The sequence below is a fragment of the Cydia splendana genome, chromosome 15, assembly GCF_910591565.1.
Source record: "Cydia splendana chromosome 15, ilCydSple1.2, whole genome shotgun sequence".
Lineage (NCBI taxonomy): Eukaryota > Metazoa > Arthropoda > Insecta > Lepidoptera > Tortricidae > Cydia > Cydia splendana.
Window position 1 is genome coordinate 6,655,929 of NC_085974.1, and position 243,793 is coordinate 6,899,721.

The window sequence follows — 243,793 nt, forward strand, 5'->3', positions numbered from 1 at the left end:
TAGAAATCACCAACATACCTATATCTGCTTCGCAATGTCGGATTACCTTTCGTTTCTTTTCTAAATGTCAGCAGGAGATTACTAGGGATTTCTCCAATTAGGTACTAATTGCTTGTGGGCCCATAATCTCCTCTCATGTGTAGGGATCTACGCGAGTTATTTTGGCACAGAGTTAACTAGGTTAGCACGTCACTTTATTATTTTGTGTGGAAAACGTAAATATAATGATTAGGTACTCTTCTATTTTTTTTATATATTATTATTTTTCCCGCGGGCTTGGTGTCTAAATGCTTTTCATATGATGACACAAAAATCTTCAACTTCATTCACAACAAACATTCCCCCAGTCACGGTTTCTGACCCTTGCCAACCTCACAGTAATGAGAACTTCTATTATTATTAAATTTGTCATCATTGTTACAGTAAATAGTACCTACTCACCGAAAGATATAATAGTGAGAGCGGTACAGCCTGAAATTCGGAAATCAGCTGCAAATGGTGTTAAAGGTATGAAAATCGGCACGATTCATCTTTAGGTCATTTGAATAAATTTGACCCGTAGCACCAAAACAAAAAAACAAACGGAAAGGAGTTATGACGTCATCTTTTTTTTGTATGGAAAAAAACAAATTTTTGTTCAGAAACCTATCGTGTGTGGTATTAAATGAAAGGGCATTTTGCGCCGGTTTTAAGAATATATCACATTATCATATTTCCGTCACTTCCATTCAATTAAAATAAAAATAATTTTCAAAACATACCAAGTTTGGGCTCCTCCAGATACGAAACCGTTGAATTATTTTATGTATAATATATCTCAAGTAATACCTAATATCCTCATATCTAACCCCAAGAAATTAATTTCGAAAATATTTAGTTTTAGTATTTGTTTTAAATATTTTATTATTACAAATTGTGATCTATCAATCTATCAATGAAACGGCCTCCTAGCCTAGTCGATAGTGACCCTGCCTATGAAGCAGGAGGTCCCAGGTTCGAATCCTGGTAAGGGCATTTATTTGTGTGTTCATCATCATCATCACACAAATAAATGCCCTTACCAGGGCTTGTATATACGTCATAACTCCTTTCCGTTTGTGTTTTTTTTTTGGTGCTACTGGTCAAATTGATTCAAACGGCCTAAAGATTAATCGTGCCGATTTTCATACCTTTAACACCATTTGTAGCTGATTTTGGTCAACCGCTACTACTATAAATAGACACCTCCTAGATAGTACGCCCCTCTTATAACGAGATAAGATTAAATAAAAACCCAAATTAAATATAATGTAGTTCGAAACTTTACCAAATTTTTCCGTAGTCGCTTAGGTCGCTATGCGAGATCTAATCAACGGAAAACCACCGACGTTGCGATAAAAATAATTCAAAAATTGTTTCAGTTTATAAATAACTTTTTTAGGTATTTTTGTATAAAGAACTGGAGTTACTATGAAGGTAGGCTAGATTAGATGAAAATATTAAAGATTCTCCTCATTTGTATGATACGTAAAATAATTATGCCTATTTGTATGGCATAATATTGAAATAATTGCCTTACACTGATTAGTTAATTCGGCATCTAGACCCTCATTTCAAAACCCACATTAGATGCCAACTTTGAACACGGTCTCGAAAGGCTCGAAATAGTTTCAGTTTGATCAGAGGCTGACCTAAATCTCTTTAATTTAGGCCTCGGCTGGTAGTCACAGGGCTTATAGGCATGTCATGTCAACCAACGCCTAAATAATCACACATCTTGTTTAGGGCCCCATTCATTCTGTTAAATTTGGTGAGTGTTGGCGGCAATAAAAATACACAATCTATGAAACTATAACTGTTTACCTATCATTTAAGGTTCACAAATTACAGTAAGACAGTGAAGACAGACAGTTGTATAGACCGACGGCGAGAGAAATTGGTTCCATTTGTCACAGTTATTGGTACGGAAACTGGAATAGTGGCAGCCGTTTTTCTCTGTGATTAGGAATTTGTAATATATTATCTATAAATATGTGTATGGATTAAATATGTAAGAAGGCTCAGAAGGGCGACTGGAGTGGCATTCTTGAGAAGTCCTTTGAGTTAATAAGAATTTCTAAAATAATTTCTCGAACAGCGTCCAAATATAAGTAGATTATTTCAGATAGTTTTTGAGTAATGTGTTGTTTTTTTCATGAATCCATGAGAATACCTACTCATAAGTATTTGTTGCTATGCAGTGTACTTATATTGTTACATAATCATAATATTTCCGAAAAACTGGTAGTTTAAACTGACGGACTTTCACCCCTTACTGCATGTAATAAAAAATATTTATTTTAAATTTGAACTTTGGTAGCTGTCAATTGAGTTGAATATCATATTCGTCATATATGGCCCTGTATGCGGTAAGGGGTTAAAAGTTAATGTGATTTCGGGGATTTTCTCTTAGTAAAAGTTTTACTTTAAGATCATCTCGCTTAAGAAGTTTCTTAAGAGAATATAGCGTCTTAACCGTGAAAAAATATGTAAACCCCGCTTCGGAAGCTTCTTAAGGGAAAGAAAGCGTCTTAACCGTGAAAATATGAATACCTATGTAAACAGTTTCAATTCTACTGTAATTGAATCAGGTAGGTAGTCTAATGAAATAGCGAATTGCACCTGGGATACCTCATCCATGAATCTATTAAAAGCCCTTTATTGCTTTGGCCATTTGCCTCAGTTCATAGGTATGTAAATTAAGTCCCAGTCTATTTTCAGGCTTAGAAGTACAGGTTCCGGGAGTTGAAAGATCAAATTCTCACAAACGAGAACACGCCAATAATTACCATATGTGGTCCAATTAAGGTCCAAATTCAAATGATAAGGTATCGAAACTGTGGGTCAAAGTAGTTGGTCGGTTTTCCTAAACGAATAAATTACCGTGGTTTTGTCTTAATGACCAAGATGAATGTATTTACCAATTTAAGGTATTGGTAGTCAAGTTATAAATTAGATGCCCGTTCTTAATGTCTGCCAATTTGGCGTTTCAGTTATTTGATATATATTGAATAGTCTTCGGTATATTTAAGTGCCCAAGTCAGTGTAACAGATGTGTAAAAGAAGTGTAGGTAACAGTTACATATTTTGTAGGATTTCATAATCTAAACAAAAGTGTATTTTCAGAGTAAAAGATAAGTATAGAAGGTAAACCCGTGCGACAGCACAAGTTTCTTGCGGCATGCCATTTCTTTTGTTTCTTCTAATTCCCTGTCTTACTGCCCCCTTTTAAAACTAGAATGTGCCTCCAACTTGGTTTTGCGAAGTGTAACTTAACCTAGATTCTTTGATGCCATAATTAGTCTCTCGCTAAGAAAGGATAATTAAAATGGCTGAAAACAAAGACATTGCTTTATATTTAGTTTCTTTGCTCGTATAGGGAACTAAGTTTCCTAAAAAAACTTTGCACACAACTTAACGAAGCGCAAACTCAATGGGGACACATTTGGCGATTAATAGCTAATTTAGACATGCGTTTATGAATAAGGGAATAAAGAAATTATTCTTTATGAATAAACATCGTTAGGTAGCTGATTTACAACTAAGTAAATATATAATTTGTTCTACCAAATTCTGTTGCTAACCTGCGTTTGTATGGATAAGTACACTCGTACCAAAAAGACTAAGTAAGCACTTTGACACTAAGTATGTCCAAGCCCTCGAGAACCTTGGTTACAGCGCCCAAAGCCTCAAACTAACGATGTGCAAACATCGCTGTTATTCTTAATACTTACCGAGTACGGGTGACTAGTTTTTTTTGCATACTAACTACGAGTACTCGGTGGGAAACAAGCAAACTGCACATGGTGGTCAAATCAGACCATACACTCGCAATTCCAGAAGTAGCTAGGTTACCAAAACTTTAAAAACCTGTACACTCCTTTTTTGGAGAAACCCTGTATCTTTATAAACCATGGCAGAAAACAATATTCCTCGGAAGTTAACACCCTGCTGCTGTATGAACGTTTAGGTTCCATAGTGGCATCGCTCTCTTAACGGGACTGGTGAAAATGAAAATGGTTAGCCACATGGATAGCAAGTCATTTTTCTATTCGACACCGATGAAAGAAGCGGTAAAACCGGACAAATCCCAATAAGCCCTAGTTTATCGTCTGGGTTGGAAGGTCAGATGACAGTCGCTTTCGTAAAAACTAGTGCCTACGCTAAATGGCTTATGTGTTACGGATATCGAGGTCACATATACATTAAGTTCATTAAACAATTCGATTTGCTAGCGCTCGTACATCGTCTAGGAATCGTTTTGAGCTCTGAGTAAGCAATGGAAACAAATGATGGGGGAAGCGCCTCGAATTTGGTAAGATCTAAGTCCACATATCATTTGTCTGGAGAGCTTGGTAAAGAGGTGACATTATTAATACTTGTGGATAGACACGATAGTTTATTGTACTTTTTGGTTGGTACTAAAATATTGAACAGTACCATCTTTTCCATAAGGGCACACGGGGCCCTTGCCCAGGGCCCTCATCCTCAGGGGGCCTCCAAGTACAGACAGTAACAGTATATTTGATTACCCATAATAAATAGAAGATCATAGAAGAAAAATGTTAGTTTAATTAGCTTTCTTTACTTTCCAAAAGGGCCCCAAATTCTTGTGCCCAGGGGCCCCGGCATAGTTTAAGACGGCCCTGAACTCGTACCTATTTACAATTTTGAGCTTCGATTTATGCTAAAAATACTAGAAATAAATAAGTTTTACATTATAAAACTTCTATTCGCGCTATTTTCATTATATAACAATTTGTAGGAACGAAATCTAGTGGCAGATATATGTTAGAGTCCGTCTAACCTAACTTTGCACCTATTTGAACAGAACATGAGAGAGTGTCACTTTAAAAGTCTTACTTTCATAGAAATTTCATAGGGTTTGTGCTACTCTGTGAGTTTTTAGGACACAGTGTATTTCTGCGGTGCGGGGCCGCATCGCATACATATGGCCGGGCCCTTAACACATTCAGCACCGAGAACCCGACTGTCGGGTACACTGTTCGTTGCGACTACGCGCTCCATACGGCAAGCTACGAGCGTAACCCCTAGCACTTAGTGGCACTGAATATGTTAATGTTGTACGAAAACTAATACTTAGGTAAGAATCTGGGGAACTCATTAAATAGCTATTAAACTTACTCTAGATTATTTCCAAAAAACAAAGAAATTGTAACGATGATTGATTATAGAAGTTGGTAACTTCTTCGTCGGGTTAATGTTATTACTAAATAGTTGTTCAGCATCAACTTACGAATACATGAATATTATAGTAGATCATACATGTTATTTCATATTCCTTATGTTTAGTAACAAAATACCTACGGATCAAATTGGTGTACTGACGTAACGTAACGTATAAGTAAAATTTGTACCTACCTTTGTACTTTAATCATGCCTACTACTCGTACCTATTCGTAAAAGTACCTATTAATTATTCGTCGTATCATTAGTTTTAGTACATCTAAGTATATATCGAATCAATTTCATAACCTTCGCATTTTCTATTTGCTCGTAATACCAATATAATCAAAATTGGTTAGAACCCACAAAAGTTACGTTAAATTTAATTTCGGCAAACATTCACCTCTCATATGTCGGTAGCCAAATTAAATTAATTCATTAACTTACCGTTGCCATCTTGCGTTAATTATGCGCGAACTTGTTGAGAAACGTTCATATGTTAATGTAGTTAAATAAATGGCTTGGCAATTGTTTCAATTAGTGCCTCGTCAGTAAAGGCTTGTTTTGTAGGACTAGCTTTTGTTTTAAGTAACGTAAATTACAGTAATTACAGGTACATTCAACGTCAAAGATATATTTAAAATTTTCGCCGTATTATCCCATTATTATCGCTGTAGTTCGTAAATAATTTTTTTGCCTTAATTATGAGCAAAAGACACAAAATAACTAAGCTACAAAGCGTAACAACAGTAATTAAACCCGTTAGAGCGAAAATTAGCAAACATTTTAAAATCCACTCATAATGTGCACTGAAACATTTTAAAATGGATAAAATAAACTTTTACGGGCAGTACTGGTAAATATACAGTTTATACGAGGTTCAACGAGGTTTTTCTGTGAGATATTTTCAACTCACGTTGAAAATATCTCACAGAAAAACTTGGAACTAAATCAAAAGTACTTAATTGTTACAACCAACACGAAATCTGGCTGGCCAAACTTGACACAGAGAGCAGGATTAACACAACAATTTAACGCCGAGTTAGTGGCTAACCTTGGATGGCGCAAGTGGTCCTAAGATTAAAGTCTCCTGACTATGCCTTTGGCTAAATTACTAATAGGTACTAATTGAGTCCGTCTAAGCCATGTCTAACTTTAAATACAACAAAGTGAGGGAGTGTCGTTATCTTAATAAACTTAATAATTTCATAGACATTTGACATCAATGATGAGATTGGGTCGTAATGGTCGAATCAGGACAATCCACCATCTTAATTTCGCCCTATTTATCTCCGGATATTTACAGTGTACGTCATGACAATAGCAGTAAAATAGGGGTCCGGCCAAATTACACGCCGAATTCGTCGCGAGGATTACCCGCGCGTAAAAAAGATATAAAACGAACCTTGATAACACGGGCCTCTAAATACTTTATGATCAATTTAATCACGATACAATGAAGCTGGAGCCTTATCAGGGCACTTATTTAGGACACCAGCTGTTTTTATACATTCATAAACCTCAGTGATCTTGTTTTAGGTAACAATGTAAAAAAGTATACGTGGCTTTGGTTTTAAGGACCTCCGCTAGCAAAACCACTTGTAGACCTGAAGACCTATACAATCTATACATACATGTAAGCAATTATAATCGAATGAGCGAGTAAAGCGAAGTTCTTACATTCGACTTGAAACACTGGTCGAACGAGCGAGCGAAGCGAAGTTCTTACATTCGACTTGAAACACTGGCCTGGCTAGGGACACGTCCCGGCATTTCGATGTTTTTAATCTGAACTATCAGAGGATAGTTTGATGTTTGATTAATTCAAATGATATTATATAAATGTGTAGATCAGGGCATTATATTTTAGTCATTAAATTATGAGCAGGCTCGATCACGGGGTTATGGAGCTAGAAGAGCCTAGAAGGCCCAAAAGCTATTTGTGTGTGGTCTTGCTATTCTGGTCAACTCCTTTGCAAGAAAGTATGAGTGGCCATAGTGTAGATACATTGGTAGGGTAGGTGGACTGTTGTCTGGTCAATTCTGGTGGGTACGTGAGAAAGTAGGCATATCAGCCATCTTGAATTTTCACATTTTTTATTCAATCGTGTCGAGAATGAAATAGATGTCTATGAATTTACACCATATAGTTTTTGGCGAACCGCGAGTTCTCAGTTCGGGGCGAACTACTAGTTAAATAAATAAATAACGTATAGGTACCTACGTTAGTCACGGCGTGCGGAAACTCATTCAATGTGAAGACCATGGTATAATAATATACTCCGCCTGGTACTCTCTTCCGACCAGGTGACTGACACAAGCTACATCATCATGCGACTGCGCTGTATAATAATATGCGACAGCGCTATATGCAATGTTAATAGCTAAGTGGCAATGTTATTGTGACTTGTGTCACTCTGGGAAGAGAAGACCATGTTTTATTAGACTATGGTGAAGACCTCTTAGCAATGCGTGGTACGTAGCACACACGAGTAACACCGGAGTCTTCACTCGGGCACTTTTGACATAAAAAAGTTGGGTAACTTTTTTATGTCAAAACGGCTTGAAAAAACAAAAACAGAGACATCGAAGTGATACAGAATTTTAACCGAGGCTAAGGTACAGTCAAATGTAAAAATATAACTTACTGAAAAATATGTCCCATATTTCTTAATTCCATAAGAGCTATGGAACATATTATTGAGTATGATGCGTGCACCCATATTTTTACACTTGATTGTACAAAGTGGTTTAAATATCTACTTCGTCCTCCAGATACGAACCTTTATTTACATATTATTATGTAGGTATACAAAATATTATGTATATAATTAAATTAATTACATATATACGTATGTATTTAAATTAAATAATAAACAATAAACACCTTATAAACTTAAACTTTGGATGGTTTGATTTGCTTGGAACAATGTAACATTCATTTTATTTAGGTTTTTCTGGATTATTCATACCCACTATATGTTGTTGCTTTCTCAGCTTTAGGTGTCATACAATACGGTTGATTTATTGACCTGATGAAACTCTGACGACGGCATAATAATGTGGCATTTTAGTTTCTTCACTCTCGCCATAAATATGTTTTGGAACACCACTCAAGGTTTTTATATAACCATAATTATGTTCTTCAATGCTCTTTAGTGTTCTGTCGTCATTTGTATGTCCTGAAACACCATTGTATAAGTCGTCATTAGTACGTTCTAGAACGTTACTCAAAGTATGATCATAGTTGTGTTCGTTAATGCGATTAAGTAATTTGTCGTCATATGTACCTTCTAAAATTTCTCTCAATGTTTTTATGTTATCATAATTGTGTCCGTCAATGCGATTGAGTAATTTGTTGTCATATGTACTCTCTAAAACGTCACTCAAAGTTTTTATTTCATCATACTTATGTTTGTCAATGTTCTTCGGTGTTTCGTCGTCATAAGTTCGTTCTAGCAAATCACTCAAGGTATTTATATGATCATAGTTGTGTTCGTCAATGCGATTGAGTAACTTTTCGCCATATGTATTCTCTAGAACATCACTCAAAGTTTTTATTTCATTATAATTATGTTTGTCAATGTTCTCCGGTGTTTTGTCGTCATAAGTACGCTCTAGCAAATGATTCAAGGTATTTATATGATCATAGTTGTCTTCGTCAATGCGATTGAGTAATTTATCGCCATTAGTATGCTCTAAAATGTCACTCAATGTTTTTTTTTGATAATAATTGTAGTTCTTAATGTTCTTCGGTGCTTTGTCGTCATTAGTACCTTCTAGAAAATCACTTAAGGTTTTTATATGGTTATAGTTGTCTTCGTCAATGCGATTGTGTAATTTGTCTTCAGATGTACTTTTAAGAACGTCGCTCAAAGTTTTTATATGATTATAATTATGTTTGTCAATATTATTCGATGCTTTCTCGTCATTGGTGCGTTGTAGAAACTCACTCAAGGTTTTGATTTGATTATATTTGTGTTTGTCAATACCATTCAGTGTTTTGTCACCAAAAATAACTTTTGGAACGGTACTCCGAGTTTTTTTATGATCATAGTTGTGTTCTTCGGTGCGATTGAGTAATTTGCCGTCATATATATTTTGAAGAATATCAATCAAAGTTTTTATATTATCGCAATTAAAGTCATCAATGCTTTTCGGTGCTTTGTCGACATTAGTACGTTCTAGAAAATCACTTAAGGTTTTTATATCATCATAATTGTGTTCTTCAATACGATCGAGTAATTGGCCGTCACATATATTTTTAAGAATGTCAATCAAAGTTTTAATATTTTCATAATTAAAACTGTCATCATTAGTACCTTTTACAAAATCACTCAAGGTTTTTATACGATCATAGTTGTCATCAATTCGATCAAGTAATTTGTCGCCATATGTAGTTTCAATAACGTCACTCAAAGTATTTATAGGATAATAATTATGTTTGTCAATGTTCTTAAGTACTTTGTCTTCGTAAGTACGTTCTATAAAATCACTCAAGGTTTTTATTTGATCATATTTATGTTTGTCAATACCACTCAGTGTTTTGTCACTATATGTTACTTTTGGAACGCCACTAAGAGTTTTTATATGATCATAGTTGTGTTCGTGTGTGTCTTCAGATGTACTTTCAAGAACGTCGCTCAAACTTTTTACATGATTATAATTATGTTTGTCTAAATTCTTCGATGCTTTCTCGTCATTGGTGCGTTGTAGAAACTCATTCAAGGTTTTGATTTGATCATATTTGTGTTTGTCAATACCATTCAGTGTTTTGTCACCATAAGTTACTTTTGGAATGCCACTAAGAGTTTCTATATGAGCATAGTTGTGTTCGTCAATGGGATTGGGGAATTTGTGGCCATGTGTATTTTCAAGAACGTCGCTTAAAGTTATTTTATGATTAAAATTATGTTTGTCAATATTCTTCGATGCTTTCTCGTTATTGGTGCGTTGTAGAAACTCATTCAAGGTTTTGATTTGATCATATTTGTGTTTGTCAATACCATTCAGTGTTTTGTCACCATAAGTTACTTTTGGAATGCCACTAAGAGTTTCTATATGAGCATAGTTGTGTTCGTCAATGGGATTGGGGAATTTGTGGCCATGTGTATTTTCAAGAACGTCGCTTAAAGTTATTTTATGATTAAAATTATGTTTGTCAATATTCTTCGATGCTTTCTCGTTATTGGTGCGTTGTAGAAACTCACTCAAGGTTTTTATTTGATCATATTTGTGTTTGTCAATACCATTCAGTGTTTTGTCACCATAAGTTACTTTTGGAACGCCACTAAGAGTTTCTATATGATCATAGTTGTGTTCGGCAATGCGATTGAGAAATTTGTGGCCATGTGTATTTTCAAGAACGTCGCTTAAAGTTATTTTATGATTAAAATTATGTTTGTCAATATTCTTCGACGCTTTCTCGTCATTGGTGCGTCCTAGAAAATCGCTCAAGGTATTTATTTGATCATATTTGTGTTTATCAATAGTCTTCAGTGTTTTGTCACCAAAAATAACTTTTGGAACGGTACTCCGAGTTTTTTCATGATCATAGTTGTGTTCTTCGGTGCGATTGAGTAAATTGCCGTCATATATATTTTGAAGAATATCAATCAATGTTTTTATATTATCGCAATTAAAGTCATCAATGCTTTTCGGTGCTTTGTCGTCATTAGTACGTTCTAGAAAATCACTTAAGGTTTTTATATGATCATAATTGTGTTCTTCAATACGATCGAGTAATTGGCCGTCACATATATTTTTAAGAATGTCAATCAAAGTTTTAATATTTTCATAATTAAAACTGTCATCATTAGTACGTTTTACAAAATCACTCAAGGTTTTTATACGATCATAGTTGTCATCAATTCGATCAAGTAATTGGTCGCCATATGTACTTTCAATAACGTCACTCAAAGTATTTATAGGATAATAATTATGTTTGTCAATGTTCTTCGGTACTTTGTCTTCGTTAGTACGTTCTAGAAAATCACGCAAGGTTTTTATTTGATCATATTTGTGTTTTTCAATACCATTCAGTGTTTTGTCACCATAAGTTACTTTTGGAACGCCACTTAGAGTTTTTATATGATCATAGTTGTGTTCTTCAATCCGATTGAGTAATTTTTGGCCATTTGTATTTTCAAGAACGTCACTTAAAGTTGTTTTATGATTATAATTATGGTTGTCAATATTCTTCGATGCTTTCTCATTATTTATGCGTTGTAGAAAATCACTCAAGGTTTTTATTTGATCATAGCTGTGTTTGTCAATGCTCTTCACTGCTTTGTCGCCAGAAACAAGTTCTAGAACGTCACTTAAAGTTTTTATATGATCATCATCGTGTTGGTCAATGCCTCTCAGTGTCATATCCCTAAATGAACGGCTTGGAACGCCACTCAAGGTTTTTATATAATCATAGTTGTCTTCGTCAATACTTTTCAGTGTTGTGTCACCATAAGTAACTTTTGGAACGCCACTTAGAGTTTTTTTATAATTGTGTCTTTCAACGCTTTTTAGCGTCCTGCCGCCAGAAGAAACATCTAAAACGTCACTCAAAGTTTTTATATGATCATAATTATGTGTTTCGATGCTCTTCATTGTTTTTATATTTTTATCAAGGTTTTTCAATGTTTTGTCACCATAAGTACGTTCTGGATAGGCATTTCTCGTCTTTTTATGATCATAGTTATGTTCTGGCACGCTGTTCATGACTAAAATGTAATCATATTCTTGGCAAATGACAGATGCAATCGTAACTGACAGGCACAGAAGACTCACATGTAAATGCGGCATTGTTGGCCTGAAATTAAAATTAAGGTTAAAAAAATAAATCGTACAAACAAACGGATCGTCATCCGGATGATTTAAGCCATGGTTTGTTTTATAATAATTGGCGGTGCGACGGCCAAATTGTTAAATATTTGGTAAGCAGGTAGGTAAGCATCAGGATGACGAGTTTATATCAATCAATGGTTATGTTAAGTATATATTTATGTGCAAGCAAATGGCCGTATAATTTGGAGGTATATAGTAAATTGTTATGGGATGAAAGGCACTCATTTCTGCCGAGGTAGTCGCCAATAGTCCGAGGCTAAAATGATACCTTTCACCCGAGTTAAACACTCTACTTTTCATTTCGAATACGAGAAAAGTAAAATGCATGTGTTTTTTTAAAAACATGACTAAGTATACATTTTTATAGTATTTTTTGAGGGTGATTTCAATTAACAATTTAGGCAAAAGTATCGTTTTTTATGGAATGGGGAGTCAAATATCAGAATGGAAATTGTATAACAAATCCATTTATACCCAAATTTCAATTGCTTATCGTAAAAAAAAAAATTAAATCGTACTGTTTGGAAACTAAAATGCTCTAGTGCAGAAACGTATAATTTTCAGCACACCTTTTAGAACAACAATGACCCTCTTTCAGAGCATGAGAAATGAAAATACCTTATTCATTTGATTTCAAAATATCAGAAATAAGTAAATTAGATATTTTACCTGTTTACAGTTTACCTAATTTATATAATTAAGATGCCTAAACATAATCTTTTGGTCTCAAGAAGGAAAACTCGTAAATTAAAAACAGGTACTAGGTACGTTAATTCCTGTGTTGAAATGACTTTTGATTTTGACCTGAGCAGCTTTTCACTTAAACACATCAGTTTAGACGTTTTGTGTGTAGGTACAATAAATATTATACATAAAATAATCTCAGGCTCTATATATTCCACTGCTGAGCATACGCCTCCTCTCTCCGTAAGAAGAATTGGGTTGGTCTAAACTGTGTCTGGTACCTACTTGACATACACCTCTTATTTCTTGACGGATGTATTGTATGCGGGCTTCCTCCACCGAAAAGGTGTTAGATATTATACAAATCTTGATGTCAAATTACACTGAGTATGAGAAAGTTAGGTCAACGCCTCGCCTCCGAGAAAAAAGCGGCGACCCCAGGTCCGGCGCATATTTATTCCAGCATATTTCGCTTTCGCTGGCTGTTCAAAGAGGCATAGGCACATTTTACCCGGGTACCTATCGACCCTAGTCTGTAAATTTCTATAAATATGACTAAAAATATTTTGATTTTATTAGTACGGGTTCCAAATCGATATTGAATTTGATGTTAATAAGAAAATAGATCAATCATTTGCAGTCTTAAGAACATCACTAACCAATAAATAAATGCAATATAATATTGAATGAATGAATGAATGAAAACATTTATTTTCAGGCAACTATTGGCCCATAGATAAATACCTTAAAACTAGCATACATATTATTACAAAATATATCTTAAAACTAAAAACACAATTATGGCTATAATAATATTGTTATATATAATATTGTTAGTCGAGGCAACAAAGTAGAAATGATTGTTCATTTACCTGTGAAAGAGTAAATTCCCGCCAACTTAGTGTTTGATACTACGATAAATGTCGCTACCTCTTGCTTTTATATTTATAGTGAGATTGATATGTATGAACGGTCGCTTTATTATAAGCATAGAGACCTATTTGAGCATATAGGTAATGTATACCTACTACTGCCACAGGTAATTTATACCTTCTAGAAGAACTTAGCCATTATAAATACCTAACCTGTATTTTTTTACAGGTACGAGTATAAACATTCTTTTACATTTTTCATATCGGAATTAATATGTATAACGTACAGTTTAATGCAAGAGCAAGTACAATTAAGAACTTTTCCATCTATGGTGCAAAAAATTAACTCGAATATCTTTGTTCAGTTTTGATTATTAGTTGAATATATAGTTTGTCAAAGGACTGTCTCATTTCAATCATATACAGAGATAATCATACTATCTTTGTCTTACACTAGTACTAGCACCCAAAAGAAAAGGATGAGTACCTATAGTTTTTCTGGTTCTTACTGACTGACAAATTGGTTTGACCAACTATACTTAATAGCGCATTGAACTTGAGGACGGTATTTACAGGACTATAGTCGGTTCGGTATTTGATAGCAAATAAGTATTTATGATATACTTAAGTAGAGATTAGTAGGTATAAAAGAAACGATGCTTGCGAGTGTTTGGATTCCATCGTATTTATTATAGCACGGATAATCCTACTCTAGTTTAATGGACGTAAACGCTCTACGTTTTCACATTGTCCGTTTCGATATCGGATGTCGGACGGAAGTAAAATGTGAGATACATAGGTATATGTGTTTCTCTGTATTTATTTTTAAATTAATAAAGGTAGGATCCTACATCCGATATCGGATTGGATAATGTGAAAAAGCTCTTAAAAGTCACACAAATCCGCCGCCAAAACGCCACTCCCATACAATCGATGCTATGTTCTCATTTTAAAACGACATGCAATCGTTAAATTACATGATACTTGGCATGAACATACGTAACATGTCTGGTATTCAAATTACAAGTTTTGTATGTAAAATTTCTACTCACAGCAACAGACATCGATATAATGTCATTTTCATGCCAGATTTCATGTTATTTCAGAATACATATTTCCCGGAGGGGTAGGCAGAGACCACGGATTTCCACATGCTACGATGCTGACATATCTCTTTCGCTTCCTTCACTTTCATAACATTCCTCATACACGCTCGCCGACTTAGGGTGCTCTTGACCTGGCCTTTCTTCAGGATTTCCCCGATCTGATCAGAGAAAGTCCGCCGAGGTCTACCCCATCCAACTCCCACTTTCAAAACGTCGTTTTAAAATGAGAGCGTCTAACTTAGATTGTGCTGGAGCGGCAAGATTCGTGTGACATTTAATCGACGTCAAAATGACATGAACATGATAAAGATAGACTTCGCTCAATAGAAAACGAGAGATGCTTTGCTTTATTCTATCTTTATCATCTTATTCGTACTGTTCAAATGAGGACACCGCTTATAAATAAAATAATAATGGTAAAATTTTAATATGATTGTTAAATTACAAAACAAAACCCATGCATGAAGATATAAAATTCAATCATGTAACTTTGTAATACTTCAATTCGATAAATACATTTAATTGATTTTGGTTGTAAGTAGAAAATATATTTAAATTTACTGTGTCGTAGTACTCATAGTAATACTCAATTACCTAGTTTCTGTTTCTTTCATTGCATAATTTATGTCTATACCTATGTATATTTTTAATTTACATACATTTAATTTATATTAATGCACGTACCTCACTCGTTACTTTCTTAACTGCGTATAATTCTTAATTCGATCGACTAAGCACTTACGAGTCTTACGACAGGGAATCGAATCGTGCGTTAAGAACAGACCACCTGTTCCCTGTATATACTGTATGTTTACTTCTTTTTCTAAGACTTTCACAAACTTTTCCAGGCTCTGAAGTCGACCAACCCGTGATATATATGTCTATGTACGTGATATATGTCATTCTCTAATAACTGAATAAATTTCGGCGTGTTGTTTCATCCTCTACTATGGCTGCTGACTATACATCATAAATAAAACCCATATATAAACATTAATTCAAAACCAGTGGGTAACTTTTTTAATAACCAATTTTTTTATTTATTTTCCACTGCTTGTTGGGGGCCTTATACCCAATGACCTTTTATTTATGTAGACGTGTGACGTTCATAGTTGACAAAACTAAAATTTGGTCCAACGATTTTGACAACTTGACATGTTGCCGTCACCCATACGACTAACTAAATATAGGTTCCGGAACCTATATTTGATGGCTCACGATCGTGCGCCTGGTACCATATCTATCTCTTTTTACTTACATCCATGCTTATACCTACATACTTAACCTAACTACCATTAAAATCATAGCCGCTTAATTTAAAGCCAAGAAATTACCTCGTGGTGTAAAAGAAAATTAAATTTTGCGTTGTAAAACAATTTTATTAGGTATGCAACTTTTTTCTTTGTTACCTGCCCGCCAAATTAAAAACGTGCGAAATTTAAGGTGAAAAAGTTGGCAAGGAATGAAAAATACGAGTAAAAAGGGCAAGAATATTGTAGTAGCCTACGTCTTTGTTAGGGGAGAGTTCCTAAACCTTAACCAAACGAGAGACTTTTTAGGGTTCCGTACCCAAAGGGTAAAAACGAGACCCTATTACTAAGACTCCACTGTCCGTCTATCTATCTGTCTGTCACCAGGCTGTATCTCATGAACCGTGATAGTTAGACAGTTGAAATTTTCACAGATGATGTATTTCTGTTGCTGGTATAACAACAAATACTAAAAAGTACGAAACCCTTTGTGCGCGAGTCGGACTCGCATTTGGCCGGTTTTTTTGGGTTATTATCTCGAATATATTTTGCTCCTGAGTTATTGGTGTTTTCTATCTACTTCTGCCCACGACTTCCTCCGCGTGGGATGATGATGATAATGCTTAATGAAAACTATCCTATGTCCTTCCTCTGGTCGAACTATCTCCATACCAAATATGTAAATGTTGTTGCATTTACCCTTAGCCTTCGTCCAGCAGCGTTCGTTTTGTGGCTAATTTAAATCTGACGCATACCTTAGTACTTACTGCCTTTTGTCTCTTCCACAACCGCCACTCACTTTAATCTTTAATTTTAATTTTTATTGTATAACGTTATTGTAGCATTTATGTGTTCTTTTTTATAATTTGGATATAAAAGACCATGGCCCCCACGGAAGACCAACGCTAGCCTAACCAGGCTAGCACCTGCTGAGTCGGGACTATTTCGTGACCGTGTTATTTGTGTTACTTGTTGTTTAATTAATTTTTTTGTCACGAATAAACTCTATTCTATTCTAAATAAAAATGATATCCAAATTAATATTAAAGAAATCTAACTTTACCTTAAATACAATTGTTTTACGCAGTGATCCTGCCCTGCCACACCGCTTAAAGGTAAACGCCATGAAATCATACATGTAAACGTACTGGTGCTCGACGCGGTCCCAGTACATGTCATATTGAAATTTAAGTCATTGTCAATACAGGTGACAGGAAGGTGTCATTTATTGGGCATTAGCATGTCGAGCACTGGTACGTTTACTTTAAGTTTAAGACATTTTTTTAATGTTATTGCTAAATCACAGTGCTAAATTGAGACGATATAGTCGTTTACAGTTATAAGTATTAGGTACACCGTCTCGTTGTCATTTAACTACTTATCTATCACCAGAGCTCGGCGGGGGTGTCTTTGACTTTGTTACACATCTAATGCAATCTTTGGCCACGTCTATTATCTCTAAAAATACACTCATTTTACGCAAACATATTTTATATTTCCATGTAGGTACATATCTATTTTTCGTCTCAAAACTTTACCCGTCAAAAGTTTCACAAGATTTCATCCGATGTCCTTTAATTTCTGTTTGAAATATAGTCAAAGTTGCGGGCCCAACGAGATATCATCACAACTTCAGTGGCTTAGAAAATATCACACAAACGTGACTTTGCTCAGTAGAAAAGGTAATTTGAAGTTTCAAGTCGGGATTACTGAAATCAAATTCGAATATATTGGAGTTTATTCGTGTACCTATTGAATTTGCTATTTCTTGTCTTCTTCAAGTTTGATAACTTTGTTAACATAAGCATTATTAATCACTACCACTACATCTTACCCACCCACCTTTATCTCTCCCACCGCGCCTGTCTGTTTGTATGTTCGCGATAAACTCAAAAACTGTTTTTAAACGGATTTTCATGCGGCTTTCACTTATCAATAGAGTGATTCGTAAGGAAGGTTTAGGTGTATGATTTGTTAAGGTTTACCCGTGCGAAGCCGGGGCGAATCGCTAATAAATAAACGTTATGGGACAATCTTTCACAAACCGTTATTGTATTTCACAAGTCGCTGGCCCAATATTACAGAGTTCTATGTTTCACTTTTATAGTAGTACATAGTGACATTAAGTCGATTTTCAACTATCTTGAAAATGTAACATAGATCGTAGTTTTAATGTGTTTTTTTTATTATTACCAATCATATTTATCCTATAAAATGAATAATAGAAAATTTGAATAAAAACATAGATCTTTGTAATATTGAGCCAGCGAAGTGTTGTGGTCCCTTGTGTATGTTAAAAAATGTAACTTTATTGTGTGAGTATTGTTCCTCTTAATATTTTTGTATCAATTGCCGTAGTTTTTTTTAGAAGATTTTTTTCAATATAGGTACACTTATTGCATAAAAAAGGTAATTTTATTTGCCCCTTTCTTGATGTAAATTTTAATCCTAATCATATTTCAATAAGGAAAAGCGGTTCCTCAATCTTTTAACAGTTCCGCGTTTGGAACTTGAAAGACATTTAAAAACCATCAAGAACTATTCTCATATTCCAGTCACGTTCAGCAAAGCTTCGGGCTGAATCTGAAAATATTAAAACCACGTAACGCAGAGTAAATAAACCAAAATAAAGGTTATAAAGAATTCCAATAAAATCGACTCACAAACGACAAAAACACGAGTAAATATATTCTAAAGGCCTGTGCAAACCGGCGGAGCGCAGCGCAGATCACCGAGGAGGATTTACGCCGCGCAGCGCACACCGGCGACGTAAAATCCCCCGACATACCGCAAGCGCCTGCACAGCCCGGGGCTGGCGGCCGGCTACTCTATCATAAGGGATTAGTGACTAGTGTGCACGAGTTCTCCCCTTTCGTCCCGGCGCACTCGGGAGGCCTCGGCGCATACCGGGGGATGCCGCGGCATGCCGGCGCCTACCGCCGCGGTATCCTTTAACGTGCTCCTCGATTCGATACCGCGGAGAAACAATCCTCCGTGATGCTCCGAGGTCGGTCTCAAAGCATTTAAATTTATACCTGAATGTAATTGAAATAGGGAAGATAATACATTGATAATTTTAAAGTGATCTGCGCTGCGCTCCGCCGGTTTGCGCAGGCCTTAAAACCTACTTACAGGCTGTTCAAGAAATAATCTGTTCTCATTTTCCGACAACTTATAATGAGTCTAAGAGTTTTTTAATACTTTTACAACATGGTCAGAAGATATTTTAAATGCAAAAATTATCATTTATATTAATAAAGTTTGCTAATTAATTTTATTATTGTCTGTCTTTTACAAAAACTCGGGAATTTTAAGTCAGCAACTTCCACTGTCGTAAAAGAATCCCCGTGTTCGCCGTTCTAACAATGCAATTACTTCGGCTCAGTTAGATAATGGAATGAAATAATAACTATGGCAAATATCAATAAGAACACGTGTTAGAAAATATAAAGAATAATCCTCATTAAATAAATGAACTGATAAGCATAGTGAACTGACTGAATACATTAAGTATAATAAAAAAAACCAGGGTCTTAAATCTAGAGTTTGGTAAATTCTTAATCTTCAAAGTAAATAATTATTCTTCATATAAGTCTTCAGTTTTCGGGGTCTATGGAATATTTAATAATTGAAATTAATATTGGAGGGACTAAGGCTGCACTCGGTGTAGTGTACTGTCCACCCGGCGTTGACTATTTCATAGATTTTGAAACTGTTCTTCCCTCTCTTAGCGTTGAATACGAACATCAGATAATCATGGGCGATTTCAATACTGACCTTTTAAAGAACAACATTAGGACACGCAAACTGAACGCCATTATTGAGTCTGCTGATCTCTCTGTGCTTCCCCTTATGCCAACTCACCATAACATCGACACGTCGGATTCCTGGTTGGACCTTATTATTGTCTCTTGTGTGGATCTCGTAGAAAAAGTTGGCCAACTCCCTGCTCCAGGTTTTTCGCATCACGATCTCGTCTTTCTCAGTTATCGCCTTCGTCCTCCTAAGTTGCAGCGTGTGACGATACAACTCCGCAATTTTGCCAGACTTGACATTCAAGCCTTACAGAGGGACGCACGCGCGGTAGATTGGTCGTCGACGCTGACAGCTTCGTCGGTTGATGAAGCGGTGGCGGCCCTTAACTCGTCTGTTCTTAAGCTTTTCGACATTCATGCGCCTATACGCACAGTACGGTTGAAGAGGCCTCCGGCGCCGTGGTTCACGCGTGAGGTACGTATCGCGATGACACGACGAGATCGGGCTTTTTGCAAATTTAAGCGCGACCGTTGCGAGGAGAATTGGTGCCTTTTTAAGGCTGCCAGAAATAAATGCAACCAGATGGTAAGAGCAGCAAAACGTAAATTCATTCACCACAACATCGCCATGTCTTCACCAGCTGAGACGTGGAAATTTCTCAAATCGATTGGCGTAGTTAAATCTGCTAACAAGTTAACTTCTTCTCTTTTTTCGGCAAACGATCTAAATTCCCACTTTGCAAAACCTTCTTCCTTAGACCCTGTTACGAAAGTTCTTAGTATTGCTGAAATCAGTGCCCTGCCTTGTTTTACTACAAACGCTTTCTCTCTTACCCCAGCCACAGATGAGGAGATTCGAAAAACAATAATGTCTGTGAAATCGAATGCTGTTGGCCATGACGAGTTAAGTAGAACTATGATTACTTCCATTTTAGAATGTATTCTCCCTGTTATTACGCATGTTATTAATTTCTCTATGTCTTCTGGGGTTTTTCCTTCGTTATGGCGCCACGCCTATGTCATTCCTCTGCCTAAAGTTTCCAACCCTAGTGCACTTAAAGATTTTAGACCCATTTCTATTCTCCCCTTTCTTTCAAAAATTTTAGAAGCTATTGTCCATAAACAACTGTCCACTTACATTTATTCCAATCAATTACTTTCGTCATTTCAGTCTGGTTTTCGTCGTGGCCACAGTACTTCCACCGCTTTGCTCAAAGTGGTCGATGACGTGAGGCTCGGCATGGACTCCTCATTGTTGACAGTGTTGGTCCTTATCGATTTCTCTAATGCTTTTAACGCTGTTAACCATGATCTGTTACTGGCCACTCTTAGGCATCTGAATATATCTTCATCTGCGGCTGGTTGGTTCTCTTCGTATCTTCAGGACCGTCGTCAGGCGGTTCGTTCTGATCGTACGTTTTCTGACTGGTGCACTCTCACTTCAGGAGTTCCACAGGGCGGAATTCTCTCACCTCTTCTTTTCTCGATTTTTATTAACCTTATTACTTCTAAAATTAAATGCTCTTACCATCTGTATGCTGATGACTTGCAGCTTTATACCCAAGCGAGTGCTAAGGATCTGGACCAGGCAATCGCTGAAATAAACTTAGACCTTAACCATATCTCCACTTGGTCACATTGCTTTGGTATCACAGTCAACCCAGCTAAATGCCAGGCCATATTACTTGGCAGCACCCGCTTACTCTCTTTGGTAAACACTGTGGAATTGGCGCCAGTTCTCTTTGAAACTGAAGTTATTCCGCTTTCATCGCAAGTGAAGAACCTGGGGCTAACAATTGACAGTGGGCTCACATGGGAACCACAGGTGTCCGACGTTAGTCGTAGAGTAATTAATACGTTAAGAGCACTCTATCGCCATAAACATTTTCTTCCGGTCAGCACAAAAACTCTCCTTGTCCAAGCTCTTGTTCTGCCTGTCCTTGATTATGCTGATGTTTGTTACACTAATCTCACTCAAGATTCTTTAAATAAATTTGACCGGCTACTTAATAGCTGCATTCGGTTCGTGTTTGGACTTCGTAAGTATGACCATATCTCTGCTTTTCGTAGAAAACTTAATTGGCTCCCTATACGAGATCGTAGGTCCCTTCGTATTCTGTGTACTCTCTACTCAATCTTGTTTGATCCGTCCGCCCCAGAGTATCTCCGCTCGAAATTTAAATTTGTTACCCCACGTCCAGGCACAGATCTCCGCTCTTCCCGTAGCCTTAAGCTCATTGTCCCCCAACATCGAACGGGTTTCATGTCCAATTCTTTCACTGTCCAGGCTATCAGGCTTTGGAACGGTCTCCCACTCTCTATCAGACAAGCGCAGACCAAATTCACATTCAAGCGCATGCTGCGCAAACATTTCCTTGACAAACTTTCTTCTTCGTCAACTTAATTATTCACACAAGGTATATAATTATGTATATTATGTATGTAAGTCTATTTGTATTAAGTATATGTGTAAGTTTATCAACATAGTTTATATTCATATAGAGTCTTGTTTACAAATTCATTTACTTTAAAGACACTGCACCTACTTAATCTTTCTGGTTTGACCCATTGGTTGACTGGTAGAGAATGCCTTAAGGCATTAAGTCCGCCATTTGTACCTTCATGTATTGTGCAATAAAGATTAAAATAAATAAATATGTCTTTCTACATTGCTTGCTCGCGGTCGATGATTAGGTATTTGTACAACGAAGGACGTACTTAAATCAATTAGTAACGGAATATCGAGTAGATAAAAAAATACAAACTACAATACCATTAGGAAGGTAATGTGTATATAAGTCCTAAGATTCGACTGTGTTCCGCATTATACTGACAAAGTACATAAGGTGAAGACATTCATTATATAGGCTTTGGGGTTATACTGAGCAACTTTTACTATAAAACCAACCCCGAAATCGTGAAAAAAGATTGGCTGTTTCATACATTTTTGCTGGTCCATTTTCTATGGGAGGGTAAAATTTTTTGTAGGGATTTCGGGGTTGGTCCTTTAGTAAAAGTTGCCCAGTATAATCCCAAAACCTCCCTGACAACGGGAATGCAGTTATTTTTTAGCCACCATGTATATAGTAAAGGTATACATACATATATTTGTATTTATAAAACTTAGCATGCCTCCGTAAAATGGTGTCTTTTCCTAACGAACACAAACGGGAAAATGACAGATGGGATTAAAAATATCAACATCTTGTTACATAAGACTTTACCATACGTTTATGAATAACGCGTAAACGAATATTTAAATAAAAAGCGCTTCACACGTCTTGCTTATCCTAAATCGTTAAGGTATAAACGCGTTTAGTAAGAGTCTGACTGCAATAACTAGGAATTCATTCATATTATAGGACCCTAGTTAGGATGCCAGTTAGTCAGATAGGATGAGTTTTTCGGAACGTATGTACCTACGAAATATCAATCATATTTACCATTCGCTTTACGGTGAAGGAAAACATCGTGAGGAAACCGGACTAATCTCAATAAGGTCTAGTTACTCTCTGGGTTAGAAGAGCAGATGGCAGTCGCTTTCGTAAAAACTAGTGCCTACGCCAATTCTCGGGATTAGTTGCCAAGCGGACCCCCGGCTCCCATGAGCCGTGGCAAAATGCCGGAATGACCCGAGAAAGATGATGAGTTAGGACGCCAGTTAGGATGACTGAATCATAGTAAGGTGTGTGAAGTTTCATGAATTCACAAATGACAACCCGTCGGCCAATAAATAAATATCTCCACTTAAAATTGATGTTTGTATCTCCGACATAAACAGCACCTGATTTTTTTTTCGGTGTTTTTATTCGGGTTAATTAGTGGAGTTCTCTCTTTTGAATTATTCTTCCCTAAAGTCGGAAGGAGTCCGAAAGTCGGGCCGCCACTAGGGAATGCAAATCGGTTATTTTTTGTATGGAAATAACCGCGGTTTCGGTTAATAACCGATAATTTCCATACAAAAAATAACCGAAAATAACCGATTTGCATTCCCTAGCCGCCACCATCCTTAAGGCAGAGGCAGAGACGCTTGCGTGGCTATGACGACTTCAACTGGTTCATCTCACGATTCTTTTTTGTTTGTGGGTAATAAATATCTACATGTAGTTAGTGGTTTTTATTTAATTTTGAGTCAAGTACTTCCGCTATAACCGTACCTAATGGGTTTAGCCTAAGAGATGCATATATTTGCACTTACCGTAGCGGCCATTATTTGCCTCTAACAATACAATTACCTCAACTCAGTGAGTGCCTAACTGTGCCTTAGAAGTCATAAACACAGGAGTAAAATTTTATACATATAAAGCTAAGAGCGCTCGCAAATCGCTAGTGTGCCAGCGCCCTAAAATGAAAAAAATTGTACACAGGCCCGCTAGGAACGTTTGTTGCATGGAGGTCGTTCGTCTTGGATATTTTTAGGGTTCCGTACCTCAAAAGAAAAAAATAGGATCACTGGTGCTTCTGTCTGTCTGTCTGTCCGTCTGTTACAGCCTATTTTCTCGGAAACTACCCAAGTAACATTTTAGTCCTATAATTTTAGTTTTTATCGCTAAAAGCTTGTATAGACGTCGTATTAAGGTTTCAGAGGTGACCACCTGTCGTATAAAAGCGCTTGGCATCACCTTTTTGCTCTATAGGCTTATACAGCTAATATATTCTATAAGCAATTGATGTAAAGGTTTATTTCATCATTTTATAGAGCCGTTATAGGCGTGTACTATAACAGGTTCAAATATAACCACTATAGAGCAATATTACTCTATAATAGTATTTGGAATCACTTTTATGCAACTAATTTGCGCTATTAAGGTTCCCTGCCAAGCCGCTATAGTTTTGTGTTTTAACAGTGACAAAAACCCAACTATACAACGATTTTAGGATATAGTGGTTTTAGAGATCACTGCTATAGTGCTAGCCGCTATAGTTTTGTGTTCTAACAGTGACAAAAACCCAGCTATACAACGATTTCAGGATATAGTGGCTTTAGAGATCACTGCTATAGTACATAATACTTTAGTAGTCATATGAACACTATTATAGAACTGTTTTGCTCTATAGTAGCTTTTTGGGACATATTTATAGCGTTAAAAAGCGCTTTAGTAGTTTTTAAATCCCTATTATATCTCATCGCTGTGAACGTCACAATGACTCTTTTATATCACAAAACTGTTATATAGTGGTTTTGTTTTTCTTTTAAAAGACAACAGCGTTATAGTTGAGTTTTTATGTCTTTTATAAACCGAGTTAGATACATAAAGGTAGAAAACGACTACTTGTAAATGATAAATTTGATCTGTAATGGCTACTTATATCTTGCTTATATAAGTTCAGGCCTAAGCCACATAATGTGGTTCCGTACAAAATATTTTTATATTTTAACGAATTGATAAAAAAGACCCCAGTGATATTAGTGACTGTAGGTGAGATTTATCATCAATGATTTAATACAAGCATAAAATCGTGACGGTTTAGATATTTATCGACATCCATTATAAGCACATTTTTTTTACCAATCACACTGAAAAAGGAAACAACAGTAATGACTACATCTAAATTAAAAAAAAATCCTATATCTTTCTAAAGAGTTTGTAGGTGTAACTGGGTCACAGCAAAATTCTTTTGGAACCCTAATTTTAATCATGATGGCGGTGAATATTTCGTCGTAAGTTCTATAGTTAGCCTATAAAAGCGTCGGATTTACTTCTTGGCTGTATAGTAGTAACTATGGTGATTATCATAATATTTTATTAAATTATTTTATTAAAAACATAAATAAATCGAGGGGGCATTTAAAATTCCTCATTAAACTAATACTATTCTAAGGGTAAAACTTCCGTCCCATATACTTTTTGCACTAAGGACCGAATTATTCGACATCTAAATGGCGCATATTAATATAAAGTCTTTACTTATCACCATTTTACTTAGTACCGTTTTTGTGAAGTAAACACAACAAAACCACTCACAACAGTTGATGGAAAACTTGATAGCAAATTTCGTAGTAAAGGAACTATGAATTCTACAATAGTATAAAAAAGCACTATAATACAATTTCAAATACTACTATAGTATAAAACAAGCACTATAATGGAATCTCAAATGCCACTATAGTATAAATTAACACTATAATGGCGTTACTGACAACAAATTAGCACAAAAGTGATCATCACATCACTTTTATAGACCTAAAACGTCACGACTGACACTGCTACAGGTCTACTATATCACAGAATGGCACATAAGATGCGCCATTTCGGCTTTATACAAACTTCTTTGGTTTTTTATAGGACCTTAGGTGGTATTTGGGAAACGTTCTATCGACTACTATAGAACCACAAATTGTTACTTGGGTACTGGACCAATTAGGATGAAATTTGGTACACATATGTAAATGACCCACTCTGTGCAATGACCCAAAGACGGTCATGTAACATAAATAAATGAATTTTAAACACGCGAGCCACTTTTGAATAAATGAGAAAATTTAAAATAAAGTTTTTCAAACCATATCGTGTTATATGTCAAATTAGAAGAGCAAAGGCTATAGTCGGTTTTCCATAGTAAGTTGGCCCTTAAGTCAATTTGATTCGGGTTTTTTTTGTGAGTACCTCTTATGGTGAAGGATATTTTTGATGAGTATCAACATCCTACTAGTGACAGTTTTTGACTTATGATTTTATATATTTTTTTTCTTTAATGTATTGTTTTTCGGGATGTATTCAAGCGATTTGCCTCAATTTTTTTAATAGAGTTTATTATTTAAGTATGCATCGATACTTCTCTTCGATTCGGTTTGCGATTTCTTATCAGGTTGTCGTATTTAAGAGTAAAATGCCAATGACAACTTAATGTTTGTATACTACATTGAAAAACACCGATGGAGTACAGAACTTGACCACACACATTGCTTATTTTTGGAAGTACCGTTTGGAAAATTTTGATATTTAGGCAAGTAGTAGGCCAATGTCTGGCCTACAACTAGAAAAAAAATTAGAGGTGTCACTACTTCACCACAACATAAAAAAAAAGTTTTAATTTTGTTATATTTTTTTCTTTTTTCTTTTTATATGACAACTGGTATTCGTTTTTTGAGTATCGAACCATACCTAAATAAAGAACACTATTAAAAAAATTGAAGCAAATCACTTGAATACATCCCGAAAAACAATACATTAAAGAAAAAAATAAATAAAATCATAAGTCAAAAACTGTCACTAGTAGGATGTTGATACTCAGCAAAAATATCCTTCACCATAAGAGGTACTCACAAAAAAAAACCCGAATCAAATTGACTTAAGGGCCAACTTACTATGGAAAACCGACTATGGCCTTTGAGAATTTAAATATTTTTTTACACCTTTACAATATATAGGTTAGAAATTATTTACAAAAATAGCCAAAAAATGACCGTTCCCTCCCCTTTACCTCCGAAACTACAGGGTCAAAATTTTTGAAAAAAACACACAAAATAGTTCTTTACCTATAGATGACAGGAAAACCTATTAGAAATGTGCAGTCAAGCGTGAGTCGGACTTAATATACGGAAGCCTTGGAATGCGAGTCCGACTCTCACTTGGCCGGTTTTTTAGTCTTGAAACTAAAAAACGCGCCATTATCATCCTTCAGCTAATCTCCCACACTATAATCACCACTTTGTATTCAGCCCGGCAAACAGCCACTTCCGGGCGGGTTTCGGCCTTTTTTTCGAGGATTTATCACGGGATCTGCTCTTGTAAGGTTTACTGGAGAAGGCCAAGAATAAATTTGCCGAAATGTGGTATAGACAAACATGCATCATTAAAATAGCGAAGGCTTACGGCCCAATTCGAGCAATGCTTATAAGATGTCACACCGATACGATATCGATCTGTCAGTGTCAAAAGTGACGTTTTTGGTTGAAGAAATGTCACTTTTGGCATTGATAGATCAGTATCTTGACGTTGGCGGAATCATCGACAATATCGATGGAGCCATAATACCCAAAGATTGATTGATTGATCAGTGTCGTATCGTTGTGGCATCTTATAAGTATTGTTCGATTGGGCCGTTAGGGCGTACAACAACTAGGGGTGCGTTTTTCGTGTTGGGATGTTTATTGTTTAATGTTTGTTAGATAGTGAACGCGATTCTGATTAAACAACTTGTTACGGTGTTGATCTTATTTTGATGCGACCTTAAAAATCGGTCACGCTGATTGGTGCATGCAAAATGATGTGTTGATGTGAAAGTCGTTGCAAAATTATGTGTTGATGTGAAAGTCGTTGCAAAATGATGTGTTGATGTGAAAGTCGTGCGTGAGATGCTAGCCGTCACCAAGACGATCTTCTAGGTCGTGTCAAAACCTGTTGAAAACCATAAGAAATTGTTAAGTTGGAATCAACCTCTATATCTGTAACTAGTGACTTTATTGGGACATAAAAATACAAACTAAACAATAAAATAAACTACATGCAAATTAAAATTTAAAATAAACTTATAAATAAACTTATAAATAAACTTATAAATAAACTTATAAATAAACTTATAAATAAATTTATAAATAAACTTATAAATAAACTTGTAAATAAAAAATGCTCCCCAGGTCGCTGTCATGTGTTACGGTGCCCAGAAGACTGGCAGCGTTACCTCGTTGGATGGCCAGACATAGTCTCTAGCCGAAGTAGCTGCCAGCCCTCTGGTCACCGGACGCATCTATAAGACGCTCAGAAATTTCTTTATATAAAGATTTGGGCCCCCACGGACCCAGAGTTTCGACTCCGAACGTCGCAAATATGTAGCCCTCGCCGAGGACAGCATATTTGCGCCGCTTGTTAAGTTCCGCTGTTGTGGCCGCAGCCCCCGCCTTGATGGAGGTCGCCTGTAGGTGGGACGGCGCGAGCGTGTCAACGCAGGTGGCGTCCCACACAAGCGTCCTCCCCAGCTTCCACGGAATGAGTGACATCCCGTCGGGCCGGTTGCCGTCGTTGCGTGCGATACCGTTCGGCTCAAGTATGGCCGGCACGCTGACGGAGGCAAGCGCCCTACGGAAGACATCATTCAAGGATGAGTGGCGGGAGATACGGCCGGCGCTCCTCTGGCAAGACAAGCCATGGTGACCCAGTTCGTCTACCATGATGCCACAGCGGCAGCGGTGGGGCTCGTTAGTTTTGGTGCCCAGTCGTAAGCAGGTGGCAAGAGTGAGGGTCGTCTTGTCGAGCAGGGTGCCAATATTGGTTGATGGTAATGCGTGAAGCGAGTAACCCGCTTCCGGTTCCGCCACTGCCAGCAGATGAGCGCGCTCTGCTGAACTCTGAGCAGAGTCAGTGAGTTCTTTTAAGGTTGATCTGCAGAGCGGCTCGTCCCATTGTTTTTGTGATTTAAGGGAAACTGGAAGCGGGCTGCCTGGCCAGGACTGCAACCAGACGTCTTGGGCCTCATTCAGAGTGGTGGTGCACTCGTTTCTAGCAGCTGGGCAAAAAACCTATTACTTGAGTATTCTTTATTTATTCAACGCTTATGAAAATTCATAGGAACGTAGTTCAGATAAATACAATTTTTAAGATTTATTTCTCAAAACATACATACAGTTAGTCATACTTACAAACTAAACAATTTTTAAGATTGCATATGTGCAACGGCCTGGAGCTTAAGGAGTTAGAGGGATAAAAATATATTATGTGTAATGTATGTGACGTATGTGTGTTACGATATGGATTAGATATATCATCAGTGTCAAAAGTGCCCTTTTTGTTTGAAGAAACGTCACTTTTGACACTGACATATCTAATCCATATCGTATCTAGACGTAATATTTACGTATCTTAAAGTACGAATTGGTCCGTATGTATATGTGGTCGCGAGGTCTCTGTTTGGGGCGAACTGAATGGCTTTTCATTTCTTTTTATGCCTACGCTTTCACAGAATTTTCTTTAATATTATCTTATTCCAAATAGAAAACACAATTGATTTTATGCGACATTGATAAATACTTTTTAATACAGTTGCTCAAAAAGTGCTACTTTACGTAGCTGTTTAGCGTGCGGAAAGTTGGTTATCTCGAACTAGTGCTTTTTACTTTTCCAATTTTTTTAAATTTATACTTGTTCCAATTCACGACTACTTATTGATGAGTGTTAATATTAGTTTCCTTTAAACGTCGTAATCAGCAGAAAAACCTACTGTTAATGTAAGAATGTGAAAAATATACATATTTCATATTTTAATACTTACCTCTTCATCATTATAACACGTTTATTTTTTAATATTGAATATTGAAAATTCCGTTCTTAATAAGTAGTCTGAATGGAACGGAATAGCTGCCAAACGCCCATAGATATAATATACTTAAAGACGACGTCTAAGCGAGCTGTCACTGTTACCACTTTGGTTTAGTGTACGATTAACAATATTTTACTTATTTTTTCGCAACTGTATTAAAAAATGTCGTTCGATACACGTGCGGAAATGTCATTCTTCACTCGTCCCGAGTCTTGCCACTCGCCTGCGGCTCGTGCCAAGATATCTCGGTACTCGTGAAGTAATGACATACCTTCCGCACTAACATCGAAATGTACTATACTTTACCAAGTTAATGTAAAAATTGGATCAAGTAATGCAATAAAGTATGATTGATAGAAATTGTTCATGCACAGACCAGATCTACAGTTCCAAATAACTCATTCAGCACTGATAACTGCAAGAAAGTAGGAGGTGTACCGCTCAAGACGCAAGAGTAAAGAATGACTCACACTAGACCGTGCCCGGGCCCAGGCGTCCGACATCTCATTTTTTATGACGGATAATCGTGATCACGTGGTGCTTTCCATAGAAAACGAAGCTCCGGAAGCTCCGGCCCGGTCTCACGTGAGTCATCCTTAAACATGACGGCTGACATAAAATATAAAGAGAACATTTACACATGACAAAGTCGTGCACCATGTAAAAAAAATGATTAAGTTACTCACATTATTATCAAACGGAACTCGAAACGAAATTGTCCCGAGTTTACCTTTATCAGATTAGCCAGTGGATACAAAGTTTGTGGTAAGAGCGGATAACAATTTGTAACTCTTGCCTCCGGCTTGATAATGCGGGAGTTTGGCCACAAGTATGCCGGAATGCTTTATGCCGAAACAAGCCAAGAATGTTTTAATTGCTAATAAATACTTGAAAGGGTCTCAGATGAAATGTGACTGGTTTAAGGTAAGTAGACTAATAAATATTTTAATCGGCATTTTATTCTCACAAGTTCAATACAACTAATTGGTTTTTGTAACTGCCTTAGAATTAACTTTCATCACAACACAATAAATATGCACAATTTCTATTTGACTCTAAATTTCAAATAATGAGCTTACTCAGGTAAACAAAAACCGTAAGAAAGTAAACTTAAAGGCGTAGAATAGGTATCAGCATCTTAACTTAAACATTAGTAACCATATCAACCGAAATGGGTTCCGTCTATTTGGCATAACTTCCGTGACCCGAAACGCATCTGGCATAACCTATTTGGCAGAAATGTTTTTCGACGAATGTTAAATTTGCAGAAAGCTTCAGTTTGTATAATATGCAATAGCCCGAATATTTGCAAGTCCGAATCTTAAATAGACTATTATCATGGCCGACTTTTGATACGAATAATTTTATTTTGCGTTAATTTAAATGTCCGAAATGTGATTTGCATAATCTGTTTAGCATAATAGGATTTAGGCGAATATTTACATCGAAGAAAACGTATTTAGATTCATTCTATTTGGTATAACTTGTATGACCTAAAACGCATCTGTCATAAGTTACATTTGGCAGAATGTTTTTCGCCGAATGTTAAAATTAAAGAAAGCGTCAGATTGTATAAAATCCAAGTCTAATTTATATTTAACAATGCATAAAACACCTAAAGCTGGACTTCCGAGCAAAGCGGTTCTGACGCAACGGCCGCAGCGTCAGAGCCGCTGCGTCAGTGTCGCAGCGTCAACTGACGCCGATTCGCTTCCGAGCGGCGCGACTTCGGCGACAGTCGCAGTTGTTATTCCATACGGTGCAGAAGTGATATACTTATGTTGAACTGATCAATTATGAAAATATTATTAGAAGAAGAGGAGGATGACAATCGTTTTCTTCGTTACTTTTATAGTATGGAGCGAAGCCTACCCAACTCAATTTTCAAAAGTAGAATAGGTGAAGGCACTTATAGCATGAGTTTTTGGTCGGTTTAATATTAATTTTTTAGATATTAAATACTGACATAGCCTGAAAACCACGTGCGATCGCAGCGACTGCGCGACAGTGCTTGCGCTGACGTAGCACGACCGCTATCGCCGAGCGATACTGCCGGCCTAGCCAAGGTTACAATCGCTATCGCTTTTACAACGAAAAGCATTATGTCTCTCTATCGCTCTTCCATATTAGTGTGACAGTGATAGTTGCGTTTCGATCGCTAAGGAGCGTAAGCGATTGGCGTCTTGGCTACGCGACCTGACGCGGCGCCACTGTCGCTGCGATAGTGACGCTGCGCTCGGAAGTAAGTTCATACATTTCCATGCTGCATAATACTATCGCTCTGTCGCCGCGCCAGTGTCGCTGCGTTAGTGTCGCCGGAGCCGCTTTGCTCGGAAGTCTACCTTAAATAGGTGGCTGACCGACTCATTAACGCAGAGCCGTAACTAAAAGCTCTGCCTACATTTATAATTCGTAAAAAAAAATATTATTGTATTTTTGAAACTTTGGGTTCAACATATTTTTGGCATTTTGGATGTATACAGATTTTTAGCTCACAAAAAAATCCGAATTGGAGCACCCCACTATGCACGTGGTCTTTCTGTCCTACCCCTAGAGTGTATGTAAAAATCCGGAGGCGCAGAGGGGAAGCAGCCCTCGCCCGCCGTAGCAAGGCGCAGAGCACAATGTGAGCCGTAGCGGCTGAAGCTGCGAAGGCGAGCATTAGTGCCTGCGCTTTGCTACGCAAGGGCGAAGGGGCTGCTATGCCCGTAGCGCCGGAGCAGATGCGGAGCCCAACAAAAAACCTGTTGGCACAAAAGTGGCTTAGGTTAGGTTAAAACTACAACCCCACGAAAACAAACTGTTGCCAGAAAAGTGGGTTAGGTTAGGTTAGAACTGCGACCTCACGAAAACAAACTGTTGCCAGAAAAGTGGGTTAGGTTAGGTTAGAACTGCGACCCTACGAAAATAAACTGTTGCCAGACAAGTGGGTTAGGTTAGGTTAGAACTGCGACCGCACGAAAACAAACTGTTGTCTGAAAAGTGGTTTAGGTTAGGTTAGAACTGCGCCCCCAAGAAAACAAACTGTTGCCAGATTTATTTCCGCCAAAAAATATTCGGCCTACAACATATATGATTCTTGCAAGTATGCAAAACATTTCTATGCCATAAGATTTTATGCTTGTAGTACTTTATGCTTAATGGCGAATTATGCAAAAATAAAATCATGCGAAATGAAATAGATACCAGCGGGCTCAGCACGGTTCCATTTTTATCGACTATCACTATGCGCGTCCCTTTCGCACTTACATACTTGTTAGAACGTGACAGGCATGGTGACATGGGATAAAAACGCGACCGTGCTAAGCCGCCAGGTCTCGATTCGGACATTAAATGTATGCCAAAACATACTTCGATCAATAAAAATTATGCGTAGAGTACGTATGCGCAACAATCCAGTACCAAGTGAGTTTATGCTAACAGTATATTATGCCTAAAGTTATTATGCACAATAGAATTATTACAAAAAATAATATGCCAAAGATAGGGGAACCCTCTTTCACCCTCTCCCAACGATTTTGACGAAACATGAAAAAAGCTAGCTCAAACAAAAATACAAAAATATGTCAGTTTTGCTGAACACCATCCATCATTTGCTTAAGTATGAGACAGTATAATGGCGCATATTTTAACTCGTGTTAGAACTCACGAGAGATGATTATATGAAAATAAAGCTTCACGAACACTTTTTTACACCTTGATTTAGATGAACTTTACAGCTTGATTTAAATGAAGTATACAGCTTGATTTAAATGGAACATTTGCTCGATTAGTTTATAAATAGGTATGTGATGAGCTTCAAGGCAAACTGATGAAGTCTTATAAGTAAACTATTAACAAGATCCCAATCTCTATTTACGTACTTATTACGTACTATATAAGTCCAGTGAAACTAACCGTGAATCATTCAAAAGCATTACATTCCTACCTAATTCAATAAACTTACTCAAAAACATTACTATGTTCTCATCCAACGAAGTAAAACATACTAAATTAACGTATAAAATATCACGCAAAACGAGATCGTAAAAACTTTTGTTTTGAGATAAAGTATTTTATGTCCCGCCGCTCTAATTTTGCGGGAACACCTTGAAAATGAAAGCGGTACAATTTACGGCTCCATAAACACTTTGTTTTCGCGATAATATTTATTATATTATCATTATTTAGGGCTTTTATTAATAGTAGAAGCTTTCATTATATTTCGCGGTCTGAATTGAAGTGGTTTTTGATAAATTTACTTTATAAAAGTAAACTTGTCATGATTGTTGTGTTATACATTAATTAATTACCTTGAAAGTAATAAATAGGTTGTTAACCACAATCCTTAAGGGAAACTGGTGAAGATTCGCACGGAAGGAGTATTCGTATAGTGGCCATATCTCCAATATTAAATTATAACAGAAGATATATACAGTGGTACTACTAAACGACATTAATAACTAGCTTAAATCTAAAATAGGTCCTTGAGGCATTGTATCAAGGATGCTAGCGGCATTTCTTCGCTGTATCGCAATGCTGATGCGTTGTGCGAGGTAGCCGCCAGCTTTTCGGTCACCAGTTACGTCAACCAGACGTAGACGCTTCGCGATTTCTGCGAACAACTTGTGCGCGCTGGAACCCCATGAAACGTAGAGTTTCAACTCCAAACGGTACAAAATAGTGGCTCTTAAAATTACGTTTTAAAATTTCGGCGCTTTCCGCCACTCCGCCCGCTTTTACATTAGTCCGTTGGAGGTGGGACGGTGCGAGTGTCTACGCAGGTAGCATCCCACTCTAACATCCGTCCCAAGCTCCAAGGAACTAACTTAAGGACATCCCATTAAAATTGATGCATACCTTCATCAAAATTTACATTTAAATTACAGCCTTACTTTGCAAATTGGTTTCTAAGTACGTATTCAGCTCAAATAATAGCCAACTAACTAGGCTTCAATTAAGCCAACTTTCACATTTAGGATATTTCATGAGCACAGATCACTTCAGCTTTTTTATATTAGATACTAAACTTACATGACAGGACAGTACATCGGTTCAGGGGTTTAAGCGTGAAGACGTAACAGACAGAGAGACAGAGTTAAGTACTTTCACATTTATAACATCAGCAGGGATTTGTAAAGTGACCACCAGTCTTAAAAATAAGTTCATGTTGAGGAGCCTATGTCAAGTAGTCTCTGATTCCCATATTCGAACTTCAAGATATTCACAAGAGACGACACGTACTAGATCTATTCTAGATACGTTATAGTTTAGATATCAACTAGTTCTCTTTTGCAGCGCAATTCGGGCAACCAATGTCACTTTTACGTTAGATAGAGTAAAATATCTATTAGATGTGAATTGGATCTCTAAGTCATATCCTGTTGAAATCGTTCAACAGTATCTCCAGATTCGCGCAAATGTCAAATTTGACAAATTAGATCTTAAACATATCGTTATCGTATCTTGGTGATGTCTAAAAGATGTCTAATAAATGTCTATTTCAAAATCCGAATCGGGCCCTGAGTAACTCGGTAGGTATGAGTATTGCAGGACCCTTTTAACCGGGGCAGTAATATTTTATGCCCCGGTCACGTAAAGTTAGACTTTAATATATTATCAGAGATTTCAGTATTTCAACGCGTGTTAGGCTATTTGTTACTTCAGAGAATACCTACATATGACCCTCTTAAAATATGATGGAGAAATATAAAATTATGTCTGCCTATTTATTGTATAATATTAAACGATTTATCTGTCTTCGAGCTATATTTCAAGAAAATATATAAACTATTAATGTTTTTTCTGAATTTTTATTTTTGAGGTATTTAATAGGGTTTAAAAATAGAAAAAATATATTTAAAATAAAATTTAAAGGGCCATGTTTTTTCGATTGTACATAATTATGATGGACTGGACCTATTGTTTTGCATCATCCAACACACAACCTTATTGTGCAACAATACATACTACAAGTCATGTTTTACATGTACCTATTTTAGCACGTCTGTTGCAATCTACTAATAATGGAATAATTAAGTACATAATGACAAGAACTGTTATTGCCGTCCTCACCGTAAATTGTATTTTTCTTATTTACTCGTAATGCATGTTTTATAAGATGTAATAATGTTTTGAAAAGATGTGTCCCGACGAGTTTGTTGCCGGTCCCATATTGGGATACCCTCCTCCAATTGAGGGGGGATTTAAATCTTCTCGAGGCAGACCTGTGTACGGTTGGAGCCGTTATAGCTTTATTTGACGTTCATAAGCGCATTGTAATATGCCTACTTGAATAAACTATTTTTTATCTTTTATCTTTATCTTTATTACCTCAAAATGGCACATACGGCCGTTAGTTACCCTTACATTCATTTGACGTAAAACCTTTTGAATTCGGTCCAAGATCATTTCCTGTGTATCCGGGTTTTGGAAAAGTTTTATTTGTATATAGGTTTTAAGGATTAAGCTATTTAGAACCCATAATTAAAACAGGTTATAAACAATTGTAAATTATAGCGCTATCTGAGACGGGCTGATATCTCTTATTTACCCACCTGCCCGCCAACCACACCCTGTACGGATATGGGTCGTTCTTGTATACGTGACGCGTGATAAAACGATGTCCTTCACTTTCTATCCCACGGTGTTCAAAAGTGACAGTTATTTTATCACGTGGATAAAGATGGATAAAGCCATGCATTATACGCCGGCTGATTGTCTAATTAACTGGTTCATTTAGGTTACTTTAAAGTTTTTAAAACGTTAGCGTTGACAAGAACAAAGGTATTTCGTTTTCCCCTCGAACTTGTTTTTACCGGTATATTTTAAACCGGTTCCGAGTAACCTAGTAACTAACTGCCAATTACCTATTGAGAGCTGTGCTTGAGATGTTCCGACTTGCAAAGCAAGCATAAATTTTTGACGAAGCAAAGCAATAACAGAAATAAAAATCTCGGATAGAAGGAAAATAGCCTTTGTTTCTCACTTGTCGCGAGACATTTTTCCTAATTTTTATTGTATAAATATGCTCCGGAAATTAATGTAATAACCGTGAGGTAGGATCGTCAGCCGCAAAATAAACCCGGCCCGAAGTGGGAACCTTGGCAGACGCCGAGAATATTTTGAATTTATAATTGGATAACAATCCACGGATTAAAAACAGTAGTGCAAAAATCAACGTTTTTCACTGTTGTTTAAACTTTATATCATTAATTTAGTACCTAACTCGCACTTTCGTTTTGTTCTACCATTAAAAAAAGTAATAAAAACAACGATAGTTGATTAATTGCTTAAAGGATGACTCACGTTAGACCGGGCCGACCCGGTCTAACGTGAGTCATCCTTTAGACCGGGCCGGGTCCGGCCCAGAGCTTCCAGCGCTTACTTTTCTATGACAGATGACCGGTGATCACGTGACGCTTTCCATATAAAGGATGGCTCACGTTAGACCGGGCCGTGTCCGGGCCGGAGTTTCCGGCGCATCGTTTTCTATGGAAAGCATCACGTGATCGCCTGTCATGTCATAGAAAAGTAAGCACCGGAAGCTCCGGCCCGGACACGGCCCGATCTTACCTGAGTCATCCTTAAAACCATGCGCCGGAAGCTCCGGCGCGAACACGGCCTTGTCTAACTTGATTCATCCTTAACTCGAACTCTTCAATATAGTTTTGTATGCGTTTGTTCAATTTCAAAGTACGGAAATTGTAACAAGAATAGTGAATAGAATCAGGCGTTACTTTGCGGAAATCCATACTAATTAAAACCAAAATATTACTTTGCTAATCCGCGAAAAGATAACGGAATCTAATTCCGTTGCCGGGCGTCAGACCGTCAACAACTCCTGAGGATGCCTCGTAGAGAGACGAAACACGTGTCGAGGTTTATTCTTTTGGTGGTGGTTTGTTATATTTATTTGCGTATTTATTTTTGCGGTGGGAGGGTGGGAATATTAATTGCATGTAAAAATACGCAAGTATAACGGGTTAGCACTGATTGACTAGCACGTTATCTTTTCGCGGATTAGCAAAGTAATATTTTGGTTTTAATTTGTAACAAGAAGCCTCTGAAGCGTTTGTAAAACGTAACATCCGCTAAGTACTCGTACGCTTTTTTTTTGAGCCTCGTAAAACGAGTCATTTTAGTACCTAATACTTACTCTATGGTCTTACTGAAAAATGATCTTTACTGTGACTTTGACGCCCAAAGTTTGTCACAAAGTTTGTTAAATAACGGTTCTAAGAGAATGGCAAATGAGATCCTCGCGTCCTCTAACTGCGCATTTAGCAGGCATTTAAATAGGCTTCAATGTGTCCTTAGCTTAAACGCTGCGTCTTGCGTAAGCGAACAACTCGCGAACGCGACGCGGCGCGGCGCGGCGGGCCCAAGGCGTTCGCGTTCGCAACGAGATCTCCCACGTAGGACACTTCTATAGGTATCAAAGGATTGATTCACCCCGCGCCGCATCGCTTCGCTTCGCGTTCGCGTGTTGTTCGCCTACGTAGTACGCTGCGTTAGACGGTGTCGCGGTACAGTTTCTTTAGGCCCGTTTGTACTGTGTAATAAGTTTGGAAACGTTTCATCTACTTTAAGGTAAACGTACTAGTGCTCGACATGCTAATGCCCAATAGATGACACCTTGCTGTCACCTCTATTGAAAATGACTTAAGTTTCAAGATGACATGTACTGGGACCGCGTCGAGCACCAGTACGATTACCTTATAGGTATTTACTTTTAGACGGTCTACAGTTTCTTTTAATATTGGTAACTCGAGTCTGAATTTTAAGAACTCAGCTCGTTTTTACGAGACTCTGCCTTTAAAAAGCTTCGGAGTCTTTTAAGTCCTTCATTTTATAGGTTTTTCCTAAATAACAGTAAAGAAATTAGGCGTTATTTATGATTTATGTACCTAATCTACAAATTATACATAATGACAATTCATTTCAAAATTGTTTGTAAAAAATTGGGAGTTCTCTGAAAAGGACTCAAGTCACTACAAGAGACTCGGTTCTCTATCAAGATAAAAATAACTCTAACATAGACTTAGGAGTCTGAAAAACTGAGTCGAGTCTTGAAGCAGAGTACTCAAAGGACTCGAGTCCTACCCAACACTAGTTTCTTTAGTCTCGTTTGTACGCGTAATAAGTACTAATAAGTTTGGGAACGTTTCTTGTTCTATATATTTAGATCACGTTAATGTTTGGGTTGACAGATTTTTATATAGTAGTTGAGGAGATCTAGGTACCTATATACTTATGCCGATTCGTTGTGATTTCTATAGAGAGATTAATTAAAAATAACTCAATAAAAACAAATGTCACTTAACAGGCTTGCCTTCATGTATGAGCAACAAGTGTAAGGTAGCGTCTGCAGTTGTGCCAAAAGATTAAATTTTAAACTACGCTATCATTAAAAAAGGCACTGTTAATCGCTAAACCGAAAGAGATCTGAATCTAAGATAATTATATATTATTTCTTTAAAAATAATTTACGAAGGAATTTTAGGCACACTGAAATCCTTATAAAACATTTCAGCCAATTTGTTCCACAAAATACAACTTTTACCATTTCTTTAATAATTCCTTCATCCTTCATTGGACCTAATCCGGGAAAACGGAAGCCCTTAACATTCTGGCGGGCTCAAAATCCAGGCCCTGTATTCTTATTGGTCACACTGAGGGCGAGCCAGAGTGACGACAAGACTACTTAAATATTTTAGTGACGCGGACTTCAGTCCTATAATAAAGTCTCAATTATAAATAAAGGATAATGGAGATTATAACTATTCAGTTGTTTTTAATCTTAATCATGATTTACGTATTCCATATGGAACACAAATGAAACTTGTTGATTGAAAAAAGAATCGGCCCAACGGGTTTAAAAATTCAATACTTTTCAAAGAACTAAAGACATAACTATAGACTATGTGGTACTATATCGTGGTACTATGGTGGAGAGCAACGGCCACCACGCTTTGAGTTGTGGTCGATGTGCAGGGAGATTCCCACGCCATCACGCTCTTAACGATCTGGTCCGGAGGGCGCTTGTTTCCGCGAATGTTCCATGCATGCTTGAGCCCCCAGGCCTTAGCCGGTCGGATGGTAAGAGGCCTGACGGTTTGACGCTGGTGCCTTGGCGGAGAGGAAAGTGCTTGCTTTGGGACGCTACATGCGTCAGCACTTTTGCTGCATCGCACATTGGCCGCACCGTGAGGGCAGCAGGGGCAGCTGCTGAGGTGGCGGCGCTGAGAAAACGGGAGAAGTACGCGGAATTGGACGGCTATTTGTTTGTGCCTCTGGCGGTCGAAACGGCTGGTTGTTGGTGCTCAGAGGCTAGAGAGTTTTTTAAGGAGGTTGGGAACCGTTTGCGAGATAGAGGCCTGGATCCCCGCTCCGGGTCATTCCTGGTGCAGAGGTTGTCCATCGCGATTCAGCGCGGTAATGCGGCGAGCGTTTTGGGCACCTTTGCGCCGGGGATGACGCGGGGTGGGATATTTGACTGACTCAGTAGTCAGTCAGTCAGTACTGCTTTGTTTGTGACTTGTGTTTCTTTTTGGTGTTATGTAACTTGTGTAAATGTAATGTAATTATGTGATGTATTTTATAATTAATGTAATATTGGTGTAATGTTTTAATTTGTAATACAATAAAAAAAAAAAAAAAATTTCACTATAGACTTCTAGAAAACTAATCATAAACGGACACTTGCCTTCGATATACGACACTACTTTGAAGAAAACTCGTATCTTGTTCTGTCAATCAAAAGAAAAATGTTGTATCTGTGTATGGGATGCATACAGAGTTACTGGCTTTCAACTTTGAGTAGCAGTGCGAGATACGAGATTTTTTCAAAGTAGTGCCGATATGTAACAAGGAGACGTTATTTAAGAACGTACTTATTAAACTGGTTTCCCGGAGCCATTGACTGACTCATACTCTGAAAGCGATAGAAATGCTATAATGCTATTGGTCCCTGGATTAAGGATCGTGTTGGCGTTGGAAGAAAAAATAGCTATTTTTAGTTTCGTAGATATTTTATCAAAACAGGATACCTATTTATTTTCTATGGAGTTGTGAGATTACCGAGTAAAGTTGGATGTTGACATTGTTGACATAATTCCATATTCCGATGTGAGCGAACTTCGTCAAAATGCGTCCGGTCCATTAAACTCAAATTACCCTATTACAGTACAATACAACCTAATGTCAAAAACACATATTCTCATATACCGTAAAATCGGGTGAGTTGGGTGAAATTTGACTTTCAAACCTCGATAAATTTTTATTTTTACATGTGAAAACTGAATGGTGTATATAATAAGTGGTTCGGACGTTTGTATTTTAGTTTGTATTTTATTTTGGGTAGTTCCATTTCATAACTTTGACGATAAAGAGGAAAACCCACCTCACCCCGTAGTGCCTCGTATTTGGGGTGAGAGGGTTTTTCATACAAAGGTGATTTTGGAAGATTGTTGGATCGTTTTTTTTTATTATGAATATTAAATAATAAATAATAAAAATGTTATAATATTAATAATACTATAGGTCCCTTAATATTAATATTAATATATTAATATATTAATATATTAATATTAATATTACTATAGGTCCCTTTTAAATTGGAATACATTATTTTAGTAGCAGTAGCCTTAAAAACCCACCTCACCCCCCTCTCAATCCTTCTCTCCTCATTCATAACCCATAGCTCCCCGCGAAACCTACTCACCCCGTTTTACGGTAATTGTCGATGTCAAATATATGTTTACATTTTTGCATCGTATTCCTTTGTTTTAAGGCCAAAAATGTAAACATGTTTTTGGCGTCGACTGTAAGTACCACGGTGTTGAATGTTGAATGTCTTATTTTATGTTTAGGATTGTGTTGTTTGTTATAAATAAAGTTTTACTTATTTCAATTCATTTTTTAAATTTTGCTGAGCATCTTGTTACTACATTACATGATGGTGATGAACTGATGAGTATTAAGTATTAACATATTACCTACTTTCCTTTATTTAATCTTAAGTGGTTAGGTTCGACTTTACATGATATGTAACTTACGTTGTGAATAAAGAAATTGAAATTGGATTGAATTTTTACACACACTTATTATAATCATGAGTCCCTGTGCAGTGAGCAGATTTCTTCAGAATTCATCTGATAGTAAACTTCACAAGCCTCGAATAACCTACAGCCTACAAAGCGACCTTAACATTCATGCAAAACTCATTCATATTCTGCAGACCTCTTTGATCACACGCAACGCTAAATATAATTAAAATTTGGACAGATGAGGATGTTTTGCTAATGGATATTTTACGAGTATGCGCAGCGTTTTAATGTGGGACATATAACCAAATAAAGGGAGGGCCTACCGCGAATTTCTAAATTTAGTTACCTGTCTCTCTCTTAAGAAGCATGAAGATGAACGACTGAAATGGTTAGTGGTACTTTAGTTTATAAGAGGTCTAGATACTAATGGCGTTACTGGCCTGAATTAGCTATGAATCGTTTGTATTTTTTTACACATTTTTTCATGTACAAATGATTCTGAGTAAAATGAGCCCAAGTAGTAAATATTTTGAAGACATGAATGAAATGTAATTTTTTTTGGAAAACGCTCATTTAAGTACCTGTCATTTTGTAAGAAAGGGATAAGTCATAATTTAACTAAATCAGGCCCGTAAAGCTTTATGAATAAGCGGGTAAATGCTTACCTGATTAAGCAGTCTACTAACCTTAGAAGACTCGAAACTTTATATTTTCTTGTGAAGTACCTTGTCGGCAAAAATACTTCACGTAGCAAAAATACAAATTTACATCTAGTTAATGAACTTATGCTGTTAAAAGTTTGAGACCGGTATCGGAAAAAGTATTTCTCTTACTTAAGAGGACGCAGGTCTCTCGTTTACGCAGGTGGGTTTCCGTATCTTTTAATTTTTTGCGTTGTAATGTAACGTACTGCTACTTAGGCATTTGATTAATAGTTAAATTTAATATTTACTCTTTTTTCAAGCAAGCTTTGAAGTATCAAAGCACTGATAAATCTGTTTCTGTTTCTGTGTCTGTGTTTGTGTGTGTGTGTGTGTGTCTGTTTCTCATATTGTGTTCGTGATGGGCTCCTTTGCATCGAGAGGGGCGCGGGGTGAATTTCGTGAATAGTTTATGTGTTTAGTAGTTAGTTTTTAGTAGGGTAGACCGGGGGCAATAGTACCACGGGGCAATAGTACCATCGTTATTATCTTCACAATTACAACGAAATATGAATATGTGGGTATACACGATAAAGCCCAATACTTGTCTGGACCCGCTCACCAGTCGGCCGCTCGCTACGACGCGGAACGGAGGTGCTAAGAGACCATTTTTGTTTTCGAGTGATCAAAGTAAGTATTTACGAGAAATATTTTGTCATATTATTCAAAACTAAATAATCCTGGAGTTAGATTGGTATTTGAATATTTCCTTCTTAACTGAAAATATTGATTACAGTTAAGCTCTAAAATAATAAACCTTTATATAATAAACATATTATTTGGGTTTCATTTACGTTCCAATTATTTATGTTACTATTGATCCGCACGAAGGGTCAATTGTACCACAAGGAATCATTGACGAAAAACGGGATTTTCTACCATACTCTTACCGTTTATTAACAATTACCCTCAAAAATACGTAAATCGATAACCTACTATTTTATATGTACGTACAGTTTTGGTTCAGCTCATATACATTCTGAACTAGGGACCATTATCCAAAAAATGGTACTATTGCCCCCGGTCTACCCTATTAGGTTAAGATTGTTGTAAGTAGATTTTATGACTTTTAAGTTATAAATACAACAATTTGATATGTCTAATGTAATTTTATTGTAATTTGTTTAGGTATGTAACGTATATTTGTGTTTCTTCTTCCTCGCGTTATCCCGGCATTTTGCCACGGCTCATGGGAGCCTGGGGTCCGCTTGACAACTAACCCCAAGAATTGACGTAGGCACTAGTTTTTACGAAAGCCACTGCCATCTGACCTTCCAACCCAGAGGGGAAAATAGGCCTTATTGGGATTAGTCCGGTTTCCTCGCGATGTTTTCCTTCACCGAAAAGCAACTGGTACCTAAATATCAAATGATATTTCGTACTTAAGTCCCGAAAAACTCATTCACGAGCCGGGGTTTGATTTGAACCCGCGACCTCCAGATTGAAAGTCGCACGCTCTTACCACTAGGCCACCAGCGCTTCCTTATGTATAATTGTGTTTAATAAATTCAAATATAATGATAACATTGATAATCAATTTCATAGTAAAACACGAAATCGTGAAAATGACAAAATAGCTCTCGTACTGCGTAAACCCTCTTAAATGAAATTGTTTGTAAGCAGTCTGGCGACTTGACAATTTAGGCCTTTTGAATTTGATCATTTGCGAGGAGTTTTGAAAGTTTTGAGTAAATTATTAATGATGAAATAGGAATGCCTATTTCTGTCAATACTTACTTTTATGAAAGTACAACAATTTAATTGCGTCTTTTGTAAAAGTTTGGAACGCGCAAATAAAAGATATATTTATATTATTATTTGGGAATTTTTGGGAAACTTGGGAAACTTGGTGTTCCTCCCGTTATATATTAACTCTAGAAATGGTGTTCGCAATACGAGTAAAATTTCATTAGGTATTTGTTAAATTAAAGCAGACCAATATTTCGGCTGGAGAATAAAAAACCGGCCAAGTGCGAGTCGGACTCGCGCACGAAGGGTTCCGTACCATTCTAACGTCTAACTATCACGGTTCATGAGATACAGTCTGGTGCTTGACGGACAGACGGACAGACATATAGACAGGCAGACAGACAGACAGACAGACAGAGGGTCCCGATTTACCCTTCGGGTATGAAACCCTAAAAATATACTTATTTAAATTTGTTGATTGATTCTAAAGTTGTTTTGTATTTGGCTTTCGAAATTTTAAAAGGTTAGACCGCAAATTGGGGTTTGTGCAACAGACCATGAATCTATCAAATAAACTAATGTGAATAACTAATGTAGCTTCGAAAATAATCTTAACACCATCTTTATTATTAAGTACAAGTACCTAATTAGGTTTTTACTTGATGTAAACAACAACAAATTTTTAAACTAAAATAAACAAACAGATCTTTATTCTATCCATCCAATTAATTACAAGAAAAAAGAATTTATTCAAAAAGTATGACAATTATTTTTAAGTCGTATTTTATTTTATTTTTACCTTCCTTTACTGAATAAATATATTCCTTAATTTGAACAGAATTTTTATTTTCTAAGAAAAGGTTTCTGCCTCGTGTGTCACAATCGAGCTTCAAGAAAAAGTTCTTAGAAAATATTATGCTCTTGAACAAACCGTTTCCCCGTACAAAATGCACGACACAGACAGATTGAGTAATAAGCTGTTCACCTTCATGACAGTACAGAATAGATAATAGTATAGAAGGATCACTAATAACTACACATCGGTAACTCGTGGCATTTAGGTAGCACTTAAAAGATTAGTGATGAGCACATATCGGTAACTCGTGGCATTTAGGTAGCAGGCACAGACTAGTGATGTGACAATGTTCTTCCTATACGAGTCGAGAAAAAGAAACCACTAAAAAAGGAAATTAATTAAATTAAGGGGAGAGGGGATGGAGATGTTTGTCGACAGAGTAACATCCCTAGTGCGCTAGTGTACCTAGTATGAAACAATCACACAAATCTTTCAATTAAGTAAGTATTTAAGTGATGAAACAGTCCAGCTGCCCATTACTAGCTTCCCCAACTTGGCGATTATTCTACCTCGGAACTTGTTGAAACTTGTCTAGTTTGTAGGTTATTACTTTAAGTGCTAGACGAGAGCTAACAAGCACTTTAAGTTAACTTTTGCGCCTCAGCTTTGAGAAAAAATATTTCCAAGTAAGTACCTACCTAATTGAAACATATCAGACAAAATAAGTGTAGGTATATACCTAAATAAGATTTCTACCTCTATTAATAAGTGCTAATGTTCTGTGAACTGTAAATTTAACGAAACCCCCGGCTCCGCCATTTTGCAAAAAATCCAAAAAACTAAATGGAAAAAATAAATTGCCTTTTTGGAAACTTGCTTTCTCATCATTATTTATAGATGGCGTGTATAGCGGGAACTTGAAGAAGCCTGCGCGAAAGTAAACTAAAAACCTTCCGTAGCTTTTTAAATTACCTACTTAGGTATATAATTCAAAATAAAAAGTAACACTTAGGGATAGTGTCTAAAATAAATTTATTGGCTATCAACCAACCTTACTAAACACATACCTAATCCAAAACCCTTGATATTCTAATATTTCTAATATCTACACTACACTCGCAGTTTATCTACGACAAGGTTGTAAGTCCAACATAACAGTGTACAAAGTTGCCCCCTTTCTAGGGAAGGAACCAATCGAAATCGCCCCAGTCCGAATTGATAGCGCTCGCGTGCAAGCTTTGCGTGTCCATTGATAATCAGTTTTGTTGTATTGCTGCCTTATTTAAATTGTTGAAAACTGGGTAACAAATGCTTGCCATTTTAAAAATAGATGAGGTTTTTAAATACATTTGCTAGGTGTTGGTTTAATTTAAAATGGGAAACTGACATAAATCATTCAGCGCTGAGCTTCTTTGTGGTTATGAATTTTGCCTTTGTTCACGAAAGTGGCGCTCAAGGCAATAAGTAGGTAAGTATACTTTAGTTATATACCTATATCAGCAAAGTTGAAAAATGGCATTTTTTTTCCCAAATTTTTTATTGCCACATTGAATTCGAGATACTTTTTATTTTTTGCACCTACCACGCGCCTTGCTCATATTTATGCACTAGGTACGTATAATTATAACAACCCGTTCTATTTTTATGTTTCATTTGAAGTCAACTTTCTGTTCATGTGTTGTCTGTGTAAATAAACAAATACCTATAATAATAATATACAAATATGTACTCTCAACTCGGGGATTGCAATCATTCGTTTGATTAGTTGTTTGTTTATTTTTACTGCAAAAAGTCGAGTCGATGGAAGTTATAATAATATAACGAATTGGAACAAATTCAGATTGAATATTTTTCGCATATCCAAACTTGAATTTTTTAATCCTTAAGGGGATGATGAGGGGGTTTAATCTTGTATGGGGAATCAATAATCGCTGAACCGATTTAGTTGAAATTTGGTATGTAGATAGGTATTGTTATGGGGAAGGATATAGAATAGATTTCAATCTCAAAGTTTACCCTTACGGGCTGAAGGCAGATTTCAACCCCAAAGTTTACCCTTACGGGGTGAAGGGTTTATATGGGGAATCAGTAAGAAGTACATTGTGTAACAGATGCCCCCAGATACTTATTTCAGGATTTTTAATAGTAAATCACCCCCAACCCTTTAAATTAGGGGATGGAAGATTGTCATAAGCAACTTACAAAAAGAAGTGAAATCCCACCAAAAACATTTTGATGTAAAATGTTGCCCAGACGAAACCATAAGGCTCGCACTGTCAAAAAGTTATCAGATCTCTTGCCAAGCTTCTAACTCTACAAGCCCTAACTTCACTAGCTCTACACCTTAGTCAAAGTATGTAGCTCGGCCGTTTCGTTTCTACAAGAACTATTGTATGTATAATAAAAAAACCGCCCAAGTGCAAGTCGGACTCGCGTTCCAAGGGTTCCGTACATTACACAATTTTTAACAATATGTTTTTTTAGTGAAAAGTGAGTAAAATGTCTTTTAAAAACCCGTAGGGATCGGATCAAAAACTAAGTACTTAAGTCCGACTCACGCCACAGATTATACAATAGTTCTTACGAACTGATACTTATCTCTCAAACAAAACGCAAGTACCTACCGTTTTGATACCTACACAAAAATACAATGGAGTGACCTTCAACGCGCCGCTCCCCGCACCGCGCGCACCGGCACAACGCTAGGGTTGCTGACGCTTAGAAATGATAAATTAATACCCACTTAAACAGAGGAGTTGAAATAAAAGGAAAGCTTAATCTTAAATTATACCTAATATTCCGATTATGCTTTAGTGTTTGCGAAATAGTCATTTTAAAAGGTCATATGTCCCTGCAGTAACCGCAGTGTTTACGCCGTTTTATAAACCGCGCAATAATCCCAGCAAGAATTAGTTTTAAAACTTCGTGTAATTTAAAACTAGATAGAGATTAATGTTACATAGTAAAGAAAAATAATAGAAACCCCATGAATAAAGGTAATTAATTATAAGTTAACCAGAGCAAAAATGAGTAGGCACTTTCCGGTGTAAACTTACTGTCGTTAAAATAAACATTTACCAAAATAAATTAAAAATTTACTACCTATTGCAAATAGATAGATATCTAAATCTATACATTTGTCACACATATTAAACATTACATGTTTAATTAAAGAAATTCAATAGTAGGTAGGTACCTACTACCCGCGCGATTCGAACTTTAAGATATCGCGCCGTTAGACTTCACTAGATATGAAATAGTAAAGATATGTGACGTTCCACGGCAAAAGGTACCTTATGGCGGCTGGCGCTTACGCTTATTATTATCGCCACTCCAATATTCAGTCGGGGCAATGGTACCTTTTGCCGTGGAACGTCACATATCTTTACTATTTCTTATCTAGTGCATTTCTAATTCATTTCCCGAATCCCGCCGTCCGTGTAACTATCGTAAAAATTGACAGTGCGGCGCGCGGTGACGTGCGTACGTGAGCGCGTGTGGCAACCAACTGGCTTGCTTTTCTACCGTGAACGGGAGCAGATTCGTAGGTATTAATCCGAGCTCGCGCAGAGAGTTCCATAGGCCTGCTCACGCTTAGCTCCACATTTCTAATAGGTTTTCCTGTCATCTATAGGTAAAGAGCTAATATGTGTATTTTTTTCATAATAAAAAGACCCAGTAGTTTCGGAGATAAGGGTAATGTTAATTTATTGCCTGTTTTCTTAAATAACTTCTAAACTATTTATTTTAAAATTATGAAAAAAATATATTTGAGATTCTAATTCTAAAATGAGCCCCTTCATTTGATATATAACAAAGATATATTTTTTTTTTCTTCTATTTATCATTCATCTCAAAAGTGACCCCTTTATTTAAATTTATATTACATATTTACTTTACATGTATGTCTTTTGGTTATAGACAAGTTTCAACTTATTAGTCCAGTAGTTTCGGAGCAAATAGGCTGTGACAGACGGACAGCCAGACACACGAGTGATCCTATAAGGGTTCAGTTTTATTCCTTTTGAGGTACGGAACCCTAAAAATAATGATTATAATAAGTTTTTCACCTTATGCCCATGTGGCGGTAGCAAAACAGCCAAGCCACATATTTTGACTAAGGTGTAGAGTTAGTGAAGGGGCTTGTAGAGTTTGAAGCTTGGCTCGACAAGAGATCTGATAACTTTTTAACAGTGCGAGTCTTAGGCTTATGGTTTCGTCTTAGCAACATTTTACATGAAAATGTTTTTTGTGGGATAATTTTTTACAGTATAAATATTTATTCGTAACAGTTAGTATTATCTTTTAACATGATTTTTACTGTACATCTGGGCCCTATTTCACCAACGTGACAGGTGCGACATTTGTCGACGTCACTGTTACTGACGTCACAGGCCTTTATAGGCTACGGTAACCGCTTACCATCAGACGAGCGGTGTGGTTGTTTGCCACCAACCAGTGTTGGGCGTAATTAATTACTCGTGTAATTTAATTACATGTTATTAATTACTCGTGTAATTTAATTACATGTAATTAATTACTCGTGTAACTTAATTACATGTAATTAATTACTCGTGTAATTTAATTACATGTAATTAATTTTTCTGTGTAATTTGCAATTGTGATTACATTAATTAGTAATTAAATTACTCAATTACTTTTCATTTACCTTTTTAATAATATGCAAATATGAACAAATTTACTTGTAGTAATTATAAAGAAAAACTTTTATGAATTCCATTATACGCTGGATAACGTTATAACATATTTTTTATCCCTGGAATCATACCTTTACAGGGTACTATGTGACAAACCACGTTGAATATGGCGGTCGGCGCTTACGTCGCGTAGCACCGCATTAGTTTGCACGATGCACATCCCTGGTGCGCCGGGTGCGGGCCAGCCCCAACCCTATCCTGTGTGTGATAGCGGACAGACTTGACTGCCCGTATATGAGACACTGCTGCGAAATGCATGTTTCCAGCAGTGTATATATATTGTAATAGTTAATTGGGTACTAACATTAGGAACGTAAGTCTACTAACAAATCTGTATGAGTCCATAGTTGCTCGAAATAAATATTTTTCATTTTCATTTCATTAGTTAATAGGGCGCCGGTAATAATGACGTAAGCGCCGACCTAAGGTGCCTTTCGGGTTGGACTGTAGCAAAGGGGGGGCTGGGACTTGGACAATTGTCACAAGAAATACGACAGTTGTCACGAAATTCCGACACAGAACTCATTTACTGTCATGAATTACCGAAAGTTCTTTGAAATCTTGTGTCAATTGTCATCATTATCATCATAAACAAGAAAGATACCTGTTTTTTGCCGATATAATAAAGTTTTTTTTTAATAATACAATGATAGTGACAAACAGAAATAAGGCCCGTCCGATGGTAAGGTATAACCGTAGCCCATGGATGCCTGTGACGTCAGCAACAATGTCACGTTGGTGAAATAGGGCCCTGGTGCTACATTACGACACCGGTGCTATAATAAGCACATTAAAACACTCCCGTTGGCCGTGTTTTAAAATTCGTCATTCGTTGCAAAATTTCAATTTTTCGCACTTCTATCGTAAATAACTACCTATGTATTAGTAAAAAAGTTACCTATATAAGTAAGTAGTTACTGCCTTTAAAAAGTATAAGTGTCTAAATGTTATTAGACTTTTTGATTCTTTAAAACGTCTTTAGGTCAATAAAGCAAGTGAAAAATTATTAGAGTTAGACCAAGAAAAGTCTGCAGCGATTTGGACAGCCCACGCAGTGAAGGTGTTATTTATAAGTCATAATTTCATAGAAGTTTCTTCAAATCGGCCTTATTAATGAGAGATTAAAAATATTCAAAATTATCTAAAAATATTTTAATCTATTATTTCATCTCATACGTTCAATAAGGCCCGGGACTGGACCTTTTTACCTGCACTGACAGTGGATCTTCTTAGCAACAAGTACAAATTCAGAATAATAGGGAGCAACTGCTATTTTTGAATGCTGGGCCTTGTTACCCGCCGGGCCTCATATGCCTGCACCTCACCTACCTTATTTATTTGTTTTACAAGGGGAAAATTTGTTGATTAATCATGCTAATATTGATACCCAAACAAGCGAAACATTCTAAAATTGAACCACAAGCGTAGCGAGTGGTTCGTAAAGTTGAACCTCGAGCGTAGTGAAGGTTTCAAGGGACGAGGGTTAAATAAAATTTTCACTACATCAGCTCGTAAAGGCCCTCTTGATTGTTCGAAACGGATAAGAAGAGTGGCATTTAATTTGATGCAAATTTTGAGTTGTTTCCGTAGGTATACTCGTAAAGCTCAGTTGGTTGGTAAAATTGACTTTAAAATGATAAATATTGAATAACGTTAGTTTGAAATTGATTTGAATGATAAAGTAAATATTATCGGAGATATATATATCGGATATCGCTCTTAAACAAAAAATATATGTCGCTAGTCATTTATAACCTAAAAGCGCCAAATTACGCAAAATTATATTGAAATGACACCTGTCTATTGAATTTGAAGAATACTTTAACAAGGGTGGTTATCTGTATGACAATGCACCTAAAATAATTTTCAAATGTATCTATTATTTCTATACTTAACACGATAACGAATTCTACGTAAACCAAACCGCGGGCAATCCCTAGTACATATTGAAATAAATAAGTGTATGTAAGTTTCCATTAGTGTACCTACTATTAACAATATAACTATTTACCATTGATAATAATTTTATAAACGTTTTGCGTATTTTTAACGGGCACCGCGCTAATCGCTAGCCCGCCACCGTCGATCGCTGCCTCCTGCTACGGCGCACAGAGCGGCGCGCGAAAACGCCGCGCGTTTGAAATGTAACTCAATATGTGGTATTATCTATGAAAAGGGACCTTATTGTCGATGGCGCTTACGACACTAACATCGATGAGCACAAAACGTAGTAGTTTAAAATTGGAGATTCTGGCCCATTTTAGTTATTTTGATTTCCAATTTAGCAATTAAGTTTCTTTGATTACTGGAACATTCAATGTTGCTGTCTATCCAATGCGGAGGTCAATGTATGTTATGTGACGCTGATGAACTTATCAGTCATCGGGTTTAAAGGTCCCTTTGTAGTTTTTTATAAATAACTCGTAAACGGTGACCTGTAGCAAAAATGTTCTGATACATAAGTAATCTGCGTAAAATTGTCTACATTAAATATTCTATACACTTTTTCGCTAGGATCAGTATTTAAAAAAATATTTAAGGTAAAAAGTTAAATATGATCAATTGTTAATATTTTTTGTAAATAACTCGTAAACGGTGGCCTGTACCAAAAAATGTTCTGATACATAAGTAATCTACTTAAAATCTACTCACACCAGAGGATGCTGAAGACCGGACGCTTAGCTAAAACGCTAGGTTGAAGGAGAAGAAGATTGATCCTAGCGAAAAAGTGTATAGAATATTTAAGGCGCTCTTATACTCGAGTTTTACGTTTTCAAGGGGGTGAAGCAGACGAGTGGTAGAACGGGCAGGCGGGCGCCCCGCGCGGCGCACCGCACCATTCCCGCGCAGCACGTCTACGTCCTTATTCTGGCGACATCGGTATTCTGAATCGTCAGTTCCGAGATTTTTAGTTCGGCAATTAATATTGAAAAAGATTTATTAGTAAATTCGAATTTTGATGTGTACTTAATGAAATTAAAAACCGGACAAGCGCGAGTCGGACTCGCCCACTGAGCCCACCGAGGGTTCCGTACTTTTTAGTATTTGTTTAACAACAGCAACAGAAATACATCATCTGTGAAAATTTCAAGTGTCTAGCTATCACGGTTCGTGAGATACAGCCTGCTGACAGACGGACGGACGAACGGACGGACAGCGGAGTCTTACTAATAGGGTTCCGTTTTACCCTTTGTAAGACGGTGAGGTCGGTGAGTGTACCTAAATAATTGTTAATTATATGTATACAATATGAGTGTATGTATACTTGACTAATCATGTTTTTGTAAAAATCGATTTCGACTGGCAAAACCTATTATTTTTTGGCAACCGGGTTTTTTAACCTAATTAGACCCCGCTGAATCCGAAATTGCCGGTTGATTGATCGAATTCTTGACTGGAAGTGAGATAGTTGATATTAAAGGTCCCTTTTTTTTAGTTTTTCGTAAATAAACGGTGGCGCATAGCAAAAATTTTCTTAAACATAAGTAATCTACATAAAATTGCCTACAAGAAAGATTCCGTACAATTTTTCGCTAGGATCAATATTCAAAGAGATATTAAGGCGGGAAAGTTAATTATAATCACTTTTTGAAGGTCTCTTTTTTTAGTTTTTCGTAAAATAACTCGTAAACGGTGGCCAATATAAAAAAAATTGTTAAACGTTAATAATCGACACAACATTTTCAATAAAAAAAGATTTAGTACATTTTTAGCAGGGATCAATATTTAAAAAGATAATAAAGAGGGAAAGTTAATTATAATAAATTCTAAGGTTCCTTGTTTTTATTTTTTCGTTAATAATTTGAAAAGTATGACTCATAGCAAAAACAAATTTTACACAAATAATAAACATAAAATTTCCTACAAGAAACATGTAGAACACTTTTCGCTAGGATCAATATTTAAAAAGACAAAGCATCCGGTAAGTCAATTATAATCAATTTTAAAGTCCCTTTTTAGTTTTTTGTAAATAACTCGTAAACGGTGTCCCATAGCACAATAGGTTTTTATGAATAAATAATCTCCATAAAATTTTCTGCAAAAAACATCTGAACACTTTTCTCTAGGATCAATATTTAAAACGATATTAAAGGAAGAAAGTTAATCACAATCAGTTCACAGGTCGCTTTTTTTTCGTAAATAACTCGTAAACGGTTGCAACGCGGGCAGTTGCAAAAAATATTATACATAAATATTGAACATAAAATTGTCCACAAAAAAGGTTTTGTACACTTTTTCGCTACGATCAATATTTAATGAGGTATTAAAGGGGGTAAGTTCATTATAATCAATTTCCAGGTCCCTATTTTAAGTTTTTCGTAAATGACTCGTAAACGGTGGCCCATAGCAAAATAGGTTCTTAATGTTAACTAAAAAAGTGGCCTCCATGTTTAAAATTCATTTGTTTACGTAAGATGTCCGTCTTTGGGTCACGAATTTACATGTGTGTACCAAATTTCAACTTAATTGGTCCAGTACTTTTGAAGAAAATGGGCTGTGACAGACGGACAGACAGACAGACAGTCGTGCGCGGTCGGCCAAACGTCACTAACGGATGCTCGTAAATTTTGCAATTTTAACGGGCAAAATGGAGAAAAGTGATACGAATACATTGCAAAACTTGCTAATAGACCTAATCAAACCGATCGAAAACAAAGTGTCGGAGTTAAGTGCAAAATTAGACGACTTATTTGCTGAAATACGTGAAGTGAAATCAGTTTTACCGATCAAAAATACTGTGAGGTCAACCGATCTGTCCAATAACAGCGTAAACAACAGCGCCTCGTCTACACCATGCAGCGCGGTGTCGACACCGACTAGCCGTCCTGCTCGCACGCAGGCGCCTGCGCCGCGTAAAACGCGCGCTTCCGCCATCCGAACGAAAGAGAAGCTGGCTGCGCTTGTAAGCAAACCGTCAAATTTCAAACAAAAGAACCAGCTACCAAAACCGGAGTCCCAGCGCATACCGACCGCCATGACAATACAAAATGACAACGCAAAAAATGCTGAAATTATCAAACCAAAAAGTGACCAAATTGTGAATGACATTGTACAAACGGATGATTTAAGTAAACAAGTGAATAATACCCCACATAACCCTGTACCGAAAACAAACAGTGAAAGTTCGTCTACCGAGCCCTCTAACAAAGAGACCCAGCCCGAAGAGCCTGGTTGGGAGCCCCCAAAGAGCCGTCACCAACGTCGGCGCAGTAATAAACCTGCCCCCGTATCAATAAAGGGGACCGCAAAAAACACCGAGGTCGCCGGAGTAGAAGTGCTTAGATACTTACACGGGTGCTACTTCAAGTACGATTCAACGCCTGAAAACATTATTAGCCACCTAAGAAGTATTTGTGATGATGTCCAGTACACCGTGGAAGCTATACCATCGAAAAGAAATACTTACAAGTCATTCAAGATAGGCATACCTACAAATGTTTATGACAACTTCCTAACGGCATCTGCATGGCCCTTAAACACCTGCATAACCGATGGCGGCCCTTTCTCCGACCCAGGGAGTCAAGAGCTCCCAATGCAGATGCCAACTAGTAGGACGCCCTCACCTGCAAACCTAAACAATGATAAAAGACCATTGCATAACACCGTACAAATGAAGATTTTACATCAAAACGTAAATCGACTAGCAAACAAAACGTATAAAATTGAATCTGAACTACAGATAAGTGATCAAATTGACGTGCTTTGTTTTACTGAGCACTGGCTACAGGCTAATCAAATAGATTCTGTTAACATATTAAACTACCTGACCTGAGGGCCCAATTCTGCCGATCAACAAAGAACGGTGGAGGGAGCTGTATCTATGTCAGGACCGGAATCCCATGCATCGAGCGAAAAGAAGTCACGGACCTCGGAATTGAATCCCAGTTCGAGATCTGTGCTGTGGAGTGCATCGGACTTGACCTCGTCATCGTGTGTGTATACAGACCCCCGAGCGGTGATGTACCTTTATACCTATCTATGCTAAATAAACTTTTAAGTCTTAATTTTATTCAAAATTATAATGTGATAATAACTGGTGATATCAATATTGATTTAATACCTAAATGTAGTAATGTAAAATCCCTATTAAATACAGTACATCAATTTGGGTTTAAGCAACTAGTAAATGTACCTACTAGGATAACTAATACATCAAAGACCTGTATCGATCACGCATATAGCAATATAAATAGAAATGACATTAAATCTGTATCGTGTTATGACTTGAATTTATCTGACCATCTCTGTGTATGTATAATTGTTGACGTTTCAAATAATCGATTAACTCAATTAAATCACATTTCCAAAAGATCATTCACATTTCAACGAAAAAATGACTTCACTCAGTGTCTAAATTTTTATCAATGGGATCAAATTCTTAATAAAAGTGACTGCCCTAGCAAAACAACTGAACTCTTAATGAATGTCATCAAACATTATTATGATATCTATTTTCCTATAAAAAAACATTTAGTAAAAAATACTGTAAGTGTGTGGGTCAACGAAGCTGTAAAAACTTTACGTAAAAAGATAAACAAAACTAAACAGGTTTTATCATCGCACTCGCAACCTGACAGCACTGAGTCACGCACCGATCGGCTGACGCTGCAAAGTTTAGAATCTGACTACTGGACAACGTTGAGACAAGTACGTAGTAATTTTATTAACAACCTGATATCGAACAGTAATGGTGATAACATGTGTAGAAGTGTATGGCCGGTAATATCGGCAGAGACGGGCAAAAATATGAAATGCAAGGGCGGTGCAATTGATGTATTTGTTAGTAAGGCTGCGGGCGACAGCGTCGGCCAGCGCGCGGCCGCTGCCGCCGCGCAGCTAAACAGGTATTACATTGATGCGAATGTAAACAACTCAAACCCGTGCGCTCGCACCGCGCTCGCATATCTAGATCAATACCTACAAAATGCACCGCCTGCACCCTACGTGTTTGAACCATTCACGTTGAATGAAATTTTAATAACATGTAAGAAAATTAAACGCAAAAAATCCAAAGACAATAATGACATGTCTACTGAAATTATTGACTGCTTCCCTCCGGTTGTAATCTCATTATTCCTATTATTATTCAATAAGTGCATTCACGCCGGAATATATCATATAATAAAAATATTTGAACGAATGATGAGCAATAGGATAATGAATCATATTACATCTAATAACCTATTAAACCGGCAGCAATATGCCTACCAACCCGGGCGGTCGACGGCGGACGCGGCGCGCGATGTTGTGACGCGGGTGCTGGCACACCTGGAGGGCGGGCGACAGGTCGCAGCGGTGTTATGCGACCTGTCGCGCGCCTTCGAGATGATCGACCACTCACTCTTGCTAGCCAAACTCTCCCGCTACGGCTTCAGTGGAAGTTTTCATGACGCTGTTGCCTCGTTTCTAAGCAATCGAAGGCAAGCTACATACGTGCTCAATACGAAGTCAATTCTGGAACCGATAGGATGTTCTGCTGTTCCTCAAGGATCCGTGATGGGCAATAACTTGTTTCTGATCTTAGTAAACGATATCACAACCGCTTGTCCCTACCCCGAGTACGTGATGTTCGCCGATGACACCTGCATCATAGTCAACGCCGATAATTTCGACAACTGAAAATTGAAACTTGCCCATGTAATGCATCAAATGGCCGAGTGGTTTACGGCAAATGGTATGTTACTAAATGTCAATAAGACTAATATAATTCATTTTCAATTAAAAAAGACACACAACCCAATAAATATAAAAGTGAACGATATCACAGTTCCCCAAGTTGACACGATAAGGTACTTAGGGTACATGATCGACGCCGGGCTGACGTGGGCCGCGCACGTCGACCACATGTTCGACAAGCTGTCCTCGGCATGCTACGCCCTGTCCAGACTCGCGCCCACCCTGTCTGCCAATAACCTGCGTAAAGCGTACTTTGGATATTTTCACTCTGTCTTAATCCAAGGAATTGACTTATGGGCCACATCGGCCACCTGGGAAAGACTCTTTAAATTACAGAAACGTGCCTTACGCATCATTGATCGGAAACCACTCGACCATCCGGCGAAAGAAATATTTAAAAATCATAAGATCTTAACCTTGCCAAGTATATATATACTGACAGCTTGTGACTACATACGCGAGAACCTACATAACTACCAAACACTAAATAGGACGTCACGTAGGCAACCGCTGCTAATAGCTCCGAACCGGCGGCTGGCGAAGGCCCGTGCAGCGCTCAGTGTTGCCGGGGCGAGCATATATAACCATGTTCCTCTAAACATAAAAGAGGCTAAAAGCAACGCAGCATTCTCGAAAAAACTGAAGGCAATATTAATGGACCTAGCATGTTACACTGTCTCAGAGTTTCTGCAAATGACCAACCCGTTGACCCTAACACATCAAATACCTAATATGTAAATCATAACCTGTAGGTATGTTTACTAAAAACAAAGGAATGTAATAAATAATTTTAAGATAATATACTTAATGCATAATGTAAATAATTAATTAATTATGAACTGTGTGTACCTATTGTGTGACTTATAAATATGTATGTGATATTTACGATTATAGATCTGAAATCTGAAATCTGCACGAGTTATCCTATAAGGGTTCCGTTTTTTCTTTTTGAGGTACGGGACCCTAAAAACTAAAAAAAGTGACACGTGAATTGATTGTAATGAACTTTCTTCCTTTAATATCGTTTTAAATATTGATCCTAGAGAAAAGTGTTCAGATGTTTTTTGCAGGAAATTTTATGTAGATTATTTATTCATAAAACCTATTTTGCTATGGGACACCGTTTACGAGTTATTTACAAAAAACTAAAAAGGGACTTTAAAATTGATTGTTATTAACTTACCGGCTGCTTTGTCTTTTTAAATATTGATCCTAACGAAAAGTGTTCTACATGTTTCTTGTAGGAAATTTTATGTTTATTATTTATGTGTGATCAACAGGGTAAAGACCGGTAGTGATCACCGAATCGTAAGAGGCACACTGAATATCAATATTAAACTTGAAAGGTCCAGCCTGATGAAGTCTACGCTCCGACCTACGCGAGCCCATGTTCAAAACCCCGAAAGCTTTCAACTCGAGCTCTCTAACCGCTTTGCTTGCCTAGAGAACTTGGCTTCAGTGGACGAAATCAACGACGGGCTAGTGGAAACTGTCCACACAGTAGGGTCTAAGTTTTTTAGACCCCGCCGTAAAGACAGACCTCAGAAATTGACCGAGCAAACCTTAAACCTCATGGCTGAACGACGCTCGCTACAGTTGCAGTCTCCCGATGACGCGGAGTCATATAGGCAGCTCAATAGACGTATATCTAAGTCCTTGCGACATGATCTGCGTCTCTTTAATACTAACCGTATTAAAGAGACTATTGAGCGAAACCAAGGCTCCAAAGTGTTCGCAAAGGACAAAGCAACGCAAGCAAAGCAAGGGTCTATTGGGTAAAGCCAGCTGACAAAGCTGAAACGGGAAGATGGCAGCATAGCGTCGAGCAAAGCGGAGGTTTTAGGTGAGATCGAGAGGTTCTATGGACAGTTATACACTTCGATCGCAAAGCCCGTTGACAGCTTGGTAGGAGATCCAAGAGCCAAGCTGTCCCGACATTATACCGAAGATATCCCGGACATCAGTCTGTACGAGATTAGGATGGCCCTGAAGCAGCTTAAGAACAACAAGGCGCCGGGCAAAGACGAAATCACTTCAGAGCTTCTGAGAGCGGGTGGAACACCGGTACTTAAAGTCCTCCAGAAGCTCTTTAATTCCGCCTTGTCCGAGGGCATAACGCCTGAAACATGGAATAGAGGCGAGGTGGTGCTGTTCTTCAAAAAAGGTGATAACAACCTATTGAAGAACTACAGACCCATCACGCTTCTGAGCCATGTCTATAAGCTGTTTTCAAGGGTCATCACGAACCGTCTCGAACACAGACTTGATGACTTCCAGCCTCCCGAACAAGCCGGTTTCCGAAAAGGCTATAGTACCATAGACCACATCCATACGCTGCGGCAAGTTATACAGAAGACCGAAGAGTATAACTTGCCATTATGCTTAGCGTTTGTGGACTATGAGAAAGCCTTCGATTCGGTGGAAACATGGGCGGTGCTTGAGTCTCTTCAGCGATGCCATATTGACTATCGGTACATCGAAGTGTTGAAGTGTTTGTATAATAACGCCACCATGTCGGTCCGAGTACAGGAGCAGAGCACGAGGGCGATTCCATTGCAAAGAGGCGTAAGGCAGGGAGACTTTATCTCTCCGAAACTGTTTACTGCCGTAATGGAAGACGCCTTCAAGCTCCTGGAATGGGAAGGACTTGGCATCAACATCAACGGCGAATACATCACTCACCTTCGGTTTGCCGACGATATCGTAGTCATGGCAAAGTCGATGGAGGAACTCAGCATGATGCTCGATGACCTCAACCGAGTTTCACAACGGGTGGGCTTGAAAATGAACATGGACAAGACGAAACTTATGTCAAATGCCAATGTTGTGCCCATCCCAGTCTCTGTTGGGAACTCGGTACTCGAAGTTGTTGACTCGTACATCTACCTAGGACAAGTAGTCCAATTAGGTAGGTCCAACTTCGAGAAAGAGGTCAACCGCCGAATCCAACTCGGTTGGGCAGCGTTCGGGAAACTACGTAATGTCTTTTCGTCCGACATACCTCAGTGCCTCAAGACGAAAGTCTTTAATCAATGTGTGTTACCAGTGATGACTTACGGCTCCGAAACGTGGTCTTTCACTATCGGCCTCATCTCAAAACTCAAAGTCGCTCAACGAGCTATGGAGAGGGCTATGCTCGGAGTTTCTCTACGTGATCGAATCAGAAATGAGGAGATCCGTAGACGAACTAAAGTCACCGACATAGCCCACCGGATTAGCAAGCTGAAGTGGCAATGGGCAGGCCACATTGCACGCAGAGAAGATGGCCGATGGGGTCGAAATGTGCTCGAGTAGAGACCACGGACTAGCAAGCGCAGCGTAGGACGTCCACCCACAAGATGGACAGACGATCTTGTTAAGGTCGCCGGAAGACGCTGGATGCGGGTCGCTTCCAACCGGCACGTATGGAGGTCCAAGGGGGAGGCCTATGTTCAGCAGTGGACGTCTTATGGCTGAGATGATGATGATGATGATGATTTATGTGTAAGATTTGTTTTTGCTATGAGTCATACTTTTCAAATTATTAACGAAAAAATAAAAACAAGGAACCTTAGAATTTATTATAATTAACTTTCCCTCTTTATTATCTTTTTAAATATTGATCCCTGCTAAAAATGTACTGAATCTTTTTTATTGAAAATTTTGTGTAGATTATTAGTTCATTTTTTTTATATTGGCCACCGTTTACGAGTTATTTACGAAAAACTAAAAAAAGGGACCTTTAATATCACATATCTCACTTCCAGTCAAGAATTCGATCAAGCAACCGGCAAATTCGGATTCAGCGGGGTCTAATTAGGTTAAAAAACCCGGTTGCCAAAAAGTAATATGTTTTGCCAGTAGAAATCGATTTTTACAAAAATGTGACCAGTCTAAATTATTCAATTTGATTAATTTTATAGCCTTTTAAAATATGTTTACACAATTTATCAATCGTGACTGAATTCCGGATTGGTTAGATGGGTGTGTGCCTTTGCTGCCCAACTTGTTATAAAATGACAATATGACGGACGAATGTCTGAAATGTCACCGTATTTAAGAATTATTTTGCTTTTCTTCGTAAGTATGTTGAAAAACATTGTGTGTATAACATATTTGCATATTTATACTGTGATTACCCATTTCATGAAACGTCCGCTAAACTAGCACAGGTCCGACGCTGACAGTGGTCACGGGCGTACTGGCGTGAGGAATAGGCGCAAGGTATTGCCGCGTAGGGTGTAATTTAGTAGGCAAAATGTTGAATTCATCAAATGATGAATGAAAAAATTAACGTATCGATAAAAGGACAAGCAATAATGAAGATTTACTTAAAAGCTATCGACTGAAGTAAGTTTCATATACATTTTCGTCCTAGTACTTCTAACATAAGGAAATAAAGACAGTGTTAGGCATGTTTTCAACTTAAGATTCTATCGAGAAAATAATGAGCCGTCGTGTTTCTGACAAGCAATAACGTAGTTCAAGGACTGAAGTTATACATACTAGAAAATAATGCATGAAATCCTTGTAAAAGTCTGTAAATATGGTGACAAAAAAGTGCATTTTACTACACACCGCGCCTTAATGTAGACAATTTGATGTAGATTACTTATGTGTCAGAACATTTATTGCTACAAGTCACCGTATACGAGTTATTTATAAAAAACTACAAAGGGACCTTAAACCCGATGACTGATCAGTTCATCAGCGTCACATAACATAAATTGACCTCCGCATTGGATAGACAGCAACATTGAATGTTCCAGTAATCAAAGAAACTTAATTGCTAAATTGGAAATCAAAATAACTAAAATGGGCCAGAATCACCAATTTTAAACTACTACGATTAGTGCTCATCGATGTTAGTGTCGTAAGCGCCATCGACAATAAGGTCCCTTTTCATAGATAATACCACATATAAGCGCGGAATGCATACTTACGTATCAGTATTTAGTGTCGCCGTGATTTTATATTTCTAATATTTTGTGTGGGAACTAAGATCTTTATTATGACCGTGTAATATTAACTCTACAAACTTTAATTCAATATTGGCTATACTGCTTAACCAGAAATCAATATCTAGACAAGCACATTGTCTACATTTCTAATTTTTTACAAGTATACTAAGTTGATAGATAATATCGTAATTTTACAATATCAGCTACTTTAATTCTTTATTGACAAATTAATTCGTGTTTTTACGTTCACCAGAAAGCAGCTGTTCCAGATTTCTAAAAACCGAATATTGTGAATAAATTAAAGTGTTATTGAACATGTTACAGTTTTTTGTAACTTTAATTTTATATTTACATAGTTATTTAGCAAAATTGAAATATTTAAATATGGCCGAACGCTCCACCTATAATTTTCTAATATTTTACATAAATGTTATTTAACATGCATGCAATAACATGTCAAAAAAGAAAAAACTTTAATGTTATCAAAACCCATTGTTGTTCCACCGCTGGTCTATTGGCAGCGTAAGCAGAATTGATTTTAATAACTTGCTGCCTCTGCCGCCAAGTCAAAGACGAAGTATGTATATGGTTGCTTATGGCAATTTTATTATATGAGAAACTAAGAAAAATGGCTTACAGTTTATTAGAAACAGTTTTGTGGCATATTTTAAATGAATGTAACTACAAATTCGTCAACACTGTGGAAATTTTACTTATTTACTCCGTGCATAAAGCAACGATGTATGTGAAACATGATATCAACATGAAAGACTATGTAAACTTATGTGACGAAAACGACAGTCAGACGGGTACAAGGCGAAAAAATCAAAGATACATGAAAATAAGTATACGGGTAGTAAAAATACACGACTCGTGTAAAACATACGCGTGATAATGATATAGGTACGTGTTGGTTATATTTTGGGTGTACTTTACTTTTAGTTTATTCTATAAATAAAATTTGGGTTTCGTGGATTTTTTATTTTATTTATTTCATTGCATGTTTGAGAAAAGCACTATACATACCTTGGCGGGAAATGGGGTTGCCCGCGCTCAGACCTATCTCTATCTCTTCTATCTCTATATGTCTTCGGCCGGCAACCCCTTTCGTCCCGGCCTCTGTAGTAATGTACTATTAAGTGGTCATTACACGAAGTATCGTAAAATCGCCAAAAAGATACTGCGTGTATGCACGAATTCTTATTTGGGGAATAGACTTGTCTTGACAACTATAAGGTAGGGTTTTAAAGGTGTGTGCACGACCCTTTAAATGACAAATAAAAGTACGAGAGTAGAAAAAATCCTTTATAAAGGCCTCAGGGACTCAGGAGGTGGATTTTAATAATACGTGGCCTAGGTACCTGTTTTACAGACGCACATAGAAATACCTAGGTACCTTCTATCGGTACCTAGCATCATCATCATCATGTCAGTCAGAACACGTCAACTTCTAAATCAAGGTTTCTTCTTTCTAGTAAGGATCTCTACAACGACATGTCGTGTCGTGTGCTGCTCAATCCAACCGAGACCGTTGATCTTGACTAATACGTATTCGGTCTGGGGTCCCTTTGTTTCCCATAAAGAATTAAGTCATACTGCCGTATTCGAACTTCAAGATATTCACAAGAGACGACACGTATATACAAGATCCATTCTAGATACGTTATAGTTTAGATATCAACTAGTTCTCTTTTGCAGCGCAATTCGGGCAACCAATGTCACGTTTACGTTAGATAGACTAAGATATCTATTAGATATGAATTGGATCTCTAAGTCATATCCTGTGGAAATCGTTCAACAGTATCTCCAGAATCGCGCAAATGTCAAATTTGACAGGTTAGATCTTAAACATATCGTTATCGTACCTTGGTGATGTCTAAAAGATGTCTATTTCAAAATCCGAATCGGGCCCCCATTCGGGCCACCTTGTTGGCCATAATGATCGGTATATAATGTTATGTGTTACATAATTTATAACTTAGTTATCATTTTACTTGGGTTTTTTTCACAAAACCATAAATTGAAGGATAGAGTGACTCACGGCCTAAAGCAATCAGTCTTTCCACTGAAATACTGGTCGGTTAGCAATTTTCTCAATCTGATAACGAACTACTGGACTAAGTCAAAGAAAAATAAGTAATGTAGACTGTCAGCCTGTAAATTCGTGGTGGGTATTGTTGTAATCGGGCCGCCTGATGCTTTCAATTTTAATCCATACTCCGCGGGGTGAATATAACAACCATACTGAACGTATGGGGCTTTTTACATTAAAAAACTTAGATATTAAGCTAGACAGATCCTTCTCATAAAATAATTGATCTTTAGGTTTTATTTTTTGCTTGATTAACCTGTTTATTTACATAAAAAGGGGTTACCCCCCTGCAAGACAAAGGCCTTCTACCAGTGCTGAGCAAGATGCCACCAATCCTTCATGTAGATCGTTCCGCCTTTTCTTTTTCGGCCCGCCCCTGGATCTTACAGTAATAAAGCTGAAATAAACTATCCCTCACGGCATGGTACCGCCGGTGCTAGTAATTTTACCCCGCTCTATTGCAATACTAATGCATTACGTCCACTAGCCTCTTGGATATTGGAGAATCGGCTATTTATTACAAGGCATAATTGTATCGATTAATAAAGGTTGAAATTTGCTATCGCAATATTGAGACTAGGGGGTAGACCAAGATGAAAATCGTTTGCGCCGTAGCGAGGTCTATAACTTTTGCATATTAGTGTGATAGGGTAGTATTAATTATAGGCGTTTCGTTCTCTAGCCACCACCGGACCAGATTCAAGATTCAAATATTTTTTTCAATTATGAAATGAAGCCCTTAAAACTTACAGCACGTACACTATATGATAGATATAGAATATATAGATAGATAAGATCCTTATATTTTTTAAATTCCGACATCGGATCCCTTAAAGAGGGAAGGGGTGCACTATCTCGGGGTTTTTATTTTTTACTGGTCTTTGGTACATGGACTAAATGAATAGCAAAACAGCCTTGAAACGTTTATAGCTGTAGACGGTCAAACCCCAGTATGAAGGTTAGATGCCATTGATTAGGATTGGTAACGTTTAAACCACCATTATTATGGTAATAGTTGCTAGCCGTAGTAGGTAAGTAGGTACTGAAACTGTCCGTGAAAAAGATGACGGTGAAGTAAGAGAGATTTTATAAAAGGTGGTTAACAACAACAACTCGACTATCGCTGATGCTGGTTTTGAGATATTTATTAGATCTACGTTCAAAGCTTTCTCGACGGAGCTCTTAATGGGATAATTACTTCGGCCATGCAAATCGGTTAAATGCGGTTTTTGTTCTAATTTCATACTAAGGTGCTACTGGTGTTCGACGCGGTCCCAGTACATGTCATCTTGAAACTTAAGACATTGTCAATAGGTGGCAGCACCTGATCTATTGGGCATTAGGATGTCGAGCACTAGTAGGTATCACCACCTTATTGTAACATGCAGATCATATATTATTATAGTCAAGGGAAAACTAAGTGCATAAAGTAAAACAAAATATTGCAGCCGAAGTTTTGAAAGTTAGATGGCGATGTAGGACGCGGCGGCGGCGCCATGCTTTTACGATAACTGAATTATTAGAAAAACACATTTGACAACCTATACCGGAACAGAACATACTTCTTGTCAAGACCCTGGATACAATTTGTGGCTTTCCATCACAGAAACATCGTCTGAAATCCCAATATAAATTTTGATAGAATGGACCACCGTATTGCACATACCTATTAGTCTAATTTACGCGTCTTAGTATTCCCTTGTCTATAAAGATGCAGAAACTGCACACATTGTTACAAACATGACAGAATAAAACAATCGCACGACTAATGGTCTAAGAGCTAGCTACGGAAATAGGTTTGCAATTTATAGAGCAACGAAATTCCTCTAGTTAGTGTGCCATACTATCATTATTAATTAATCCGGCCGCCTGGCAGCTGTACAGCGGTGGGTGTGTGGTTGGGCAACAAAGGGGTTGTAAAACAATTGAAGGCGTGCAATTTATAGAGGGGACCGAAAACAGGACATTATAGTAATAAAGTCCCGTTTTCACCCTTTGGGTAACGAAACACGATAAAATTTGACCCAGTAAATGAGATGACTTGGCACTTTTTCGCCCATCTTGGACGTCACCTGGCACTACTTATCCCCCAATTAAAACGCCTGACAATGTTATATTTGAATTAAATACATAATTGGCTATTATATCACACCAAACTCAGAGCTCTATAAATTGTACACCTTCAATTTATTTGACACCTCTTACACCCACCGCTGAACAGCTGCCAGGCGCCCGAATTATTTAATAATGATAGTATGGCACACTAACTAGAGGGATTTCGTTGCTCTATAAATTGCAAACCTATTGCCGTAGCTTGCTCTCCGTCTATAGCGCAAGTCGCGCTTATACCTGTGGCGCCTATGAAGAATCCCTCTTAAGTTTAAACATAATATTATTGTTAATGGGCTCTTAAACAGTCCTTGTTAGTTTCATTATTATGGTTATGACCTTTCCCTTTGTCATGAATATAATTATTATTTTAATGTGGTTAAACACAATCATGAATGGTTTATTCTTGGACCTTTATTCTTCGTCTAAGAACGTGTACTCATGTTTAAAATATACAACTAGATTAACTCAAACACGCATAGAACACAATGTTTCATTACGGAGTTTCATTGATATGGTAGTCTTTATGATTGAGTAGTAATTAAATATTTGAATGAAGAATAGAAATCACCAATCAACTTGGAATAGGTACCTACATATTTTTCTTGGTACAAGCTGGCGTTGTTACACATAAAGTTTTTCATATTCCTTAATTTCTTCTTAGTAGAATAGGTACCTACCTACTAATTTGACGTACCTACTAAAACTAAATATCAGTAAGTACCTCCTATACTTTGATTTGTGTTAATAAATAGCTTTTCTAAATTAGTAATTGAAAATAAACGTTATAGGTACACAAAAAAATAAAGGCCAAAGTACAAATTTACAGCTACTATTTAAGTAGGTATGACCATCCACCCTCAGCTGATATTTTATTTAGTTAGACAGAGACAGAGACTATAGGTACGTTAAATAATATTATCGTTATGAGTTATGAAATTGTTAGTCCAAAAACCCGAAAGCAAATATGTTAGGTATGAATTTCAGTCCAAAATGGATGGTCTAATATTATGAAAGGCACGTTTCCAATAACTCAAATATTCCCTGTAACTTGAAATTCCGAAGTGTCCGGGCCCCGCGGTAAATTCTTAAACAACCAACTTCGTCTGTAGGATATTAGATTTGCGGTGTACCCCTACAAGTCATCAAAAAGTTGAGCCAAAAATTAATTTAGCCTTTCTTGGAACACGGCCAATTTGGGACTAAGATTAATTGCAAAGTCAGATTAGTCAAATTGAGTACTTAGTGGTCAGGCTTGAGATCGGTTACCTGAAAGTTTCATTAGATTGGCTTTCGTAGATTTCAATTTAATTACAAGTTATTTAGGGTTCCGTACCCAAAGGGTAAAAACGGGATCCTATTACTAAGACTCCACTGTCCGTCTGTCTGTCCGTTTGTCTGTCACCAGGCTGTATCTCATGAACGGTGATAGTTGAAATTTTCACAGATTATGTATTTTTGTTGCCGCTATAACAACAGAGTAAAATAAATATTTAAGTCCCACACAACAAACGTGATTTTTTTGCATAATTGTACCTACGGAACCGTCCCGTGCGCGAGTCCAACACACACTTGGCCGGTTTTTTTTTTCAATAAGCCTGTTTCTTACTTCTGCTTCTTCTAATTCGTAACTGGAGTAAAACCAACCCTAAATGCTGCCATCTTTCTAAATGTGTTAACTAGTGAAGATATTTCCATTCTTAGATTATTTGTACTTTGACCGCTACAAGTACAGGGGACCATCGAGTGCGCCGACTTCTGGCCGAAGGGTGTCGTGTTTCGGAGGTTCCGGGCAAACTGCCGAATCTGACACAAGAGCAGCCGATGCAACGGAGCCACGCCGTTTCGTCGCCTAAATAGTGTTAAGTTTTAAGTTTATAAAATACATATGTATGTTAGTCTGTAAGGTATTTGTAATATGGGGCCTTGTTGCCTAACTTAAATTTCCAAATAAAAAATAATAACAAATAAAAATTGTAACATTTGATTATAAAGGTTTTAAAAATAACCTTCAACGAACCAGATTTAAAAAATACACGTCAAGCCTCATCGCCTCTTTAAAGTCCTAAAAGTTATAGGTAGGGTGGTCGTTTGCCGTATAATATTTATGTTGCCTATAAAAGGTTAAGGTTACTTTAACAAAAACAAAATGTTTTTGAGGGCGGCTAAGGATCCAAAATTATGGGCAGCCGGCAGTAGGGCTTCCAAATACCGGACTTCTTTCAATACCGGTATTAATACCGAAACTGTCTTTATCAATACCGGGATCCCGGGATCCCGGTATTGACTATAAATGGCTTTAAAAAATTGAGTTTTTTTTTAAAGGCTCACTTTTACACCAGATATGTATGTCCTTAGCTTAGGATATTAAACAATAATCGCCATCTGCAATAATTATGTGAACCCTCCAGGTTGGCAATCATTTTATCCGCCTTGTTGACTTCACAAGTCACATTTTTAGTTCAACCTAATAATCAGCCAATAAATTTTCTTTGGCACCAATAATTCGTATGCCATTACAATTAATTTCTTTCTACTTTTTGATAAAATTTTAAGAACTAATTATATTAAGGGGCTACCCGACATTTTTGACAAGTTTTGAATCGAATCTCCTATTTTTTCAAAAAAAAAAAACACTTTTTTCGTATCTAGTTTGCAGTGAAGAATCTTACAATTACATGTACGAAATCTAAATATTTGGGTTCGTATTTGACGTCTCGAGAAACGTGTCCAGGGTTTTCATTTTAAACTAATTAACACAAAAGTTATGGCCAGAAAACCAGTTTTTAGCCTAAAATTGTTCAACTTTGATGCCAAATATCTCGAAGGCGATGAACTTTGAAGTAAATATAGGATACTAAACTGCAAAACGTAATTCAAGACCAAAAAGTAAGACAATGTTGCCACTGCAATAATTTGTTTGTATAATAGTAAATTCCTCTTGATAAATAATCACGCTAAGATAATTTATTTATTAGTAATTTTACTCCTGCGATTTAAAAAAGTACTTTTATATACTTATTTTTGCATAAATACAAGACGCGCTAGTAAAAAGTGGCAACATTTTCTTACTTTTTTTGGTCTTGAATTACGTTTTGCAGTATATATTGCTTCAAGCTGTTGTTGTTAATATAATAAGCTACAAAAAACATTAGAAAACTAAGGGATTCAGATCGAAGGTCATTCGCGTGGGGTAGCCCCTTAATATATCCTGAACATCAGAATTCATCACCAAATATTTATCTAACGCATATGCACAGATCTTGTTTCAATTAAATGATCTTCTTTAATTAAATTGGCAAGTTATCTTCTTGATACAGCCGAATTTGACCATTTTAATAGATTTTAAACGTTATAATAGGCACATTTTCCTTGTTTTTGAAAATACCGGGATCCCGGTATTTCATTAAAAAATACCGGTATTGAAAAATCTGTTTAAACAGACGGGATCCCGGTATTTCGGGATCCCGGGATCCCGGTATTGGAAGCCCTAGCCGGCAGTCGATTACAGAGAAACACCGTCCAGCCAAGCCGTGCCAAGGCCAGACAGCGTATGATTTAATGGCTCATGTAATATTTGCCTATAATAGTGTTGTTTAACAACAGAACGCCAAAAGTGAAGTGTATTTGGTGCCAAAATACGCCATTTCGTATCTATTCAACTTAGTTGCTGTTCCCGTAGGTTATGTTGAACGTATAGGCAATCTGTAGCTTCTACCACACCTGTACGAAGGGGAATTATAGGTGGTCAAGCAAATCTTGTCAGTAGAAAAAGGCGGCGAATTTAAAAAAATGTAGGCGCGAAGGGTTATCGTCCCATAGAAAATTTTAATTTCATGCCTTTTTCTACTGACAAGATTTGCTTGACCAAGGATAGTTAACTTTAGTTTTAATATTGTATTATTATGATTATTCTTGTTTATCCATCAAATAAAGTACAGTGGGCCCGATTCGGATTTTGAAATAGACATCACCAAGATACGATAACGATATGTTTAAGATCTAACCTGTCACATTTGCGCGATTCTGCAGATACTCTTGAACGATTTCCACAGGATATGACTTAGAAGATCCAATTCACATCTAATAGATATCTTACTCTATCTGACGTAAAAGTGACATTGGTTGCCCGAATTGCGCTGCAAAAGAGAACTAGTTGATATCTAAACTATAACGTATCTAGAATGGATCTAGTACGTGTCGTCTCTTGTGAATATCTTGAAGTTCGAATACGGCAGAATATATTTACAATCTTAACTCGATGGGCTCAGCTGAAAAATATGCTGTTCCATAGAAAACATTGACATGTCATTCACCAAAATGTATGAGACGGCAGATTATTTTTTGCGCTTTCAGGGTTGGTCCCATAGTAAAAATTGTTCAGTATGACCTACCCCACCCCTCACCACCCGTAGTAGTATCCACCCCTTAGCGTATGGTCAAACATAATGATTTCACTCTGTACTTAACTAGACTCAATTACTGGCCAGACTGTAATAAAAATAAAATTAAAGGCCACTTATACACTGGTACCCTTAAATTCCTCAAAGCTAGCTAGTATGCGCTTAGGAATACGTGGCCAGTGCAACCGGGTGTGATTTATTAATGCGTGATGATTGAAGATGCAGGCTACATCAATCAGGGGGATTAGAGAAGTTTTGAGTGCGTTTATAGCCCGCACGGGAATACAAAAGAATAAGCAAAGGAAAATTACAAAACAAAATTTTTATTACAGGCAATTCCACGGAACATTTGAAGTTTTGTGTTTCATCAAATTGTGAAAATCGCACAATTTTTTAAAAAGCTCATTTTATTATACGATTCTTAGCATTGCCTTAACTGTAATGCCTTAATAATAAAAGGCAATAAGGAATTTGGACTGCAATGGGTATGAACCAATTAATACTGCACAAACAAATAACTCAATTTGACTATACGGATTGAACGTGAGCCAATTTGAAACCTTAAACAAAGAATTCAATACGTATAAAATTCTAAAAATGTTTATCCATTCAAACCCAGGGGAATCGCAAAAAGACAGCGTACCTACGTATTTTTATTCATTTTGCTGCGTTCAGTCAACTAGGGTAAAAGTGGGATAGATGCCCCGGGAGTATAGTTGCCTTGATTGCAATTACTCTAGTTTCGCGAATGAAATAAATGTTATTTTATTTATCTATCGACAGACTCTGCAACTACAACTAAGTTGACCGTGTTGCATATCTCTGTGCAATTGCATGGGACGGCTAGGTGCGATCAAAGTTTTTGCGGGATAAATATCCTCTTTCTCGCCGCGGCATCTATCCTAAATGTAATTTACATGGATTAGGCAACTATCCCATATAGGGGATAGTTGTCCCAAAATTTAGAGGTCCGCAATAATCGCCAATACTCTGGAAATATCAAAGATAATGTTTATTCCTTTCATAAAATTAAAGATAATAAACCTAAGTACCTACCCGTTTTACAAATAAGGCATCTTGCTTTTTGTACTAAGAGATAACAAGTAATTTAAAAAAGTGGGGCATCTATCCCACTTTTACCCTATAAATCGACCTCTATTGGGAGTATAAGTTTCGACAGCGCTCCGAAATTCTAAAGTGTCACGTATCCGCAAATCGTGAAGAGACACTCAAAAGGTCTTAACTACAATGGTTCTAGAAGGAAAATGGACTCTATGGGCCATCATGTATGCTTCAAATTAAATATTAGAAATATAGGTGGAAATGCTGCGAGCATCATGGGCACCTTTGCACCGGGAACGGCAGGGAGCGGTTTGTTTTTTTAAATTTATAGTTTTAATTTTTATTTGTAAGTTATAGTTGTAAGTTTATATAATAATTATACATATTAATAAATTGGATACATTATTGTGATTTATAAACGTACGTATATTTTTATGGATTACTTGATTAGCATTGGTAACTCGTTAGAAATATTATTCACAATCGAAACAGCAAGCAGATTTTGCTTTCTGACGGATTAAAAATGTATGCATGTATTCGGGAATTTGTTGAAACTTTTCTAACCAACTTTTTAAACATCAATCATCCAGTATGTACTTATTTGTAAGATACTGTATAATCTAAAATACTAAAATATGTTTCAATAATTATTTATTAATATTACGAGTACATTGCAATAAAAAACTATAAATACAGAAAGCGTACGATTGCCGTCGTCGTTTTTACAGAAAGATAAATATGTGGAAGAAATACATATAAGCGAAACCTGAAAATGTTTTTAAACATTTTTTCAACATTTTGTAAACCGGATAATTGACAAGATGCATGTAGGTACATGAACATGAAATAAATGGCAGGACAATGTAAAACTAGTTAAAGGGAGAGAAAAATCCGCCGAAGCCTAAGTACGGTAACCTAACCTAACTTGGGGTTAAAGGTGAGTATAAAATTTGGAAAAAGACGGTGTCGCCATTACCCCGGTTGACCTTACCTAACCTACCCAACACGTCTGCCGCGATTTGAACAGTAGGGCATAAATGAGGTAAGTATGAACATGAGAAAGTGGTAGGTAAAACATGTACAACTGTTGTTTCAGTGTTAAACTTAAATTCATACCCTCAAGAGGAATAATAAATTGTCACGTTTTTAAAAATGCCCATACAAATTAAATTACGCAATTTCGAAGCTCTCGATATACGGTCGGTGCCCCAACTTAATGTACCCACATCGCCATGCTAATTGTATAGAAAACTGGATACTTATGTTAGGGCACCGATTGTAAATTAACATAAAGTGTGCACAGTCATGTGTAGCGGCGGCCGGCATGCCGCAGTGTGAAAGGGCGCGCTCTCGATATTATTGCCCGGCCGCACGACATGCTATCGTATAGTTCGACTGCAGTGTTTCCAATATTATACTCATGGACAAATATAGAAAAACGGAAAAAAGGTTTAATTACTGTCTATAAATAATTAATAATAATTACTATTTTTTAGTAGTAGTAGTAAACTCTTTATTGTACAAAAAGACATATCAAAAATAACATACAATTAGTAAGAAGTACAAAGGCGAACTTATCCCTTTGAGGGATCTCTTCCAGTTAACCTTTGAGTAGATGAGAGGAGAAAGTGAAAAGAGGGTGACAAATGCAGCAAAATGTACAACAAGGTACCAGAAAGATAAAGGATATAAATACATACAAAATTTATAGGATAAACATACATATATTACACAAAAAGGAATGGGGAAAATACACTAAAAATTGGAAAGAATTAGAACGATATAAAGCAACTATACAATAGAAATATAGACAAATTAATCAGTCAGATCAGATAACCATAGTTTCTTTAACCTCTCCTTGAACGACGCAACCGATTGTGCCTGCCTGACCGAAACAGGCAGCTCATTCCACAGCTTCACTGGACGCACTGCGAAGGACTTGTTGTATCCTCGAGATTTGTGAGGAGGGATGGCAAGTGATAAATTCGCGCTCGAACGCAGACGGTGGCCACTGCCTTCAGCCAGAAATTGAAATTTTTGAGAGAGGTATAAAGGAGAAGAAGGTGTAAAAAGAACATTAAAGAGAAGAGAAAGAGTGTGAAGATCTCTACGGCGGCGGATTGGAAGCCAATTGAGTTTTTGACGGTAGTAAGACACATGATCGTACTTCCGTAGGCCGAAAATGAATCTTATACAGACATTCTGTAAGCGCTCTAACTTGTTCAGGAGTTCTTCTGTCATGTCCAGATTCACAGCGTCGCCGTAGTCGAGTAAAGGCAGTAACAGTGACCGAGCCAGCATGGCTTTGGTATCAAGTGGAAGAAAGTTCTGAAGGCGCCTTAAAGAATGGAGAGATCCAAACAGCTTTTTGCTCAATTCAGTGACATGAGGCGCCCAGGAAAGTGTCTGATCCATGGTGACCCCTAGATTTTTAACAGTGGGTGAGAAAGGAATTGGTATACCATCAAAGAAAATTCTAGGTGCCACCTGCTCAGACAGTATGGAGATGTAACGTGGACTTCCCAAAACGATCGCTTGCGACTTCATGGCGTTGACTTTTAAACCGAAAGATGAAGCCCACAAACAGACGGAATCTAAATCGGCGTTAATTTGGTTTACGAGGGAATCGAAATCATCAAGGTTGGCAGCTGAATAAATTTGCAGATCGTCTGCGTAAAGGTGGTAAGAAGATTTTAATGACTTTGTAATGTTATTTATAAAAATGGAGAAAAGCAATGGAGAGAGAATACCCCCCTGGGGGACGCCAGAAGAAAGTTCACACCAATCAGAAAGATTATCATCAACTCGAACCCTCTGACGCCTCCCAAAGAGGTAGCTGCGAAACCAGGACAATGAAGTGGGTGCAACATTAAAAAGATTTAAAAAGGCTAGAAGAATGTCGAAATCAACTGTATTGAACGCGCTGCTAAAGTCTAAGAGAACCAAAACGGTGATCTTTTTATTTTCTATATTAAAGCGAATGTCGTCGGTGACTTTAACAAGAGCAGTGGTGGTGCTATGCCCGGGGCGGAACCCAGATTGGAAAGGGTTAAAAAGGTTGTGTCTATTGAGATGAGAAGAGAGACGTCTATTAGCAAAGTGTTCAATTATCTTGGAAAGGACTGGTAAGATGGAAATAGGTCGATATTGGGAAAACGAGGAATTTTTTATTAACTAATATCATTTGCTTGCTTTGGAAAGAATGAGTTTAAAATGTGTTTCAACGTCAACTTTTTTTGCGTTCTTCTAAACTTCTCCATGAGTATAGGTATACTATTTCTAAGTATAAATCTATATTAGAAATAACACATTTTAAACCCATTATTTCCAAAGCAAGCAAATGATGTCGATAATTAAAAAATAGTATCATTTTTAAAAGATATTAACAATGTTCATAGATAGGACTAGCTTTTCTGGTTCAGCTTATATTAAGATAATTATATTTATTAACTATAGGTACCAGTGGCGGCGCGTCAAACATAGGCAAGCCGGGCCTAATTTGGTTTACATATTTCCTTTACAACTCTGCTCAAACGTCCAAAAACAGGCAAGCCGGTGGGAATCGGCTTTTATGGACGCGCTGCCAACACAACTGCCCCTCTCAGGAACCTAAAAAGTGTAACAAGTTTCAAAACCAAACTCAAAATACTTATACTTCAACACCAGCAGTCACAGGAGGCATTACGGCATGATACGAGTTGCTTTTAATATAATTTAATTTTTTTATTTTTTTTTGTTGTTTAGCCGAAAATGTTACATGTTTTACAAACAAATAGTCAACTCAATAATAATGTATACCTGCTTTTTCTGTCCTTTCCTCACGATCACACAATGCGTCTGTACTTGATCTGTACTCTGTATGTATATAGTGCTTGTTGTAATTTATTTCTTCGCTTCGTCCCACATTACAATTGCGCGTGTGGTTATCTTTTTTGTCTTTATGTAGCTATCTTATGTTATTTAATTTAATTCCCTTAGTGTACAGTATAAACTTTCAATTGTGTAAACTTGGCATGATCTCCATGGTCAACTGAGGAACTTTCACATTGACAAAATAAACTTCACCTCTTTAGTTATGTTGTATCAAAGTTGTATTTGAATTTATCACTTTTGCTGTATATATGTTGTCACCGGATATATGTAGTTATAAAAGTTATTTTCATATGAATGAAAGGTAAAAAAATATATATATATATTTATCGCGTTGTACGGCATGGCCATTTTTGTTATTGTCTTGTCAATGTCAAATGTCATTTTCAGCTACTGCCATAGACAGTAGTCAAGATGGCGCCGGTCGCTGCTGCAAAGGCTGCGTTCAGCTTATGATAGGGCCGTGTCGTACGGCTGCGTTCGTGGCCCACAAATGGTCTCGCCGGAAGATCAGCGCTGGCCCTCGGGTCAGTATTATGCTGAGGCGAGCCCATTTCGTGGTAAACTTTAACGCTTTCCAACTTTATTAATATTTGTAGTTTTTAGTTATACTCTTGTATGTAATCTTAGTTTTAAGTTTATCACGAATAAAATGCTTGATTCTGATTCTGATTCTGATTCTGAACAACGTAAGATTACAGTATACATACATGTATCTAAATTTATATTATTATAGTCTCCGTTTTATAGTGGATTATAAAGGTATTTTTCTAAACGCTGAAATTATCTCAAATAAAATAATTTCCTGATATAAGTCTCATGGAGGCAACATTTTTGTGGTATTTTTTAGATAGATTTCAATAGAAAAGAAATAAGTAATTGATAAGAGGATCTTCTATGATCGTTTAATAGCAAATGAAGCTAAAAAAATAATATAACATTTATTTTTAGCACATGAATGATATCATTTGCCCACCCTCATTAATTCAAATAATAAAAAGTTTTGAATTAAAATTACGTTTCGATTTGTCTACATATTTCACTAACTTCTAGCCGCTCAGAGACGAGTATCACGTCAGTCGTCTAACGCCCACAATATAAGCCTTATTGAGCAAACTGTAACTAAATATATTTGTGTAAGATTCAATCAATCCCCTGGCCTTTATTCCTATTGAGGGTCAGCCCTCCTGGTACTCTTTCGCCACTCTTGGCGATGTTTCCAGCGTCAAGCCCGTCGTCAGAAAATATTTTTTCTCGAAAATGGACGGCAAAGTCGACTTTGCCGTTTAAAAAATAGGTTGCGAAGCGCGTAGTTTATGGTCAGTCAAAAATTAAAACGTTAAAAACATTGCAGTCTCGATTTTGGGACTGCAATGTTGCATACAAATTCCATTATTTGTCGAGTTCCAAACTTTTTAAAAGTTGAAATGGCCATATCAAATGAAGGCACAGGCCCATTAAACAGCCAAACAGATGATTAGTACCGCGACTATTTAGCTGTCTCAAATAGGTTGGCGTATTTTCGGCAGAAAAATACACTTCTATTTTTTTATTAAAAAAATAAAAAGGCGGCAAAGCTAATTTTTTCAATTGTTTCTACTTTTTTTTGTGAAAATATATACTTAAGAAAGTTGCTTTTGTAAAATATTTCTATGATATTTATATTTCTTGCACCATTTTTGAGAAAAGCACTATATATGACTCGGCTGGAAGGCTACTTGCTGGCTTCGGATTCAATTAAACGGACTCCCAAGATCGTCCGTTTAAAACGAATCCTCAGCCTGCAAGTAGCTACTTCCGAGCCTCGACAATAATGTACTATTGACTGTTCGCATCCAGGTGGGTGGTTGACGGCCGCTGCCGCTTTTATGGTCAGAAGGCCTACCGCGAAAATCGAAATTCGCAAAATGGATCTTTCTCTTTTACTCCAAGAAGGCGTAATTAGAGTGACAGAGAAGGATGCCCGCAATTTGAGAACTTCGATTTTTGCGGTTATAGCCCAGCACCTCTCGAATCATGTGGTCCTCCCTTCGGGGCATTACGTTTGGCCACGAAGTGTAGGTCTACTGCCGGATTCGAACTTTAAGATACGTCAATTAATAGCTCTAGAAACGATATGGATTAGATATGTCAGTGTCAAAAGTGACGTATTTGTTTGAAGAAACGTCACATTTGACACTGACATATCTAATCCATATCGTTTCTAGATCTATTAATTGACTTATCTTAAAGTTAGAATAGAGTATAATTTTGTGTAGGATTGTACCATAAGATTTATTTTATTTAGGTATAAGTCAAATCGCCCTACCTCTATAAGATGAGGTACGTAAGAAACAGAAGCAAATGCAATGACGCTAAAGCTCAACTCCGGTCACGCGAGCCCCGCTGCTTGCAAACATTTACTTATTTACTACTAGAATTGACAAATTTGTAATATTTGGGCCACTTTTTGTTTAGCTGTCAAATTTTTCGTCAGATTTCGATAACATTTGGTGGATAGATATTATTATGTATTCGGAGGTTTTTTCTAAATCACCAATGGCAGCGCTCGCTTCACATACACTATATCGAGGCCAATCAGATGTACGTACCTAAATTTTAAACTATTTTAACATGTTCAATATTATTTGAGTCGTCGAGATCCTGCACGGCGAACCGGTTTTGCATTGTAAACAACCGCGGTGATCATGAGTGATTTTTTGAAAGCATTTTTTATGGAATGCGTTGTCTATATATATTCCGTCGCTGTTCGCCACGCCTCATTCAAATCACGTTCCCCTCAAAACGTTAAACAAACAGCCACTTCTGCGAGACTTGCGGTACACAAAAGCGATTCCTTGGTCGCTATAACAACCACCAACCCCCATATTTACGGGCCGAAGTCAGCACGAGAACAGTAACGCACCACCTTCGAACACGAGCACCCACCAATACTGAAACTGTTTCAAACAAATGCACATCGAATTCGAACGTTTCGATATTAGAAAATGAAAAAGTGTTTGTGCTAGATTTCTATTTTAATTGTGGCCAGTATTTCAAACATGATTTGCGTAGCTTTACTCTTGTTGACAATAAACTTAGTGCTCTCAGCTAGGGAACCACAACAGATCACTCTAGTTAATCAAGGAACAATATCAGGAGTGTATATGACGCGTTTTCGTACAAAGAGAATTGCTGCGTATCTAGGAATCCCTTACGCCCAACCGCCGGTTGAATCAAGAAGATTCCAGGCACCAGATTACACAATTTTGCCGGCTTGGGAGGATGTGAGAAATGCAACAACGTTTGCCCCTGATTGTATGCAGAGTGATCCTAAGGAGAAAGAGGGAGATGTGCAGAGAGTGCAGTTGAGTAAGCATGATAAACTGTTTGCTACGCTGCTTGAGGATCAATTGGAAGAGCCTAGGAAGAAGGAATTCAGTGAAGATTGTCTATACCTGAACGTTTACGTTCCTGATGGTGAGTTGAAACTACTTTGTTATAAAATCATGTTTTAAGTATATCAGGAAGATATGGGGAAAATTTGTGTGATAATGTTAAATATGAGCTGGAATAGAAGGCCTTTTTATAGACCTCTGAGCAGCAAGAGGTAATAGAAACTAAATACTTTACGGATAATATTCATTGTAATTCAGTGTATTCACAATAAACATGTAACTTTTTATTATAGAACACCCTATCTTCTTATTATGGAATATAGCTATGAATCGTCAAATCAATATGCGATTTATGTAAAATGAAAGACCGAAGCAAAATAAGTTACACAAATAAATATTGGTTTACTGCCTTTTTACTGTCGACATATTATTTATCTCACGTAATGCTCCAGATGCCAACAATTTAAATTTGCTTGCTCAAATAAAAAAATGAAATTAAATTTTACAGTATTGAAATTTAAAATCAGATCAACTAAAATAATAAACTAAGGAAATAAAATCGATTCATGCAATTAAACTTAACGACAAAGGAAGGCCCTTAAAACTATAATAGCATAGTTGACTTTAATACTGAAACAGCAGTCATACCTTAAGCTATAATTACCTATGTCGCTAGTGTGCAATTAAGTAAAATTGACGCAATAATTTTTCCGACTTATAAATAATGGAGGGTAATGTTTTTCAAGCGTATATATTATTATGTAAGTATTTCGAATTACATTTTACTGATTGAGAATGTAATTTTATATTTAAGTACTATTAGTTTATCAGAACATGTAATTGATAGGTATGTGAAGTACTCAACCCGCTCTGTGCCAACGTAAAGCCTTTACACCCAATCGTTCTCGTACAGGAAAGTAGTAGTATTTATATCTTTTTGTATCTTTGTGTTACGCAGAATTATTAGGGCTACGAAGTGGCAATAAGGCTTGAATTGTGAAATTTTTAAATTTCTTCCGCTAAAAGTTTACCCAAGGCTATATGTATTTATCTAATCATTGGTTTTTTATTAATACCTACTAATACTTAGACTAAACATCAAGTTCGACGGCGAAAGTCTGACTTATAATCAAGTCCGTTAATAAATTAAAGAATTTAAATACCTAACTCATTCTTCATGCAGGTACTTAGGGCTTAGCCTGAGCAGGTAATAAATTAGGTTCTTAAATATATCTTATAATAATCTCAGAAATCCCAAGCGCAAAATTACCTAAACAAAAATACCTGACCCTTAAGACTAAGGGATTAGCTGCATAAATAAGTTGGCGTGACGATATATTTAAATACACGACAATATCACTCATAAATAATAAAATACAATAAAAATGGGCATACGTAGTCCTTCATTAACCCAGTTTTCAAAATTCACAAGGTTCCCCCTCGATCAGATAAGACGGTCGTTTTCTAGGCCCGATTCGGGGAGGGCCATTTTAGTCGCATTTTGCTAGCTTGTGGCGACTTGCGTTGCGTAGTGAGCTTTAATATGTCTTAGTAGAATGTATATGTTTTGGTTATTTGTAGCAGAACAGCTTAATAAAGCCTGCCTCGCAAAGTTTGCATATATTATGTTACGCTAATTGGTTTGCTTGTTATTTATATGTAATATAATTAATAAGTACAACTCATTAATTGTTGCTACAACTCATAAATTAAGACGAAACAGGAGCTGAGTTTTAAATATTTTAGGTAAATATACCCGTCTCGCTAACGGAAGCGGCACCTAAAAGTAGTGCGATAAGGACAAGGCGAAAAATCCTGCGTAAAAATCTCAAAAATCGAGGTTTCGTACTCCTCTGTTTCCTCCTCCAAAACTTAACCAATCGTAACCAAATTTGGAAATCTAAATAATTATGAAATTATCTGTGTCGGACCGTTTTGCTTTTTTGGCTAATTGATATCAGTTTTGAATGCTACGCCTCTCATTGCGGCATAGTCAATTAGGCCATTTTTGAAGGGCTCTAGCGCCTTAAAAAACAAAAATATCAAAAAAAGCAAAACGGTCCGACACAGATATTGACAATATTAATCTGTGTTGAAAAAAATCATTGCTCTAGCTTCAAAAACCACGGAGGAAAACGAGGAGTACGTTTGTATGGAGAAATGACCACTCCCGTTGGCTCTTAATTCTACACAATATATTTAATTATGTAGACCAGGTAGGTATAGGTCTATTACTTTACTCGTGCACACTCGGGCACTTTTTGTGCACAAACATGATTTTAGCAACAGTTTATATAGGTACTTAAATATTTTATCCATAATTATTAATTTCATTACTAGTTAAAATATATGTTAGTTCTTAATATTTCAATGAAAGCAACCATCGTAAAACTTTCAGGTTATACTTACGTAAAATCTTAACAAAATCTGTAATATTTGCATCATTTGCCATTTCTATTGCACTCCACTTTACACTTTATTTACATATTTTTACACTTTACATACTACCACATATGTTTTCAAACAAACATTCGATGATTCATTTTTTCGTCATTTCATTAGTTATTTTATGTGGTAAATTGTAGTTGTGTTGTAGTGTAATTGTACTGGTTAAGTTTTATGAACTGAAAAATTTTCAACTTTGTAGAAAATATATTATAAACCATGGCAACACAAAGAAAGCTTTGTTTATTCAAATATTGTTAGCCATAAATCGTGTCGTTCGAGTTCGAACGCGCTGCCCCCGGCCAGAGTAGGCAATATTTTACACTGATATGCTTATATTTTACCGCAGTGTCAAAGTGCTTGGAATATTGCTTTTAAATCTAGAACACTACTTTACCCTTTTAGTGTAATAACTAGAAAAAAGGAGAACTTATCCAAAAGAGTAATGAATAACATTGACTAGCTATCTGTCACGTTAAATTTATTAACAGACGAATGTACTCTTTTTTATTTGATATCTTTAGAACGTAAAAAATTTAGACTTTTGAAGTCAGTAAGTATCTACACGTGCTTTTTAACTAACTTAACTTTGTTTTCTTTTTTCCTCGAGGAACTTATTGAATGTAGACGTAACTTAAAAATTTGACGTTTCGTTTTTGTCATGTTTTTGCATCATTCAATAATAAAATAATAACCAAATTACCTTTTATATTTTTCTTCTGGTAAAATCAGCTATAATTAAGCGATATTAATAATGAATAATGACCGTTATTTTCGTCTATAATTTTTTGATACATAATTTTGTATTTTTATAAATAATTGCGATTACCCAATAAAATGCGAAACACTTAAATAAAATGGAAATAAGAATATAAAATAATTTTTAATTTTTTTGTTTTGATTTACACTTCCAAGTTATCACTACACCTTATAAAACAAAGTCCCCCGCCGCGTCTGTCCGTTTGTATGTTTGCGATAAACTCAAAAACTACTGAACGGATTTTCATGCGGTTTTCACCTACCAATAGAGTGATTCTTGAGGAAGGTTTAGGTGCATTTGTTAACCTGTGCAAAGCCAGGGCGGGTCGCTAGTAAGTACTAAATAAACTTTCATATCTGCTATCACCAAGACAATTTCATTGGGCTTAAACTCAATGAAGATGCGTTTAACTTCGGACTCCATCACGAGACCAGCTTAATGATAGCACAACACATTGCCATGTGTATGCTCATGCGTAAAGTCGGTGTATCAAATTTATTTAACTTGTAAGATTGGTGAAAATAGCTCGTGAAAAGTCACAAATCGTTAATTGGGGGGTAATAAACGATTTGTGACTTTTCACGAATTGTTATACACAAAACTTTACGGGCCTGATTTAGTTAAATTATATTTTATCCCTTTACAAATACATAGGTCAAAATGACAGATAAAAGGGGTTAACATTTACCACGTATTTTGTGTTCGTATGACGTTGATTGGTTCGTAATTCATGGGCGTCGATTAGCGGGCATTCGGGAGCCCGAGCATTTGTGACTGATTACCGGGACAAAGGCAATTGGAGTGTGCAGACAAAAACATGTTAAAACGTGGGATTAAGCGTAACGATTGGTAAATTTTTACAGGCTTTTGTTTTACTTGTAATGTTCTAACGTTACTTGAATTGCTTCTCTGAACTTGCTAAGTACTATGATAGGTATTTGGCAATAACAGGGACTAGTTCTCAAAACAGGATATAAGGTCTACCGGGCTAAATGCAACTTTGGGGTTATTACGTCTACTTCATATTTTTCGAATATGGTTTGTCGGGACGCCCTTTATGTTAGATTTTATTTCCAAGTACCTAGTTCAAACTTTTATGACTAGATTACGGGAGCTCTTATAATTTTATTCGCGTTGTTTAAAAAGAACTAACACAACTTCAACTCCTGGGTCGAGGCACTCGGAGACAATGGGCTGAGAATAAGCAGAAAGAAGACAGAGCACATGTCATGTATATTTGGCAGTATCACAACACCCGATAACGTAAAGTTCACTGTTGGGACAACTCAAGTACCTACTGTAACTCAATAAAATTTAAGTACCTCGGTTCTGTAATTAGTAACGATGCAAAAATTGATGTGGATGTGACAAATAGAACCAACTCTGGCTGGCTCAAATGGCGACAACTTACAGGGGTTCTGTGTGATACAAAAATTCCAATAAAAACGAAAGGTCATGTGTATAAAACCGCTGTACGTCCCGCAATGCTGTATGGGTCCGAATGTTGGGCTACAACTAAACAGCACCTCAACAAACTACACACTACTGAAATGCGGATGCTTCGCTGGTCTGCGGGTGTCACCAGGTTAGACAAAATCCGGAATGAGTTTGTCAGGGGAAGCTTTAAGGTTCTGCCTATCGCAGACAAAGTTAAAGAAAACCGCCTCCGCTGGTACGGGCATATCCAAAGACGTCCAGAGGACCATACAGTAAGGCTAGCCCAAGATTTGCCAACGACGAAACGGGGACGTGGAAGGCCACCCGCCACTTGGCTTACGACGGTCCAGAAAGACCTAAACAATTAGGATTGGACGCCAGCACAGCTCAAGACCGAGCACAGTGGAAGAGAAGGATATGGAGGGCCGACCCCAAGTAGATGGGAAAACGTCGCGACAAAAGAAGAGTTTAAAAAAAGAACTAGATAGACGCAATAATCCCATAGTTGCATTTATCCCGGTTGACCTTATCTCCGGATTTGTACGTATCGTTCGCAATAACATAATATGTTTATATTATACGCTTATATTATAAGCGTCATGGAAGGTCAGGTCAAATTCTACATATCTAAACTTTAATCGTGTAGTAATAAAAGTTTACCCATATCTCTGTGTTGACACGTTGACAGTTGATGAGACGTCAATTGTCATTGTTATTAAGGATGACTCACGCTAGACCGGCCAATGCCGAGGCGTCCTACATGACATTTTCTATGACGGCTGATCGGTGATCACGTGGTGCTTTCGGTTACATATCAGAATACCGAAAACTGATTTACCTAATGTTGAATCACCTATGCTTGATTCACCTATTTTTAAATTACCTATCAATCATTTTACCTAAACATTGACTGACCTAAGTTTATAATACCTAAGCTTAAATAACCTAATGGACGAAATACCTAATGCACGATATACCTAATGCACGTTTTACCTACTGCACGTTTCACCTAAAGCTATTGTACCTAATGCACGAATCACCTATAGCTGATATACCTAATGGACGATACACCTAAAGCTGATAAAAAGTTAAATATGATCAATTGTTAATATTTTTTGTAAATAACTCGTAAACGGTGGCCTGTACCAAAAAATGTTCTGATACATAAGTAATCTACTTAAAATCTACTCACACCAGAGGATGCTGAAGACCGGACGCTTAGCTAAAACGCTAGGTTGAAGGAGAAGAAGATTGATCCTAGCGAAAAAGTGTATAGAATATTTAAGGCGCTCTTATACTCGAGTTTTACGTTTTCAAGGGGGTGAAGCAGACGAGTGGTAGAACGGGCAGGCGGGCGCCCCGCGCGGCGCACCGCACCATTCCCGCGCAGCACGTCTACGTCCTTATTCTGGCGACATCGGTATTCTGAATCGTCAGTTCCGAGATTTTTAGTTCGGCAATTAATATTGAAAAAGATTTATTAGTAAATTCGAATTTTGATGTGTACTTAATGAAATTAAAAACCGGACAAGCGCGAGTCGGACTCGCCCACTGAGCCCACCGAGGGTTCCGTACTTTTTAGTATTTGTTTAACAACAGCAACAGAAATACATCATCTGTGAAAATTTCAAGTGTCTAGCTATCACGGTTCGTGAGATACAGCCTGCTGACAGACGGACGGACGAACGGACGGACAGCGGAGTCTTACTAATAGGGTTCCGTTTTACCCTTTGTAAGACGGTGAGGTCGGTGAGTGTACCTAAATAATTGTTAATTATATGTATACAATATGAGTGTATGTATACTTGACTAATCATGTTTTTGTAAAAATCGATTTCGACTGGCAAAACCTATTATTTTTTGGCAACCGGGTTTTTTAACCTAATTAGACCCCGCTGAATCCGAAATTGCCGGTTGATTGATCGAATTCTTGACTGGAAGTGAGATAGTTGATATTAAAGGTCCCTTTTTTTTAGTTTTTCGTAAATAAACGGTGGCGCATAGCAAAAATTTTCTTAAACATAAGTAATCTACATAAAATTGCCTACAAGAAAGATTCCGTACAATTTTTCGCTAGGATCAATATTCAAAGAGATATTAAGGCGGGAAAGTTAATTATAATCACTTTTTGAAGGTCTCTTTTTTTAGTTTTTCGTAAAATAACTCGTAAACGGTGGCCAATATAAAAAAAATTGTTAAACGTTAATAATCGACACAACATTTTCAATAAAAAAAGATTTAGTACATTTTTAGCAGGGATCAATATTTAAAAAGATAATAAAGAGGGAAAGTTAATTATAATAAATTCTAAGGTTCCTTGTTTTTATTTTTTCGTTAATAATTTGAAAAGTATGACTCATAGCAAAAACAAATTTTACACAAATAATAAACATAAAATTTCCTACAAGAAACATGTAGAACACTTTTCGCTAGGATCAATATTTAAAAAGACAAAGCATCCGGTAAGTCAATTATAATCAATTTTAAAGTCCCTTTTTAGTTTTTTGTAAATAACTCGTAAACGGTGTCCCATAGCACAATAGGTTTTTATGAATAAATAATCTCCATAAAATTTTCTGCAAAAAACATCTGAACACTTTTCTCTAGGATCAATATTTAAAACGATATTAAAGGAAGAAAGTTAATCACAATCAGTTCACAGGTCGCTTTTTTTTCGTAAATAACTCGTAAACGGTTGCAACGCGGGCAGTTGCAAAAAATATTATACATAAATATTGAACATAAAATTGTCCACAAAAAAGGTTTTGTACACTTTTTCGCTACGATCAATATTTAATGAGGTATTAAAGGGGGTAAGTTCATTATAATCAATTTCCAGGTCCCTATTTTAAGTTTTTCGTAAATGACTCGTAAACGGTGGCCCATAGCAAAATAGGTTCTTAATGTTAACTAAAAAAGTGGCCTCCATGTTTAAAATTCATTTGTTTACGTAAGATGTCCGTCTTTGGGTCACGAATTTACATGTGTGTACCAAATTTCAACTTAATTGGTCCAGTACTTTTGAAGAAAATGGGCTGTGACAGACGGACAGACAGACAGACAGTCGTGCGCGGTCGGCCAAACGTCACTAACGGATGCTCGTAAATTTTGCAATTTTAACGGGCAAAATGGAGAAAAGTGATACGAATACATTGCAAAACTTGCTAATAGACCTAATCAAACCGATCGAAAACAAAGTGTCGGAGTTAAGTGCAAAATTAGACGACTTATTTGCTGAAATACGTGAAGTGAAATCAGTTTTACCGATCAAAAATACTGTGAGGTCAACCGATCTGTCCAATAACAGCGTAAACAACAGCGCCTCGTCTACACCATGCAGCGCGGTGTCGACACCGACTAGCCGTCCTGCTCGCACGCAGGCGCCTGCGCCGCGTAAAACGCGCGCTTCCGCCATCCGAACGAAAGAGAAGCTGGCTGCGCTTGTAAGCAAACCGTCAAATTTCAAACAAAAGAACCAGCTACCAAAACCGGAGTCCCAGCGCATACCGACCGCCATGACAATACAAAATGACAACGCAAAAAATGCTGAAATTATCAAACCAAAAAGTGACCAAATTGTGAATGACATTGTACAAACGGATGATTTAAGTAAACAAGTGAATAATACCCCACATAACCCTGTACCGAAAACAAACAGTGAAAGTTCGTCTACCGAGCCCTCTAACAAAGAGACCCAGCCCGAAGAGCCTGGTTGGGAGCCCCCAAAGAGCCGTCACCAACGTCGGCGCAGTAATAAACCTGCCCCCGTATCAATAAAGGGGACCGCAAAAAACACCGAGGTCGCCGGAGTAGAAGTGCTTAGATACTTACACGGGTGCTACTTCAAGTACGATTCAACGCCTGAAAACATTATTAGCCACCTAAGAAGTATTTGTGATGATGTCCAGTACACCGTGGAAGCTATACCATCGAAAAGAAATACTTACAAGTCATTCAAGATAGGCATACCTACAAATGTTTATGACAACTTCCTAACGGCATCTGCATGGCCCTTAAACACCTGCATAACCGATGGCGGCCCTTTCTCCGACCCAGGGAGTCAAGAGCTCCCAATGCAGATGCCAACTAGTAGGACGCCCTCACCTGCAAACCTAAACAATGATAAAAGACCATTGCATAACACCGTACAAATGAAGATTTTACATCAAAACGTAAATCGACTAGCAAACAAAACGTATAAAATTGAATCTGAACTACAGATAAGTGATCAAATTGACGTGCTTTGTTTTACTGAGCACTGGCTACAGGCTAATCAAATAGATTCTGTTAACATATTAAACTACCTGACCTGAGGGCCCAATTCTGCCGATCAACAAAGAACGGTGGAGGGAGCTGTATCTATGTCAGGACCGGAATCCCATGCATCGAGCGAAAAGAAGTCACGGACCTCGGAATTGAATCCCAGTTCGAGATCTGTGCTGTGGAGTGCATCGGACTTGACCTCGTCATCGTGTGTGTATACAGACCCCCGAGCGGTGATGTACCTTTATACCTATCTATGCTAAATAAACTTTTAAGTCTTAATTTTATTCAAAATTATAATGTGATAATAACTGGTGATATCAATATTGATTTAATACCTAAATGTAGTAATGTAAAATCCCTATTAAATACAGTACATCAATTTGGGTTTAAGCAACTAGTAAATGTACCTACTAGGATAACTAATACATCAAAGACCTGTATCGATCACGCATATAGCAATATAAATAGAAATGACATTAAATCTGTATCGTGTTATGACTTGAATTTATCTGACCATCTCTGTGTATGTATAATTGTTGACGTTTCAAATAATCGATTAACTCAATTAAATCACATTTCCAAAAGATCATTCACATTTCAACGAAAAAATGACTTCACTCAGTGTCTAAATTTTTATCAATGGGATCAAATTCTTAATAAAAGTGACTGCCCTAGCAAAACAACTGAACTCTTAATGAATGTCATCAAACATTATTATGATATCTATTTTCCTATAAAAAAACATTTAGTAAAAAATACTGTAAGTGTGTGGGTCAACGAAGCTGTAAAAACTTTACGTAAAAAGATAAACAAAACTAAACAGGTTTTATCATCGCACTCGCAACCTGACAGCACTGAGTCACGCACCGATCGGCTGACGCTGCAAAGTTTAGAATCTGACTACTGGACAACGTTGAGACAAGTACGTAGTAATTTTATTAACAACCTGATATCGAACAGTAATGGTGATAACATGTGTAGAAGTGTATGGCCGGTAATATCGGCAGAGACGGGCAAAAATATGAAATGCAAGGGCGGTGCAATTGATGTATTTGTTAGTAAGGCTGCGGGCGACAGCGTCGGCCAGCGCGCGGCCGCTGCCGCCGCGCAGCTAAACAGGTATTACATTGATGCGAATGTAAACAACTCAAACCCGTGCGCTCGCACCGCGCTCGCATATCTAGATCAATACCTACAAAATGCACCGCCTGCACCCTACGTGTTTGAACCATTCACGTTGAATGAAATTTTAATAACATGTAAGAAAATTAAACGCAAAAAATCCAAAGACAATAATGACATGTCTACTGAAATTATTGACTGCTTCCCTCCGGTTGTAATCTCATTATTCCTATTATTATTCAATAAGTGCATTCACGCCGGAATATATCATATAATAAAAATATTTGAACGAATGATGAGCAATAGGATAATGAATCATATTACATCTAATAACCTATTAAACCGGCAGCAATATGCCTACCAACCCGGGCGGTCGACGGCGGACGCGGCGCGCGATGTTGTGACGCGGGTGCTGGCACACCTGGAGGGCGGGCGACAGGTCGCAGCGGTGTTATGCGACCTGTCGCGCGCCTTCGAGATGATCGACCACTCACTCTTGCTAGCCAAACTCTCCCGCTACGGCTTCAGTGGAAGTTTTCATGACGCTGTTGCCTCGTTTCTAAGCAATCGAAGGCAAGCTACATACGTGCTCAATACGAAGTCAATTCTGGAACCGATAGGATGTTCTGCTGTTCCTCAAGGATCCGTGATGGGCAATAACTTGTTTCTGATCTTAGTAAACGATATCACAACCGCTTGTCCCTACCCCGAGTACGTGATGTTCGCCGATGACACCTGCATCATAGTCAACGCCGATAATTTCGACAACTGAAAATTGAAACTTGCCCATGTAATGCATCAAATGGCCGAGTGGTTTACGGCAAATGGTATGTTACTAAATGTCAATAAGACTAATATAATTCATTTTCAATTAAAAAAGACACACAACCCAATAAATATAAAAGTGAACGATATCACAGTTCCCCAAGTTGACACGATAAGGTACTTAGGGTACATGATCGACGCCGGGCTGACGTGGGCCGCGCACGTCGACCACATGTTCGACAAGCTGTCCTCGGCATGCTACGCCCTGTCCAGACTCGCGCCCACCCTGTCTGCCAATAACCTGCGTAAAGCGTACTTTGGATATTTTCACTCTGTCTTAATCCAAGGAATTGACTTATGGGCCACATCGGCCACCTGGGAAAGACTCTTTAAATTACAGAAACGTGCCTTACGCATCATTGATCGGAAACCACTCGACCATCCGGCGAAAGAAATATTTAAAAATCATAAGATCTTAACCTTGCCAAGTATATATATACTGACAGCTTGTGACTACATACGCGAGAACCTACATAACTACCAAACACTAAATAGGACGTCACGTAGGCAACCGCTGCTAATAGCTCCGAACCGGCGGCTGGCGAAGGCCCGTGCAGCGCTCAGTGTTGCCGGGGCGAGCATATATAACCATGTTCCTCTAAACATAAAAGAGGCTAAAAGCAACGCAGCATTCTCGAAAAAACTGAAGGCAATATTAATGGACCTAGCATGTTACACTGTCTCAGAGTTTCTGCAAATGACCAACCCGTTGACCCTAACACATCAAATACCTAATATGTAAATCATAACCTGTAGGTATGTTTACTAAAAACAAAGGAATGTAATAAATAATTTTAAGATAATATACTTAATGCATAATGTAAATAATTAATTAATTATGAACTGTGTGTACCTATTGTGTGACTTATAAATATGTATGTGATATTTACGATTATAGATCTGAAATCTGAAATCTGCACGAGTTATCCTATAAGGGTTCCGTTTTTTCTTTTTGAGGTACGGGACCCTAAAAACTAAAAAAAGTGACACGTGAATTGATTGTAATGAACTTTCTTCCTTTAATATCGTTTTAAATATTGATCCTAGAGAAAAGTGTTCAGATGTTTTTTGCAGGAAATTTTATGTAGATTATTTATTCATAAAACCTATTTTGCTATGGGACACCGTTTACGAGTTATTTACAAAAAACTAAAAAGGGACTTTAAAATTGATTGTTATTAACTTACCGGCTGCTTTGTCTTTTTAAATATTGATCCTAACGAAAAGTGTTCTACATGTTTCTTGTAGGAAATTTTATGTTTATTATTTATGTGTGATCAACAGGGTAAAGACCGGTAGTGATCACCGAATCGTAAGAGGCACACTGAATATCAATATTAAACTTGAAAGGTCCAGCCTGATGAAGTCTACGCTCCGACCTACGCGAGCCCATGTTCAAAACCCCGAAAGCTTTCAACTCGAGCTCTCTAACCGCTTTGCTTGCCTAGAGAACTTGGCTTCAGTGGACGAAATCAACGACGGGCTAGTGGAAACTGTCCACACAGTAGGGTCTAAGTTTTTTAGACCCCGCCGTAAAGACAGACCTCAGAAATTGACCGAGCAAACCTTAAACCTCATGGCTGAACGACGCTCGCTACAGTTGCAGTCTCCCGATGACGCGGAGTCATATAGGCAGCTCAATAGACGTATATCTAAGTCCTTGCGACATGATCTGCGTCTCTTTAATACTAACCGTATTAAAGAGACTATTGAGCGAAACCAAGGCTCCAAAGTGTTCGCAAAGGACAAAGCAACGCAAGCAAAGCAAGGGTCTATTGGGTAAAGCCAGCTGACAAAGCTGAAACGGGAAGATGGCAGCATAGCGTCGAGCAAAGCGGAGGTTTTAGGTGAGATCGAGAGGTTCTATGGACAGTTATACACTTCGATCGCAAAGCCCGTTGACAGCTTGGTAGGAGATCCAAGAGCCAAGCTGTCCCGACATTATACCGAAGATATCCCGGACATCAGTCTGTACGAGATTAGGATGGCCCTGAAGCAGCTTAAGAACAACAAGGCGCCGGGCAAAGACGAAATCACTTCAGAGCTTCTGAGAGCGGGTGGAACACCGGTACTTAAAGTCCTCCAGAAGCTCTTTAATTCCGCCTTGTCCGAGGGCATAACGCCTGAAACATGGAATAGAGGCGAGGTGGTGCTGTTCTTCAAAAAAGGTGATAACAACCTATTGAAGAACTACAGACCCATCACGCTTCTGAGCCATGTCTATAAGCTGTTTTCAAGGGTCATCACGAACCGTCTCGAACACAGACTTGATGACTTCCAGCCTCCCGAACAAGCCGGTTTCCGAAAAGGCTATAGTACCATAGACCACATCCATACGCTGCGGCAAGTTATACAGAAGACCGAAGAGTATAACTTGCCATTATGCTTAGCGTTTGTGGACTATGAGAAAGCCTTCGATTCGGTGGAAACATGGGCGGTGCTTGAGTCTCTTCAGCGATGCCATATTGACTATCGGTACATCGAAGTGTTGAAGTGTTTGTATAATAACGCCACCATGTCGGTCCGAGTACAGGAGCAGAGCACGAGGGCGATTCCATTGCAAAGAGGCGTAAGGCAGGGAGACTTTATCTCTCCGAAACTGTTTACTGCCGTAATGGAAGACGCCTTCAAGCTCCTGGAATGGGAAGGACTTGGCATCAACATCAACGGCGAATACATCACTCACCTTCGGTTTGCCGACGATATCGTAGTCATGGCAAAGTCGATGGAGGAACTCAGCATGATGCTCGATGACCTCAACCGAGTTTCACAACGGGTGGGCTTGAAAATGAACATGGACAAGACGAAACTTATGTCAAATGCCAATGTTGTGCCCATCCCAGTCTCTGTTGGGAACTCGGTACTCGAAGTTGTTGACTCGTACATCTACCTAGGACAAGTAGTCCAATTAGGTAGGTCCAACTTCGAGAAAGAGGTCAACCGCCGAATCCAACTCGGTTGGGCAGCGTTCGGGAAACTACGTAATGTCTTTTCGTCCGACATACCTCAGTGCCTCAAGACGAAAGTCTTTAATCAATGTGTGTTACCAGTGATGACTTACGGCTCCGAAACGTGGTCTTTCACTATCGGCCTCATCTCAAAACTCAAAGTCGCTCAACGAGCTATGGAGAGGGCTATGCTCGGAGTTTCTCTACGTGATCGAATCAGAAATGAGGAGATCCGTAGACGAACTAAAGTCACCGACATAGCCCACCGGATTAGCAAGCTGAAGTGGCAATGGGCAGGCCACATTGCACGCAGAGAAGATGGCCGATGGGGTCGAAATGTGCTCGAGTAGAGACCACGGACTAGCAAGCGCAGCGTAGGACGTCCACCCACAAGATGGACAGACGATCTTGTTAAGGTCGCCGGAAGACGCTGGATGCGGGTCGCTTCCAACCGGCACGTATGGAGGTCCAAGGGGGAGGCCTATGTTCAGCAGTGGACGTCTTATGGCTGAGATGATGATGATGATGATGATTTATGTGTAAGATTTGTTTTTGCTATGAGTCATACTTTTCAAATTATTAACGAAAAAATAAAAACAAGGAACCTTAGAATTTATTATAATTAACTTTCCCTCTTTATTATCTTTTTAAATATTGATCCCTGCTAAAAATGTACTGAATCTTTTTTATTGAAAATTTTGTGTAGATTATTAGTTCATTTTTTTTATATTGGCCACCGTTTACGAGTTATTTACGAAAAACTAAAAAAAGGGACCTTTAATATCACATATCTCACTTCCAGTCAAGAATTCGATCAAGCAACCGGCAAATTCGGATTCAGCGGGGTCTAATTAGGTTAAAAAACCCGGTTGCCAAAAAGTAATATGTTTTGCCAGTAGAAATCGATTTTTACAAAAATGTGACCAGTCTAAATTATTCAATTTGATTAATTTTATAGCCTTTTAAAATATGTTTACACAATTTATCAATCGTGACTGAATTCCGGATTGGTTAGATGGGTGTGTGCCTTTGCTGCCCAACTTGTTATAAAATGACAATATGACGGACGAATGTCTGAAATGTCACCGTATTTAAGAATTATTTTGCTTTTCTTCGTAAGTATGTTGAAAAACATTGTGTGTATAACATATTTGCATATTTATACTGTGATTACCCATTTCATGAAACGTCCGCTAAACTAGCACAGGTCCGACGCTGACAGTGGTCACGGGCGTACTGGCGTGAGGAATAGGCGCAAGGTATTGCCGCGTAGGGTGTAATTTAGTAGGCAAAATGTTGAATTCATCAAATGATGAATGAAAAAATTAACGTATCGATAAAAGGACAAGCAATAATGAAGATTTACTTAAAAGCTATCGACTGAAGTAAGTTTCATATACATTTTCGTCCTAGTACTTCTAACATAAGGAAATAAAGACAGTGTTAGGCATGTTTTCAACTTAAGATTCTATCGAGAAAATAATGAGCCGTCGTGTTTCTGACAAGCAATAACGTAGTTCAAGGACTGAAGTTATACATACTAGAAAATAATGCATGAAATCCTTGTAAAAGTCTGTAAATATGGTGACAAAAAAGTGCATTTTACTACACACCGCGCCTTAATGTAGACAATTTGATGTAGATTACTTATGTGTCAGAACATTTATTGCTACAAGTCACCGTATACGAGTTATTTATAAAAAACTACAAAGGGACCTTAAACCCGATGACTGATCAGTTCATCAGCGTCACATAACATAAATTGACCTCCGCATTGGATAGACAGCAACATTGAATGTTCCAGTAATCAAAGAAACTTAATTGCTAAATTGGAAATCAAAATAACTAAAATGGGCCAGAATCACCAATTTTAAACTACTACGATTAGTGCTCATCGATGTTAGTGTCGTAAGCGCCATCGACAATAAGGTCCCTTTTCATAGATAATACCACATATAAGCGCGGAATGCATACTTACGTATCAGTATTTAGTGTCGCCGTGATTTTATATTTCTAATATTTTGTGTGGGAACTAAGATCTTTATTATGACCGTGTAATATTAACTCTACAAACTTTAATTCAATATTGGCTATACTGCTTAACCAGAAATCAATATCTAGACAAGCACATTGTCTACATTTCTAATTTTTTACAAGTATACTAAGTTGATAGATAATATCGTAATTTTACAATATCAGCTACTTTAATTCTTTATTGACAAATTAATTCGTGTTTTTACGTTCACCAGAAAGCAGCTGTTCCAGATTTCTAAAAACCGAATATTGTGAATAAATTAAAGTGTTATTGAACATGTTACAGTTTTTTGTAACTTTAATTTTATATTTACATAGTTATTTAGCAAAATTGAAATATTTAAATATGGCCGAACGCTCCACCTATAATTTTCTAATATTTTACATAAATGTTATTTAACATGCATGCAATAACATGTCAAAAAAGAAAAAACTTTAATGTTATCAAAACCCATTGTTGTTCCACCGCTGGTCTATTGGCAGCGTAAGCAGAATTGATTTTAATAACTTGCTGCCTCTGCCGCCAAGTCAAAGACGAAGTATGTATATGGTTGCTTATGGCAATTTTATTATATGAGAAACTAAGAAAAATGGCTTACAGTTTATTAGAAACAGTTTTGTGGCATATTTTAAATGAATGTAACTACAAATTCGTCAACACTGTGGAAATTTTACTTATTTACTCCGTGCATAAAGCAACGATGTATGTGAAACATGATATCAACATGAAAGACTATGTAAACTTATGTGACGAAAACGACAGTCAGACGGGTACAAGGCGAAAAAATCAAAGATACATGAAAATAAGTATACGGGTAGTAAAAATACACGACTCGTGTAAAACATACGCGTGATAATGATATAGGTACGTGTTGGTTATATTTTGGGTGTACTTTACTTTTAGTTTATTCTATAAATAAAATTTGGGTTTCGTGGATTTTTTATTTTATTTATTTCATTGCATGTTTGAGAAAAGCACTATACATACCTTGGCGGGAAATGGGGTTGCCCGCGCTCAGACCTATCTCTATCTCTTCTATCTCTATATGTCTTCGGCCGGCAACCCCTTTCGTCCCGGCCTCTGTAGTAATGTACTATTAAGTGGTCATTACACGAAGTATCGTAAAATCGCCAAAAAGATACTGCGTGTATGCACGAATTCTTATTTGGGGAATAGACTTGTCTTGACAACTATAAGGTAGGGTTTTAAAGGTGTGTGCACGACCCTTTAAATGACAAATAAAAGTACGAGAGTAGAAAAAATCCTTTATAAAGGCCTCAGGGACTCAGGAGGTGGATTTTAATAATACGTGGCCTAGGTACCTGTTTTACAGACGCACATAGAAATACCTAGGTACCTTCTATCGGTACCTAGCATCATCATCATCATGTCAGTCAGAACACGTCAACTTCTAAATCAAGGTTTCTTCTTTCTAGTAAGGATCTCTACAACGACATGTCGTGTCGTGTGCTGCTCAATCCAACCGAGACCGTTGATCTTGACTAATACGTATTCGGTCTGGGGTCCCTTTGTTTCCCATAAAGAATTAAGTCATACTGCCGTATTCGAACTTCAAGATATTCACAAGAGACGACACGTATATACAAGATCCATTCTAGATACGTTATAGTTTAGATATCAACTAGTTCTCTTTTGCAGCGCAATTCGGGCAACCAATGTCACGTTTACGTTAGATAGACTAAGATATCTATTAGATATGAATTGGATCTCTAAGTCATATCCTGTGGAAATCGTTCAACAGTATCTCCAGAATCGCGCAAATGTCAAATTTGACAGGTTAGATCTTAAACATATCGTTATCGTACCTTGGTGATGTCTAAAAGATGTCTATTTCAAAATCCGAATCGGGCCCCCATTCGGGCCACCTTGTTGGCCATAATGATCGGTATATAATGTTATGTGTTACATAATTTATAACTTAGTTATCATTTTACTTGGGTTTTTTTCACAAAACCATAAATTGAAGGATAGAGTGACTCACGGCCTAAAGCAATCAGTCTTTCCACTGAAATACTGGTCGGTTAGCAATTTTCTCAATCTGATAACGAACTACTGGACTAAGTCAAAGAAAAATAAGTAATGTAGACTGTCAGCCTGTAAATTCGTGGTGGGTATTGTTGTAATCGGGCCGCCTGATGCTTTCAATTTTAATCCATACTCCGCGGGGTGAATATAACAACCATACTGAACGTATGGGGCTTTTTACATTAAAAAACTTAGATATTAAGCTAGACAGATCCTTCTCATAAAATAATTGATCTTTAGGTTTTATTTTTTGCTTGATTAACCTGTTTATTTACATAAAAAGGGGTTACCCCCCTGCAAGACAAAGGCCTTCTACCAGTGCTGAGCAAGATGCCACCAATCCTTCATGTAGATCGTTCCGCCTTTTCTTTTTCGGCCCGCCCCTGGATCTTACAGTAATAAAGCTGAAATAAACTATCCCTCACGGCATGGTACCGCCGGTGCTAGTAATTTTACCCCGCTCTATTGCAATACTAATGCATTACGTCCACTAGCCTCTTGGATATTGGAGAATCGGCTATTTATTACAAGGCATAATTGTATCGATTAATAAAGGTTGAAATTTGCTATCGCAATATTGAGACTAGGGGGTAGACCAAGATGAAAATCGTTTGCGCCGTAGCGAGGTCTATAACTTTTGCATATTAGTGTGATAGGGTAGTATTAATTATAGGCGTTTCGTTCTCTAGCCACCACCGGACCAGATTCAAGATTCAAATATTTTTTTCAATTATGAAATGAAGCCCTTAAAACTTACAGCACGTACACTATATGATAGATATAGAATATATAGATAGATAAGATCCTTATATTTTTTAAATTCCGACATCGGATCCCTTAAAGAGGGAAGGGGTGCACTATCTCGGGGTTTTTATTTTTTACTGGTCTTTGGTACATGGACTAAATGAATAGCAAAACAGCCTTGAAACGTTTATAGCTGTAGACGGTCAAACCCCAGTATGAAGGTTAGATGCCATTGATTAGGATTGGTAACGTTTAAACCACCATTATTATGGTAATAGTTGCTAGCCGTAGTAGGTAAGTAGGTACTGAAACTGTCCGTGAAAAAGATGACGGTGAAGTAAGAGAGATTTTATAAAAGGTGGTTAACAACAACAACTCGACTATCGCTGATGCTGGTTTTGAGATATTTATTAGATCTACGTTCAAAGCTTTCTCGACGGAGCTCTTAATGGGATAATTACTTCGGCCATGCAAATCGGTTAAATGCGGTTTTTGTTCTAATTTCATACTAAGGTGCTACTGGTGTTCGACGCGGTCCCAGTACATGTCATCTTGAAACTTAAGACATTGTCAATAGGTGGCAGCACCTGATCTATTGGGCATTAGGATGTCGAGCACTAGTAGGTATCACCACCTTATTGTAACATGCAGATCATATATTATTATAGTCAAGGGAAAACTAAGTGCATAAAGTAAAACAAAATATTGCAGCCGAAGTTTTGAAAGTTAGATGGCGATGTAGGACGCGGCGGCGGCGCCATGCTTTTACGATAACTGAATTATTAGAAAAACACATTTGACAACCTATACCGGAACAGAACATACTTCTTGTCAAGACCCTGGATACAATTTGTGGCTTTCCATCACAGAAACATCGTCTGAAATCCCAATATAAATTTTGATAGAATGGACCACCGTATTGCACATACCTATTAGTCTAATTTACGCGTCTTAGTATTCCCTTGTCTATAAAGATGCAGAAACTGCACACATTGTTACAAACATGACAGAATAAAACAATCGCACGACTAATGGTCTAAGAGCTAGCTACGGAAATAGGTTTGCAATTTATAGAGCAACGAAATTCCTCTAGTTAGTGTGCCATACTATCATTATTAATTAATCCGGCCGCCTGGCAGCTGTACAGCGGTGGGTGTGTGGTTGGGCAACAAAGGGGTTGTAAAACAATTGAAGGCGTGCAATTTATAGAGGGGACCGAAAACAGGACATTATAGTAATAAAGTCCCGTTTTCACCCTTTGGGTAACGAAACACGATAAAATTTGACCCAGTAAATGAGATGACTTGGCACTTTTTCGCCCATCTTGGACGTCACCTGGCACTACTTATCCCCCAATTAAAACGCCTGACAATGTTATATTTGAATTAAATACATAATTGGCTATTATATCACACCAAACTCAGAGCTCTATAAATTGTACACCTTCAATTTATTTGACACCTCTTACACCCACCGCTGAACAGCTGCCAGGCGCCCGAATTATTTAATAATGATAGTATGGCACACTAACTAGAGGGATTTCGTTGCTCTATAAATTGCAAACCTATTGCCGTAGCTTGCTCTCCGTCTATAGCGCAAGTCGCGCTTATACCTGTGGCGCCTATGAAGAATCCCTCTTAAGTTTAAACATAATATTATTGTTAATGGGCTCTTAAACAGTCCTTGTTAGTTTCATTATTATGGTTATGACCTTTCCCTTTGTCATGAATATAATTATTATTTTAATGTGGTTAAACACAATCATGAATGGTTTATTCTTGGACCTTTATTCTTCGTCTAAGAACGTGTACTCATGTTTAAAATATACAACTAGATTAACTCAAACACGCATAGAACACAATGTTTCATTACGGAGTTTCATTGATATGGTAGTCTTTATGATTGAGTAGTAATTAAATATTTGAATGAAGAATAGAAATCACCAATCAACTTGGAATAGGTACCTACATATTTTTCTTGGTACAAGCTGGCGTTGTTACACATAAAGTTTTTCATATTCCTTAATTTCTTCTTAGTAGAATAGGTACCTACCTACTAATTTGACGTACCTACTAAAACTAAATATCAGTAAGTACCTCCTATACTTTGATTTGTGTTAATAAATAGCTTTTCTAAATTAGTAATTGAAAATAAACGTTATAGGTACACAAAAAAATAAAGGCCAAAGTACAAATTTACAGCTACTATTTAAGTAGGTATGACCATCCACCCTCAGCTGATATTTTATTTAGTTAGACAGAGACAGAGACTATAGGTACGTTAAATAATATTATCGTTATGAGTTATGAAATTGTTAGTCCAAAAACCCGAAAGCAAATATGTTAGGTATGAATTTCAGTCCAAAATGGATGGTCTAATATTATGAAAGGCACGTTTCCAATAACTCAAATATTCCCTGTAACTTGAAATTCCGAAGTGTCCGGGCCCCGCGGTAAATTCTTAAACAACCAACTTCGTCTGTAGGATATTAGATTTGCGGTGTACCCCTACAAGTCATCAAAAAGTTGAGCCAAAAATTAATTTAGCCTTTCTTGGAACACGGCCAATTTGGGACTAAGATTAATTGCAAAGTCAGATTAGTCAAATTGAGTACTTAGTGGTCAGGCTTGAGATCGGTTACCTGAAAGTTTCATTAGATTGGCTTTCGTAGATTTCAATTTAATTACAAGTTATTTAGGGTTCCGTACCCAAAGGGTAAAAACGGGATCCTATTACTAAGACTCCACTGTCCGTCTGTCTGTCCGTTTGTCTGTCACCAGGCTGTATCTCATGAACGGTGATAGTTGAAATTTTCACAGATTATGTATTTTTGTTGCCGCTATAACAACAGAGTAAAATAAATATTTAAGTCCCACACAACAAACGTGATTTTTTTGCATAATTGTACCTACGGAACCGTCCCGTGCGCGAGTCCAACACACACTTGGCCGGTTTTTTTTTTCAATAAGCCTGTTTCTTACTTCTGCTTCTTCTAATTCGTAACTGGAGTAAAACCAACCCTAAATGCTGCCATCTTTCTAAATGTGTTAACTAGTGAAGATATTTCCATTCTTAGATTATTTGTACTTTGACCGCTACAAGTACAGGGGACCATCGAGTGCGCCGACTTCTGGCCGAAGGGTGTCGTGTTTCGGAGGTTCCGGGCAAACTGCCGAATCTGACACAAGAGCAGCCGATGCAACGGAGCCACGCCGTTTCGTCGCCTAAATAGTGTTAAGTTTTAAGTTTATAAAATACATATGTATGTTAGTCTGTAAGGTATTTGTAATATGGGGCCTTGTTGCCTAACTTAAATTTCCAAATAAAAAATAATAACAAATAAAAATTGTAACATTTGATTATAAAGGTTTTAAAAATAACCTTCAACGAACCAGATTTAAAAAATACACGTCAAGCCTCATCGCCTCTTTAAAGTCCTAAAAGTTATAGGTAGGGTGGTCGTTTGCCGTATAATATTTATGTTGCCTATAAAAGGTTAAGGTTACTTTAACAAAAACAAAATGTTTTTGAGGGCGGCTAAGGATCCAAAATTATGGGCAGCCGGCAGTAGGGCTTCCAAATACCGGACTTCTTTCAATACCGGTATTAATACCGAAACTGTCTTTATCAATACCGGGATCCCGGGATCCCGGTATTGACTATAAATGGCTTTAAAAAATTGAGTTTTTTTTTAAAGGCTCACTTTTACACCAGATATGTATGTCCTTAGCTTAGGATATTAAACAATAATCGCCATCTGCAATAATTATGTGAACCCTCCAGGTTGGCAATCATTTTATCCGCCTTGTTGACTTCACAAGTCACATTTTTAGTTCAACCTAATAATCAGCCAATAAATTTTCTTTGGCACCAATAATTCGTATGCCATTACAATTAATTTCTTTCTACTTTTTGATAAAATTTTAAGAACTAATTATATTAAGGGGCTACCCGACATTTTTGACAAGTTTTGAATCGAATCTCCTATTTTTTCAAAAAAAAAAAACACTTTTTTCGTATCTAGTTTGCAGTGAAGAATCTTACAATTACATGTACGAAATCTAAATATTTGGGTTCGTATTTGACGTCTCGAGAAACGTGTCCAGGGTTTTCATTTTAAACTAATTAACACAAAAGTTATGGCCAGAAAACCAGTTTTTAGCCTAAAATTGTTCAACTTTGATGCCAAATATCTCGAAGGCGATGAACTTTGAAGTAAATATAGGATACTAAACTGCAAAACGTAATTCAAGACCAAAAAGTAAGACAATGTTGCCACTGCAATAATTTGTTTGTATAATAGTAAATTCCTCTTGATAAATAATCACGCTAAGATAATTTATTTATTAGTAATTTTACTCCTGCGATTTAAAAAAGTACTTTTATATACTTATTTTTGCATAAATACAAGACGCGCTAGTAAAAAGTGGCAACATTTTCTTACTTTTTTTGGTCTTGAATTACGTTTTGCAGTATATATTGCTTCAAGCTGTTGTTGTTAATATAATAAGCTACAAAAAACATTAGAAAACTAAGGGATTCAGATCGAAGGTCATTCGCGTGGGGTAGCCCCTTAATATATCCTGAACATCAGAATTCATCACCAAATATTTATCTAACGCATATGCACAGATCTTGTTTCAATTAAATGATCTTCTTTAATTAAATTGGCAAGTTATCTTCTTGATACAGCCGAATTTGACCATTTTAATAGATTTTAAACGTTATAATAGGCACATTTTCCTTGTTTTTGAAAATACCGGGATCCCGGTATTTCATTAAAAAATACCGGTATTGAAAAATCTGTTTAAACAGACGGGATCCCGGTATTTCGGGATCCCGGGATCCCGGTATTGGAAGCCCTAGCCGGCAGTCGATTACAGAGAAACACCGTCCAGCCAAGCCGTGCCAAGGCCAGACAGCGTATGATTTAATGGCTCATGTAATATTTGCCTATAATAGTGTTGTTTAACAACAGAACGCCAAAAGTGAAGTGTATTTGGTGCCAAAATACGCCATTTCGTATCTATTCAACTTAGTTGCTGTTCCCGTAGGTTATGTTGAACGTATAGGCAATCTGTAGCTTCTACCACACCTGTACGAAGGGGAATTATAGGTGGTCAAGCAAATCTTGTCAGTAGAAAAAGGCGGCGAATTTAAAAAAATGTAGGCGCGAAGGGTTATCGTCCCATAGAAAATTTTAATTTCATGCCTTTTTCTACTGACAAGATTTGCTTGACCAAGGATAGTTAACTTTAGTTTTAATATTGTATTATTATGATTATTCTTGTTTATCCATCAAATAAAGTACAGTGGGCCCGATTCGGATTTTGAAATAGACATCACCAAGATACGATAACGATATGTTTAAGATCTAACCTGTCACATTTGCGCGATTCTGCAGATACTCTTGAACGATTTCCACAGGATATGACTTAGAAGATCCAATTCACATCTAATAGATATCTTACTCTATCTGACGTAAAAGTGACATTGGTTGCCCGAATTGCGCTGCAAAAGAGAACTAGTTGATATCTAAACTATAACGTATCTAGAATGGATCTAGTACGTGTCGTCTCTTGTGAATATCTTGAAGTTCGAATACGGCAGAATATATTTACAATCTTAACTCGATGGGCTCAGCTGAAAAATATGCTGTTCCATAGAAAACATTGACATGTCATTCACCAAAATGTATGAGACGGCAGATTATTTTTTGCGCTTTCAGGGTTGGTCCCATAGTAAAAATTGTTCAGTATGACCTACCCCACCCCTCACCACCCGTAGTAGTATCCACCCCTTAGCGTATGGTCAAACATAATGATTTCACTCTGTACTTAACTAGACTCAATTACTGGCCAGACTGTAATAAAAATAAAATTAAAGGCCACTTATACACTGGTACCCTTAAATTCCTCAAAGCTAGCTAGTATGCGCTTAGGAATACGTGGCCAGTGCAACCGGGTGTGATTTATTAATGCGTGATGATTGAAGATGCAGGCTACATCAATCAGGGGGATTAGAGAAGTTTTGAGTGCGTTTATAGCCCGCACGGGAATACAAAAGAATAAGCAAAGGAAAATTACAAAACAAAATTTTTATTACAGGCAATTCCACGGAACATTTGAAGTTTTGTGTTTCATCAAATTGTGAAAATCGCACAATTTTTTAAAAAGCTCATTTTATTATACGATTCTTAGCATTGCCTTAACTGTAATGCCTTAATAATAAAAGGCAATAAGGAATTTGGACTGCAATGGGTATGAACCAATTAATACTGCACAAACAAATAACTCAATTTGACTATACGGATTGAACGTGAGCCAATTTGAAACCTTAAACAAAGAATTCAATACGTATAAAATTCTAAAAATGTTTATCCATTCAAACCCAGGGGAATCGCAAAAAGACAGCGTACCTACGTATTTTTATTCATTTTGCTGCGTTCAGTCAACTAGGGTAAAAGTGGGATAGATGCCCCGGGAGTATAGTTGCCTTGATTGCAATTACTCTAGTTTCGCGAATGAAATAAATGTTATTTTATTTATCTATCGACAGACTCTGCAACTACAACTAAGTTGACCGTGTTGCATATCTCTGTGCAATTGCATGGGACGGCTAGGTGCGATCAAAGTTTTTGCGGGATAAATATCCTCTTTCTCGCCGCGGCATCTATCCTAAATGTAATTTACATGGATTAGGCAACTATCCCATATAGGGGATAGTTGTCCCAAAATTTAGAGGTCCGCAATAATCGCCAATACTCTGGAAATATCAAAGATAATGTTTATTCCTTTCATAAAATTAAAGATAATAAACCTAAGTACCTACCCGTTTTACAAATAAGGCATCTTGCTTTTTGTACTAAGAGATAACAAGTAATTTAAAAAAGTGGGGCATCTATCCCACTTTTACCCTATAAATCGACCTCTATTGGGAGTATAAGTTTCGACAGCGCTCCGAAATTCTAAAGTGTCACGTATCCGCAAATCGTGAAGAGACACTCAAAAGGTCTTAACTACAATGGTTCTAGAAGGAAAATGGACTCTATGGGCCATCATGTATGCTTCAAATTAAATATTAGAAATATAGGTGGAAATGCTGCGAGCATCATGGGCACCTTTGCACCGGGAACGGCAGGGAGCGGTTTGTTTTTTTAAATTTATAGTTTTAATTTTTATTTGTAAGTTATAGTTGTAAGTTTATATAATAATTATACATATTAATAAATTGGATACATTATTGTGATTTATAAACGTACGTATATTTTTATGGATTACTTGATTAGCATTGGTAACTCGTTAGAAATATTATTCACAATCGAAACAGCAAGCAGATTTTGCTTTCTGACGGATTAAAAATGTATGCATGTATTCGGGAATTTGTTGAAACTTTTCTAACCAACTTTTTAAACATCAATCATCCAGTATGTACTTATTTGTAAGATACTGTATAATCTAAAATACTAAAATATGTTTCAATAATTATTTATTAATATTACGAGTACATTGCAATAAAAAACTATAAATACAGAAAGCGTACGATTGCCGTCGTCGTTTTTACAGAAAGATAAATATGTGGAAGAAATACATATAAGCGAAACCTGAAAATGTTTTTAAACATTTTTTCAACATTTTGTAAACCGGATAATTGACAAGATGCATGTAGGTACATGAACATGAAATAAATGGCAGGACAATGTAAAACTAGTTAAAGGGAGAGAAAAATCCGCCGAAGCCTAAGTACGGTAACCTAACCTAACTTGGGGTTAAAGGTGAGTATAAAATTTGGAAAAAGACGGTGTCGCCATTACCCCGGTTGACCTTACCTAACCTACCCAACACGTCTGCCGCGATTTGAACAGTAGGGCATAAATGAGGTAAGTATGAACATGAGAAAGTGGTAGGTAAAACATGTACAACTGTTGTTTCAGTGTTAAACTTAAATTCATACCCTCAAGAGGAATAATAAATTGTCACGTTTTTAAAAATGCCCATACAAATTAAATTACGCAATTTCGAAGCTCTCGATATACGGTCGGTGCCCCAACTTAATGTACCCACATCGCCATGCTAATTGTATAGAAAACTGGATACTTATGTTAGGGCACCGATTGTAAATTAACATAAAGTGTGCACAGTCATGTGTAGCGGCGGCCGGCATGCCGCAGTGTGAAAGGGCGCGCTCTCGATATTATTGCCCGGCCGCACGACATGCTATCGTATAGTTCGACTGCAGTGTTTCCAATATTATACTCATGGACAAATATAGAAAAACGGAAAAAAGGTTTAATTACTGTCTATAAATAATTAATAATAATTACTATTTTTTAGTAGTAGTAGTAAACTCTTTATTGTACAAAAAGACATATCAAAAATAACATACAATTAGTAAGAAGTACAAAGGCGAACTTATCCCTTTGAGGGATCTCTTCCAGTTAACCTTTGAGTAGATGAGAGGAGAAAGTGAAAAGAGGGTGACAAATGCAGCAAAATGTACAACAAGGTACCAGAAAGATAAAGGATATAAATACATACAAAATTTATAGGATAAACATACATATATTACACAAAAAGGAATGGGGAAAATACACTAAAAATTGGAAAGAATTAGAACGATATAAAGCAACTATACAATAGAAATATAGACAAATTAATCAGTCAGATCAGATAACCATAGTTTCTTTAACCTCTCCTTGAACGACGCAACCGATTGTGCCTGCCTGACCGAAACAGGCAGCTCATTCCACAGCTTCACTGGACGCACTGCGAAGGACTTGTTGTATCCTCGAGATTTGTGAGGAGGGATGGCAAGTGATAAATTCGCGCTCGAACGCAGACGGTGGCCACTGCCTTCAGCCAGAAATTGAAATTTTTGAGAGAGGTATAAAGGAGAAGAAGGTGTAAAAAGAACATTAAAGAGAAGAGAAAGAGTGTGAAGATCTCTACGGCGGCGGATTGGAAGCCAATTGAGTTTTTGACGGTAGTAAGACACATGATCGTACTTCCGTAGGCCGAAAATGAATCTTATACAGACATTCTGTAAGCGCTCTAACTTGTTCAGGAGTTCTTCTGTCATGTCCAGATTCACAGCGTCGCCGTAGTCGAGTAAAGGCAGTAACAGTGACCGAGCCAGCATGGCTTTGGTATCAAGTGGAAGAAAGTTCTGAAGGCGCCTTAAAGAATGGAGAGATCCAAACAGCTTTTTGCTCAATTCAGTGACATGAGGCGCCCAGGAAAGTGTCTGATCCATGGTGACCCCTAGATTTTTAACAGTGGGTGAGAAAGGAATTGGTATACCATCAAAGAAAATTCTAGGTGCCACCTGCTCAGACAGTATGGAGATGTAACGTGGACTTCCCAAAACGATCGCTTGCGACTTCATGGCGTTGACTTTTAAACCGAAAGATGAAGCCCACAAACAGACGGAATCTAAATCGGCGTTAATTTGGTTTACGAGGGAATCGAAATCATCAAGGTTGGCAGCTGAATAAATTTGCAGATCGTCTGCGTAAAGGTGGTAAGAAGATTTTAATGACTTTGTAATGTTATTTATAAAAATGGAGAAAAGCAATGGAGAGAGAATACCCCCCTGGGGGACGCCAGAAGAAAGTTCACACCAATCAGAAAGATTATCATCAACTCGAACCCTCTGACGCCTCCCAAAGAGGTAGCTGCGAAACCAGGACAATGAAGTGGGTGCAACATTAAAAAGATTTAAAAAGGCTAGAAGAATGTCGAAATCAACTGTATTGAACGCGCTGCTAAAGTCTAAGAGAACCAAAACGGTGATCTTTTTATTTTCTATATTAAAGCGAATGTCGTCGGTGACTTTAACAAGAGCAGTGGTGGTGCTATGCCCGGGGCGGAACCCAGATTGGAAAGGGTTAAAAAGGTTGTGTCTATTGAGATGAGAAGAGAGACGTCTATTAGCAAAGTGTTCAATTATCTTGGAAAGGACTGGTAAGATGGAAATAGGTCGATATTGGGAAAACGAGGAATTTTTTATTAACTAATATCATTTGCTTGCTTTGGAAAGAATGAGTTTAAAATGTGTTTCAACGTCAACTTTTTTTGCGTTCTTCTAAACTTCTCCATGAGTATAGGTATACTATTTCTAAGTATAAATCTATATTAGAAATAACACATTTTAAACCCATTATTTCCAAAGCAAGCAAATGATGTCGATAATTAAAAAATAGTATCATTTTTAAAAGATATTAACAATGTTCATAGATAGGACTAGCTTTTCTGGTTCAGCTTATATTAAGATAATTATATTTATTAACTATAGGTACCAGTGGCGGCGCGTCAAACATAGGCAAGCCGGGCCTAATTTGGTTTACATATTTCCTTTACAACTCTGCTCAAACGTCCAAAAACAGGCAAGCCGGTGGGAATCGGCTTTTATGGACGCGCTGCCAACACAACTGCCCCTCTCAGGAACCTAAAAAGTGTAACAAGTTTCAAAACCAAACTCAAAATACTTATACTTCAACACCAGCAGTCACAGGAGGCATTACGGCATGATACGAGTTGCTTTTAATATAATTTAATTTTTTTATTTTTTTTTGTTGTTTAGCCGAAAATGTTACATGTTTTACAAACAAATAGTCAACTCAATAATAATGTATACCTGCTTTTTCTGTCCTTTCCTCACGATCACACAATGCGTCTGTACTTGATCTGTACTCTGTATGTATATAGTGCTTGTTGTAATTTATTTCTTCGCTTCGTCCCACATTACAATTGCGCGTGTGGTTATCTTTTTTGTCTTTATGTAGCTATCTTATGTTATTTAATTTAATTCCCTTAGTGTACAGTATAAACTTTCAATTGTGTAAACTTGGCATGATCTCCATGGTCAACTGAGGAACTTTCACATTGACAAAATAAACTTCACCTCTTTAGTTATGTTGTATCAAAGTTGTATTTGAATTTATCACTTTTGCTGTATATATGTTGTCACCGGATATATGTAGTTATAAAAGTTATTTTCATATGAATGAAAGGTAAAAAAATATATATATATATTTATCGCGTTGTACGGCATGGCCATTTTTGTTATTGTCTTGTCAATGTCAAATGTCATTTTCAGCTACTGCCATAGACAGTAGTCAAGATGGCGCCGGTCGCTGCTGCAAAGGCTGCGTTCAGCTTATGATAGGGCCGTGTCGTACGGCTGCGTTCGTGGCCCACAAATGGTCTCGCCGGAAGATCAGCGCTGGCCCTCGGGTCAGTATTATGCTGAGGCGAGCCCATTTCGTGGTAAACTTTAACGCTTTCCAACTTTATTAATATTTGTAGTTTTTAGTTATACTCTTGTATGTAATCTTAGTTTTAAGTTTATCACGAATAAAATGCTTGATTCTGATTCTGATTCTGATTCTGAACAACGTAAGATTACAGTATACATACATGTATCTAAATTTATATTATTATAGTCTCCGTTTTATAGTGGATTATAAAGGTATTTTTCTAAACGCTGAAATTATCTCAAATAAAATAATTTCCTGATATAAGTCTCATGGAGGCAACATTTTTGTGGTATTTTTTAGATAGATTTCAATAGAAAAGAAATAAGTAATTGATAAGAGGATCTTCTATGATCGTTTAATAGCAAATGAAGCTAAAAAAATAATATAACATTTATTTTTAGCACATGAATGATATCATTTGCCCACCCTCATTAATTCAAATAATAAAAAGTTTTGAATTAAAATTACGTTTCGATTTGTCTACATATTTCACTAACTTCTAGCCGCTCAGAGACGAGTATCACGTCAGTCGTCTAACGCCCACAATATAAGCCTTATTGAGCAAACTGTAACTAAATATATTTGTGTAAGATTCAATCAATCCCCTGGCCTTTATTCCTATTGAGGGTCAGCCCTCCTGGTACTCTTTCGCCACTCTTGGCGATGTTTCCAGCGTCAAGCCCGTCGTCAGAAAATATTTTTTCTCGAAAATGGACGGCAAAGTCGACTTTGCCGTTTAAAAAATAGGTTGCGAAGCGCGTAGTTTATGGTCAGTCAAAAATTAAAACGTTAAAAACATTGCAGTCTCGATTTTGGGACTGCAATGTTGCATACAAATTCCATTATTTGTCGAGTTCCAAACTTTTTAAAAGTTGAAATGGCCATATCAAATGAAGGCACAGGCCCATTAAACAGCCAAACAGATGATTAGTACCGCGACTATTTAGCTGTCTCAAATAGGTTGGCGTATTTTCGGCAGAAAAATACACTTCTATTTTTTTATTAAAAAAATAAAAAGGCGGCAAAGCTAATTTTTTCAATTGTTTCTACTTTTTTTTGTGAAAATATATACTTAAGAAAGTTGCTTTTGTAAAATATTTCTATGATATTTATATTTCTTGCACCATTTTTGAGAAAAGCACTATATATGACTCGGCTGGAAGGCTACTTGCTGGCTTCGGATTCAATTAAACGGACTCCCAAGATCGTCCGTTTAAAACGAATCCTCAGCCTGCAAGTAGCTACTTCCGAGCCTCGACAATAATGTACTATTGACTGTTCGCATCCAGGTGGGTGGTTGACGGCCGCTGCCGCTTTTATGGTCAGAAGGCCTACCGCGAAAATCGAAATTCGCAAAATGGATCTTTCTCTTTTACTCCAAGAAGGCGTAATTAGAGTGACAGAGAAGGATGCCCGCAATTTGAGAACTTCGATTTTTGCGGTTATAGCCCAGCACCTCTCGAATCATGTGGTCCTCCCTTCGGGGCATTACGTTTGGCCACGAAGTGTAGGTCTACTGCCGGATTCGAACTTTAAGATACGTCAATTAATAGCTCTAGAAACGATATGGATTAGATATGTCAGTGTCAAAAGTGACGTATTTGTTTGAAGAAACGTCACATTTGACACTGACATATCTAATCCATATCGTTTCTAGATCTATTAATTGACTTATCTTAAAGTTAGAATAGAGTATAATTTTGTGTAGGATTGTACCATAAGATTTATTTTATTTAGGTATAAGTCAAATCGCCCTACCTCTATAAGATGAGGTACGTAAGAAACAGAAGCAAATGCAATGACGCTAAAGCTCAACTCCGGTCACGCGAGCCCCGCTGCTTGCAAACATTTACTTATTTACTACTAGAATTGACAAATTTGTAATATTTGGGCCACTTTTTGTTTAGCTGTCAAATTTTTCGTCAGATTTCGATAACATTTGGTGGATAGATATTATTATGTATTCGGAGGTTTTTTCTAAATCACCAATGGCAGCGCTCGCTTCACATACACTATATCGAGGCCAATCAGATGTACGTACCTAAATTTTAAACTATTTTAACATGTTCAATATTATTTGAGTCGTCGAGATCCTGCACGGCGAACCGGTTTTGCATTGTAAACAACCGCGGTGATCATGAGTGATTTTTTGAAAGCATTTTTTATGGAATGCGTTGTCTATATATATTCCGTCGCTGTTCGCCACGCCTCATTCAAATCACGTTCCCCTCAAAACGTTAAACAAACAGCCACTTCTGCGAGACTTGCGGTACACAAAAGCGATTCCTTGGTCGCTATAACAACCACCAACCCCCATATTTACGGGCCGAAGTCAGCACGAGAACAGTAACGCACCACCTTCGAACACGAGCACCCACCAATACTGAAACTGTTTCAAACAAATGCACATCGAATTCGAACGTTTCGATATTAGAAAATGAAAAAGTGTTTGTGCTAGATTTCTATTTTAATTGTGGCCAGTATTTCAAACATGATTTGCGTAGCTTTACTCTTGTTGACAATAAACTTAGTGCTCTCAGCTAGGGAACCACAACAGATCACTCTAGTTAATCAAGGAACAATATCAGGAGTGTATATGACGCGTTTTCGTACAAAGAGAATTGCTGCGTATCTAGGAATCCCTTACGCCCAACCGCCGGTTGAATCAAGAAGATTCCAGGCACCAGATTACACAATTTTGCCGGCTTGGGAGGATGTGAGAAATGCAACAACGTTTGCCCCTGATTGTATGCAGAGTGATCCTAAGGAGAAAGAGGGAGATGTGCAGAGAGTGCAGTTGAGTAAGCATGATAAACTGTTTGCTACGCTGCTTGAGGATCAATTGGAAGAGCCTAGGAAGAAGGAATTCAGTGAAGATTGTCTATACCTGAACGTTTACGTTCCTGATGGTGAGTTGAAACTACTTTGTTATAAAATCATGTTTTAAGTATATCAGGAAGATATGGGGAAAATTTGTGTGATAATGTTAAATATGAGCTGGAATAGAAGGCCTTTTTATAGACCTCTGAGCAGCAAGAGGTAATAGAAACTAAATACTTTACGGATAATATTCATTGTAATTCAGTGTATTCACAATAAACATGTAACTTTTTATTATAGAACACCCTATCTTCTTATTATGGAATATAGCTATGAATCGTCAAATCAATATGCGATTTATGTAAAATGAAAGACCGAAGCAAAATAAGTTACACAAATAAATATTGGTTTACTGCCTTTTTACTGTCGACATATTATTTATCTCACGTAATGCTCCAGATGCCAACAATTTAAATTTGCTTGCTCAAATAAAAAAATGAAATTAAATTTTACAGTATTGAAATTTAAAATCAGATCAACTAAAATAATAAACTAAGGAAATAAAATCGATTCATGCAATTAAACTTAACGACAAAGGAAGGCCCTTAAAACTATAATAGCATAGTTGACTTTAATACTGAAACAGCAGTCATACCTTAAGCTATAATTACCTATGTCGCTAGTGTGCAATTAAGTAAAATTGACGCAATAATTTTTCCGACTTATAAATAATGGAGGGTAATGTTTTTCAAGCGTATATATTATTATGTAAGTATTTCGAATTACATTTTACTGATTGAGAATGTAATTTTATATTTAAGTACTATTAGTTTATCAGAACATGTAATTGATAGGTATGTGAAGTACTCAACCCGCTCTGTGCCAACGTAAAGCCTTTACACCCAATCGTTCTCGTACAGGAAAGTAGTAGTATTTATATCTTTTTGTATCTTTGTGTTACGCAGAATTATTAGGGCTACGAAGTGGCAATAAGGCTTGAATTGTGAAATTTTTAAATTTCTTCCGCTAAAAGTTTACCCAAGGCTATATGTATTTATCTAATCATTGGTTTTTTATTAATACCTACTAATACTTAGACTAAACATCAAGTTCGACGGCGAAAGTCTGACTTATAATCAAGTCCGTTAATAAATTAAAGAATTTAAATACCTAACTCATTCTTCATGCAGGTACTTAGGGCTTAGCCTGAGCAGGTAATAAATTAGGTTCTTAAATATATCTTATAATAATCTCAGAAATCCCAAGCGCAAAATTACCTAAACAAAAATACCTGACCCTTAAGACTAAGGGATTAGCTGCATAAATAAGTTGGCGTGACGATATATTTAAATACACGACAATATCACTCATAAATAATAAAATACAATAAAAATGGGCATACGTAGTCCTTCATTAACCCAGTTTTCAAAATTCACAAGGTTCCCCCTCGATCAGATAAGACGGTCGTTTTCTAGGCCCGATTCGGGGAGGGCCATTTTAGTCGCATTTTGCTAGCTTGTGGCGACTTGCGTTGCGTAGTGAGCTTTAATATGTCTTAGTAGAATGTATATGTTTTGGTTATTTGTAGCAGAACAGCTTAATAAAGCCTGCCTCGCAAAGTTTGCATATATTATGTTACGCTAATTGGTTTGCTTGTTATTTATATGTAATATAATTAATAAGTACAACTCATTAATTGTTGCTACAACTCATAAATTAAGACGAAACAGGAGCTGAGTTTTAAATATTTTAGGTAAATATACCCGTCTCGCTAACGGAAGCGGCACCTAAAAGTAGTGCGATAAGGACAAGGCGAAAAATCCTGCGTAAAAATCTCAAAAATCGAGGTTTCGTACTCCTCTGTTTCCTCCTCCAAAACTTAACCAATCGTAACCAAATTTGGAAATCTAAATAATTATGAAATTATCTGTGTCGGACCGTTTTGCTTTTTTGGCTAATTGATATCAGTTTTGAATGCTACGCCTCTCATTGCGGCATAGTCAATTAGGCCATTTTTGAAGGGCTCTAGCGCCTTAAAAAACAAAAATATCAAAAAAAGCAAAACGGTCCGACACAGATATTGACAATATTAATCTGTGTTGAAAAAAATCATTGCTCTAGCTTCAAAAACCACGGAGGAAAACGAGGAGTACGTTTGTATGGAGAAATGACCACTCCCGTTGGCTCTTAATTCTACACAATATATTTAATTATGTAGACCAGGTAGGTATAGGTCTATTACTTTACTCGTGCACACTCGGGCACTTTTTGTGCACAAACATGATTTTAGCAACAGTTTATATAGGTACTTAAATATTTTATCCATAATTATTAATTTCATTACTAGTTAAAATATATGTTAGTTCTTAATATTTCAATGAAAGCAACCATCGTAAAACTTTCAGGTTATACTTACGTAAAATCTTAACAAAATCTGTAATATTTGCATCATTTGCCATTTCTATTGCACTCCACTTTACACTTTATTTACATATTTTTACACTTTACATACTACCACATATGTTTTCAAACAAACATTCGATGATTCATTTTTTCGTCATTTTATTAGTTATTTTATGTGGTAAATTGTAGTTGTGTTGTAGTGTAATTGTACTGGTTAAGTTTTATGAACTGAAAAATTTTCAACTTTGTAGAAAATATATTATAAACCATGGCAACACAAAGAAAGCTTTGTTTATTCAAATATTGTTAGCCATAAATCGTGTCGTTCGAGTTCGAACGCGCTGCCCCCGGCCAGAGTAGGCAATATTTTACACTGATATGCTTATATTTTACCGCAGTGTCAAAGTGCTTGGAATATTGCTTTTAAATCTAGAACACTACTTTACCCTTTTAGTGTAATAACTAGAAAAAAGGAGAACTTATCCAAAAGAGTAATGAATAACATTGACTAGCTATCTGTCACGTTAAATTTATTAACAGACGAATGTACTCTTTTTTATTTGATATCTTTAGAACGTAAAAAATTTAGACTTTTGAAGTCAGTAAGTATCTACACGTGCTTTTTAACTAACTTAACTTTGTTTTCTTTTTTCCTCGAGGAACTTATTGAATGTAGACGTAACTTAAAAATTTGACGTTTCGTTTTTGTCATGTTTTTGCATCATTCAATAATAAAATAATAACCAAATTACCTTTTATATTTTTCTTCTGGTAAAATCAGCTATAATTAAGCGATATTAATAATGAATAATGACCGTTATTTTCGTCTATAATTTTTTGATACATAATTTTGTATTTTTATAAATAATTGCGATTACCCAATAAAATGCGAAACACTTAAATAAAATGGAAATAAGAATATAAAATAATTTTTAATTTTTTTGTTTTGATTTACACTTCCAAGTTATCACTACACCTTATAAAACAAAGTCCCCCGCCGCGTCTGTCCGTTTGTATGTTTGCGATAAACTCAAAAACTACTGAACGGATTTTCATGCGGTTTTCACCTACCAATAGAGTGATTCTTGAGGAAGGTTTAGGTGCATTTGTTAACCTGTGCAAAGCCAGGGCGGGTCGCTAGTAAGTACTAAATAAACTTTCATATCTGCTATCACCAAGACAATTTCATTGGGCTTAAACTCAATGAAGATGCGTTTAACTTCGGACTCCATCACGAGACCAGCTTAATGATAGCACAACACATTGCCATGTGTATGCTCATGCGTAAAGTCGGTGTATCAAATTTATTTAACTTGTAAGATTGGTGAAAATAGCTCGTGAAAAGTCACAAATCGTTAATTGGGGGGTAATAAACGATTTGTGACTTTTCACGAATTGTTATACACAAAACTTTACGGGCCTGATTTAGTTAAATTATATTTTATCCCTTTACAAATACATAGGTCAAAATGACAGATAAAAGGGGTTAACATTTACCACGTATTTTGTGTTCGTATGACGTTGATTGGTTCGTAATTCATGGGCGTCGATTAGCGGGCATTCGGGAGCCCGAGCATTTGTGACTGATTACCGGGACAAAGGCAATTGGAGTGTGCAGACAAAAACATGTTAAAACGTGGGATTAAGCGTAACGATTGGTAAATTTTTACAGGCTTTTGTTTTACTTGTAATGTTCTAACGTTACTTGAATTGCTTCTCTGAACTTGCTAAGTACTATGATAGGTATTTGGCAATAACAGGGACTAGTTCTCAAAACAGGATATAAGGTCTACCGGGCTAAATGCAACTTTGGGGTTATTACGTCTACTTCATATTTTTCGAATATGGTTTGTCGGGACGCCCTTTATGTTAGATTTTATTTCCAAGTACCTAGTTCAAACTTTTATGACTAGATTACGGGAGCTCTTATAATTTTATTCGCGTTGTTTAAAAAGAACTAACACAACTTCAACTCCTGGGTCGAGGCACTCGGAGACAATGGGCTGAGAATAAGCAGAAAGAAGACAGAGCACATGTCATGTATATTTGGCAGTATCACAACACCCGATAACGTAAAGTTCACTGTTGGGACAACTCAAGTACCTACTGTAACTCAATAAAATTTAAGTACCTCGGTTCTGTAATTAGTAACGATGCAAAAATTGATGTGGATGTGACAAATAGAACCAACTCTGGCTGGCTCAAATGGCGACAACTTACAGGGGTTCTGTGTGATACAAAAATTCCAATAAAAACGAAAGGTCATGTGTATAAAACCGCTGTACGTCCCGCAATGCTGTATGGGTCCGAATGTTGGGCTACAACTAAACAGCACCTCAACAAACTACACACTACTGAAATGCGGATGCTTCGCTGGTCTGCGGGTGTCACCAGGTTAGACAAAATCCGGAATGAGTTTGTCAGGGGAAGCTTTAAGGTTCTGCCTATCGCAGACAAAGTTAAAGAAAACCGCCTCCGCTGGTACGGGCATATCCAAAGACGTCCAGAGGACCATACAGTAAGGCTAGCCCAAGATTTGCCAACGACGAAACGGGGACGTGGAAGGCCACCCGCCACTTGGCTTACGACGGTCCAGAAAGACCTAAACAATTAGGATTGGACGCCAGCACAGCTCAAGACCGAGCACAGTGGAAGAGAAGGATATGGAGGGCCGACCCCAAGTAGATGGGAAAACGTCGCGACAAAAGAAGAGTTTAAAAAAAGAACTAGATAGACGCAATAATCCCATAGTTGCATTTATCCCGGTTGACCTTATCTCCGGATTTGTACGTATCGTTCGCAATAACATAATATGTTTATATTATACGCTTATATTATAAGCGTCATGGAAGGTCAGGTCAAATTCTACATATCTAAACTTTAATCGTGTAGTAATAAAAGTTTACCCATATCTCTGTGTTGACACGTTGACAGTTGATGAGACGTCAATTGTCATTGTTATTAAGGATGACTCACGCTAGACCGGCCAATGCCGAGGCGTCCTACATGACATTTTCTATGACGGCTGATCGGTGATCACGTGGTGCTTTCGGTTACATATCAGAATACCGAAAACTGATTTACCTAATGTTGAATCACCTATGCTTGATTCACCTATTTTTAAATTACCTATCAATCATTTTACCTAAACATTGACTGACCTAAGTTTATAATACCTAAGCTTAAATAACCTAATGGACGAAATACCTAATGCACGATATACCTAATGCACGTTTTACCTACTGCACGTTTCACCTAAAGCTATTGTACCTAATGCACGAATCACCTATAGCTGATATACCTAATGGACGATACACCTAAAGCTGATATACCTAATTAACGATGTACCTAAATTTGATATATCTAATGGACGAAATACCTAAAACTGTTAAACCTATCGCACGAAATACCTAAAGTTGATATACTTCCTGCACGCATTACCTAATGTCGATATGCCTAATGCACGGAATACCTAAAGTCTATATACCTAGTACAAAATTCATATCATTTTGCCGAATGATCAAGTGGCAACTCCACCCAATAAATCGTATGATTTCCCAACCTTACAGTAGAAACTGTTTGTTTGGATAACAACTTAAAAATACACTTTTTGAAACGCTACTTTTTAGGTAGTAGAATGATTTCTGAAGTCTAATACAAAATTAGTTATCTTATCTTATCAAAAACTTAATTTTTGTAAGTTAACATCATGACGATGAAATAAAAGTCGGTTTTGGCACTGTTTGGTCGCAGTTAACCTAACTAGCTATAATGACTAGACCTTATATTATAATAAAAAATAGTAAGTCAATTGAATGATTTGGCTAAAAAATTTATACCAAATGTTGTAAGTACTTATGTCCTAATAATATTCTACTAAACAATAATTATATTTTTGATTTTAGGTACATATTTTGTTCACTAAGTGCATCGAGTTCAGGTATTTCATGCATTAGGTGTATCGAATTTAGGTATTTCGTTCATTAGGTATGTTAACTTTAGGTAATTTGATCATTAGGTATACCGACTTTAGGTAATTCGTGCAGTAGATATGTTAACTTTAGGCAACTCGATCATTAGGAATACCGAGTTTAGGTATTTCGTGCATTAGGTATATCAACATTAGGTGTTTCATGTATTAGGTATATTAGCTTTAGGTATTTCGAGTATTAGGTGTTTCAACTTTAGGTAAATCGAGCATAGGTATTCTGAGCTTAGGTAAACCAATTGTAGGTGAAACGTGCAATAGGTAATTCGTTCATTAGGTGTTATGAGCTTAGGTTAATATGTCATTAGGTATTTAAAAAAATAGGTGAAACGAGCATAGGTGATTCAACATTAGGTAAATCGATTTTCGGTATTCTGATATGTAACCATTGAAACTTGCGTTGGAACGTCGCTTTCGCGATAGACCCGTTACTTGTTAAGTATTTCTTTTAGCTAAAAATTTCTTCAATTTGTTCACGTTATTTATTCAACCGTAAAACAGATTTTCAAATGCCTTTTCAAAACAATTCTCATTTTATAAATATTAGGTTTTGTAAATTTATTCCCCGTGGAACTTATCACAACCCTTCCAGTTCGGTTTGTCCCACAATCAGTGATAAATGTGCGCAATCTGGCGCCCCATCCACCGGGCACTAATTGACGGCCATGAGTTACCGCGGTCTTCATTTATATTGTGCGGGTTGCATTATGCACCTTTAACCCGTCGAACGACCATCACACAACACATTGATGCAAAGATATTTGCCCCATATTGATCTGTAGTGACACACGTCTGATACTGAGTCGCTACGACTCAAATTGATCTAGAATCACACGTGTGATTCTAGGGCGCTCCACGGGTTAAGCCCAGTCCAGACAGGACAGTTTTTCGCCAATCTGATTAAATTGTCCGATCAAATCAGGCCGTGCGAACTGCGAACGCAAACTTCAATTTGGCTCGCCGATTTCAACCGCCGATTATGACAGATATTACCGATAAAATGGAGGTGCGGATGCAAGAATACCAATTTGTGACGTTTAGGGGCATTATTTTTAACTTTGAGGGCTCAAATTTCATCATAAATCTAAAATTGGTAATTAAATTGGAGATTGACGCCCATTTCATGTCTGATCAAATCGGTCGATTTGATCATCCCGTCTGGACTCCACTTTAGCTGGCCTTATATGTATATGTATATGTACAGGTGTACTAGCTTCTACCCGCAACCTTCGTCTGCGTTGGAATTGATGATGATGATTAATAAAAACTACTTACCCTATGTCCTTCTCCAGGCTATCTATCTTAATAAAAAAAATCATATAAATCGGTTAAACGGTTTAAGACGATAGGCAGGCCCAATGCCCTTGAGCGGCTGGGCGGAGCTAAGCGCTCTGTACCCGCACCACCCGCTTACCCCGCTCACTGCGATCGTACGTGAATTTTGTATCGCTGCACCGCCACGAGGTTCAAAGAATAAGATACAGCCCAGAGGCGCGCAGTTGGCGCTATACTCGTATGTCTCGTATATCTTTTGTTTGCAGATATTTTGTTTTCAAACATGATGATGTATGATTAGATCATGCATTTAGTGGAGGTCGTAAATTACATTTCACGGTTAATACGACAAATATAAATAAATCATTGTTATAAGTAATTTATAACAATGATTGTCAAAGAGAATTAAAGTTTACTGATTTTTAAACCTGCGTTTTATTGGTTTACCTTTGTAACTTTCTTAATACATGTGATGTTGCATAAGCAACATGGACATAAGTCCATGGGCGACGATGACCGCTTCCCAACAGGCGGCTCATTTGCTGACTAGCACATAAAAATACATTTCTCGAAAGAAGATATTTATAATATTTACACATGGCCGGGATATCCCTATTATAATTATGCCTGCCGAGTATGATATTAAACAGACATCAAAGAAAGTATATTTTATGAACATAAGGCCGGTAAATGTTATCGCGATTGAAATAATATGTATGTAAGAACTTCTCTCAAAAAATGCGAGGAAATACCTATAAAAGTTCAAGTAAGGACGGGACGTAATGACCTAATGACAATATTTCCACGCATGTTTGAGAAAACATAATTTACATCATAAACTAACATCATTTTAATAGGTAACAATCCTAAAAATGTAAATAGATGTTCGACGAAAAATGAAGAAAGAAGAAAGAATGAGAAGAGCCGACCCCAAATGATATGGGAAAAGGCTAGGCGAAGAAGAAGAATCCTAAAAATGTAATGGTTTCTGAATCAAACTATATAGTATATACCTACAACATAAATTGCTAATGTTGATTAATTAATAATTATTTTTTAGGAATCGAACTTTATTAAAAACGTAACATAAGTGGAAATATTGTCATTGCGTTCGTAATAATAGGCTGCGAAATACCGTGTTGCGCGCGCCAAAGCGCGTCACAACCAAATCAACTTTCTGCAGTTATTTAATCTTTGGCCACAATAACTCCAATTTTATTCTTGGGCTCAGCACAAGCATACAGAATACAAGGAAGGCACGGAGCGACGAGCGACACAGCCTCCTCGTCTCAAAGCTAGCACACGACTGCCGGCCACGCCTTTTTCGAGCTGTATACGCACCAAATGTTGAAAAATAATCGATTTCTTAAAAAAAAATTTATTGATTAACATTATTCTACCTTGCATTTGTAGTGTCGGCTAAAACATTTATTTTAGGTTAAAAATAACTTTAATCGAATAAACCGTTTAGTAGAAATAGGCAAAGTTAGTCGCAAAACGGCCTATCGTAATGTTCCTTTATTGGAAAATTTATAAGTCAAACGTTACGAATATTGTACATAAAACGTAGATTCATATTTTATTTTATTTTATTTTATTTTATTTTATTTTAGTACATGGAAAACCAACAGCGCTATATATATCCAGAAATTACAATAGAATCACAGAGCCAATTATAGGTTCTCACCTATAGAAATATAATAAATTATAGAAAGTTTATGTCGGAGAATGGCTGAAATGTGCCATCTATCGCCTTCAAGAGGCGTTTTGTCATGCAAACCTTGACAAATAGAGCAAACTAGGGTGTTACGTACACTTGAGTGGCGTTCGACGCAGTTCCGCCAAGACGTCATAGAGTGCGCTCTTAAAACAATTGAAGTCCAGAACAATTGAAGTTATGCTGTCAATCAATCTTCAGAAGGAGCACGATGAGAACGAACGGGAGAAGATGACGTCTGTGGCGGCTCCTGGGTCTAATCCACTGGTTTGCTTAAGATAAGAAACGTAACGCGTGCTGTGATTTGTAATGAGTCTTGTGCAGTAAAGATTGTGAGTTGAACATCGTATTTCATTGAAGGCCCTCGTCATCCACGATTGAAGGTTCTGATGTGCTGCCGATAGTATGATACGCCCACAATTCCCGACACATATATATTTTTTTCATAATTTTTTGTTGAACCGTTAAGAAGATATATACTCTAGAAAGTAGGAGTTTACGGCCAAAAACAGCGCGTAGCGCCTTAAGCGTGAAGAGGTAACAGATAGACAGACAGACAGAGTTAACTTTTGCATTTATAATATTATAGTATGGATAGAGTTATGTTGTGATATGGATTGAGAAAGCCAGAGTTTTTAACAGGGGAATAACATGACAAGTATCAAAGAAATTACATTCGAAGTCGGAAACGACGCTTGGAAAAGTCGAAGCGACTTCGCGTGTCACAGGCGTGTCAAGTCAGCGAATTAGCGAAATTTCGCTTGACGTAGCACGTCATTTCGCGTGATGTTTCATATGTCGTGTAAAGCCCGGGCTACATAGTCGACTACGTTACCTACTTGAGATCGCTGGCTGTGCTGCCAGACATTTCAACGTCATCATTAAGATGGGGCGGCGGGTGTTGTGCCATCACCCGGCCTCGCAAGCGATACGAGTCGTAACATATTTGTCTCCCGTGTCATCCATGTTTATTTATTACTAGCGACCGGCCCCGGCTTCGCACAAGTTAACAAATGGTGCACCTAAACCTTCCTAAGGAATTATTGGTAGATGAAAACCGCATGAAAATCCGTTCTGAAGTTTTTAAATTAATCGCGAACATACAAACTCACAAACAGACATACTCGGCGAGGGACTTTGTTTTTTAAGGTGTAATGATAGTGATGACGGTCACAAATAACAGATTATAACGATTTAATAGAACGAATCAAATTATCAGAAACATTTCTAATTAAATTCATCGTCAGTAGCTACCAGAAGCCGGGCTTAAGTTGAGGATCATTTTAAATATAACTTAATTCAAGTTATTTATTTTTCGTACGAAAAGACCTTTAAGAAGAAAATATCCTTTAACTTTTTTGAATCTATTTTACGGCCAATCCCAAATACATATTATCACTTTTAGCATGGGCTAAATCGGACCATTATAACATAATCTTCGATAAGGCGTAGGTGTAATGGATCTAGGGATCTATTAAAGACGAATAAACCCAAAAACTATACAAGCTGCCCCGTGAATTATTGCTTAATATTTGCCAAGATATCAATGTCCGTGTCCGTGATTCGGGAACCGAGACGTTCGCCCGAACGTCCCCAAGTTTACTTAGGCTTCAGTAATTTTATTGTTCTTCTTAGTGCAAGTCACGAGGTTGACAAGGGACTTGGAAGCCATTTTGATTATAGGAAAATTGATACGTCTTACGTCCATTTAAGTTTTGCATGAATATTGGTTTCTATTATATACAATTGTGTAATCAAAATCAAAGCTTTTGAAAGTAATTTTGGCGCGATGGATCAGACGTCAATGTGTTTTGATTAGTGATGTACCGACTATTGATTTGGCCGACTAGCCGACTAATCGGCGCTCGAATGGCCGATTAGTCGGTCGGCTAGTCGGCCAGATCATTAGTTTCGTATAAGTTCAGGTGAAAAACATTTGTTTTGCTCCTTTGGTTGCGCTATTCATCATATTAGCTTGGCTAAAAGGTGTTCTCTACAGGTTCAAAGACCTATCACAAGAATCCTCATTCAATTTCTGTCTTTAGTTCTTTTATTTTACGATCCTGAGCAGACCGTCAGTACAGCTTGTAGGAGGTATTCCAAGGCTCTATTTCCCGTACGTAGTCGCCAGTTAAGAACCTATCCCCTGTGGTCAGCGTCTTTACGAGCAACGTGCCCTGTCTAAGTCTCTAAATTTTGCAATAACATTAATTATGGCCAGTCATGGCTCTACCATTAAAAAAAAAAACAAAAACTAATTAAATATTAATTAAAAAAATCGACGTGCACATGAAATTACACGAGAATCAGTTGAGATCGACCTGTAGAGGAAAACACCAGCCCACAAACATCCGATAACGATCAAACAGTCAATTATTTACATGAACAAAAGGTTTCGTATGCATCTTGAATAGGTATTTTAGTAAAATAAACATAAAACATGTGGTATTCTTTCACTAATAAAGTGCCGACTAATCGGCCATTTTTGCCGACTAGTCGCCGACTAATCGCCGACTACGAATGTGGCCGGATAGTCGGCTTTCCCGACTAGTCGGCGACTAGTCGGTACATCCCTAGTTTTGATATATTGACGTCGAGGTAGGGTTAAGGAAGACTCGCGCTAGACCGGGCCGGGGCCGGGCCGGAGCTTCCGGCGCTGCGTTTTTTAATGGAAAGCACCCCGCGATCGCCGATCAGCTGTCATAGAAAATGACATGTCGGACGTCTCGGCATGGGCCCGGCCCGGTCTAGCGTGAGTCATCCTTTAGACGTGATAGGGTTAACCTTCAAACTAGCTTATTTAGATATCAAACGTATAGTTAAGATATACGCGTGTACCTAGGAGGCCAATTCGAGCTTCCTTTTTGTTATCATTAGCGCGAGCATTGCGCTCGTTTAGTATTGGCACAAGCGAGACGCAATGGCAAATATAAGGCAAATAATAACAAATTGACACCATTTAGGTATCAAATTGTAAGTTCACAGTGCCATCTTCAATGAATAAAATGACTCACACGGAAAATTTCCCAATAAACTTTTTATTGCAAAGTGACCGGTTGTCATTGCACCTAAGATATAATATTTTAAACTTTCGCGTTGAACATTTGCTACAACATATTTCTACTGAGTCTATCGCGAATTTATTTTGTTACCTTTATTTCCGACGTATTTTGCTGGGACATCAGTTATCCGCGACCACGACCAGTGTAACCTGTGTCGAAACGTCGGAAACAAAGGTTAACACAATAAATTCTGTTTTAATATTGCTCTTGAGTATGGAAATAAGAATTCTATACATACAGAAGTAGTGCATAATTGTTTTCCATCGTACTTTGTCGGAAACGTTCGTATATATTTGTCATGCTACTTCAGTCAACCTCAGTACTTTTTGTACCAAGACAGAAAAAAGCAAGACGCGTTAGTACGTTTCCGTGAAAATACGATGGAAAATACTTATGCACTACATCTGGAAAACGACGTGACAGCATCATGTCTAAACACATGCGTTATGTGTGTGAACTACTACTGTTAACGTTTATTTTAAGCAGAAAGTCTACACATACAAGTTGCTTAAAATGCATCTCATGTCATAATGTGATTATATAACCTACAATAATTGACTACATTTCGTTGCGTGCTGCAATTCTTTGACCAATTAAAGTAGATACCTGGAAAATGATTCCTTTTTAAAATCTCTACGTAAAGTCGTCTGTCCTACACAGAATTTTCTACATGCATGTAGCTTGTTAGCCTGGGTAAGGCGAATGTATGCACGTAATTGCTAAGGAATGTTACCATTTTTGTAATTTCTTGTTTAGTAGGGCAACGTAGCTCGGGTCTCGTTAATGTATGCACACTACATTGTTTGCTTTGAGCTTGATAATAAAAGTTAAGGTGACATTCGGATGCAGCAGCTTTACTGTTGCGACGTTACTCTACTGCAGTGTAGACGCGGGTGATATCACCGTCAATCTCCTTGATAGATTGCTATAATTAAAACAGTATGAAGGTGCATCTACACCGCCACTACACAGCAGCGTTGGAGAGTGTTGCTCCACAGTCGCTCTACAAAAGTTAACTTCCGTGTGGATGCTTAAGTACCTAAGAACTTGACAACTTTAGTCCTAAAGCCCTCAAATATCAATATCGTTTCCAAATCCAAGGTAGATCTGACTATATAATATTTAAATATATAGCATGTTAATAACTTTAAAAAATAATTTAAATAACACTAATAAAACTGAATAAAAATATGGTAGTTTTATGATGATGATTTTTAGGGTTCCGTACCCAAAGGGTAAAACGGGACCCTATTACTAAGACTTCGCTGTCCGTCCGTCCGTCCGTCTGTCTGTCACCAGGCTGTATCTCACGAACCGTGATAGCTAGACAGTTGAAATTTTCACAGATGATGTATTTCTGTTGCCGCTATAACAACAAATACTAAAAACAGAATAAAATAAAGATTTAAATGGGGCTCCCATACAACAAACGTGATTTTTGACCAAAGTTAAGCAACGTCGGGCATGGTCAGTACTTGGATGGGTGACCGTTTTTTTTTGCATTTTTTTCCGTTTTTTTTTTGCATTATGGTACGGAATCCTTGGTGCGCGAGTCCGACTCGCACTTGCCCGGTTTTTTGGGTAATGGTCTCAGAAATTCTTGTTATTACGGTATTTAATCGGTCTCTTATCAGTGAGTGCTGTTTTTAAAAGACGTTACAATCCGGCCTGCAATTCCATGCAATGCATTGTTAAAAAACATAGTTTAAAATGATGACAATTTTAATCATTATTACTTATAATGGAAACAAAAATACTTTGTTAATTAATCTCTTATAACTTACTAACAAATAATGTAAATTGGTTAAAATAGAACCGCGTGACGTGATACAAGATACAAACACTATCGATAATTAAAAAAAATTATAATGTCCAATTATGTAGGTACATAATTACTAATTAATGCATAATTACTAAATTATATGCCTATATAAACATAAAACGATAAATTTAGCCACAAACTGCCGTATTCGAACTTCAAGATATTGACAAGAGACGACACGTAGGTACTAGATACGTTATAGTTTAGATATCAACTAGTTCTCTTTTGCAGCACAATTCGGGCAACCAATGTCACTTTTACGTTAGATAGAGTAAGATATCTATTAGATGTGAATTGGATCTCTAAGTCATATCCTGTGGAAATCGTTCAAGATTATCTCCAGAATCGCGCAAATGTCAAATTTGACACGTTAGATCTTAAACATATCGTTATCGTATCTTGGTGATGTCTAAAAGATATCTAATAGATGTCTATTTCAAAATCCGAATCGGGCCCAAAGTTCTGTAGAAATTATCGTTATTGGAGGATCGGTAATTCGTTTTGCCGTCGGCATGAAATATTCCTGGAGCGAAATTTAATTTTCCGATATTCCTCATTGGCTTTCCAGCGTTCTTTAAATTTAATATAGAGTGACAATGAATATCTTGCAGACCTAGTTTTGGTTTTACCATCCTCTTGTAGTTGTCTTTTTTTATTAAATGTCTCTTTTATGCATGGAATAGAAAGGCATTCGAACATTAGAAATTGATATGTAAATGTTTTATCTCGTTTTGATACATTATGTGATGAAAATGATTATGCAAATAACAAATATGTCAAAATTTTATTGATTTTATCCGAAGACCGCTCTTGTACTAAATATAATATTGCTAAATTGAAAGCTAACAATTAAAACCTAAATTTAGAAGGCGTCTGTATTTTGGTTAGGTTACGTTGGATAGGATAGGACCTAGTGCATTTCCTAGTATTTTTTTTTCCACTTCTTTAGGTGCCTCTCCGAATAATAAAACAGTTCCGCATGATTATGGGTAAAAAGAGGTAAAAGAATTCAGTCACACTTTTATCCCGGTCCATTTTCAAATGTAATGTGACCACAATTTCATTCGAATACCGGTCTTTTTTTTTCTTAACAAGTCTTCTCATTATTATCTTGTAGATGTCATGTCTGAGAACATGCCCTAGATATGTAATATTTAAGTAAAACATATCCAACAGATACGTACGGTCTTCTTGCAACCAATCCCCCGGACGATTCATCACGATGGCAAACGATCAGTTTACCCTTTAGACGATAACACGAGCACTCCGTAATGTTGACAAATCGACGGATTAGGAACCAATACGCGTGAAAATTGTTCTCAAATACGACAGGCGGACGTATAGTGGCTTTTATTACATAGTAGAACGCGGACTTTGTTATCATTCTGCCGTGTTTCTATCGCGCCGATACAGTGTACGAATACCTAAGTACTTTCTAGCTGTAGATTATATTTTACATGAGAAAAAAAAACTAAATTTCATCTCATACAAAAAACTACTCTCCGTCACATTTTTGGGGACAAAAACGAGAAAGAATTTTGACCTACGAGCGAAATGTATGCGCGAATTATAACAAAATGACAACATTTTGGCTCATGGACGTGAAATTGGTATCAACTATAGGTACTTATTATGGTACCTACTTTAATTGAACTCCGTTAAGGATGACTCACGCTAGACCGGGCTGTGGCCGGGCCGGAGCTTCCGGAGCTTCGTTTTCTATGGAGAGCATCACGTGATCACCGGGGCCCGGACGTGGCACGGTGCGGGCCCGGCCCGGTCATAGCCCTGACGTCCCGGAGGCTCGTGACAACCCGGAGACTAAATTTTTCTCTTCGGGTGGTATTCTACTTGTTTAAGATCTTTGTCCAATATGCATTGCGTCTCACTCTCTCATTAAGCAAAATGTGAGCCACAAATACACATTGGACCAAGATTCGACAGATGGAATACCACCCTTCACAATATACATGCCCGGCTGTGTCGGAATATATTTGCCAAAATAAGAAGGTTGCAAAACGTCATAAATTTGTGTGTTAAATATGATGGTATAGCTAATTCGTTACTTGGTCGGTTTATATTAGGTACTTGGCGTCATAGCCCTGACGTCACGGAGGCTCCTGACAGCCCGGAGACTCAATTTTTCTCTTCGGGTGGTATTCTACTTGTTTAAGATCTTTGTCCAATATGCATTGCGTCTCACTCTCTCATTAAGCAAAATGTTAGACGCAAATACACATTGGACAAAGATTGGACAGATGGAATACCACCCTTCACAATATACATGCCCGGCTGTGTCGGAATATATTTGCCAAAATAAGAAGGTTGCAAAACGTCATAAATTTGTTTGTTAAATATGATGGTATAGCTAATTCGTTACTTTGTCGGTTTATATTAGGTACAGGCGTCTTTGATATAATATACGTCAAGATTATATAGGTTGGATAATGTCTTGATTTATTTTGTGAAATATGGAGGTGTTGCTGAAATGTAATTTAGTCGGATTATATTAAATGAGACACCTATTAATGTTACTGCTTGTAAAAATGATTCAATAATGAGCATGTAGGTGTATAATGAATACTAAGATACTAGTTTTTTCTCACATTCCCACTTATTACTTAGATACTTTTTATTTCGTACGAAGTTCATAGAAATATATATGTCAATAACGTATATATAGTTAGTCAAACCAAATTTGTCAGTAAATAAGAACAAAAAAACTATACTTATCCTTTTCTTTTGGGTGCTTGTACTAGTGTAAGACAAAGATAGTATGATTCTCTCTATGTTTGAAATGAGACAGCCCTTTGACAAACTATAAAAACCATTTTTATTCATTCATTTAGAGTTCAACTGATCTTCTATAAATCTGCCTGCACAGAGTACAAACATATATCATATTTTATTTGAGACCAGAACTTGGTTATTGTATGTATAGGCTATGTTTAGGCTTTGTGTTTAGTTGTGGTGGTTAGTTTAAGTGTTGCCAGAATGCAGCACTAGCATGTATTGTAAACCATAGAGTAACTTATGGCTTTGCGCCGCGATTCCCACACGAGTGTGGAGCGGGCTAAACAGTTTTTTGTCAATTTTTCACTATGATATCGAGTGATAGAGAGGCAGAAATCGAAATTCTTATTTTCGTGTTTTGCAGTAGGTCCTGGGGTTAGTGCTAGTAACGCCCCCTACGCAGAATTTTGCGTAATATTCCCTATTTCCTGCCTAAAATTACCCAAAGGCACTAACTACTGAAATAATACAATAAAACTCTTCGTATATTTTATTGTTCTTAAGTATATTAATGACTATGTATTGAAGTATCAAACCAGGGCATACTGCATGTGTACCTAACAATATTCAATTACAATTCTGCTAGGTACGGCCATTCCCACCAGTTCCAGAAAATTCCCAGTAGTTCAGTCCTGGGAATTTCCTTCCCAATAGTCTTACTGATAGTAAGATTTCGCGGCTGATACATACATAGAAAACAGCCATGACTCAGGAACTAATATCTGTGTTCATCACACAAATAAATCCCCTTACCGGGATTCGAACCCGGGAGCATCGGCTTCACTAAGGCTTCGGCAGGGTCACTAAGGCCAGACCGGTCGTCAAATGATGATGATGTAGCGAGAGGGGACTCATGCCATTCGAAAGTACATACTCATCAACCTGTTAATAAAAAAACATTGGCTTCCTGCCAGTTATAATATTACCTTATTATAGTATTCCGTGTTTCCTGCCGTCACCCTGGAACACTCCAAATGCAGCCACTTTTTATGTTCGAACTTTTATGAACAGCATTCATCACGCTACCTAAAAATGTCTATCAAGGACTATTGGGAGTTTTGTTTTACTGGTAAGTCTACTGGGTACAAAGTTCCCAATGGTCTTACTAGTAATTCAGGATAGCATAGCATAGCATCTAAACTATCACAAAGTATCAAGCGGGAGGCGATGACTGACGATATTTGCTCCTGGCCCGCGGTCTATAAGGTGGTTCTTCTGTGGAGTATGACACGAATCCCATAGCCTGATCCCTAGGCAGTCTAGGGGTCCTGGTTGCTGCTGCGGACTCTGGAGGTGTTATAAGTTTGGTGTATTTGCCTTGTATTTATTAGAAAACCTAATTCCCCCAATGGGAGTGCAATTGGACGGTCGACGCAGTCTTAACAACATTTTGCCATCTTATTGACGTGCATTTTTACATATCAAACAGCAAAAAATAAACTATTATTGAATAGGTATTCATAATCTCCTTAGATGTGGCTGCTACAGTCTTGATTTGCCGAGTGATCATCTGATCATCGCTTTCCGGTTGCAACTTGGTGCCATCGAGAAATGTCCATGGTACATACATGAAAAAAAAATTGTTTATAATACCATTAATTGTATCACAATACCTATTTTAAGTCTATTGCGAAGATACATACACACTTTGCAGATCAAACGTAGGTACCTAACTAACACGACATATCGCCAAACGTGAAATACGCGTCGTTAAGGTGTTCCGTCTGGTCTTCATCAGCAGTTTCACTTCATCAAATGTCACTCACTTTCTTTAATGTAAATGCTTGATTTGTTGGTCATCATCATCATTAGTCGTGTGTAATGTTAGCCTTGCATTTTACAAAACTTACAATCTAGACGAAATTATTAACACCCTAATACCTAACAACTTAAGTTTTTATTATATCAAACAGGAATTTACTATAGTGTAAATAACATTATTTGCGGTATTTGACGTCTGTCACTCACAACAGCAATACTACGTAAAATGTTTTGCACATCGAAATCACAAAGGAAAACAACTGCACTGCGAACGTTTACGTTCTACGTCTTTTTTTTTAATTTTAGGGTTGGCCGGACACCACCGTTATGAATCGGTAGTCGTCTAAGTAAATCGATATGAATTTTTCATTTTTCTTTTAATAAAAATAAGGAAAAGGTGGATAATTAACTGTAAATATGGATATATTTATCGTCACTTAACAGACAACAAATTTGACACAGAAATAACATAAATAAACTTTAAAATAGATCCCCAGTTAGTTTCAATTTTGACAATGGGTGCGACCTACTCGGTCGGTGTATTAAATACACCGACCGACCGGTAGCTTGCGGAAAACCATATAATTCTAGCTTTATTTAAATCTCAAATAAAAATTCATTATACGTCACAATTCGATACCTCAGTCTACGTGCCATCCAATCGTAATCGCTTGCTGTGACAATCGATTTGCGTTAGTTACATCTCTATATACGTCAGTCATAATGTGTCAAATACCGCAAATAATGTTATTTACACTATAAGCAGCAATTACTAAGGAATGAGACAGGAAAATAGACACTGGTACTATAGGAATAAATTCTTGCGGGATGATTATTCACAGAGGTAGAAAGACGGACAAAGAAATATGTGGGTCTTACCAATCTTATGATATGACCTCTGTTCCATGGGCTATGCTCGTTTGCCTCCTATTTAAAAAAATAAATACTACTTTACATAGCGCTGTTTTTTGGAAATGCTGTAGGTACATACATACATAATATTACAATTTGATTTATCTTCAAAGGATCGTAGACCTAAGTATATAAAAGGTTTAAATTTCAACTCGATCCTCCACTCGTTCCCGAGATAAAGGGTCTCGACAGACAGATGGCCCGATGGACGGACGGACGGACGGGCTGACGGATAGACGGACAGACGGACGGACGGACGGGCAGACGGACAGACAGACGGACGGATCCTTTAAGGGTTCCGTGTTTTCCTTTTGAGGTACGGAACCCTAAAAAATAACTTTTGCTTATATCATAGCGCTCTTTCTTTGGACATACTGTGTATGTATAGTAATATTACATTTATTTTACTCCTCTTCTTATTTCTCACGTAGTATGCAAGTAGGTACGTACTACTTGCATACGTGAAAGACATCACTATTAAGGTTACACTACTATTACTGCTAAAACCAAAAATTATACTTACCTACAGACAAACCTATGTATACTATGGATCAATGTATACTAATATGTAGGTATTACAAAGGCGAAAGCAGCAGCAGAAGTAGCTCTGTCGATCTGGTTCCTATGCTGATACAAACGGCGCTACACCATATCATACCAATTAACCAATACCTTGACACGCGGGGTAAGATGATACATATACCTGCATTCAACGTGTTCTTGCGTATAAATTCAAATACATTTAGTATCTTTCTACAAATTTAATATCACTATTTTTTCTCTCTTGACATGTTTATGATACTATTCGAAAATCATAACAGCGTCAAATATTTAAAAGTCGTAAAATGTATATAAGTAAAAAGGAATTAAGAAAAGAGTCCACAATCTAAGTATTAGAATCTTAGTAATTACAGGCTAAGCCTAAAGTGCCATTGCAATGCAAGCTTACCAATAAATATAAACTAGCGACCCGTCCCGGCTTCGCAAGGGTTACACAAAACCTTAAAAAATTATACACCGAAACCTTCCTCAAGAATCACTCTATTGATAGGTTAAAACCGCATGACAATCCGTTCAGTAAGTTGTTTTTGAATTTATCGCGAACATACATACACACAAGCAGACAGACGCGGCGGGGGACTTTGTTTTATAAGGTGTAGTGAGATGGAAACGGCTGAATACATACTTATAAGTCACAGGAAATCTGGAATTTACATATTTAAAGTATTATATTGTTATCTTCATCTGCACGGCTTTTTTGTATGAGGGCGTTGAAAGCGCTGGAGTGTTACTTGCGTAGTGGGCGCCCCCGCACTTTTAGTTACTTGTAAGGAGCAAAGAGAATATAGTCACTGGTACGGAGTGCCTAAAAAAATATTAAATTATTATACATTTGAACTTCTAAACTAAGTAGTGGCTTACAAAATATACCTACTTTCCAAATTCGTTATCTTATACTTTTTGAGTAAAATAGCTGTGACATATGGACAGACAGACAGACGGACATAATAATATCAGTATCCAGTGAGGAAAACGGGAAATATGTTTGTATGGAGAACCGGTCATTCCCTTTCCTCTTAATAGCTTAATATAATTCGGCACATGATTATATATATTTATTTGTAGGTAAGTACAGTCGCCATCAGATATATCGGACCGGCCAAGGTGCTCACAAATATCGGAACACGCCTCTATTGTCAGGGCGTTAGAGTGCGTGTTCAGGTATTGTGAACACCTTGGCCGCTCCGATATATCTGATGGCGACTGTACATGCCTATCTTACCTTAAGCAGAGAACCAGACGGTGACTGCTGGATATTGGTTTCTGAAATCTTGTTTTTGTTTTACCAAACGTTGTTTAATTCTGTCGTGAACTGCTTCGAAAAAGTCTTGGGTCATATGTAAATAAAGCTCTTTACATCATGTTGTGTATCCTCATTTTTCCGAACGTGTCGACCAAAGTGGATGTACGCCCCATTACCTAGAGTATGCAGTAGCCTCTTCATTAGTCATTAAGGCAGCCAGGGCCAATATTTTGATTTTATTATTTCCTTCCATATCCGCTTACTTCCGATCGAACCATTTTTTTCAATCTGATTGACAGTTATTATGACATTTGTCATGAACAGTCAGCACGGACGTCCCGGTCGGCTCGGATAGTGTTGGGTAGGACTCGAGTCCTTTCAGTCCTCTGCTTGAAGACTACTCAGTTTTTCAGACTCTTATAATTAAGTTAAAACTCGAGTTCTTTTCAACTAGAGAGAGACCCAAGTCTCTTGTAGAGACTTGACTACTTTTCAGAGGACTCTCGTTATTTTTTACTAAAAATTTCGAAATGCATTGTCATTATGTATAACTTGTAGATTAGATACATACCTAAATCATACACAAACCCTTAATTTCTTTACTGTTATACAGGAAAAACCTATAAAATTGTTCACGGAGTCTTTATTTGGAGGCTCGAGTTCTTTTGAGTTGCTCTTAAAAAAGACTACAAAGGACTCGACTCGGGAGAAGTTTTTTAAGCGCAGTCTTGTAAAAACGAGCTGTTCTTCAAATTCAGACTCAAAGGACTCGAGTTTCTACAAACACTAGAGGCTCGGACATTGCTCGGACAGCACTAGTGTTAATGTAATAAACTAGTGTCGGGTGGCCCTGACGCCACGGTCCCGGAACGGCCCGGTCACGGTGGCGCTCCTGACAGCCCCTGTGTCGGCTCGCTCCGGCCCGCCCCGGTCCGGGCACGGCCCGGTCTAGCGTGAGTCATCCTTTATGCGTTTTATCAGACTAAAATATAAGCTTGAAAGTATCAATATAACAGTCCCAAGAGTATCTTTTGTACCTTGGACGTTTGCAAATTGTACAAAATAGGCAAAATTAGGTATTCTAAGTCCCAAAATAGTAATAATACTTAACATGCCCAAATAACCTAAAATTTATATTAAGTACGTAACGACTCTTAATTGTTTCACTACCGGTCTATAAAAATAATGGCGTTTTTTAAAACTGAAATGTTTTCATATTCTAAGGACACAAGCTACAGTGAATGACACTTTTATACAAGGACTGTGACTTTGAACATGGTTCGAATTTTTTGCGACAAATAAGTACCCAATTTTATTATTCCCAATACTTTATTAAAGCATCTTGGTAGAATATTTTAAGAACGGAGAGATAAATAACTGGCTCAATATTAATTATATAACATCGAACAATCATTAGGGAAGGTATTGAACTCGGCATTTTTTTGCCGACCGGTAATTTAATGAATGTTAATTATTCTTCTAATAATGTCAGGAATTAACAAAGTGTACCTACAGATTGTTGTAATGAAATAATAGTGTTATGAGTAAAAAAATAATAATATGCTCAGAATGAAGAATTGACCATTGTACATTGTGCTGAAACGTTATGGCGTTCTTTATAAATGTCTATTAAATCTAACAAGCCCTTGGTAATAGTTTGTCCTTTTATACACCGTGTTTTTATTGAATTCCGTTAACTTCGGGGTATGGTTAAGTACGTTTAAGAAAACTAAATGGCATAGTTAATTTTGAAAAAAAAAATTTTTTTTGCTTTTTTTTCAGAAAAAATAATATTAAAAAGTAATTAAATGTAGCATATAGCGTTGTTGTAACACGGGCATTACATTTAACTAAACCAAACAATTGAAATCTGTGACATATCAATGTCAATTCGAACATCGATCGACCGAGATTTTACTTAAGTTTAGTAGCAAATGTATGAACTCATTCTAAACACTAATCAATATGTAAACCGGCCTTAAGGCAAGTGTACAAGCTTGTAGAGGCCTTATAGGAAAAAAATAAAATATTAATTATCTTCGAAATGGAGTTAATTAGAATATCGGTGTCTTTGGGAAAGTTACTTGATTTAAGCTCAGGTATGCACCCTTGAAATTAACGGAAATAAAAAAAAACACGGTGTATATGCCATTTTGACATTTGTGTTTTTTAGAAAGGAATAAAATTAAAAAAAGTTGCTAAGTTTTATGAATACGGGGTTAAGTAGATATAATCATTAATAAAAGCAACATAAACAGCACGGGATTAGGGAACCAGATAATTATGAAAATCGCAAATATCTAATAAACTATAGCAGCATTCCTACCAACGAAGACAATGATCAAGGAATCAAGGTTGATAAGCGTTGCAATGCCGAAATTTTGCCAAAGCATAGTTAAATTAAGTGCTTATAGTTTAGCGATGCACTATCTACAATGATGAATAATGATGATGATGATGATGATGAGATGATGATCTATAAACACGTCAGCCAAAATAGGAATTTCCAGCCTTGTGTAAGAGCAACAACCAAGCTTCGTCCGTTTATATCACACTGTAGGCAATTCCATATTTCCCGACCTTTTCAATAATCTTCAATATTACGCCAAGTAAGCATTATTAATTTTAAAAATAGTTTATTTCTATCAACTTGTGCTTGCAAAGCTTAAATTATAACACGATATAGTTTGCAAAAAACATTACTCGTAAATAAAGTGTCATACATAAAACTTATGCAAAAATTGACCGAGTGACCTAATGACTTGGTCAATAATGACGTAACGTTCTTAGAACCACAACGCCAGCAAATAGGCTTCACGGCTCAAGTCGTTAATGCAAGTATTCCGTGCCAATTTACTTAACCCTTCGTTATAAAACACTTTACTGACCTTAATCCTACTTGTGACCTAAATATGACGTGTAGACTGTAGGCCTGTGACGGAGTTGGAAATGTTGGTGTGATTAATTTGACGTTAAAACTTCCTGGCGAAGTTTTAGTCGCCATTTCAGCCATGTGTCATTTGCTAATTGCGGGGACGATTTTCAAAATAAGGCTACATATATATCTACGTAGTTTAGGTAGTTAGTTAGGGTTCAAATCCTGGCTCGTACCAATGAGTTTTTCGGAACTTATGTACGAAATATCATTTGATATTTACCACTAGCTTTTCGGTGAAGGAAAACATCGTGAGAACATCTGCGAAGAAATTCAAAGGTGTATGTGAAGTCCCCAATCCGCATTGGGCTAGCGTGGGGACTATAGCCCAAGTCCTCTCGCGCATGAAATGAGAGGAGGCCTGTGCCCAGCAGTGATTATTATTATATTTAGTCATCAGTGACGGATACTTTACTATCATACCTATAAATACGTAAATTCTACATAAGTATTAGGTCATTACCTATGAAATTGGCGTTTTGTTCGGAGAATTTCAACGAAACACGAATTTCCATACAATTAATTTTGCGGATATTTTTTTGATGGCTAATTCAAACCAAACAAAATTTTTCCAGTAATTTTTGACACCTTTAAGGTATGTTTTCAATATCTCCATTTCTTGAAAATTGGTACCATTAGAAAAATATAAGTAATTTTAATACTCGAACCGACAGCACATGAAAAGACCTATTTTCAAGGCTTAATTCTGAACACTTAACAATAAAAAATAACAATTAATTGTATGTAAAATCGTTGTTTATTGAGTGCACTGTAGTTTTATTGTAATTGTGTATGTACTTTTGTAAAAAAAAAAAACTAGGATCAGACTTATATCTATGAACAAAAACGCCAATTTCATAGGTAAGGACCTAATACTACGTCATCATACTTACTAGTCGTAGGTATATTATATTTTCGTAATAATAATCGTTTTCGTTGGGATGTGGAACCACATCGCTAGCTGGTTTTTTTCCAGTGCAATTACGATTAGTCAACGCAGGGCAGCTCGTGGCTGCTGTGTTTTATCGCTGACTGTTTTTTTCTTGCAACAGGCAACTAATACTCATCGATGCAATTCTAATAAACCCAAACACAATGAGTTTACGTTGTTTCATTACAGAGTTCCTATGGTCACCTTCTGACCCTCCTGTGTCCATTATCAGATCAGCTCGATGGTACCGCACCATTGCATTGTCACCCAACTTACATAGTATATACTTATGTGAAGTTTCAGCTCGTGGGAAGTGGGTCTAACTTAGCTTGCAAGATTTGATCCGATCATATCCTACATACAAACATTACAAATTAAATATAAACAGTATCAAAAGCTTGTAAAAATTGTGCTGAGAATACTGGCAATATAATGGCAATATAATTGAATATGATACGTTTTTGTTTCAGGTTTCAAAATAGAAGGCGGCTATCCTACGATGGTATGGTTTCATGGCGGCAATTTCATGAGAGGCAGTCCCAACGATTTAAACCCATTTCAATTGGTTTTATCACAAAAAGTAAGCACATAATACCTATTATTAGATTTTTATATAAGGAATTTAAAAAACCAACAACAAGCTTACACAGACTATTGAAACGCAATTCTTTAATTTCAGGTAATATTTGTCTCAGTAGCCTATCGATTGAACATATTCGGATTTTTTTCGACATTAGACCAAGAGGCCACTGGAAACTACGGCATATTAGACCAAGTCGCTGCTCTGACCTGGGTAAAAAACAACATCGCAGCATTCGGCGGTGACCCGGAAAATGTTTGCATTTTCGGACACGACGCTGGAGCCGTAAGCGTTGGACTGCACTTGATTTCATCTTACTCATCGGGACTGTTCCAAAAAGCCATAGCGATGAGTGGAAATGTCTTGTCACCAGACACAGTCAACACACCTCGAAGAGAAGTTATAACCGTCGATAAAGTTGCTACAGCCTTCAGTTGTTTCCGAAAACCGTCCTACCAACTACTAGGTTGCCTTCGGAGAGTGCCTTTTCAAGCGCTTTTACAAGAGGGAGAATATTTGACGGAATGGAAACCAATTGTAGATTTAGGATTTAGCAATGTCACAACACCATTTCTACCTGACCTGCCTAGCAAATTGTTCAAAGATGAAATCTTTAGTCCAGTACCAGTATTGACGGGTTACACTAATATGGAAGATGCACTTCTCCTTGCTAAGGATAGTGACGATACTGGAATCAGTCAAAAAGAATTCGATGCAATGAGAGAAGAAATAGTCTTAGCTGATATAACAGTAGACAATACCTCATGTTTCACTAATCAGCATCATATTCAAGATGCTGTTTCTTTCTTTTACAAGCCAATCCCACCGACGTCGAATGAAACAATACTGAGAAAGCTGTTCTTGGACTTTTATACTGATAAAGTACACGGGGCTACTACTTATCAGTTGGCCAAACAGCTGAGCCAACATGCGCCCGTCTATCTCTACCGATTCGATCTAAAACCCTTCTCTGATATGGCCAACGAAGGTATCCCGGACTGGATTTCGGTGCCACACAATTTCGATTTAATTTTCACTTTCGGTTTACCACACTTAGCTCAACCTAAGGATTTGAACAAATGGGATAAAAGAGATAAGAGTATTTCTGAGATTATTATGAAAATGTGGTCCAATTTTGCTTGGTACTCGCACCCGACTAACTCAAGTGTAAGAATTGAATGGGAAGCTTTTGAAATGGAAAAGCCAGGGTATTTGATAATAGACAGGAATAATTTCACGATGAGTACCCCGGAAACGATTAACTATAAAGCTTTTGAATTTTGGACTGATTTTTATCCGAAAGTTGTGGAGATTGGTACAAAGTGTTGTAAGGAACCAGTTGATGATTCGGGATCTACCTCAATATTCACCAGGGGACTTTTCCAAAGCTTGCTTACGGTTCACATTATAACAGTTTTAGTATCGTAGCAGTAGCAGTTTAGATTATTTCTCCAAAAATCAACGCGTTATTTTTATAAAGTCTATTAACCATAAGATGTTTAGTTTATTTACTAATAAATATTATTGCTACGACATGTTGAAATGCAGAACATATTTACGTCTAAGTAATTTCTAGAAATAATTATATTAAAAATAATACATACTCGTTTTATTTAATCTTCACTTGTTTAATATTCTCATAGTGATGTGTTCCTGCCGGGAATAGGTAAGGTGGCACATCGAGGGTGCATCAGGCGGGCCGTAAGTTTGTCTGACATCCAAGCTTCTCTACTCATTTAATATGGAAACTTTGCCTAAACCGTAACGATTACACAAATTTCTTTAAATTCTATTTCTAACCTTTGTTCTTGAACGCCAAAATGAATTAAATACCTATTTTTTAATTTATATTTCCAAAATGTTCACTTCAGATAGTAATTTACAGTCTCCTTAAAAACCCTATTTGCATGTACAAAGTTCATGCTGTTTGTCCTTGAGACTAAGGTACTTATTCTCGTTACTTACAGAGGTTTTGGAAGACCGGTGTAAATGAGAACTCTGTTTAAGCATAGTAATTACAGTTCCCTGAGTACTGGGGGCCTAGCCAAGCTGACAATCATTGATAGAAAACGCCAATTGAAACTTAAATAAATGTATGGAAATAATCACGCGACTTTTCGTAGCATCTGTCATCTCGAGACATTTTTACTTTTCGTATGGCATGTACTATCACGCTCCGCGATTGTTACGCCATTTAGGGGCCATGCTAAATTGGTTGTTCCATACTTACGCTATGGAAAGTCCAATTTAGCTAGAACCCTAAATGGCGTAACAATCACGGAGCGAGACTGTTCGTACAGTCACGCTCCAAGTCGTCGACAGGCCGTGGCACAGGTCAGGCATTATACTGGTAAGACTTCACATCTGCGATTATAAAGCAGTATAAATAACTAAAAACCCAAGGTCGATTGGTCAGGCGACCTTCAGTTTCGTCACGGTACCTGCAAAGTTCGATTTTATCTTGACTTTTATACAGCAGCTTGTTGACACGAAACAATATATTACGCTAGTATTCTAGAATTACTTATTATTGGACCTTGACACCGTTGGACCGATTTCCATGGAAGTTTATTTTCTTCGGTAAGTGTTTCTTGCAAATAGTGTGCCTTTCCTGTGAACGAAGCCAAAAAATAAACTTTTTCCGGTGCTATGGGCAGTTCTCAAACACGATTTCATTTCAAAGTACATTTTTTTTTTTTTTTTTTTTATCATTTATTTTAGGGTGATTTTGTATGGAGAAAAAAAAGTTGTGATATTTTTCCTGACTTTGCTCACCAATGGAGTCTCCCCACACTAAAAACTACCTATTTCAATCTTCGAAAGAATCGAATAACGTTTAGAGGTTGCACAAGTTGAAAAGGTAGAGTAAGAACCCCATACATTGCATGAAAATGAACTATGTTCTAAAATGACAAAATATAATGAACTGATACTAAAATCGAATGAGAAAACTGAATTTTGCGTCTAAAACACGATAAAAGCACTTTTCCTTTGGAAACAGGTGGAAAAACTGAAAAATCTTAATTAGAACATTTATCGAGTAACCAAAATCCAAGTTTACTACTAATTTTAAAATTTATTTATATGTAGAAGGTTCAGTATCACACTACTCTCCGCTTGGATGGTATCCGCTTAAACCATTTTCTACCCTCCGATGTAGAGTCGTTGGTTATTTGAAAAATCTTTGTTGATATGTTGTGCAACCTCTAAATGTTGACCGATTTTAATTTTTTTTAACGTATAATATTATTTTATCAGTTAGAACAAGAATTCGAGCAAAGTCAGATGAAAATCGAAAATTCGGAAAAATGAAACACCCTAATTTATTTACATACAATATATATACAGTGGTACTACTAAACTAAATTAATAACTAGCTTAAATCTAAAATAGGCCCTTGAGGCATTGTACCAAGGATGCTGGCGGCATTTCCTCGCTGTATCGCATGCGCTGATACGTTGTGCGAGGTACAAATTATAAAAACATGTTTAAGAATTTTTCTTTAATATGTAAAGGATGGCTCACGCTAGACCGGGCCGCGGGCTTCGTTTTCTATCAAAGCACCACGTGATCACCGATCAGTGTCATAGAAAATGACATGTCGGACGCCTCGGCCCGGGCACGGCCCGGTCTAGCCTGAGTCACCCTTAAAGCAGTTTTAATTGAATGTGATAGTTTCAGAAATGTGCATGAACTTGCCGAGAGCGGCTTTTTCTCTCTCGTGTTTGTCAAATCTCAGTCTGTTCTTCAAGCAGTTGCGATATTTTTAAATCTATGACGTCGGGTGTATGGGTCTCTCGTTGACAATAAAAGTCCCTTTGTCGTTTAGCCCAAGTGGGAGTATGGGAGCATAGCTTTTAGCACCAAAAGCTTCTGTGTGGCACGGCAGATCACTTACTTTATAGATGGAGTACCGTAAAACTACACAACTATAGTCAAAAATCTTCCAACCATAGTCCAAATCCAAAACTCTCGTTTAGGTGAGACTAATTTGAATATAGAGTTGATTTTGCTTTGTATAAAAATTGAACGACGCAAAACAAATGCAACTCTGCTCCAATTGGATATGATTTAAATTTAACTGAATAAGTACTATAGGTAGGACCTTGGGCCTTACGAGGATAAAATAATATTTAGGTGATCAAACAAGAAACCCGTTTAGTTTTAAATATCCGTCCGACCGTACTGCCGTCCTAGTCTAAAAGGCAGTTTTTCGACAAAAGCTAGTTTCGAGATAATCGCAAAAAACCAACCCAAACATCTTTCTTGAATTTCTACGAAACGGAAAAACTTTTTCCATTTTTTCTTTTTGTATGTGGTAGGTATATATATGTACTTATTTTAGGTATTTATAGTATGTTTCTAAACAGCTCAGTTTTTTTTAATTTTATAAAAAACACTTTAGATTAGTATGAAGCTTAAAAATGTGTAGGTCGTACTAGTCAAGAAGGCGGTAAACATGCGTTATGCGGCGTTCTAACTTAGTTACGAAGTAGAAACTAGGTAAAAACGCCGTATATGTCACATGCTGCCTTTTTGCTTAGTAACAATGAATAATTCCCACTTGAAATCCTAAGTTAAAAGACCTTATAGCAGCTATTCGGCCTTTTTGGTTAGTATACTAGGAAAAATTAAGATTTTGTCCAGATTTTCGACTAGCGTGCTAGTGTAAAAAAACGTATACCACCAAAAACACCGAATATACGGTTTTATAGATTAGTATTTATGGAAGAAATGGGAATAAAAAATAGACACGTAGTTTAAATGTTTATTTATATACGATCAAAAAACGCCATACTACTAGGCTATTATTAAAAAAACGAGATCCAGCGATTACTTTTTGGATTATAAATCTTAATTACCATACAAAATTAACATATAAATTGGGTTATTCCCACTAGTTACCATCAAGTTGTTACCAGTGGTAACTAATGGGATTTGTTTCCCCGTAGTTACCACTGGTAAAAGGTGGGATTTTTTCCCCAGTAGTTACCACCAACATTTTTTTACAGTGCAATTTAAATGTCTTTTATTATATGAACAAAAAACACTATACTACTAAGCTTTTATTAAAAAAACGAGGTCCAGCGATTACTTTTTGCATTATAATCTTAATTACCATACAAAATTAACATATATATCGGGTTATTCCCACTAGTTACCATCAAGTTGTTATAGTTAAATAGTAATAAAAACAGTATAAGTAGAATACTATAAAAATAGAGGCTTTATTGAACCCTATTTTTATAGTATTATAGTATAGTGTTTTTTGTTCATATAATAAAAGACATTTAAATTGTACTGTAAAAAAATGTTGGTGGTAACTACTAGGGAAAAAATCCCACCATTTACCAGTGGTAACTACTGGAAAAAAACTTCCCAGTAATTACCACAAAACTGAGTTGGTGGTAGCTACTGGGAAGAAAGGTGGGAAATAAATTCCCAGTAGTTACCACTGGTAACAACTTGGTGGTAGATACCTAACTGGTGGGAATAACCCCATAATATGTACAAAATTTTAATGTGAACAGTCTTTCTGATTTTATTTGTATCATAGGCTAGATTTACTCGACTCTACTAATGACATTACATGTACTTCTAATGAGCATGAGCAACGAAACTTAAAAGAGTCCGCAATAAGCTCAGCCGAATTATTACTTCCCATAAAAACGGAGATTCGTACTCATTTTAAAACAACGTGGTGGATTGTAATAAATTGCACATACAATAACATAAGGTATATCTATACCAGTACCTAATTAGTTTATATTCCAACAAAACTAATGAAATAGAGGAAAAATAAGTTGTGTATGAAAAACTTATATTCGCTGTATTTTTTTTTATTATGGTATCTGAAGCTACACATTAATTACAGGCATAGATATACCTTATCATTTAGTGAGTACAAAGTTTTAGAGCAATCTACCTAATCGTTTTAAAATGAGAGCGTAACTACGTTTGTATGGAGATCCCAGCTTGCTGCTGACTTAAATCTTAGCAACCATCTATCTTTGTAGGTGACCAGTTTTCGCATACACGTAACTCACCATAATACATAATGTTTTACCGAATTCGTGGCATCTCTAATAGTTATTTTAGTTTATTATCAATAGGCATCGAATCATCGAGAGTTTCATCGCACGGTAAGACGTTAGCGAGTTGTGTAGTCTACATTAGCAATAAAATTAAACTCGTATTAATTCCTGCACATACTCTGTCATTTATTTAATTCTAAAACGCATTTTAGCGGTTGTACCTAATTAAAAATCAGATTCAAATTTTAATAAAATTATTTTTCTATTAGATTACAAACTCATAGCTTTTACTATTTTAACATACAACTATTACCTAATACACGAACATACCAACTTATTTTAAGATACATATTGTTTTTTTATAAAACCCACTTAGGTATTTAATGGCCTAATATATATATAACTCTCAGTTGGTTTTTGGATGGACCCAGGTTCCATACAAAGATGCCCATGGTCCTTTGTCCTGGTTATCTAAATACTTAGGCGGAAAATGTTATTCCATCCATAAGAATTCTCATTAAATTTCCCTTTAAAACATTCTTCAATAAGATTTAAACTCTTCGTAATGTCAAATACCTACTTGGCTTATAGGGAATTAAACCCGATACAATTAGCTCTAATATAAATTTGATTTTATTTAAATAAAAGCAGTCAAACCGTCGAATGAAAAAATAAAACTTAAACAACGTTTGCTGTAGAAAAGTACGTATGAACAATTTCATCAACACAAACTACGCTAGAAAGACGTATTTGCTGTCGAGCGTAAGTATTTGCGAGGCAATTTTAAAGTATATACCTTGATAAAAATGATAATACTCGAAGGTACTGATTGTAAACACTACATATTATTGATAACATATGATGGTAATGCAATAATAAAGTATTTTTCTTACTTTGGCGTTCCGTCAATATGCCGCGCAAAATGCCACCTCCGCTCGCATACCGGCAGCCACAAGCCTGCGCTTGCGGCTGACGGCTTTTACTTAGCATAAGGGTGTCTTTCGGCGCGCGGGGAGCATGACGAAGGTTGGAGCATATACTGCGTTATAGACTAGTTAGACGCACTTTCAACCATTATAAAAGTTTGTTTGCGTTTAATACGACGTCCATACAAAATAAGAAGAACGTATATCATTTATACGTTTCTAAAGACTATTATGGTGACGTAAAAAAGTTAAGTGATACTAGGCTTAAATGACGTATGAGACATTTAAACAAAAAAAAATACTATACGGTTTTTTAGACTAGTATCAGATCTAAAATTTTGCTACAGATCCTAATCTTAAAGCGCGTATAGCGTCTTTTACGTATTTTTAGCCTAGTTTTTGGCTTATACGTTATTTTAGGCTAGACATGGTGGATAAGATTTTACGCAAACCAGAGCGTAAAAAAACGTATAGCTGCATATACGTTGTTTTAGCCTGGCTTTGTCAAATAGTCGCTTTTTAGACTAGGAACGCTTAGAAAATTAGTGCAAATACGGTCTTATTACGATATTTTTCTCGAAAACTAAGCCACTTATCGGAAAACGGGCCAAAGTGGTCGATGCATCTCGATCTCTACATTACGAATATCACAAAAAGTCAATTTTGGCAAAATGTCGAAAAACTGCCTTTTAGCTTAGGAGGGCAGCGTATGTAAAAGGCACTTTACTAGAAAGTTATAAAACTTAGATATTCTAGGTTTAGAAATCGTTTCTCATTTAATTAGTTACATTACTAAAGATGGGGCGACGGTTGGTCCATACATTTTGAAACACGGACAATTTTTTTTAGCGTATGTCGGCGTGCACGTGCATTTGATAGGTCATGAAAAATGTTTTTATGGGTTTATAAGAAAGTTTTTATATGAAGTGAATGTTTTCGGAGATATTCCCAATAACATGCAAATTTTGACCTAAAAATCTATAATGTACCTGCACTAAAGGCGCGGAATTTTAGTGATTCACAATACGAAATCTAAGGGAAGTAAATCTATGTGCAACAGCAATGAAAAAGGGCGAAACTTGACGTCATACTCCGCCACATACGTCACTTTTTGCTACCGGGCACAGCAATCACGTCTGCTATTCAAAGCTTTTGTAGCGGATTTTTCGCGACAGTGAAGGTGCAACGAGCGATGGAGGTACCTCAGGTAAATGAATTTCCGACGAAAATGCATGCATCAACGGTGTCTTTTATGTCTTCTTTGTCATATCGGTATTCTGTATTTCTCCAAGATTCCCACGTTACAATGCGGGTCCCAAATCGTTTGACTCCGCAAACGACCTGCAGTGCCCGTTTAAGATATTTTGATGCCCTAAGCATTTCTAGACCATGGTGCCCCCTCTCTCCTAGGGTCATCAAGATTACATTGAATTTTTTTGGTAAATTGAGCGACGTTCATTGCCGCATTACAGCTGAGAATGGAAATCAGTCACATCCATTTTATCACGAAAATTGACAGTACTGCAGCAGTAACGTTGCAACAGAGTACCTAATGCTGCTGCAGTCGCCATATCTTAGAATGTTATTGAAAACGCGAGCGAAGCGAGCGCGAAAATTTTTCGATATAAAAACGCAATTTGATAGACAGTTGTACATTTTTACTTTTAGTATAGAATCAGTCACATCATTTTATCACGAAACTTGACAGTGCTGCAGCAGTAACGTAGCAACAGAGTAATGCTGCAGCAGTCGCCATCCGAATGTCAACTTTGTCATATCTTAGAAAGTAATTGAAAACGCGAGCGAAGCGAGCGCGAAAATTTTTCGATATAAAAAACGCAATTTGATAGACAGTTGTACATTCTTACTTTTAGTATGGAAATCAGTTACATCATTTCTGTGCATGTAATCACGTCTCTTCTACTGCTCGCTCTTTGGCTTCACTCGAAAGCGCTGCTTGATAGGATGCTTTTAGTGTTCGGCTTTCACGGGGTCCCTTACTTATAACACTTTGACAGTTAGGTCTCAGGATCGCGGCTAAGGAGCAACTCGGCTTGGCTGACAAATCTGGCGTGCAAGAGAGCAAAATTCGCTATAAAATCGGTAACCTATGTCGAAAAAATCGCGTGGCTGCAAGCCCGAAAGCAAGATTTTTTTCCATGACTTTAAGGGCCTCCGCATAAGGTCAAATCGAAAGCATACGTTGGAGATGTTCTTACGTACCCTCACTCTCTTACTTGATATCCCTACGACCCTTCGTTATTAGATGGGTAGGTACTTGTACACGTATAAAAGTTTCATGTAGGTACCTACTCCACTACGACTGCAATGCTGATGTAGCCTGCGCGTTTTTTAGGGTTCCGTACCCAAAGGGTAAAACGGGACCCTATTACTAAGACTCCGCTGTCCGTCTGTCCGTCCGTCCATCCGTCTGTCTGTGACCAGGCTGTATCTCACGAACCGTGATAGCTAGTTGACAGTTGAAATTTTCACAGATGATGTATGTATGTATGTATGTATAAACTCTTTATTGTACAAAACACAAAACACAAATTTATGGCACAGGATAGTATGTATTTCTGTTGCCGCTATAACAACAAATACTAAAAACATAATAAAATAAAGATTTAAGTGGGGCTCCCATACAACAAACGTGATTTTTGACCGAAGTTAAGCAACGTCGGACGGGGTCAGTACTTAGATGGGTGACCGTTTTTATAGATAATGGTACGGAACCCTTCGTTTGCGAGTCCGACTCGCACTTGGCCGGTTTTATTTACCTATGGTTTTGGTGCCCCCTAGACGTGGTGCCCTAAGCAAGTGCTTATTTTGCTTAAAAGGGTTAATCCGGCACTGCAAATGACAGAGGTCAATGTTTTTTTTTTTCAAAGTACCCACCTTCGTGGCCATTATTAAGTGCTGTAGGTATATGTATGAAACTGGATTTGATATGGATGCGATATAATTACGATTAGGTATAATTCATGACGGAGAAAATTAATAATTTTAAATAATTATGCAATTATACGCGTGTTGGTATGTGTGTTTATTTTACTACTACGTAACTATGTAAACTCATTTTTAGTTTTCTTGATTACTTAATGTTTACTCAGTTCCCCAAAAGATGGCACTGTGCAATGAGGGGCAATTAATTTACTGTCGTTTAATTTAGTTGTATTATTAAATCAACATAATTATTCAATTAAATTTGTTGATATCCGTACCCTCTCTTCTAAACTTAGAGTTAATTTGGCAAAATCCTTCCTCGGTGGCTTATTCATGTCAACATGTATTAAATTCAGCGCCATCTGTTAGTTTACCAGGGTACTCTATTGTGGTAGCACATATTTGAAAAAAGTTTGCCCCTCCTTCCTAAGTAGCGCCATAAGATTCAGGGGCAAACTTAAGTCAATCGAGTGTTGTGGCTACCCACCCTTTTAGGGGTTGAATTTTTATAGCCTATAACCTGGCCGGGGATGTTCTCGACAGATTAGTAAAGTTTGCATCAAAATCCGTTCAGCCGTTTTCACGTGATGCGCGTTCAAATAAACAGACAAACAGATAAACAGATAAACAGATAAACAGACAAACAGACAAAAATTCTAAAAACTGTTGGAACGTGTTCTGTTATCGATTCTAAGTATCCCCAGCCAACTTTTTTTCGAATATCTTCCATGTACAGACTTTCGACCCTCTTCATGCAGCTTTATTATATGTATAGATCACAGTCAGCCGACAAGTTCCTAGTTCCTGGCCTTTATGTTGTTTGTATTGTATGGTAATAAAGCGACCGTTTGTGTTTATTGGTAGTTATGTAGGTTTTGTTAATTATATAATTAAATTTAATGTTGCGTATATCAATGTAAACCTTACTTAAATCTATGGGACTATGTATGTATGTACGTTATAACACTTACCAAGTCTTACAAGTCTTCTTGGTACTGTGGCCATTACAACTCTACAAAGCCTGCCGTATTCGAACTTCAAGATATTCACAAGAGACGACACGTACTAGATCCATTCTAGATACGTTATAGTTTAGATATCAACTAGTTCTCTTTTGCAGCCCAATTCGGGCAACCAATGTCACTTTTACGTTAGATAGAGTAAGATATCTATTAGACGCGAACTGGATCTCTAAGTCATATCCTGTGGAAATCGTTCAACAGTATCTCCAGAATCACGCAAATGTCAAATTTGACAGGTTAGATCTTAAACATATCGTTATCGTATCTTGGTGATGTCTAAAAGATGTCTAATAGATGTCTATTTCAAAATCCGAATCGGGCCCAGCGTATTTAGCAAAAGTTGTGTGCATGTACAAGCTTTTTTTATTTTCAAATTCTACGCGACGGCATGTTGAAGTCGAAAGTGACAAGCTTAAGTTATAAATAAAGCATATGTACATACTCGTATATTTTCTAATTTTACTGGCGTAGCTTCGTGTTTCAGCTCCATTATTTATACAAATTATTGTTTCGAACGTCAACCCGACCGTATGGACGATAACACCATGGCAAATTTAACGGCACTGCATTTTAAATTTTAACTCTATTTATAAAGAACTAAAGGACACCTGTGCACGTTCACATTCATTTAACACTTTTGTGTTAATTAATATGGAGAAATAAACCATTTATTCAGGTAAGCAATATAAAACAGCATAAAGAAATTAATAGTTTGTAGTGTTAAATCAAAAAAAGCCTGCATAGATTTTGACAGCACACGCAGTGCAGGTATTATTTTAAACGTCAAACATCTATGAAATTATGACGTATAAATAACACTAGCACAGCGTGTGCTGTCAATATCTCTGCAGACTTTTCTTGGTCTAACTCTACATATAAAACTAGAGGTATACATATAAAACTAGACGGGCCCGCAGCTCCGCTCGCGTAAATGAAATAAAGAGTTTGTCTTATGTTTAGTTAAATACCGATATTATTATGTATTGAACCCTGCCAGGGTTTATAACTGTGATAGGGACTTCTTATTTGTAACCGATATTTGGATAACTTAATTCACAAATTTCTCAAAAAATGATGTGATTTGATAAAAGGCAAGATTGTATTTTTTCATCTACGTAGGTATTTATTTAAAACTTGTTTCAACATAAAATTATGGGGTTGCATTTGAATTACGCATTATAGGCAGGGGGGAGGGAGTAGGAACCCCCCCGAACCCATCCCCAAAGTTAGGAAATCAATAGTTACCACGAAAATATATTTTTTATTTTTTGAGGTTATGTTCAATAAAACAACCAAAGCGTACGAAAGGGTAACTAATTTGGACTTTGTCAGTATACATATTTTTGAGCACTTTGTCCGTATACATGTTTTTGACCACTGTATTTCTTTTTTGACAGCGAGTCGGGTGTGTTGTGAACGCAAGATACCTAACACTCCTCCTCGCTTCGCTCGTCGTCGTACCTAACGGTGACTCTGGCACTGTATTTCGTTCCGTCACTTCCGTCACACGTAATTTCAAACACTTATAAAAAAAAACTACGCGTCTCCTAGACACAAATCGGGTGTCGTTTGAAAGGGGTGACCAACCCCTATAAAATGCCACCCTTCCCCCCGCCCCTCCCTATAATACGTGATTCAAATGCTAACCCAAAATTATTATTAATTATTTTCATAAGCCCAATTGCAAAAACGTTCATTAGATTAATTTCCGCCTTAAGACGAATATGTACGACCACCGCCCATAAATCGCATTTTCATACAAACGTAAATAGTCCCCATTTCCCTGTCTGGATATTGATATTACTTACGACGGCTACGGTGACGCAACGACCGAAAATGAGTCCTGGCTTCCGACACCAGATCACGCCATGTTTCCCGGTCTTGCGATAGCTCTCGCCAGTGGCCATGACCGAGGTTGAGCAGATCTTGGGCAACCCTTGGGCTCCAAAATATCTGAGCATGCACTTTAACTACATTATAATTTATATTGTTCAGATATTTGTGAATACCTCGGCCGTTCCGATATATCTGATGGGGACTGTTCAGCAAGAAGAAAAAATCCTACCTGGTCGAGTCGTATTGTACGCGAGAAAACAGTTCCCGAATTGGTTATATCTGTAAAGTCATTAAAGTATAATTATCACACACACACATTATTACGGGCACCATCCCTTGAACTGATATTTTTGGCCCATCTCGGCAGCCCGTTCCCCGGACGAATGGCAATGTTTGCCTAAGCCGTGAAAGTCAATCTGAATAATATAACTCAAAAACAAATTTAAAATAATAAAATACAAATTATAAACACGATAATACTAATTTGATTGATAAGTCATTTATGGCATTTAAGTCACTCGTATGGTTATAGATAGACTAAGGTTGAGGTTGACAGCACTTTTTATTTTACTTCGTGTAATAAAACGCCGCAATAACTGTATACCAACATGACAAACATAAACATTGGGTATGTCTGTAGCACCACATCAAATAATTTTGTCTGTACCACCACCGAAACGAAACTAACCGAGAGTTGCCGAAAATGGTCGATCATCGTAAAATGAAGATTGTTATGAAATTTTCTTTTGCTTATTGTAAATTAAATACGCATCGAAAGAGATAGTTTTTATGCTCTAGTTCTATTCTCATATCTAGATAATAGATTTAAACAGTTTTTTCTTATCATACGTGCGTCGTATTCGAGATACGTGTCAAAAACTTTTTTAGAAATTTGTAAGGCGCCATCTCGCTTCTTCGCTCGTTTTTTATCCCGTTCTGGTTTTTCGATTATATATATATGATATGGCATGCGTTAAATTAATATTTACTTTGGCATTTTTTTCTGGAAAAAACGTACGCTGACTCAACCTAATGGCTTATTTTTAAATAAATACACATGGTCGTATTTCATTAAATGGTCAAATATTCGTGTTGCAACCCTTCCCTTAATATTTCAAACGTAATGACGCATATATAGTTTCGTCAATACAACAGCCAAATGTATAGGGGTGTAGGGCCAAGGGGATAAACTAAATAATTACTACCCATTAGGTAAATACCTTTATGTAAAGTGTATAGCTTATTTTAATTAGCGAGCGTCGGATTCTAAGAAAATACTCGTAATGAATGAAAATACTTAGAAAATTATCTGCTCAAGATGAATTCTAGTAAATAGGTAAGTAAAAAGCTTACCAAGATACGGAGAATCCTCCCTCGTTGCTTGAATTCCAACGCCTTCATTCCGTGCTTATTTCCTGTAAATCCCAGGAAGCCAAGAAACTCAAGCAATGACGCATTTCCTGGCCGATCCGCTATTGGTTCAAAATTAAATAAAATTGAACTCCCCTCGCATTGAAACGGAAATGGAAAGTTTCCTAGATGAGAGAATTTTCCGCGTTTGCAGAATTTTATTACATAAATCTACATTGGTAATTTAATCGAATCTTATGTTGTGCAATGTTTGAACGGTCAAACTCAGGGCCCGATTCGGATTTTGAAATAGACATCTATTAGATATCTTTTAGACATCACCAGGATACGATAACGATATGTTTAAGATCTAACCTGTCAAATTTGACATTTGCGCGATTCTGGAGATACTGTTGAACGATTTTCACAGGATATGACTTAGAGATCCAATTCACATCTAATAGATATCTTACTCTATCTAACGTAAAAGTGACATTGGTTGCCCGAATTGCGCTGCAATAGAGAACTAGTTGATATCTAAACTATAACGTATCTAGAATGGATTTAGTACGTGTCGTCTGTTGTGAATATCTTGAAGTTCGAATACGGCAGTCAGGCTTCTTCTATTTAACGGAATTAGAGGGAAGTTGAAAGTAATTTCCTGAAAGGTTTCGAGGAAAAGATGATACGGTTAATACCGTGGTTGATTTTGCTACACTAATTGCACTGCCGTACTCAAAGTCCTAGAAATAAATCACATACACGTGCGGAAAGTAGGAAATTCGCAACGAGTGTTTTAAATCGACACGAGTTGCAAATTACCGATACGCACGTATATCGTACAACGTTTTACAGTACATATGGATCTTTAAATTTTCGACATAGGCACGGATAGTGCTTATTCCCACACTAGTGCGGGAAAATAGCACCATATGTACTGTAAAAATATTTTTCACATCGCCTAATCGGAAAATGGATTTTTCTTCCCTGCTAGGAGGGATCAAAGTGGCACTTTTCTGTTCAACGACTTTTCATTGCCAGTATAAAATATTAATATAATTAACTATGAAGATCGTATGTACAGCCTGGCAAAAAAGAGTAGAATTTAAAAAGTGGCAACACTGTAGTGTCAACGCTATGATTTATTTATTTTCCTCATAGTTGATGTGAAAAGCAGTATGTGTCACACGGTATCAAAATTATTTCGTCTTGGGCGTTAACACTTAAATCCCTCATTACGCTCAGGATTCAATGTACGCCCTTGACGGAAATATATCATTTTGATCCCTTGTAACACAAACAACTATAACACCTCATTAGGGATGTCTTTAACCGCAAACGATAATCGTATTAAGTAAATAATTATACGACACAAGACACAATAATTGTGACAGCTTATTAAAGGCTCTTTACCCGCAATCCCTTGCGGTTCGGTGTACGACAGATGTGTTATTAATGTGGTGAAAACCACATTAATATCACATGTCATACCTTATAGAAAGCAGAGAAGGCATTTTAAAGCAATTGAAATATGAAGCACCGGTTAATTTACTTCCGACTGCTCTAGAGGAAATTGTGGCTTTCCATCAGAGAAGGGTCTTTATAAATTAAGTTGGATGGAATTTCTGTTGGAATTTCAGATTAATTACACTTTTAGTTTTAGGGCAAGCTTCACCATATGGTCTTTTGAACGCCTTTGGACTTGACCATAGCATCTTAAGCGACCATAATATGTGTCGCTTAACTTTAAACGCTAGTAAATCCATTAGATCCTCTCAGCAAATATCTATCCTATTACCTTTTCTTAATACCAAAATCGCATAATCTGACAGATGGATTTACCCGAGTTTGAAGTTAAGCGACTCATATCCGTAGGTAATGAAACTAATAAACCTAGAACTCCTAGACGGTGGCATGCGTAGGTAATTCTAATTTACGATTAAATACGCACATTCTAACGTAATGTAGGTACCGACGATTAAAGACGACTTGAACCTTAGTCATTCCATACTCTGTAATTATACGAAACGGTGTTTCGGCGTAGTAGATAAGTGTACACAGAATTACAATTTCCACGTCAAAATATTGACTTAGATACAAATTAATTTGACTCCGCGCAGTAATTAAGAAGAGTTTATTAGATAAATTGAAATATTAAACTTAAGGTAAATATTTCAATAAAATTAGGTAATTTTCTTAGCTTTCAAATTTGTACAGAGAAACCAGCATACCTACAATAATTTTTATTTTATTTTATAATCAACTATAGGTACATATACCACTTACAGAGTAGTCAAATACGTGATATGTATTAGATATAGGAAAACGAATAGTTAACAGTTTATAACACACTTAAAATATTACAGTAAAACAATGCTATACTTAACTATATAATAGAACAAAGCCCAAGAGCTCAAATGACTAAACACGATTGAGACCCGTTTAACGTTTTCCTCAATATAAACGTAGGTAAGTTTTTATAACGGGTTGAATAAACCAGTATTCGCATCGGCGATCTTCGCAGTGGTTGTGTCCAACAGATCATATCTAATCTGTATTTATACTCATTAAAATATTGTGCGAAATCAACGTGTTTTATAATAACAAGTAAGTTTGTAAACATGATAATTAATATTTGGATGTACGCAATCGTTATCTTTTGAGGTTGATTTATTTTGGACAAGTTTTGTTTGGGTTTATTATATTTATTATATTTAAAACTAAGCCACTTAGCATCAAATAGTTTTATATTTGAATGACCTCTATTTATGTATGTTCACCTTTTAAAAAGAGACAAAGAATTTTAGTGTACCTACCTAAAAAAGGAACACCTGATAAAAAACAGTGACTCCAAATTAAACATCTAAGTTCCTATTGTTTTGGATTCGTGCCAAGCTACCACTGATTAAGGCAAGTTTAGCAATTGTTTTATTCTCGCAGACAAAACGTTATTTGACTAAATTGAGCACTTTAAATTCCATTCTCTTGCACAAAAAATAAGATGCCAGATGTGCACATCGCATACAGCCTACATGAGAAACAATTTGAGCCGAATTATGATAAATTAAAAAAAAAATATCGAATAATTTTTGATACCTCGATTCTCCAATTCCTTTAGATTGTGAATCAAAAAGCATGTAAGTACCTATTTAACGTTTAATTAATAGCCAAAAGCTGTCTCAAAATATATTGAGCCTTACAAACCCGTGCTTAGGTAAAAAAAGGGTATTGTTTTGGAAAAAAATGCATTCGGACAAACGAAATTTCCGCAAACGATACAAGAAAATCGTTCCGGAACAAAGATATACTGTATATCCATATAAAAATCTAGATTTTAGTAGTAGTAGTAGTAGTAGTAGTAGTAAAACACTTTATTGTACAAAAATCAAAACAAAACAGGAAAAATAACATTCGTCATTAGTGCAAAGGCGAACTTATCCCTTTAAGGGATCTCTTCCAGTTAACCTTTGAGCAATTGAGGGAGAATTAGAGACGGTAGACATCCGTACTGTACCAACAGCGTAAATAAAAGAAAAAGAAAATAAAATAATAATAATAGGTTTTTTATAATGTGTTTATATATTTTTTGTAAGCGTTTTTATATTTTACTTTTATACTCACATTGTAAAATCCTAACCTAAGACCCTAATTGAATAAAGTAAATAAAAATAAAAACGAAAACTTTCTTAGTTACTTATAATATTAGCAGCTTACCTAGATTTTATCAGTGTTTCTAATCATTTTGTTTACATTTGTTTGCAGATTATGTTGACCTTTCACGTGGTTATCGTAGCCGCGATGCTGGCCCTCGTATCATGTCAGCGGGGCTCATTCGCCGGCAAGAGACCCATCGGCTATCCTGAACTACTCAACAGGACTACTACTACAGTCGATCCACTAGGGAATCGGTAATGCTGGTTTACTTTGACATCGTTGTCCATTTCTCAAAAGCTTGTAACTTATTAAATATATTAAAAAACGGGTCACTCACGTATTTTAAGTCGAATCGAATCGTGAGTGACCCGCTTTTAATATATTTAATATGTCTGTGTCTCACGTAAGTTTTGTTATTAAAGCTTGTAACTTGTAATGTAAGTGAAAGTCCCTTCTAGCAAAATCTGTTACTAACTTTTGAGAAACGGGCCCATATAATGGTATCTAGTGCAGCAGTAATGCGCATCTTTGCGGGCCGGAGGCCAATCGGTATCCCATCTCTGAACTAGACTATACTTACTACAACGGTCGACCCCCTTTGAAATTATAGACGGTCAAGCAAATCTTGTCAGTAAAAAAAGGCGCGAAATTCAAATTTTCTATGGGACGATATCCCTTCGCGCCTACATTTTTCAAATTTGCCGCCTTTTTCTACTGACAAGTTCTGCTTGACCAAGTATAGTAGGTAATATTTTAGGTACTTGCACGTCTATCTTAGCTCCTTCGCAAACAGGAGGCCAATCGACATAACTTAACTACAAGACCACCTTTGATATAAGGTCTACTTAAGTTAATTAAACAACGTTAGTTACTACAGCTCCTGACATTTAGTGATAAAGGTTTGAACTACTTGGAGGGCAACACGTAACAGAAATTGGGGAGGTAAGGTAAACGTACTGGTGCTCGACGCGGTCCCAGTAGATGTCATCTTGAAACTTAAGTCATTGTCAATATAGGTGACGGCAAGATGTCATCTATTGGGCATTAGCATGTCGAGCACTAGTACTTTTACCTTACGAGTATGTTTATTAGATCAAAACAAAATCTAAAAAACATTTTCAAGTTAGATTTTCACCCACTTTCTTACTGCATTACAAATTTAGTTCACAAGAAAGAACTGTCTGAGTCTTTGCCCTTTGAGACTTCAAGCAAATAAATATACGGATAAGGTTCCATATTATAAAAATGTCAACCGCACAGAACATCAGGAAATTTCAGAATTTATTTGTTGCCCGCATCGAGTTGGCATAAAAGTAATAGATAAGTACCAACTATTTAGGTATGAGTAAATCTTATAGGGTCGATAATGACCCCGATAATTCAAGTAGATACCTATCGTTGTTTAAATGGAAAGGTTTTTTATTTTTGCAATTTTTGAGGAAATATTAAGTCTCTTAAGGAAAATGCGTCATAATATGACTTAAATTTAGGTAGGTATAGACACACATGATCGATAAACTGGCCCCTATTCAAATATGTTGATATTGTCGGTTACTGGAAAACTTGGAAAAATATGTTTTGCGAATATTGAATAGGTAAATGAGCTGTTTAAGGAAAATGCATTTCGTTAATCTTTTCGTTGGATTGTCCCCTTTTGCTTCATAACATAACCCAAGAAGATGAGTTAGACCAAGAAAAGTCTGCAGCCATTTTGATAGCCCGCGCGGTGCAAGTGTTATTTATACGTCAAAATTTCATAGAAGTTTGACGTTTAAAATAACAATTGCACTGCGTATTAGGCTATCAAAATCGCTGCAGACTTTTCTTGGTCTAACTCTACCTACTTAGTATCATGTTGAAAAAAGGCCATCAAGGAATTATAAACTTTATGTCGAAATTAATAGAGATTAGTCGACATACGCACAGGACCGAGAAAAGTGGCGCTGTCTTGTGTCGGAGGCCAAGCCTCATTTTGGGTCGCTGAGCCCACAGAACAATAAATAGGTCTGTGGCTGAGCCAACGGAGTAAGTAAAGGTCCATTTTCAACAACAGCAGCACTACCACTCATTTTACTATGGAAATTGACAATAACAACGACGCGTTGTGCAGCTGAGGTCAGAAATGGAATGTTACCCTAAGTCGAAATACAAAGAAATTTTCATAAAAAATGCGTCAGGCCTGTTTAACCGCTTGTCTGTTTACGATTCTGAGAGATGATTAATGATCTTTTTGCATTATTCGAGAACGATTTTTTCTACTCTATACAGGGTGGCCAAAAAATAAGTGCATTCCCGTTGCCAGGGAGGTTTTGGGATTATACTGAGCAACTTTTACTATGAGACCGACCCTGAAATTGCGAAAAAAAGTTTGGCTGTTTCAACATTTTGGCTGGTTCATTTTATATGGGAGGGTAAATTATTTTTTCGCCATTTTGGGGTTGGTACCATATTAAATTTGCTCAGTATAATCCCAAAACCTCCCTGGCAACGGGAATGCACTTATTTTTTGGCTAGCCTGTATAAGTAGGTACAGTAGAACCGAGGTTTGAGACCACGATTATTTACCATTACCTACACACATAGGTATATGAAATGTAAAGTTATTCATTAACAATTTCTCGCTTATGAAGTCATATTTATTGATGACTATGAAACTGCGATCAAGTATGTTCTTTTGACTAATGAAAACTGCTGTGATGTTTTGTTTTGGATCATACAAATATTTCTCGCTCCGCTCCTTTCCTCTTCTCATAACTATCTGTGCCGCAAAATATGAAATAATGATTACGAGGAATTCTCGGTCAAGATTGAAGTTACTGACATGCACAAAAGCTGTTAATAATTATAATATTGTCCACGGGAAAGGCGGATTGGTTTTATTTACTATTCATAACCCACGTACCACGTACACAAGGTGGACTGACGACCTGGTAAAGGTCGCGGGAGTCCGTTGGATGCGGGTGGCGCAAGACCGGTCATTGTGGCACTCTTTGGGGGAATCCTATGTCCAGCAGTGGACGTCCCCTGGCTGATATGATGATGATGATAACCCAATTTTACACTATTTCTATTTACAGCTTCGGTGAAGGCGACAGCACCACAGAAAGATTGCCCGTTGAAGCCAACGGTGACCGTGACTTGGTCGACAGAATCAGCAAGTTTCCCATAGACCAGCAACCCTTCTGGTACCTCAACTGGAAGGCGCTCGAAGAACAGAGGAAAAACCCTCAGACTTTCGCGCAGCGACCGAGTCAATTCGCGGAAACACCGAATTTCAATGCCGGAACACCAAATTCTAATGCTGGAACTCTTAATTCTAATGGTGGAACTCTAAGTTCTCGTTTTGGAACGAATTCTAATGCTGGAACTCTGAATTCTAATCCTGGAACTGCAACTAATAGTGTTGGAACCGTAAAGGGAGCAACTAATTCTAATATTGGAACTCAAAATTCGGAATTTTCAAGTCTTGGACATGACGATGGTGGTTTTGATACCGATTCCGATGCTGATATTGATCTTACTCATATTACTAAGGGAAGACACACACAACAACGACAACAACAACAACAACAACAACAACCAATACAACAACAACACGGATACACTATGCGGGGTTCTCATTTGTAAATCCGATCAGCAGGTTGTGTTTGGATAAAAACGTTTTTTTTTTATTCCATTTACAAAATTCCACGGAATATCACTAACAGGAACCGATTTTTTTTATCACTATAAATGAAACTTCAATTAAATGTAATAAAACACATATATTGACTTTTAAATAAATAAACCTTATAGACTACTTAACCTTAAGATATAATTATACATAATAGCAAAATGCAATGTAGACAACTACACAGTATGACTCAAAAAACATTACTTATTCGTTTCTTGGGTACGTATCGATTGGATACACAATTCTACGACTATGTTTAATAGTTTCAAAATTGCATTCTTTTTTATAATTGCATTGTTGTTCAAATGTCATTTTTAAATATTTTTAATTTATTTTACAATTTATGTGCTACGTTATTGAACTTAGTTGTAGAATATGATCTAAATAGATATTTAACATGCACAGCCCTAAGTGATTGACAGTAAAATACATGTCGCAGAAAAAAAACAATGCTTTCTTCAAAAAATAAAAGTTAGTCATAATAAAATTACGCCGTAGTGCGTGTAAGTATAAGAATTTACTAAAATAAATTCACTGTTGCTATTTTAGTTGGAAATATTATGCACTATTGGTACTTACTATTTTCAACCCATTCGTCCAAACTAAACTTTGCATTAATAGGAACTTATATTTTAATTGGTCTATCGTTAAACTGTCCAAGAGAAAAAGTGATCAAATTGTGAATTAATACAGTTATAAGTCTTATAATCAATACAAGGCTTAGATCAAAAATTTCATACTTACATTTGTTAACGGAAATATTGAAAAAGTGAAATTTTAGTTGTACAAAAATATTGTTATCCCCTGTGACATGTTTATAAGATTATTAAAAATTATAAGACACAAATTTATACGACTAACACAAATAACATTCGGAATTTCGTGATCTACACTTACAATTGCAAACTTATTACATAAATGCATTATTTTATCAAAGAATAGGCAATAATAGTACAGAATTTATAAAAATCAGTCATAATTATAAGTCTCCAAAATTATCGATTAGTTCTATCAACGTCCAAGCAACACTAAGTGTAACTATAGATTATTATAATAATACCAAGCATTTGGTATCGTTACTCGCCTTAAAACAACTACGTAAATGTACGTAAGACTGAATCGCATGCCGACGCCGACGTGTCCATGAGCAAAAACTCATAAGTACAAAAATCACACATAAGTATACCTACATTCACTCCATCATAAACATGCGATAGAAATCCCGAATAGGAATACATTCAAATAATTTAACACACGTTTGTCGAAATACGAAAAACGTTTCATACAAACTGACACCATTATATTAGAAAACAAATTGTTCGTAAGTAAATTAAATAAATACTAACATCGTAGTAAGTATGAGTAAAACAAAATCATCCAAATCTTACAGATTGGTAATTTATTATACACGAAAGACTGACTTGACTCGACTTCTTATGTATGTAGCAGATATAAGATGTACTAACTTTAGGGATCACAACTAATCTTAGTCAAAAACTAAGCAATAAAGTATTATTTATGTCTGCTTTGTAAAAGTCTCCTAAATTGATACAAATATCTGTCCTAACTTTATATAGAAGTGATAAATCTAGTCTTAAGTCTTTTCCAGATTTTTTGCAGTAGATATAAACAATTCAAAACGAAAAACAACAAATCATTGGCCTCGGTGTATTAAAAAATACAATTATTTTTTTATTACCGCGCGACTATGATCGCGCATACGGCCAAGATGGCGGATATGAAGGAACTGCTTATGCCATTGGCGGATTTAGTTACGGAGTTCTGTGGTAACACGCTTTTGTAGTTACATGATTTCTCTGCTGCCTCGTTGCTGACCAGCTCCACGTAGTCAGGGTAGTTTTGGATTTGTATTGGCTGAAAAAGAAAACAAATTACGTGATTACTATGCCTATTATATTTTTTGTGGAAACTCAAGGGCATGCCACGTTAGACCTAACTTCAAGATTGCTGAAAAAGACGGCAATTCCAATTGCCGAGAAATTGCCGGCGAATTCGCGAGTGAGTATATATTTCGCGCCTTAACAGATTGGCCTAGACAGAACGTCCAGTTTGAATGTAAGGTCCTAGAAATAAAATGTTCAGCTGTATGAATGTTATCCTAAAGTATTTGACATTTCATACCTCTATTGATACATCATTTCTCAGTACACAGGGGATGGGTCTAACATTCAAAAGAAGCTCCGTCTCTAGGCCATTCCGTTCGATCATTTCTTTCTGCAAGGCGATTCTTCTGAAAGCACCTACTTTATTTATTTTATTTTATTTTATTTTATTTTATTTTATTTTATTTTATTTTATTTATTATTCTCCTTATTTATTTCTCCTCTTAAGTTAGGTTATTTATAATATGAATATAAAAATACTTACAAAACAATAAAAAATACATATAAACAAACACATTATAAAAAACCTAACCTAGATTGCCGCCGGCAGCGGGGCTTGGCCCAAGCTGCCGGTGGTCAGGGCCGCAGAGTGAGGAACCGACGTACTATACGCGCCGTGTCCAAAATTACCGCCTTCTGCATCTGACCCTTGATCCAACCACCCAGTTTATTTTATTTTTTTATTTATTTTTCGTCTTAAGTTAGGTATTTTTATAATATGAATATAAAAGTAAAATATAAAAACACTTACAAAACAATAAAAAATACATATAAACACATTATAAAAAAACCTAACCTAGGGTGCCGCCGGCAGCGGGGCAGGGCCCAAGCTGCCGGTGGTCAGGGCCGCAGAGTGAGGAACCGACGTACTATACGCGCCGTGTCCAAAATTACCGCCTTCTGCATCTGACCCTTGATCCAACCACCCAGCGAGAGTCTCTCTAGGTGTTGGTCGAGACTCTTCGCTATGAGACCGTTCGCTGACACGACTATCGGAACAATGATCGTCGAGTCAACATCCCACATGGCGGTAATCTCATGAGCTAAGTCTAGGTACTTGCTGGACTTGTCCTTCTCGGCCTTCACGAGACTCTCATCATGGGGGATGGTGACGTCGGCGAGCACGACCCGGCGCTGCGATCGGTCTATCAGCACGATGTCAGGCTTATTGGCGACAATAGTCCTGTCAGTGATGATAGATCGATCCCAATAGAGCGTGGCACGACCATTCTCGAGAACAGGTGCAGGTAAGTACTTGTAGTACGGTACTTCGCGGTCCACAAGGCCGTATAGAAGAGCAAGTTGCTGGTGAATAATCCTGGCTACGAGATTATGTCTGTGCAAGTACTCACCGTTAGCAAGATGAGAACAACCGGAAATGATATGCCTGAGTGACTCTCCGGGACGGCGGCATGCCCGACAAATGTCGACCGTACCGTCCTTCAGGATATATTTATATTTTATTTTATTATTAAGGTTCACCAACAGTGGCAACAACAACTTATGCACTAACACACTTGCGTACTATTCAATTGTGATTGCGCCACCAATTACTTTCACACTTACTAATTGAAATAAATTGTTGTGTATACATACCGCTCCCCAATTATCATCCCTCTTCTTACAGAAGGTCATATGCATGCCCTTATATAAGGTCTTCTCAATCTGCTCGGTCAGCACCGACTCCGACCACGGCATCTGATTGAGGTGGGCTAGGAACGTCTTGTTCTGGAACTCGGTGGGCTCGCGGATTATCAGCTCCTCTGGAAAGGTGATTCGGGATATTAGCCGTATGGGTTGGGTGATTAGGCTTATATTTGGTTGGGTCACTATTAATAATAATTTAGCTAGGTTAGTAAGTAAATGCGTCAATATTGAGGTGTGTGTGAAATAAATCATCAACGATGTTCAATGACCATTACCACCACTTTGTTAAGGTTCCTCTTCACGTTGGGCCAACCCCAACGCCAACGAGGGACGCAGCCATGCGGTAGAATGTGATAGCAATATCACTTGCTCCCTCTAACGCATAAATGCGTCCCTCGTTGGCGTTGGCGTTGGCCCAACGTGAAGAGGAGCCTTTATATAGTTAACATAAAAAGTGCCCTTGGCCTATGTAGGAGGTAGTGTACAAAATAGATATCGAATTTATGTAAATGAAAATTACATAAGGGGCTATTCATAAATTACGTCATTTCAAATTAGGGGGGGGGGGGGGGTCTGGACATCGGATGATGGTAGCATGACGTAGAAGGAAACGGGGTCATTCGAAGCATGATTTTTGGATGATTTTAATTTGGGGTCAAAAAGTCGTCAAAAATCGATGACATAAACAGCCCCTAAGTCACACATACCTAGCTAAGGAACGAATTCACACAAGTAAATGTACTTACTGTGGTTCGACTCCCAGTGAACCCCTTACTGCATGTAATAAAATGTATTTGTTTAAAGAACTTTAATAGCAGTCAGTAGAGTTGAATATGTATCATGTCGGTCATAAGTGGCTTCGTTAAACTGTCAACAGCTTCAAAAACAGGATCACAAACAACTGAGCTAAAAAGACCGCTTAATAATAAATTATACTCACTCATGAGTCCTACGCCTTGGTCATCGCCCTGCATAGCTTCAGATTCCGATGCGTGTTGTCTTATGTCAAACTCCATCTTTGGTGGTAGGTTCTCCAAATTCCTGCAAAATAATTTACATTTTGTAAATCTTTCTCATATCTTCTTATCTTAGCGCGGTTGCATCCTAAGCGCCACTTGCACCATCCCTCTTACCCGGGGTTAACCGGTTAACGGTTAAACCGTTAACCCAGTGTCAAATTATACTGGTAACCATGGTAACTCCAGGTTTAACCGGTTAACCCCGGGTTAGTAAATGGTGCAAGTGGCCCTAAGAGTGCCCGGGAGTGACCGCTTTGATAACCTATTCTGATATAACAAAACCTCCGTGAAACTCGGGCATACAATAAATAAAATAAAACGCGTCGCTCAGTTTTGTTGGTTGATCTGAGCAATAGCCAAGTTTCAATGTGATTTCGTAGTTTGGTGGAGAGGTGGAGGTACACGGTATTCACCTGGTAATATATGTATTAAAACGAACCTATGGTTGAGGAGCACTCAAAACGAGCTATTTGAAAACAAGGTACCAGTATAATACCCTATTGTTAAAAACAATAGGGTATTATACTGTATTTAAAATAAATTATTTTACACCATGCATGACATAAAGCACCAGATAATTATTAGAAAAACACAGATAGGAGTTATTTTTAAACACAAGTTCTATTTAATAAATCGGATAGAAATATAAAAAGTGGGTGAGTTGACCGTGACGTCACGATGTAATGCTCCATATAAATTCTGATTTTAATAGGGGCATAGATTAAGGATAATCCGGCGAAAAGATTTTGCCAATTTAAACTTTAGCTCGCTATAAATAAAGTCCAACTTACCCTGACGATAGGAAGATGTTTTCGACGTCAGTCATACTAAGGGTGTAGAACTCTTTCACGCCAAAAGTTTCGAAGAACTCTTTGACTGGCGTCATAGAGTAACATCCCGCCAGTTCAGTGCGAGGGTAGTATAGCACGAATGATAGGCACATTTCCTGTAGGCAATAAAAACATAAATTAAAACATAATAATAAAAATAAAATCATTTTTGAGAGATTGTCATTGCAAAGTTTGCTTTTCTTTGCTCATTACGTACTTCAAACAGTCCAAACAGATATACAGGGTGATCAATCCAAATAAGTCAGTATGGAGAAGTCAGAAATTATGAGAGATAGCGAAATCTGTTCTTAGGAACCATGGCTTCGGTTTTAGATCTAATAATAATGGCATTCATTTTTTTTTTAATTTCTCATACTTAACCGGGAATCGAACCTGGTCGAAGTCTCTGTAAACAATGTTAGGGATAAATTCTGCAAGTTTTTTTGTTGTTACTGTTGAGGGTGCGAATCATAAGTCACAAGGAACACATTTTCAATAATGTTCCATTTTCAAATTTTAAATAAATTGGCACGCCCGCTGAACGAATGCGTTCTAATTTCAAATAAACGCAATTTGTAATGCATTAATGTCGATGCAGATAAGATATGCATAAGTGCTGTATTCAGATAAATAATTCATAATGATGACCGATTCATATTAATGACAACATTTTGCAAATTATTTAAATTGTGGGCATTTCAATCTAATGTTTACACAAGATTTCATAGAAAAATTTGGTCCTTATACCTTCAGGATCAATTATACAAACAAATACTACACGCGATTACTTAAACAATATTGACCAGGTTCGATTCCCGGTTATGTGTGAGAGTTTAAAAAAGTTTGAATGCCATTATTATTAAATATAAAATCGACGCCATGGTTCCTAAGAACAGATTTCGCTAACTCTCATTTTCTGACTTCTCCATACTGACCCATTTGGATTGATCACCCTGTATAGAGGAAACAAATCGAAATATTTTAGAAATAATTTCCATATTGTGATAGATTGCCAAGGAAAACACTAAACAAAAAAAAGGAAGCAAAAGTTAGACCAAGATAAGATTGCAACAATTTTGATAGCACACGCAGTGCAAGTGTTATTTTAAATGTCAAACTTCTATGAAATTATGAAGTATAAATAACACTTGCACTGCCTGTGCTATCAAAATCGTTGTAGACTTATCGTAGTCTAACTCTAGCTGCTTCCTTCTATTAACTGAAGAATAAACTCCTTTTGATTTATAGAAAAATTAAGACTGACTGGCCGACTTAACTTTTTTATGCACACAAGTGACAGTTAACAAGTATGGCGCAGTCACTCTATTAGTTAAAAACATGAATTGTTAAATTTAATACCGAATTTAATTTAGTAACGAATACAATGCGAATACAGTTTCTCTTTTACAAGCGGTTCGTGAATCGTATATAGTGCCCTATTAGAATGTTAAGTGTGACTAAAATAGTGAAGTGATTCAAAATGTTAATGTACCTACCAAAACATGCCTATACTGGCCCTATAATAGCGGTAAGTACCTACAAACATACTGTAACAACAGTTGAACTAGGTAGGTACTAGATTATTTATGCTGGCGGCATTTCCTCGCTGTATCGCAATGCTGATACGTTGTGCGAGGTAGCCGCCAGCTCTTCGGTCACCAGTTACGTCAACCAGACGCAAATAGCTAGATTACGTCTACACGTGTACTGGCAAATTTCCTATTAGTACTAGTGTATTTAGTAGTAGTAGAAGAATAACCTATTAGTGAATCCTTGGAAAATAAATCAAATATATACCTAATGTATTTGTTATTCTTTCTTTTCCAAGTATTAAGGGTCCCGAGTCCATTAAAATACATTACACTTATAGTAAATTCACCTACACACAAGCCAGGCGAAATTGAACCATATTTCAAGTCATTAACGACCTCGATATGTGAAAGTATAAGAAAATGACTTTACCTGTGATGCGGAATAACCCCCCAAAATAGGCTTATCACGGTTCGTACTGTCGTAAGTGCACTCTGTGATCAAAGTGTCCCCTTTCAAAAACCTTCTGCCTCCCGGGACTATGCGGGATTGTTGATAGCGGACATCGTAGGAGTTTTCCTGTAAATAAAATAGTTCATAAAAGCGCCATCTAGGACATGCGCTACGAACTACTAAATGTAGCTACTGTAGAGCGCTGTTTAGTTGACGACGGGATTCAAGTGCTTATTTCGCGCGACAGAGGTCACTACTAGTTTCTATCACTTGGCGAAATAATACATAATATGTATAACTTATTTGTCAATATTGTCATAGTTGTCGGTATTATTAGAATTATTACAAATATCAAAGCATGATAAGAACGAGCAGTCTGGGCCGTATTATATTTTCTTCGTATGAATAATATCCACTATTTAATTTCACTGCCATCTAGTGACACAAATCAGAGGCAAGTTGTTTGTTTCCAGCATTGTTTGTTTTCTTCGCAAGTTACAGACCTCGCGTTTAGAGTTTAATGCGCTTGATAGCGCGACAAAAGTTCGTAACTGTAATAATAGATGGCGCACCGTGGGTATGTTTTGTTACATTACACAGAGCGGCTAGTTATTTCGGTTAGTCCAATTTTCACCTTTAAGTTTTTTAAAGTATAAATGATAGCCCAAAAGTAGTTAAATACGAACCTCTGATATTCTCGGTAGTTCGTTATTTCCTCTGACGTGCTTCAATGAAATCTTCCTCGCAGTACCATGTGCGTGGAGAAGGACGGATACTATGTTAATTCCTTCTTCGGGCATGGTCTGAAATAAGGGAAAAAGATTAGTTATTAACACGCATCCCAGATTAAGGGCTGATTTAGACGGCGCGCGAACTCGTATGCGATTTTGGTTAGGTACATTGAGGACTATAGTGGTTACATCCAATTCAGCCGACCAATCAAATACCGCAATGTTATAAAACTCGCGTGCGAGTTCTCGCACCGTCTAAATGAGCCTTAAGAATACTTAAAAAAGGTTTTGATAAAAAAAATTGCTTACTTTTTAGTATGTTACGCTTTGAATTAATGTTCGCAAACGCCACCTCGTCGCTTGCGGTATACCTACCGACTGACTGCTGGGAGGACATTGCATTACAAAGATCGGAATGGCGTTCTACTTAGTGTCCAAAAGAAAGTAGAACAATTTGAGCAGCAGCGTCTGGAAGACCTAGATGCTAAGCGTCATATCCGCAAGACGCGACCTAAGCCCTTCTACACACCCGCAACTCAACTGGAAAACTCCATTGCGCATCGTGTGACCGCATCTTCAAGACGAATGCGAGCCACATCAGGGCATTTCATAATCCGGATAAGAACTGTTGACGGAGTCGCCATTGTCGGATACGGCAAGGAAGAAGGGAAGATTTTTTACTGCGGCATATTTTATTAATTGCAACTAACGTTTGCGTTTGTGTCATCATCATCATATCAGCCCTTTATCGCCCACTGCTGAGCATAGGCCTTTCTTCTAGTACGCCACTAGTCCCGGTCCTGAGCTTAATAAATGGCTACTTACACTATTCGTACACTCGGGGCTACAAATGCCAACGGTCCTGTAATTATTCTCTATAGGCCAAATCACATGGAGCGCAGACACCCTCACTCCGGCCCCTAAAAGGGCCGCGTCGTGCGCTCACAGGGCTGGTGTGTAGTGGATCCTTATGGAGTTGTCTACCAGTATAAGTGTAATAACATTAACAAATGGCTACTTACACTATTCGTACACTCGGGGCTACAAATGCCAACGGTTCTGTACTGCTTCTGTTTCGGCGGAATCACATGGAGCGCAGACACCCCCACTCCGGCCCCTAAAAGGGCCGCGTCGTGCGGCCGCAGGGCTGGTGTGTAGTGGATCCTTATACCGGAGTTGTCTAGCACTGAAAAGAAAATTGATTGATGTAAAATTGAAAAAAAAAGTCTTTTAACAACAAGTAAGCCTACGAGAAGGTAGCTAACCGAAATATACATAGGTTTTGTTTTTCAAGAAGTCTAGTCGACATCTTAGCGCTTTCTCGGTTGCCTTGAGGTGCGTCTGGAACCTAGACTCAAAATTTTGAGAATGCGCCGCTCGTCCAATCCGTGTAGGCCATAATATAATAGGTTAGTATCGCGAGTTCTTCTAGTTTTCATCAAAATAACACATTCAAAAGGAATTTTCAAAAATCGTAGCAGTTTATTTAAAAAAGAACATAGGTAATATGTATTACGATCCTCCTCAGTATCGTGGGACCATCAGACCGGCTAGCATGACTGGCGTTCTCGCGAGCGACTCCATACATCTAGCGCGACATCAAGTATGGAGTAGCCCGCGTCAAGTCATGCTAGCCGGTCTCACAAATTACAGACAAATTACTATTGTAAACAACAATTAATGAACCCACCTTCATGCAGCGCCTGATTGTCGTAATGAACCTCCAACATGTAGAACGCCACGCCGGTTTTCTCGCCCAGCGGGATGCCGACGTTCTCCGGAAGGAATTCGCCTGGAATTAACATTCAATTACCACTAAAATACACCTTAAATTAGAGCAAGAAGGTTGCAAAACCAATGAGGTTTGAGGTGAGAATTGAAGACACTTGAATGATCATTTGTTAAAGTTTATGTACAATTAGATTTGCAAAGAAGATGCGGGCGGAGTGATCAATATTAATTTCTCGAAGTGTACATCCTTCGTCATCGTGGTAACATTTACAGGATTTGGAACCCGAAACATTAGATAAATAGAAATGTATAAAATAAAATGGATTTGCTAAATATACTAAAGAGGGAGTGACCGACGTTTTCAGTGCCCGATGTTGTTAGACATGATAAATTGATAACTACTCGTATCTTATTCAGCAGTGTCGACACTGAAGAAGAAGAAGAAGAAATACATTTATTTTAACGTCACAACATAGTACATGAAAAAAAAAAGAAAAGTATGCAGACATAAAAGAGATTAGGACGCTAAAATAGGATCCCCACTCAGCATGATGCCGCGGCAGACCGTGGCGCTGGTTTTCTGTGGGGACCTGACTTGATCTAAAATTGAATGACGACACGTATTACGCCAACGGCACACAAATAACACACACTGCAGGCCGTAGTAACTTTTTCTTTGTATTATGTGCGCATTTCCTTGCATATTTTAAATGCTGGCTTTTCTGGGGGTTTTCAGAAAAAATGGTAAGTACTTTACCATTTTTTTTTCTAAAAATCATCAACTTTTGGGTTAATTAGACTCAGAATCACGAGTACTATTGAATGAGACAAAGAAAAAAAGTGTCCCCAGTTTTTCATACACATTTTGGGTGTCAGTTTTGTAACGGTCCATACAAAATGTATGTGAAAATGCGTTACAAAACTGTCATTTTTTAAGTTAAATTGGTTTTAAGTGAAAATGCCCTTCTACGTTAAATACACGTCTAAACATTGAATTAAATAAACAGTTTTGACTTATTCACAGTGTTGGTGGTACCTATTAGTAGTCGCTATAACTGTTACAAATTTTAGATATCTGCGTCAAACGGTCTCCGAGAAAAACGCATTTACGAGTAACCAATTTGCAAGATCAAAGTGATCCCACAAGTGCTCCATGAACAAACATTTGTTCGAAGCACTAAAATATAGGTAGTTTAGATTGTTAAATCAAAAACCGACTGATTACATAGACATAGACATAGACATAGAACAATTTTATTCAACATCACATGAAATGACAGAGTGATGATACTGATGATACTGATGATTAACAAACTCCCACCCAATAATAAATCATAGAAGCCCTGTCCGTCGTTCCGGCAACATTTATTCGTATTCACAACCAAAAGGTTTTACGTATAGTAGAATTGACGGCGTTTAAGCTGTTTTAGGTTTGAATGTCGGAATACCTGATTGGTGATGCCGGAAACCGCACTGGATGCAATGGCTTTGTGGTTTGTCAATCGTTATTTTATACTAAACGCCACAAACAATTGAATATTTTGAAAATGTTTTGCAAAACCATGAATTTATATTGGTGAATTTCATAATGCATACCTATTCCACTTTTAACGTCAACTAAGTTGTTGTACTTGTCTATGACTGATAATCAACACTCTTTATTTCTTTAATCAAGGAATATAAGCAAAAAGTAAAAAGTCGCTCTCAAGAGTGCAACATATAGTCAAATAGACAGACATAAGGTCACTGTGGGTAAGTCCGTCTACAAGGCAAGTCCGTCAACACGTTATAACTTTTGAATTTGAAGGTGTATGCGACTTTGGAGTCCAGTCGGTTAACCAGTTTTTCGCGCTAGTTCCGTCACTGTAAAACAGATGGCGCTGTGACAACCAACTTCAGAGCAATCCGCCTCAACAAGTCATTTCGTGTTTTGAACTCGAAGTCATAGTGCGACAGCCGTTCGAAATTTTTTTTTTTATATAGTTTTTGAAAAGATTGTGCATCAAAAAGTAACTACGTAGGTAGCATAAGAACCAGTTGTCTTTATTCTATTTTTAAAATATCAGAAATTAGCTTAGTTTTGTAATTATACGTTCCACAATTTATCATATTAAAATTTGACTAAGTTGGAAAGTCCGTCTATTATGTTCAAGGCAAGTCCGTCATATGCCGGACTTTCGTTAAATCAGAGATTACCAACTGTTTGTGTGACTTTAATATTATAACGATTTGATAAGGTATCAAAAAATCCTCCTGACTTTGCGCATGATGTTACTTAATTAAATTTTGATATCAGTAAATTAAAAGAAATGATTAAAATTCATTTTAAAATTACTATTGATCTTTTATTTCGGAAATCAAAAAAATAATTATGTTTAATTATTTTCCAAAAAAGGTTTACCACCCCATTTTGGACTTGCCTTTGTTTTAGAAAAATGGTGTTTATTTCGAATCTGAACCGTATATTAACAAGTTTAAAATACACTTTTCATTGTCTTGATCCGTTCTTTTTAGGAATTTGACTACGAACATATACACACCCATAGATTGGCTGATATCATAACTAGACGGACTTCCCTTAAACTGCACGGGAAGTCCGTCTACTCGTCGAATTTTAAAAAATGCCATTGTTTTTGCTTAATTTGTCCTTGAAATGATCTGTCACTAAGGCTAAACTATTAATTATTAAATTCTTCATCGTATGCGATTACAAGCAGTAACATAGGTGAATAATTAACGGAACTAGATCACTCCAAAGTAAAAAAAAAATAAAGTATGCCTTCGCCACAGTGACCTTACCTACTTTCGCATTTATAATAAACACGATTATAACGCAGAATTTTTAAGGGTACATACCTAACAACAATAAAATTTACATAATTATTGTTAAAAAAATGAGAATATTTTTACCTTTAGACCCAATAGCCCAAGCAGCAACCGGCGTAACACAAGTCGCCCATTCACTGGGCCTACTCGGCCCATAGAACCCATCCTGATTGGCCCATTCCTTCCACAAATGCTGATCGGGATCCTCGGCACATTCGTATAGAACCATATGATGAACGGGGGAGAGGCTATTTTTCTCTAGCATGGGGACGCCGTCTCTGATTGGTCGACTGTCGATCAGAGGCTGATAGCCTACGATGTGGTGCTTCATGGGTAGGTCGGGTGCTTTGAAGATCTTGCACCAGAATAGAGTTGCCATGTCGTGGGGTATTGTGAGCTGGAAAGAACGTTCAAGAATATTATTAAAAAGGTACAAATTAAAAGTGGCCACAGCTGATCCAATGTCAAGCCTCGGCTCGTCGCCTTGCTCGAGCGGTGTCTCACTTTGCTAACTGACAATAAAAACAAATGATATTCAAAAACACTGAACCCTGAACTCAACACATTTTTATGAAGTAAATTATACCTAGTATTTATGAACTGTGATCTCGGGGTACCAATATAATGTAATACATAACAAAATACGTTTATCATCGTCGAGGGTTTTGTTTGTACATAAAGTACTCGTATACAGTTTCTCGTACGTTACTTTATTATTTGTTTCCTCGGGAACATAAGGAAAACATAACAAAACAAATGAGTAATCAAAAGAGGAGTCGTTGAACTAATTGAATGATAGGACTTGTTTATAGAGAACAGTATTGTACCTACTTACAAAACTATCGACATATTGTCTAACAATAGGTAATGTTAAAAAAGATCAAACTTGACAGAACAGTCATGCGATCATGTTATGGTTTTCATCAGCTGTTCCGACTAACAATATGGTGCTTTTCGTGCGCAAATACACGAGTAACTATAAAATACAACCCAATCACTATTAGTACCTATGACTATAATATTTGATGATCTCCCTCGATTTCTCCAGGATGTCACTGTAAGGTTCTGACGGATTACAATGAAACTGTGAAGACCCTTTCAAATGAACAAAATGTCCCAAATCGGTCCATTCGATCCGCCTTCGAGTAACATATTACACACTATAAGATGCAGATTAATTAAGAACCCAATATTTTAAATTCTAACATCAAAAAAAATATTTTGTTCATTCTCCGTCATGGAATTACCCACTCATTTTTGAACTCGGTTTTAAAAGGCAACTTACATTATTTATCCGCACATCCCAATGCCTCAAAGGTATGGTCTCCGGCTTGGACACGGGCAGCAGCAGCCTGAGGGGCCTGGAGCCACTTCTGACGTGTTTCGGCAGCTCTCCGTCGGAGCCGTCGGGGCCGAGCGCCCAGAGAACTTGCATTGTGTCGTCCTGTTGAAATTAAAAAGATAAAACAACCTTTTCTGACGTTTTTCTATCAATCTTCGACGATTCGTTGAATCGGATTATCACATAAATATATAAATAACAAAAAAGGGCGTTTTCTAAAATAAATATTGAAAACCTGATTCTTTAAAATTTGGACGTTCTTGGGCTCATTCTACTCAACATCGACAGTATTATCCATCCCACCATTAAAAAAAAATGTCCCAAAATGTCCATTCCATTTTTCACTTGTATGTGCTCACGACGTAGTGGAACGTACAATTTCCATACAAATTTTTGGGACATTTTATTTTATCATCAGAATTGAATATGCTAGTGATTCTGAGTTGAAAGAACCCAAAAACACTAGGATCTGTGAGAATCAGGTTTTCGGTATTTATTTTAGACAACGCCCAAATACAAATATAAATTATATAAATTACATCCCTACAATGCTTTAGGCCCTGGATGCGACTCTTTGGGGATACGATGGCAGCTCTTCAAGACATCCAAAAAATAACACTAGACTTTGTAGACCACTAAAAACAACAATAAAGGCTCTTTAAAATTCCTAAAACTGATGATTTCTACTGAGATTGGCTCTACTCTAAAGTTTATCAACCCCTGTTCTGGGGGCTTCCAAAAGTTTTTGACTTTATCGCTCGATAGAAAAAAAATCACAAACATATGTCTAAAACGCACTTTCTTTTAATAATTAATCATTAAGAACACATGGGTTCGATATTTCAACTGTTCTGTAACGTAATGACAGCAAAAAACTTCGATATTATAACTGTCGTAATTAATTAATGTGTGACCGAAGAAGTGATGACAATATAACTTATGATAAAAACTTAGATAATGAATTAGATGTTTCTTATGATCGGTGGCTATAATCAGGGTCATACAAATAAAACTTTGCATTTTACGATTTATTAACAGTTTCATTTTATCCGTCTTTGATTTATATTTAGACTGCATAATTTTTTGAGAAATTTGTAGTTTGAATTAATTTCCAATGTAGGTAGGTATGTACTATGTAGATAGTTTAAGACCCTGGAAAGGACATAGGGTACCTACTTTTTATGAATCATAATTCATCATAATTCCACGCAGATGAAGTCGCGGGCAGAAACTAGTAATATTTAAAATCCAAAAATTTACATTCCATCTAAACAAAATGTTTCACAAATCTAACTGCCGGGCCTGATTGATAACGCAATTACCTAAGCATCTCCGTCAAAGTGAATCTTCGTAGATAACAACGAAAGCCTGATTTGCATTCAGAGCATGATTTACTATGTAAGTATAACTGAGGGGTGGGCTAATGACTCTGCTCTTAATTTAATTTGGTTTGCTGAACACTTGTTATTCATAGATGATATCATATTGTTCGACAAGACACATGCATCACAATAAGCCTTGCCAACCCTAGCCATTTCGTAAAACACACACATTAAGCAACACACACACACACATTAAGCAACCCACACACATTAAGCAACACATCCCTCTATTTCAAGACTCGTCGCTATAAAATGCGTCCACTTTGTCCCGCTACCTACTTTTATATCTGGTTACAGATGGGCAAGATGCGGAAATTTTCATAAAAGTTAGAAAGTTATCGGGAATTTCAGAAAAAAAAACATAGTAAATTAAGGACACTTTCATTTTGTAAACGGTCAATTTAAGTCCCCATACAAAAATACGAGATGTTTCCGAAATTTATCAATGTGCATTTTCGCAATTTTGGAAACTTTCCGACGGAACATCACTTTACACTTTATACTTTATTTATAGTATCAGGCATGATATTTACCAGTTGCTTTTCAGGAAAGGAATACATCCTGAGGAATCAGCGCTGCGTTAAACCTGCGTTGTAAATGACTTTATGGTTTTAATGAGATACAAATACTTACACCAATAACGAAGTCCTGTATGTCACACGTGTCCAGCATCCGTCTGAACTCGACAGTGGTGTGCGTGTCATTCTGGTAGCCGGAGATCAGCTCGACGTTCTGCACTTCGTCGGCCACAGCTCTGTCTTCGAACGTTAGTCCGTGGCAATCCTGAAAAGAAAATAAGAATATGTGAAAACATATGCTATCAAAAATTCAATAATACATAATTATGTATTTTTAAGTATAAATGTTAAAATCTTGAAATGTCCACCTGGACCCTTTTTTGCAAAGCTACAAATTGCAATTTAATCAGAGTTAAATATCAGCATTGCGTCGGCCTAAATCGCAAACCTCGTAACTCCATTTCAAGGAAATTAGTAATTGCTACATTGGACAACAATACTTATAGTCGCAAACCTCGTAACTCCCCCGGAGGAGTTACGAGGCTTGCGACTTAGGCCGACGATTTTGGTAAAACGCGTGTAATTCGCAATTTTACTGCCGGTTTTCTGTCGTCAAATTTTACATGTATCTTTCTAAAATAGGACTAAGTCTAGATAATGGAAAGCTGGGGGTAAAGGGACCGCTTATGTTGACAGTATTTTAAGACGGCCCGGCCCGTGTCCTGTGGTATATAGTATTTTCTTTACTACTTTCTCGATATAATAATGACAAACATAACATTTTACGTGAGGCCCTTCCTTTTATTCATAAATATTCCTTTTCATAGACCATTATACTTTCATGGCTCGTATTTTTTTCTATTTGGGAGATTATTTCACATTTCCACAGGAAATTGAAGTCTGTTGCTAAAATATGACCAGGCGTCAGACAGGTGACGGCGAAGACGAGTTCCGTACATTTCCGGACTCCGTATCAGCAACGTAATATGTATTTGACTTATGCTGAATGAACAGTATTCATGGCGTGAACTCCGAATATGAATGTGCAGTGATGAAGTAGTCTAATTTATTTTCATTGTCGTTTATTTCCACAACGTTCAAATACTGGACATGTCTAACGTACACGTAAATATATATACATGCATGTATTTATCTTTATTGTTTTGGGATAAAACGAAATATGAATCATATTCTATTGCCAAATTTATGAAAGTATATTAATCTATAGATGTTCAAGCAAATCTTGTCAGTAGAAAAAGGCGCGAAATTCAAATTTTCTACGAGACGATATCCCTTCGCGCCTACATTTTTCAAATTTGCCGCCTTTTTCTACTGACAAGATCTGCTTGACCAACTATAAACATAAAACCACTGTATCACTTAAGTAACTAGACAAGTAGACATCTTTCATTACATAATTGTAACTTAGTCATAACTAAATAAACAACACTCGAACGCTGATGACTGTTAGATGACATTTCTTAAAATGATTTGTTTATTTATTCAATAAAGAAACTCTTCAATTATTAATTGCTCGCAATCTCTTTTCTAAAAGTAAGTGCTCTCGACTCCAAGGTCAATATAAACAACCGTATTTCAAGATTATTACAAATTTTGGCTAACTCAAAACCACAGTCTTAAAATGATGAACAACTGATGATGACTAGAATAATAGAATAAATACTAGCGACCCATCCCGGCTTCGCACGGGTTACAAATTATACACCTAAAAACCTTCCTCAAGAATCACTCTATTGATAGGTGAAAACCGCATGAAAATCCGTTCAGTAGTTTTTGAGTTTATCGCGAACAAACATACAAACACACAAACAGACAGACGCGGCGGGGGACCTAGTTTTAAGTATAAGGTATAGTGGCTGACTACTAATGGCGTTATTCATAAACGCGCTACAGGCTTCAATTATTTATTAATCTTTTGTCTTAATCTGTCATTTTGAATTATGTATTTGTAAGAAAGAGATAAAAACGTAAATTAATTCTAATTGAGGCTTGTTAAGTTTTCTAAATAAGGGGGTTAGGTGTTGAATAATTAATTAGTGCTCAGTCTCGAATTTGAGCTAGTTAATTTCAGATACATATTGTAGTTATAAATATTCGATATTCGCTTGTGAGTAAAAAATAAAACCTTATTTTAGCGTTTAGAAAAAAAAAAAGTTTTCTGTGTTTTATTATTGAATTCTCTTGGGACCTATTTCAAGTTGATCTGATTATCGCGAAACGAGCTTCCTTAAAAATACAGTGCTCACTTTCAAAACTCAGTCTTACCCTTTTTATCATTATTCTTATATTAGTCAGTTTTTCACGGCATCTCTATTGCTATGTTAAATCCATTAAAATAAACTCTTTTTTACCTAAATCCACCCAAGTTTAGCCAAAACTAAAATTTCAGTCAAGTATTGAAGGAAGTGTTCTTATTCATATATACTCAAGAGTGTACGCACGCACATGTTCGTAATAAGAAACTCATGCGATTAAAGAAATATATATTAAAACTTAACTTCACTTGGAATACGAGCATTAAAGCATAATTTACGGCGCTTGCACGTGATCCCGAAAGTTAAAATGACTATTCCACAAGAAAAACGGCAGCTCGAAGGACCTCCACTCCATTTACTTGCCCTATCTCCACCCTATCTCTAATCCCTCGACTCCAACTTAAGATTTGTGCCTTAAAAAGTAATATTAAATTCCTAACAAAGTTAAAGTATACCTACTTTATTATTTATAAAATACTTGACCAGCTAATGGCAAAACGGGATAAAAGAAAAACAGAATTTTATTTCTGTTTCCAAGTTTATTTGTATTTGGAAACTCAATAAAAGATACGGAAACGTCGATTAAGCGCCCGCAATTGATCGAGAAGCAAACAAAAGTTTCAGAGACGAGTCTGAACAGAACATTTCGGACCCGCAAGAAATAAAAGCAACGCATTTGGAAGCAGATTACTAATGCAGCAGATAAGCCAGGCGCGAAAAAACACGGCCCTAATCATGGGCATCATGGCCCGGTCCACGACATGCCATAAGGCCATAATTATTTATTGTAAGGCAGTCGCACGGTGAGCAAAATGATTAAAGGGCCTTGAATAATTTTCGTTCACTTTTGATTCCAGGGACCAAACTGGTATAATGAAACCTATTTCAACTTCAGGGAACATTTTTTTTACACCACGTTTTTACACCAGAGATGTTACATGCGCGTTGCCGACCCTTAAGACTGTACACTCAGCAAAAACCTGTAGTACACGTACACCTTTTTTGAAGAACCCCCTATACTGTAGTCCATAACATAATAAGTTCTAAAATTTTCTTCAAAAGAAGACGTTCTTTAAAAAATTTTAAAGGGTCGGCAACGCGCATGTAGTTGCCCTGGATTTGCAGGCGTCCATAGGCTACGGTGACCGCCTACCATCAGTCAGGCTGTATGCTTATTTGTCACCGACGTGGTATAAAAAAAATGTTTTAAAATACTTCGTGGGTTATGTTAAGTAATCCGTGATTTGGGTATCGAAGAAATTATCCCAAACCGACCTCCATCCTTTTTGTATTCGAATCGCTTAGATAAAAACTAAAAAGCAATACCTTAGGTAGCGGCAGATGATATTGAAATAGGCAGATGTGCAAGTGTGCAATAAAGATAAAGGTATTTTTTTTGCCAGCAGATGTCTACGCACGTGCCACATGTCGGGCACCTGGCGTTTGTAATGATACCAAATGTCAGTTGGGGTGAAGAATTTTATCTTGCCCTTTGTCGGTTGTAGTGTTGTTGGTTAAGACTAGAGTCCTTTGAGTCCTCTGCTTCAAGACTCGACTCAGTTTTTCAGACTCTTAAAATTAAGTCTTAACTCGAGTTCTTTTCAACTTGTTAGAGCCGAGTCTTTTGTAGAGACTTGAGTCCTTTTCAAAGAACTCACAAATCATACAATAACGCCTAATTTCTTTACTGTTATTTAGGAAAAGCCTATAAAATTGTTTACGGAGCCTTTATTTAGAAGCTCGAGTCCTTTTGAGTTGCTCTTAAAAAAGACTCAACAAAGGACTAGACTCGGTAAAAGACTCAGAAGTTTTTTGAGCGCCGAGTCTCGTTAAAACGAGCCGAGTTCTTCAAATTAAGACTCAAAGGACTCGAGTTCCTACCAACACTAGTCGGTTGTCGCTTGTCGACCTTCTGTTCGATATCTATAGACCTCAGACTAAGAATAGAGTATTCAGTAGTAATGCTAAGACCAAAATGCATGTTTCAATAGGGCTAACAGACTGAGGTATTTATTATTGTCGTAGTCTTACTTTTCTGCTTTGCTAAATGCGAAAGTACCTAACTCTGTCTATCTGATACCTCTTTAGGTTTATTCCACTGTGAACAGATTTAGATGAAATTTGGTACGAAGATAGTGTGAGTACCTACCGGGGAAGGACGTAGGATAGTTTTTTATCAATCATGATAACCATCTGAGCAGACGAAGACGCGAGCATAAGCTAGTCAACAATAAAGATAAATGTAGTTTTTCAGGTTCACTTAAGGGGCCCAATGATTAACAGTCCGCCGGACGGTATTGGCCTGTCAGTTAGAACATATTTTGACAGTTCCGAACCACTGACAGGCCGATACCGTCCGGCGGACTGTTAATCAGTGGGCCCCTTTAGACCTACCTAATAATTTAATTCTTATCACGAAAATATAATTATTTGTGTTATACATAAACTGTTTTCGAAGCTTTTATAAACATAAATAAAATGGGAAGTGTTATAAGAATACCTCTCCTCGCAGGCTCTTAAAATAGTCATGTTATGTTTAACTAATGGGTAAGCGATGAGTGATACGAGTTTTTAATAGACATCGGCCGTGTAGCAAAATAGAATGGGGATCCTTTTATAAACAGCAAGGGATCAGCCACAAGGGTTATTAAAATAAATATAAAAGATCTAAAACTTACGGAATAGTTGGTCCTTAACTCTAAGTTATGCAGAGGGAATAAGCAGTGGGAAACCGCGTATCTGACTGTGCCAGACAGTCTGCTAACAGGGAGAGATGGCGGGAGATCGTACGAAGAGTTGTGTCCGCCTCTACTACCGATGCGGACGCCTCAACTTGACCACGACCGCTCTGTCAAGAGCGATACGACAGAGAAGAAGAACTCTAAGTTAATGTAATATTTTATGTTTTATTCTGGGTAGCTAAAAAAATGTAGTATTTTAACTACTGGCATGATCATCATAAGTTCGTACTGTTTGGAAAAAAGTCAACGCGCATCAATATTGATATCGAAAGGTGTAAGCCTAATTTCCGCACAATCCCTTCTGCCTCTGTTCTTCCTTGAAATGGCAGTAAATAGTACTTTAAACAACCGTAATAAGAGCCACGTGGTTATCGGTTTGGAAACTTCCAATCCAATCAATTTGCATAGGAACAGATAGGAAAGGGCAAATAGTTCAGTGGTTTTCCGAAGCTTTGTGATAAGGACCCTTCACGGACTATTAAACTATTGAGTCCTTGTTTCCTTATCTAACTGATGGTTTGGTTTAAACACCAGAAAAATATTGTTGAAGCCTTAAACACGTTAGATAAAAGCGTTATTGTTAAATTAATTTTGTATTAAGTAGGAGCTTCTACAAGCGATGCTTAGGAAAAGTGGAAAATTCACTGTCTGGCACGAGACGCGGACTCGCGACTCCAGGATACCAATCCGCCGCTCTACTAACTGAACTACCCAGTCTCGAAAACTAGCGGGTCTCTAGCGAGACAATTTCAACTTTTCCAACACTGTTCTAAGCATTATTCGTTTTACTTATGACGATAATTGTGTAAACAAAAACTTTAAGGTACTTAATACAGACGCACTACAGACGACTAAAACATCAAAGTCACCTGACAATCTTCAGTTTAATAAATCAAACACCAAACCAATAAGGATAACCAATTAGACAATAGCAGACAATTACGTAGGTAGTTAAACTGGTATAGAATCTTAAATTACGGAGGATATGATATAAAAAGATCGGCATTGTATCGTGGGAACGGACGTGAGCCGTAAATCTGCGAATCTCTGCTAAACCAGTTTGTTGTAGGTATTTCATACTGCACAACTATCAAGATTTATGGTAGCTTGTGCTTTTGGGTTGGCGGGTGAACTTGTGTACTAATAGAGTCTGTTCGGAAAGAGAAGAGTCATGGAATGTATTGGGCCCCATACATTCCACGACTCTTCTCTCTCCGCACAGACTCTATTTTGGAAGGTTTAAAGAGAGTAACACTAGGCCCGGCATGACACATGAAACGTCTGGGATCTAAGTATTTCCAGGATATGTAATAAATATTCTAACTCTCTATTTTTTTTTTTTTACTAATTATAAATCATTTATTTACATACAATATATATACAGTGGTACTACTAAACTAAATTAATAACTAGCTTAAATCTAAAATAGGCCCTTGAGGCATTGTACCAAGGATGCTGGCGGCATTTCCTCGCTGTATCGCAATGCTGATACGTTGTGCGAGGTAGCCGCCAGCTCTTCGGTCACCAGTTACGTCAACCAGACGCTTCGCGATTTCTGCGAACAACTTATGCGCGCTGGGACCCCATGGACCTAGAGTTTCAACTCCAAATGGTACAAAATGGTACTCTCTGCCGAGGCTCTTATATTTGTTACGTTTTAGAATTTCGGCGCTTTCCGCCGCTCCGCCCGCTTTTACAGTAGTCCGTTGGAGGTGGGACGGTGCCAGTGTGTCTACGCAGGTAGCATCCCACACTAACATCCGTCCCAAGCTCCAAGGAACTAAGGACACTCCATCGGGCCTCTTGCCATCATCTCTGATAATGCCAGTCGGCTCAAGAAGAGCAGGCACATTGATGATGGCAAGAGACCGACGGACTATGTCATTAAGCGACGCATGTCTCGAAAAACGGCCTGCACTTTCTTGACAAGATAATCCGTGGTGTCCCAGTCGGTCCACGTCCGTGCCACAAGAGCATATGTGTGGCGTACACACCGAAACCCCGAGTCGCAAACCAGTCGCCAGTCTAAGGGAGGCCGGATCCAAGAAAGTACCAGTATTGGGCGAAGGATGGGCATGTAGCCAGTAACCGGCTTCCCGGGCTCCGACCGCCAAAAGCCTCGCGCGGTCTGGACCTGTACAGTTGTTTAGGAGAGTATTGTAAGTTAAATCACAGTAAACATTATCCCAACTCCTTTGTGAATTTGGGTTGTCTGGAAATTGTTTGCCTGGGCAAGCAATTTTAAAAGCATTTTTGGCGTCCTCAAAGCCCGCGATCTCACAGTTTGTGGGCAAAGCCCTTAAGATATTGTACCTCAACATTTCTTTCTTTATCTGACATATAAGTATAGAAATGATCAGTCTGAACCTAAATTAGCCTGAGGCATTGTTCCCAGGACACTGGCCGCGTTCCCCCTCTGCACAGTGAGGCTGAGTTTTTGCGCAAAAAATGCGCCTGCTCGTAGGTCGCCAGACACTCAGGCTAGTTTGGTAGAAATTTCTTTTCTTTCTTAATTGAAAATAAAGTATAAAATAATCTCTATGTTACAACCAGAGTGTTGTAGGTGTTTTATACTATACAATAATTTTAAGATTTATTGTTGAGCTTTTGCTGGATCTAAGCGGGTAATTGTATTCACAAATATTTTGTTAGCTTCTGAGGACTATAGTTCGTTTTTTTAGCGTTAGAAAAAGACTACGCGATCTTGACGTGTCTCTAATTGAAAAACGCTTGTTTTAAATCAGTACTTAACTATTACTTATGAAAGCAAAAGAAAGTAAATAATCGTATATGATTCATACTTGTTACATATTTGCCGTGACTTATTTTTCATAAGTATTTTTCAATAAAAAGACATGTCAAGATTGTTTACCTTTTTTCTAATGCTAAAAAAACGAACAATATGAGTCACATAGTTTTGATGAGAGAATTGTTAGGCACGGCATAAGACGTCTGACAAAATATTTCAAAGAGATATCTCTTCAATATCTCTTTGATATATTCAGCATAAACATTCAACAAGTACGCCTTCTTTTATACCTCAGCAGTCAAGATTTATCCCAAAATGTATGTCAATTGCTATTACCTAATCTAATCTTTGAAGACTATAAGACTATAATTCTGCCTTTTTGTCCCTAAATTGACATGCGCCATTCGCTGCAGCCCTATTTGGAAATTCGAAAATATTATTTTACCTTTAGATGACCTTATTAAGTCAAGTTTGGAATCCATTCTCAATATTCAGCTCAGCGACGATTCCTGGACCCAAGCATCCCAACCCATCCGTCATGGTGGGCTAGGGATCAGAAAAATTTCTAGTGTATCCTTGCCAGCTTTTTTGTCTTCAGTCCACAGCTCCGCAAATCTCATAGGTAAAATCCTACGGGGACTTCCCTCAAACTATGAGACTGCGGGCTTGGACGAAGCTAAGAAAGCTTGGTCAAGTGCTTGCCCGAACAAGGATTTCCCAACTCATCCAAATTGTCAAAGGAGCTGGGATGACATCGTGTGCCAAATTTCAGTGAATTCCCTCCTAAGCCGTAGTACAGGCCGCGAACGGGCCAGACTACTGGCTTCGGCGTCGAGGGAGTCCGGTGATTGGCTCCGGGCTTATCCTTCACCGAACACCGGAACCTTCCTCACGCCGGACACTCTCCGCATCGCGACCTGTCTTCGGCTTGGAGTCCGCGTCTGTGCTCCACACAGGTGCCCCTGCGGCAGTGAAGTCGATGAATTAGGACACCACGGGCTATCCTGTCAAAAAAGTGCTGGCCGCTTTTCAAGACACGCCGCACTGAATGACATAATCCGGCGGTCTCTTGCATCCGTCAACGTGCCAGCTCTACTGGAGCCAACTGGCATGGCTAGAGACGACGGCAAGAGACCGGACGGTATGTCCCTGGTTCCTTGGAGTTTGGGAAGGGTGCTAGTGTGGGACGCTACCTGCGTTGACACTCTGGCCCCTTCCCACCTCACGGGAACCAGTCACCAAGCAGGTGCGGCGGCTAAAGCGGCCGAAAAGCTCAAATTCCATAAGTACAGGGGTCTCGGCCCCGAGTATATTTTTATGCCATTTGGGGTTGAGACCCTTGGCCCGTGGGGTCCTAATGCCCTACAACTTTTTAAAGACCTTTCAAAAAGGCTTATCGATTTCACTGGTGACCGAAGAGCTGGCAGCTTTCTCGCTCAACGTATTAGCTTCGCAATACAGCGGGGAAATGCTGCCAGCGTCCTCGGCACCATGCCAAAGGGGCCCAATTTCTTAGACGTATTTTAATTTTATTTAATTTTATTTTATTTAGTACTTATTAGTTTTAGTTTTAATTTAGTTTTATTTTATAGATAAGTTAGTTTATTTTATTTTTAAAATTAAATTAGTATAAGCGTTAAATATAAGTGATTTTTAATCTTTGAAGATATATCTCTGTAAAAGACAGATGTCTACAGGTGATTCCATAAAGTCCAGTACGGTTACCATCAGTTTGTCACTGACATAAAAACCGTACTGTTTGTCAAGGAAACCTTTGAAACGTAGGATTAATTGAAAGTATGTTACCTATAATATTTAGAGTAGGTATTATGATTTCCATTATGAATAATCATAATTAAGTTGAAGGTAAGTTGCATGAAACAATAAGTGTAATTAGTTTAATGAACAATACGACAGACATAAAGATTTTAAAATAAATTCCATTAACCCTTTTCCAGGCCGCACCAGTCTACAAGGTTTTCCCGAAAAATCCAAATATATTTATTCCAATTAATCCAGTTTTGATTATACATTTGAAGACAAGTCAAATTTCCCGAAAGTGCAATCTAATTTGAATCTTAAATCGGAATGCTAAAGTTGAAATTCTAGTGGCGCGTATGTGGTTGATAAATCGTACTATGCCTGGAAAAGGGTGAATTTAAGCTAATCTTCTGTTTTTCTACCAGTATATTTGTATAAATGTTGAAATTGTTTTCAAGATAACGACTCAATTTCATTTTAGCAAGATAAAGATTTTTCTTGTAAAAATATTCAGTTTCACTGACATAATACCTAAGAAGTTTTTTACGATGAATCCTTGGTAAAATTGGATGTAATAAGCGTAAAACTAGTCTGGACCTTACACAATCCACTCATTTTTACGACCTCAACCGCACCCATAAATCCTAGATTTTGCGGCTTCTTGAGAAAAACGATCAAAATGGGATCAAAACGTTACGCAATTCTATTGTGTAACAGCAAGTTCAAGCGGAAACATTAAAATTCTTTGTACGTTCACACAAAAGAATAAGTTTCGAGAATGAGCCTGATGGTTTGCGCATGAGAATCGGGGGACAATAGGTAAGCATGTAAATCGACGTCAAACGCTGATGTTAGGTTTGCCGCAAACAAGTGTTGCATTTAGGTGTAGGAAAATGTAAATGAAGTCTTAGAATCCAAGACTTCTTTTACATAAAAAAAACAACGGGTTGCACTCCGGGAGTGCCGGCAGAAGTGAAAACTCAATGACAGTCTTACGCCTTACGGTCACGTGACACCTGTTACGAGTTTAACATTTTTTCCCCATCACAAAAAGTGCACAGCGCCGCTAAAGAAGTTTTCACTTCAAAAAAAATAAAAGCCACACGCGGTTGTTAGATAAATGAATATATTTTTTTTAAATATTAAATATTAAAAACTCAAATGTTTATAGTAAATATTACTTCCAAGGTAAAACTTGTCAGGATGTTATTTATTTACCTTGATTCATAATTATGTAAAACTGCTAAATCAATAACTGGATACTATTTAAGTTTTAAGCAAGATAAATAAAATAATAAACAGATGTAATTGAAAATAAAACTGTTTTATTAAATTGAATAATACAATTTATTCACCTTATCATCAACAACTAATATATACAACCACTATTAGTTTATAATTCAGTAAGAGATTATTTAATTAATTATTAATTAATTAATCAAGTAAGTACATAATTATTACAATAATTACCAACATAGTATTTACTTAACTTTCAATATTCCTTTGGCGATGATTAACTCAGTGCTGCAGGGCAAAGCAGAATGCTCAAAGCAGAATGATTGCAGAATGCAGAATGAGGGATAATGGATCGGTCGGTCCCTTTTATACTCATTTCTACCTGGCAACTGGTTGATCATGCCACTTGTTATTCGATAAGTGACGTCACAGAAGTAGTTTCTCATGTACCTCGTCCATTTATCGAATTATGCAGAATAAAACTATTAGAACATCTTTTCAATAAACTCCGTTATACATAATTATTAATCAGTAATATTAATACGAAATATAGTCACTTCAAAGTAGTTTACAAATCTTAGTAGTAGGTTAACTTACTGTCTCTCTTGTCAACCGTGGTTTCGTATCATACCCACATAAATAACAAATTCTGTAAAATTCACGTGAGGTTGTGTTAAGTGTTTAAATAGTGTAATATATTATCAACATTGGACGTCAAAGAGAAACAGGTCAGTTTCATACGTAATACAATTTGTACATAGAATAACAATATTCTAACACGGCCATACTGACATATACTTCGTTCTCGAAGTACACAATTAATCAATAATCTTAATAATAATAAAAAAAACACCATAGCATAATCATAGGATAGTGATTGATTAAAATAATATTAACTTTGACCACTTGCCAGATATCTAGACATGTTTGTCCCATTCACCCGCTGCTAATGAAATGAACAAACACCAAACAAATGGCCGACCAGCGGAGTGCTTTAACTAACTCAACACTTTGCCAATCATCTAGACATGTCAATCTCATTCACTCGCTGCTAGTGAGACAGAAAAACACCAAATGAAAGGCCGACCAGCGAAAGTGTTCAACTTCATCGCTACAAATCCAATAAAAAATAATCAATCAATGAATAACTTTAATCAATCACTTTTAAGTGATTTTGACCAATAAATATTAACTATTCAAATATAGAGTAACATAATATTTACCTACATAACATAAAGATCGTTCAGCCAATCTGACGTATCATTGCACATTGTGTTAAACATATTAATTACAGTTGCTACACATCTTTCTACTTGACCATAGCTTCGTGGTACACCAGGAATCTGCTCCACTGTCGCTTGTAGCGGGGTCAAAGGCGGAAAAAGCGATGTTCTTGTCTCTTCCGTGAGCACCGGAGACAGCTTTCAGAAGGATCCACATCCGTGCTGCTGTGGAAAGCCACAGGTTCCATATTCGTCTGAAATTATATAAGTATATATGTAAAGTGTAGCTGGATACAATCCCACTTCTGATGTTAGATAAATGAATATTTTTTAATAAATATTAAATATTATAAACTCAAAAATTGATAGTAAATATTATTTTCAAAGATAAAACTTGTCAGGATGTTATTTATTTACCTTGATTCATAATTATGTAAAACTGCTAAATCAATAACTGGATACTATTTAAGTTTTAAGCAAGATAAATAAAATAATAAACAGATGTAATTGAAAATAAAACTGTTTTATTAAATTGAATAATACAATTTATTCACCTTATCATCAACAACTAATATATACAACCACTATTAGTTTATAATTCAGTAAGAGATTATTTAATTAATTATTAATTAATTAATCAAGTAAGTACATAATTATTACAATAATTACCAACATAGTATTTACTTAACTTTCAATATTCCTTTGGCGATGATTAACTCAGTGCTGCAGGGCAAAGCAGAATGCTCAAAGCAGAATGATTGCAGAATGCAGAATGAGGGATAATGGATCGGTCGGTCCCTTTTATACTCATTTCTACCTGGCAACTGGTTGATCATGCCACTTGTTATTCGATAAGTGACGTCACAGAAGTAGTTTCTCATGTACCTCGTCCATTTATCGAATTATGCAGAATAAAACTATTAGAACATCTTTTCAATAAACTCCGTTATACATAATTATTAATCAGTAATATTAATACGAAATATAGTCACTTCAAAGTAGTTTACAAATCTTAGTAGTAGGTTAACTTACTGTCTCTCTTGTCAACCGTGGTTTCGTATCATACCCACATAAATAACAAATTCTGTAAAATTCACGTGAGGTTGTGTTAAGTGTTTAAATAGTGTAATATATTATCAACATTGGACGTCAAAGAGAAACAGGTCAGTTTCATACGTAATACAATTTGTACATAGAATAACAATATTCTAACACGGTAATAATCAATAGAAATAGTCAGGTTTTAGAATTACAAAGAGCAAAATTTTAGGAAACTAGACGTGCCGCAAATTTAATGTGCCTAAGATACTACCTTGAAAAGACCCGCATGCGCCCCGAAGCCGCGGTCGTCGCGGTTAGACGACGTCTGGGCTGTCAAGATATCAAAAACGATTTCTAGACAACCATTTTGTATAAAATATAAAATCTAATGTCTGACTGTGACTCGACGGCTATCAGTAAATAGGTAACACTATTTCTTTAGCTATGATATTTCAACTACACAATTATCGAAACGTATACTTACATCGAAAGCAAGCCAAATTGAAATATGTATTTGTTTGTATGTGTATCGGACTTCAATGTAAATAGGACAGTGTGAACGTGCTCTAAGAAGTATTTCTCCAAAGACCAACTTCGCTATGCTTCTGTACAAGTTTTAGTACTTCTAATAAAAATAATAGCGTAATATTCGCTGAAGAATGCAGCATTAAAGTCATAAAATAGTAAGGCTTTTAATAGCTCATCTTTATGAGAAATCTTAGAGACAAGTTCATCATCATCAATTATGTCGTTCCCCGACGGGCCCGAAACATGTCGCCAATAGCGACTAAAAATTCAAGTGAGTGAAACCGTTGTCGTATAAACAATTTAAAACATGTCTCACGAAAGTTTAATATCGATTATGTCGTTCTAGAACAAAAGGTAGGGACTTAGTTACTTAGCATGTTGTTAGTTGGCGTTTAAGGTTAGAATTCTATAAAACTATGAATACAAGCTTATTATGATACTAGCGACCTCCCTGGCTTCGAACGGGTTAACAAATTATACGAGTACACCTAAACCTTCCTGAAGAATCACTCTATTGATAGGTGAAAACCGCATGAAAATCCGTCCAGTACGTTTTGAGTTTATCGCGAACATACAAACAAATACAAACAGACAGACGCGGCGGGGGACTTTGTTTTATAAGGTGTAGTGATTATGATGGTGTAGTGATGTGAATTTGTGACAAAAGTAAACGTAGTAAACTGTAGGTACCTACTGTTACTATGAGAACAAATAGACAATTCAATAATATCTCAACATCAAAATCTATATTATCATAGAGTACATCACATATTACAAAGAAAGTATCCAAAGCGCTCAATAAAACGATATCCCTATTATTTTTTTATCAACCTACTGCTGTTATTACGCAACTGAATCTCTGCTATCCCTTAATCATCCTGTCAGTTGAATATCACCCATATGACCTTATCATTTAAGCTTTTAATATTCTGTATGAGAAACAGCTACCTGGTAAAGAATGTAATTTCGGCAACCTTACATGTTTCGCGTTAGCAAAATGGTAGTCCTAATCAGGCATTTGTAATCTTCGCGGGAATGCGAGATGTTTTCATAATGTGGGTACAAATGGGAGTTTGTTTCAAGATTTATCGCCGTGGATCGGAGTCGACTATATCGATTTGGAGAATCGTTGAAGACGTGTGCAATGGAATACGTAAACATATGAGAGCGAGGGTTTACTATTATATTAATCCATACTTAAATGCGAAAGTAACTCTTGTTGTTACCTGTGCACGCTTTAACCGCTGAACTGAGTTGTATGAAAGATATAGGTAGGATAGTTTTCCTCCCGGAAATCATCCCTTGAGAAGGTGAAAAGGGGGGTGGAATTTATTATAAACACCAGCCAACAGGAAAACAAAGGAAAAATGTATGCTCAGTTTTTTTTGTAGTTTCAATAACAACTTTGCACAATTAAAGAGCTTAATATTATTAGTTGATCTAGAATTCTATTAGATTCTAGACTAGCGGTCTCAAAACGACGGCTCACAAATTTTCCAATCCTCTTGTGACCGGGTCAAAAAGTTTGGAGACTATTTGCCGTTCTAGGTACTTTAAGTCCAAAGGTGCAGAGATAATCATAGTGGTTGGGAATAATGAGAATGAGAGTAAAAATACCATACCAGTATAAAACAGTGTTAACCCGAAACATAAATCGCAGTTTTACCAAAAAGTATTTATAGTATGAGTATTGACTACTTTTAATTAAATTTTAAATTTATATGTAACTATGTACGACATTATCTCATTACTTTGCTTGATGCAAACGCAAATTCTACTTACCTACAACGTAATACGTTTCAATATTCCATATCAACATGCTTGCAACGACCATTGAACCCATTGAAGCCATGTACAACTCAATTGGTAATAATGTAATGAAAATCAAATCAACCCTGTGGCTGGATGTCAACACTCGACGTTCATTAAATAAAACATAGTGTTTGGGCTGCGCTTGATTGGACCCATCCACTAATTATTGGCACTAATTATTTACAAAACCTCATATGTAACTCGGTCCTTGTAAAGCCAACTTTGTATTTGGCTACATAAGGTACATATTACAATGGCAGCTTGATAGAGATAAACGCAAAAGTAGTACAATAGGAGATCTCGTGTGAGCAAATACTCATTAAAAGTACCGTTCAGAATAAGTAAATCAGCATTAGGTACTGCTGCAGTAATCCGGCGCGACAATACTGCCAATGTACTGCTACCGCAAAGTCATAAAATTTAACTCAGGTGGCAAGTACATAGAATCAGACACGACACGATATACCTAATACTGCTGTGGCGCAACGACCCGAAGTAGATCTTGGCCTCCGACACCAAAGACCGCCATGCTACTCTGTCCAAAGCCGTTTCTGCACCGAAAAAAATAATTTTCTACAATACTACCAGAACGTATAGGAATTAAAAATATAGTTATACCTACTAAAATCCGGTAGTAATAACAAAAAATGTTGTATCGTGTAAAACTTGTTTTTTAAACATCACTGTTTAATTCTAGTTAAATGCAATTTAGTACTGCTTACAATTTCGTTGTATATGTAAAGATGCAAGTGTTGTAAATATTAAACGTTTGTCTCGTTTAATATATGCATCGTAACACTAACTATTGATATGTAAAAATAAAGATACGAGTGTACACGTTACAAGTTATTATGTTGTGGTTACTATAATGCATTGTAGTCTGAACGAATCAAACAGTTGTGCCAACACCACGGTGTATGCGCGGGTGGCGGGGGGCGGAGAAAGGAATTGCGCAATTCACAGAACGGCAGCCATTACGCCAGCGTCTTACGTTCCGGCCGGTCGATGTTTTATTTACGTAGATCCTGTCCATAATTTTATTGTAAACTAGTACAAGTGTATAGTATAAGTGCGTGTTGTTTGCGTGTTGCTGACACAGTGAAATGTGCGGGCTCCGATTAAGGAAAAGTCCTCCCGCACCGATGTGGACAAGGAGGGATTCAAACTGGTGGAAAGGAAACACAAGGCGCGCAGGGCGCCTCGTAAAACTCTGTGTGGCACTGCGGAGCCGGTTAATTCTGGCCTACGAGTTGCGACACCGAGTAAGGTGCTCTACGTGTCTCGCCTGCATTACTCCGCCGGGGCCGACGAGGTGGTGGAGTACGTCCGCCGGAAGACTGGCTACACGCTGAGGGTGCACCAGCTACAGTCGTGTCACTATGTGCACTTCAGTTCATTTGTAGTGCGCGTGCCGCGGCCTCTGCAGGACACCATCGCAAGCGCGGACATCTGGCCGAAGGGCGAAGGGTGTGGTGTTTCGGCGGTTCCGGGGCAACCTGCCGAATCCTACGCCGAGTCAGACGACGCTACGGAGCCACGCTGTTACGTCGTCGCCCAAATCCAATGTTTAATTTGTATGTCATTTTTGTGTCTATTGTTTTCTTTGTGGAGACAAAATGTTTTTTTCTTTTGTAGTGTCACAGTGCCTTGGTTTTACTGTAATGCTGTGTTACTTATTTGATCAATAAAATAAAAAAAAATAAGTGTGTAAAACTTGTCTGTATTTACTAGAAGAGCAGTGTACTGGTTATATATTGTTCACGTAACCAGAACCCACTGTGCTGAAGGGACTTCTAAATGGGCCATATGTTCACTGCAATATGTGGCCGGCAACTATTAGTGTCCCTCTCTAACATGTGAGTAAGAGGACACCAATAGTTGCCGGCCACATATTGCAGTGAACATATGGCTCGCTTAGAAGCCCCATTAGCACAGTGCGTTCTGGTAACGTGAACAATATAAAACCAGTACACCGCACAAATCGTTCAGTTACATATACTGAATACCTTGTTATAACAACAGGACAGGAACGTATATGTTACTGTATTATTTAGTAACCATTAACAGACCGGCTAGTTGGGTTTACTAAAAGTCTTATACCCACTACTATACACTTCATAGAATTAACTAATTTAATTTAACAAGAATGGTCTGGTTATGTTTACAAAGTGTCCTGTCGTCACATATACAACAAGATAATATAGTACAGCTAACCAGATTCTGGTTACCAGGTTTTTTTTTCAGTGTGTCCAGTCGACGACGTCGAGTTCGCTAAGGTCTTTCTGCACTTCGGCTCTCCATAATTAAGTATTAAATGTCAAATAGTAGCGTTTTAACCGCTTTTCATATCGTAAACCTTGTGACATGAATTTACATTTTTGTAAGATGTTTTATTGACTAACTATATACTACTTCTTACCAATTAACACTTCTTAAAACTGTCCATATGGTCGTCGACCCACGAATCGTCGTTAAGACAAGTCAAACATCACCTCACTATGTCAACTGATTTAATTCCTCAATTTACACCTGGGACGTTGATAAAACGATCGTTAAACCTTCGGAAAATACTCAAAATTCTCGCTTTGACTTAATAAGGTACGACTAAAGATTAAACCTTTGAAACTTTGTTTAAATACTCAAAATTCTCGCTCTGGCTTAATTATGGGAGTAGATATAAATATCGACAGTAAATCCAAGAATTCTCGATTTGAATAAAATAAAATCGATCTTTAGTTTATCATTGAATTCAGATCGGGAATAACTTAAAGCTCCACAAGGTTTTGTGGTCGTTTTTTAGATGCTTTTACATTCGTACGAAGAAAGATAAGATTAGTTAGCGAATGAAGTATTTTCCGTCCAATTAATCGAAGACTGAACTGGTCGCGAGAAATACTTTTAATTTTAAAAGTCAACTTTCGTGTCTTTTTTTTTTGATATGTGAGTATGATACGCGATGACCCAGCTGGTATTTGTAGAGAGTTTGGCTTAGGTACTACTCCTTTATATTTACATTGTTTCCTATTTTGGAGAATTGCTATTTTTCAAAAATCTCTGTGTTTAGTTTTCATCTCATTAGGTATAGTAAATTGATAATGACCCTCTTCGTTTAAAGAATTAAAAAACAAAAAACCCCGGTGCAGGTCAAAATACGCCCGCGTTTCTTTTTAATTCCTTGCACGTTCGAATACATAACATCAAAATGCAGGTTATTCCCGGCGCTTCACCGCAAGCGAGAGTTCTCGTGTGTTAGCCAGTATAAGAGCGAAATCCGAATACGAATAAGATATTTCACTTCGTAGGTATGTAAAGATATAAAATAATAATAATTGACTTATTGCCCTTAGAAACAGAAAATATTTTCCGTAAAGTCGGAATGCGGGCTCTGTGCTCCGAAGCTTCGAATGATGCAACCAAGGATAAGCTCTAAGATTTTGAAAGAGAGATTGACTATAAAATGCCATCACCAACACACCGCTTAGCGATTTGCCGCGTAACTTTTGATTGTGAAATTTAAAAGCCTTTTAAGCTATTTAGAAAGGCTATTCTTATTTTATTACATATTTATATTATATTTAGTTATTTTCTAAAGGCTTTAAATACCAAACGGTGAAATCAGTCACATTATAAAACAGTTACATATGTTATGTAACTTTTTTTAACAAATATCCAGGTCCTGCCTAACTAATATAAGGTAAGTGGTCGGTAAGCACTTGGTAGTAAGGCTGCAGGTGTGCAGGTGTCCCCTATGCACCTTGCTCACGCACCTTGTTTAAAAATGCAGTGTCCGAAGCGGGCTTTACAGTTTATTGTAAGTAATTAGATTTATTGAGGTATTTATATCTTGATCGGTTGAGCAATAGGTTGAAAACAAAAACTTTTGACGACCTGTTTAGTCTAGTGCCTAACTGCCTAGACTCTAGTCGGTAAGTGACCCTACGCCGCTGATAGATTCTGCGTTCAAATTATTATTACAGAGCTTAATGCAGCTGTGGCTCTTAATATTAAATTTGTGCAAGAATGCCCTGCAATACATTTATGACCAATGAAAAAGTCATGATCATTACTCTCATAAGACTATTAAACACAACTAGGCTAGGATAGGCTGGGCTAACTAAAATAAGGCCAGGTCAGCTACTTTTACTATTCGGAAAACAACCAAGATAGGCCTTACGGCTAACACCCACATGAATTCACAAATAAATACCAGTACATATTCGTTTCTTATAAGGTAAAATAGGCACTAAATGCCACAGATAACCACTTCGCATTACCTAACAGAACCGCTTGTCGATGCAAATCCGGAGACACTGAACTATGAGCTGGTAATTAATGGTCTAGTGTTCAGTCTTTCATTCTACGGAGATCGTAAAAGGCGGTGAAAGCGGTATAAAGTTGATAATGTGAAAGTACTTGAAAAAAAAAATGCACTTATAGTATTTAAAAGTGCATGAAATCACGGAAACTTACTTAAACCATAACGTACCTAACTATGTCTGTCTGTCAACTCCTCACGATTAAACTGATGAAATGATTTAGATGAAATTTGGTATGGAGATAGTTGGAGGCCCGGTGAAGGATAATATATAATATAGTTTTTATATCATTTATCGTCACTTGAAATGTAACAAGTTCGATCATAATAGGGTTGCAGCTACTATTTCCTGTATTAGTTACAAACCATTCATGGCTTACTTTAGTTTCATATCACATTTTCGACGAATCATTTCTTCGCGTATGTACTATAACTGTTGACAGATAGAGTCATAAAACACACTGAGCTCAGAAACATTAACAAGATTGTCTTGTCACGTTAACGTTGAGACAATTGTACAAATACATTATAGGAAAAGAATACACGAAAAAGAATTCACAAGAAAAATCATTCAGCGGAAAAAAATATTATGCTAAAAGCTGTATAAATATTATTGAAAGAATTCTCTTAAAGGCGTTATAAAAGCATGTACTTTTATTCCCGCTATTAAATCGTTTTCCCTCCCGTTAATGAAAGTTAAAATGAAAACCAATTTCGTGTTCGACAGAGTTTTTGTATTGGTCTCTTGTTTTATTAACATTTAGGAAAGGAACGGACATTTCCTTGTTGCGAAAAAGCAGTTAAACAATCAATTCTTAAAGCATTTTCTTGATTAATAACTACCTTTCAAACGCCAGGTTTACTTTCGACAAAAGCATAATATTTATAAAAGTTACCGGTGTATTTTTTTGCATCAAATATTATTAAATCCTGTATAAATCCCTTATCTCATAAAATATATTGATCACGGATAAAAATAATTGAACAATCGTTAAAACCGGCGTAACAAGACAAATTAGGGATATCACGAATAACGTTTACCAATTAATCACGCGTTTTGTTGTAACATTTATAATCATTCACGGTTTCGTGCGTGTCATCCAAATTTTACCAATTCAAAGCGCGTTTGGATGTGTCGGTAACACACATGTATATGTAGAGTCCATTTAAAATGCTGCAGTGTTGAAGGAATTTTAAACAGACCGTTTTGGACGTGAGAGGGTTAATCAAATTGTTGAACCTAATAGGCCGTATTAGGTATGGAGAATTGTATCAGTCTTAGAAATTAATGGTGTCTTAAACTCTCTTGCTTGCAGACCCTGCACTCCTGCAGGGCTTACAAGAGTAAGAGGCAGGTCGAGCCCTATTACTTTAACCAATACACGTAGAACATATAACGATTTTCATAAAATTTTATTACAAAATCTTAGAGTTTATTCAGTTTGCTAGGTAGTACAATGTACAACATAATACCTCGAGCTAGAATAGCTGTTAGAATAGCTGATGTTTTCGCTTGATCCACAGCTGGGATCTCGGCAGGCAGCAAGTTAGTTACAAAATATTACTATTTTGTGTAGGGTGTTAAATAAAATTCATTGGTGACTGATAAAAAGATATAAAAACTCATTTAATAGAGACAGATCAATTACCTGAATATGTAGATAAAACTTCATTTACTTCTTGAAACTCGATTAAAAAATGTCGCCTACTTGAACTTTTAAGTTGTTTATGTAGTAAGTACTACCTACTACTCCTTTGTTGAACAATTCTATTTGTTAGGAATAGCCATAATATAGCAAACAATGTAACTAAATGTGATCCCAAAATCCGAATTTATTAACCAAGTTGAATCCAGATAGATAGATAGATATACCGATTTAGATAGGTACGTTGAATCCAAATATCCAGTATGAGTTCATCGTATGGAAATCCTGGTATTAGGAATGTAAATTTACATAGCAATGTAATCTAAAGTTACGTGGTTCGGTGCAAAGTTTTTATTTGCATACCTAATTTAATAATACTCGTATTTTATTACGTTATGCGTAAAATATGACTAATATGCCTAATTCGTTTGCTAATGACTAACCCATTCAAATTCATCATAATTCATAAAACTTTATGATATGTAACTGAAAAAGAATCTGCCAAAAGTTTTATTTTAGATAAATGCTTACATTTCCGACAGCATTCGCACCTAATTTTCAAGTTTTATTTCTTAGAATTGGTTTCTCTAGCCATCTTCCGCTTTTATCATGACACCAGCTCGATTGATACTAACAGTTATATAGAATTTTTATAAAACTTAAAAAATAGTTTTTAAAAATATTCATAACTTACCTCACAAACTTAAAAGCTGGTTAGATTTTTTTTACACTAACTTTCAGAAAACCTAATCATAGGTTTATCGTGAATCGATCTACTCTCATCACCATCAATTTCGGTACTGTCAGTCAATGGTCCCTTGGGCGAGTGGCGAGCACTGGCAGTTAAGATTCCATATCGAAATTAATTCCAAATCTTATACAGCGATGATAGGTATGTAGACTAAAATTGAATGCATATTAGTGGCTGATTACCGCCCGGGGTGCCCATAGACATTAATTCGATCCTCTACACTCAAAACTTCAAAACAAAACCGAGATAGTGCTGTTCCTTTCATTCGATACTGTTTAATTGGGAGTTAAAGAGGGACAGAGCGATCGCAATTAGGTTTAGGACTTCGGGGTATCCCAAGGATCGATCATAGATTAGCTTCACTTCCTGCTTCTAAACCAATTTGGATTCCGAAATGCCTATTACCACGTTACATTTAATATGATTCGGACATGCGGTTGTAGAATTTTAAGTTTTGTTACGAGGGTCGGAAGGTTGAAAATGGTTTACGAAGCGTAGCGGTGTGGTTAATGTTATGGCTTTGGCGGTATTGTTTTGTTTTTACATAAAAAAAGCTTGCCCGCTGATTCCAAAAGGCTTGGATGAAATTACGGCCGTTGAGCTGTTACCTATATTGATATATTGTTACAATTTTTTATATAATTTGCTCACAATGTTTTAGTTATGTGGAGGTTCTATACTCTGTATCTTTAGGTATTTAAATGAAAGTAAACAAATATTTTTTTTACATTTTCGGGTAGTTATAACATTTATTGGTTAAGACGAAACAGGAGCTGAGTTTTAAATATTTTAGGTAAATATACCCGTCTCGCTAACGGAAGCGGCACCTAAAAGTAGTGCGATAAGGACAAGGCGAAAAATCCTGCGTAAAATCTCAAAAATCGAGGTTTCGTACTCCTCTGTTTCCTCCTCCAAAACTTAACCAATCGTAACCAAATTTGGAAATCTAAATGATTATGAAATTATCTGTGTCGGACCGTTTTGCTTTTTTTGCTAATTGATATCAGTTTTGAATGCCACGCCTCTGATTGCGGCATAGTCAATTAGGCCATTTTGGCCATTTTTGAAGGGCTCTAGCGCCTTAAAAAACAAAAATATCAAAAAAAGCAAAACGGTCCGACACAGATATTGACAATATTAATCTGTGTTGAAAAAATCATTGCTCTAGCTTCAAAAACCACGGAGGAAAACGAGGAGTACGTTTGTATGGAGAAATGACCACTCCCGTTGGCTCTTAACCAACCAAACCGCCTGGATCTGTCACGGAACGGCCTGCCTTTAACCTACATTATTTGATCGTGTAACGTTTTCATCTACCCTCAACTGGCTTAAGGAGCCATTTGAGGGTACATTTTGTTTACTTTTATTTAAATACCTAAAGATACAGACTATAGCAGTAGGGCATGAATACCAGAATTCCGGAATCCAGAAACACATTGAGTCATCTTTTTCGAATTTCCTTAACTGATTTTTCTAAGTAATGAATAAACTATTACATCCCAAAAACACTCAGACGTCGCCCAATAAAAAGGTATAATAATTTTAATAAATCGTATAACAACGCCTTTAAAAGCCCACCCCATTCTGGCCGTAAGCCTGCCATCTGTAAATTACATATATGACAGGATTTGGGTCGATCCAATTTATCGGACGGACCTAATGGATCTAACACATCACTGTATTAATTACTTAAAAAAAGGGTCCGATTTAACAGTCAATTTTATCATCCTCATAGTCTGTCAGTCATCACAGAATGTTTCCTATTTACATGACATTTGTTACGTTATGTATTATGAAAAATCATCTTCGAAAAAAACAAAAAACAAAAAAAAAACATTTTTTGGATTACATTGTAATTAAGTAGAGCAGGCTTATTATTCACAAAAAAAAATTTTTGCAGTATTTGCACATCTCATTTATTTATTTATTTATTTAATCTTTATTGCACAAAAGAACAACTTAATGTACCTACAAAAGGCGAACTTAATCCTCATTGTACTAAACTAAGGCCTCATCCATTAATTATTTTATATAATATCATACGAATTTCTACGTTTTTTGACCCCTCCCTCCCTCCTTGTCACACTTGGTCACATTTGGCAAACCCCTCCCCCCTGGTGTGACGTCACATTTTTTCAACGAAATCGGCAAATATTTATTTAATATTTTATCAAAATATTTTTGACAATGGATGACCATCATTAAAGTCATTAAAGTGTAAGTGGTGTATAGATTTCAATATTTAATATATTTCAACCTACGTAAATTTCAATGCAAATTTATTCTTCCTAAATCAATCCAGTATAGACAACCACTAACGTGCTATGTTTAAAGCTTTAGACGCCTCGAAGAATTTATATTACCCAGACTAGTGCCATTATTTATAAGTATAGCACAAGTCTGACTCATTCTACGTGACTGTACTACGGCGTGAAGGGCTTTATGCTGAGTAGGTACCACAGACTAACCTCCTATGGTTTCCGCGTTTTGAAGCTTTTACTCGTGGCACGGATCGGAACCGGTTTTTTGCAAAAACTTCGAAATAACCATATTTATTACTCCAAATGTAGGACTCTGTTGTGTTTTTAGGTAACGACTTCGTATTATTAGATTGCCCAATTAGAAATGAAATAATTAACAAAGAACGAAAAAATACCGTTTTCGTTCCCATACTAAAATACCAGTATCCGATCCCTGACTCGTGGTGCTAATCGATGGGGGTGCTTTAAGACTCTTATGTGCCTAACAAGTCACTTATACCTTAAATGATTTCATACTTATCCCAAGTTCACTTTAAAAAAATTTTTCCTTATATGGTTGTCGTTTGTAATAATAGCAGAAGTTTCATTGTAACTCATTTTATTGACTTCCGCTTGTTTTACAAGATACACGCAGGTGTATTCTGATTTCAATAACAGGTTGTGAATTAGATCTGGATTTGTTACGGATCGGAATTATCAGTGTCAAAAATGACCTTTCTTCAACCAAAAACGTCACTTTTGTCATTGACTGATCAAATCCATAACTAATCTTGATCGAATTCATCATAACCTGTTATTAAAATTTATTTATTATCAGACGCCCGAAGGTTTCAATACTTAATTTAAAAGTACCTAGAATTAATGTTGAAGGGCTCTTTGTTTTAAATGTACCTAGATGCAACTGTAATGAGCGGTTGTGCTCTCATTATAAATTGGTACGGGAGTTGGAGTCGTCTTGTTCTATCTAGTGGGTGACTGATCTCTGGTAAGTACAATCGCGCGGGAAATTGGTTTCCCAATCGTTGGGGAGTTCCTTATCCCAAAACTGCGTTGAATTGACGTTTTCGCGGAATACTAATGCATAATGGAAGCGACTTGATTTATTCGAGTACACTGATTTGTTTATTTTTATTGAGGAGAAAAAGGAGTTTAGTTAGATTTTTGGTTTTTATTTTCTTTGTGTGATGCGAAATAGTCGAAGTGACTATGACAAACGCAAACCAAACTGACGACCGGAGTCGTAAAACCAATATATTTTATGACTCCGGTCGTCAGTTTTGTTTGCGTCTACTATATATACAACTATGTAAGCCTAAGCTGTATTCAGGGTTGTTTTTGATATCACGTGACATTTGATATGAATATCCTATTATAAAGGAATAATAGGATATACACATCACAGCCACAGGATATTGCAGAAATTATACTGTTTTCGATTCAGAGATCGCAACAATCTCGGCTTAAGCTCAATGGAATCACACAATCGAGATGAAGCTTGATTTATGAACCGAGAATCCGCCCCTGAAATATTACGACAGCGGAATGATGATTTTAAAGCAGTGTTCCTGCCTGCAAAGTGATATCTCCATTCTCTAAAATACATTAGCAGGGTATTCTCAAGAGCCTAAATTATATCACCCAATGCACGGTATACTGGCAGATACATTTTACTTGAATAATATATTGTTGCGACGCTTCTAAAATGGAATCCGAATATATAAAGGGAATAAATAATTTCAACACCCGTTCTACCCGAATGTACATAATACCGCGCTAAAATCAAATTAACATTAGACTCTAAGGGTTAGACAATAAAGTCTAAATTAAGACAATTAGCTTTTTAAGCAATAAGTAACGGACACTTTAAGCAGGGATTTAACAAGGGAGTGGTTAACCATTCGTTACGTTAAAACGTCAGGGGTGACATTTGTATGGCGTCCGAATGAGACCTTATTTATATCCTTAGAACGTATGCAAAACAGAGATGGCTTCGGTCGCCACAATTTGAAATCCGTCAAAAATAGATGTTAGGTGTAGGACTGGCCAACGATAGGACAGGTTACCCTGCAAGGCTATTCAATTGTAGATCGCGTAAACAGATTTATCGACTGCACTATGTAAAAACTCCACTCGGATAGTAATAGATTCTATCTCTCTCGCATTGCAGGAAACGGAAAGAGATATATTACTTAAATTGCTTGTACAATAAAGTCTTTCTCGGCTGGAAAAATGAGATTTATGGCCATCACTGGAATTAAATAAAACCATCCAGTCCGTTGCAATTATATACTTCCATGAATCTCATGATCATGAATGAACCACAAGTCCCTATAAGAATAAATTTATTCCTAGTAACAGTAGTATGGTAGAATGGGGTAGAATCTTTACAAATTGATCTCAATTCAATTTCACCTGAGGTGCATCTCACTCGTAGCAACGTATATATACCTACATCTGTGCAAGTGAGACAGGCTGCGAGTGGTAGTAAAATGTGTTAATTGTTGAAATTAAAACACGTCTTGGTAATTGCTTGTAATCTTACTTTTTAAAATTTTCGTAAGATAAATAAGTACTGATTAATTTTATATTTTTAAGGCTGTCATTAAGAAACAAGGTTAACAAATTCTCTAGCTGTTTTATTTTGAATGGTTACTGTGTTTTATTCTATCAGGGTTCCGAGCGGTGCGTTACACTCCAGGGCATAACAACAAAACCTACATTCGTTACTTTTGACAACGACTGTACGAGTGTACGTGAATACAATGGTGCTTCACACGAGGTGAGAACAAGTTGTATCCTTCCTCTTATCAAGGCAATTGTTGTCATCGCTTTATACTTACTTGGTTGGCGCGATGACCCAAAATGAGTCTTGGCCTCCAACACAAGAGCACGCCACTTTGACCGGTCCAGAGCGGTATCCCGCCAGCTTTCGCCGACGCCGAGCTCACTGAGATCTGCCTCCATTCTATCTGCCCAACGGTATTTAAGATGACCAACAGGACGGCGTCCAGTTGGTCGACCCAAGTAGGCCCTTTTGGCTGCCCGATCTTCACCCATCCGATTCCGATCATCGCTCTATAAGTCGCCTTTTTATAACCAGTAAGGTGGTGGTACTGGTGCTAACCGCGGTTCCAGTACATATCATCTTGAACCTTAAGTCATTGTGAATAGAGGTGACAGCAGGGTGTCATCTATTGGGCATTAGCATGTCGAGCACAAGTACCACTACCTTATAATTTCCTCGATATCTCCTTTTCTTTGTGCTTCGCTGAAGATTGTGAACAAGTATGGATCCTCTCTCTACGTCTTAGAACCATGGGCTGCCGCGACTGGCTTCTTGACTATATCTGACCATCTAGAAGGTGCCCTAATATTTTTTTATTTCTTTATTGAGGAATAAAGGCCTTCGTCGCTGAGCGATGATGTCGGCTTCTCATATCATGAGCATGCCTCATCCCTTTGGTCTAAAATGGTCTACTTCTTCAGATCATTATTTGAGTACAGCATAATCTTTATAAAACAATGAAGATTGGTTGTTGCTGCTGCAACAGCGGCTCATTTATATAATTTTTTGAAGAGCTTTGTTGTGACTTCGGGTTATTTTATGATTCGCAAGAACGCGTACAAGTAGATCAAATTATATTGGTGGGTGGAGTCGAAAGGTAAGCCATGGGAACAAGGCCCCGTATCCGCCCGATTAAAACTTCGGAACAGCATTGTATTTCTAATGGGATCGTATCATTGTCTTTTGTATTCATATCGAAGTTGGAAACGCTTTGTAGGGTGATTTAAGTACGTAGAATGAGATTGGTAAATTGCAAAGGCAAAGTTGTACAGGGTTATAGGAATTATATTGCAATCATTGTTGGTTATATTCGGGTTAAATTTCAAATGGCTGTGTCGCGTAATTGCAAGGTAACTAACATCCTCGCTTCGCTTGTTGTCGTATTAACGTGAAATAAAAGCTAACAACAATCATCCCCGGCGACATACTTCCTATATTCTCGTATCTATTGTTAGAACCCAGTTGCATATGTTACCTAAGAAATATATCAAGAACATATTTAATGTTAACCACAATAAATATTATTAGGCATCTATTTATGCAGCAGGTGTAATGGAAACGGGTAAATGCTCATTTATGTATGTATTCATACATGTACGTACAAATACGTCTGAGGGCAGACGAGACTAGCATCTGGCATAAATTTAGCTTAGGATAGTGCATTCCGTATGCAAATATTCCTGCAACTTGCTGCGTCTCTAATCTCCAAAGTTTTAATCTCAGGGGAGCTCCTGGGACTGTTTAAACTTAGGTGCTAGTGGGAAATGGAATTAGTTCAGTTCATTGTGAACCTTAGAGTGAAAATTAATAATAGGTATGTAAGTAAGCACTGTTTCCTTGCTTATGTACCTAATTAGTTAATTACATTTCAAATCCAGCATTTACGTGAGTTAGCTACAGACCCGAAGCCCATACTACTTAAGTCTAATGGAATCACACGCGATAAATCTCTTGTACTCTTTACAACCAATGGAGCTGCAGCTGACGTCCACGGGGCTTCATTAATAATGAATGAATCATGAATCATTATACATATTTCTTAACTACTACGAGTTATCGCTATACGCACGAACGCGAACCACGTGATTTCATTAAATCTATACGAATACACTAAAAAAACATTCAAAAGAGGTAACTTTGTATGGAATTTCCCATGCGAAGTGTACATTTTCACATTACTTGAGTATCTTTGTAGCCTAGCCTACTTTTCATGTTATAAAATGGCAGGTAAATAGTACTTTACTTCGCTTCACATTATACACATCTGTCTCTAAACCATTTAGCAAATAAGTAGGTACTAGGCCAAAACAACACCTTTACCGCTATGAAAACTAGCGTAGCACGACATAGTCATAGTGCGCAAGTATAAATTATGTCAAATTTGTAAAACAAGAGGCAAGACGCGCCGTCAAGCGTTCCGGTTCGATTCCGTTGACATGCCTAACGAAACCGCAGACCATTGTCTTTTTGTACCTCTAGAAAAAAAAATGTGCCTCAAAAACACCCTTATGCCTCAAAAGATACAGATGATATTCCGCAGTGAGGATGGCAATATCATTTTAGCAACTGAACCTTAGTAGGCCCCGGTTGCTCGTTTTTCTCAAAGGATAGAGACATTTTTGATGTCGAACAGCTTTTATGGAGATATCAGATTAGGTTGAGTTATCAGATTCGCCAGAGTCCGATGATTTGTCTTCGTTATTCAACGTCAAATAAGATAGTAAGCCCGAAATTCTATAATACGTTTTTTGATATACGAGATCATTTTATTCGTAAGGTGCATATTATGGGTATAACTTTTGAAAGTGGGGTAATTTTGAAAATAGCAAATAGATATCTATAAAACCAGAAGCACTTCACACTTTAGCAACACTTATGACGCTACTGGAACGCTTACCAAGGTATCTTGCGTAATGTTTCTAAAGTGCTTCTAGTTTAGTAGATATTCTATTTTCAAGATTACCCTGCTTTAGAAGTCACCCCAATGGACCTTATATTTAATCTTAGTGCAAATTTACTCACTAGTAAGACATAAATAATCTCGGAGCAGAACAAGTTAACGACACATATGTATTAATTAAACGTCCATCACGCTGTTTAATTACCCCAAAACAAACTTTACGACATAATCCTTGAATCGACCACCAGCTACGTGGGAACGGGACGACAGGTGCATTTTACCTATACCAAAACGTGAGCTTGATTATTTGAGTTAAATACGAGTATGTTGGAGTACCTACTACACGACTGTTTAGATTTAGGCGCTACGAATATACCCGTATTAAAGATAAATTGTAAGTTTTTGAATCATAACGCCCATCCGAATCTTGCGGTGCCTAGGCTTTTTAAGTGCTTATCGCTTGAAAGTGTTAAAATGACGCAGCGTCATATCGTTTTGCGTTATATTGCGAGCTTATTAGAATTCACTAAACGAAGTTATCAACGATTGATGTCATTCGTTTGTTTGATTTTATCATTGTCAATTAATTTCGGTAAAACCAACGTCTATAAATAATCATTTGGAAAGATTTTGACAGACAACCTAGTTACTTTTAGTCACTTAGGTATTCGATCAGTTCACGCCATATTTGATGAATTGCGACTTGTCGCTTATTGAACCACTTACAGTACATGGGATAAAGGTTATACATTGCAAACTTACCAAAACATGGGCATGATTGTTCCTATCGTTGACCCATGCGACGAGTAAATCGGCCCCTCGCATGTTCCTCGCAGAGTTGAACCCGATCCCGACGTAGCCACGGGTGCGCGCCTCAACCCTAAAGGTGATACTCGAATCTGAGTTCACCCATCGGAGCACTACATCCCCGTTTTCATCTAGGCGCTCCGAATGTGCCCATATTAAACTAGATTCGTTGTAGCTTCTTGAATCAAACACATCTCGCCTATGCCTCGGCTTATATTCGTTTACAATTCTACTAGTTTTAGCACTTTTCGCTTGGACGTCTAATAGTCGCAGCGCTTGGGAATTTTGCGTCGGATTTGGAGGCAATTCATTTGGTTGAATGTGGCTTTTATGTGTTGGTAACTTAGCGTCACATGTCAAAATCGCAGCCAACGTGATCACTGTTTGCAGACGCATTTTTCTTTTATACTCGCTCGCTCATCAGTCCTGAAACAAAAATAAAAGCAAATAAATTACGGGTTAATGAATTTGAAGATGAGGCTCGTGAGAAAAAAACCTGTATCCCGTAAAAAAGTGAACTGATACGCTTAAATTAAAACATGGCCCCCAAAACCTGATGATACGCAACTAATGTAAGATAATAAAAATTATAACACGCGGATGTAATCATTAAACGGGTATTATTTCCGGAGTAAGGCCCCTACTAGGGTACTCGTGATTACATTGGATAACGAGGCTGGCAGCAGGAGGTAATGGCCTGTTTTAAAGATATGGCGTCCATATGGTCAGATTTGTGGAATAACATTAACTGTGAATATATTGACATGAGTTTGACTGTTATTATACCTTTTGTAGAGAACAACCAAAGATGTAAATAAATTGAGGAAAACGATGTTGTAGGTAAGGAGTCATAAGTTTTGAAGAATGCTTTTTGCAAGTACATACCTGTCTTCGAAAATAAGTAACAGACCTATAGGAAACCTTATTGCAACGTGATAGGGTCTACCAACGGTCATAGCAGTACACTGTACTACCGACTGTTGCATTAATTAAATTAGGTGACTTTACTCTTGCGTGTCTAATTATGCGTTCTAAAAGTACATTTTAAAGGGAGGCGTGCATTTCCAAGGAATATAGTTATGTATTCGTGTCTTTTTTGTAATAAACAAATAGTAGTGGTGACTAAACGCCCATTAGCATACTAGTCACAATTCGGCGCCTTTCGTCCGAGTCATTGGTCCCATAAAACTGAGATACGCACACAACTCTCAATTAGGTGTTTTATTCCTTGTTCGCAGTTGGATGTTTGTGTTTCAAATGTATTTATAGATGTGAATGGATTTAATATATTGTACAGAAAGTATATATAAGTATTTATTTCATTGGCCAAAACCATGTTTCACTAATACAGAACGAAGCTAGAATAATTCCGTTGCACTTCAATAACAATACTTTTGCACTTTAAATCAATGACGCAAACAATACATAATATCCAGCCCGCTTTCGTCCCGATCCATATACATATGTAATATAAACATGTACCTATTAATTAAAAAATATTGCTCCCAGTTAATTGGAACCTAAACTCATAAGCTGCGAATATTTACAATGTGATCTCAAATTAATAACTTAAACAAATTGCTAAAAGTAAACATTACAACCCCTGAACCCCTAAATATTTACCCGCGTTCAATCGCTATTTGTTAACCAATAAGATCAAACCGAACGGCAAATAGTCCTCCATAAAAACATCTTGCTTCAAAGAGAGTTTTATGCAAAAAGAGAACAGTCATAAAATCAACGTAAGCCTTTTGCCTAACAAAAACGTAGCCCTTTATGCCCCTTTCTACTTTCAGGGTGGTAATAAAAAGGCAGTGAAAATATACGGAATAATTCTAAGTGGAATTCGGAGATGGCACTGTAAAATGTTTTTATTGTGGAATTGAAGACGGGTGTATTAAAACAAAGAGCGAATTGTTTTTGTTAAAATTTGACGAACATTGCCTATCAAGTTTGGGAGATTGAATGTAGATAAGACAAAAAACTTTAAAGCATTTGAATCAGACTACGGATTATTCAACCTACCCTTTTTTGGTTCATCGTCATCACCATAGGCCTTTTCGTCTATTGCAGACGATTTATGGTGTAACACCGGAGAAACACCGTTTTTGGTGGCTGAATAGACCGATTTCGGCTTAGATTTTTTGGTAAGGCCGATCAAAATGTAGGCCGTCGCAACTCAGGTGCAAGTTGACAGCCCATTCATCAAAATCGGCTTAAAAGTTTCGACGCTACGGTTGAACACATGAGACATACAAACCACATACTTATACAGACATAGGCTGCTAAAATCATCGTCCCTTTTGGTTTGGCCGTAATTAGTTAAAAACGCGCTTATCGCTTTGACATCACAAAACCGGTTAGTTAGTTATTTTTTATAGCTTCCGCTTACAATAAGTATTCAAGTTTTTGCTTGAACTTTAAATCAAAGCAGAGGCTTGCAGAAAATACGCAGAGACGCGCGCTCTGCTAAGAACTCCCAAGGTTCCGTAATATTGTATACTATCGATTACCTAATTTATAATGTAATAGATTTAGGTACGTAGGTATAGATGGTCAAGCAAATCTTGTCAGTAGAAAAAGGCGCGAAATTAAAATTTTCTATGAGACGATATCCCTTCGCGCCTACATTTATCAAATTTCCCGCCTTTTTCTACTGACAAGATCTTCTTGACCAACTATATATTATAACATTCTAAGAATGAAATGTGAGTCGTCATTATCATCATTCACTTGCCCGTTTCCCATCACTTGGGGTCTTTTTCCTCCATAACGACCTCTCGGTCATTCGTCATCTCATCATTCACCTGCTATCTTTTCATATCATCTCTCATTCAGTCAATACACCTATTCCTTGGATTTTCTTTCCTCTTACAGAAGCATTCCATGAAAACGGTAAGTTTTTCATCTAGTTTTTTTAACAAAACTCTTTATTTATGCAATGTCTACGTGTAGGACAAAGTATTGGCGTATTTTGCCTGCGATTCGCTTACGAAATATTTGCTTTAATTCCGAATTACTTTGTCGACTTGCGTATTATAGTAAAAGTAAATTAAATAGTTTATTAAGAAAACAAGCAGCTTTAAGATGATACCAATATTACACTATAAAAAGTCAAGCCAAAAAAGAACCAGGCTCGGAAAGTCGAAAAAATGGGTATGAATGTACCTTACGTAACGATGGAATGCTCCTACAATGAAATGTGAGTGTGATAGCCATAACATCTACGTTTGACATATGATATAATATAACTATTTACTTCAACACATAAAATAGAAAGGGGAAGTAAATACGAAGTGCTCTACAATGCTCTACATATTTTGATCATCAACACCATCAGTCACTGCTCCACTTACCCACATTACACATTTGCGCCATTTGTGGTTAAATTTCCTCCGTACCGCAACTCGTGATTTAAGTGATTATTTCTGGTTCGCATTGCTCGTACATGGCATTCATGGAGATTTAAACCTCAGATTGAAACATACAGCTTTTGACATTTCAAAGACATTTACAGTTACCATCAGATATATTGGAGCGGCTAAGGTGTTCACAAATAAGTACCTATCTAAACAAAGCCTCAAAGTCAAATAAGTATCTAAACTTTAAAGTACATGTTCAGATATTTTTGAGTAAGTACCTTGGTGGCTACGATATATCTGACGGCGACTGTACTGAACGATTAAGCTACATCGAACAGCCAAAGTCAAACATGAATCTACCTTACCCCAGTTTTGAGGCAAAATATACCAAACGCTCGCTAGTTTATATCAGGCTCCTGTCATAAAGATGAAAATAGAACTCGTCCTTACTGGCAACCAACATAGTGATTTAAAGGATTTTTTTTTCAATGATTATAAGAACTGAAATGGGACTGTGCTGGTCATGTCTGCCGAATGCCGGACGACTTGTGGGCCAAGTTAACCACAGAGTGGAGCCATACGAGTCTAACCTCGTCGGCGATGGCGGGATAACTTGGACTCCTTCTTGAGAGACTGGCCAGGTATAGCGCTAAACAGAAACGAGTGGAAGAGGGGGGAGGCCTTTGACCATCAGTGGGACACAGTGGGCTCTGAATAATAAGAACTAAGTGTGGTTTTCAACATTTCATTACGGGCCCCTAAACGAACACGCTCTCATTTCGAGCAAAAAATCCCACGCTCCATCTGTTACCGAGGCACCTTGGATGGCGCGGTTTGCAATTGTATCTCGTATCTCCGGGATAAATCATATTAATGTCCCATGTGTGATGTACGACTTCTTGAATTATAAAAGCGGCCATATTCCAAAAACGAGAACTGCAGCTTTTGATGAAAAAATAAGAGCTTTACATACTACGCTACGTATTTGTATGATGCCATGTACATTTGTACATATATGTTTTTTTTTAATCAAATTTCTATAAAGTAATATACCTACTGTGTATAATTGCATGCATTCTATAATAATTTAAATTGTATTTTTCTTATTTACTCGTAATGCATGTTAATTATAAGATGTAATAATGTTTTGAAAAGATGTGTCCCGCCGAGTTTGTTGCCGGTCCCATATTGGGATACCCTCCTCCAAATGAGGGGGGATTTAAATCTTCTCGAGGCAGAGGTGTAGGGTTGGAGCCGGTATAGCTTTATGTATAGCTTTATTTGACGTTCATAAGCGCATTGCAATATGCCTACTTGAATAAACTATTTTTTATCTTATCTTTATCTTATCATACTGTAAGAGACGCAACTGCGTATTTATTAATTATATTGTATTGTATAAAGAAAGAAAGAAAATGTATGTATTTAACATCGTAATTTGACTACAATATTATAACACAAACACACACAAGTCACACAACACAAACTAGATCAGTGGTTCCCAAAATTCACTGAGCCGACCCACCACCAAAAACTGACAAATTCGGGACCCACCTCTTGGCCATCTTAAATAGAGAGTATAAAATAGCCCAATCGGGCGGCATGTCGTGTTATGTTTCAGGGCCCACTCAAATTTCGTTCGCGCCAATGGGGCGCGACCCATAGTTTGGGAAATGCTGGAATAGATGCTTAACAGGATCCCCACTCAGCGTACTGCAACTCGTTTTAACTATTTCAATAATAGGTATATATGTATATACATTTTAGGGAACAGATGATAAGCCAAAGCCGTACTTATCCCAAATTGTGTAGGTGTCACCAGCGAGTAAGCAACAATACCATAATAAATAAATAAACTTTAATTCCAATAGTCGTTGCGTAAAGGCATACAATTATGGTTGCCAATGGAGAGCAATTTCGTGAAATTACTGTCATAAGAACAATTATCCCTTGGCGAGAATGAGACCCGATATCTGTCATTAGCACTTCAACTGTGAACAAATTAATGAACGAACAGGCGTGCGCTCCATATAATAATACACTGGAAGACGTAAAAGCACTACCTACACTTTCGAAGTAGTAACCTGACATTAACCATTTGCACGCTACTTCATGTCATTGACACCTAGAGATGTTTATTAGTCTTATAAAGTAAGGTAAACTGATAATTTTTCAGTTCACGCCTGATATTATTCTTAAATACCTCAAACACGTACCTACCTAATTATTAGTATTAGGTATTACCCCACAACCAAAGAGAATTAATTGTCTCTGCTACAGGCAATTGCTAATAACAATTTTGAAAATAATACAAAAACCTTTCCATTATCGGTATCCAGCAAATAAATTCACTATGTATTTGGAAGTGGCAGCAAAAAAAGTGGAATGTAATGTAAACTGTTTCTGGTACATTTTGGGCAAGTGATTAGTTGACACGGAATTTTAATTACACGTACACGGGTTCCAGAGAAGTCGGGTTTTTAAAGCTAAATTGGTAAGTGCCACTTTTTTGTTCAAGTCATAAATACCTTTGGGTGATATCATAAAAATCTTATATCTAAATCAATAAATCCACAGTTTAGATAAAAATCCACAGTTTTAATAAAGTTTATGTTGCGCTGTTACATTAAAGAATACAAATAGGTACTTAATATGCCTTGGCACTGGCACTGTCCGATTTTTAATTAGCCGGAGGAAAAAATATTTTAGGCAAAAGCACATTAAATTTCGGTTGTTGGTTTTGGCGATGTCTAAATGAACAATAATGGAAGTAAGAACTTATTTTCAGTCCATGTATTCTAAATCTACATAATAAAATAAAAATAAAACAGAAAAATTGCGTTGGTAAACTAAACTAAAATCGCAGTCGACTCGTTTCAAAGGATTCCCGTTTCAAATGTCTTGAGCATCTTGTAAAAGTACAAGAAAACGGATTTACGATTTGAATTGAAGTTTAATTGCAGTTGCAACAATCTCCGTCCCGGCTTCATTTCAAATCTAATCTAATTTTAATCCAACTTCACAATCAATTCCACTGCGACCGTACACTTTGTAACTGATTGTAAATCTCTTGGAGTTTTATTTTTGATTATTTATAGATAGTGAAATGAGCGGAGATATTTGTAACATTTGAAAATTCCACTATTCAACGCTTGATCTTTTACTCACGCAGATAGGAATAAAGGTTAGGTACACCTTGATTACTTATACTTACGTGTTTTTATATAAGATTTGGGATATTTGCTTTTATACGAAAATTATTTTAAAGCAATTTTTGCGTCGTAGATGTATTTTAGGACACCGTACGTTATATGAACATATTTTTACCAACAAATAATGGTACCTACAGAACTTTAAAATTCTCATTCAAGGTCCATATGGACGCGAAAGCAAAACCAACAAAAATGGCCCGTTTACCGGAGCGGTTTTCAACTTCCTCCCTGTAAGTGGATAATGATCTCCGATCTTGTTCTGGCCGATATTCCCATCTCTCGGTCAAACCATTATAGTGAGGCATCGAGATCATTAACATCTCTACACGATTGGGGATCGTAGTTGAACTGGATATTATGAGTTGGTGAGTTTGGAAGGTAGTTGAATAATATCCCTTGTTCAGACCGGTGTGCCAGCAATTGGCAGTTTTTGTGGCGTTTCCGCTCTATTCCTAAGACATTGGACGTGTTAAAAAAGCTCAAGAAGCGGAGCAGGTTTTACAGAATAGCTAAAAATGAGCATTAGTATTTGTTATTATGTTTTAGCGACTAGTGTGTAGAATGTATAATGAATACTTAACATTCTTAGAGCCTTGCCTTATGCGTCTTTTTCAACTTATCAAATATGCTAAAGAACTACAGATACCTTACGCCAGCGATAAACTTGACCATACCAACTCTTTTTTGAGTCGTTTTTTGGGAAGATTAAGTTTCGCCCGGTCTTAAAAGTCGTTAAAATGTTAGCACCTTATATCTATGTTTTATTGAAGTAGGTACCTACCTATTTTATTGCTGTATCTCCCTTATTAAGAATAAGCGTGATTCAGACGTATGACAAATGTATCTAACTGTAAAATTTTATGTCATATTAAAGACGAACGAGTGGGTACCATTATACCTGCCTGTGCTTGTTATGTGAGAGAAGCAATCTTATTTATCCATATTATACATGCCATTTACCTATAGACAATCATTTTTCATTGTTCTCCGTAGCGTACCCATTTCTCTCCCTTTTTCGCGGTTTTAATTAATGAAACGTGCGATTTACATTTGCCTAATTAGTTGCGCACGAGTGATCATCAGGTTTTTATCTATACTAAGCTGTGCTTTCAAAAGGTCATATTAGATAGATGCAAATATCCTGAGATAGCCTATTGTGAAAGGGATTGCAGCTAGGTCTGCAGTTCGTTGCCTTTGGTTACAGATACCTAAATCTTTGTACATATTTAAATCATTTTTATGTAGGATTTATATATGTACTTAACATCCTACCTATATCAAAAGTTTTTCAGATTGTCAATATTTATTCTTTAGCCGCCCATAAATTAAAACTTGCCAAGACTAATGCAATTATGATTTGTCTAATTGAAGATTCAAAATACAGTGAAATGAGAGACTTTTCTCCCCAAAATTTAATTCAATAGATATAATTTAGTCCTTTTGAATGCAATTTTCGATTTATATGTTTATTTTTTTTCAGCACTAAAATTTATTTATATTAAGCGTTTCACATACCTACAAACAACAGGAGTTTATAAGATCACTTTAGACACAGACACAGGTGATATCACATTCAATTCAAATGGTGTAATACTCTTAAAGAAGAAAGGAAAAGGCCAATATGAATTTATGTGGCGTAATACGTATGTAAATGTTTCATTGTAAGCGAGACACACCAAAGAATTCATGTTTGCATGCAAACCAAAGTACTAAGTTCCACGGATTTATGGGTATTGCAAATGTCCTTCTAAATATTTATCTACCGTAATAATAAGCGCATGGATTAGTAATAATAAGACATTGCCCTCTTTGTATATAGTCGGTAAAAGTCGGTTATGGAAAATAAAATGACTACAACTCGCATTTCCGTCAAGACGAGTTTTATTTTAGAGTTCTATCAGTGTGAGAAGTAGTTCAAACTGTTTCACGTTTTGGTTAATATTTTACGTCATTAAAATTTTACGTGAAAAGTTTGGAAGGGAATTTAGTAAGCGAGGTGATAATATAGGGCATTAATTGCTGAATTTTACCTGCCATTAGTAATGAATTTCACTAGTGTTATGGAAATTTGCCAGTGGTTTAAGTATCATATTTTCTATTAAAAATATATTCCATAGCGTAAAATAGTTCTGACCCGTGAATAACTTTGCTTTACTAGCAAAATCAACGATCCACGAAACACGGAACCCTTAATAATTGTAATGAAACTGGCCCTGTTTTGTCAGAGCACCATTGTCTTATATTCAATATCAAGTAACCCGATACCTTTTTTTTTATAAAAACAAGTATGTTTGATAAACAAAGTCGTATTATGTTATCTTTGTACATTAATATCGGAGCTAACGAAATTATTGGTCTGACAACAAACCGGAGCCTTAGAGCGTTTTCACATTGCTCGGTCCGATATCGGATATCGAGTGGAAGTAAAATGTATAAGACATGTGTTTTTCTGTACTTATTTATTTACTCATATAGGAAATCATTATTGCTAAAAAACGATAAGTAACGCAAAATATAGGCGGATTTCAAACCACAGGGCAGTCTCTTACAAGCTGTCTTTCTTATAGGAGCTATCCGACATCCGATATCGGATTGGCACTTCCGATAATTTCAGACATGTCGGACCGATAATTTTTGTTTGTGTGCGTATCCTACGTATACGTATGTGGGATCCTACATCCGATATCTGATCGGACAATGTAAGAACGCTGTTATTCGATGATATAATGTATTGCGATGAGATAGAATTTTGTTGGTTTGGGAGCCTAATATCCTTGCAGCCTAAGGGTAAGATACAATATTTGAATAGGTACGTTAGAAGAATTTATATGAGAAAAAATTCACCCTTTTTTAATCATTTGTCAGAAAACTATACGTCTACATTGTATCATGCTAAATGCAAACACTCCGTTCGACTGTACATAACAGTTCAATAATATAACTGTAAACAATAGATAATTATTCTGGCCACGTCTGCCAACACGCATAGCTTTGGCGCAAAAACACATCCGCTATCAATCTTCACAGTATATTATCTAGTTTAGTGCTTCTAGAAACGCGCATACCAAGGCTCATTTTGAATAAGTATTATGATGGTAGCTGACATGTAAATGGTTTGAGTGATGGCATAGGCAAAATAATTCTTATTATTACTGAGTTATGTTTTTTGCAAAGTACTCAGGGGCATTTAAAAGCTGTAGGTACGACACGTCATACGTTTTGTAGTAACTCGACTGTTGACAGTAAAATTTGAATTTTACCGCTTTACAACATAGTTACCACCACGTGTGGTGTGGAGCCGTGTACGTCGCCATCAGATTTATCGGAGCAGCCAAGGTGCTCACAAATATCTGAACACGCCTTTATTGTAAAGGCGTTAGAGTGCGTGTTCAGATATTTTGATCACCTTGGCCGCTACGCTCCGCTTGGATATATCTGATGACGACTGGACAACGGTACTAGGCTGTCAAAACTGCGACTACAAATTTTGAATTAATTTAACGTGAATTACCAAAAAATGCTTCTAGGTTTGCTATTTAAAAAATGCTTCTAGGTTTACTATATTGGAATTGGTAGCATTATATTACGTATCTTGATCCCTGAAGATAGTATGTAAACAACTACCTAATATCAGCTAGCATATATACGGTACCGTGTACTGGGAGCCATGTTCGTGTATTCGGTATCGTGCTAATACTGAGCTAGATAGTCCATAACTCAGCAAATTGCCGTGAAAGCTCAATATGCATAAATACCGCACTGCAGGCATTACCTAGGTACTGTTCGTGACGACAGAACATATCTGCATTTGTAGTATGACAAGTGATATCCGATAGTACAGAGCATATGTCGCTTTCGTATGGTTTTCATTAGAAAACAACTTTTAAACGACAACATGTAAGCATAACCGAATTTTATTCAATCTGCACAGTAAGAATAATAAGTAATAATAACCGTTTTTAATATTAAATATCCACTTTTGTTTAAAAGCTCTAAAATAATTAACCTAAGTTGCATTTAAGTAAAGTTTTATGGCGTTATTTATAAATGTTTGTAAAATCTAACAAACCATTTATAATCGTTCGTCCCTATCCGTCATTTTGACATTGCTATTTGTTAGGAAGAGACAACATTTTAGAGGTTTGGAACAGGTTGCTTAGTTTTATGAATAAGGGGGTTAGTGTCAAAATGGCCAGGATCGGTAATCATATCAGCCATCTATTGCCTGACTGCTGATCATACCTCTCTTCTAGTACGGACTAGTCCCGGTCCTGAGCTAATCTCATCCAGAAGTGACCCGAAATCTTATGAATGTTGTCGTCCACCCAACGAGCCAATGGACTCTTCTATAAGTAGTAAAGTACTGTTTGTCGATACCACACTAGACTGTGCGCAAGAGGTTCGAGCATGCAAGCGAAATGAATCCATCACCACACTCGCCCGAAAGCCGAAGGAAGCGGGAGTCCCGCTTCCTTCAAACCCTGGGACGTCAAGTAGGTACAAACTGTCGCCTTTGACAATCAACAACGCAATGTAGAAGTTACAGACATTACAGAAGTCTTAATAGCTCGTTTATTTAGTTATGAAATCATTATAATCCTAAACAACGAAGACTAGACATCTAGCTCCCACGGTATTTTAACTTGTGAGACGAGACTAAACTTTAATACTTTGCGTAGAATTGTTTTATGACCAATTGTTTGTAACGGTTTTTAGACAACGGCGTTTTAATAATTGTAAAACTTGTTGTCTAGACTTACATTTTTTAGTTGTACCTTGTACCTAAATCCTTAACTCCAACAATACTATTTTGTAGCTATTTATACTGCGATTCTTTATTAAACGAAAAACTGATAACAATCAATTTAACATTCGAATTCCGAACTAAGAAGTTCTTAGTTCGGAATTCGAATTATTCGAGTTATTCGAATTCGAATTATTCTAATTAGTTAAGAAGTAACTCGAGATAGATAATTTAGTGATCTAGCTAGACTCTAGAATCTAGATAATCCTGCTAACTTATACTTTAGTTTATATAACTGAGAATTCCATTTTCAAAATCATTTTTTTTTTTGAGATAGCGCTGTTCGGCTTAGGAGGGCAGTATATTGCAATGACCAAAAACGTGTGTATATTTTAACTTACATTTAAAGACGGGGTTTATTTGTGTATACATATTTTTTAACAATTTGCTTTCTCGGCTGACTCGACAAGTGCCTCCATGCCTCTTCAAAAAAGGTCTCCCATTAATACTACAAGATATATGCATTAGCTTTATGCCCAAGACATCAGTCCTGAATGCGTTCCCTAGACATTATGTCCACAAAAATAATATGATCCTTTATATCCCAAGGAATTATGTGAACGACTTAGTGGCCGTGCTTAGCCATATAATATAATAACACAAAGTAAGCATTCATATGTACAACCTTATTATTACAACATTTGTGACTAATAATCTTCTTCTTAACTGCAGTCTTTTAATACAAGCCGAAATATTTTATTAAATGATACTTAGTTTGAAATCTGAATACAAGTATTATGTTTATGTTATATTGTGTGAGTGTTTTAATTCTTTGAAACATACGAAATTGATGACATGCAGGTCCCTAACAAGAACATGACCTCAAAAGTGATCTTATTATTATTCATTATGATGATATGAAAGTACTTATACAATGACATCTACGAGTTACTTTGGTAACATTTCGAGTAAAAATGGAAATACGAGTTTATTCCGTTGACTGTGTCAATTCAATCAGCTAAAGTGGTCATCGATTATTTCCAGATTATTTCATACTTAAAAGTATCAATATCAATATCGAGGTAGACAATTCCAATAAATAAACACATGGATTTACATACCCATGAGTGGAGCCAAGGTTACCCACGTTTCAATTGTCAGTGTCAATTATACAACGCGCATTCCTCGACGGAATTACCTTTGAAGCTCACGTTACCCGCAATAATTATGAGAAAATGAGAAACAGCTGTGTGAAAATCTGAACAATAGCTTTCCAGACGTATTGATTTCTTCGTAGCTCAGCTAAAAGTGGACTCTGAACTGAGACGGAGCCGAAATATAGACAGAAACAGAAAATATATTAAAATTCATTAATACAAAGTGAAAGTAAAACTGTTATGTGAACGAACCGAGACAAAGTGAATGAGAAAATGTTATCTTAGAAAAAAATAACAATATTAGCTTTTATTCCACTTTATGCTTGCTTAAATTAAATGTAGAAGCTAATAAACATATGTATAACACGCTTAATAAAATCATTAGACCATTCGGTTACTTATAAAAAGATTTATTAATTCATATCGGCACTTAAAACAGACCCGTCAATTTTGTTCAATGACTCATCACGTTGAGCGAATCGAAAAGGACATTCTTAATACTAATCGTCAAGTACGAACCTAGCTAGTTGCAAAGTATTCCGTACAAAACGATACGACTTCTACTAAAAATTGACAAAGTATCCGCAGTTTTCAAAAGCTTTTCTGGAATCAAATGTTTAGCGTCCGAATATATTTGAAATTGAAACCCTTCTAGACATTCTGAGTAAAATGAAATTTTCAGAAATAAATAAGATTTATTTTCGGTGAATGATATGAAAGATGAAACAAAGACCCAGAAGACTACTATGTCACGGGACTCTCGTAAAAGTTACAGATCCAATATGTTTCTAACTTTGAAATATCGCGGGCTACTCGGAGTAGTCCGAATTCCAAGAGGCATCCATCTGTGCCCTCGCGAAGTTGCTGATGCAACAATGCAACATTGTGCGGTGATATGAATAATCTTCGCTTTGCCATGAATTTGCGGAGATGTATTTAAATACATCTGTTTTGTCTAATTTGTCGCAAATAAGGAAATGAAAAGACAACATATAGCCTTCGCCTCTAGGCAGGTTACAATTTTAGATAGGGATTTAATAAATGATTTAAATACTACTAGTAGGTTTATGACAAGATAATGTTGAAAAAATAAACAGTGAAACAGTAAACCTCCTAGTTCTTTGAAAGTCAGTAAGTAAAGTAGAAAATACTACAGGCTTGTAAATAAGATGAATGTCGCAAAACGCATTACCTATCCTATCCCATTGTTTCCGAGCCCAGTCCTCTCAAAGCAGTAATTCACCCTCAAGTACACTTTAGGGGCTCGTTTTGTCAACGGAACCCTGAAATCAGAAGCGCGTCCGATTGCGGACTCGGCACGAGTGGCACCGCGAAGGGAGCAACGCCCGTGCACCTGCCGTCACGATCTGACATTCCAGCATCCGTTCCTTCGCGAATTCGGAGATCCACGACGACGATTTGTTGAGCGATTTGTCCACCGATCCGTCTGAGAACTTCGGATTGCTCTCTCTGAGAGATGAAATATGAAGCTTGAGAATGGGCTAAAGTAAATTTTCCGAGCTGAGGAAATAAGGACCGACCACACCGGACGGAATAAGTACGAAATAATGGGTCTTAAAATGTTGCGTTTTTGTCATAGATTTTGGTGCGCAAACATCGGTTTGGCAGATTTGTTGACATTTCATTAAATAAGTAGTAAGATTAAAGAACGCGCCTAAAACCGCAGTTGGCAAGACTATTCGCTCCAATTATGAAGGATTTGAGCCCCTGAAAGAGCTTAGCGCACACGCCACAATTTCATTTAGTAAGGCTAATAGACACTTTGCGTGCACTGCAGCGTTTTACAGCCTGAGTTTTGCTCAATTTGAGTCGTTATGAACAATTTAATGGAAATTAGAAATTCCTCAAGTATTCTTCGTTTACAACTAAATTTGAAGCGTTTTGAAAAACATCTTACTTGCTGTGGTTGGAAAGCTGATAAGAAGATATTTTATACGAGTAAATACACCTACTTATAAAATTTAGTCGGACGACTTTCCATGGCATCAAAAGGTTTCTTTATAGCGCCGGTAACTTTAACTAGTAAAGCTAAAATCAGCGAAGAGCAAACTTTGGCAAGATGAACATCAATCCACGGATGAATCTATTGTTTCAAACTTTCCTTTAGAAACTCAAAACTAGTCGTTCGTTAGCAGATATCGATCTTGAAGATACAAATTAAATCGGTCAACACTTCGAAACCGACACAAATCCATTAAACCATATCCACACAAAAACATTTGCACTAGCGCTCAAGAAGACTGTTACGAAAGGCGCCGCGGACCGTGAACATTCCACTAGTCACCGGGCATGAGCCAACTAGAACACAAAAACAACAATACACACTTTTATCTCGCTAGGGCTTTCTTCCAGATAACAGGAAAGGCAAAAACCCATTCAACATTACGGATCAATGACTTTTTTCTCTACCTAAAATTTTAAATGGAACATTTTGTAAAGATCGCCAATACAATCAATTCACATGACATGTAAGTTTGACTTCTATTTCTTTGAAACACGAGCTTAACAAAACAAAACTGCTACAGTTTACATGCAAATGACACGAAGCACGGAAAGCTTTTGTGGGTTAGTGACAAAAACAAAAACGCGATCATCTGAAGTGGTTCGTGCGTTCAGCTGTCTAGTTAGTTCCCAAAAAGACTAATCTCAAATATAACTTAATCTCCAGATACGTGACAACTATTCGTAATATAAGATCACCCTAATGCTGGTTTGCTAGAGGCGATGTGCCCAGTAAGCGTAGCTGGGTGAATATCTCCTTTACTTACGCGAGCGTTGTTGAGACAAATACACGCAAACCAGTATGACATGATCTCAAAATCCTTAAGAACTATATGTAGCTTGACAGCGTGCTTCCACTGGTTTGTCTATCCCTTCGACTCGCTTGAATTTGAGAAGCAACTGTAATTCCACCCCTGCTCAAAAGTAGTCCGTGCGTTCAGCAGCTGCACCGCGCATGCTCCATCCAACCCATTCTTCACGGAACCGTTAATGACCGGCACGGCGTCCGTGGCAAAATGGCTACAATGATTCCGTAATTAACACTATTCGAAGCACACCGCCACGGCCTTGTTTCCGATTCGACTTGCTCTATCGTAAATCGTTTCACGAAACTGACAATAAACTGAGGGTTAATGGACAGGTGCGAGTGGACGATCTCCAGGTACAATCGCTTCGTGGTAGGATTGGTAGGTACTATGTTTTTAAGTTGTGCTGTATTCTTAGTTTTGCAGCACATAATAATTGCAGTGTGTCATTCAAGCGAATTCTTAAATATTTTAAACGGTCTGAAAAGCACATGTTGTAACTCTGAAGCTGCAAACTAATGCAAACTGACATAATTGTACAAAAAGCAGCGCTATCATTTAAGGAAGCAGAATGTAGAAGACATATAAATATTATATATATATATATATATATATATATATATATATATATATATATATATATATATATATTTAAGTTTAGTTTTTAATTAGTTTTATGTTTAGTTTATGTATTATTTTAATTATGAAATAAATTTGTTCTGAAGACATACCATAAAGTTTACATTCATAAGCCTCATTAACAACAAAATTACTTCATTAATTCTTGATTACAAGAACGCGTCATTAGTGCAGGATGTTACAAATAAAATACATTCAAAAATATTCAAACCCGAAGGGAATCTGGTTAGATAGGACGAGCTAAATTGTGATTGTACGGTATATTCTTATTTGCCTAATCTAAAATTCCCAGCCAGTCGCTTTCCATTTACGAAAGGTTTCTCCCACGGGGGACAGATTCAAATGATTCGTTAAAATATCAGAAAAAAATGCGCGAGGCTATTGCTCAATTGACTTGTATTTCTTCTTCTTTTTAACAATTCGAAATAACCAAATTATGGCTTATAACTGCGTTATTTCCGGGCTCTTTTTGGATTTCAATGAAATTCTTTGAATAGATAAATAGATTTTCCTATTTTTTGCAATAGCATTGGTTAATTTCATTTTCAAATTCTGTTTTTGCAATGTATATTTCATATCAATGATTTTTATCCAATTCTGGCGAAACGAGATCAGTAATAAAATAAAAACCAGCATCGATGTGCTCCCTAGAAACTGGATCGTGAAACATCTACCAGTCACGGGTTATTTTTTGTTAATCGATGAACGCTTTTATTAGACATGCGATAAGTGTATCGATGTTCCGCAGACATTTCACTTCCTTTCTTTTTGTCCGCATAATGCAAATGCCTCCGATCGTTCATCCCACGTCCGATGCTGCTCCGTTCTTAGTTGTACCAACCTCCTTCACATCTCTCTTCAACTTTGAAGGTAATCTAAACTTTATCGTGTACAGCTCAAAGTTTCTTATCGGATTTAAACCTTGAATTTGATATGAGCATTGGAAAGTAAATGGCCTGTTGCGCTGCGGCATTTTAAATATCGGCAAAAGAACTTGGTTCATGACTGAATGCAGTGATGTCTTTAGTAGATATAGGATTGTACTGATTGTAGATGAAGAAACAGGATGCTGTTGGTCACTCGTAAAATTTACAGACTCATTCAAGTTCAGCATTCTCTATTGTTGAAAGTTTCACTAAATTTAAAAACAATGTATTCATTTCGTTGGACTAACACTTAGAGAAGTATGTATACTATGTATAGGCAAGGATGGTGTCACGTTCCTATGGGTAAAAGTGTAAGCGTAAAATAATATCTTTTGAAGACGGTTATTCTCACTATTTTTTCTTCTTACACTCGCCTATTATTTCTTTTCTTTATCATTTCCTTTCTTTTTACTACACGGTTTGAGGTTATTAGTTTAATTAACATACAGGATAATTTACAGCGTCCGAAAGTATGTAATATATATGTAGTGAATGTCAGCAAAGTATGTTTATGTTTAATCTCCTAGAAAGTCATCTCACTTTTACATTACCAACGTGAGAAATAGGTATCCGATATCTCGGAATTGAAAGCATACCCAGTAGCGTGTGAAGATTATTGATATTGTATACATTGATAAAATGGTTTCTGCGGAGCAAAAATGTACTGCAGGTATCATGAGAAATTCAATCATAAGAAGAACGCTATAAGTTTATGTGCAATAAATATTTAACACTTATGCCGCAGTCCCTTGAATTCCATTCTTTAAAACTACGAGCAATCAAGCAGAATTTTTAACCGTTGCAACATATTGTAAGGGAAACGATCCATTCATTCTTACTTTTATCAAGCTAATGGAGGCTAAGCGATTTTCGGCAGTGAAACATAAATCTAAGGAACAGTTTAGCTTGTACTACATGGCGCTTATGCCTTTCTAAATCCTTTTCAAAATGCGGGAACGGACGTTGAAAAAAAGGGGCACGGCGGGAACACACCTGACAGTAGTGTTGCCAGTTTTTGAAAGGAGCGAGAGAATGGCGGCTGGGCATAACTTGTTTGAATTTAGATTCTGAAAGAGATTTTTGCAATGTTGATTGGTTGGCGTATACTTTCTCATTTCTCTGCAATTTTCCTGCAAAGCGACAAAGATAATTATTAACATTTCCCGAGTTGGCAAGTTCAAGTTGCTAGTTACCGGTAAATAGCTACCACCTTATTAATTTCTAACTAGGCTAAGTAGTTTGACCGCTCCAACTTGTTAACGTGCAAACTTCAAACAACATGAATTAGAGCGCCATTATAAACGTAGGTCCGCTCGTACATAATTACCATGTATAGTTAAGTCATTGTTTACTAACGGTACCCCAAACTTGTTAAGGCATATACATATTTGTCTTGACAAATTATAGAAAACAGTTCATAAAAAAGATATGTCATCACCAATCTGAATAAGGTAACATTTTATTCAACATTACCATAAGCTTATTTAACAAGCGTCAACGTAATAGACGAGTCATTCACATTGTATCTCAACATCGTTACATCATTCAGTTCAGTGACAGATCAGTCAACCTTTACTCCTGCCTCCTGCGCACCGTGTATTATCATTTGAAGCACGAGCGCAGGCGAATCGTGTTTTAGGCTTACCAGTGTAAAGTGACCTCGATACCCTTAATATCTAAGCGTAATTGAAAAGGGCTCTTATACTGGATCATTCAAGTAATCATCCGATGCCCGCGCTCTGCGAGCTGTTACAATGAACTCCTGCGCACCATTCATTCGCCCACACCGACCGTTGCGTTCCTTTCCTAAACTCGTTCTTTATATTTATTTTAAAATTCGAACCGTACCTTCCGTCCTTTTTTAGGAACATACTTGGCGATACACGGTTATTACACAATATATATCGAAAAAAGATTTTGGTAGTCTCGTCCGATCTTGTAATTTATATTACAGGGAGAAGTAGCCAAATTTAACCAAATTAAATATATTTATTGTGGCAATACGCAACATTCATGTTGAAAATATATCCAACTATAAAGTTCGATAAATGTTTATATTTCACTCAGTAAATTAAATTCATCTGAATTTATTCCATCATGGAAAATATTGCTTCAGGCCTCGGCCATAATTTCATTATCCAACTAGCGGGGACTTCGAGCATGGTTTTCCATGTTTCTGAAACAACACCCGGTGATTGTAAAGCCAGTATTCCGCGGCCGTTCGCGGTATTATATTATTTGCATAAAGCTTACCTTGGGAGTGGAGGGAATCCTTAATCAGTTTTCGGTTTAACATTGTGAGTAAGTATTTATTATTATAAATGATTGTTGTGGGGATTTTATTTCTGATTACTCTCTAAGTTTGAAAGCCCCCAGTTTGACCTCTCTTCATCCTTTACCTGCAGATTGATTTGATCTTTGAAGTATTGTGTGTCACATGACTCACAATGCCGGCAATCAAAGATCTTACACAGATAACAAAATACTTGCGACGTCCAAAAGTTCTTTCCCAAATAGAGTTGATATGGCATGATGAAAAATAAGTATTTTGAGACACTTTGTAAAAGCAACAGGCTGCATAAATATAAGAATCATTCAAAGTAACACAAACTACTTTGTATTCCAAATAATGCGCTGACCTGAGTCAACGCACAACTATATAAAAGAGCGGAATTTCTGATAATATCTATAAACCTATTCTTTCTTCTTTTCGGAAATGACTCTTAGTTATGTAGCTTGGCTCGTATGCCAAATATATCTGAGTTATAGTGTCAGTCTAATTTCGCTAGAATATGCTGAAATAATAGAGCTTCATTAATTTTGTTCGTCTTGTGGGAAATCCACAAATGAATTCAGAATAATTTAAAGACCCACGGCTTGAATTAAACAAACACATTCACAGAGAGTGCCGTATCGAATTTAAATACTCAATTTTGTATCGACTTTACTAAAATAAGAAAATAACAGAGGCAGTTATTTTGTGGATTCTTCTTTTATTTCTTTTGATGTTTTCATCACACTTTGATACCTAGTCTGAGAAGACGTACAAAACATTAGGTTTATGATTATTATATAAAGCCGCAACCCGACTGATTGATTGACATAATTGTTCTCCCAGAAGGAGTTTCGTGGGGTATTTGACTTTAGTACGGTCGTATAGAGGATTGCTTAATCACCTCCAGAAAAATCCTACTTTAGGTCTACCGCTTCCGGTCAGAAAAATGTATAACGGCCCGGCCCAACGGTCAGACCTAGGTAGGGGGTGCTCGACCAAATGTCATAGAGGGACCCTGGCAGGTTTTGACGCCGCCGTTTCTTTTTTCAAAATGGTCAACTTTTTTTTTAATTTTTTTAAGTTTGTCCTAGCGCGCTGAAATTTTGGTCACGGAATCTCGGGGTCCCCTAGGGGCTGTCCATAAATTACGTCATCGATTTTTGACGATTTTTGACCCCCCCCCCCCCTATAATCATCCAAAAATCATGCTTCAAATGACCCCATTTCCTCCTGCTTCATGCTACCGTCATCCGATGTCCAGACCCCCCCCCCCTAATTTGAAATGACGTAATTTATGAATAGCCCCCTAGATTCCTACGATTTTTTTTTTTTTGAAAAATGCTACACTAACTTATGCGCTAGCACGCGAGGCCGAAGGCCGAGCTGCGTGAATGCGGTGCTCCCAAGCGTTCTACCAAGCCAACTGTCCGAAGACCCGATGGCGAAGCGTCGAGGCTCGCGAAGGCCGAGCTCCGCGTAGGGCCGAAGGCCCAAAGCGTCACACGAGAGGGGGAAGTTGGAGCTTAAACACGACCCAATAGGAAAAGTGTCTTAGACAAGCGAAACGGCGGGCCGAAGGCCGAAGGCTCCAACTTCCCGCTTGAGACCCGAAGCAAAACCAACCCTCCCAAGTGTTTTAATAAGCGAAGCGGCGGTGAGCGCTGAGCTTCGAAACCCAGCGAAGGCCGAAGGCCGAACTCCGCGTAGGGCCGAAGGCCCGGAGCGTCCCTTTCGATTTCCCAAGCACGCGAGGCCGAAGGCCGAGCTGCGGGAATTAAGTGCTCGCATGCGGATCTTTTCTTTATAGCAAAAGTACAACTTCATTTCTTTTTCCCTTTGGAAAACAAACTACTACTGCTACTACTACTACAAAAACAACAGCACAAACAACAGCACCAACAACAACAACACATCAACAACAGCACCAACAACAAACTACACAGGGCAAAATCTAGTTTGATCTTTAATGACTTAAATGACCAATGAATTCGAAATGGAAAATATGAAACCTATTTCGTTTAGATATATCTTTATTGCCTTGTATAACATTAGCTAACAAATTCATGACATCAGACACTTTTAATACAAAGTGAATCCCAAAAGTAAAGCAAAAAGTTGTAACGATTTCGAACCATCGTTTCGTCTTACCAGTTGGGAGCCAATCGAGACGATCATTAAATGAAATCCCAGCAATCATTCATCATCATCTGTGATTTGAGCAACGCTTAGCCTGCCAGACCGAGCTGCTGTAGGTAGTAATTGAGATAAAAAAGTTAAAGCATTATATGGTATGCAAAGTTTAGGTTCCGCGGCAAAATCAGACAACGGCATTAATTTAAAAAGTGCAAAAGATAATATGCTGTCAATACCTTCATATTAGTTGAATTCATAAAACATAGTGGTAAATACTGGACCCTAAAGTCGTTCTACGTTTTACTTTTTATTTTAATTCTGCCTTAACATACACCACAAAGTTGCAGCCGAAATTCAAGTCGATTATGATTGATTTATGTTTTTATGATGTCGATTTTGAGTTCTTATTTCAAAACAAAATTGAATCGACAGCCGAATTCATTTCGAGCTCTAATTGCTTTGAAAATTGTACCACGTCGATCTTTATCACGCAAGTAACTTTTAAAAGCCAATCAGTAAGTACCGTTCTCGTGTTTAGAATAGTTTAGTTAGATAAACAAACATACCCAGATATTGCTAATATCCTGAGTAATGAAGTGCTGTAGGTATTATTAAAAGTAAGTGCATCTTGAACTTATAAGAATCGCGCTACCATTTCTAAGTAAGCATTTTTTTCCGTAACTTTGACGTCATGTCATGTAAGACAATGAATGTAATTAGAACAAGACAAATTGCATCAATAATTAGATACTTACGTACAATTGCTTCTCTCAATGTCAAGATGTAACAAAGTATAGTCATTATTGCAAAAATAAACATAAAAACTGCACGCGAACCGAAAGGAAATTGCTAAAATGTGTTTCTTCGTTAATGTTTCCCTTCATTTTACTCCGAGTGTAATTTTAGGCACGCGAATGAAGCCCTTGGGCAAAAAAACCAAGTAAACGGTAGCCATTCGATATTATTAAACATGCCTTTTTGTTTCAAGTTATCATGTTCATGTAGAGGATGTCCGTTCGGACCCAAGAGGTCATTATAGACGGAGCAAGCCATACTTTTTGCTGGAATATCCTTGCAAATAAATGCATTATGAGGAAATACTGGCGCCTTGGGTATTCAAGACATTAATTTATACCACTAACAGCAATAAACAAGTTGATAAGTGACTGGATTGTAATTTATGTCAAGTTGTATCAAACGACGACCGTGAACCGCAAAGTACATTATGCTGCAAATTCAAATTGACGTAAGTCCTCAAATTTTGTAAATATATCCGTTTTGTATCATTCAAATGCCGAGGTCGTTTCGCAGCTAAGCAAATCAGGCACGCATAACTTAAACCTATTAGTATTAACATAAAGCAATTGTCATATGCATGATTTAGTAATACGAAATCATTCGATTACTATTAACAACGTATTAATAGAACAGTTGTCAGATAACTAAGGTCAATTGCACTTAGGTATTATGAATCAGAAGCGGTACTGTCTTAGAGCATTTAGTAACTGGAGACGTCATGGCTGTCATTTTCTGTACGAAACAGTCTGCCAATTTTTGCGGGGGAGGGGACGTCAAATGTATTTCTATTTCTACATGATTTGTACCTAACGTATAAATAGCCATGTCAGTCCATACAAAAGTTTGCACAATTGTGCAAGTTTTTCGGCAGAGGGGTAAGCTCTTAAAGGCGACTCCAGTTATTAAATGCTCTAAGGGTACTGTCGATCGGAGTTACTAAGGGAACTTCCAAAAGAATTTACAGACTTGCGAAAGTTATAATTTCTAAGCATTGTTAGTTTTTTAAGGCTGTAAATAATTTAGCTGAATCTGAAAATCAATCTTAAATTGAGATATTGAGGCGTCTTACAAAACAATACACAGTTCCAATTAAATGTTCAAACGCAACGAGAGCTACGGCTCTGTTAATTCAACTAATTATAACAATCCATAAACTTTCAGACGTCTTTACAGTACAGACAAGTTCGTGACAAGTACTAACAGGTCACGACATGTCTCCATTTAGAGTCAAGATGTTTAGTTGTGAATAAACAGATGAGTCAGAGTCACAGACGTTTGTAATGCCCGACGGTAATGTTTCATTGCTTGTTAATTTATGTTATGACTGCTTGCGCCGGCTACATAGTTAGCACATGTTTTGGGCTAACCAGAAAAATTGCAATATGATCTGTCATGTAGAAATCGGAGCTGAATAAATTTTGACGATGCAGAAAACGCTTCATCGGAATTTTGGCTGGACTCGAAAGGTTTTTACCGTCTTTCTCGTTTCTTACATTTCCTCCTCACAATTCTCTTCGACATTAAAATTCCTGTGTTGAACCTTTTTATTTATTTTACCCTTATTTTCAGTAAAAAGTGTCATTTTTAAGTATTGTTCTATTGCTTTTACTAACTACGCTAAAATGAATTTGGCTTATTCAGACCACAAAACGCCATAGTTAAGTAATGGTTTATGATAGATTTGGATAGAATATGCTTGTAGTGCGATTTAACAAAGGTTGATTGTTTAAACAATTTCACTGTATCTCTATCTCATGAATTCTTAAAGTCATTCCGCAAAGCAGATTTTCAATTTTCCCAAGACAAAGGAAGTTTGGGATCTTTTATGTCAAGTTTAATGGGAGAAACAATTAACCCGAATTAACCTATTAAAACAGACCCCTAAAGATCTTTACGATCAAGAAGCTTTACTAATACATTTTACTTGAATTCACCCTTAATTGCTTTCTTTGATTTTATAAGATATTTTGCTTTTAGTTATGACATGAAGATATCTCAGGTATAATATCATAGGAAAAACACCCAAATTTTAAAAATCTCACAAAATTGCTGCCCTGGGTTATGAAAAAAGGGGAAAGCAAATAAAAATAGTACAGTAGAATGCTCTCGAAGCGGAGGTTCGCGTAATGGTTGTATATTTTTTCCTTCAATTTAGTTGGTAATGCGGGTTATGATATCTGTATAGCAGTTCTATACCATAGTAGCATGTGTGTGTGAGGGTTTCAACAATGTATTATCTTTTTATACTGGCGCAGTATTAATGCAGCTACATTTGCAATCCCCCTAACATATCGTACAAGCTTTTTATTTAACATTGTATTAGAGTTACTCGACCTCCATGAAAAATATGTTTAGTTTTTGAAGTTTTGCATTTTTATATTCTTCTAGCAAGATACAAGATATTTATTCATAAACAATGTCAATTGTGTCTGAATACATAGAGTAGAAGCATAACCCTAAATAAATTCATGAAATACAATGACCATTTAGAGAGCATTTGCCATTATATATGGATGATAAAAACATAAAAGTATATACAGTGAAACCTGGTAAAGTGGGTCCTGGATAAGTGGGAAACGTCTATAGCTGGGACTCATGGTGCGGTCCCGACACTTTAGCACTGAATTACCTCTGTTAGTGAGATAAAACGAACCTCTATAATTGAGACAGAGAGTGTATTTTACCTCTTTTACTGAGACTATATTTTGATAAATTTCCGTGTTCGTACTAACTCTTAGTCTATCCACAAATTCCGCATTTGCTTAATTGTGTCTAAATGACTTCAAGTTTCATTTAGTTACTTTATATAGTTAAAACTATCGAAACGAAAGCTAAAATCTTGATAAGTAACACGAATAAACAAATTTTCATTTCATAAAGTTCTAAGACGCAATGAAGTCCGTATCAAATTTAATTGAAAAAATCTATCCTTTGTAGAATCATTCAAAATAAATTCAAATAAACATTTAAAGTAACAGACTTTAAAAAATATTTAGGGAAAAGGATTATTTTACCTTATTTATTTTTAAAGATAATTACAAAATACCTACCTTATTAACCACCTCTATAACTGAAATATGCTCTATTTTCACCTCTATTAATGGGACCCTCTGTAAATGAGACAGAAATGTATTTGAACCTGGCTAACTGAGAGCCTGGGTATGGGTAAGTGGAATACCTCTTTAAGTGAGATAAATCTGCTCGTCCTTTGAAGTCTCACTTATCCAGGTTTCACTATAATTAGAGCAAGTCACGAGTACAATGTAAATTAAACTAATAAAAATAAAAGGACAAAAAATTGTGATTTCAAAAATTTGTGCAATTTATTTTACCCATAGTGGAGCAGCAAAATCACATAAAATGGTAAGACTGAGTAAATAATTTGATCACTGATAATGATCAGAACCATCACCAGGGCATTCTTTGACCACATAGATTAGAAGACAAACTCAAATAAAAAAAACACTGACATAATCGTTATAAATGTTATAATCGATACACACACATAGATCTTCGTTTATCTGAATAAGGAAGGAATGCACCAATCAGATCTATAAATACCTTGACACATGACGCGCAGTCCCTAACCTGTCCTTCATACTTTTTAGTAAAGCTACTCAAACTTTAATGCTGTTGGTCTTAATTAGCGCCTCCCACACTCCCACGGAATATTTCCAAACATGCTCCTGTCTGGGAAACATTCTGTTTGATCTCTACTCTTATTTGACATGTGTTAAGTTGGGAACATTACTGACTGTTACGTTTTGAACCTGTTCCCATAATGTAAACGTGTACATTTTGCAGATTCGCAGAAACAGAAATGTTACCAAGAAATCAGTTGGTTTAACACTTTAAAGTTCGCGTACGTTCGTGTGAAATGTGTGTGCATATGTAATACAAGATCTGCAAAGCCTTTAAGTTTGCTATTAGGAATTCAGCATCCTTTTATTCAGTATAACCCAACCCACATTAGAAATGAAATGCCGTAAATACTTAAAAAGGACTCGTTGATAATGAAGAAGCTACAGCACAGAATAAGTAATAGTATTACGAACCTCAAAGCACTTGAATGGCATAATATCGATACTATTACAAACCTCAGTACGGTTACCATCAGTTTGTCACTGACATAAACGCCGTCGAGAACGTAATTTACTTTCTATACATCCCGTTTGCACTAATATGCGAGTGCGAGCGAGATGTATAGAAAGTAAATTACGTTCTCGACGGCGTTTATGTCAGTGACAAACTGATGGTAACCGTACAGGTTTACAAACCATGAATAGATGCCAGCAAAAAAACCCTACAACGATCGTAAAGGTCTACTATGACCATAAAAGACCCTTGAGACAATAGTAAGGACAGTTTGGTCAATACAGACAACGGAGAGTCGAGAGCCTCACTATCTTTTGTTTTATTGTTTGACTTGTTATAATCTCAAGTGTTTGCGGATGCATGCGTAAAAGGACAGTGCGAATTGTTTAAAAGGATTACGAAGACGTTAATTTAAACCTTATGGAAACGGGATAAGGTAAAGAATTTCGTTCTTATTTTCTGCCTTTGCGACAATGGGGATGTAAACAAAAAAAGTTTAATTTAGTTCATTCGGGATCCGTCCATCAAAGTTTTCATATCGATTTTAGAATCTCTTAGTACGTCTTTCACCATCATGTACCTGCCCTCGATCTTCACCATATCAATAATTAGTACCTACCTAAATAGTAAATTATTCATAAAATACCTAGTCCATCCATGCTTCGGGTGTCTTGGAGACCAGCCGCTACAAGTTTCGTTAGTATTAGGATTCCAAAGTTGGTTGAAATTGATAGATTTACTACTTGTAAGGACTTTTTGACACTAAATTCACAGAATGGATTAAAAGCTGTTCTGGATTAAATACTGTCGTTGAAGCGTCGACTCTGTTGTTATAGTAATAAGGTATAAAATCAATGAAAAGGGGTAGAAATGTAATTGGAAGCCAACCCTTTGCGCCGGCGCAGCTGACCAGTAAGAGGGTCTCATTGTTAACTTAGTAAGTGGTTTCTTCTTGTTTATTAACGGTTATTTTAACTTTCATTTGAACTTTTAGCAGCTGTTAGCCTGTTTAAATTTTAAATGTGTAAGTATCGTTTGACTGTTTATAAATAAACTAACAGCGTTTATACTGGGTCGACCTTATATTATAACATTTGTAACAAATCGATGTCCTACATGTTTTAGCATTAATTGCGCCGTATAATGACTATGAAATTACACGTGTAAGGTACTTAAAATGTGAACTTTCGTGAACCTACATTTTCATAGGTACTCTTATACCTATGTATTTTACATAGTCTGTCCTTCTGGGGTTGCGGGTGTCCATGGGCGGCGGTAATCGCTTACCATCAGGTGATCCGTCTGCTCGTTTGCCTCCTATTTCATAAAAAAAAAAAAAAGAAGTTAATAGCTGTACAGTCGACGTCAAAGATATATTTACACTTTTGCACCTTACTCCTTTAGGCGAAAAATGTAAACGTATCTTCGACGTCGACTGTACACCCCTTAGCCACCAAGCGACCGCTTTCGCGCACACATAATCTATCTATCTATCTATCTATCTAGCCCCTTTGTTCTGAGTTAGAGTATATCTCTAAGCTCAGTGTGCCGCTTGGCAAAGGCCTCCTCTAGCTCTTTCCATTGAGGTCTGTCGTGGGCCACTCTTCTCCAGTTCGGGCCCGCTGTGAGTTTGAGTTCATCCTCCCATCTTGTTCGAGGTCTCCTCTGGCTCCGTGTACAGCCTCTTGGGTACCAATCCGTTACAATCTTACTCCATTTATCCCGCCTGTCTCTCAGCATGTGGCCAGCCCATCTCCACTTCTGCTGGTCTATTTTGGTGAGTATGTCGGTCACTTTTGTTTTTTGTCTTAGGTCTTCGTTTCTCACTTTGTCCAGTCTTCGTGTTCCCGTCATACTACGTTCCATAGACCTCTGGCAGTACTTAAGCCTGTCTCGGTGTTCTTTGTTGAGTGCCCATGTCTCACATCCGTATGTAATGCAGGGTAAGACAAGCACACATAATACGACCTTCAAAAGTAGAAGAGCGTTTTAATATTGTCCGAAGTAGTCCGAACAATGTGAAAACACTCTAAGGCGGCTTTCACATTGAATACGATTTTAACACCTCGCTCCGGTGTGCAAAGGAGAAGTCGCTATACATGCATAGCGCTCTCTCGCTCGCACACCGAAGCGGCGTGCGGATCCGTGATAACCGCGTAAACGCGCCCAAGACTTGTGAGTCTATTTTTGTACAACATGTGGACCGGAAGATCTATTAGCTCGACGCGGCCTCGACCCCAGAGACCCCCATTGTTTGTAGTTCATAATGTTCACATTGCACTTACGAGAACGGTGTAGGTAGGTACCTATTGTAGCACTATTACTAATTAATTTAAAATTGCTATACATGTAGATTTACAATGTTTATAACGCACTGTAAGTTGTTAATATTATAATGAACTCTAATGATTGTTTTTAGGGTTCCATACCCAAAGGGTAAAACGGGACTCTATTACTAAGACTCCGCTGTCCGTCCGTCCGTCTGTCACCAGGCTGTATCTCGTGATCTGTGATAGCTAGACAGCTGAAATTTTCACAGATGATGTATTTATGTTGCCGCTATAACAACAAATACTAAAAACAGAATAAAATAAAGATTTAAGTGGGGCGCCGAAGTTATTTGACCGAAGTTAAGCAACGTCGGGCGGGGTCAGACTTGGATGGGTGACCGTTTTTTTTTTGCCGTTTTTTGCATTATGGTACGGAACCCTTCGTGCGCGAGTCCGACTCGCACTTGCACGGTTTTTTATGGAAATACCAGTTTGACACTGACATACTGCCGTATTCGAACTTCAAGATATTCACAAGAGACGACACGTACTAGTACGGTTACCATCAGTTTGTCACTGACATAAACGCCGTCGAGAACGTAATTTACTTTCTATACATCCCGTTTGCACTAATATGCGAGTGCGAGCGAGATGTATAGAAAGTAAATTACGTTCTCGACGGCGTTTATGTCAGTGACAAACTGATGGTAACCGTACAGATCCATTCTAGATACGTTATAGTTTGGATATCAACTAGTTCTCTTTTGCAGCGCAATTCGGGCAACGTTCAACAGTATCTCCAGAATCGCGCAAATGTCAAATTTGACAGGTTAGATCTTAAACATATCGTTATCGTATCTTGGTGATGTCTAAAAGATGTCTAACAGATGTCTATTTCAAAATCCGAATCGGGCCCATATACGCTAGCGTGTGCGTAACTTACTTTCTATGCATCTCGCTCGTACTCGCGTCGTAGTGCGAGCGAGAAGAAAAGTAAATTACGCAGTTGTTAGCGAATATGTCAGTTTGACACTGCTGCTAAGGCAGTCGAAGTAAGGCAATACAGAGTGCGATAACTTTTAAGTTATACCGGGCGAATTAGCATTAAGGGTAGACTATACCCTGTATCTTTAGGTATTTAAATAAAAGTAAACAAATAATTTGTACATTTTCGGGTAGTTATAACGTTTATTGGTTAACCGACCAAATACAAAACCGCCTGGATCTGTCACTGATGAACGACCTGACTTTAACCTACATTATTTGATCGTGTAATGTTTTCATCTACCCTCAACTGTCTTAAGGATAGGGAATGCAAATCGGTTATTTTCGGTTATTTTTTGTATGGAAATTATCGGTTATTAACCGAAACCGCGGTTATTTCCATACAAAAAATAACCGATTTGCATTCCCTACTTAAGGAGCCATTTGAGGGTACATTTTGTTCACTTTTATTTGAATACCTAAAGATACAGACTATACATAGATTGTATATTTTGTTTAACCTCCTAAGACCCCGAGTCATTTTTGCAGTTTTGAATTGGGACCTTCTTTTATTCCATTGTAGTTCAAAATTCGATTTTAATTTGTTCTTTTTAAAGGAACTCAGGACTTAGCAGGATAAACGCTTCCCCTTTTTTTCTTAAATTGGCTGATGCTCAAATATTATTGACTCATATAGATATAGTCGTAAACCTACTTACTCATAGTCTACTCACTCTGAGTCATGACTTCATGAATAAGATAGGAACTTCAATGAATACTTGAACTATTTTGTAAATCACGTTTTATTTGTGGTTGCCATGACGCATAGTACTGACTAATAAATATTTATCGAGGTAAATAATACGTATGTAAATTACGTACTAGAAGTCTTCGTACACTACATATTCTTAGGCTATCTATTGATAACTAACTATTTTATTAAAGATAATATTTTAAAAATAATAGCGATGTTTATTTCCTTGTCGAGCCTGCGTAAGATGAGCCTAGAGCCTAGGTACTTATTTTTTTTTTATACATTAACTCTAGCATTATTGCCTGCCTAACACTTCCCTTTGGTATTTGCGCAAATTTAGCTGCGTCTGTGTTTAAAAGATAAGCAACACGAATATTTCGGCATATAAGCAGTATAGCATTTTGGGCGGTTATACACTAAAGGCGAAACGCGTTTCTGAATTTCCAACAATATATTCCTATTTTGTAAAATCCGGTACCTATAAGAAAACGAGTTCATTTCCAACGGTTTTTGGCAACCCTAGTCATAAATAGGCAACTCGCCGAGAAGTAGGGTGACCTCATTTTAATACTAGAATTGGCACAGGGCTCATTGTTAATTCCGCACCCCAATTTAGCGGCTGACGGGAAATTACAATCAAGGTCGCTAATTTGAGACGATTATTAGCCATAGGTACCTACCTAGTTGATATAATTTGATTCAATAAACTTAAGATTTGCTGTTGTATTTTATCTTTGAGAGAATAATTGCTAGATAAGTAGGTAGGTATCTATCCTATTGCTAACTTGTTTTTTGTCCTAGCAATTATTAGTCTGTTCGGAAAGAGAAGAGTCGTGGAATGTATTGGGCTCCATACATTGCACGACTCTTCTCTTTCCGCACAGACTCTAACTGTTGATATTACCTATTGTCTATCTGCAGTTATTAATTGCAAGGAGGTTTAAAGGCATACATTTAATTTGACTTTTCAATGGATTTCTAGCATAACTGGCATAACTTTGCAAATGACATTTTTCTTTTTATTGATGTCATTTGCAAAGTTATGCCTAGGTTCATAACTTTACAAGTCATGCATGTATGGTAAGTATGCTTAATTTGATGCATATTGCATGTAGACTTTTACTTACATATACAGCTTTGTCTTTACACGTGTATGTCGTGTATTCGTCCGAGATCGCACTCTAATTAATCTAATTATTAATTAAACAGTGCTATAAAATAATACAAAGCAAAAATTGCATGCAAATGTATTAATTATAATAGTACAGTATACATTTTTATAAACGGATTAGGTCATATCAATTCATCACGATCACGACCTTCATAAGTTCCGAATTGCAATCCGACTCTCAAGAGTTTTATTTGCATCGGATGGATTGACGTTTGATCTAATATTGTACCTAAATTCGGACCAAAAAAAGTCGGCAGCGGATTTGATAGCCCACGCAGTGCAAGTGTCATTTATACGTCATAATTTCATAGAAGCTTGACGTTTAAAATAACACTTGCCCTGCGTGGGCTATCAAATCCGCTGCCGACTTTTTTTGGTCCGACTTTAGGTACAATATTAGATCAAACGTCAATCCATCTTGGTCTGACTCTACAAAGAAAGAAAGATACAACCCAAATATAGTTTAATTGGTACCTACCTACAGTATACTAATTGATCTGTATTTTCATGTTTTGAATTTGCGTTTTTGGCATCTAGAGTAGGTAATTTCGCAAATTTTGTACCAACCTGCTCGTCGTAATATCTCTAAATTTACGGAACTTACCGACGCCTTACTCTTTCTATGATCGTATAATCGCAAAAGTCGCAAATTCTGTTTCCACTTTACGTGTTGGCAAGTAAGAATACGATCATGCTACAAATTAGCAATCTGTTCTTATTAGGCTTAATGGAAAATCGAAGCGTCTAGACTGCCTTTAAATGTTAGTGCATGTGTAGGAAACTAGAAGAAAGCCATCCATTAAGTTACTTACAGCGTTTTAGTTATTTTTCATTTCATTCATTTCTCTAACGCAGTTAACTTTATTTATCTCGAGGCACATTTTTAAGTGGTTTAATTTTAAGCATTGCCTGTATTATTCTTTGTTCATGTCTTTATTTCTTTGTTACCCAGACAAACTTATTGTTTTTTAAGAAACAGTTTTAAATCGTTCATACCAATGATTATGTTAAGTATGGGGTTTGACCTCTTAACATTTTTTATACGTTTAATCAAGTTAAGTACATTATTAATTAAATAAGGAAATACTAATACCTCATTCGATGAGTTCCTCCTGTCTTATATAACAGTATTTATGTGTATTTCAGTAATTACTATTATATATCTCAGAAAGAGTTCATTCATGTTAAAATTCTAAAATCGAGAATATCCTAAAAATAATCAAAAGCATGGCAACACTATTGAAACGGAAGTGCCTCTTTAGCTTATCTGGCGCGACGAGTTTGAGGCCCCATCTGCTTTGCATTCGTATGGAAAACCCTTTAATTACAAACACAAAGTGGATGAAAATAAACGAAAATAATTGTTCAAGCAAACTGTACTTTTTTCGGTCGTAGGTAGGTATAGGCCTATGTGGTGCCAATTGATGCTAGTTTTTTTTTTTTATTCTTAAGTTTTATAGAGGCTTTCGTACACTCGTGGTGACGATGCCAGCCTCATAGGAGAGTTGACGTGTGTAACTAACTCTCAGACCTTTAGTTCAATAGATTTTATTTGAAATCGATCTTTTTACCACAACGGTGACAACGGTCTTTTGTCACAAATGATGGAGGCTTAGGAGGCCAAGTTGTTCATAAATATCTGAACAAAGCTTCTATTATCCAGACGATCCAGTCTTCCAGTACATGTTCAGACTTCAGTTATTTTTGAGTATCTTGGCCGCTCCGGTAATTAGACGGAGTGGGTTTGATGGTTACTGTAGGTAAATTAAGAAATGCTGCGTCCACGCCGTTTGTCATTTGTCAAAGTACCTACGCTGTCAGTTACTGTAGTACTTGTACTTTAATACGGCTACAAATATAATGACCACCAAAAAATACTTTGGTACCCTAAATAAAAAAATCATGCTTACCAAAAAAATTACTGAACACCAAAAAAATAAGGCCTAAAAATACAAAAGTACCACCACTTTAATTACGACTGCACTTCAAATTGTATTCAAATACCAAATATATTGAATGATCACCAAAAATCATTAATGATCACCAAATCTTGAAGACCAAATTAATGCGATATTTTCACCTAAATAAACCACTATGATTACCAAAAAATTTATACATATTACCAAATAAAGTAAACTGATGCCAAAATTACTAGCCCCTCCCGCTCAACCCCCCGTAGCCCGCACCGCATACCTACCTAACCTAATCTACTTTTCTAGTAGCATTTCGTTATGCTACTAGAAAAGTAAGTTAAACTGCTATCAGTTAAGTGGGTTAGGTTAGGTTTGAACTGCGACCCTTACAGAAAAGAAATGCTACTAGAAAAGTGGGTTAGGTTAGGTTTGAACTGCGACCCATACAGAAACGAAATGCTACTAGAAAAGTGGGTTAGGTTAGGTTTGAACTGCGACCCTTGCAGAAAAGAAATGCTACTAGAAAAGTGGGTTAGGTTAGGTTTGAACTGCGACCCTTACAGAAACAAAATGCTACTAGAAAAGTGGGTTAGGTTAGGTTAGAACTGCGACTGTTACAGAAATAAAATGCTACTAGAAAAAGGTGACGAAGTGGATTAATTAATTTAATAGGATAACGATATATTAAATGATTGCACATTTTTAATTAAAATGTGGTTACAATTTTGTGATCATTTACTATTTTTGCGTTTACAATGATTATTTTGGAGCCATTTGCTTTAATAGGATAGCAAGATTTAAAAATTTGGTTATCATTTTACATTAAAATGGAGTTCTAATTTTGGTGGTCATTTACTATTTTTGGGTTTACAATGATTATTTTGGTGTCATTTTCTTTAATAGGATAGCAAGATGTAAAAATTTGGTTATCATTTCACATTAAAATGGGGATTGAAATTTGGTAATCATTGACTATTTTTGGGTTAATAATGATTATTTTGGTGTCATTTCCTTTAAAAGGATAGTAAAATGTAATAAAATTGGTAATCATTTCACATTAAAATGGTGTTATAATTTTGGTGATCATTCATGATTTTAGGGTGGTAAAATAGATTTTTTTGGTATTAAATTTTACTAAATCTGGTGATCAGTTAAATAGCAGCCCTTTAATACTATAGGTAGGGACTTAAGTACCTACTTTACCTAACTGCTCACAAAATATGTACACCTATCTGTAAGTACATCTCGCTTGCACTAATATGCCAGTACGAGCGAGATGCATAGAAAGTAAGTTACCTACTAAGCATTTCTCCAACTGAAATTTCTTATGTTTTGCTACTGACTGTACGTTTAGAACACTCTGTAGTAGGGTTGCCAACTTTTTTTTGGTGGAATATAGTATTTTCCAGAATAAGGCATCAAAAATATAGTACATTTCAAAAAAATATAGTACTTACTTTTAGATAAAATACTAAAAATGAGTGTAATATACAATTCATCGGAAATATAGTATTTTAGCGTAAGTACTATATATTTTTCCAAAAGTATATAGTACAGAGAGCCAAAATATAGTACAATACTATATAATATAGTACGGTTGGCAACCCTACTCTGTAGTCGCATGGTATAGCATGGTAGGTATAAAAATAGTAGCACTTACTAAGTCTAACAAACTATGTAATTACTTATACTAAACTAATACCGTAGGTACCTAGTACCTATAGTAACTAGACAAACAAATCAACTTAACCCTCAAACCAAAAGGTAAAAGCGCTTGAACGAGAGTAGGTAAATAAAAATAATTTAAAACAATACATATAAATTACTTGAGTGATTATAACACCCTTATCGCTAATTGAATTAATTTATAAAAGTTCGTTTGCATTTGAGTAAACAAACCACTTAATTAAATGATCAAATGTTGACCGTTATAATTAAATCAATTAAGTTCGATTTTCAATTTATTTATTACAATGAAACTGTTCGAATACCATCGCTAAATCGTTCCCAGGCACACAATACACATTCCTTGCCTACTAAAATAAAATTAGCACTCAGATTCATTATAGTTGGGTTGCTAAAATAACTAAAATTTTTCACCGGCCGGCTTCCGTCAAAGAAGCATGCAAAAAGCAAAAACAAACGAAACTCACTTGCAATTCGTTTACACACTCCCACTAAGCACCAACTCGTTCACAATATCCAAAGTTTTCATACAAGAATCTGGAGAAAACTAAAGTAGTTTATCACAAAAATTCACTTGTTTACGTTCGATGTCATGACAGTTCGAAGTTTGCGCGCATGCGTAGTAACGCCCGATCGGCCTGCCGACGTTGGACTGACTGAACTCGAAATGAACGAAACGGAACGAACGGCCGCGCTCGGTGTTACCCGCTTTGGCTTAAAGAAAGTCCCCAAAATTTAATAGTGCATAGTTACATTTGTGATTCATTAAGTTTTAACGTTGGTTTTTATTGATTAGTGATTAATAATGATTTTCTATAAGGCATAGAATTTTTATTTATTTGGGAACACGGTAGTACCCTCACCAAGACAATTAAAAATAAAAAATCTTGAATTATGTTTACATGTTGTATAAATATTAATAAAGACTAAAAAAAAATAAAGTAATAAAAATAGGTAAACAACAATTGATTGCATTTAGGTTATGTAAACTAAAAAGTTGAATCAAAAATAAATAGTTTACACACGAATGCAATTAGTAATTAGTATTAGTACTTAGGTTCTTATCAGTTTTGTATCGACAGCTCGTTATTATTTATTTAAATTTAAGATGAGTAACGAAAATGCCAAATTGGCAACATTGTGTGAAGGAGAAAAAATTGTAGATACTTGCAGTAGTGCGTTGGTTGAAGGGTGAATTGTGAATGTGTGAGTAAGTATGCGCTTACGCATCTGTCGGGTCGAGAAGGGTGTTTGTAAAAAAACATCAATGAACCCGAATAGTTGGGCCTTATTTCGATAACAAAATTTGTATCCTTGCGACAACAATTTTATAACCAATATGGTAAAAAAATGTGACTGAAAACAAATGTAGAAAGATGTCACAGAAAACCTACGTAGATACCCAATAGAAGTAATTATTTCGTTACAAAATAACTAATGAGATAATGTGACCATCTTACTTACTATGAGTTTAGCCTTTTATCCTATTTATCCTCAGCCCAGCCCATGATCATAAGAAACCTACTATTAAACAGTATGTACAAAATCAATACCGCTACACAAGTAAAATACACTTAATAAATAAAAAAACCGGCCAAGTGCGAGTCGGACTCGCGTTTGTAGGGTTCCGTACATAAGTCCGACTCACGCTTGACTGCACATTTCTAATAGGTTTTCCTGCCATCTATAAGTAAAGAACTATTATGTGTATTTTTTTCAAAATTTTAGATCCAGTAGTTTCGGAGATAAAGAGGGGGGAATGGTCATTTTTTTGATATTTTCTTAAATAACTTTAAACCTATGTATTTTAAAATTATAAAAAAACATGGCCATCTTTGGGTCACTAATTTACATATGTGTACCAAATTTCAACATAATTGGTCCAGTAGTTTCCGAGAAAATAGGCTGTGACAGACGGACAGACAGACAGACGCACGAGTGATCCTATAAGGGTTCCGTTTTTTTCCTTTTGAGGTACGGAACCCTAAAAATAACCCATTTCTCAAAAAAACACCTTATTTAAACTACGTAATATTTAATTAATATTAGCCTTACATAAAACTGTATTTTTGTGACTGTTAATTACATAAATACATACTTAGATACTTGCTTAAATAATATCGTGTCTTTTTTATCACCGTTGCGTTATAAAGTACAGATGGATTAGTATGAGGGCAAGTAGTAATTTGACACGCTTCGCTCAACAATTTCAACAACGACAATTCTATTTAATTAAACCACCTAAACACGTAGGAACAGGGACGTTGACATACCTACCATGCTATAGCAGACTAGACACTTGCCAAGAGCAATCATTACCGGCACCTACCACATTGCACAAAATTCTTCCTTCATCCCCACCCACATCAATCGAAAACCAACCGTACGTATCCGCGATACGGCTCATTTCACTTCCCCTCATTGTTTTATAGGTAGGTTACTTATAGGTGTGGGGATGGTCTTTTATTTTCAAACAGGATATCCTGGCAGGCGTCCCGTCGGTCGTTTCCGAGCATACGCTTCGTTAGGACGCGGTACTATAAAAAACCCAGCACGTGTAACGGACAAGTGGGGTTGAAACGTAGACATATCTATGCCTAATCAGACCACGCAAAAGGGGCGATTGTTTCAATAATTACGCTTTTCGCTTCGTTTACGATGATTTTCATAAATATTTACCATTTTTAATCGTTTCGAGTTCTGTTATCTGCATGCAAATGATATAAAAAAATACATGCATAGAGTTACACCAAGCTAAG

The 243,793-nt window shown here is 37.0% G+C and overlaps 2 protein-coding genes and 2 long non-coding RNA genes across 4 annotated transcripts; 2 read left to right on the forward strand and 2 right to left on the reverse strand.

Annotated features, from left to right (window-relative positions):
- Window positions 1-5,582: 5,582 nt before the first annotated feature.
- LOC134797505 (uncharacterized) lies at window positions 5,583-11,387 on the forward strand. Its single transcript, XR_010145090.1, has 2 exons — window positions 5,583-9,325; window positions 9,407-11,387. It is a non-coding gene; the product is annotated as an uncharacterized LOC134797505 (long non-coding RNA).
- Window positions 8,798-13,649, reverse strand: LOC134797506 (uncharacterized). The gene is made up of 2 exons (XR_010145091.1): window positions 13,602-13,649; window positions 8,798-12,010 (listed from the first exon to the last, which is right to left on the reverse strand). It is a non-coding gene; the product is annotated as an uncharacterized LOC134797506 (long non-coding RNA).
- A 97,812-nt stretch (window positions 13,650-111,461) lies between these two features.
- Window positions 111,462-159,652, forward strand: LOC134797569 (fatty acyl-CoA hydrolase precursor, medium chain). Its single transcript, XM_063769856.1, has 5 exons — window positions 111,462-112,226; window positions 138,011-138,120; window positions 138,220-139,478; window positions 156,021-156,143; window positions 158,967-159,652. Exons 1-5 carry the CDS (start codon window positions 111,809-111,811, stop codon window positions 159,514-159,516), a joined length of 2,460 nt encoding a protein of 819 aa, XP_063625926.1. The 5' UTR covers window positions 111,462-111,808; the 3' UTR covers window positions 159,517-159,652.
- Window positions 159,639-241,681, reverse strand: LOC134797528 (MOXD1 homolog 1-like). Its single transcript, XM_063769803.1, has 13 exons — window positions 241,502-241,681; window positions 206,043-206,513; window positions 175,591-175,740; window positions 173,519-173,677; window positions 172,318-172,630; window positions 169,367-169,468; window positions 168,699-168,862; window positions 167,632-167,748; window positions 166,925-167,071; window positions 164,924-165,078; window positions 164,054-164,154; window positions 163,063-163,229; window positions 159,639-161,437 (listed from the first exon to the last, which is right to left on the reverse strand). Exons 2-13 carry the CDS (start codon window positions 206,481-206,483, stop codon window positions 161,258-161,260), a joined length of 2,196 nt encoding a protein of 731 aa, XP_063625873.1. The 5' UTR covers window positions 206,484-206,513; window positions 241,502-241,681; the 3' UTR covers window positions 159,639-161,257.
- Window positions 241,682-243,793: the final 2,112 nt, after the last annotated feature.

Bases quoted from the DNA above. Each gene is read 5' to 3' on its own strand.
- LOC134797528 (XM_063769803.1), bottom strand. From the start codon at position 206,483: ATGCGTCTGCAAACAGTGATCACGTTGGCTGCGATTTTGACATGTGAC. The intron at 172,631-173,518 runs GTAAGTTGCCTT...CGTTCTTTCCAG, and splicing joins GGGATGTGCGGATAAATAAT to CTCACAATACCCCACGACAT. The intron at 169,469-172,317 runs GTAAAAATATTC...TGTTAATTCCAG, and splicing joins TTGGGCTATTGGGTCTAAAG to GCGAATTCCTTCCGGAGAAC.
- LOC134797569 (XM_063769856.1), top strand. From the start codon at position 111,809: ATGATTTGCGTAGCTTTACTCTTGTTGACAATAAACTTAGTGCTCTCA. The intron at 112,227-138,010 runs GTGAGTTGAAAC...TTTTTGTTTCAG, and splicing joins GAACGTTTACGTTCCTGATG to GTTTCAAAATAGAAGGCGGC. The intron at 138,121-138,219 runs GTAAGCACATAA...CTTTAATTTCAG, and splicing joins AATTGGTTTTATCACAAAAA to GTAATATTTGTCTCAGTAGC.